The sequence below is a fragment of the Eupeodes corollae genome, chromosome 1, assembly GCF_945859685.1.
Source record: "Eupeodes corollae chromosome 1, idEupCoro1.1, whole genome shotgun sequence".
Classification (NCBI taxonomy): Eukaryota; Metazoa; Arthropoda; class Insecta; order Diptera; family Syrphidae; genus Eupeodes; species Eupeodes corollae.
This window is the reverse complement of record NC_079147.1, coordinates 106,689,837-106,964,813: the sequence shown is the minus strand read 5'-3', so window position 1 is coordinate 106,964,813 and position 274,977 is coordinate 106,689,837. Positions and strand designations below refer to the sequence as shown.

Genomic DNA, 274,977 nt, shown 5'->3' with positions numbered 1-274,977 from the left:
CGCTAACCCAGAATCTTCTCTCACTAACAACACTTCACAACACCGCTATTTCAAGCCCCCCCAACAATAATTATGATGACGATGGACGATGCAGATAACGAGATAGGTATTAGATACTCCTTGAAAAGAATTCTCTTCACAACGGTTTTTTCTTTTAGTTTGGTTTCAATTTCAGCTTTTGCAGTCTTCCGAGAAGGAAATTGACTACGCCTTTTCTCACAATTCACTAACTACGAGTAGAACCAACCAAATTGGCCAACCAAACCAATAATCAAACTTGGATTCACTATATTCGTAGATTCGTACTTCCTAGATGTGTAGTGCAGTATTTTGGATTATTTAATACGGTACTGAGATACTCAAGCTCAATGCGACTTATTGAACCATAGCAATAAGACGATGAAAATGACGATGACGATGGCGATGACGAGGACGACCAATGTTCCAACACGTACGTTCTAGATAAAATCTCATCGAAGACTGACTCTGGCCTGACTGTTGCCTGGTCTTTTGACTTCACCTGCAACAATTCAACAAAACCGATGACGATGATGACGGACTTCTTCTGCACAGCACAGCGAAGGCCAGGCAGGCAGGCAGACATATACCACGGATTATGCTCTGCTGTTCGTTCTGTGGTGTTTCGTGTATGGTACTATGCTGTGCGGTGTGTTGTGCAGTGTGCTATATATGTACATAGGCTGACTGGCTGGGCTGGCTCTGCCACTGATCTCTTCAAGAGAGGCGCAGAAACATTTCTATCCTCCAGATTGTATAGGGGCCATCCGTTCCGTAGCAATAATGCCATCATAGAAGAATAGGCCATGAGAAATGAGAGTTGGAAAAGGCCAATAATATCTTAAAAGGCATTATGGCCACTTGTCTCTTGTGATGCTTGGCCGTGTGACTCTGACTGTGACTATGACTATGGGTTTCGGGGAATTGAACACAACGGCAGCAACAGCAGCAGCGCATTGATGACAAAAAAGTATGCTTTTTATTTACTCCCTCGAATATTCTGGGACGTGTTACAGGCGGGCTGACAAGAAAAAATTCAGTCTGTAAATTAATAAAATGAAAAATGAAATGAGATTATCAAGATTAACAACTTAATAGATAAATATATAGATAGATAGATATATAATTTTATTTTTAAAAGATTTCACAAAAAATGAGTATTGTTGGTTTAAAATTAGTTTTGAAAATAACTTTGAGTTGCCTGTCAGGTTAAAAAGGAAATTTAAAAAAATAAGCTTAGTAAGTAGATTAAGTTACATACATATGTTAAGAAAATTCATTTATAATAAGAATTGACGCTTTTTAAAAGAAATATAAATTTGAGTAGCAGTAGCCATTAAGAATGTTAAGGAGTTGAGAATGAGAAAGCATGCCGCCGCCAAGAAATACTGAGCAGGTTCCGATAAAGTGCATGGTATTTTCCGGTTCATCCATACTACATAATGTACATATTCCATCTGTATCTCCTTACAAGGCTCTTCCATTGATATTACGGTGCCCGCAGCGAGCTTTAAAAATTATGGAAATCATATCACGTAAATTGGAGTCATCAAAGTTGTTCGGTATGCCAGAGTACATCAAGTTGCAATATTCATCGTGAAATTGAGATTGTGTCGCACTAACTGTAAATTCAGTCCAGTGTTTTTCTTCCATTTTCAGTGAGAGAATATTATATAAGCTGGGCCATTCAAGTAGATTCATGTCAAAAGAAAAATCGAACGAACATCGATGGAAAAGACCCAACCATTCCTTAGCCCAGAAGGTTTTCTTGTTTATAATGGCTTTCGATATAATTTTGGGTAATCTATTAATAGGAAAATTTAGATTTCGTCTTATGAAAGAAAAATGTAGCTGGAGGGACATTAAAAAACCCTTCGGTAAACCTGTTTCAATGTGCAGAACATAGTTAGAGAACTGTAGTAAACAGCTTATAGAGCGTATCGAGAAATGAAAGTCCTCTATATTTTGACACAACATTTGTATCTAATTTCTTGAACAGTGGGTATATAATGGATTTTCTGAAAGACGATGGTAGTTTCAAGAATCTCAGTGAATAACTTCCGTATTTCTTCAATAAGAGATGGACAAGCCTTTTTATAAAATTCATACGGTATTCCATCAAAACCAGGAGTTTTCAAATCTTTTGATAAAGATATAGCAGAATATATCTCGTGCAGCTGAATGGGGTAATCTAACTCTGGAACATGTCGCTGATTAAGAGCGTATGAGGTGCTAGCTAAATCATTTCATTGCGAGTGTATGCTTGCAAAATGCATTTAAATTCATTTAATTTTATTGACGTTGTGGTTTTAATCGACTGTCCGCGTATTTGTTTAGCAATCTTTAGAGAATTAACAGATTCAAGACTCCTAGTAAGGCTAACGAAATGAGCTTGTTTTTAGTTTTACATACAATCCCATATTTTTGTTGGCATCATAGTAGTTTCTACGACATGTTTCCAGGTTCAATTTTCTGAAGGATTTAAGGTGTTTAAGAGAATTTTTCTTGGCCATAAAACAAGCTAAATCAAACCAAGGTTTTTGGCTCAAACTTAACATTTTGTTGCATGGGAGCTCCGATTGCTTCATAAATACAGCTTTTGATGCTTTGCATCGTTCATCAATTGAATCTGTTGGTGTTATGTTGGAGGGTACAAGTGACTCGAGTTTATCTATTTAAGCAACACCTCTATAATCATCCATTTTATTCTAGAGATACCTCTTTGGTTGGTATTTTCTGATGCTGTTACTGAAGGTTTAAGGGAACAAATTAATGGCATGCGATCTCAGAAGGTAACACAATTTACACTTAAATCTTTTGCGTACGAAGTGATTGCGTACGAAAGGCAACAGTAGTCAATCACTGAAGAACCTCTACTACTTACAAAAGTATATTCACCATTTTTGTCACTAAAACCTCTGCCCTTAAGAATAAATACAACAATATCATCAAGAGAATCAAAAAATTTGGTACAGTTACTGTCATAGGTAGAATCTTTTGAATATCTTCTTTTTGAACAGAAAACAATAACAAAAGTTTGTAATATGTTTAAAGAATTTGAAAACTACGAAAATCGAAAGAAATAAAAAGTCACCGTTTGGCAAAAAACGAACAAGAAATCGTACAAAAAAGTTCGAAAACGATTGGACTTTTATTACTTACTTAAGGTAGCGTACAGTTCTGTGTTAACTAGGACCTTACCCAACAAAATTCTCCATTTACTGAGCTGTCCTGCGGGCGTCAATTCTAAGCCTTTCTGGGCTGTAGCATTGGTTTCCATACGCTCTACGTGACCCAACTATCTCAGCCGTTGGACTTTTATTCTTCAGGCTAAGTCTACGTCGCTGTACAGCTTGTACAGCTCGTCGTTCTCTTCCACTCATATTTTATATGTGTTCAAAACTGAGCCTAGGTAGATAAAGTTAACTCATTTTTTCCGCCTCTGCCATAATACTCACAAAAGCCCCATTAAAAGCACGCTGAGTTCTTCCCATAATGTCAATGTCATCAGCATATGCTTGTAATTGGAAAAACTTTTAGAACATGTTGACTCTATTCTTGACGTGGGAGTTCTGCGCCATACTTTCAAGTAAGATATCGCATGACAGCCTTTTTTAAAATCGAATAACAGAATTATTGTTTCCAATCTTTAAAAAGTAGCCTCAATTTTCCATGGTAAGCCTACACAAACGAACAAGTTTGGCTTTGAAGTCGATTTAAAAATGATTGATGTCAATTTGCTGTTCTTGGGTTTTTCCAGGATCTGTCGTAATGTAAATATTTTATCGACTGTAGGTTTTCATGGTCTAAGAACATACTGATAAGGACTTATCATCCATAAGTGGTGCAGTTTAGAGGGTCTCCCTTTTTTCGCTATCGGGCAAACAATACAGAGGTTCCATTCATCGGATATTCATTCTTTCGACCATATTTTTCAGATAAGTTGGTGCGTAATCCTAACCAAACTATCTTCAGCTGCTTTAAAGAAATGGGCATTCTAGCTTAGATAATCTATGGCAACCTTCGTCTTTATTGAATAAATCAGCCTGTCCAAATTTAGTAAAATGTTTAGTTTATTGTTTAAATCAAATCATTATGCCATTAGCTTCACTTTTTCTAGCTTTGATGACCAAAATTATACCAAAAAAACGTATATTTAAGCTCAAATTAACACAAACAAAAGTTGCGTATTAAAAAGGTTTTCTCACTCGTTAATTTATGAGTAGAAGTAGGACCAATAAACCAAGTTTTGTATGAACTTAAGTACGCAAAACTTTTATGGGTCGAATTATTTTGTTAATATAGGAAGCGAAAACAAATTTGAATACAAATTTGCAAATTTGACATCTACTGCCACATCTGTTGTTGCAAAAGAAATCAATTTTCAATCATGAGCAAATTGAAGAAGCATGTGTTAAGCAGCCGTTATCCATTATATTGGAGATTCGGGAAATGCAGAAGCCAAAAATGTTTGTGCAAATGAACGTGTCCATTATTATCATAGCATTTCGTCTACGTAAATTTTGCCATAATGTTACAAGTGTAACGGTCCTTGTTCAGACGAGTAGCTCGAAATTAATAAAAACAAAGTTTTATCGTAATAAGAATAAATTGAATATACAATTTTATTTCTGAAAGTAACAGAGTTCATTTAGTTGAATTACAAATTATTTGTCCAAAGAAAACATACCGGAGTTTGCCCTCCTCGACTTGCTCATAAAAGGTTCAGTTTCATAATAAAATTAAGAACAGACGGAGGAAACAGAAAATAAAACTAAAATGACGAAATTTCCAATGTGAAGACTGAAAACTGTGATATCAAAAGTGAGACAGCTATATTGCTGCATTTAGACATGTTTATATTTATGAAGTAAGATCTGTTTATGTTTATCGATGAAGTTAGGATCTGTTTCATTCTGAATTTAAGGGCGTTCTTCTTAATAACAAAAGCTTTAAATTTTTTCTTTGTTTTCGGATTTTGTAACTGTTACTTTTGTTTACGTTTTCCTACCCTTTTTCAAGAATTTCATTTAAATTTTCTTTTGATTGCCAATTACATCCAACTTATTGCAATATTTTTCTTACAGTAGTTTACGAGTACCTTTTAACTATTTTAAGACTATTGAAAAACACCTACCTTATTAATGCCACCCTATTTGTTTTAAAGTAATATTTTGTGGTTATCCGAAAATGTACCCGATTTTCTTACCATTTTTCACCTTTTGTACTATTTTTCGTTTTATATCGCAATGGCTTGCTTCAACACTGTAATGTTAAGAAGTTAAAACATTTTATAGGAAGTAGAAAGGAGTTACCACTGTTTTCCTCTTTTAAGCTTTGAAATTTATTTCTCATAGCAAAGTAACGAAACTTCAATGAAGGTCTTGTAAATTGATGAAACTTCGATTTTTTTTCCTTGAAAAACAAACATTTACATTTTCTTCACCGCTAAGCTAAGACCACATAACAGATCGTTGTAAACATGTTGCCTAAACCATCTGACGTTGGGCGCCATTTCTGCCATGTTTCATTTAAAATTGATTTAAAAAACGTCTTGTCAATCATACTGTACTTTCATGGAGTTACTCAAAGTCCAAGAGCGTAGTACAATGAAAGCGGGTGGTGGTGAATACACAAGTTAAGTATACCGTAGCATAAAGTGTTGCATCGTCAGATATCGAACAAAAGCAGCAGCACCCATGGTACAATATCGTCCTTGTATAGCGGTCGGTCGGGTCGTCGATGTTCGTTGCCAAACCACTTCATCAGTTTCATTGAACAGTAGAATTTGGTTATATTGTTGTTGTTGTTGCTGGCGACTGCGACTCCGAACAAGACTCTGGTTGGTTAGTGGTGGGCATTTCAGGTTTCAGTTCTGTCATTCCAGCTCGTTTAAAGCCTCCCGATTCCCGAACAATGGTTGATATATCATTATGTGATTTATATAGCTGGTACATGAGCATTGACCGAATGGTGCAACATATGTTCGGCACGGATATCTATACGGAGAAAATATATATAAACACTGTTCCACCCGGGAAGTAGAAGTACTTCTTCTTCTTGCAGGCCATTGTGGATTGTGGTACTAGTGGTATGGTAAGGATAGATGGAATAATACCGTTTTACCAATTGAAGTTGCACTTGATGGCGACAAATTGGATTAATAATACCGAATCGAGTATTATGGGCTATGTTGTTCTTGTTCCTGTTCTTGTATAATATGCCCCACAATCCCTTTGAAGAAGAAGAATCACACACCGATTGGTGCCACATGCAAGGATAATTCAAGCTCCTTGTGAGTTCAGCAGCCGATGAGCCGCCTTTATAGGTGTTTATATAAACGGGAACATGTGGTTTAAACGATGTTAAGTACTTTATAGCATTCCTTGAGTTAATTCAAGTAGTGTTGAGCTCTATAAATTGCATGCAAGCACGAGATTGTGGTTTATATCGGAGGTATGTAGTAAAAAGAGAGCGGAAGGTTGTTAAGTAAAGTCTGTTTAAATGAAGACGAAGAGACATTGATAGATATAGAATGATGATTGTACATATATAATAATGAACTCCTTGATATTGGCTTTTGTATAACTTGAAGAACAATTGCTTTAGATGGAGTTGGTATTGTTCCATCGATTATTGTAATTGACAGTAGATTGGCAATAAGGAAAAACATTTCCATAAGAAGTTTTAAAAAAAAGGAACGCCTGAGAGAGGGATTATTTATTGCGTAAGGTACCTGATTTCTATAGTTTAATAGGTTTCTAAATTGTTCAAAAGAGTTTCTTTGATTTGATTACGTAACAACAAAATCTAAGGCACATATACTTAACACACGCACAAGCCGTCGAAACTAGACCAGAGCCTTAATATACATAATATCGTATGGATGGCTAAGGTGGTCGGCTCTATCAGCGTCTTTGTACAGTACGAGAAGGTTATTTTTCCATCTTTATTTTATACACTTCAATCATGTTATAAGCAAGATCAGGAGCCGCCAGCCGCCGGGTTGAAACATGAACAGAATTTTCGACCAAAGGCTTGAGTTGAAATTGTGTTGAGTAGAGATTAGGAAAATCTCTGTACTTGATATAATACATTCCTAAATGAGCCCAAGGGTAAACTTACATATTAGGAATTCAAACAACTGCCAAGTTGAATGGTATCTAGTTATATATGTAGAACCATCAAGCAGGCTCTTCGAAACAGCGAAATAAAAATCTAGTCACCAAAGCACAGGATATTGGACAAGCGTTTAAGCAGCACTTTTAACAGCTGCTGGATGAGCATCTTATTGAGGAACAAAATGGCATTAGACCAATGAATAAAGACATAGTGCTATAAGGTAATGAAGAGGTTAGGAATTCCATCCTTGGATAGCTTACCTGAGGAACTCGACAGAAATGCAATTGATGCTCTGAAAGAGTGCACCAGCTTATCAACCAAGTGCGGGAACAGGAAACTATGCCCGACGACTGGTCGAAATAGCTCAATTTCCCATTTTACAAATAAACCGGTCATATGTCCTGCAAAACAATATCCTATCCAACGCATTATATGAGCCTTTGTGTAACAATATGGTCGGCGTGTGATGTTTGGCCAAATATTTACTTTAGGGCAATTCCCTCTTTTTCTCGACTTCAAAGCCGCATATGATAACATAAGTCATCAAGAGATTCTATTAAGAAGGTCTGAACTTTACTTAATTAAGATGGCGCTACAGTTCTGTGTGAACTAGGGCCCACCCAACAAACTTCTCCCTCTAGCTCGGTCCCTAGCTAGATGTCTCCAGTTTCGTGCTCCAAATTGGATGAGGTCACTTTCGACTTTTGCGCTCCACCTGATCCGCGGTCTTCCTCTACTGCGCTGTCCTGTGGGTGTGGATTCGAAGACTTTCCGGGCCGGAGCATTAATTTCCTGTGCCTATCACCCATCCATCTTAGTCGTTGGACTTGTACCCTTCTGGCTAAGTCTACGTCGCTGTACAGCCCGTAAAGCTAGTCGTTCCATCTTCTCGTCCACTCGCCTTCAATGCATACAGAACCGTATGTCACACGAAGAGCTTTTTTCTCGAAACGACAAAAAGTGCTATCAACCTTTTTTTGTCATAGTCCATGCTTCTGCACCGTATAGCAAGACGGTGAGGATAAGGGTCTTATATAGCGACACTTTGGTCCTTCGAGAACTGACTTTTCCACTTAATTGCTTTCTTAGCCCAAAGAAACAGCGGTTAGTAAGAGTTGTTCTTCGTTTGATCTCAGCGCTGGTGTTGTTTTCTGCGCTTACAGCGGAGCCTAGGTAGACGAAGTTCTTGACTACCTCAAAGTTACGTCTGTCGATGGTGACGTTTTTATCAAGACGTCGGTGTTGTAGGTCCTTTCTTGACTACTTATGTACTTTGTTTTGCTCTCATTAACCGTTAAACCCATTTTTGCCTTAATACTCACAAAAGCCCTATTGACATCACGCCGAGTTCTTCCGATTATGTCAATGACATCAGCATATGTTAGTAGTTGGACAGACTTTTGAAATATAGTGCCTCTAGTGTTGACGTGTGAGCTCTGCACTATTCTTTCAAGCACGATGTTAAAAAAATCGCATGACAGCGCATCACCTTGTCTAAAACCTTTTTTGACATCAAAAGGTTCTGTTAAGTTGTTTTCAACCTTTATGCAAAAAAACAAGGCAACACATCATTCATGGGGGATATTTGTTCATATATGAGGGTAATTTCAAGAGAAGATCAATCGGGAGTTGTACGAACTGTATCAGATGTAGATGTAGCTCAAAGAGCCACAAAATCTCGACTACACTTGCTAGACTACATGGAGTGAATGGACATTGGAAAACCACGAAGCAGCCAATAAAATCTTCAACTCCTAGCTCCCAGGTTCGAGACTGCGTTGGGTCTCGAAGAATGGAGAGAACTTGCAAGGGAACACAAACAACGAAAGAATGCTTTGAAACTCCATGGATTAGAAGCTGGATAATTAATTAACTAACTTCTAACCCGAAGCACGGCAGACATATTAATGCTGCTCTGGCCAGGGCCTTCGCTCTGACAAAAGGGCTGTTTTACAACAGTTGCCTTGACCCCACAGTGAAGATAATTTTCCACATGACCTCATACGGTCGATTATCGTTTATGGTTGTCCTGGTGTAGTTCGACGTTGCCCCTTCCCAGCTGGAGAAGTTTCGAGTGTTCGAACGGCAGTGTTTAAGATGCTGTGCCGGCTTATATCGAACAGCCGAATCTTCTTACGTGCATTATTATTCTAACGATGTCCTATATAACTGCCAACTGGGCTCGAATCAACAGAATTGACAATTTCGTTATAAAACTCGTTCGGCGTCACATTACAAGAGCTATTTCTTCGACCAACAATTTAATTTTCGGGGCGTTCTATCCGAACGACGAGTGTTTTGAAAGTGCACGCCTGGGCGGCTTCATTCACCATTCCTCTGACGTCAGACGACGAACCATGGATAAGCGACTCCTGTACAATCGGAACGCCATGGCACAAGGCGGAGCAGATCTCCTTCGGTTCAGTAGTACTGTGTCTCAACGGGACCGAACTGATAGGGTGAAGCGGGAGAACCAGTTTTGGTTGCTTCAATCGGCACTTGATAGTCGGTAGTCGGGATGCGGTTTTTAGCCTTGACCGGCTTACATACTTGTTTTATAGTTTTAGAGTTTAGTTTTAAGTAGAATAGGCATGGTGCCAACAATAAAAAAAAATATATAAAAAAAAATAAAAAGAAGGCCAACAAAATATGAAACACAAAAAATGTCAAATAGTTAGATTTGCTGCTGTGGTTGTTTTAGTTTTAAGTAGTTTATAGGTAGAATAGGTAGTTTAGGTTAGTTTTAAGTTTTATTACCTTTCGAATCGTTCAATACAAGTTGTATTGGATGGATTCAAGTCTGAAAACCACAAAATAAATGCTGGTGTGCCCCAGGGCTCTGTTCTATCTCCAACACTCTTTCTCATTTTTATTAATGATCTCCTGTCTGCAACATCTAATCCAATACATTGTTTCGCTGACGATAGTACTCTTAGCTTTTCATATTCGTTTTCAGACTCACATGCTTCTTCTTCGGATGTGGAACTGCAACGACAAAATATGATAAGCTCATTAAATTCCGACCTAAACAGCATTGCACAATGGGGAATAAGAAACCGCGTGGAATTTAATGCTTCGAAAACGCAATGCTGTCTTGTATCGTTAAAGCGAAATATACCCCCGCTGCCATTATCCATAAATGGCACTTGCATCGAGGAAACTGAACATCTGGATATTCTTGGTATGTGTATCACCAACCACCTTTTGTGGAACGATCACATACGCGATGTCGCCAAAAATGCCGCAAGATGTTTGGGTTTTCTAAGGCGATGCAAGAAGTTTTTCTCCCCCTCTGATCTGGCTGTTATTTACAAGTCTTATATACGTCCAAAGCTTGAGTATAACTCCCATATCTGGGCTGGTGCTCCTGCAACTTACTTAAGCCTCTTGGATAGTATTGAACGTAGAGCATTTAGATTGATTGGTGATATTACCATCATAACATCATTTACGTCACTTGAACATCGTCGAAATGTTTCTTGTCTCACCCTGTTTTACCGTTATTTTAATGGTTTATGCTCTAGAGAAATAGCCAGCTGCATTCCTCCCCTTAAACAGTTCAACCGTAATACTCGCGCTTCTAGGAATGCTCATCAATATACCCTCGAGCCCATCTTCGGTCGTACTGTCAAGTATAGAGATTCGTTCTTTAGCCGTACTATGCGAATGTGGAATGCCTTACCACACTCTGTCTTTCCCAGCTATTGCAATATTCAGGAATTCAAAACCAATGTACACCGACATCTCCTTTCAACCCCTCTCTCCCTTTCCTAGTGCTCACACTGTGTCTACATAATAAGGGTAATATATCCCCTTGAGTGTGCGCTTATTATAAAAAAAAAAAAAAAAATTTAAGGACCTAATTTTAAGTAGTTTTTGAGTAAAAATAAAAAAGGATATTGATATTAGTTTTTTTTCTTATTTTCTAATGAATAAAAAAGTAAATAAAATTGAATTGAAGTTAAATAGATCTTAGGGCCGCCGAAAGGCATTAGTATAAAGTATTAAAATGTTATAGTTTAACTTAGAGTGTCCATATGGGACCAGTAAGTTAGTTGTAATTATGGTTAATTAGATTAGTTTTATGAATTTTTGTCTAGCTTTAAGATAGGTTTAAGATTAATAAATTAATAAAAATGAATTTAAAAAAAAGTGCTTTGGACTGTTATACCAGAGGTCTTGGGTTTGATCGCTGCCTGTGCCATCTTAAGTTTAGTTCACGGGTGCTGCCTCTTCCGAGGAAGTGACAAATACTCCAAGAGTAATTCTCATGAAAAGTGCTTTCTCAAATTAGCCGTTCGTGATCGGCTTTAAACTGTAGGTCCCCTCCATCCCTGACAACAGTACTGGCACACAGGAATTGTCGAGAGTTGTAAGTCATTAGGCCCTAGTTCTCAACAAAAAATTAATAAAAGTTGGCAAAAATTGATTTTAGACTTAAATATTCTTTCAAAGCCTTGAGATATTATCATCAAACTACTTTTTCCTTCAAAAAAATATTGTTTTCGACGTTCTGAAAAATGTTGAGAAAAATCGAATTGACAGTTTTTTAACAAAAAATTAAAACCTAAATAAAAAATTAATAAAAGTTGGTAAAAATTGTAGTTCGACTCAAATAACTTTTAAAAACTTGAGATGTTGTCATTAAACTACTTTTATTTTTTTTTAAGTATTGTTGTCAACATATGTACATACAATTTTGAAAAAAATCTTATTGACAGTTTTTCAACCTAAAAAAAAAACAATACTAAAACTGGGTAACAATTTACTTTCGACTTAAATTGCTTCTTATAAGAATTAAAAATATTGTCTTCAAACTTTTTTATTTCACAGAAAACATTGTTTTCGATATTCAGTAGTTGTTTTATAAAAATCCAACAGTCCGTTTTTTATAAATCTACAAAAAATAGTACCCACACAAATTTGGTAAAAATTGATGTTCGGTTCTTGATATTTCTCAAATTAATTTCATTCATCTAATTTGTACAAATTTAAGAAATGCTACTAAAGTTGGTAAACATTTGTTTTCGACTAAAAATCTATTAAGCACCAGATTTCGAAACTAAATTATTTTTTATATGAAGAAAACAAACTTTTAAGCAAGACAAATCCACAGACGGGATGAGAAGTTATCAGTGTGGGTCGCATACCAGCCTCTTGGTAAAAGTATCGGATTTAAAGTTATGTTTTTGCGATAGCAAACAGAAAAAAGTTTTCGAAGAATTAAATCTTGCACAATTATGAGTTTCCATTTGTGAAATGCTTTCAAGATCAGAATTTTATGAGCTTCCATTAGAAGTCAACATCGAAAATGTGAAATTAAATATGCCACGTAGAAAAGATTCAAAGCTTGCATATGTGTGATTAACAACTAACAATTATCACACCATGTGTTCTCTATCTCCTAATTTTAGGATACTAACATGAACTAAGTTTTATACTTTCTCCTCTAAAACAAATTTAATTAATTCTTTTTAAATCATGTCAAAAAAAACCTCAGATGAAGGCCTATATTTTCTTATACTGACTCATAAATAAATTCATACTTCTTCCTTTTGTGCAATCTCATTTATAATAAATTCAGAATACAGATGAATCAGAAATAACTTCGAGGCACAAGGTACGTATTTAATTAGTTTAAATCAAATTCCTGTTATGAGAATGGTTTTATAGAGAAAAATGCTAAGACATCATAAATTCCTGAGATCGAGGTACATGCAAGTATCTGCGTGACTTTTTTCTGAGAAAATGCACCCTAAAGTACTTATAGTCTTTTTAGAAGATCCGGCTTTCTATCTTCATTAGGGATAAAATAATTATTCATAAACAGTTACTAGCACAATGTTTTACCTTCATATCTGAATTTAAAGCAATAATTAGATTACCTAAATCCCCTATTTAAAAACACTGCTTTTAAGCCACATATGTGTATCGAAGATAATAAAATAGAACTAAAAACTTTTGTTTAATGATCTTCATACACCTTTTAGTCTTTGTGAAGTTTTTTACCCTTGTTAATAGGCTCTATAGGTTAGGCATTGGTTTTGTGCAAACAGAGATCTCGATTTAATAGATCAAAATCATTTACGAAAATTGTTTTCGAATTATGTACTGTACACAGAATTTCGTTTTTGTTCCTGTCGCTCTGAAAAAGAATCTTGCCTTTGGTATTGAGATGACTCTCGGGTCTTCATTTGTCCCTAACATAAGTTTAGCTTCGATTTAGAGTTAATTTTTGGTGTTAATTCCGAATCGAAATTTGGTTTTAGCTTTATGTGCTCAAACGTAGAACAGTTTTCAATATTATGTTTATATTTCTTTCAATGTATTCTTAAAACATGATGTTATAATCTTAAGACTACGAATTTCTTATAAGATCAAAAATTGCTTTTATCCTGTTTTGCGTTTTTCTTTTAGAAATCGTTTTAACATAAATGATTCAGCTTTCTTTAAGCTTAATGTATGGCAAATGAAGACTTACAACTAATAAAGAACGATGAATTTGAGTAGCCTCAAAAACCCTAATGTAAGATTTTTTTCAAATTATAAAAGGTTGTATCCCAAGAACCTGCGCTTGATCCATAAGAGCAAGAATATGCAACCTTGTCAAAGGCGTCATCTTTTATTTTCTGTTTCACGGTTCAAATAACTTTGGCCGACACCCATGACTGCTGCCTCCATTTTTCAGGAGCCAAAGCCAACTGTATGACCATATCGCGATATCAAAGGAACTTTACTATAACAAAGCAACAAAACAATAACTTTATAGCTCAAATGAGTCTCTCGTTTTTTAAAATAAAATAATCTCAGGCACACAGCCTTATGAAGAGTTTAACAAAATAGAAATAACAAACATAATGGGAGAAGGCAGATGGGACTTCAGAAGAGAAAAAAAGAAAACACACAAATTCAGGGAACAGCGAACACAGAACATATTGTTTTATCTGGTCAAAGTGAGTCACAATGTCATTATTCAAAACAAATAAACCCTGTTTCGCCATAAAGCCTTTTAAAAGTTTGGATGGTTTGCTTTAGATAATTCTATTTTTTTAAAATGATTGATGGCAGCAATAAATTATATCCTTTTACGAGTATTTGAATGGCAAATGTATATTTTTACTTTGGACTTAAACAATTTTATCTAAAAATGGACTTAACAAAAGTAGTAAGGGTAACCAGTTTGAAAGAACCATTTTATAAGATTTTCAACACCAATTTATAATCTAACATAGGACCAAAGAAGTCACAAAAATTTAACTTTTAAAACGTTTTCTTATCGCTGATTGAAATTCAATGCCAAAACAATTGTTGTCCCCAAGATAGAAGTTTTTCGAAGATCATGGATTGAATAGCTCATTTATTGACAATTTATTCAGAATATCAGAATTATGAAGCACTAAAGTAAGATACAATAAAGAACTTGAAGTTAGATTAAGTTTCGAACCTGTGATTGGTGAATTGGCTAGCTGTCAAAAATTGCCTAGTTTAGAAAGTTTTCTGGAAAATAAGTCGAGGAAATCCCATCATATCAAGCCAAGAATAAATGGATAGGTTTACAGGCTGCATTCTTCGAGCGCCAAATTATACCAAGATATAGATACAGGGTCGGGCAAAACGATCACGCATATTATTTTAAAAGGCAATGAAAAATAAATAAACAATTTAACAGACAAATTTTACTGAATTTTTTAAATTAAATACTATTCCATGTTACATTAAAGAAAATAATAACTTAGTTTAAAACATTATATCCGTTAAATATTGTCCTCTATTATTAATACATTTACGAAACCTTTCCCGAAAGTTTTCCATTGCTCGCCGAATCATTTGTGGTGTAATGGCTGCTACTTCCTGAGCCTCCTTAAGTGCTTCCAAAGATGTTGAACGATGAGTGTAGACTTGGGCCTTTAAACGTCCAAAAGAATAAAATCGCAAGGTGATAAATCAGGGGACCTTGGTGGCCAGGTAATGTCTCCTCGTAAAAAAAGAAGATGCCCTGGAAACATATCTCATCAGTATCGGAAATAGTGTTTATTTACAGTACCCGATAAATGGAAATGGGCTTCGTCAGACGAAATTAAAACAGCACCAAGGGGAATGTTTTAAAGAATGCCTTCACAAACAGTTCTGCGAGTTTAAAAATCTCTCTCACCTAATTCTTGTGCGATCATCGTTTTGTAGGGATGCATATGAAGATGTGTGTGCAAAATTATTCGTCTTACACTCCTATCAGACAATCCAAGGGCAGCTGCATGTTTAAGTGCTGAATGCCTCGGAGATTGCTGGATAGACGGACTTACACGTGTCACATTATCCGGTGTTGTTGCGGTTAAATGCCGGCCAGACGATTTTTTCTTTAGCGCAGAACCCGTTGCTCTAAAGTTTAATAACCAAACTTGAATTGTTTTTCTATCCGGAACAGGATCATGCCGTCTAAGTTGAAATTGAAAGCAAAATGCTCGCTGAGTAGTAATCGCAAAACCACCATTGCGCATATATTCCTCAACGATAAATGCGCGATGCTCACCGTGCCACGCCATTATGATTACTAAAAACGGCACGTAGACCTCTATCTATATCCGGAATACCATTTTATCTATAAATAGCTTTAAATATAAACGTCTAAAAATACGGGAGTTTTTTTGCCGGACCCTGTGGTTCATTTTTCAGATATCAATTATTTCAAACTTTACTTTACTAGGTTAGGTAAATCGACTGTCCGTGATGTCCGTGGAACACACTTAAGCCAGTTTAATGGCCTATTGTGATACCACATTTATCTTGAGGCTTTCTTCTAAGCTCAATAAAACCCGTTTGAGTCCCTTACGAACTGTGAAAGACTGAATATGTTAGTATGATTGAGATAGTTTAAGTCGTTATTGAAGAATTCTAGTAGGTAATTCTTGCATTTTTGAGCTAGAGCAAGGCATATCCTCCTCTTCCTCATTTATACAGCTTCTGTAAGTCATTTGACAATACGCAAAGCCGCGTGGCGTGGCGTGCATTCCTATTAGACAGTGCACGGTTATCACACCGATTATCGAGCTTATATGCAATCTGCCTTACAATCTTCTGGAATGTCTCTATGACCCTGCACACAGTGGCGCACCTTGTATGGGGAACCGGAAAAAAAACTCCATGAAAATTTCATAGAAGATTGATTAATGCAAGGAAAATCAACTACAAAAAGTACCGCGCACTCCCACACCCACAAGAAGAGGAAATGGTTTTGACCAAAACATGTTTTTTTAAGATCCAACATTGAAAAAAATATTAAGACTATTTAAATTTATTTTGAAATCATACTTTTTTTTTTGAAAAAGTAACAACCTTCCAGTTGAAATACCAGAAAGAACATGTTTTTTTTATTGAATTGAAATATTGTTTATATATCTTTTATTTAATATTTGAGGCCCTCAAAAGGGCCATTTTTGAAGAAATCTTTCTTAATCAATTTAGAGCTTTTGTAATGACTATTTTGTTTATAATTATAGTTTGTAGCCGCCCTTGAAATGTTCCTGCTATTGTTGGATCAAAAATACCAATAGGAAGTTCACAAGGTTCTATAATTTCCTTTCCGTGTAAAAGAATCTTATGAACACTTGCTGGTACGTAGTACCAAGGATTTAATTTAACAGCGATTCCTTTACATTTACCATAAAACTGGAACATTATTTTTTTGGTTGGGGTAGATAGTGAAAGGATTATCGAAATCTGATTCAGAATTCGAAAAAATATTTAAAAAACGTTGTATCATCAAACACACTCTTTTTATCTTCCAGCGCAACTCATTATTTTTACCTGACTTGTCAGATTCAAATGGCTATAAAATCTGAATACGGACGTCTTCGGGTTTTTTTTGGAAAATATTGCTGAGACCCAAGACGTTTCCAATTTAATTTATTATGTTAAATAAAACCCCGATACTTAGCCTCATCTGAGAGCTTTAGTTAGATTCAATTAGAATTTAGAATTTCCTCAAAAATAAAACTATTTAAGTCGATCAGCTCAAAGTATTAGTTTGTTTCAGTAATTTTGTAAGAGTTTTTTTAGGGTGTTAAGATGTTTTCCTGAAACCGCTATAGTAACGTCATCCAAATGATAAAATGGGGAGGCGCAACAGTCCGTTGTGAACCAGGGCCTAGTGACTTACAACTCTCAACCATTCCTGTGTGCGAGTACTGTTGCCAGGAATGGAAGGGACCTACAATTTTAGGCCGAATCCGAACGGCTAGTTTGAGAAAGCACTTTTTCATGACAAGAGTTTCCTTGAAGGATTTGTCAATTCCCCGCAAGAGGCAGTACCCGCGAAAATTATTTTTTTTTTTAAATTAAGGTGGCACAGGCAGGGATTGAACCCAACCCTTGCATGACAGTCCAACGCACTAACCATCATGCCACGGGTACTACAGTAACGTCATCCGCATAGAAAAAAACTCTGAAACTTTCCGCAGCCAAACCAGTAAGATCTCATTTACCACCAGGTTCCTGTGGGGGGTGATAGAACGCCACCTTGTGGTGTCCCTCTGGTAACGAATCTTCTAATAGAAGAGTTGAATTTAATCACCAAGATAAACCTCTTCGTTAAGAGGTGTTAGTACAGATGTTACTTCCAGCAACACAAGAGAGCCACGCACACTTTTCCTAGCGCATTCGCAAGCTTTCTCGCTAAGTTAAGTGTGCCTAAAATTTGTTAATTTGAACAAAAAACTAAAAAACAGAAAACTACAAAGCTTCACATTTTAAAACTATCGGTTAAAAACTTGTGTCATATTAAAATAAACTGTTTGAAATGTATCTGAAATTGAAGTTCGCTCAATTTAAATTTGTCTAATTTGTCCTGTCAACTTTTAGCGCTGCCTTACGTTTCTTACAATTGGCCAGTTTATATTTTTCCTGAAGTTCTCAGAGTTTCGTATTTTCAGATATTTTTGTTTCTTTTATTCTATATATAATTTAATTTAACAGAATTAGTTTAAAAGATGTTCATGCATGGCTTATAAGCTTCTGCCGAAAATGCAAATAATATGAATTAAATAAATACGTTTAGAGAGTACATTTTATAAATTTCATTAAACAGTTATAATATGAACCTAATACCAATGAAAAGAACAGTCGAAAAACCTTTTAATATATAATATTAATTATATGTACATACAAAATTATTACAATTATAATAAATAATAATTATATAATTATTATAAATAAGAACGAAGGTATATATAAAAAGTTATTTAAAGTGTTTCAATACACAAATAGGGCTTTTAGTTTAGCTATCCACTTTCTCCATTTAAAATTGCAAAAACATCTTTCAGTTGTAAAAAAATATAATCTTCGGATTTCCTGTATGATTGCACAAAACGCTAAGAAATGAGAAATATTTTCAGCCTGATTGCATTAGCAATGAGGTTTTTTAAGTAAATTGGGGCAGGCCAGATTCAATGTAAATAGTGTAGTTTGGTGTATTAGCAGGGAGTCTGAAAATACGTTTGACCACATACAATTGATAGCTGCTTTTGCTACCCTCACTTTGTCTTTAAAATGAGCTCCAAGATTTAGGTTATGTGTTATAGTAAATCCTATTTATTTGTAATCAGTCACTACTTCTATGTTTGAGCCGTCAAGGATTATCGGTTAATATGACATTTGCATATAAAAGCACCTTAATAAGTTAATCTCCAAAAATAACACCACCTGGAATTTGATCTTCAATGTCATTAATGAAGAGGGAAAAAATCAAGGGACTCAAAATGCAACCCTGTGGTACCCCCGTTTCAGATTTAAATTGATTTGACAATCTCATACCAATTTTTACTACTGAACTTGTATTTGATATTAGTTGTTCATATATTCTTATGAACTTTGTAGACATGCCTATACCTGTATAGGAAAAGTAGTAACCTTCTGTTTATAGTGTCAAAGGCGGCTTCGAAATCTACAAAAAATGCATAGAGATTCTTTTTTTTATTTGGAATTATCTCATCTATAAACACCTTGTTTATTAAAAGTAAAATTCGTTCTTGGAACTATGAGGTGGCATTTTTATAAAAATTGGCCGGTATGACATATAAACCCGGAGCCTTATTATCCTTCATTTTTTTCAAAGCCACTATTAGCTCTTGCATTGAAAATCGGGAATCTAACTCATCAATACATGTATGTAAGCGAATGGTAGTGCAAAACTTATGTTCATTTGACCAGGGTCTGCTATGAGAAGTGTTTTGAAGTAAGTAGCTATTGTATCAACATCAATAGCAGAGACCATTGCTTATTATTTCGGCCAGCTAGAATTTTTACATTTGAACAAAATGATCTAGAATAATTACAAAGTATGAGATTCAACGCCCCGTTTTTTAGATATTGTTGTTTTTTGAGGCTACAGAATCTTCTGTACGAATTATTTGCCTGAAGATATAGGGACTTAGAGACCAAATTATTGTTTTTTCTAAAGATTTTAAGAAACGCGAAAGATTTTTTTCTACTTCTCCTACATTCTTCGTCATACCAACAAGATTTATAGATATTTGCTTTATTGTGAGAACTTATGACAGCTGATATTCTGATGGTTTCAAAACTTAAATCCGTTGAGCCATCTACTGTGTTTGAAACCAGACTTGAAGGATTGATTGGGTGTTGAAGAAGATTTCTTCTATCGATATGGGATTTTGAATTGATCCAACGAAGCTTTTTGCATCCGTTTTCAATTTGCTGTCGTAAATCGCATTTAGGGGTCCTAAATTTGCAAGAGGCTCATATAGGAAGATACGACGAATAGGTAGCAGCAATCCAATCGAAATCATTGACAATTTAGAGCCAGCCACCTAGATATAAACAAAATTTCTAACAAAATCTATGAAATGAAGTACAAATTTGATTGCTAGGTGAGAATAAATAATAAATTATGTTTATATTTCATTCTCCTGCTCTGTCAATCCGTGTGATAAAATTCTCAAAAATTTGAATACAATAAACTGGCCAAATGATACACATTTTTTAAATGTCAGATAATTACATACCAATAAGAAGAAAAATAAGTTGCGTGTATAAAGGGTTGCAGGAAAATAAACCATTCTCTCCGTTAGTTTGTATTTAGCTATCTGACACTAATATGTCAACAATTTCTGACAATAAATTGAAAGATATTGGTAAATTAAATGTTTTACCAACCTGCAACTTAATTGTAAGATAACAGGAAGGTAACTGTCAGGTTGAAAGCTGCTTATTCATAAATATGTTTTATGAAAATAAATTTCATTCTCTTATTATTTTGTATTGGTACATTATGTTGTCTTACGAACAATGTGTATAGAGCTATAAGAGACCATACTCATCAGGATGCTGTGATTAACGGTTGAATGGTTATTCCATTTCATATGAATATGGTTATTACCATCTTCGATGATGAGAGAAATTCTTGTAGAGATACATTTTGTTTGTTCCACCAATCAAAGGAAAATCTTCCACAAAGATGAAATGAAGTCTCACCTTAATAAAAAGAAGAAGAAATAGAAAAACTATTTAGCCACCGCATACAAAGTTCTGAAATGACCATCCACAATGCAGGATGGACCATGATGGGTGCGTCAGCTTTGTTATTATTTGTTCAATAGAATCGGACAAGTAAATATGAAGACCGACTCATCAATATCCCTGCTTAGGCGGTATACCTCTATGAGGTTATCATTCTATACTATAGAGGTACAAGTGCCTAGTTGAAAAGTTCTTTTTTGTGCCAGATCATGGGTCTGTCCGTCCACGTCCGTAAAGAGAATCGTTAAAGGAATGTTTGTTTGCGTTTACTTAAGCTATTTCTCATTTCCATTTTTATATTATAGTCCGCTCATGGTCTAGACGAATAAGTTCTTTTATGCCTATTAGGTTATAGTAACTCTTTACCATTTTATATCAATGGGCTTATATTTTGTTATGAATCACAATCCGCATTTACGCACCTGGTTTCAATCAAAGATAATATTGATGTGTTTTACGTTATACATACGTATCTACGAAAAATAGTTCGACTTAATAAAGTGTATTTTATATGGAAAGAAGTCTGGACTTAAGGTGAATTCATGGCAAGATATAGCTTATAGGTATAATTTCTAATAAGAAGTAGCAGGTCGCATTTGTCTCTAATAAATATAGTGTTACCTCTTTCGAGAATATATGATACATGCTCCAACTTCCATTATGGAACAAAAACTGTGAAGCTATAGCTTTTTAAAGAATGAAAACTCCAGTCTTCCGGGTCAAGTTGCCTTTAAAATGATATGGTCTTAAGGTAGGTAATATGCTAGAGAGTATGAACGTATCTATAACTAACTATTTCTGGATAAAGGTAAGGTATACTTCTTTTATCGAGTAAGGTGACAGTGAAAATTCCTTAGAGCTTATGAACGTTTGTCTGTTCATACCTAAAAAACCATCTTAGAAAATAACTCATGATTGCTTTTTTCGTACAGAATAAGAATTTTTTCGCATTTACTAAAATAAAGAATTTCTCAAAGATTCGTGTTTCGTCATCAAATCCTTAAGAATACATTTCAACTGTCATATTTACGTGATTTACCTATAGAAACAATTTTGTATATTCCTGATTGCAAGACTCAAGGTACTTCTAATGTGACGGCACCCTTAAACTATCACACAACTGTCAAACTCAATTTAAAATCAGTGCGGTCACAATGGCTGCGTTTAATCTCAGACAGATAGGGAATCCGGATAACTATTTGTTAGTGTGTTACGTGTAAAATAACAGCTGATCAACAACAGCTGAGATGTCAAAAAAGGAATCCATAGGTATCCAAGAGATCCTAATAATTTGAAATCGTTAATAAGCAATTCATTATAAAGATATAAAGACATTTTATTGGCTTTTCTAGTGTATGGTGCTCCTTGAATATTTTTTATAGAAGCGTTGGATAACCAAAAGGATATATCATGCAACAAAAGTTCTTGAGTTAGTCCCAACATTTAACTAAAACTTTATCTACTGTGAATAAACCAACTCAAAATCTTACCGCAAAGCAACTTCTGCTCATTTGGAAATGAGATCGAAATTTTTCCAAACTTTATCTAGGTATTGTTACTTCTTAATAGTCCTCGTTTCTGTTAGGATAGTTTTATGTTAAACAGAAATCGTTTAAAACCGGAGATTTCGCAAGTAAATTATTGTTCGTATAGAATTCCAATTGAGCTAAGGGGAAATTTAACATAGATTACAGATTAAGGTTATCTCTTATTTATTAAATTGTTACGCTCCTATCAATTCATCGTCGTCCGACGAACCAGTTGAATTATCCATTAAATGTTTTATCTTACAGCAATTTTGACTTCGAAGCTTAATGTTTCTCTGTTTTTTGTGAAGAGCTGAAAGTTGTTTTTATTTTTTGACAGCTATCTCAATACAAGTATCCAACTCGTTCAACAAGGTATCTAAAAATCCACCTTTCCAAGATACCCTACCCAAAACGAGATTGGACTCTTTTTACGCTCATCTTTTTTAGTTTTCATCATTTAATCTCACTTTAAACTCATTTCTTACTTCCCCAATGCTAATGACAGGCGTTTGTAAGGTCTTAAAATATTGTCCAGTATTCTTACCATATAGCCGCCAATGAGCTGAGAATAGGTAAAAATATTGTAATGAATATTTTATTAAGATGTTGCAATTAGGTGCTAAGATATGACGTTTGGAAAATTAGTCTAATTTGGCGGATTTTGTTCCGAGGTATTAGAACTTCATTTTCATATGACAAGCTGATTTATGGTCTGGCTGGCCCGGATGGAATCCCTGCCATTGTTCTTCAACTGTGTCAAAGTCACTGCCTACATGTCTCTTTTTTAGCGGATGGAAAACAGCATTTGCCCAGTCTGTCCCTAAAAATTCGAATCCTCCTCCCCCTCCAAGTTTCGTCCGATAGCACTCATGTTCCAAGGTCATGGAAACGCTGAAGTCAGCTTATAATGATCTCATGGTTTATCTTACCAAACAGTGGAACGAATTTCTACGTTGTTTTGGAAAAAGGAAGATTATTGCACTTGACATTTCAAAAGCATTTGATAGAGTTTGGAACCAAACTCTATTATTTCTTATTGATAAATCTCTTCTTCGTTATTAGAAACTACCTTTGTAACCGTTCAATACAAGTTGTATTGGATAGTTTTAAGACTGAAATTTAAAAAAAAAATGCTGGTGTTCCCCAGCGCTCCAGCTTCTCATCCTGATATTCATTAACTATCTCTTGTTTGCCAATTCTAATCCATTTAACTGTTTCGCTAACCACAGTACTCTCAGTTTTTCATATCCTTGTCCTTCGGAATGATCGCATATTCGACATTGCCAAAAATCCTGCTAGGTGTTTAGGATTTCTCCGACGGGGCAAGAAATTATTCACCTCTTCTGATCTGACCAAAAAAGGGCTTTGAAAATGACAGAACTATAGCGCAAACATTTACATCACTAGAACACCGGTGCATTAATTGATATTTTTACAAACCATGTTCTGTCGAATTAGCCTGTTACAATCCACCTCTTCAACAATACCCGTGTTTTAGTAGGATTTTACACGAATAACAAAAACAATATCCATAGTGTGAACACCACCAATAAAATTTAGAGTAGAATCTTACTATGGATGGGTTTTTGACATTTATACGAGTCTCGGATGGATCTTATGTGATTTCGTTTTCAAATGTTGGTACGATTGATATTGTATTCGTATCCCGATGGCTGTGTTCGTTGAGTTGTTGTGCATTTGGAATTATGTATGTGTTTTCAATTGGGGAAAAAAATCAATCTGTTACTGTTGATATTATTTAGTGTTGTTAATGAAAATGGACTAACTGGGCTTATTTTGCAATAGAAAACAATAAAAAGATAATTAAGCTTTGCTATGTTTCCACCAAAGGTTTATCTTAGTTTGGATTAAATAAATCTTGTTGGGGTTTCCACCGCACAGGAAGATTTAAAAATGATAAAGTATGACAGCACTTTCTAAAATGCAAATGGTGTTTCGATGTTTTCGATTTTTGAAGTAGTAGTGAGATACTTTGATTCATGTTAAACAATTAAGAACTGATTAGTTCAGCACCATATTAGAATACGCTACCTACTCCATGTGCTTTGTTTTTAATTTGATCAAAACAAAACTATATTTTTTGTACACAAACATGCAAATAAACAGATTATAACGCATTATCTGTAAAACCAACTCCTCAACACAGGTTTTTCTTCAGAAATTTTGAATCGACTCCGATCCCCGACTGAAATCGAGTCGAATCCAGCTCATTTCAATTCGGTTCAGGTATATGAAGAATTGAGGCGATCTTCAAGCCCGCTTCTACACCACATGTTAATGTAGTAGTCTAGGAACAAACCCCTTACTTGAAGCAATTGTTAAATTAACTTTTTTTATATAATCTCAATTTCCAAATGTTTTCTTATCATTTCTTCTTGAAAATTGTCCATTTTAATATTTTTAGTCAGTTTTTTTTTGCTGAAGTTAATTTTAACTTTTGATTTTCACAAAATGTTCTTGTATTTGTGAGTTTTTTTTTATTTTTATTCTGATATATATCTGGCTACTGCCGATGGGCTTTCTAGATAATATTCTACTATACTATTTATAATGCCAAAAAAACACGGGTACTGTTTACTGAACTACAAAAATCTTCCTTTAGTGCCACCATACATAACATACCCAGCTTCGCCTTCAAAGCGACCATCAACATAGTTTCGTGACTTAATGCGATTAAAAGAAACGTCTTATGATAGGCAACGATGATAGGTCAAAAAGCAGGCAGCACCTAATGATATCTATTAATCAGAGTTCTAAAAAAAATAGAATTAATATCTACATAATTTAAGTGTTACCGGTGGATCTCCTGAAATGAGCTGTAAATGAGATATTTTACCCCAGGTAAAAAGTAGTTTAAAACACTCTGACTTATAACTACCTGCACACAAAAAATCCGATGCGACGCAAAGGATGGACAAACAAATAAACACACTGACTAAATACTACGAGTATTAGTACAAGATTTTTTTTTGGCTGACAATGACGTTTTTGGAAATATGCTCACATGGCATAAATAAAAAGTTTAACTATTGGAAAACATTTAAATAATTGTTTTGTTTTTTCTGGCAGGTGTGACAATACAATGATTTATGCAAATCTTCTGTACTTAGCTTAATTTCTTATAACTATCATCATTAAGTTAAGTTATTGATGGGATGTCACTACTTACTTACTTAAGGTAGCGCTACAGTTGGCCTGTATATTGGCCTCATCCAATATGCGTTCCCAGCCAGCTAGGTCCCTAGCTAGGTGTCTCCAGTTTCGCACGCCAAGTTGGTTGAGGTCTTTACCCACCTGCGTGTGCCACCTCAGTCGCGGTCTTACTCGGAATTGGATTGTTGATGTCCATTCGCTCTCCATGACTCAGCCATCAAGCCGTTGGACTTTAATTCTGTTAACTAAGTCAGTGTTTTTCTACAGAAAGTACAGTTCGTCGTTATATATTCTCCTTCATTCTCCTGCAGAAGGGACCAAAAATCACCCGAAGAATTTTTCTCTCGAAGCATCCTGAGAAGCTCTCATCTTTCTTGGACTGGGTCCAGGCCTCAGCGCCATAAATGAGAACCGGGACGATGAGTGTCTGATAGATGGTCATTTTAGACGCTTGAGAGAGGACTTTACTACTCAATTGCCCTCTAAGTCAAAAGAAACAGCGATTTGCAAGAGCTATTCTTCGTTTGATTTCAGCGCTGGTGCCATTGTCTGTGTTTATAGCGGCGACTAGGTAGACAAAGTCCTCAACTACCTCAAAGTTATAGCTGTCCATGGTGACGTTTTGTCCAAGAAGTCGTTGTTCAATGTCCTTTTTTGATGACATTTACTTGGTTTTGAATTCATTGAGCACTAAACCCATCTTCTTCGCTTCAAAAACGCTACACTGACATCACGCTTTGATCTTTCAATTATGTCAATATCACATGCGTATCCTTGTTATTGGATGGACCTTTGGAAGATTGTGCCTCTAGTGTTGACGGTTGAGTTTTGCACAATTCTTTCCAGAACGATATTGAAGAAGTCGCATGAGAGTGCATCGCCCTGTCTAAAACCTTTTTTGACATCAAATGCATCGGTGAGATCTTTTCCGACCTTGATAGAGTAGCGTGTATTCTCCATCGTCATTCTGCACAAACGAATAAGTTTGAAAGGGATGCCAAAACTAGGCATTGCTCTGTAGAGCTCTTCCCTATAGAAGCTATCATATGCAGCTTAAAATCGAGTAAGAGATGGTGGATATCGGTTTTTTCCAAGATCTGCCGTAATGTGAATATTTGTTTGATAGTGGACTTTCTTGGTCTTAAGCCACACTGATAGGGACCTATCTTATATGCAATGTTAAGGAGACTCATGAATGTCACCACTAGCAACCCTAACAAGTCCTATGTGAAAATAAACAAAATCACTTCGAAGGTTGTTCCAACAATATGGAACGATTTTAATTGTGAGTCACATTTAACGCACAGTTTTTACTTTCTTAATTTACTTAGATCCTCAGACCTGTTAATGTTAATGTAAATAAACACACTGACTAAATACTACGAGTATTAGTACAAGATTTTTTTTTGGCTGACAATGACGTTTTTGGAAATATGCTCACATGGCATAAATAAAAAGTTTAACTATTGGAAAACATTTAAATAATTGTTTTGTTTTTTCTGGCAGGTGTGACAATACAATGATTTATGCAAATCTTCTGTACTTAGCTTAATTTCTTATAACTATCATCATTAAGTTAAGTTATTGATGGGATGTCACTACTTACTTACTTAAGGTAGCGCTACAGTTGGCCTGTATATTGGCCTCATCCAATATGCGTTCCCAGCCAGCTAGGTCCCTAGCTAGGTGTCTCCAGTTTCGCACGCCAAGTTGGTTGAGGTCTTTACCCACCTGCGTGTGCCACCTCAGTCGCGGTCTTACTCGGAATTGGATTGTTGATGTCCATTCGCTCTCCATGACTCAGCCATCAAGCCGTTGGACTTTAATTCTGTTAACTAAGTCAGTGTTTTTCTACAGAAAGTACAGTTCGTCGTTATATATTCTCCTTCATTCTCCTGCAGAAGGGACCAAAAATCACCCGAAGAATTTTTCTCTCGAAGCATCCTGAGAAGCTCTCATCTTTCTTGGACTGGGTCCAGGCCTCAGCGCCATAAATGAGAACCGGGACGATGAGTGTCTGATAGATGGTCATTTTAGACGCTTGAGAGAGGACTTTACTACTCAATTGCCCTCTAAGTCAAAAGAAACAGCGATTTGCAAGAGCTATTCTTCGTTTGATTTCAGCGCTGGTGCCATTGTCTGTGTTTATAGCGGCGACTAGGTAGACAAAGTCCTCAACTACCTCAAAGTTATAGCTGTCCATGGTGACGTTTTGTCCAAGAAGTCGTTGTTCAATGTCCTTTTTTGATGACATTTACTTGGTTTTGAATTCATTGAGCACTAAACCCATCTTCTTCGCTTCAAAAACGCTACACTGACATCACGCTTTGATCTTTCAATTATGTCAATATCACATGCGTATCCTTGTTATTGGATGGACCTTTGGAAGATTGTGCCTCTAGTGTTGACGGTTGAGTTTTGCACAATTCTTTCCAGAACGATATTGAAGAAGTCGCATGAGAGTGCATCGCCCTGTCTAAAACCTTTTTTGACATCAAATGCATCGGTGAGATCTTTTCCGACCTTGATAGAGTAGCGTGTATTCTCCATCGTCATTCTGCACAAACGAATAAGTTTGAAAGGGATGCCAAAACTAGGCATTGCTCTGTAGAGCTCTTCCCTATAGAAGCTATCATATGCAGCTTAAAATCGAGTAAGAGATGGTGGATATCGGTTTTTTCCAAGATCTGCCGTAATGTGAATATTTGTTTGATAGTGGACTTTCTTGGTCTTAAGCCACACTGATAGGGACCTATCTTATATGCAATGTTAAGGAGACTCATGAATGTCACCACTAGCAACCCTAACAAGTCCTATGTGAAAATAAACAAAATCACTTCGAAGGTTGTTCCAACAATATGGAACGATTTTAATTGTGAGTCACATTTAACGCACAGTTTTTACTTTCTTAATTTACTTAGATCCTCAGACCTGTTAAGTCCGTTGGAAACCCTTTTGAGGGGCATAGGGCCTACGGCTAAGCACCATCCTGTGCAGTTTCCAGAGACGTGCTTCAGCTCCCTCCAGCTCTTGGCTTGAGTTGAATCCACCTCGACTGTCCTGCCCCATATGCTTCTCGGTCGTCCAGTTCTTCCTTGTCATGGGCGAGCGGATTCCACTGCATTGTTTGGCCTGCAATGCAGTCGTTACCTTTTCGAAGCGTATGTCCAATCCATTGCCATTTACACCTTCGTATTATAAAGTCTATGAAGGACCTCATTTGATATAAGATTTGGCCAGAAAATCCTTAGGATGTTACGAAGACATCTATTCACAAAGGTTTGCATATTTCTTGTAATGGCTGAAGTAGCCTTCCAAGTGCTGCACCCATAAGTACTATTCACATGAGCGCAACCAACGAATTGAATTACAAAATGTGAGTTTATATACGTTTGAACACATATTTCCACACAAATTCTTAACAAAACGATAGCAATATAGTTTCTATATGATTTATGATGCATACTTTTACTTTTCAATATCATATATTAATAAATTTAAGAAAACAAGTTTATTAGTCGTGAAAAAAATTGTAGTTGATACGAACCGTCAAACTTTATTTGCGTTCTACATTATCCACACTCCCAACGAATAAACTAATCGCGCGTACTTAACCTAAAAAAATCATTCTTGTTTTTGTTTCTGTGGTGAATGGTGTTTGGCTGTGGCTCCTTATCAAATTTCATTCGCGACGAATTAAAAACTCTCATGTGAAAGAAATATCAAAATCGATGAATATTCGTCCATTCATTGGTCGTGCTCATGTGAATAGTGCTACACAGAAGCACAGATTCGACATATGTGCGAAACAGTCGTAGCTTGTTCCTAAGCTATTAGAATTATTCCTCCAAATTTTCGACAGCGCCAGCGTACCGAAAGCCGCTTTTGCTTTGCCGATGCGACAGATGACGTCTTGTTCGGTTTCGCCCTCGATGGAGACGATACTTCAAAGCTCTCAACTTTTTCCACCGGTTGCGAGAAAATATTTATTTAAGAGGATGGTCGAGTGCCGGAATTGATTTTCAGCCCCAAAACTTCTGCTTCTGTCTCCACACTTGTAGTCATTTGATGGAGATCCATGATCCTATGAAAGAGGAAGCAAACATCGTCTATGTAATCCAAGTGTCCAACGCAGAATCATGCTTGTTCGGATTCGAGTGAGGCCTCAAGGTGTTCTCTAATGCGTTCCAGTATGACTCTTGCTACTATTTTAGCAACGGCAGGTAGAATGCAAATTCCTCTCCAATTTTCGCACTTTGTAAGATCTCCGCCTAACTTGTAAAGCAAGAACTTCAACATGGCAAGAAAGCTGCATTGCTGACCTAAACCAAGTTTTAAGCAATCACCCATGTCCAACTTTATCTGACATTTTACCATTCTTTGTGAATTCTTTGGTCAGAATAATCGACCTTATTCGTTAGCAAGCTAGGTACGATAAGGGATTGTTTTCAGCCAGAAATTGAGTATGTATAGCAAGAAGATATCTGGAAAGACGCTTTCAATTGCAACACCTGCCAACTTTATTATGGCTCTTCTGCTCAGGAAATTTAGTGACCGTGTTATCGCAAGCCGTGATATCAATTAGTTGCCCTTCAAGTAAATTGGCCAATCAAAGAGAGAAATATCACCTTAACCGTAGCAAGCATTTAGCCAATATTTTGTATCCCATATATCTGTCACAGATCTTTCTATCCGTTATGGTTGGCCCACAGACTAGGAAACCTTTTTATCATCTAGAAAACTTAAATTGATTTTAAAATGTTTAATATTGTTTCCCTGCGGTGTCACATCCTGTTTAAGATGATGCGCAATCTGCCGAAACTATACCTTCTCATATTTTGGTTAAGATAACCTATCCAAAAATTGGTATCGGCACCGTGTGTCGGCACAAAACAAAATATTAATTTTAAAATATTCGTGTACATTGTAGAACAAATTTCAAAGTCACGTTTTTTCCTTCACAACATTATTGAGAGCTCTATAAAACCTGGATGCTTAACACCAAGAAGCACACAACAAAAAACAAAAAAAAAAGCAGATAATAATATTAATGGTGTGTTCAATTGATAGTTACCTATATTACCTACTATCGCAGCTCCTATAAACGATGATCCGATGATCGAGTGAAAACCTCACATTTATGGCTTGAAGAAAATAAAGTAAAAATTGATAGACAAATTCTAAGCATATTTGCGCGTGCAGACTTCTTTCTCTTTTGCATATCCCCCGCGTTTTGTTACCGCGCATTAATTCTGAAATATCTAAAATGCTTGTGGCTTTCTCATTATTGGAAACTACATGTCACGTTTCGAAGGTTAAAAGAGATTTTCGTGCAGCACGACGACGACGACGACGCCACGCAACGTTAGTTAGCGTAGAAAAGAAATCTTATGCAAATTTTCCATGAATATCCTACTTTTGAAAAATTTTAAATTTCCCCCTAAAGCAGAGGTTAAGACTTCATAGTGGGGTTTAGTTTATCTGTTTTATTGATTCCTCCTCTGTATAGATATTTCCAAAAAGGCAATAATGATTATTCATTATTTTCACTTCAGTGCTAACCCATAATGGTGGTCCTACTGCTCATACATTAAATTGTTACTTTAGGTCCTAAAGTAATCATACACTGTGACGTATGTGTAATTGAACTCAAAATTTTTCAGGTGTCAATAATGTCAAACTTGGAACCTTACTTGCCTTTCTTTTACCTGCAGAAAGTACCAATAATATTTGTATATACAAAAAATCTAGTACAAAGGTTACTAGTCCATCATAAGTTGTATTTGGTATCCATAAAGAAAAAGTCCTCATTCTTTTTCTAATATTACAAAGAACACCTTTACACAAGACTTTAAATAAAATTGAACTGTAAGTCCGAGAGTGACATACAAATAAATAAAGTTTTATCAATTAAAATAAATTAAAAGCAGTTTTATTTATAATTAATTTAAAAAGGTGATTATAAAAAGTAAACAAAAGTATAATAGAAGTTTGGCTAATACGAAAGTTGAGTGAGTCTAGAATCAGACCAGCCAACTGAAGTATAGATAGGGTGGTTTTTAAGTTAAGACATCTAGTTGTCAAATGATGTATTTCTTATTACTCCAACACCTCCTTCTCTTAAGAGGTATCATAGTCATTCATCCAAAGAAGGTGCATGGACAGTTCGTCCTGATGAAGTTACTGGTCTTGGTTCAGGAGTGTGGGATCTTGAAGGAAAACCCAAAAATTCAGAAGTTTCTGAAGTTGATCGACAGTATCTTCAAAGTCAGCCCTGACATCTGGATCCAAATCCTCATTGACTATTTGTGGAATATCTTGTAAAAAATTAGGTTGTTTATTTACTCCAAACATATCCATTAACTCGAGAAACAGGTTTGTTGAGTTCTTTTCGATGCTTGGAAAATATCGATTTTTGATTTGATTTCTATGAGACCTTATAAGTTTTTTTTATTTCCGTCATTTATAAGGACATTGTAGTTGACGGTTCCTTTACGCTCGATGATGGTTCCTAGCAAACAGTATTCTTTGTTATTGCGATCAATTTTGGCATAGACACTATCACCTGCAGTGAAATGTCCTTGGCACCATGATGTTTATTGTACTGGATATTCTGTTTTTCGTTACGTGTTGTAGGAGGATTTTCTTTTCGCTTAAGTAAATCCAACGAAGTTCTTATTTTACGACTAAGGAATGCTTCTGCTGGCGATTTAAAATTAGTCAAATTCTGATTAGGTGTAGAACGATAAGTCTGTAGGAATGTTTCAAGTTTCTGCTGACTTGTTCCTTCCTGCTTTATTTTTTTTAACGATCGCTTTAGAGTATCCACGAAACGTTCTACCTGGCCGTTCGTTTGTGGATGAGTAGTTCGTAAGTGTTGGATTCCACGTGATTTGATGAAGCTTTGAAATTCAGCACTAATGAATTGAATTCCACTGTTCGAAACTAGTTGTTTACAATCACCATATCGAAAAAATAATTCACTCAATTTAGTTATCATCATGCTAAATGTAATGGTACTGACTTGAAGAACTTCCAACCACTTTGAATACGAATCCACAATGACAAAATAGTATGTTCCGTCATAAGGGCCCGCAATGTCGATGTGAATGCGATCAATTGGAGATGTTGTTTTTGGCCATGATTCGAGAGTTGTTTTTCAGGAGACTGCTGCACTGGCACAGGCATGGCATTGATGCACAAATGATGTAATGTCTTCGTCGATTACTGGCCAATATACATGACATCTTGCAACGGTTTTCATTTTGTCAATACCCGGATGACCTCGATGAAGTTGTCGCAAAATTCTCTTTTGAAAACACGCTGATATGATTATGCAGTCTTTAAACATTATGCATCCATCGACGGCAGCTAATCCTTCTCTCCTGGCATAATATGGTGAAATTTGTGGTGATATAGGGTACTTCCATCTAGACGCCAGGTTCTTGATGACTGCTTGTAGGATTTTACAATTTGATGTTGCTTGTTGTATCATTTTGAAGTTTATTGGAAGCGTGTTGATTGTGTCAAGCAGATTACTTTTAAAATCATATTCAAATATTGTTGAAGCTATGACGTTATCTTCGTCCAAATTTGTTTTGGTGTTGCTTAAACGTGATAATACTTCGACGAATCCAAATTCATTTGTTGAAATATATTTGATATCGAAATCATACATCATAAACGTTAACGCCCACCTCTGTAGCCTGTTGGCGGTGTAAATTGGTATGCCTTTCTTACTACCGAATATTGCTAGTAGAAGCTTATGATCGGTGAGAAGCAGAAACTTAGGTCCAAAAATCATCCTGTGAAATTTCTTAACGGCAAAGATGAGTGCTGCTGCTTCTCTTTCTATTTGACTATAGCTGGCCTCAGCTGAAGTCAAGGGTCTGGCTGCATGTGAGATGAGTTTCTCATCACCATTCGGAAAAATGTGTACGATGCATGACCCCATTCCAAAATTTGATCCATCTTCTACGACTTTTATAGGCTATGCTAGATTATACATAATGAGTGAGCATAAGATCAGAAGCGAGAATGGACTTGAATTTAGAAAACGATTTTTCACACTCCTCAGACAATTTGAATATATTAATATGAATATGAATAATATGAATTTTATAATAACTATATAGAAGTTATAGTCCAAAAGCCGTTCAAGGACTTGGTTTAATTTCAGCATATGGTCATCCAAGTCTTTTCCACTAACCACAATGTCGTCAAGATATGCTGCTACTCCATCTACTTCACGTGAGGATTGCGTCCATCAACTGTTGAAAAGCTCCTGGCGCAGTTTTGACTCCAGACGCAAGCCTTTTGAAAGTGAATAACCCCTTGTGGGTGTTGATGGTGAGTAGCTTTCTGGATTGAGGTGTGGCGGAGATCTGGAGATACGCATCTGACAAGTCGATGTGTGTGTAGAATAGGCTGTTGGCAATTTTCGAAAAAATCTTTTCAGTCAAAGGAAGATGGTACTGATGGGACTCCAGTGATTGATTTATAGACCAGATTAGATGTCTCCGCATAATTAAATGCCTCCAGATGCTCTTTTGACGACCACAATAGGTGCTGCCCAGTCTGAATAATCAACTGGGGATATGACATTACGGTCTTGAAGTCACTAGAGTTCATCTTCAATGGACAGTGTTGAATTTTGTTTTAAATGAAGATCTACTTCTGTTTTTGTTGTCTGAAGGATGAATGATTCGACTGCAAAGTGCACTGATCGGATGGTCCCATAAATTGAAGGTTTCGCAAAGATCAGTACCTAAGATGATTAATGAATTAATATTTGACACGACAAGTTTACATAATTTAGCTTCCCAGTTGAGCTGAATATCGCATACAAATTTAGCTTTTTTTTATAAGCACACACTTAAGGGGATATTACTACCCTTATTATGCAGACAGAGTGTGAGCACTAGGAAAGGGAAAGAGAGGTTGAAAGGAGGTGTCGGTTCACAGTTGTTTTGAATTCTTGAATATCGCAATGGCTGGGAAAGATAGAGTGTGGTAATGAATTCCCCATTCGCGTAGTACGGCTAAAGAACGAATCTCTTAACTTGACGGTATGACCGAAGTTAAGCTCGAGGGTATACTGATGAGCAGTCCTAGAAGCGCGAGTATTACGGTTGAACTGTTAAAGGGGAGAAGCTGGCAGCAGCTCCTGGCTATTTCACGAGAGCATAAACCGTTAAAATAACGGTAAAAGAGGGTGATACAGGAAACTTTACGTCGATGTTCAAGCGACGTAAATGATCCTACGATGGTATTATAAATTTGATATCGTCTAAGAAGGCACTCTTTGCTTGACGTCCTTCAAGTTTTGATCCAGGCTGACCCAACTTTTTCCAGGTGGAAATGTCGACCATGCTGATGTCAGATCCTGTGTCAATTGCAGTTCCATGTTGTTGGTGAGACGAATATTGACTGACACATATTTTCGTCGTTCGGCATGGCTGACGCAATTGACTTTCAAATGGATTTACTTGTTTCTTGGCGTAAACTTTTTACGGTTGTGATGTTGTTTGCTTCCTTCGAATTTTTGACTGCGTGTTTTGGAAAAAAAGTTGCAATATTCTCCCTTATGACCAATTTTTTTTCATTGCTGGCATTTATGTATGTTCTCGGAATGGACAGCCACAAGAAAAATGCATTTTGTCGCAGCTCCTGCTCCAGGATATCTGTGGTTTCTTTAAACTTAATATCACGAGTATTCTTTGGAAGAATATATGATGCGCATTTCTTGTGTGCAATCGGGTTGAGTTTGCGCATCAACAACCGAACTTTCGATGCGTCATCGAGATCTTTTCCATCTAAGCAAAATATATTTTCTTGTCGAGAAAACCACCCTTCGATTGTTATTCCATTTGCAGGATCATAACGAAATGAAAATAAACTGTTTGCTAATGAATCAATACGTTGTTCATGCCTTTATTTGTCTGTTTCTGTTAAGGTTTTGTTTCCTTCTGTTAGTGCTGGAAGGAGTTTTGATTGAAGTTCCAATAGTTCGAGAATCTTCGCATCGTTCGCCATTTTGTGTGTTTTCTTTAAATGCAAACGAGACAAAATGAAAGAATTAGTTTTAAAGCGTGATTTTCTTAAATTCTCGTCGCCAATCGTTATGTCCGTGAGTGACATACAAATAAATAAAGTTTTAAAGCATTTTTTATTAATTAATTCAATTATGAAGTTCAGCTTTCAGTTTAGAATTTAAAAACAACATGTCAAAGAAGCAGGCAGCAAGTAGTATGCACCAACTCATCTGCAAAATGTGGTCGGAAGAAAGCATGCCCGATAAGCGGAATCTCAGCATATTTTGCCCGATACACAAGAAAGGGAACCCTATTAAATGCGCCAACTCCAGAGGTCTCCTAAACATCGCATATAAGATCCTTTCTGCCGTATTATTTGAGCGTCTGTAGCCGTTCGTCAACAATCTGAGAGGCCCTTGTTAGTGTGGCTTCAGACCAGGAAATTTCATTACGGCAGATCTCGGACAAAAATCCATACCCACCATCTCTTTATTTATCGATTTTAAAGCCGCGTATGACAGCATCTATAGGGAAGACCTCAACAGAAAAATGTCAAGTTCTGGCATCCCTGTCAAACTTATTCGTTTGTTCAGAACGACCATGGAGAATGCACGCTGCTCTATTAAGGTCGGAAAAGATCTTACCGATACATATGATGTCAAAAAAGGTTTAAGACAAGGCCATGCACTGTCATCCAATTTCTTCAACGTCCTTCTGGAAACAATTGCGCAAAATTCAACCATAAACACTGGAAGCACGATCTTCCAATTTCTCGGATACGTGATGTCAGTTGAGCATTGGCACGGAAACGGAGAAAGACATTGAACGGCGACGTCTTGGACTGAACTTCACCATGGACAGCTAATACTTTATAGTAGTTAAGCAATTTCTCTACCTTGGCATCTCCATAAATTCAGAATACGGCACAAGCGCTGAAATCAAACGCAGAATAACACTTGTAAATGGTTGCTTCTTTGGACTAAGAAGACAATTGATTAGTAAAGTCCTCTCGCAAACATATAAATCCACCATCTATAAGACACTCATCATCCCTGTTCTCATTTATGGCGCTGAGGCCTGAGCTAAAACCGAGCTGGCTGGAGACGCATGTTGGTTGAGGCCCAGGTCTACCATGGACTGTAGCACCACCTTAAGTATGACATTTTGACATAAATATAGACTTGACTTGAGTCAAGGCAGATTTTTCTTGACTAACTTTCCAGTGAGCCTTCCAATAAAGTTGCCTTAATTTAAAGAACAACATTTTTTGGCATCTTTCCAGTCAGATACTAGAAATTTGAGATTTTCTCTAATGCAAATATTTTAATTTAATCATTAAAATTTGATAATTTGCATAGAAGACTATCAACATCAAACTTTATGACTAACCCATGCATTGGTTGGGCTTTTGACAGGCTTTCTATTGACTTTACGATATCATGTGTCATAAAGCCCGTTCTAAGAATTTGCAAAACGTTATGTAGCTTTAAACCTCGGGCGTTGAGAAGAAAGTTTACTTAAGTTTATTTTTTTAACAGGCAAAATTGCAGTGACAATGAAGTTGACGACTGTCGAAGTGATACAAAATAAATAATCTATCTATTCAAGCGTTGAGCGAGCAAGCAATCTTAAGCAAGCACAAAGCTTGACATAACATTTCAAATTGTCTCATAAGATTCTATTGCTTCTTTTTAAAATGTCAAAGTTGCTATTACCGAACACGTTATTAAGGTTTAACTATTAGACCCTTCTTGCAATGGGTACGTTCAGATAACAAAAGAGACTTCATTTGCAGTCGACTATATTCTTTGAAAGTAAATTTTGACCAATGTAACTAGTTAGTTTTAAAGTGTCATGAATTTCAAATTTAGAACTTGACTTTACAAACCTCTACTTTTAGTTCATAGTAAACAAACTTAGTATTAAAAAAATTATTGTCTACAAAACACTCCACAAAAAAGCTACAAGTCCGTCACGATTGGCATTTTCTATTGTGAAGAAATATTACTTATCCAAATTAACAACGAACCCTTTTACATAAAGCATTAAATAAAGTTGTGCAGAAAATAAATAAATCATTGAGTATGAAGTTCAGCTTTTAGTTAAATGAAAAAACATAATCAACTGTCATTTTGAGATAAGTAGGCTCGACTTGATAGTTTTTTTATGTATTGACTTTTTTAATAACTTTCCAGTCAACTTTCCAATAAAGTTGCCTTGATAGGAAGGCAACCAATCAAACATCTGTCATCTTTTGACATTTATGTGTTGTCCGGCTGCAAGTACAGCAGCGCTTTAACTCCTCCTGTTATATGGCAGCAACAACATCCTTCCACCTATCCCGATTCACCACAACTGACATCAGCTGTGGCCACGATTGAATACCTTGAGACCGAGGTTCCTTCACAACTGATGACCTCCAAGTTGTCTTTGGTCTTCCAACGCGTCTATTACTCTGGGGATTCCATTCGATGGATTATTTTGCTATATTGTCGTCAGGTTTCCTCAGTATATGGCCTATCCAACGCCATTTCCGTTGCATATTGTCTACGTCCAATTTTTCCTGTCCGGTCCTATTCCACAGCTTAAAGTTAGATATTGTTTGCGGCCACTGGATCTTCAGAATAGAGCGCAGACAACGGTTAACGAAAGCTTGCAGTTAGCTCGAGATGTTGGCAGAGCATTTACATGTTTCAGAAGCATATAACAGCACTGATTTGACGTTGGATTTGAAGAGTTTCAACTTGGTGTGTAGCGATATTTTGCTAGAGTTCCACACTTGAGAAAGGATTCCAAATACACTACTGGCTTTGTTTATTCTATTTAAAACTTCCCAGATAAATTAACTGCTCGACCACCTCTATTGTCCCCTGCCTTAGAATAACTTGTGTGCTTTGGCCCGTGGTCATTACTTTGGTCTTATTTGTGTTAATACTTAAGACAGCCACCTCCCCAATCAATTGCAGCGAATGACACATCAGATTTAAGCCTGCCGTGTTCCTTGCCATGAGACACATATCGTCAGCATAATCTATGTGGCTAAGCTTGTCACACAGACCCCATTGGATACCGTGTCTTTCATTTGTACCCACCGTGGCAGTCATCACATGGTCAATCGCCAGCAAAAACATAATTGGTGACAAGACATCTCCTTGTCTCACTCCTTGATGCACATCGAAGAAGTCCGAAAGCTGTCAATGGTACAACACAAAACCCCTTGCCCTGTTGTACGATTCTTTAATAACAGCGACAATTTTCTCAGGGATACCTCGCGCAATAAGCGATCTCCAGATGCATTCACGATTGACCCCATCAAACGCCTTCTCAAAATCTACAAACATTAGGTACAGCGGTGATTGGTCCTCAGATGATTGTTCGAGTATGATTCGCAAGGTGTTGATATGGTCGACGCACGATCGTCCACTGCGAAACCCCGCTTGGTTCCTATTGAGAGTAGACTCGATCCTGCACTTAAACCTCTCGAGAATAATAGTTGCCATTAACTTCGGATAAACGGACAGAACTGTGATACCGCGCCAGTTATTACAGTTTTTAAGGTTACAAAAACTCCATCCTTCCAGTCCCTTGGGTAAGTTTCACTCTCCCAGACAGCCTGCACGAGTTAAATCAAAATTCGGGAAGCTGCCTCAGGGTCTGCTTTTAGGAAGTCTCCGGGAATACCATCAAGTCCAGCTGCTTTGTTTTTCTTTAGAAGATGCATCGCATTACTTATCTCTGCACTTGTTGGGGGACTGGTGACAATACCCCTAGAAGATCTGCGCATGTTGTTCAATCGTGGACTCACTTCTGCATTGTGGTCATCATTTAGCAGTGCACAAAAGTGCTCCTTCCATCTTTGTAGTTGATCTTCTATCGTCACTTAAAGGTTGCCGTTCAAATCTAAAACGGGATGGCTAGTGTTAAGGCCCAACTATAATAGGCATAAGCTAGCATATGCGCGCATAAGTAAACCTGCGAATACAAAGAATCTTAATACGAGTGAACATAATGGAGTCTAGCTCCCTTTCGTTCAATTTTTCTCAGTTTCGTTAACTTAAGCACACTTAAGCAAGAGCGATCCCAGTCGCTCGCCGCATAAGTAAAATCTGACATTTAGATACGTGAACAAAATTGCATTATGGCTATGCAGTAATTTCCCTAACTTAAGTGAATTATCGTTGGGTTTTTGACATAAGCTTATGTTTGCTTATGCCTATTATAGTTGGGCCTTTAGTGTTACTACGCTGTCCAACAATGTCCTTAGTGATTTTATACAACTTCCTTGCGTCCCCTCTTCCTGCAGCATTTAATTTTAAGTGTTCTTCGATATGTAATTTTGCCCCAGTTGTCTTTTGATATCCATGAATCTCTAGCTCTTGTCTGTCTGGGTATACATAGTTTCAGTTTCAGCTTCCATGTAAGCGCTCTTAATTTGGCCCCACAAAGCATCTACCGATTAGCCTGCATTTTGTATGTTCGATGCTTTGTAGCCGAGTGTGGTGACGAAATTACGACGTACATTAGGGTCATTTAGAAGGCTTGTGTTGAATCTTGGTCTCCTTGCTATAGCCTCTGAGCGACGCTGCATCATGTATCAAAATAAAAGTTGAATAGGCGCAACTTTTCCTAGAACATAGCCACCCCTATCTTTTGACATTTAGCAAGTAAAAAGGTTCCTAAACTCCTTTAAACCTTTAAGCTCTTATTTTGGGTTACATAAAAGAAAGAATCTCCATATTCGCTAATTGCTATGCTAATTGTTTGTAAAATACCTTTTCTATCCTTACATCCATTGATTGCTCTTAAAAATACAATTTTTTTGGAAAAATATAACCTTTCACTGTAAATAGCCCAAACTTTTGAAAAACCCACGGATCAAATTACACTCAATATTTTTCAAAAATAACGTCTTTTACTTACCCCATACCTAAACCAATTTACACTGAGCAAATGTGTACAGCGGCCTTATTTGCTCATTTTCGATCCAATTGTTTCTTTCAATCACAACCAACTTCACTAATTTTTCACTTTTGTTTTCATTCTGACATCTTCTTTTATTTCCATCAACACAGAAAAAATATTGCAGAAAATTTAACAATTTGTGAAAACTAAAAGTGAAAATAATCCCACTTAAACCCATGAAATTGTAGTTTATTGCAATTCATTCTTTAAACTATTATGACTACTATGGAGCCACAACAAAATAAAACCTGGGATCTGTCCCTTTATGAATTGCAACGCAAACCCCAAGAAATCATCACAGACAGCACAGAAATCGCAGTGTCTCCGCGGAGTCTTCACTCTGAACTAATGTGTCCCATTTGTTTGGACATGCTCAAGAAAACCATGACCACAAAGGAGTGCTTGCATCGTTTCTGCTCCGATTGCATTATAACAGCTCTGCGTTCGGGCAACAAAGAGTGTCCCACTTGCCGCAAGAAGTTGGTTTCCAAGCGCTCACTGCGTCCAGACCCGAATTTTGATTTGCTCATATCGAAGATCTATCCCAGTCGCGAGGAGTACGAGGCGATTCAGGAGAAGGTCATGGCCAAGTTCAATCAGACACAGTCGCAACAAGCTTTGGTCAATTCGATCAAAGAGGGGATCAAGCTACAGTCGCAGAATAGGCCGACACGCTATCGCAAGGGAGGTGAAAGCGACCGAGACCACAGGGAGCACTCATCGCATCACACTTCGAACAGCAACAGTGGCAATGTTCAGCAGGCAGTGGGCGCTAGTGCGTCATGCAACAATCGCGTCAATGACGAGGCTTCTGAGACCAGGAATGCATCGAATCCACCCTCGGTTCGCAGTACACCCTCGCCTGTTCCGTCGAACAGCAGCAGCAGCAAGCCAAAGCGGGCAATGTCGGTGCCGACGTCTGAGCGCTCCGAGGAGTCGGAGAGCGACAGCCAGATGGACTGCCGAACCGAGGGCGACTCCACTATCGACACCGAAGGCGAGGGATCCTCGGAACTGGGCATAAACGACGAGATCGAATTGGTTTTCAAGCCTCATCCGACTGAGATGGCTGGCGATAATCAGTTGATGAAGGCGCTCAAGGAGAATTGTGTCAGGTACATCAAGACAACAGCTAATGCTACAGGTAAGTGTCCACCATTGTACTGAGAATCTTTTTCTGTTTTCAATGGGATTCTTTCTTGCTTTCCAGTTGACCACTTAAGCAAATATTTGGCTACTCGCATGACGTTGGATCTGGGGGCTGATCTGCCAGAGGCATATCGCATGATAAACTTTTGCATTTACATTGCTCCGCAGCCACAGCAGTTGGTCATCTTGAATGGCAACCAGACATTGCATCAGGTCAACGATAAGTTCTGGAAGGTCAACAAGCCAATGGAGATGTACTACTCGTGGAAGAAATCCTAGGGACCATTGAATCGCTCTCATTAGAAAAAGAGTGCATTTTTGTCGTATTTATCCAACTTATATTATTAAAACGGTAAAAAAGAACAAACAAACAGTAATTAAAATAAAAGTAATAAGTGTTTGATGTCATTTTAATCCAGCTTATAAAATGTAATCTACATTTATTTATGTGTTTTTGGAATGGACACACATCATTATTATAATTATAATAATCTATTAAAAAATACATTTTAGGACGTACATACACGCTTCTGTTTTAATTTATTTAGCTTATCACTATTTACATTACTTACTTGCTTAAGGTGGACCTACAGCCCTGTATGAGCTGGGGTTTCACCTAAATAACTTTTCCATGTTGCGCACTCCAAGTTGGGTGAGGTCATTTTCCTTTTGTGCTGTTTGCGAGGATTCAAAGACTTTCCAAGCCGGACCAGTGGTTTCCATGCGTTCTACATGACACAGCCATCTCATTCGTTGCCCGTACAGATCGTCGTCCATCGTCTCCACACCACTCGCCTTCTATGCATACGGAACCGTAGACCACGTGCATGACTTTTTTTTCAGAACGATCCCCTTTTGTCATAATCCATGCTTCTGCACGGTATAGCAGGACGGGGATGATGCAGGTTTTTTATAACGACACTTTGGCCGCTCGAAAGAGGGCTTTACTACTTAATTGCTTTCTTATCCCAAAGAAACAACGGTTAGCAAGAGCAGTTGATCTCAGAACTGGTGTTGTTTTCTGTATTCACTTTGTAGAAAAAGTTCTTAGTTATCTCAAATGTACTTGATGGCGCGGCGGTGTGTTCTCTGTTTTGCCCTCTCGCTAAAGCTCCATTGACATCACGCTAAGTTCTTCCTATCATGTCAATGACATCAGCATATGCTAATAATTGTCAGACTTTTGAAAGATAGTAGGCTGGTTCAGACGATATAAGGTACTTGAAAGTTAGGCAAGTTTCTAGTATCTGATTGGCCAACTGCCAAAAAATGCCCTTGACTGGAAAGTTAGTTAAGAAAAATGTCCTTAACTATTAAGACAAGTCTACTTTTATCATCATGACAGTTGACTATTTTTTTTTTCATTCAACTGAGAGTGGAACTTTATTACTCTATTATTTATTTATTTTCTGCACAACTTCAATTAATGCTTTCTGTAAAAAGGTTCCTTGTAAATTTGGAAAAGAAAAGTAGCTTACCTGGGGAGTACTTTGTAGACAATCATTTTGTTGGTAATTTTTGTACTATGAACTTAAAGTAAAGGTTTGCGAAGTAAAGTTCTGAATTTGAATTTCATGACAATTGAAAAAGTAACTAATAATGAAGTTGACTGTAAATGAAGTCCCTTGTGTTGCCCGAACCTGCCCAGTGCCTCTAGTGTTGAAGTGGGAGCTCCACAATATTCTTTAGAGGACGATGTTAAGGAAATAGCGTGACAGTGCAACACCTTTTCTAAAGCCTTTTTTGACATATAAAAGTTCTGTTAAGTTGTTCCCAGCGGTGCGAATTTACTATGGTCATCCTGCACTAAAGGACTAGCTTAGAAGAGGTGTCTAAACCAGACATAGTTATGGCCCTATACAGTCCATCCTAGTAGAAGAAAAGATGGTGGTGTCAATTTAATGTTCTTGGGTTTTTAAAGGATCTACCGTAATATGAATATTTGATCTACCGTGGATTTTCCTGGTCTTAAACCACACTGATATGGATTATGGACCTACCAGGTTATTGATGATGGGCTTTAGACGTTCACATATTACGGCAGAGAAGATTTTAAAATCGATGTCAAGGAGACTGATTCCTTATCTCAATATTATTACATTAGGGTCGTTAATTTCAATATACACGCCACAGCAAAGGACAAAGTAACAATTTAAAAAAATCATCGAATTTCGATATGAGGCAGACATTGCAATAGAATGATTGTAAGGTAATATTTGTGGGCGTGGAACTTAATTCTTATTAATTTAATTTTGTTTTCTTTGTTGTTCTTTATCTTTAAAATCCGTGTTAGCTATTTTATTCTTTGATTATGTTTTCTGTATTAGCTGGTGGTTCCGACATATGTACCGAGGACTCAGTGGATCATGGTAGACTTTCGATCGGTGTTGAATATTGGGCCTTAAAAAGGGAAACTGGCTTAAAATGAGAATTCAGTTAGCTGGAAATTGTTGATTTTATATATGGTTTGAAAATAAGGCTCTCATGGTTAAAATCGATAGTATCTGGAAAAACTAATGATTTTCGCAGATTTGTCGATTTTTTTCCATCTTGCGATCAGACTTCTAGGTTGTAAGACCAATGTCATAAATAGGTACATACGAAAGAAAATGGATAAACCGGATTGAAAGAAACGGCTCTTTCTGTCAGGGGAAACCACTTTCCAATTTTCTTAAAAACAAATACATATATATTTTTAAAGTTGACTTGGGGAGATTACGATAACTTAGTCCACAAAGTATAATGACGGATTTGTAGAGAACAGTTAAAAACAAGCATTTTTTACTATGGTAATCTTTCCCCGTTTAGGCGGTAGGGGCAATTTAAAAAATATGTGCATTTAATGAAAAAACAAATAATAAAAAATAACGGAAATACTTACAATTAAGTATTATACCTTTTTTTAAAGCCAACACCTTTGTCTATTAACTTGTTTTTAAATAATGTCAAAACTATGCAAAGTTTTTGAAAAAAAATTGTTTTAAACTGAAAATTTGGTATTCCTACTATTTTTTTTTTGTTGAATTCTTTGCTCTTATTTGTTTTTGATCAAGAACTGAAAACTAGATGATTTTATGTCTACTAGTTCTCGAGAAAATTGAAAATTACTAAAAATCGAATATGGATTAAGATATACCTAGGCTTAATTCATTTTTCTTAAATCCAGCTTATTTAAATGCAAAAGAGACTTTGCATGCACCCACCCCACCTTGAAACAACCCCACCTTGCAGCATGCCCCCCATACACTCTTCAATGTTGCATACGCCAAAACTCGAACCTACCATTATTACCATAAAAAAAAGAGGCTGGGATGCGACCTACACTGATAACTTCCCATCCCGTCTGTCGATTTGTTTTGCTTTAAAGTTTGTCTATATGTACTCGTACCAATTTTTACCAAATTTGCGTACTATTTTTTGTAGATTTTTTTTTAATGAAAAAACGGACTGTTGGATTTTTATATACAAATTACTAAATATCGAAAACAATATTTTCTGTGAAATAAAATAAGTTTGAAGCCAATATTTTCAATTTTTGAAAAGCTATTTAAATTGAAAATACATTTTTACCAAGTATTAGAATTGTTTTTTTTAGAGTTTTATTTTTTGTAAAAAAACTGTCAATTCGATTTTTTTCAAAATTTTATCGAATATTGAAAACAATATTTCTTATAAGATAGAATTAGTTTGAAGAAAATATTTCAAATTTTTGAAAAGATATTTGAGTCAAAAATCAATTTTCACCAACTTTTGTTAAAACTGTCAATTCGATTTTTTTCAAAATTTTATTAAATGTTGACAACAATATTTGTTGAAAGAAAAAAGTTGTTAAAAGCCAATATCTACAATTTTTGGAAAAATATTTGAGCCGAAAATCAATTTTTACCAACTTTTATACATTTTTTTTTATGTTTTTATTTTTTGTAAAAAAAACTGTGGCTTCGATTTTTTTCAAACTCTAACTGAATGTTGACAACAATATTTTTTGAAAGATTAAAGTAAATCAAAGCCAATATCTCAAAGTTTTGAAAAGATATATGAGTCGAAAATCAATTTTTACCAATTTTTATTAATTTTTTTTTCAGGTTTTTATTTTTTATAAAAAAACTGTCAATTAGATTTTTCTTAAAATTTTATCAGATGTCAAAAACATTATTTTTCGTTGCACAAAATTGTTTTAGAGATAAAATCAAGTCTCTAGTGTTTTTGGTTCGTAAGATATTTAGGGTTAACCAAAATTTTCACCTTTTTTTCAAACTGCTATGGTAAAAAAACCACCCACGGAATTTTCTTGAGAGCCCTTTCTCCATCTTTCTGCCTTATTATCTATATAACAAAATTTAATTGAAATCGATATCTCCTCTGGTTCTTGAGCTATGGACGACGAAAATAACGTCGCGAACGTACGGACATACGGACGTACGAACGTACAGACATCTTTCTAAAAATCTTCTATTTCGACTCTAGGGACCTTGAAACGTCGAGAAATGTCAAAATTTTCAATTTGACAATTCGGACCCATTACAATAACTCCCTTTGGGAAGTTAAAAACATATTAATAAACAAATTGTTTTGAAATATTGAAGTTGAAATTTTTTTTAAATTTTTTTTACTTAAATTTTGAGATTAAAATTAAGTAGTTCAAAAACCTACAAATAATTGTAGGACATGATTGTATTTAAAAAAACTAGCCATAAGTTTAAAGAACATGTTACATATTTCTCGGGACATTTATATTTTTGAAATTAGATTTAAAACCTCAGATCTTCTTGTTCAAAAAGAAGATTTCTTTAATTTTTTAAGATCTTAAAAGTTTTCTATTTTATAGAAAATCAATTTTGAAATTAAAAAATAAGGCTGGGATGCGAACAACACTGATTATTTCCCATCCCGTCTGTCGATTTGACTTGCTTAAAAGTTTGTAGGTTTTCGTGTTGGGTTAAAAAAGTTTTCAGTTGAATTATTCTAAAAAATTTGAAAATTACCAACAATATTTTCATATAATGAAATAGTTTAGTTTCAAAATCTAGTTTTGCTAGATATATTTTTAGTCGACGTACAAATCTTTGTCTTTTTGTTATAGTTTTAATCATTGTATTATCTTATGTATCTAAATGATGTTGTTTTAAACAAACCTTTAATTTAATGGCTTTATAGTTTTGAAAAAAAAAAGTTTTAAGTGCTGATTGTGAATCCGAACTTCGACTTTAACTATCTGCTCAAATTTAGAAAAACCCCAGTTTTCAATTTTTTTTAAAAATATTTTTTAATGTATGTAAGATTGTACATACATCATATTTCAAAAAGTTAATAGAATTGTTTAAACGACGGATTCATTACAAAAACAAAAATTACTTAACCCTTTACTCATATATGAGCCAAACCGTATTTTGGTCGATATTTTCCAGTTTTCAACTAATTCTGTTGTTTTGTACGCTCTAAAGTTTATTGATAAACACCATCTGTGAACGAGTTTCGGCAACTCATTTTTCCGTCAAACTCGTCACAAAGGGTGCAGTAGGAGAAATGCGTATTTGAGAAATTCAAAATTGTATAAAAAATATAAAAATAAAATGTAGTGATTGAAAAAAAATGTACCAGTAAAGCAAATAATATAAATTTTATTGACAATGTGAATTTTTTCGATTTTATGAAGTAACAAGTACTTAGAAGTTGAAAAAACGGTTTGGATCAAATATGGCACACCATGCAGAAATATAGGTTCATTTTAACCAACATGCAATAAGAGCACAAAAGTTGAATGTTTTTTTTACTTATGTACATTCATACATATTTACGTGTCCCATAAAAAACAAACTGCTGGCAACACCCCTAATTACTTTTTAATTATTTTATTTTACGACTTCCTGTATGAGTATATTGCCCTAGGTTATGTACAATAAGGGCATTCACATATAAGGAATTGTATTTACAATAGGAATCAAACGATCGTGACAATTTATTTGGAATACGTTGCACATAACGGATTACTATAAAAGTGTATTTTTTTTATTTTTTTTTATAAAATTGCAGTTTTTTAAGTGGAAGTAAGGTAGAGTTTAAAAATGTTCATATTTTGTTTTCGTAGTTATTTATATACGAACATTACAGAATTCAGATATGGACCCACATCGGTTTTACGGAGGTATCCATACTATCCAAAATTTTCCCGACAACAGCAGTGACGAAGATCTATCGGATGATGAGCACGAGGTGAACAAAAATCTTCCGCCTCTATATATTCCAGAGTCTGATGAATCCGATTGGGAATTAGAGGATAATATTCCTCTAACCCAGATAATACCTCCCTCAAGTAGAAGTGCGAGAGGTGAAAAACCCCGATGGCGGGATGGGTTTTTGGAAAAAGGTGATCATGAAACCGCATTCACAGGTGATACGACATTACCTGAGGAAATAAGGAGCTTGGATACGCCAGTACAATTCTACAAGTACTTGTTTACAGCCGAAATGTTCAAATATATAGAGCAAGAAACTATCCGATACTCCTGTGAAAAACGTCCCGAAAAGATTGCCCATATTACAGCAATGGAACTTGAACAGTTTGTTGGAATATGCCTGTACAGTGTACATGTCCATCGTACAATTACCATCAACTAGGTTTTATTGGAATGAAAGCCTAGGTTACCCAAAAGTTAACTCTGTAATGGCATGTAACCGCTTCGGAGAAATAAAAAGATTCATACATTTCAACACCAACTCGACGCAAGTACCCAAAGGACAACCAGGACATGATCCCCTTCACAAAATAAGACCATTCTTGGACCAAACAAGGCAGAGACTTCTTACTTTCCCTAGAGAAGAGTATATGGCAGTAGATGAACAAATCATACAAACCAAAAGCAGATCATCTATGCTGCAATACAACCCAAAAAAACACACAAATGGGGATATACAAATTTCGTTCTTAGTGGTAGCTCTGGATTCAGCTTCGACTTTGAACTTTATACTGGAGCCCAAGGACATGTACAGTTTATAACCGATTTGCCAAAGATTAGTACATCCAGTGACGTTGTTGTTCGACTGGCGAGAACTATTCCCGACGGATTCAACTACAAATTATTCTTTGACAACGGGTACACGTCCTTACCGCTGTTGACTTATCTTGCAAAGAAAGCGATTTTACCGCTAGGAACAATAAAAGCCAATCGGATTCCGGGATATAAAGTTCCTACCGAAAAGGAATTGAAAAAAAAGGAAGAGGTGCAACTGTGGAAAAAATTGGTGACATTTGATAACCTGGATATTTCTGTGGTAACATGGTTTGACAACAGAATTGCGAACCTTGCTTCGACATATGTCGGCAGCAAACCGTCTTCTGAATAATATGTCATGGAGAATAATCTACAATTGAAGAAATTGAAGGGACCTGTTGCCATAATGCCATCGTAGGACGTTCGATTAGATCAATTAGATCACCTTAATGTTTGGACCACAAGACAGCGGTGTAAGGTTCCAGACTGACCTGGAAGATCTTATGTGGAGTGCCGAAAATGCAAAGTAAATCTTTGTTTGAATGAGAAAAGAAACTGTTTCACGATATTCCATACTACATCAATTTTTGAATGAATAGTTGATTTAATTTATTGAAAAATGTTTTGTTTCATTTCTGCTCAATGTGCCATATATGATCCAAACCGGAAATCGGAAAATTCTCCACTTTTTTCTCAAAAACAAATCTAAATTCCTGAAACACGTGTTTTTTTAATTATAATTAACTATCACATACCTACATATATTTTTTTCATGAAGAAAAAAAAAATCATGCAGTAAGGGGTTAATCCGTTTTGCTTCTTCTTGTTGGAAACAGTTTAAGAACATACATATGTATGTGTCAGCGTTTTATTAAGATTAATTATAGACATGTGATATCTTACAACTTATGAAGATTTTTCAAGGGGTTTTATGAAATACACCAATACCTCAATTTGCGTCTTGTGACGTTTCAAAAAAACACGAAGCAAATTCAACCGACGCAAAGTGAATTATGATTTTGTATAGGTTAGGAAGCCCTTTAAAAATTGAAGATTGTTTCCAGAATTACGAAAATACTTCTTTTTAAAAAGAAAATTCAACATTTTAAAAGCGAAAATAATATAAATTTCTATTACATTCCTTAAAACAACAAAACAAAACAATAAATTCAATTAAAACAAAATAAAAAAGTCAATCAATTTATAAAAAAAATAATAATAATCACTGTATTATAATGAGTCCATATTTTCTGTCGTTAATCTGCTTTCTTTATCAAAATACCGGTCCCAATGTTTGCTGAACAGCTTAGAATAGAAAAGGCAATCCCCGAGTGTTGATGGCATGGCGTGTAATTTAAATTGGAAGTCATGGCCATCTTTTAAAAAAATTTGTTTCAATTCAACAAAAAATTTACGACTGCAGCCCAAAACAACGCAACTTCAAAAATCTAACGACGCACAGTAAAAATTAGTACTAATTCAGCATCGACGCAACTTCAAACAACTCAAATCGAGGTATTGGTATTCTATTAATATTTCGACTGAATATTGAAGTAAGGGATTATAGAATTAGAAACCATACAAATTTTATCGAAGAAAAGCCATATCATGAATTTTGATAGCATCAAAAACTTTTTTTATAATTTTTGAAAGAAATATCTCAAAAATCTTATGTGATAGAATAATTTTGTTGTACGATTTGAACGAACGCTTACATTTATGCACTATTCATTGAAAGCCAAAAATTAACGATTCAAATAAATTTAATGGGATATTTCCGAGAATGGGAAGTTGTGAGATTTTATTGATATTAGCCGTAACCACCTTCACTGGATCGGTTTAATTTCACTCTTGAATCTCATGCCTGGAATTTTTAGGCAACCCAAAAAATGTCCAAAATGGTGATAATGATATCTCCTTGGAAATAGTCGGAAGTGAACTTAATTTATATCCCCAGGTCCCCAGGTGCCTTACAATGGTTGTTCTCAAAAATTGTAGCTTAGATTTTTAATTTATCTTCTACCTTTTTTAGATTTTGGTTTTCATGCAAATTAGTATCTTTCAATTTTATTGAAACAATAAGAAAGTTATAATCTAACCCAAATTTGTGTTTGTAGGTAGGGTTTGTTTGATCTTTATTTATCCTTTGTAAAGCCTAGTAGGCAGCTGAAGAGAAACGATTTTTTTCGGCGATCTCAATTGACAATTGACAAGTTCTGACATTCAGATGCTGGTAAACAAAAGTGAAAAAGAATTCTATTTATTAACATTTTGTTGAGCAGTTAGTACATGGTTTTTTCATATCTGCAGTTATATTACTCCAGAGGCTAGCAACGGCTGAATTTTTTTTGTGAAGCCTATGCTCCAATTTCCAAATAGCTTCACTGGCTTCGACCAACGAAGCCGGTCAATTAAATTGACAACGAAAAGAGTGGAGAATTGATTTAGGAATCTAGTACGGCTATCCACTAAAATGACACATTTCGTCGTTCAGCAGCGTACTGAAAAACGAAAAGCACATGTCATTTTTGTATAGGAATTTTCGTTTCGCATCAACAGCGTACTAGGCTTAAAAAAAACTTTTACTTTAAAGCACTCTTGTTTTCAAATTTTAGTCATTGAGACACCTACAAGTTGTGTATTTACAATATTAATAACACTATTTGTAAATATATTCATTTTTCTTTCTACGAGACATGCTAAGCACTACAATCACGACTTGTTCACTGGATTAAATAAAATATTTATCTTTATACCTAATCTTTATAGCACCATACATATGTAACGAAATGCATGACTGGCTCTTAAAAAGGTAAATATGTACCGCATACATGTAGATACTTGATAATAATAACCTTAACAAGTTGATGATTTGTGGGTTACAAAAATATATCCACAAAGATAGTCGAAGAGTAAAAAAAAAAATAGTGACTACCTTTGTACGAGTACTTTACTTATTGATTTTTAGTCAAGTATATTAAGTATTAGCAAATATAAATTTTTTGATCTATTTTTATATAAAAATAGTCTTACATCACTGTTAACAGATTATTGACTTTTAAAGAATTTATTAATAAAATTTTTAAGAAATTAAAAATTGTAATTTTTAATTATTTAAGATTAAAATACATTCCGAAAAGTTTGGTACGAAATTGTTATAAACTTCGATACAAATAAATTTAAATTGCACCTACTTTTCAAATGGGTTTTTATGGTCTGAAATAAAATCCTATTTCAAAATTAATGTCTCACGTCAGGTTTTTGAGATAGTACTTTTTAATATTCGAAAAAACATGTACCTATATATAAGGTTTTTTGAGGTTATCTAAATGTATGAATGAGGTTTTTTTTCAATATAAGTCGTGATGGTTTTCCAAATCTATAATCCTTTTCTTTAATATGCAGTTGAAATACCATTTATGCTAAACGGTTTTCAACCGAAAAATGCAAAACGGTTTGTAAGTAAGTTTTGTTCTTGTAACGAAACTGTTTTCTAAACAATTCTATTGTATCAAGTTATTAAAATACCTTAAAAAAATATAAAAATCAAAATTAAAACGGGTATGTTTACCTATTCAAAACTATCAAAGCCTCAACTTAAAGGTTTTCACAAAATAAATTAATTCGTGTTACATGAATTTAAGCAATATTGTTGTATATTGCAAACAATGCAATTTAAGGGTTAATTTAAATAAATCGAGGCTATGGTGTTCAAAAGTGGTAGTGGCCACTAATAAAGGAAAGGAACTGGTTAAATATTGTGATATGAATTTTACCCTCAATGTGCAGTCAAGCAATGGAAGAGATGTCAAAAATGCACTCTATGGTTTCATATCCAAACTAAACGAAAAATGCAGCCTTTATTGTATCCATCAAACGACTTTATTTATATGTACATTCAACCATATACAGCGTTCTACAGCACAATCTTTGTGAAAGAAATCATTTTAGGATTGATTCTAATCAAAAATTTATATTGGCTATATTTTAAGATAAGAGGAGAGTTTATAAGATTAAACTTCATGCCCAACTAAGACGATCTTCCAATAATTTGAAATAAGTCGGTAAGAGAAGACACTATGCATTTCATCGGAAAGTGCCCAATCCTAAAATCCAGTGATGTTGATGTATTAAGCGATGCAGAGGTAATAGCTTTTCTTAATTGCGATGGCAATGTAACACAGCTGTCATTCTACTTTCAAAAGGCAATGTCGTATAGAATCTAAATCATTAATAAAGCCTTTTAATACTTAAAATAATCTTAATCTAAATGTTATACTGTAACTTTTCACTTTCCATCATAATTAAATTTTGTGCGGAAGTCAAATTTATTGATACACTGTAAATAGACCAATAGGCGGCAACAAATTTTGGGAGTGGAGTGATAACCAAAATATATATACATGTATGTGTAGATATACGCAACAGTATGCCAAATTCAATCTTCTGGCAGGTTTTTTTTTTTCAGCCGGGGCGGGGTAGGGCGTTCGAAAATGTTCATTTTTTGCCAGACGCATTTTAACACTTTTTAAAAGAATTTTGCAAATTAAATCTAAAATAATTTTTTCATTCTAACCAAAACCAAAACAATCATATCATATACAAAAATATCAGACGAATTCCCCTGATTCTAAAAATGTCTGTCCAAGACGCTATTAGTTATTACTAAAAAAACAACATAAACACTTCATGATTACAAAAATTTAAGCACTCGAATTTTATAAGTCATACTTTATTATTTAATCATTCAATAAAATAATGATTACACAAGTCAACCAAAAAAATATTTTTCTTTGAGTCTGTTTTTTAGTGAATATTTTCTGATTGTATAGGTACATAGAAGTGAGCAAAATGAAGTGAAGTGAATTGAGAAACTGTTAACGGCAGTTTGCGCGTGTGCTTTGCAAAGGAATAACGTATTTTATGTGTCGTGAGGCCTAAAATGTCTTCCAAAAAGTGCAATAATCCCGTGGAATCTTTTTGTTATATTTGCGGCGAATTCATTAAAGTGAGAGCCAAAAAAATTTGTTTGTCGTCAAATACGAGACTTTGTGAAGCCTATGAAGCTTGTTCTAATTTACCCATACGAAGTCAAGATAAAGTATTTGCTTATGGGACAGTAGAGCCGATGCACTTCACTACCAGCAGCACTCATGTACACAACGGAGCGAGTTTCAAATAGGACAACATAACGTCACAAATGAACCAATTGTGAAGCCCGATCATATTTTAATGCCTCCATTGCATATTAAATTAGGTCTGATGAAGCAGTTCGTGAAGGCTCTGCGTCAAGACTCTGAGGCCTTTCAATAGATATTTAAAATCATTTTTCCCAAAATTGTCAGAGGATAAATTTAAGCTGGTATTTTCATCGGTCCACAAATAAAGAAAATAATGGCCAGTGAACAATTCCTACAGCTCCTCAGTACCCTTAAAGCAGTGATTCATGGCTTTCTTGACAACAGAAAGGCAGAGAATTAGACGGAGCTTATTACTGATATGCTTCACAACTTCAAAGTTATGGGTTGCAGAATGTCTTTGAAAGCCACATGCTACATGCTCATTTGGATACATTTAAAGACAACTTAGGTGCATATTAAGAAGAGCAAGGGGAACGTTTCCACCGTAATCAAGGATAATAAAATGAAAACATGATGGGTGGCTACATTTGGGGACTCATACGAGAAAGTTCCAAGTTACACAGAAGAAATACCAAACCTGTTCATTTTCAAAGTCTTTTTTGTATTTGTGGGTTTATTTATGCCGTCTTGTATAATTAAAGTTAATAAAAATATGTGAATTCAAAACTATTTTCCTTTTATATATGTATAATTGAAATTAAAAAATAGAGCTTTTTCATAAAAATTAAAATTTCGTACAAAAGTAAAATTTATTAGAAACAAATATTTTTTCTTTAATTAGTTAGGCATAAGTAATGAAAATCAGAGGTACAAAACTCAGACTCAAAATTCGTGTTGACCCGTGTTAATGAGTATTAAACTTTGTAGAGGTTTATTCAAAAAGACTTTAATTTTAATACATTAGTGGTAGCTAATAAATTGTAAGGCATGATTGTTAAGTGTTGTATACACATTGATAGCCCAAATCAATGTGGAAAAATTAGTTAGTTTAGTGAAACTACCTTAAAAAAATGTCATACTATTCTAAGTTTACAAAAAGCTCTTAAATATAAATTTTCCAATGTAAATCTTCCAACTGAAATAGATAGTGTAAGTGGTTAACATAGTATCTAGTTGCTAAAGTCAATTTACTGTTATTGCAAAGCATTTGGTATCTTCAATTGAAACCATCTCCGAATCATGTACGTCTTAAAATTTTCCACTATGACCAGTTGTACAAGCTGAAAGCAAAACATCTTGGACACACATTTTGACATCAGGGCACCATCCCCTTTTGCTTATATATCCATTTAAGTGGTTATCACTTCGACCCCAAAAGCGAAAAATTACCATTTTCGAACGCCAAGCCACGCCCCGGCTGAAAAAAAAACCTCACCCCACTCCCAAAATTTGCTGCCGGCTCTTAGACTAAAACTTTCGAAAGTAAATCTTTTAATCAAACACGATTCTTTTTATTAATTAAATTTTAGAATTTTATTCATTTTCAAATAAAAAAAAAAAACAAATGAAGATCACAATAGAGAATTCAAACATAATTTAATTCAGCAAATATTTCATTGAAACGACGACGATCAAAATAAAGAAAAAAAAATTAAGGTACACGAAACCTTTGTGACAAAGGACAAAGGAACATATTCTATTAAACCCTGAATTTACATACGTAGATTTATTATTAAGCACTTAAAAAAAGGAACGCATTGTGATGTTACAAGTAATAATTTGTGAAAATATATTATTATTTATGAATATAAGCGCAATCTAATAATTTATCGATGTAAAGCAATATTATTACAATTCTATACAGTTTATAAAATAGTTATACTAAAACTATGTTAATTTTTAGTGTTTCAGTTTTAATATTTTCGCCTGCTAACATCGATACTTTTTAGCTTTTTAAGTATGGCTTCTTTGTAGAGGGTATATTCGGGGCTGGCTTCGATTTCGTTGCGACATTCTCCTTGTATACGTCTAATGCACCTTTCGATGTTGGACTTTTCTCCTGTTTGGATATTCGCTAGGAGTTCTTTTTCCATAGAATATGTGAGGCCTAATTCAGCGAGTTCTTCGAGTTCGTCTTCGGTGAGAAGTCGAAAGTCTCTCATATACTCTTCGCTCTTTTCATAAACATCTAGCATTTGTTCGGCTACTGATTTGTCACCTCTTCGATTTAATTCCATGTGTTTTCGCAATAATCTTGAGGCTTGCGGATTGATGAGTGTCTCCTGAGTACTTAGACGATATATCCGCTTGACTTCATCCTCTGTAAGATCTCCACAGCCACAGAAACATTTTAGAAGAGGTTTTGATGAGATCTGAAAGTAAAATACAAATATTTTAATAATTTTATTTTAATAAAAATCATAACAAAATGTTGTGCCAGTTCTAAAGTTAAATACATATTTTGTTTTTGACCTGAAACCAATCCATATTATATTTTATTATCTCATATGTTTGAAAGTTTGCATTTTGCTTTTTGAATATAAAAAGGAGCTTAATAGTATATGTAATAAAATATAAAGTTGACTCTTAGGTACCTACGATTGTTTTTTATTTGAAAATACGCTTGGAAACATTGCGAAATTTTGGTTTAAAACAACACAAAAATAAGCGGCTCTCTAACATGTAGGTAACGCCTTTCGGGACACTTAATAAGAAGTTATTGTTGCTTCTCTAACAAATCAAGATTTAAAACTTGTTAAAAAAGATACCAAATTTTCAGCAGTCAACTAACTCAAGATTCGGTCTATGGGTTTATACATATATTTTTTGAACTATAAATGTCTGTACGAAGATTATTATTCTTGAATAACGTCACGGATTTGCTTAAGAATACGTTTGTTGGCCACGGTTGAAAGAAGTTTTAAGAAGTATTTATGTTGAATTTAATTGTGATAACTCAAGCGGAATTGTATTATTATGGCAACAGTTCTAAAGCCACTTGAAAGGGTTTTTAAATTATTTGATTAAAAGTTGTTTAAGAACCTTAGACGAAATGGGAAGGGGAGCAATACCATATTTTCGTTCAATTTACTTTAAAGTCATCTTTAAGGAACGCCAAAGCCCCTAAAGGTTTTGGTATACAATTATTAATATTTATATCAAATAGGAAGATATTAAAAGATGAAGAAGATATTTTGAATAACATATTAGAATAGCGCATCGGGTACCACAATTCAGTGACAATTTTAAAAGGGTTCGCATTGTGAAGATTCTTATGTCTACTATCTTTAATTTGCTCTCAATAGAATGGTTTTAAATAAGTTTGAGCTCCAGTTGTTGGAGGACATAGCACTCAAAAACATTCAATTGACTTTTTGAAAACAAAGCTTCGTTAATATCACAGTATACGCGTACTTGGGAACTTAAGCCTGCTACGGTCCTGTATGAATTAGGGCCCGAAACATAATTTGTCCATCTAGTTCTGTTAGCGTGGATTTGAAGACTTTCCGGGCCGGAGTATTGGTTTCCATGAGCTCTACGTGACCCATCCATTTCAGTCGCTGATGGACTTTTATTCTTATGGCCAAGTCTTCATGGTATTGCTTAGTGCCATTATTCTTCTCACACCATGGCCTCGGAATGATGTTGCATATCAACTTTTACAACAATACGGTCATTCTACAAACTCCCTTTTTAATTTCATGTGGTTAAAACTTTCCGTGAATAAGCACATTATTCACTATTGTTTTCTTTTTCGGAGCCCAAACCTGGACAGAGTTTCAACTTTTCAGGAATTTGATGCTCTGTTTGACCCCATACAAAGAATTGTCTCCCTGGATCCTCACACTGAAATCGTTATTACGGGCTATTTCAATGTTCACAATTTTTTGTGGCTTCGCCATTCGGGCCAGACAGCGCCCGAAGGAATGTGTGCTGAAATTTTTGCTTAGTTTAACCATCTTACTCAGCTTGTCAATGAGCCTTCTCGTATATCAGACGTTAACGGCCAAGCAGAAAATACACTTGACTTGTTTCTCACTTCTGACCCTGATAAGTACATAATCAGTGTATTGACGGCACATCGGACCACAGTGTCATATCTGCTAGTTCCTGTTGTCAATGACACTCCTTTAGTTAGCTCTATTAATAAAGCCAACTTATTTGCAAGGCATGTTCGCCGAAAATTCCACCTTACCAGATAGTGTCATGACTCCCCCAGTTCTTGAACGGGTAAATGATTCTATAGGACCAATCTTTTATCGTACTCAAACTGTGGCGAGAGTTCTTAAAGATCTTAACATTCATAAATCCGCTGGCCCAGATGGTATCCCCGCTATTATTCTGAATAGGTCTTCTTCCACGCAAGCAAAACCACTGCGTAAGCTTTTTCATCTATCCTATTCTTACGGGCTCGTTCCGAGTAGTTGGAAAACTGCATTTGTTCAGCCAATCCCAAAAAAAGGCGAATCTTCCTCTCCCACAAATTATCGACCGACTAACGTCCCTTCTTTCTTAGGTCATGGAAACGCTAATTAATTATCAGCTTAAGACATATCTTGAGGAACGGAAGCTTCTTAATGACCGGCAATACGGCTTCCGTAGCAATAGGTCCACCTGTGATCTCATGGTTCATCTCACCTAGCAGTGGAACAGATGTTTACATCGTTTGGAAAAAGTAAGATTATTGCACTTGATATCTTGTTCTCTTATCGAAACTGCGTGCTTTCGGTACCGACTAACCTTTTCTTCGTTGGATTAGAAATTTTCTTTCGAACCGTTCAATACAAGTTGTTTTGGGCGGGTTCAAGCCTGAAACTCATAAAATAAACGCTGGTGTGCCCCAGGGTTTCGTTTTGTCTCCTCTTCCTCATTTTTATGAATGATCTCCTGTCTGCTACTTCTAATCCAATACATTGTTTCGCTGACGATAACACTCTTAGCTTTTCATATTCGTTTCCAGAATCACAACCCTCCTCTTCGGATGTGGAACTGCAACGGCAAAATATGATTAGCTCATTAAATTCCGACCTACACAGCATTGTACAATGGGGAATAAAAAATCGTGTAGAATTTAATGCTGCCTTGCATCGTTAAAGCGAAATAAACCTTCTTTGCCACTATCTATGAGTAGCACTTGCATCAACGAAACGGATAATCTTGACATTCTCGGAATGTGCATCAGCAACCAACTTTTATGGAGCGATCACATACGCGATGTTGCCAAAAATGCCGCAAGATGTCTAGGTTTTTTGAGACGGTGCACGAAATTTGTCTCTCCGTCTGATCTGGCTACAATCTACAAACCTATGTACGTCCGAAACTTGAATATAACTCTCATCTCTATAGGCTGGTGCTCCAGTAACTTATTTAAGCCTCTTGGACAGTATTCTAAAAAGAGCTTTTAAAATGATTGTAGACATTAGCATCATCAACTCGTTTACATCACTCGAACATCGACGCAAGGTTTCTTGCCTCACCCTTTTTTACCGTTATTTTAACGGACTATGCTCTAGTGAAATAGCTAGTTGCATTTCTTCTTCTAAACAATTTAACCGTAATACACGCGCTTCTAGGAATGCCCATCAGTTTACCATTGAGCCCAACTTCGGCCAAACTATGAAGTACATAGATTCTTTTTTTTAGCCGCACTACGCGAATGTGGAACGCCTTGCCACGCTCTATATATCCTTGTCATTGCAATGTTCAGAAATTTAAAACCAATGTACACCGACACCTCCTATATCCAACCCTTCCCTCTTTTTTTAATGCTCAGACTGTGCCTTTGCCATATGAAAGGTATAAAAAAACCCTTTTAGAGTTCGCTAATTATAAAAAAAAAAAAATTCTACGTCACTGTACAGCTCGTCGTTATTGTCATATTCCAACCTTTTGCACCGTATAGCAAGAAGAGGATGGATGATGAGGGTCTTATATAGCGATACTTTGGTCGCTCGAGAGAGGACTTTTCTACTTAATTGCTTTCTTAGTTCCAAGAAACAGCAGTTGGCAAGAGTAATTCTTCCTTTGATCTCAGAGCTGGTGCTGCTTACTATGTTCATAGCGAAGCATAGGTAGACAAAGTCCTTAACTACATCAAAGTTACGTTTGTCAATGGTGACGTGTTGACCGAGACGTCTCGTTTGTGCTGTAGGTCTTTTCTTGTACTTTGTTTTGCCCTAAAGGACGAAAATACATGGTAGCGTATCATATTGTCTAAAGCCTTTTTTGACATCAAAAGATTCGGTTAAGTTGCTTCCAACCAAAGCAGGATTCTCCATCCTGGTTAAACTGTCGAATTTAGCAGAACTTCGAAAATGGACATAGACATGGCTCTATACACTTCATCCCTGTAGATGCTGACACATGCGGCCTTAAAATCGATGAAAAAATAGTGAGTATCGATTTGATTTCTTGGGTTTTAACAGGATCTGTCGTTATGTGAAAAGTCACACTGATAAAAACCTATCAGGTTGTTGACGACAGGCTTAAGACGTTCACATAATACGGCAGAGACGATTTTAAAAGCGATGTTATGTTATTATTGTTGCAGTTTATAGGGTCTCCGTTTTTCGGTATCGGGCAAACAATACTGAAGTTCCATTCATATGACATGCCTTCTTCCAACCATAGCTTACAGATACATTTTTGAATTCGAGCCATCTGTTCCAGCGGCTTTATTATACTTCAGCTAAGATATATCAATTTTCACAAATCGGGAAGACGCTTTTGTTATATTTGAATATATTGATGTTATAAAATCTGCAGAAGTGGTCCTTCCATATCCCATGAGGAGCAACAATCTTAAGTTTTACAATTGGCGACATACAGACCATTTCAAATAAATTCATTTTTGTTTTAACACCATATTTTTCGAAAATGAATCACGTTCTTAGGAGATTGTGGTAAAGTTTAGCCTCCTGCAGAATATGATAAACCGTTTTAGACATAACATTGGTGTGCTGAATTACATATTTGTATAAAGTAAATCTATGTCACATATCTAAGCAAACGATACGATTTTTAAGTGTGTATTTTGACAACATGTTAAAAGTTAACAAACAGTTTGATTCAAAATTTATGAACGTTCCTATTTTATAGCCAAACCTGTATGTATGTACATAAATATAAAAATATGGTAGTGTTACATTTTCTTCAAAGTGCTTATCATTTAAGAACGTCAATTTAAAAAAAAAACTTTGATGTAGATACATATTTTCAGTTACACATGAGTGACAAACCGCTTATGATGTAGATTATAAAAATTTAACAAGTTTGAAGTAGAAAAAGAAAACATTAAAAATCTCTTAACCCCAAGATAATTAAAAAGGTTAGCCATTTGTAAAGCAGGAGACCTGAACATTATGATAATGACGATGAAGGCGACAATGATTTATGACTTCTAGGTTTTCGGATTGGGACAAACATAATAATTAAAGGTGTGTTTTGTTTAAATGAAAAAAAAAACTTGTATGTTGACTTTATTCTAACGAAAATTATGTTTTCTGGGAGGTATTTGGAAGAATTTATTATCAAGTCAACTTTGTATACATGTTGAACTTTCTAACGAAAATTAAATTTGTTGTATGATGTTATTGTTGAGCGTTGTATTTTTTCTACCCTCGATCTTTAAAACTGTTGGGCTATAGGAACGGAGATGCTCACGAAAAACTGCATGTCTTTAACTTATGTCACAGAAACGAGATTTTATTTAACTTTTGACACAGTGTTTAGGATAGCAAAATGAAGGCATAATCAAATTTCTCAAAACTTACTATCTCTTATTTTGAGTTGAAACCCATATTTTATTGAACTAACAAAAATAATAAAATAAACAATAATAATTGTACCTATTTAAAGTAGAAAATTACATGTATACTTCTCACGTGAATTGAATTGAATGCATGCCGGCAGAAATTCATTAAAAACATTTCCTAAGCACTGCCATGTACAAAATTTTGAATGCATAAAATATTTTTCAAGTTAAAGACATGAGAATAAAGTTCATATTGTTTTATTTTTAATACACGCATGTACTCAATTCTCGCAACTGCTGATAAGAAAAAATGCATTGATATTCGCGCTAATTCACATCACATCAATCAACTTGAGTTAAACAATGTTATTTACTTTCATTGAGTTATAATAATTCTTTCACATCATTCTTTTATCTTTAAATTTATACACTGATAAGTTTTTTGATTTCACACGTTAGCTTTTATATGTAAAATGTATATATACTCGTAATATATAAAGAGTAATTTACCTACCGGGACAGGACCACATGAACTGGTTTTTGAGATTCAAAGCAATAAGTTAAATTGTCAAGATTTAGGATTGGGATCTACGTTTGTAGTTTTTAACCCTTGAGTAAAATTCCCCCTTCTAACTATGTATTTTTCAACGCACAGGAGGGTATGAGTAACAGGCGGATCAAGTCTAATCGTACATATTTATTTTGGTATACTACATATAAACATAGAAAGTCCGTAGAAATCTAGGGCCTAGTGACTTATAACTCTAAACCATTCCTGTTTGCGAGTTATTCCAGAGATAGAGGGGAGTGAAAAAAAGTTAGGTGAATTCATGATAGTCCTACGCACTAACCATTATGCAAATGGTGTTTTTAAACAGCATAAAAAGCTGTTAAACTTCTACCATAAACCCCTTCCCAAAAATAGTATGTGTTTAAAAATTATCCAATGAATCAAAAGAATCAAGAAATTATTTAAATATAAATAGATGAGTTAATCAATTACAAACGGTTAAAATATTCATTAAGGTATTTTTGCTCTTTATTTCTACTTACTTACTTAAGGTGGCGCTACAGTCCGGGGCGGACCTGGGCCTCAACCAACAAGCGTCTCCAGCCAGCTCGGTCCCTAGCTAGCTGTCTCCAGTTTCGCACGCCAAGTTGGTTGAGGTCCTCTCCCACCTGGGTGCGCCACCTGAGTCGCGGTCTTCCTCTACTGCGCCGTCCCTCGGGATTGGATTCGAAGACCTTCCGGGCTGGAGCGTTGATGTCCATCCGCTCTACCTGACCTAGCCATCTAAGCCGTTGAACTTTGATTCTGCTAACTAGGTCAGTGTCGCTGTACAGCCCGTACAGCTCGTCGTTATATCTTCTCCTCCATTCTCCATCTATGCGTACGGGACCAAAAATCGCCCGAAGAATTTTTCTCTCGAAGCATCCTAAGACGCTCTCATCTTTCTTTGACAGGGTCCAGGCCTCAGCGCCATAAATGAGAACCGGGATGATGAGTGTCTTATAGATGGTGATTTTACATGCTCGAGAGAGGACTTTACTTCTCAATTGCCTTCTAAGTCCAAAGAAGCAGCGATTTGCAAGAGTTATTCTTCGTTTGATTTCAGCGCTGGTGTCGTTGTCTGCATTAATAGCGGTGCCTAGGTAGACAAAGTACTTAACTACCTCAAAGTTATAGCTGTCCATGGTGACGTTTTGTCCAAGACGTCGTCGCGTCGTTCAGTGTCCTTTTTTGATGACAGCATATACTTGGTCTTGCCCTCATTGATCACTAAACCCATCTTCTTCGCTTCCGTCGCAATGCTCAAAAACGCTCCACTGACATCACGCTTTGATCTTCCAATTATGTCAATATCATCTGCGTATCCGAGTAATTGGATGGATCTTTGGAAGATTGTGCCTCTAGTGTTGACGGTTGAGTTTTGCACAATTCTTTCCAGAACGATGTTGAAGAAGTCGCATGACAGTGCATCGCCTTGTCTAAAACCTTTTTTGACATCAAATGCATCGGTAAGATCTTTTCCGACCTTGATAGAGCAGCGTGCATTCTCCATCGTCATTCTGCACAAACGGATAAGTTTGACAGGGATGCCAAAACTAGACATTGCTCGGTAGAGCTCTTCCCTATAGATGCTGTCATACGCGGCTTTAAAATCGATAAAGAGATGGTGGGTATCGATTTGAAGCTCCTGGGTTTTTTCCAAGATCTGCCGTAGTGTGAATATTTGGTCGATAGTGGACTTTCCTGGAATGGCTTCAGACGTTCACATAATACGGCAGAGAGGATCTTGTACGAAATGTTAAGGAGACTGATGCCTTTGTAGTTGGCGCAGTTTAGAGGGTCTCCTTTCTTATGTATCGGGCACACTATGCTGAGATTTTACTCATCGGGCATGCTTTCTTTCGACCATATTTTGCAAATGAGTTGGTGCATGCTCCGTACCAAGTCATCGCCTGCTGCTTTGAATAGTTCGGCAGCGATACCGTCAGCTCCAGCAGCTTTGTTTGACTTAAGTTTAGATATAGCTATCTTCACTTCGTCAGGGTCGGGTGGGCGGAATTGTTGATCTGCGTCGCCGAGGTTGAGTGGTTCTATCTCCCTTACAGCGGAATTCGGTTCGTCATCGCCGTTATATAATTTGGAGAAGTGATCTTTCCATATTCTCAGCATCGACTGTGGTTCTACTATGATGTTCCCTTGATCGTCTTTACAGGCTTCGGTTCGTGGCTGGTACCCTTGGGAGGTTTTTTTTACCTTTTGGTAAAATTTACGAACCTCATTCCTGTTGTGACATCCCTCTATCTCCTCGATCGCGCGCTTCTCATGCTCTCTTTTTTTCCGTCTAAGAAGCTGGTGTTCCTCTCTCCTCTTCTGCTCGTAGAGCTCACGAGCAGCTCTCGTCCTTTTGTGCAGCGCCGTTTTGTATGCCTCTTGTTTCGCTGCGTGAGCTTGCCGGCATTCGTCGTCAAACCAGGGGTTTCGCTGTGGTGGCCGTGTGAAACCTAGCACTTCAGAGGCGGCATCTCTGATGGCTGCAAGGCAATGTTGCCACTGGTTTTCAATGCTTAATGCAGGAAGCATAGGACTCCTTAGGAGGTTATTAGAGACTCGATCGGAAAAGGACATGGCAGTCTCTTGCGATTGTAGCCGTCTAACGTCGAATCTTCTCACAGTACTTCCTTGTTTTGGCTTGGATCGGGATATCCGTAGCCGTACCTTGGCTACAACGAGGTAGTGGTCCGAGTCAATGTTGGCCTCTCGGAATGTTCGGATATCCTGGATACTAGAGAAGTGTCGTGCTTCGATCGCAATGTGGTCAATCTGGTTGACGGTTGATTGATCAGGAGATTTCCATGTCCCCTTGTGGATATTAAGATGCGTGAACTGTGTACTAGCTACCAGAACGTCTCGCCCCGCAGCGAAATCGACCAGCCTGAATCCGTTGTCGGAGGTAGTGTCGTGCAGGCTGTATCTCCCGATTATGCCACCAAAGATGTCTTCTCTTCCTAGCTTGGCATTAAAATCTCCTAAGACAATTTTAATGTCATAGCCAGGGCACTGCTCATATGTCTTGTCCAAGAGCTCGAAGAACATATCTTTGGTGTCTTCATCTTTCTCCTCTGTTGGGGCATGCGCGCATATTAGGCTTATGTTGGCGAATTTAGCCTTGATGCGGATTGTCGTGATGCGCTCGTTCACACTGTTGAAACTCAAGACTTTTTGCCTGAGCCTAGTTCCAACAACAAATCCACACCCAAATAGACGCTGTCTTTGTTCTCGGTAGCAGTCGCCGTAGTAGATATCGCAGTCTTTTAGTTTGCGTTCACCCGGTCCATCACATCGCACTTCTTGGATGGCTGTAATATCTGCCTTGCAGCAGTTTAGGACTTCCGTTAATTGTTCGGCTGCACGTGGTCTGTTAAGGGACCTAACATTCCACGTACATATCCGAAGTTCGTTGTCCTTATTTCGTTTGCGTGGGTTGTGAACAGTGAATCCGTCCGTATCCGAGGCTTGTTGTTGCTTCGAAACTATGATGTTTTTACGTGGCCAGGAAGTCACCCCGACCGCACAACCCCCAACCTGGAGGGACAGATCCTTAGTATAACTCCAAGGAAGGGGAGCCGGATGAACCGCTCCTTATAGGCCTGGGCTCCGAATATGTCGAAGAAGCCCTATAAGGTGTTCACTAAGTAGTTCGACCTTACTGGAGCTGTAGACGCCACCGTTGATTCTATCTCGAGAATTCGTCCGCTGCCGCCTGGATAAGGAGAGGTGCCTTAGTGGAAACACCTCTCCCCCCCCTCTATCGTTTGCTGCCCCCAACAACTTTCCACTGGGGTTGGAACCCAATCTCCAGTTGAGGTACTAGGCACCCGATGTTCACCGCGGGGAGGTGAGAGTAGGAGTTGATAGACAGAGGTGGGTTTTGAGAAAAACCTGTGGACGCTTGTGTCCTCTTGAATGCACATGTCTACCATTTGAACATCTCTTTATTTCAATGATACAAAAAATTGAATGATAGCACTTGAATCTTAAAAGTAAATTGACAACGCATTGGCTGGGAGTGGCCAAAAATTGGCTCGGAGTGGCAAACAATTGATCAAAGTTCAGATATAAATACAGAGCCGGATTTAGGGGAGGCCAACCGGGGCGATTATGATGATTATTGAATTATAATAATCTTAAATAACAGAAATCATTGATCCAATCAGGCAATCAGTGAAATATCATAATCTCAAATGGAAGCACTTCCTCTTGAGGGAGTACCCCAATCGTTTAATGGCTGAGTGGGGTGGTACTTGCTAGCAACCTCGGATTTGTTCTTATATATATATGTATATGTACACAAAATTGCTGTATATGAAGAATCGGCGTTCTTCAATTCTTGGAAAAATTAATTATTATTGATTTATCGGTAATTTGTCCATCGGCTGTTCAATTCTTTGATTTCGTGCAGAATTTGTTCACGTTTTTCAGAGCCTGTACAGAGCGGCATCTAATTCTGTTTGAGAAATTATCGGAGAAGAAAAGCGACCAGTTTTAAGTCTTGAAAAAGCTCAGCGACACTCATTAGGTCAAAAGGTCTAGCCAGCATATCTTAATCCAATAAAGAGCGAGAAGACATCTAGAGGGATGAAGCAACGCACCTTCTATAAAAGATGAGTGGTCTGGAAACCACTTTGTTTACAACATTTTGGAACGATATCGTGAAGCGTTTCAACGCTACAAACAAGATGTTGCTAGACCCGAAAAAGATTCTTGAATCGGCAATGTGTGCATTAGAATAGAATCCTTGAAATCATTCGTGGAATCCAAACGAAATGATTTTGATAAATACGAGGAAGCAGCTAAAAAAAATATCCCATACTTATGAATATGTACAACAACTTACCCGCACCAGAACGAAAAATGTGAGGTTGAATCCGCTCGGGAAAGCACATGACGCAAATCTGTCACCCAAGGAAAAATACAAAGTATCCGCCTTCATCCTAGGGATTGATCAGCTATCCGTTTCTCTTACTGAAAGATTGCATACCATCGCGAAGATGGATGCTGAAAATTTGCACGCTGCAACAGAGGCATTGGTGAAAGTGTATTCGGATGATTTAGACAGATCAAACTATTTTACTACCAAATTTTAGCAAATCAAAATTTCGTATTTACATTCCCAAACCTCGAAATTACATTAAGAATGTATTTGGTTTTGATGGTAACAAATTGCACAGGAGAGCGCTTATTTTCAAAAATGAAAATTATAAAAAATAGGCTTCGAACCACAATAGGACAAAACCGTCTATCGAAGCTTTCTCTCCTGAGCACTGAAAGCGATTTACTCCGAGATCTGGATTTCAACGAAATCATCAACGATTTTTCGGCGAAAAAAGCTCGAAAGGTTCCGTTTGTTAACCCTAAAATTTAATTTTAGATAATTTCCTTTTCCGTTTGTATTTATATGTGTTTGTTCAATACTAAAGGAATCTACTTGGTTTCACAATAAATTATTATTTATTGAAAAACTCGAGTGAAAAAAAACGGGGCGAGGGGGCCTCCGCTTTTTTATTGCCCCAAAGCCTCTGGACCTCTAAATCCGGCCCTGTATAATTAAATCCACTAGTTTAAAGCTTTTTCGTAGGGTGACTTTTACAACTTCTTATATTAGTGAGGTATAATTTATTAATTTTATATGGTTTTAAGTAACTTTAAGTAAAAGGACGCGTGTATCAGAAATTTTCTTTAAATTTATTTAAAATCGCAAAAATATGTAGAAAAATTAATATATCTTTTTATTATAAGATTCATATGGTATGAAATAACAGTTTCATTTATCATTGATAAATAGGCTTTCTCCCTTTCGGCACTCTATAAAAAAAAATTGGTTGGTTGAAGGCATAATGCTTCAGCTAAAGCTCACTTGAAATTAGCTAAAGGAATCCATGGTACAGAGCTATCAAGATTTCGTCTATACAAAGGCCACGCATCATATCGAAAGTAAAGTAAAGTTTCTTGCAACTAATTTGTATCCAAAACGTCTACTTCTCCCATGTGCCGATAGTAAGTCATCATTGCTTTTTATCATTGCAAATTTAAATCTTTTCTTTTTTGTTGTAACGCACTTTAGATAATGGTTTACTTTCGATGCATGTTCAAGCCAAGTTAACAACTCTATTGTTGTTACAGGTTATCAATAAAATATCTATAATGTCAACTGTTGTAAGTTTTTCAACTGTCGGCCGTCCTTTTTATTTTTGTTTATTAACTTTTATGGGGGACCTTGTGTTATTTCCTTCAGCAATGGTTTTTCCTAATCGTAAAACAACGTCACTCGATATGCTGATTAAGGGTAAATTGTTGTCTGATTGCACGGGTCCTTGAGATCCAGTACAAATTAATATCAAAGTCTGCTGAATTCAGAGTTTTTGCTAACCAACACTTTCTTGGTATAGTTTTTTCTCAGAAAGTCTTAGCAGCCTCTCACATAGTTTATTTAGAAATGGTCGAATTTTGTAAGAGATCATATTAGGGTTGACATTTAGGTACTGGCGCCGAGTTCGAGTTGAAATCCAAAAAACGTTTGATTTTTTCAAACTTATTATATGAATTTAGAAATTTACTTTCGGGTGTCCTAAGCTTTCATTCCAATATCATGATGTAGAGGGTAATTGTCTGACAAACGTGAATAAGCAGATACCAACGAACTGTTCAACTTCTCCTGATTTTACAAATCAGTTTTTTCCAGGACGTTTTTCATAGGCCTATATTATTGTTTTCTCTTCTATATCATGTAACAATTCTTTACGGAAGAAGTTCTTGAAAAAATTGTTCTGGCATTTCTAAGCTATTTATTTCTTTATTTACACACATTTCCAGGAAATGCAATCCGTCTTTAAACCCGTCTCGCCATCAAGGTTGTACATTTATGGCATGTCTACTTAATGAAACTGCAAAATTAAAAAGAGCAATACCATCTTCGAATTCCTAATCAGATCCATCTGACTTTGACTTGAGACTACAATATCGTCATCTGGCAAATCTTCGTCACTGCTATAGTTATTGAACCTTTAAACGCTTGTAGGAACATTTCCGTAAATTCGATGTAAAATATTAATTTTGTATAAACAACTTTGCAATGCAACATTTTCGAAAATACATGTTCCCACTTTTGTATTGTTTGCGTAAAACGAGGACAACATTTAAAAAATTTAAAAATATTGCTATTAATATCGGTTGGTGCATAAATGATCCACCATGCAGTAAAGAGTACTAAAATAAATTATTTGAATAATAAGCTAGCTAGCTTAATTTTTTTCGGAGTAAAGTTCTGATAAACAATAATATATTTTGTGTTTTAAGTATTGAAGAAAAACAGTAGTCAAAGTTTGGAATTGTTTAAATCAAAATCACTTTTTCCAAAACAACAGGGCAGAAAAAAACGGAAGTTTATTCATTTATTGCAGGCTCTAGTCAAAATCGGCTTCTTGAAAATACATTTGATTTAAAAAGTGCATTCGTATCGATAACTAAAGTTTACTAAGTGCGAGCTAGTCGTAACAATAATTTAAAAACAAGTGACAACAAAAAAATACGAGTACCTTCTAAAATAACCAGGTCCTATAGTGACTCCCAACTCTCTACCATTCCTGTGTTAAATGTTAGGGATGAAGGGAACCTACAGTTTACATACCGAATCCGAACGGCTAATTTGAGAAAGCACTTTTCATGACAACAATAACTCTTGGAGGATTTGACAATTGCTCGCAGAGGCAGTACCCGTGAAAAAATCTTTAGGTATTAGGTGTTATGGTTCGGTAAACATTCACCTACATTTTTTCTTTGTAAGGGTATGGCGTAAAACTATTTCTCTTAAATTTAAGAGTTCACTAGTGCGCTCTATTTCACTTTCCATAATCTTTGCAGTCGCGTAAACCAAGCATAAATTATAAGATTTACTTTAAAAAAAGAAAAATTAACTGTGCGTGCATTAAGATCTCGAAGACAATTAACCGACTTACCACTATTTCTACCAAAAAGGTATTCAGCCGTAGCGAGACTTTGAGATCTTCTTGACACATATTTTATTTCAATTTAAAATAACCAGACCAATCAATTCCAATAAAAAATTTTGAATAGCAAAAATGCTACCGAACCGACGACACCTGATTACTTTCAAGTTGGAATAACAACTGATGTACGAGTTTGTATATTTATTTATATTTTTATCACATACAAATATTATGTATCATGTATCAATTTAAAAAATTGTATTTTTCTCTTTCTTTGGTCAAATAAAATTCCTACTGATTTCTGGCCATCATCGTTTCTCCCTTTGGTCAATTCTTCTAATGATAGCCTCGTAGACAAGACGCACGTCATGCCTTCATTAACATTATAGATGAAGCCAACAAACCCAAGAAACACATGAGCTTGCGTGTTTGTCATATTGAATGTCTTGAGTCTTTTTATATATCGTTAATAAGTTTGATGAATTCAAATAAGTTTTTGTGAGAAATTCAATAGATAGGTATCTAAGAGTCGGTATATTTGGAAGACATGTCGTTTGAAACCAGAAAATAATGAAAGATGATCGTTTTTTTTTTTTTGTTTGTTTGTTTAACTGGTTTTCATTCAAGCTCTATGATGCGAATCGCGAGTAGGGCTTACAAGCTTATGCTAAGTCCGGAATACAAAACACTATACACAATATGACATTGAGGTAGGGAACTTAAACCTATGATATAAGCCATGCTTCATTTCAATGATAATTGTCATAAGCATAACTTTGAACAGGTTGAATTATCCAAAATTTAAATACATATATATTTTTCAAGAATGTTGACCTATACACTTGATTTGTATACAATATACTTCAATTATCAAGGTTAACAGTATATAACGAATATATAAAATTGTATTTACATATTGCATGAACAAAATAATATTCAGAAGGATGGAACGAAGGAGAACTGATTATATCTTTCTATTTTGTTTTGGTATTTCTTTTTATTTAATTTAAATATTTAATAGGTTGAATAAGAAGCTTATAAATTTCCTTTCTTTTTACTTTTAGAGTCTCACATCACGAGTTTTTCTTCTGTATGATACTTTGATTTGATATTTGTTCCTCTATATCGTCGATCAATAGATATCTTGTGAAATCTTTATGAATAATGGAGTTGTCATTGAAATATGTCAAAACTTGAGATAGAAAGACATAGGTATATATTTTCTTTAGCAGAAAATATATTAGATTAATGCCTAAACCTATATTGCAAAATTTACAGAATTAGGGAATATAACTATCTTGCTTAAGAATAACAATTTTTTAAACAAATGCCGATTTAAGCCTAGTACATACTTGTGAACCATCTCGTGAACCCATACAAATTTCAGTTTTTGGTTCACCCGTGAACTTGCTCGTGAAGCTGAGTGGAGAACAAAGTGGAGAGTTTTCGTTCACGGGCAATTCACGTGCAAAATGTACGGGAACTGTTGGTGAAGCTTTGACATTTGGTTTCCGCATGTTCACAACGTGTACTCACAAGTGTGTACCAGTGAGCAATGTCAAAAGTTCACTTTCTCCACTGGCGAACGTTCACTTCACGAGGAAGTATGTACTAGGCTTTAGAATGGAATTTATTGAAGGAAACGCTTCTAAAAACCTTCATTAAAATAGTTGTAACTAATATGCGGCAAAGAAACTTTAGATAGAACAAAGCTTTACAATATAAACAAGAAATAAATAAGTAAGTAGATACACGAATAACAAAACGGATATCGAAATAAAAAAATAAATAAATAATTTGTATACTACACAAATTAATTAACTAATTATTACAAAATAAATAAGAAAAAAGAGGCTTGCTGCGACCCACACTGATAACTTCCCATTGCGTTTGTCGATTTGTCTTTGTAGGTTTCCGTGTTTCTTAAAAATGATGATATTTATGATATTTGAGTCGAAAGTAAATTCTCTCAAAATTTTACCAAATATTAAAAATAATATTGCTTATAACAAAAAATTAATTTAAAGCCAATATCTTAAACTTTTAGTAATGTTTTCTTAGCTTTTTATGTTTGGGGAAAAAACTGTCAATTCGATTTTTCTTAAAATTTTACCAGATGTTAGAACATTATTCTTGGTTGCACAAACATTTTTTAGAGATAAAATTGTTTTTTCGTTCGTAGATTTTTCGAGGTAAATAATATTTTTTTTCTTCAGTTTTTTTGGTTTATAAAAAAAGCGTTAATTGGAATTTTTTCCAAAAATATATTTGTTTGGCATCACGTTACAAAATATAATATAAAATTTAATTCAAGTCTCTATCGTCATTGTTTCGTGAGATATTTAGGATTAACAACAAATTTCACCTTTTTTAAAACTGCTATTTTTAAAAAACTACCCGCGCAATTATCTTCAGAGCCCTTCTGCATTATTATCTGTATGACAAAATTTATATGAAGTCTATATCTTTTCTGGTTTTTGAGCTATGGACGACGAAAAAAGCGACGACTCTATGAACCTTGAAACGTCGAGAAATGTCAAAATTTTCAATTTGAAAAATCGGTTCCATTACAATAACTTCCTATGGGAAGTTAAAAATTAATGAATTATTTGTATAATAAACAAATTAATTAATAAATAGATACATGCAAATAAATAATAATTTAACAATTATTGGAAATCATCGAAACAGATAGTGAAATACAAAATCTTAGAAACAAACATACAAATAATAAAATCAATACAAACTTTTTAATAAATAAATCAATAAATTAACAAGCAATAAACATCAATAAAGCAAGTACTGAAAAGCATTATAAATGTACCAAATGTTTAAAATCATCAGAACAATTTAATAAATAAACAATTAAGTGAAATATGGATATATTAATGTTTTAAATTTATTGATTAGCCAGGTTTTCTATCAATGCGTTGTCGGAAGAAATGCATGCTTTTCTCTTTAAGCCTTGAAAGTCTTAACGACAGAATCTCAATATTAAAAATTTGGTTGAGTTCTCCTGTTGAAAAATGTTTTGGTAAATTCAACATCATTTTATTTTGAATTACATATTTGTAACCTATGAACGCGACTTATAGCACATCCGCCCTACGCTTAAGAACCGAAAAACAATTTTTTATATCAACAACTTATTTTTCATGCTCAATTTAGATTTGCAGTTGATGGAAAGGTATAAAACTTTTATTGTGATACCAACTTTTTTTTCTATTTCTTGCACATATAAGCCAAAAGTAAGGAAGCGTACCCCAAAATATTTACCACTTTTTAAGTGATAGAGAAAACCTGTATTTTTGTAGTAGCTTTGTTATTTATTAAATGCAGTTTGCAAGTCAATTCCTATGAAGACAACTAAATCTTACGAACAAATTTAGGTTTTATCGAAGGAAATTTGCAATCCACAGTCGGAGAAGGAAGATAGGATAAAGGACAAAACCATGAGGTACACCCGCTCATACACCAAAAGTATTAGAAAACTAATTGTTAACAGCAACTTAAAATTTTCCTTTAGTTAAAAATATTTAAACTATCTTTATGAGATATGTACATTGGGAAATTGAGAGTTACAATCTTATGTAACAATGCATTGTGCCAAAAGGAGTCAAATGTCTTTATAATGTCTAGGAACATCATACCTGTCTAAATATATTTGGTTATTCTATAAACTTGGCGAACTGAATAGTGGAAAACACGAAATCCAAATTGTTTTAGCGGAAGTAAGAAGACTGATCGGCTTGTAATTGCAAAGCATATCTGCAGATTTGTCTGGTTTTAAGAGCGGATTAATTTTAGCTATTTTTCCAAATAACCGGAGAATAATCTTATTTAAAACAGGAACTAAACAAGTCCTTGGTTTATTTTATTCCTGTAATTGGAAGATTCTTAAGATAACAATTCGTAAGCTTGCCAAAGGGGGCTAGTTTTCTGTTTCTCAAAGACAAGACCATAAATTGGAAATTATAAACTTAAACAGATTAAACTTAACTTGCGAAATATAATACGGATCTCTAGTTCTCATCCAACTTCTGCGATCACTCTTACTAAGCTTGATATTTTCGACACTGTTTGTAGGAAGTCACACAGTGATTGTTTTTTGGAAATTATTTCATCAGCGCTTTTGAGGATAGCAGTTGTAAAGTTTGAAACATTCATATCCATCTATTGATCACTAAGCTCATGAACTCAACAAAAAAGTACTCCCCTTTGATTATAACTAACAATTTTTAAGAAACAATTTAATATTGATATACTTATAGTTTTTTCTGAAGTTCTTCAAACAAAAACAAATTTGAACTAAAATTCGACAATATTTCCATTGACAAGAAAAATGATCAATAAGTACCTACAATAGCTTTTTCTTTGACACAATTTACTCTTGTTTTTTAGTTATTTTGCACAGCAATTAGGAATTACATTTGAATTTAAGAAACGTTGCGTAGTTAAATTAAACAAAAATACTGTCTTATATAAACAAATCCAGTGTCCTGATGTTTGTTTTCAGTGCACTCTTAGCCTAGTAAACCGATTATTCTGAAAATTGGAAACTATTTGTAATTTGGTCCAGCTTAAGAGATAGGACGGTTTTTATTTCGATATTTACCTTGCTTTTTCTGTATATTTCTATAGAATCAGAGTTCAAGAAATTGTAATTATTGTAAATTAATAAATTAGTCTTACTTTGACTGCAAATTTTACCATCTAGCTTAATAAAAGTTTCAAAAATTTGTATGTGTTGCTATTTACGTGCTTGCTTTATATTATTCCAAATGCAATGTGTAACATAAAAAAAGCGAAATGAATGATAATTTCCGACGGGTGTATTTGGATCATAAGCATTTGCTCGAAGCATCGAATAGGACTATGCAGGATTTAAACAACAATGATAGACTTTTTGGTAGTACTATTTTACGAGTATTATCTGGTGATGTTCAAATGGTGGACATGTGCATTCAAGAGGACACAAGCGTCCACAGGTTTTTCTCAAAACCCACCACTGTCTATCAACTCCTACTCTCACCTCCCCGCGGTGAACATCGGGTGCCTAGTACCTCAACTGGAGATTGGGTTCCAACCCCAGTGGAAAGTTGTTGGGGGCAGCAAACGAGAGAGGAGGGGAGAGGTGTTTCCACTAAGGCACCTCTCCTTATTCAGGCGGCAGCGGACGAATTCTCGAGATGGAATCAACGGTGGCGTCTACAGTTCCAGTAAGGTTGAGATACTACGGAGCCCAGGCCTGTAAGGAGCGGTTTATCCGGCTTCCCTTCCATGGAGTTATACTAAGGATCTGGCCCTCCAGGTTTGGGGTTGTGCCGTCGGGGTGACTTCCTGGCCACATAAAAAATACCTTAAGTTGCGAAGCACCAACAAGCCTCGGATACGGACGGATTCACTGTTGACAACCCACGCAAACGAAATAAGGACAACGAACTTCGGATCTGTACGTGGAATGTTAGGTCCCTTAACAGACCACGTACAGCCGAACAATTAGCGGAAGCCCTAAACTGCTGCAAGGCAGATATAACAGCCAACCAAGAAGTGCGATGGGATGGACCGGGCAAACGCAAACTAAAAGACGATATATACTACGGCGACTGCTACCGAGAACAAAGACAGCGTCTATTTGGGTGTGGATTTGTTGTTGGAACTAGATTCAGTCAAAAAGTCTTAAGTTTCAACAGTGTGAGCGAGCGCATCACGACAATCCGTATTAAGGCTAAATTCGCCAACATAAGCCTAATATGCGCGCATGCCCCAACAGAGGAGAAAGATGAAGACACCAAAGACATATTCTTCGAGCTCTTGGACAAGACATATGAGCAGTGCTCTGGCTATGACATTAAAATTGTCTTAGGAGATCTTAATGCCAAGCTAGGAAGAGAAGACATCTTTGGTGGCATAATCGGGAGATACAGCCTGCAAGACACCACCTCCGACAACGGATTCAGGCTGGTTCATTTCGCTGCGGGGCGAGACGTTCTGGTAGCTAGTATGCAGTTCACGCATCTTGATATCCACAAGGGAACATGGAAATTTCCTGATCAATCAACCGTCAACCAGATTGACCACATTGCGATCTACGGACGACACTCCTCCAGTATACAGGATATCCGAACATTCCGAGAGGCCAACATTGACTCGGAACACTACCTCGTTGTACCCAAGGTACGGCTACGGATATCCCGATCCAAGCCAAAACAAGGAAGTACTGTGAGAAGATTCGACGCTAGACTGCTACAATCGCAAGAGACTGCCATGTCCTTTTCCGATCTAGTCTCTAAAAACTTCTTAAGGAGTTCTATGCTGCCTGCATTAAGCATTGAAAACCAGTGGCAACATTGCCTTGCAGACATCAGAGATTCCGCTTCTGAAGTGCTAGAGAAAAATTCTTCGGGCGATTTTTGGTCCCGTAGGCATAGATGGAGAATGGAGGAGAAGATATAACGACAAACAGTTCGGGCTGTACAGCGACACTGACCTAGTTAGCAGAATTAAAGTCCAACGGCTTAGATGGCTAGGTCATGAAGAGCGGATGGACATCAACGCTCCAGCCCGGAAGGTCTTCGAATCCAATCCCGAGGGACGGCGCAGTAGATTAAGACCGCGACTCAGGTGGGAGAGGACCTCAACCAACTTGGCATGCGAAACTGGAGACAGCTAGCTAGGGACCGAGCTGGCTGGAGGCGCATGTTGGTTAAAGCCCAAGTCCGCCCCGGACTGTAGCGCCACCCTAAGTAAGTAAGTAGTATTATCTGGTGATTTCCAGAAAAAAATCGACTTGGAGATTCGTTTTATTTAGAAGTGTTCAGACACTCAAACTGACAAAAACAGCACACGAATTTCGTAAGCAGCTGCAAGATATTGGAAACTGTGAAATAAAATTTCATCAAGATAATCAGTAAATAAGATTGCACTAAAATTCTGTACTGTTATTCAAAGTAAAAATTAATTGAACAAAAGCGTCTTCCCAGACATACTTTAAACTTTTTAAAAAATGACTAGTTTAGTAATCGTGCAATTTTGGCATCAACATTAATTGATAAAGGTCTGTTTAACTACCAAATACAAGAATAATTACCAGGGAATTCAATTTCATTAATTGAAGGAGTAAACGAGGCAGTGAACTTCTCAATTGAATTCTTTAAACATTTCAGGAATGCCACCACAATTATTTTTTTATTCAAATTGCATTACTGATTATTCTAATGCGTAGTTCAAACTCTCCTAAACTATGCAACAATACACGTTTTTTGATCAAAAGAAACAACTATTTTTACAGAAAAGTTTAAATTAATTTCCGATGATATCATCAGATTCGTTTAGCCTTTGCGAGGACTATAAATTAATCACCAAACAATGTGTTTTTGCGGCTCAAACTTAGAAAACCTATCTTTCACCCATGGCTAATAAAACGTGGCCTGTTCACGAGTAGGAAGGATATCAAGTTTAATTGTATTAAAAAAGCACCGATTAAACAAAAATATTGTACAGCGATTCATTAAACAGATAAATAGAGTATTTATGAAATAATTGTTAATTTCATTCAGCCACAGCAACGCGTGACCGGGTCTGCTAGTTGATCATATTTTTCTCTTTGTCACCTTTTTATGCCGTACAATTAGAATCTCTCTTTCTTGAAAAACAAAAAGTTAATTTGTAAATAAATAAGTTTAACTTAAATTAAAACAGTTTTTCTTAAAATAAGAAAGACTTGCGAGTTGTTTAAAGAAAATGATCAAAAATTTGTTTGTTTTATTAAATCGAATTGTTAAATTAAATTTCCACCTCAACCAATTATTTCTCTTTCATGACACAATTTTATAAAGGAAATATAATATACAAAAGACCAAGTTTACCTTTTGGGATAAAATTCAGCTGATACTATGTTCATTAAAAAAAAGTTAACACATATACGATAGGCATATTTGTATGCCGTGACGATATAGAACCTAAGTGGTTTTTTAGCCAACAGGTTTAAAGCTTAAATTATAAAAATCATTCGCAAAAAGCTAACAAGCTTATCGTAAGTAAAAAAGAATTAGTCTACTTATCAAATAATGATGAATAGTAATAACTCTACGGTTATTACTTCCAACACCATATTATAAAATTCTAGATTAAAGAACATGCGGAGATTTTTTAAGATACTCATGAGTCATGACCTAAAATGTGATGAATAAATAGGAATACAAACTATTTCATTTTCAAGTTAATAAAATTTATTTCTTTATTTACTTTTCACATTTTTAATTAAAATAAAAAATGCTTTAAATGGTCTTATCAAAGCCCCTTCGGAAATTCGTAATAGGAATAGCAAAAACAAAACAGCCATTCGTGAATTATAGAACTTGAAGACTTGTAGTTATCAACATTTCACAGAATAATAACAACAAATTATTGACATACATCAACATTAAGTCTTTTAATGACAATAAATTGAGGGATCATTATGACTGCTGTCTTTATTACAAGTCTTCTATCTGACCTTTTTGTATAAATGCGTTCCGCTGTTCGTTCATACACGACAGTTGTACTCATTAGTAAAACGCATAGTTTTTTTTAGGTAAATTAATTTTAAAAAATATGAAACGCGAATTTATATGTGCTCAAAGTTTTTTGTATGCCAACTATAATTATAGATTTTGGGCGACTAAGTCATTAATGACAAAGGAAATTAGTGATTGCAGTGTGCAAATCTTAAATACAATTAAAAGAGTTAAAGTGAGGGATCATTTGATGGCTTTTCTTAAATAAATGCCAATACAACTCACAGGAAGACATAATTCGATTGTAAAGCCTCTGAATTGTTATAAGTATGAAGTACAACATGCGAACACACAAACAAATGTCTGATTTCGCTCCGGACATAAAATCAAAAAGAAAGATGGTAAGTAGTTAATTGTAACATTAACCACCTATAATTTTCAAAATTATAATTATTGTTGCCATGGTGAAATTTTTAAGCTGTTGTTGTAATATATCTAAAAGAAGGATCTTACTAGACTTACGAAATAGAATGCACCAATAAGTCAGCGAGACTTAGGAAGATTCTGGCCAAAGAACACATACCAATTTGGACGATCAAAAATCCTAATGGTCAATGGACAGAATCATGTTGGGAAAGTTTAGGACTGATGATGAATACGAATTTTCAGTGGGTTGCAATCATTATAAAAATAATGAATCATTGGATTGTATCCTATTCGAAAAATGTAGTTCCGACCGGTATGATGACGATGTATAGGATAAAATGGGTTATAAGCTCCTTTCTACCATCAAAATCACCAGAACCTAACATCATATTCTTTATGATGCTACAAAATAGCGATGATCTCCACACCTTAACAATCTATTTCACAATAGCCTTATATGGCGATATGCAGTGGCGCAAAGTAGTTGTCAAAGTAGTTTTTAGCCCTAAAGTTGGTAAACCCAGCCACACTAGTGCTTAAGACTACACACAAATTAGTCTCACATAGTTTATCCTTAAAACATTGGAGAGACTATTATATTGCAATGACTGGTTATTTTAGAGTAGATTATAGTAATGTTCGTGGGCTAAGATCGAATTTTCTGTCTGTATACATCCACATCAATTCTAACAGACCAGCTGTTTTGGCATTGAGTGAAACCCAAGTAGGTGAAGATTCCGATCCTGCTGAATTTTTTATTCATGGGTATTGCTTAGTGCCATTGTTCTTCTCACATATATATTAGGAATGATGTTGCATATCAACTTTTACCACAATACGGTCATTGTACCAACTCCCTTTTTAATTTCATGTGGTTAAAACTTTCCGTGAATAAGCACATCATTCACTATTGTTTTCTTTATCGGAGCCCAAACCTGGACAGAGTTTCAACTTCTCAGGAATTTGATGCTCTGTCTGACTCCATACAAAGAATAGTCTCCCTGTATCCTCACACTAAAATCGTTATTACGGGCGATTTCAATGTTCACAATTCTTCGTGGCTTCGCCATTCGGGCCAGACAACGCCCGAAGGAATGTGTGCTGAGATTTTTGCTGAGTTTAACCATCTTACTCAGCTTGTCAATGAGCCTACTCGAATATCAGATGTTAACGGCCGAGCAGAAAATACCCTTGACTTGTTTCTCACTTCTGATCCTGATAAGTACACAATCAGTGTATTGACGCCTCTAGGCACATCGGATCATAGTGTTATATCTGCTAATTTCTCGTGTCAAAAAAATCCAGTTAAAGAAAGAGCTCCAAAGAGAACCGTTTGGCAGTACGAGAAAGCCAACTGGGACGGTCTCAATAATTTTTTCAGGATCTTTAACTGGTCGCTATGCTTCCTCGATAGCGACGTAGACTCCAGTGCAGATATGATTTCTAGTATGATTCATTTGGGAATGGAAACGTTTATCCCGAATAGGGTTAAAAGTATTATCCCCAAGGATAAATCATGGTTCGATTCGAGCTGCAAAGAGGTTATCAAGGAGAAAGAGGTGAGCTTCCGGTGTTTTAAAGCCAACCCAGCTGAGGAAAACCGGAAAAAGTTAAAGCAAGCCAGGAAGGCCTGCAACGCCTATATTCGAAGGACCAAATTTTTACATGACCAAAAATTACGGCGAAAAATACTGCAATGTCCCAAAGGCAGTAAGAATTTTTGGTCATTTGTAAAAAACATGAGGAATTCTTCCTCTTCCTCGGTTCCTACGCTTGCTGTCATTGACACTCCTTTAGTTAGCTCTATTGATAAAGCTAACTTATTTGCAAGGCAGTTCGCCGAAAATTCCACCTTACCAGATAGTGTCATGACTCCTCCAGTTCTTGAACGCGTAAATGATTCTATGGGACCAATCTTTTTTCGTACTCGAACTGTGGCGAGAGTTCTTAAAGATCTCAACATTCATAAATCCGGTGGCCCAGATGGTATCCCCGCTATTATTCTGAAGAGGTGTTCTTCCACGCTAGCAAAACCACTGCGTAAGCTTTTCCATCTATCCTATTCTTCTGGGCTCGTTCCGAGTAGTTGGAAAACTGCATTTGTTCAGCCAATTCAAAAAAAAGGCGAATCTTCTTCTCCCACAAATTACCGACCGATAGCACCCTTCTTTCTAAGGTCATGGAAACGCTGATTAATTATCAGCTTAAGAAATATCTTGAGGAACGGAAGCTTCTTAAAGACCGGCAATACGGCTTTCGTAGCAATAGGTCCACTGGTGATATCATGGTTCATCTCACCGAACAGTGGAACAGATCTTTACATCGTTTTGGAGAAAGTAAGATTATTGCACTTGATATTTCAAAGGCATTTGATAAAGTTTGGCATCTTGCTCTCTTATCGAAAATGCGTGCTTTCGGTATCGACGAATCTCTTCTTCGTTGGATTAGAAATTTTCTTTCGAACCGTTCAATACAAGTTGTTTTGGACGGATTCAAGTCTGAAACTCATAAAATAAACGCTGGTGTGCCCCAGGGGTCCGTTTTGTCTCCGACCCTCTTCCTCATTTTTATAAATGATCTCCTGTCTGCTACTTCTAATCCAATACATTGTTTCGCTGACGATAGCACTCTTAGCTTTTCATATTCGTTTCCAGACTCACAACCCTCCTTTTCGGATGTGGAACTGCAACGGCAAAATTTGATAAGCTCATTAAATTCCGACCTACACAGCATTGTACAATGGGGAATAAAAAATCGTGTGGAATTTAATGCTTCGAAAAACCATCTTTCCAACTATCTATGAGTGGCACTTGCATCAACGAAACAGAAAATCTTGACATCCTCGGAATGTGCATCAGCAACCACCTATTTTGGAGCGATCACATACGCGATGTTGCCAAAAATGCCGCAAGATGTCTAGGTTTTTTGAGACGTTGCAAGAAATTTTGTTCTCCGTCTAATCTGGCTACAATCTACAAAACCTATATACGTCCGAAACTTGAATATAACTCTCATCTCTGGGCTGGTGCTCCAGTAACTTATTTAAGCCTCTCGGACAGTATTCAAAAAAGAGCTTTTAAAATGATTGGTGACATTAACATCATCAACTCGTTTACATCACTCGAACATCGACGCAAGGTTTCTTGCCTCACCCTTTTTTACCGTTATTTTAACGGACTATGCTCTAGTGAAATAGCCAGTTGCATTCCTCCCCTTAAACAATTTAACCGTAATACCCGCGCTTCTAGGAATGCCCATCAGTTTACCCTTGAGCCCAACTTCGGACGTACTATGAAGTACAGAGATTCTTTTTTTAGCCGTACTACGCGAATGTGGAACGCCTTGCCACGCTCTATCTTTCCCTGTCATTGCAATGTTCAGAAATTTAAAACCAATGTACACCGACACCTCCTATTCAACCCTTCCCTCTTTTCCTAATGCTCACACTGTGTCTTTGGCATATTAAAGGTATACAAAACCCTTTAAGTGTTTGCTAATTATTAAAAAAAAAAAAAAAAAAACATTCACATTTGTGACATTGGACATTGAAGGGGCTTTTAACAACGTACAAAACAATGGTGTCAAAAAAGAATACTTTTGCATTATGAATGAATCTTCAGTCAGTAATTTAGGCGACGCTTAAAACGATTTAAACTTCAAAACTCCGAATTACATTATAGCTACTAGTAATATTAGTTTGCATGTATTTTAAAATGGTCATACCCTCATTTATTTCTTTATTTCATTTCACAACATAAACATTTTTTTATTTTATTTTTATTGTTAAACATTAACAAGAATCAAATGTTTGCCCTTTTCAAGAATGGTGATTCAAATTATCCTGATAACTACAGAGATTTCTGTTCTTAGTACTTTACAAAAGATTCTTACTTCAATTCACGAAAGGCTTACCAAGTGCATTGAGAACACTAATCGTCTTGACAAGTTTCAAGCAGGATTTCGGTCGGGATTCCCAACGATGAATCACATTTTTGAACTGAATAGTATTGCAAGAAAATCTATTGAAAAAAAGAACAAAGTATACGCTTGTTTTGTAGACTATAAAGCAGCTTTTGACAAGGTTAACAGACAGGCTCTAATGTATAAGCTTTCATCACTAAGAACGTTTGGGATAGATCAGAGTTTTCATACTGCTTTGAAACGACATCTGGTGTTCCTATTTTATGCCCAATAATGTTTGCTTTGTTTATTGACGATCCAGAAAGAATACTCTGCACTAATATCTAAGTTAATGTTTTGCTTTACTCGGAGGCTTAGTTTTGCTAGCTGACAATCCGTTAATTTTGCAGCTGAAAATCAACAAATTAAAGTCTTTCCTGAAATGTAAATACAAACAAAACTAAATCACAGGCATTTGAAAAAAGAATACTTCCCGAAGAAAATTGGTAGCTCAAAAATATCTGTATTGAGGTAGTGCACGAGTTTGTATATCTCGCATAATTGAAACTTTTCGAAGGACTGTAAACAAAAAAGCACTAAAAGCTAAGATAGCTTTAGGTTTGATGTGGCTAACATTTTTTGGAAATCCTAAAATTGATCTTGTGCCGAAATACCACGTGTTTTAAGCGATTGTCAACACATATTTGTGCTATGGGCCCAGATTTTGGATACTTCCCTCTCGAGAAGTTAGAAGCACTTATTCTAATTACCAAACTCAACACCAAATTATGTTATCTACGTGAAGTTTGAAATATTTGCAATATATACTCAAAACCAAAAGAGTGACGAAAAGAGATGAAAGAAGTCTTCACCAATTGGTTATAGTAAGGCTACTTAAATGTAACGCCTCTCCTCCCCATCTCTCATGATGCTAATATTTTAGTCTGGTTATTTCTCCAAAATAACTTAGAAAGTTATCCTAAAATCCAACAGAAATACCAATAATTGTAAGCTATCAATTTGAAAAATTACTTAGAAAAATGAAAATCCACATTGAAATCTAACTTTAAAAAATCAAGGCGAAGACTCGTTTCGAATAAATAAATACAAAAATAGCAAGATATATAGTGTTTTTATTTCTTTTCTTTACCTGGGCCTCTTGGACAATAAAGTCAAAATAAGTCCTCATTTAAAATTCTCAATAACCAAAATTACTCATCGATACACAAAACAAAAATTAATTCTTTGATTGATGAGTTTATCATTTTTGAATAATTTGTATTTAAATAATATCTATAGAAATTCGCTGTCGCCGTATGTAGATCCTCTAGTCTAGAAATAAGATACGAACTTCAAATAATAATTATTTTAAAACCTGTTCTGATAGCCCTAAGCAAATAGTTTTTCATTTGCGGCGACTTAAGTAACAACAGCCCCAAATAAAATGAACAAAAAAGTCTTTTCGGTTTCTCACAACAAATCATTTGAATTTATCCAATTTATTTCCGTAATTCTCTATGTATACAGGGTGGCTCAAAAGTTTCTCCTTATTTGATTTCTTTTTTTTTCTAAAGAAAAATTTCTACAATTAATGTCAGTGCTTTGTGGAAGACTAAACTAATTGAAATAATCAATGAAAACAATCGCTCGATTATTTTTACCCAAATGGCTTATCAACGTCATTTGTTGTACGAAATCCACCTTAACGGACATTATTGCGGCACTGGAACCACGATTTCGTCAGCAAGGAGTTGTAATTAATTTTCGTCGAGCTGGAAGACCTCGTATTACCCGAGTCAAAACTGTGGATAGTTCAGAAACATCCACACAAAAGTGTTTTGATCAGGCAGTTCATTCCAAAGAGATCTAAGAAAAGACTTGAAGCTTTTTTTATACAATATCCAATTAAAGCAAGCCACGATATCCTCAAGTATTGTTGTTAAATAATTTCCAAAAATTTTAGATTTAATTAGCCTTCACAGCTCCAGCTTTTTTTCTGTGGGGTTATTTGAAGGGTAAATTGTACGTAAATAAAGCCAAAGGAGCTGAACTTAGATGTGGAAAGAGCAAATCTTGGAGAGAATGAAGCTGTTGCTCATTTGAGGGACAATATTTAGCCAACAAAAATCTCCATAAATCATTCTTTATGATTGTAAAATAAATGATTGAAAATTAAATAAATAAGGTGTCGCAATAGTAAGTTGAGAACGAGTACTGTTGAGATAGAAGGGACCTACAGTTTTAACCCGAATCCGAACGATTAATTTGGTAAAGCACTTTTCATAACAAGAATTACTCTTGTAGAACTTGCCAGTTCTTCGCAAGAGGCAGTACCCGTGAAAGAAAACTTTAGATGGCACAGGCAGGGGTTGGAACCCAAGACCTCTGGCATGACAGTCCAACGCACTAACACATTTCAAAATTAAATCTATAAGACTTATCACCCACCCTGTACAAAAACTCATACATCATCATGATTAGTATAAGAAACACGCAAACCGATGTTCTGCTTGGCATAATATTGAAGATAGATAGTGACTCTTTGTCCATGCCGATCAATTTTGAACTTATGTACATCTTTGAGTAGATATTCATATAAAAATATTTAGGGCATGAAACGTTCTAATTCGGGCGAGTAATAGATGTAAACCTAACAAGACGAAGGGAAACATGAAGTTATTGTAAATGAGACCGCTTTGTTGTTTGTTTTGTTTTAATCATTGAACAATCGATTGAATCGAAATTGATTGGTTTCGATTAATTTGAATTTCATTCAAAAAAGATTTATGGAAATTAAAGAAGTAACTCTTCAACTTAATTACTTAAAAGTTCATTATGTTTAATTAAAGCTGACCTGTTAACTTCATTAAGTATAATAAAAGGGTATCTGAAGAAGCCCAAATTTTTTAAATTAACGTTCATATTATAATCATGCTGCTTGAGATCAGAAAAGAAAACAAATTAGGTTGTAAATTGTAATCGTAAACAAATCCATAAGATTCAATTATGTTTATACTTAAATATCTCAACGAATTTTAATTGTTTATCTATCATTTGAAGTACCCAAATGAAATGTTACAACTCAAACAAACAAGGCTCTTGAGTTTACATTTTTATAGATGAGGAAAATCATATTAAACCGTCTGTTTATTTCATTTCTTGAAAAGACTACACACATATATATGTAGATACATATAGACGGAGCAAGAAGAGATCACAAGTGATTTTCAAATGTAAACAAAACTGACCTTTTAATTTATTCCCACGATGGTCAAGACTGTGCGATGAATGACATGTTCAAAACAAAAACATTGCAATTCGTGTTTCTGAGGCAGATCACGTTACATTTTTTTGAATAAAATTAATTAAAATAATTGGACGCGTCATACGGTCTGGTGTAATAAGTTTGTGAAGTGCATTCGTCGATTGGTGTAGGAAGAAAGGTTTTTATAGTCACAATGCCAATAAAATAATGTTAAAATGTTCCATTTAGGTTTTTCATGATTTTCTAAACATTTTCTATACTCTATGTCTTTTTTGTAGATTTTAAAGTTACCTTTGATACTATAAACAGTAAACTATTACTTTTTAAAACTGGTAGTACCCGTGGCATGATGGTTAGTGCATTGGAAGACCGCTGTGGTTCATCCTCTCCCGAAAAAAGGAAAGGACAACTCCAACCCGTCAAATCTTCGGTCGATAAGTCTTCTTCCGAGCATCAGAAAAGTTTTCGAAAAGATCATTAATAGGGCTCTGACTAAGTGGGCTGCGGACAACATGACACAATTCATGCTGCGTCTAGACTTGTTTCTGATATCCAATGGAATAAATCAAAACAACAATACACAGGTGCTGTTCTGGTTGATTTGGAAAAGGCCTTTTATACCGTATGGTTAGAGGGTCTTTACCTAAAACTGAGCAGGCTTGGCATAAGTAAGCCATTGTTGTATATACTGTATGATATGCTTAACGGTAAAAAGTTTGTTGTCAAAAGTGGCAATGTAACTTCTACCACAACATTCTCAATTAAAAATGGTCTTCAACAGGGAGCGGTGAATTCGCCGATTCTCTTCAGCATTTACACCAGCGATCTGATCTTACAAAGGCAATTGCGTACGCCGACGATCTAATTGCGTACAGAACGTCCCGAAAGGTTGAGGTTATTAGAATTCTCTTGCAGCGTGATTTCGACAAGATTCAGCGATATTGCGACGACTGGATACTGAAAATAAATGTCCAGAAGTCGGAGACAATTCTGTTTCGGACTCCGTTGGCTGGGGCCACGAGGGATACGTGCAAGAATTGGCGCAAGATGGTCATCATTAATCTTCACGGGCAGCCATTAGCGAGCAAAAGTGTAGTGAAGTACCTCGGTATCTGGTTAGATCAGTATTTATTTTTCGACAGACATATAAATGCTGTGATGTTCAAATGGTAGACATGTGCATTCAAGAGGACACAAGCGTCCACAGGTTTTTCTTAAAACCAACCTCTGTCTATCAACTCCTACTCTCACCTCCACGTGGTGAACATCGGGTGCCTAGTGCCTCAACTGGAGATTGGGTTCCAACCCCAGTGGAAAGTTGTTGGGGGCAGAAAACGAGAGAGGTGGAGAGAGGTGTTTCCACTAAGGCACCTCTCCTTATCCAGACGGCAGCGGAGGAATTCCCGAGATGGAATCAACGGTGGCGTCTACAGTTCCAGTAAGGTTGAACTACTTAGTGAACACCTTATAGGGCTCCTTCGACTTATTCGAAGCCCAGGCCTGTAAGGAGCGGTTTTATCCGGCTCCCCATCCTTGGAGTTATACTTAGGATCTGGACCTCCAGGTTGGAAGTTGTGCGTCGGGGTGACTTCCTGGCCACGTAAAAGCTTTCATAGTTGCGAAGCACCAACAAACCTCGGATACGGACGGATTTACTGTTGACAACCAACGCAAACGAATAAAGGACAACGAACTTCGGATATGCACGTGGAATGTTAGGTCCCTTAACAGACCACGAGCGGCCGAAGAATTAGCGGAGGCCCTAGAACGATATAAAGCAGATATCACCGCCATCCAGGAAATACGATGGGATGTGCCGTGCAAAAAGAGGATGAAAAACTGCGATATCTACTATGGTGACTGCTACCACGAAAACCAACAGCGCTTATTTGGATGCGGATTCGTCATCGGAGCCAGACTTAGGCAAGAAGTCTTGAGCTATAGGTGCATCAATGAGCGCCTCATGACCATACGCATCAAGGCTAAATTCGGCAACATTAGCCTGATATGGGCGCACGCCCCCACAGAAGAGAAAGACGACAACACCAAAGATATGTTCTTCGAGCTCTTAGACAAAACATATGAGCAGTGCCCTAGCTACGATATTAAAATAGTCCTGGGCGATTTTAATGCCAAGCTGGGAAGGGAAGACATCTTTGGTGGAATAATCGGGAAGAACAGCCTGCACGACAACACTTCCGACAATGGATTCAGGCTCATAGATTTTGCTGCGGGGCGAAACGTCATAGTAGCCAGTACGCGTTTTCCACACCTCAACATCCACAAAGGAACTTGGACTTCTCCAGATCAATCTACCGTCAACCAGATTGACCATATTGCGATCGACGCCAGACACGCTTCCAGGATTTCCAGACCCAAGGCAAGGCAGGGAGGTGCTGGGAGAAGATACAACGTCGAACGGCTACAATCGCCAGAGATCGCCAAATCGTTTTCCGACCGAGTTACAAGTAACCTCTCTCGAAGATCTCTGCTGCCAACACAATGTATCGAAAACCAGTGGCAGCATTGCCGAGATGCAATTAGAGAAGCCGCCTCTGATGTGCTGGGTTTCAAACAGCCACCAACAAGGAACCCTTAGTTTGATGAGGAATGTCGGCAGTCAAATGCAGCCAAACAAGAGGCACGCAAAGCGGCGCTGCATAAAAGGACGAGAGCTGCTCGTGAGCTCTATGAGCAGAAGAGACGAGAGGAACGCCGACTTCTCAGAAGCAAAAAGAGAGGGCATGAGAAGCGTGCGGTCGAAGATGTTGAGAGGTATAAAAGCAGGAATGAGGTTCGAAAGTTTTATGAACAGGTGAAACGAAATTCAAAGGTACATAAACCTAGAACCGAAGGCTGCAAAGACGAAAGTGAAAACATCATAGTGGAACCGCAGTCAATGCTGAGGATATGGAAGGACCACTTCTGCAGACTGTATAACGGCGATGAAGAAAGCCAACAATCCCGTCCTCCCGACTTAGACGAAGTAAAGATTGCCATATCTAAGTTGAAGTCTAATAAAGCCGCTGGAGCAGATGGCTTGAATGCCGAGCTCTTTAAAGCAGCTGGGGATAAGCTGGTTAGGAGCATGCACCAACTTATCTGTAAGATATGGTCGGAAGAAAACATGCCCGATGAATGGAACCTCAGTATTGTTTGCCCGATCCTGAAAAAAGGACACCCTCTAAACTGCACCAACTATAGAGGAATAAGTCTACTTAACATCGCCTATAAAATCTTCTCTGCCGTAATATGGGAACGTCTAAAGCCCATCGTCAACAACCTGATAGGTCCTTATCAGTGTGGTTTTAGACCAGGAAAGTCCACAGTTGATCAAATATTCACATTACGGCAGATCCTGGAAAAAACTCAAGAACACCAAATCGACACCCACCATCTTTTCATCGATTTCAAGGCCGCATATGACAGCATCCACAGGGACGAGCTGTATAGAGCCATGTATAGTTTTGGCATCCCTGCCAAACTCATCCGTTTGTGCAGGATGACCATGAAGAATTCACGCTGCTCCATAAAGGTTGGAAACATCTTAACAGAACCTTTTGATGTCAAAAAAGGCTTTAGACAAGGTGATGCGCTGTCATGCGATTTTTTTAACATCGTGCTTAAAAGAATAGTACAGAGCTCACACGTCAACACTAGAGGCACTATCTTTCAAAAGTCTGTCCAATTACTGGCATATGCCTGATGACATTGACATAATCGGAAGAACTCAGCGTGATGTCAATGGGGCTTTTGTGAGTATTGAGGCAGAGGCGGCAAAAATGGGTTTAACAGTTAATGAGGCAAAACAAAGTTCATGCTGTATGTCGTCTAGAAAGGACATACAACAAAAGCGCTGAGATCAAACGCAGAATACCTCTTGTTAACCGCTGTTTCTTTGGAGTAAGAGAGCAATTGAGTGGTAAAGTCATCTCTCGAGGGACCAAAGTGTTACTATAAGACCCTCATCATCCCCGTCCTGCTATAAGGTGCAGAAGCGTGGACTATGAAAAAAGCGGATGAAAGCACCTAGGGTCGCTTCGAGAGAAAAGTTCTTCGTGTGAAGGGGAGTGGAGGAGAAGATGGAACGACGAGTTGTACGGGCTGTACGACGTTGACTTAGCCAGAAGGGTAAAAGTCCAACGACTAAGATGGCTGGGTCACGTAGAGCGCATGGAAACCAATGCTCCGGTCCGGAAAGTCTTCGAATCCGCACCCGCAGGACAGCGCAGTAGAAGAAGACCGCGGATCAGGTGGCGCGCACAAGTGGATGGTTACCTCACCCAACTTGGAGCGCGAAACTGGAGACATTTAGCTAGACACCAAGCTAGATGGAGAAGTTTGTTGGGTGAGGCCCTAGTTCACACAGGACTGTAGCGCCACCTTAAGTTAGTAAGTAAGCAAGTAAGTAAACTCAAAGAAAAGGAAAACACAATGGTGGACCTCAGAGCTGGACTCGCTCAGAAGAGAATGTAGGAAACTCTATAACCGAGCCAAACTACAAGACTAGCTTCTACAGCGATTTTTACAAGGAATCCCTATTAAGTTATAAGAAGGCACTAAGGAAATGTAAGCGATTTTCCTAGCGGTCCTTATGTGGTACGATAGAAAAAACTTCTAAGGCCTCCAGGCTACGGAAAATTCTTTGAACAAACCCAGCGATGCCAAGCTCTCTGGAACATGTAAATGGCTTCAAGACAATTTCAAGTGAAGAATTGTTAAACTTGCTCCTGGATACTCACTTTGCTGGTACCACTCAAACCGCAACTTGTAATAATTAAATTATTTTAAGTTCCAATGTAACTATTGTATATTTAAAAGAAAACAAGGACCTATTGAACAAACTAAAACTATAAGATGTTTATTTAATGAAATCAAAAGGTCGAATAATAATAATTAATGAAAAATTGAATAATGTCAAAGAAGTAGAGAAGCGAATATAAAACAAATATTTACAAAGTAGAATAATAACAAGTAGCTAGATAGAACAAACACCACAGTCTCCCCCACTTAGTAAAGGATATTTAGGAAAGAACACTCTGTTTGATCTTCAAACTTCTTGTTGAACTGGAGGTTTATGACTGATTAATGCTGAAGAATTAGCAGGAATCTCTTGAGCTGGATTATTTTTGGGGTGAACGGAGATAAACGCAGTGGTTTTGCACAGCGTTGAAGAACACAGCTTCAGAACAACAGCGGGGGATACCATCCGGACCAACGGATTTATGTATGTTGAGATCTTTTAGAACTCTCGCCCCATAGAATCTGTAATGCGCTCAATGAAAGGCTGAGTCATAACACTCCCTGGCAGCGTTGAATTGGCGTCGAACCGCCTTACAAATAGATTTGCTTTCTTTCTTTCTATAAAGAGCTAACAAGAGGAGTGTCATTGACAACGAGCGTAGGAACCGATGAAGAGGAAGAATTCCTCATGTTTTTTACAAATGACCAAAAATTTGTAATGCCTTTGGGACATTGCAGTATTTTTTGCCGTAATTTTTGGTCACGTAAAAATTTGGAGCGTCGAGTATGGCCGTTGCATGCCTTCCTGGCTTACTTAAACTTATTCCGGTTTTCCTCAGTTTCAGGCTTTGAAACAAAGGAAACTTACTCCCCTTATAACCTCTTTACAGCGCGAATGAAACCATGAGTTTTCATGGGCAAGTATTGATGCAAGACTTCTGGCTACGTCTCAACATGTCTACTGTAAAGGTTAATCGGTGGAAACGGCGTTTCTGGCGATACACACATTATCGAATATTCCCTCCTTCATAGAGAGTTTACCATAGTTGTTATAGAAGCAAGCCTAAGTATTCATGTGGTATCACAATGGTACATTAAAAAAACCAAGTTTGTCCTACTTCATCGCGGGCAGCCACTTTAACCTAACCTAACATAATGATTGGTAAAAATATCTTTTAGAATTTTAAAGCAATACAAATTAGTCCATTTGCGAGGCACATAGTTTTTCCAAATCTGGAATTTATTGTCGAAGCTTTTCGTTTAGGTTATTTATAAACGTAGCAAATCACATATTTATAAACGGTGATTTTTTAAGAGCTTGAGAACTTTAAAAAAAAAAACGCATAAAATTTGCAAAATCTCATCGATTCTTTATTTGAAACGTTAGATTGGTCCATAACATTTACTTTTTGAAGATAATTTCATTTTAATGTTGACCGCGGCTGCGTCTTAGGTGGTCCATTCGGAAAGTCCAATTTTGGGTAACTTTTTCGAGCATTTCGGCCGGAATAGCCCGAATTTCTTCGGAAATGTTGTCTTCCAAAGCTGGAATAGTTGCTGGCTTATTTGTGTAGACTTTAGACTTGACGTAGCCCCACAAAAAATAGTCTAAAGGCTTCAAACCGCATGATCTTGGTGGCCTACTTACCGGTCCATTCCTTGAGATGAATTGCTCTCCGAAGTTTTCCCTCAAAATGGCCATAGAATCGCGAGCTGTGTGGCATGTAGCGCCATCTTGTTGAAACCACATGTCAACCAAGTTCAGTTCTTCCATTTTTGGCAACAAAAAGTTTGTTAGCATTGAACGATAGCGATCGCCATTCACCGTAACGTTGCGTCCAACATCATCTTTGAAAAAATACGGTCCAATGATTCCACCAGCGTACCAAACAGTGCATTTTTCGGGATGCATGGGCAGTTCTTGAACGGCTTCTGGTTGCTCTTCACTCCAAATGCGGCAATTTTGCATATTTACGTAGCCATTCAACCAGAAATGAGCCTCATCGCTGAACAAAATTTGTCGATAAAAAAGCGCGAAACACATTTCGAACCGAACACTGATTTTGGTAATAAAATTCAATGATTTGCAAGCGTTGCTCGTTAGTTAGTCTATTCATGATGAAATGTCAAAGCATACTGAGCATCTTTCTCTTTGACACCATGTCTGAAATCCCGCGTGATCTGTCAAATACTAATGCATGAAAATCCTAACCTCAAAAAATCACCCTTTAGAACTTATACCGATCATTAAATCACTTACCCTAAAAGATCAGATGTTTTAATGTCAATTAATCAATCAATAGAACCTACATATTACATCTTTGGTATGCTAAACCAATTCTTTATGAACTAAGTAATTCAAGGATCGACACTCCACATAAAACACTTACCTCATTAATTATATCATTTCAACCTTAATGTCAAGCCAAGTAGCTAGTGTTCGGTTAATGAAATGGTATCTATCGCTGCATTAGTAAATTATTACTCCCTGTTTTCAAATATAACAATAGACAGCTTGTCTAGCTATCACTTGTTTCCCAGCAACCTACTATCAAGCACGATTCCGCAACCAGCAGCTGCCGGCCGCCACCGACGCGTCATACCGTGACCATATTTGTGTACAAAGAGTTCCCTTTTTTGTGTACAAATTATTATTGTCATCACTTGTGACCACGCGTTTGAATAAATTAAGCGGGTCAGTTTTGTTTACAAATTTAAATCAGCTGTTGTTATGATTTTTGTTGATGCTTTGGATATCCAAAAGATTGTAGGTAAACAGTTATGCCGGTTTGTGTACTTTAAGGTTTCCCTAGTTTAATGAATGAATTTTATGAATCACGTTTGTTTGAAGAAGCGAATTTTTGGAGAACGGAGTATGAATGTTTACATTAGTTCAAAAATTGGTGATATTTTTTGTTGATTTCAATAAAGAGCTCTTTTTGGAGATCTCAATATTTAGTACTCTTTTATAATGCACATACAAAATTGGATAGAATCTTGGGTTGTTTCGAGAGAAAAGATATTCGCGTGATCTACGGTCCCATATGCTTGAAGTTGAGTAAAGTAGAAAATGAAATGACGAGCTGTATGGGCTGTACAGCGACGAAGACTTAGTCAGACGGATAAAAGTCCAACGACTAAGATGTCTGGGTCATGTAGAGTGCATGGAAACCAATGATCCGACTCGGAAAGTCTTCGAACCCACGGTCACAGTACAACGCAGTAGAGGTAGACCGCGGATTAAGTGGAAATTGACCTCACCCAACTTGGAGTGCGTAACTGAAGATATCTATTTAGGCACCGATCTAGATAGAGAAGTTTGTTAAGTGAGTCCCTATTTTACACAGGCCACTGATAAATCGGATTAAAGTTCATCAACCAACAAAAATACTGGCAATTTTTAATATTATAGCCACCCATTAAAATCATTTGCTAAGTTAGGGACCTCATCCAACCTGTTTCTAATGACCAATTATCCAATCCTTTTATTGGAGGATTTCTCAAATACGGGAATACAATTTCTGGCAGTAATGTTACTCTCCTGGCGTTAAAGACTAAGATTACCGTAAGGTTTTCTTTTTCATTTAATAATTTTATATCGTATAAGTTTTTGTAACCCTTTAGGGCCTATAACTTTGTCTTTTTGGTGCCAAACTAAACGATGTATCAATATCAATATTCAAAGGTTTATTTATTTTCACAAATATTCAAGATTTATAATAGTTTACCCACAAAGCTAAGTGCTTATCTGTTTATAAACAATAATTATTTAAACAATTGTAGCAGTTCATAGTATGAACAAAATCGGTCCCAGTTTTGAGCCTTGTGGAACGCCATATACGGTAGGTTTTTCTTCACTTAAAGTTGATGTTACCTTAACCTTAATCAGTAAGATAGCTTTTCAGCCAGTCTGATAAACATGCTCTGATACCAATATTGTTCAAGCTTTCAAGAAGTTTTTCAGGGCTTTGATGAAGTCTGTGAACAGGACAAGAACGTGGTGATTACGATTCATGAAGTGTATTGTTAAATTCTCCTAACAGCTATTCCGTACTCTTTCTTTTTTGAAATCCATATTGGTTTGGATGCAAGATTTGATGTTTGTTTACAAATAAATTGAGTCGTTTGACAATTTCTTCCTCCAAGCATTATTCTACGGCTGACATCATAGCGATCGGTCTATAGTTTGCGGTTTTGCTTTTTTTCCACCTTTACAAATATACAACCCTGGATTATTCTATGATTTATTATGGCTTGTACAATTGGTGCAAAAATTTCGGCGTTCATTTGGAGATCAACTGGTCTTATGTTATCTGCCCCAGGTCCTTTTTTGGTGTTAACATTGCTCAGAATTCAAACTCAAATTGTTCTCGAGAATAACTTCTACGACATTTTCTAGCGAGACTTTTAAAAAGTTAAGGCAAGAAACAATTACATATTAATAACTGTTCGGACAGAGGAAACCAAAAAACTCATAGTTTCCGAGAAAAATGTGTTCGTATTTCAAACTTGAGCGAAAGAAACCTATTTCGATGAAGTTGCCTATTTCGAATAGGAAGTTGCAAGCTTTCGAATAGGAAACTCGTACAAATTCAATTTTGTATGCTCCAACAGTAAAAAAACTAAACAAATTAATAACTTTTTAGAAAACTTTTGCCACGACATTCGCAACAGTTTCTTTCTTCTACGCGACCCGTTAACTATTGCACTTTCTGAAGTAGCAACACAAACAACCATTCTTTTTAATGCTGTCATTAATTGTAAAGGGTTATTCATTTTTCGGTTTCAAACGTTCGACATCTGTCAAACTAAGTTGTCCAACCGATTTTTTCAGTTAAAAATCTGACATTTACGAAAATAGATCACTTAACTATCACACAACGCACAAAAATTGTTAAAACCTACTACAAAAACGGTGATTCTGCCACAGCCACATATCGTTAATCATCTGACAAAGCAAGAAATTGCCAAAATTGTGAACAAATTGGAAGAGACTGAATCGGTTACAGATATTGTAAGACCTGTGCATCACCGTTTCGCTCGTACTTCTTTGTCGTTCTCGGGAATTAGGAATGTCTTAGGGCACATTATGGCGTATTTAGCATTTGGATCTACACCTATGTACATCAGCTCACACAACAACGAAAGTCAGCTAACCATTCACAACGTCGTAGAAACATCGAATAAGTGCTTAAACAACAGGTTTATTTGGGGTTCAGAAGAGAGGCTATTTCATCCACAAAAAGTCAGTTTGTTGCGCTCCTTGGTCCGGCGCGGAGGTTTGATTTCACCTTACTTCTTCGAAAAGGAGGATGCAAAGACTGTCACCGTCAATTCGGAGATTTAAAGGCATATGAAAACCGACATTGTTTTGCCTGCTATTGAAGAATATGACTTGGAGAATACATAGTTTCATTAAGACAGTTCCACATGTCACACAACTCGATCGAATAAATCTTTATTGCAAGAGACATTTCCTGGCAGCGTAATTTATCGTGCTACACGAAAGACCGTGTTTATGCAGATAAACCTTTAACTCTTCAGAACGTTAAAACCAACATTCGTCAAGTTATGGCTGTGAGACACCGCATAATATGCATGTTTCAAAAAATCCAATATAATACAAAAGAAATATCATGTGTTTTTTTCACGTTTACTTTTGATACCGCAAAATGGATAACCTTGTATTTTTGTTTCCACTATACATTTTTGTCACACTAGCTGACCAATGAATTCCGTGTCAAATTTAAGAATTTTTATATCATAACAAAATAAAACTAACAAATTTATTAACTTTAACCGTTTATTATAATGTAATAGAAGATCTCTGCAAAAAGCTCAACGCGTTTAGGCTTCCTTTCTTTTTGGCTCCTATGCTTGGAAAGAAGTTCCATGTTAACACGACGCTTTTCTTGAACGATTTCTTTTGCTTCTTCAATTGAATTGGGATGATAGAATCTTTTGGGGTCTGAATCCATTACCGACATTGTGACTCGAATAATAAGATTTACTAATAGCACTGAAAACTAAAAACGAAATAACGAAACCTTTATATGCTTCTCTTTTCTTCAAAACAAATCACGGAAATGTAAAATTAGTAAAATTTACACTTTAGCGACTTAATGTCAATTGTTTTTGTTTTTCAAATCATAAACACATTTGTTCTAATCTATTGACGTTTTTCACAGGTAATCTAGAAGAAGATTGGACTATTTTATCTAATTGATTCGGATGCATTTCATTTCACTCTTTTTTAACCTGTAACCTTTTTTAACCTGTAGGTTTCATCGGTGAGACGAATTGATATAACAAATAACTGCTAAGGTGTCAATATCTATATATATGTATAATAAGAATTTTAAATTTCCAAACAAAATTAAAAAATTGTCTGTACATAAGTACATACATTAGGGTACTTGGTTTTTGCAACTTGACTGTTTTATCTCCCCTATGTCGAAAATTTGTTGGAAAAATCACAAAAATATTATCCTAAAAATATTTGCCCTTAATATTGATTTATATTTTGTACAACCCACAAAAACTTATTTTTCAGAATTTTGGGCTTCATTACGGTTTACCTTTAACTCTTAAGAACGACGCATAATTCTTGTCATGAAAAATCCTTTCTCAAATAAGTCCCTCCATCCCCGACAACTTTACTCGCACACATGAATTGTTAAGAGCTGTAAGTCACTAGGGCTTAGTAGATTGTTGCTTCACCTATTTTATTTTGTAGCTTGTTTTTGGTGGAAATAAAATGCTTATTTAGAGCTTTGAAAGATATAAGTCCACCATGAACAGCACGTCTCCAACGAGTTCTCGCGCTTACGTTCAGGTCGAGTTGGGTTCACATTTCCTATAGATGTAAAAGGGTATTTTTAATTGATTTTATTATTGCAGAACCATCTCGTTATGTTGTTTTCCTTGGTCTACCACCTCGATAAACCGTTTGGAATGAATTTTTGGCCATTTTAAAAAAGTTATAGAAGAACACTGATTAGCTTGCCCGTGATCTAAATAACACCAAATAAATAGATTAATCTGCATCTTTAACATGAGCAATGGATTTTGTAGTTAACGGACTAACTTTTCTCTATTAATAAAAATAAGAAAGATAGAAATAAAAATTTGCTATTGTTTTGACCAGTCCAACTTATGTCATATTTAATAAACCATTATGAAAACTATTTTCTCTTGTGGTCTATTTAGAAGTACATACAAAATGTATTAAATTTTGGAAAAAAATAACAATATTTGTTTAAATTATTAATTTTTGAATGACACAAAGATGGAGGTAGTTTTAGTATGCCAAAAAAGATAACCGCCAAAACAAAGCTGATAAAATATTATAAAACTCATTATTAACTGCGTTCAATATCAAGTTGCATAGGCTATCCTGGGTTTATTTGGTTTTTTGGATACTTTAATACACGAGTTGAATACCTGAACTGAGATAGCTGGCAAAAAATAAAAATAACTTTTAGCTGTTCACAAAAAGCAGACAAACATTTAAACACAATAAGCCAATTATTTTCTTTAATTACTTTGCGCTTTACTCTTTTATTTAACAAAAAAAAAAACGAATATTTTGGTTCCGGATTATTAAGTTTTTCAAAAATAAAGCTACTTCAATTTTTCTTTCGTTTTTCAATTAGCGATTTAAGGTTATAAAAACATTTGTTTTTATTTTTGATGTTAGTAGTGGACAGTTTCAGACTGCACTCGGTTAGTTATGTTAACTTTCCAGTCAACTTTCCAATAAAACTGACTTAACCGGAAATCAAATTTGTCGCCCAATTTCTAAAAACAATGGCTCGAAAAAGAACTATTTGTGGATACCTTTGTATTTCTTTATTGACATCTTACCTGTTTTGGATCAGCTGTTCTTTTACACGCAAAACACTGGGCAGGGTCAAACAATATAAGGAACATCATTTGCAGTCAATTTCATTCTTTGAGCGTGAATTTTGACCGAGACAAATAGTTAGTTTTTTAAGTGTCATGAATATCCAATTCAAAACTTTACTTCACAAACCTCTACTTTAAGTTCATAGTAAAAAAACTACCAAAAACTTTATTGTTTACAAATAAAGTCCAAAGAAACAGCGGTTAGCAAGAGTTATTCTGCGTTTGATCTCAGCGCTCGTGTTGTTTTCTGCATTTACAGCGGAGCCTAGGTAGACGAAGTCCTTGACTACCTTAAAGTTACGTCTGTCGATTGTGACGTTTTGACCAAAACGTCGGTGTTGTATGTCCTTTCTAGACGACAGCATGTACTTTGGTTTGCCCTCATTTACCGTTAAACCCATTTTTGCCGCCTCTTCCTCAATACTCACAAAAGCCCCATTGACATCACACTGAATTCTTCCGATTATGTCAATGTCATCAGCATATGCCAGTAATTGGACAGACTTTTGAAAGATAGTGCCTCTAGTGTTGACGTGTGAGCTCTGCTCTATTCTTTCAAGCACGATGTTAAAAAATCTCATGACAGGGCATTGCCTTGTTGTTTCCAACCTTTGTGGAGCAGCGTGTATTCTCCATGATCATCCTGCACAAACGGACGAGTTTGGCATGGATGCTAAAACTAGACATGGCTCTATACAGCTCGTCCCTGTAGATGCTGTCATATGCGGCCTTGAAATCGATGAAAAGATGGTGGGTGTCGATTTTGTGTTCTTGGGTTTTTTTCCAGGATCTGCCGTAATGTGAATATTTGATCAACTGTGGACTTTCCTGGTCTAAGACCACACTGATAAGGACCTATCAGGTTGTTGACGATGGGTTTTAGACGTTCACATATTACGGCAGAGAAGATTTTATAGGCGATGTTAAGTAGACTGATTCCTCTATAGTTGGTGCAGTTTAGAGGGTCTCCTTTTTTCAGGATCGGCCAAACAATACTGAGGTTCCATTCATCGGGCATGCCCATAACACAATCATGTATAGGAATACCCTTACAGTTGTTCACAACTTATTTGAGTTTTTTTTTTACAAAAAAAACAGGTATATCTTTTAAGGTAAAATATATATGTCCTACTAAATGGAAAACGCAATTTTGATCAAAAAAAATTCCTCACAGCTTATTTAATACAGCTAACTTAGTAGGCATACGTTCTAAATCTTTAAGCAATAGGTTGTTACATATATTTATTTTCTGTTGGTAGGTCAGTTCGAGATCAATTTTTATAATTAATAGTGTAATTTTGTAAGCCAAAATAACAAATCAAGTCTTTGTGTGAAAATGGGTCGTCGCACAACGATTGAATTGAATTGTTAATTCACCACCATAAAAAAGGACAGTCTATTTGGAAAATTGCAAAATGAGTAAGTTTGAGTGCCTCAACAGTGCAGCATATTATAGAGGAGTTTATTCATGAAAACCGTATTAACGACAAGGACAGAAACGCATAGAACAAAATTTTCAAGGCGTCATCTGAAGAAAGATACACTGTTCGAAAAATCAAAAACAATCCAAAGTTATCATCCCCGACTTCTGGGATATTATGATTTTCGCAGAAGAATCTAAATTTAACATTTTTGGGTCCGACGGGATGTCCTACGTCTGGCGAAAGCCAAATACGGAACTCAAAACGAAGAACCTGAAAGCTACTGTGAAGCATGATGGAGGAAGCGTGATGGTATGGGCTTATATGTATGTCTGCAGCAGTGGTTGGAAATTTGGAATTTATTGAAGGGACGATGGACAAAAATCCATATATACCTAAACATATTAAAAAACTATTTGATGCAAAGTGCATAAAATTTTGGTATTGGTCAAAATTTCCGATTTTATCAAGATAATGACCCGAAGCATAAGTCAGGAATAGCCAACTGGGACGGTCTCAATGAATTCTTCAGGAACTTTAACTGGTCACTATGCTTCCTCGATAGTGACGTGGATTCCAGTGCAGAAATGGTAACAAATTTAATTCTTTGTGGAATGAGAAATTTTATCCCGAATAGGGTAAAATTTTTCAAACATAAAGAGAACTCATGGTTTGATTCGAGCTGTAAAGAGGTAATTAGGATCAGAGATGTAAGCTCCCAGATTTTTAAAGCCAACCCCTCTGTGAAAAACCAGAATAAGTTTCAACAAGCTAGAAAGACTTGTAACGGCCACATTCGACGAACCAAATTTGTGCATGACTAGAAATTAAGGCAAAAAATACTGTTCATTTGTAAAAAACGAACGAAACACCACGTCATCCTCGATTCTAACGCTCGTCCACAATGACATTCCCTATGTAATTCGACGCTGCCGGATAGTGTCATGAGTCCTCCTGTTCTTGAGAGCGTAAATGATTCTATGGGACGAATCTTCTTTCGCACTCGTGCAGTCGAAAGAGTACTGAAAAACCTTGACATACACAAATCCGCTGGCCCGGATAGTATTCCCCCTATTGTTCTGAAGAGGTGTTCTTCAACCACTGCGTAAGCTTTTCCATCTGTCCTATTCTACAGGTCTCTTTCCGAGTGGATGGAAAACTGCATTTGTCCAGCCTGTCCCTAAAAAAGGCGAATCTTCCTCTCCCTCGAACTATCGTCCAATTGCACTTACGTCCCTTCTTTCTAAGGTCATGGAAACGCTGATTAATTTTCAGCTTAAGAAATATCTTGAAGAACGGAAGCTTCTTAATGATCGACAGTATGGCTTTCGTAGCAATAGGTCCATTGGTGATCTCATGGTTCATCTCACCGAGCAGTGGAGCAAATCTTTACATCGTTTTGGAGAAAGTAAGATTATTGCACTTAATATTTCAAAAGCATTTAATAGAGTTTGGCACCAAGCTCTCTTATCGAAAATGCGTGCTTTTGGTATCGATGATTATCTTCTTCTTTGGATTAGAAATTACCTTTCTAACCGTTCAATACAAGTTGTATTGGATGGTTTCAAGTCTGAAATTCATAAAATAAATGCTGGTGTACCCCAGGGCTCCGTTTTGTCTCCGACTCTCTTCCTTATATTCATAAACGATCTTTTGTCTGTCACTTCTAGAGATGGCAGAGTAGATTACGTCAGGTAATCTACTCGGTAAACTACGTGTAGTTAATTAGATAAACTACGCGTTTGATTTGTTTCATTAACTACCCTACATTTGTTACGTGTGCTACCTTCACAAAAAACGTTAAATTTCAAAAAGAATTTAAAAAAACGAGTGAATAAGTAACCACTAACAAGTGAAAAACACTGAACTTTACATAAGAACCAAATATCTTGCGTAAATTAACTAAATCCAGTAATTCGAAGTTTTATGAAAGAAAAATGCAAATTTAATAATCGTCTGTTTTATTTTTGTCGTTTATTTTAAGAGTATAGTGTATCCGACGACGAGAGTTAGTTTTTCACACTTACATGATTGAATGGACATTTCAAACTACGTTTTGACATCTACCGCTACGTCTGCTACATTTAACTACGTTAACTACATTTAATTACATTAACTACCTCATTTATGTAGCAGACGTAGCAAATGTAGTAAATCACAAAAAATCGCATTTCTGCCATCTCTGGTCACTTCTAATCCATTAAACTGTTTCGCCGACGAGCCTAACGCTCGCACTGTGTTTAAATATAAATATATAAAGGGTACTAATAACACCTTTAGTGCTTGTGAATATAAAAAAAAGTGCAGATATGGCTCATCTGGAATAGTCCTCACTTTATGACACCCCCGGGCAGTCACCAGATATGAACATGATAGAAAATTTGTGGGCTTTGTTGGACATTAATTTACGAGGACATAACATTTTTGACAAAAGATGATCTGAAAAAGGCAGAAAATTACACAGGAAATAACAAAGATCCTTATTGATTCCATGCCCAAAAAATAACAAGCTCTTGAAAAGGCAAAAGGGTACCACAATAAGTACTGAAATATTTAGGATTCTAAAAACTCGCAAGTTTTTTCTAAAACAAATGATCTTGCATCAAATAAGCTATCGCGTGAAATTGATTGCTTTTTTAGTTGTTACCTCCTTAAATACCAATATTTTTAAATAATCTTTTGTTCTTTGTTGAAGTATATTTCATTTTCTTTGAAATAAAATTGATTTTTTGTAGATAATCCTTCTTGTTTGCAAGCTATGGGAACTTAAATTATAAATCTAGCACTGTATCAAATAAGCTGTGAGCCACTGTATCACATTGGATTCAGTTATAAATTGATGTTATTCTTGAAGGTATGTTCAGTGAGTGTCATTAATATTCGGTTTTTATCATGCAATTTCTTTTTTCATATTTTCCACTTATAAACATTATTATAAATCTTAGTATTTGTTTATTATATTTATGAATGAATATATTCTTTACAATTGATCAAAAATTATCCGCCATTTACCATCCTCCGCTAAGATTATTAGATGTAAACGCATAAAGGCTGAATGTAAACGCTCCATTAATATTCGGTTTTTTCTTCCTCTGCTTGTTTTGACATTTCTTAAGACTAAGGCCGCAAATTCACGGCACAAAATAACTGCGCAAACTGGGGTTTGCGCAGTTTAGTTGTGTTGTGAATAGGGTTGTTTGAGCGGTTTGTGCAGTTAACTGTGTATAAATTAAAACAATTTTGATATTTTTGCTCAAGTCTTAAATTTGTGCAGTTATTTGTGTCGTGAATGTCAAAAACTGTGCAACCGCTCAGTATACAAATTTTATTTACGCCAGTATACGTTGTTTTTTTTATAGTGGTTGATGAACAAAAGTTCTGGAGCGAGTTCCTCGAACTTTATATAGAACATCCGGCTCTATGGAAAATTAAAAGCCCGAAATATAGCAACGGGATAGTGAAAAGTAAAGCCTATAAGCTTTTTTGCACTGGGTTTTGATTTTTTTCTTTATTGCAATAGCAAGCAATATATAAAGGGCTAATTTTGAACTCATGTTCAACGAACGAAAACTTTTTTGAACTGAGAACTGTGCAGTTCACTTGTATCGTGTTTTGCACAAACCGACTTGAGTAAAATTTCAGTTTGCGCAGTTATTTTGTGTCGTGAATTGGCGGCCTAACAGTTTGTTTTTTTTCTAATGTAAAATTAAACCAAACTAGTCAGGTTTTCTGCGTACATTCGTAAAGTAATTAGAAGTCAAACATTATACAATTATTCAATAAATAAAACATGGGTCGTAAAGGACAAAATTCGAGTCTTGAAACAAGAAAACTTGTGATTATTTAACACGAAAAAGGTGAAACTTACAAGAAAATTGCAGAGTTATTAAATATGAAGCCAAACACTGTCGGGGATATAGTCCGGAGATACAAAAATGAAGGAAGAATCGAGCCAAAGAAGCAGTTGGGCCAACCAATAAAACTTACGGCGAAAGAAGAACGGCTTATAGTACGAAGTTTAGTGCCCAAAAATAGTTGAAGATATCAGAAATGAATGCAAAAAGCCAATATCTGCATTAACCATTCGTCGTACCATCAAAGCATATGGCTACAATGGTCGTGTTGCCCGAAAGCAGCCCTTCATTAATATGCGCAACAGGAAAATTCGAGTCAACTTCGCGAAGGAGCATAAAAACAAGGATGCAACATGCAAGTTGGTCGGACGAGGTTATTTTTGCCGACGAGAGTAAGTTTAATCTCTTTGGTTCAGACGGAAGGGTTATGGTTTGGCGGAAACCTAACGAAGAGCTAAAGGGCAAACATTTAAAACCAACTGTCAAACATGGCGGCGGGCACGTCTTGGTTTGGGGTTGCATATCTGCAAAAGGCATGGGGAATCTTGTCTTTATCGACGGCATTTTGAATAAAGAACAATATTTGAGAATTTTGAGAGAAAATTTGAGACAAAGTGCTGAGAGAACGGGTGTTTTGCGCAGTTTCAAGTTTTACCAGGACAACGAACCGAAACATAAGGCTCATGTTGTTAGAGAATGGCTACTCTACAACTGTCTAAAAGTTATCCAAACGCCTGCGCAATCCGCAGACTTAAACCCCATTGAAAATTTGTGGGATGAATTGGATCGAAGAGTTCGTGAAAACCCCGTTACTTCAATAAGTGGACTTAAAATTCGACTCCAAGAAGAATAGAACAAGATAAGTGTTGAATATCTTTCCAAAATTATAAAAAACATGCCTCAATGACTTCAAGGAGTCATATCCAATCAAGGTTATCCGACAAAATATTAAATCATTTCTTAAAAAATGAATTTCTTAACGATGCATTTGTGTTTTTAGAAAAAACCGAATATTAATGAACTATGTTTTTTTTAAGTTTTGTTCCTCTTATATTTTTTTCTTTGTTTAGCTTTTAGTTTGGTACCCAAAAATTATACCATTTAATAAGAAATAATAAATTCTTTTTTCACAAGCAAGAAATAGTTGTATACATATATTTTATTTTTAAACACCAAGTCGAAGTACAAAAAAAAAATTAACAAAAACCGAATATTAATGGCAGTCACTGTAGGTACCTGCTTCAATATTAATTAACGCAACATTATTGAGATTCTTTTTCAAAACTTGATCTTAAGTTCGCTTTTCGTCTAAAAAATAAAGGGCATACTTTTTCTAAAATAAAACATTTTTGTTAAATCTGTTAATCTGAATGATGAATTCAATTTTCATTAAACCGTTCGCTGGATAGATCTATTTTTAAATTACCTACTAGGTACACCTACATACATACATATGTATATCAACCTGCATATAAAAGACAAAAATCTACAAAAAATTCTTCTTATTGATGAATTGATGTCAGATCACTCAAGCACAACCCCATCATCGGAAATATCTTCATTTCAATATAATCATTAAATATTTTTAATATGACGACGATTTGATTTCATAGAATGTCAATCTAACTTTGTTTACAGCAACAACAAGATAAGAATTAAAGTACTTTTTTATTTGTATTTGTATTTATTTTGTTTCAAAATCTTAGCAAACATTTACATAGTGAGCCAAACCTCATTTAAAGTGCATTACTTCTATTTCTATGTTTCCAAAGGAAGCAAAATAATTTAAAAAGAAAAGAAGAAAAATCCCATATAAGAATTTGATAATAAACAAAAACAAAAACAACGCATTTCATCTATTTTTGGACAGAATTTGAACTGCGAACAAACTTTGTATGAAGCATTTGTGTGTTTGCTTCAAGGAGGGTTGAATTATTCACACGTCTTCACGGTATTCTTGAAATTCCCATAAAAACAAGGGAACCAGCTTTGTAGGTATAAACTATACCAGATGTTTTTTTTTGCAATAACTCGTGCACGTCCAATGAAGCATATGGCAGGTGTATAGTAAATTACTTTAAATTTTGTTCTCTCCCCTAAATAAAAGAACACATCATTTTTATTTATAAAGAAACTCATTTCAACCCTTTCGCTTTCCGTTTGAGGAACCTTTAAACATGTTTGTTTCTTGCAGAGCTTTTAAAAAGCTCTCAAAGAAGAAATTAAAACACCTTATCATTTTGGTTTTGATTGAAATTGGTGTAGTTTTGTGTTGATTTTTAAAATAAAATAAATGTTTATTGTTCTGCTACACAGAGATTAATTCACACCCTTGTTTCTATTTTTCGTTATCATCTACATTCTACATCACATTCTGGTGTGAATAATAAATTATTAAGTTTTCGTTGCGATGGGATGGGATTAGATTGGTAAATTAAATTCTCACCTTACAGGATGTTTCCATGGTGAAGATTTTGTTGGTTTCCCTTGTGTCCATCATTAGCGAGGTAGTTTGAAAATTAATATACATATATGTATGTAGCCGGAATAGTTAACTTGTTTTTCTAATTATGAACACTTTAAACAAAATATTGATTTTTATAGGTTAACATTTTTCTTTGGTATTTTTGTTTTTAAAAATTCAAAAGAAAAACATATTTTTTTAAGTTTTACTAAACCTTGAGCGACCGCGACAAAACACAACTCCGCCGAAAAACCGTATTCATCGATTTGTCAAAAATAACTGACGTACGATGGATGACGAAGAAGAGCCGTCGGTCGGAGAAGAGACCACGAAAGAGAATTTCAAAAACAAATTAACAAAAACAGAGACCCTCAAACTGTTTCCTTTTACCAATAAAGGGTGTTTCTGATTTTTATTTTTTGGATTTATTTATTTGAAAAATATGAATGCCCAAATTACGAACTTTTTTACTCAATTTTACAATTGTGACATTGGCTGCGTTCAATCTCGTGTTGATAGGGTATATTGAATAGGTGGATTTTTAGATACCTTTTTGAACGAGTTGGATAGCTGTCAAAAAATAAAAACAACTTTCAGGCTGTTTACAAAAACCAGAGAAACATTTAAGCTTCGAAGTCAAGCTTGTTGTAAGATAAAACATTTAATGGATAATTCAACTGATTCGTTGGACGTTGGACAGGTAAGCACTGTCCACCCGTAATATGACATAACATTGATATTTTGGATGTGAATTTGAATGTTTGTTCTATAACAATAAAATGAACATATAAATACTTTTTTTTGTTTTTCTTATTTTTAATTCTTTATTTGTAATCTTTTTATTATTTTTCGAACTTTTAATTTATATTCGATCTGAGGATATTGAAATTGTCTATAAAAACTTTGTGTCTGCTAGATAGATGTGTCTCTTGTATGAAAGAAAGAGAACAATTGTTTTTCTTGGAGAATTTTAAACTATTCAATTCTCCGAGAACCTGAGACGATGGACGAAATGTTGTATTGTTGTATTTTTATTAACATTATGTTGAAGAACTGTGTAGTACCCGTAGCATGATGGTTAGTGCGTTGGACTGTCAGAACGGCCCGAAAGGTTGAGGTTATTAGAATTCTCTTGCAGCGTAATTTCGACAAGATTCAGCGATATTGCGACGACTGGAAACTGAAAATAAATGTCCAGAAGTCGGAGACAATTTTGTACCGGACTCCGTTGGCTGGGGCCACGAGGGATACGTGCAAGATTTGGCGCAAGATCGTTGATCTTCACGGGCAGCCATTAGCGAGCAAAAGTGTAGTACCTCGGTATCTGGTTAGATCAGTATTTATATTTCGACAGACATATAAATGCTGCTCTGACCAGGGCCAGAGGAGCCTTCGCTCTGACGAAACGGCTGTTTTACAGCAGTCGGCTTGACCCCAGAGTGAAGGTAATTTGCTACATGGCCCTCATACGGCCAATGGTTGTTTATGGATGCCCTGTGTGGTTCAACGTTGCCCCTTCCCAAACGGAGAAGTTTCGGGTGTTCGAGCGGCACTGTTTACGACGCTGTACCGGCTTATATCGAACAGCCGAATCTTCTTATGTGCATTACTATTCCAACGATGTCCTTTACAACGGGGCACGAATCAACAGAATTGACAATTTCGTGATAAAACTCGTTCGAGGTCACATTGCAAGAGCTATGTCTTCGACCAACAATTTAATTTTCGGGGCGTTCTATCCGAACGACGAGTATTTTAAAAGTGCACGCTTGAGCGGGTTCATTCCACCAGAGTCATTTCTCTTTTTAGACAAATGCCTTCTGATACAGGTTAGATTGGCAGTTCCGGTTATCTACCACGTCAGACGAAGAACCGTGGATAGGCGACTCCCGTACAGTCGGGACGTCATGGCACAAGGCGGAGCGGAGCTCCTTCGGTTCAGTAGGGCTGTGTCCGAACGGGACCGAACTGATGAAACGGTGAAGCAGGAGAACTAGTTTTGGTTGCTTTAATCGGCACTTGGTATTGGGTAGTCGGGATGGGGTTTTAAGCCTTGGCCGGCTTACATACTTGTTTTGTAGTTTTAGGGTTAAATTTTAAGTAGAATAGGCATGGTGGCACAAAAAGAAATAGAAAAAACAATAAAAAAAATACAAAAAATACAAAAAATACAAAAAAATAAATTAAAATAAGAAAAGAAAACATGGAATAAAAAAAAACACAACAAAATATGAAAAACAAAAATGTTAGATAGTTAGATTTGCTGCTATGGTTGTTCTAGTTTTAAGTAGTTTATAGGTAGAATAGGTAGTTTAAGTTAGTTTTAAGTTTTATTTAAGGACCTTATTTTAAGTAGTTTGTAAGTAAAAATAAATAAAAAAGGTTATTGATATTAGTTTTTTTTTCAAAATTTTCTAATAAAAACAAAACAAATAAAATTTAAATTGAAGTAAAATAGATCTTAAGGCCGAAAGGCATTAGTAATTAGTGTTATAGTTTAGCTTAGAGTGTCCGTATGGGACCATTAAGTTAGTTGTAAGTTATGGATAATTAGGCTAGTTTTATGAATTTTTGTCTAGCTTTAAGATAGGTTTAAGACTGAATAAATAAAAATGAAGTTGACAAAAAAAAAAAAAAAAAAGTGCGTTGGACTGTCATGCAAGGGGTCTTGGGTTCAATCCCTGCCTGTGCCACCTTAATTAAAAAAATAATTTTCGCAGGTACTGTCTCTTGCGAGGAATTGGCAATTCCTTCAAGAGTAATTCTTGTCATGAAAAAGTGCTTTCTCAAATTAGCCGTTCGGATTCGTCCTAAAATTGTAGGTCCCTTCCATTCCTGACAACAGTACTCGCACACAGGAATGGTTGCGAGTTGTAAATCACTCGGCCCTGGTTCACAACGGACTGTTGCGCCACCCAATTTATTTTTTTTTTATATTGAAGAACTTGAGATTAATTCGGTTAGAAGGTGAAAGTAGGCCAATTGCTTCCCTTCTAAACAGTTAAAGTTTCTAAGATTTGATATAAAGTCGTTAATTTTTCCAAAAAGTGTTCTCATATCTACACCAAAGAGTTCGTTTGATGGTGCAATTAATTTACCCATTACATTGCTGCCATCTTGTGCATTGGGAGAGCTGGGAGTGTCGGGTACATGGGATTTTAAATCTTGGGATTTGAAATTACTGTTGTAAGATATCCCAGGGACAACGTGGGGCCCACTTGAGATAGCATAGGAAAGACTTTTTGCTTGATCTCTTTTAAGGTTGGCTTCAAGTAGGATCTGTTTTCTGCGAGCTTCATAAAGCTTATAGGATTTTCATCCTCTGAAGTTGTTTAAGAAGTACAAGGCACTGACCTGGCTCATGTCTATTAGTAAATTTGACACACTAGTACGAGAAAGCACAGTTCTTGGTCAGGTGGCCAATTGTTGGCGCCCCGGTTGCCCCTTGGTTTCTCCCAGTAAACTCTGGTCGTCATTAATGGTTGTTGGAAGTTGGTTGGCAATATTGCTGTCGTGTCTGGAGCTTTTCACCACGAGTTTAACGTTCAGTGGAGTGAAAGAATTTTCATTTGGCGTAACATCCATTTCTAGGTTAGACCTCGCTGTATGTTTTTTCGGCGGTAATTGTCATCCGGTCATCAGGTTGGAGACTTCAGCGTCGGTTGGATGAATTGATGCTGGAGACGTGTTTGATTCCACGTGGGAGGCGGAGTTTTCAGGCGTTAGAAATGTCTGTGCCATATTTGAGAAGCTGGGATCATCGCTTAGCTGTAAGAGTAGCTGGGCGGCAGTGAATCCTTCAAAGTTTTTTTTATCGTCTTGGCTGGATTTTTTTTTGTTTTCATATCTCCAATTTATTTTTCATGGTGAGATAGATAGATAGATAGTTAGATAGATAGATATTTTATTTTCGTAGATAAATGCTTTTTACAAATTATTGTTTTTGTTTTTACAATACGCAGCTTGCTCAGAGATTTGATATTTAATTTATATCTTACGTTTCATGGTGAGATGAATCACAGTACAGAAGAATGAGTCCGTACTCAGCAAAACACCCAATTACTGGGGACTGCGGCTGCCGGCAACCACTCTGAATGCAGCGCGTGTGAAAAAGTAATCCGAAAAAAGCGGAGGTTAAGTCCAACCATCCGACTTTTGCGATAAAATATCAGCGCTGTCTAGTGAATTAACTTATCAATGATTTTAATATTTATTTAAAATAATAAATTCGGTAACGAAGAATAAAAGTTCTCTTTGTAAGCGCAGTCAATTATTTATTTTGTTAAGCTCCTGTTAAGAAAAAAGAACACAACCTTACTTGTTGAGTGCACAAAGCCGAATCCAAATACAAAAAGCTGAAATCAATTTTCAAGATTCTTGAAATTCAACCATGTGTTGAATCAACTGTTCTGTCAGATACCTACATACCCCAGAACTTTTTGGATACCTTTGGATTCTTTTTTGACATCTAAGCTGTTTTTGAACAGCTGTTACTTTACACGTAAAACACTAACAAAAAGATATCCGGATACCCCATCTGTCTAAGATTGAACGCAGTTATTCTGTATCATAAAGGATTTTCTTTATGTAATTTTAAAAACAAAAGTTTTCGTTTGCACATGTAAAACAAAATACACGACAGCTTATTCTTTGACGTTTCTCTTCTTAAATAGGTAAGTTTCCATTTTGTTTTTTCAAAACAAAATTTTTATTAAATTTAAAAAATAGATAATACGGATTCGGAGTTATAAAATATATAAAAAGTAGTCTGAGAGATATATGTTTGATGGTATGTTTTAATTTCTATTTCAATTTATTTTTTTATAATATTAGACTTCAAAGTTAAGGTTTCGTTTGAAGAAAATAGCCTTCAAATATGTGTTAAAGAAATATACGCATAAGAAAAGGGACGAGAGTCACTTACAATTGCTCCAATTTTGAGGCTTTGCTTTTTGAAGTATTGAGTGTTACAAATGGTCAGTTTTTTTATAATAAGCGCACACTCAAGGGGATATATTACCCTTATTATGTAGACACAGTGTGAGTACTAGGAAAGGGAGAGAGAGGTTGAAAGGAGATGTCGGTGCACATTGATTTTGAATTCCTGAATATTGCAATAGCTGGGAAAGACAGAGTGTGGCAAGGCATTCCACATTCGCATAGTACGGCTAAAGAACGAATCTCTGTACTTGACAGTACGACCGAAGTTGGAAATGATTTTGCTTAGCCTCTTGCATGAAGCACTATTTCAAAAGTATTTGGCAGGTGTTTAACATCGTTGGAAGACCAATGGATCAAATGGTCATGGAAACAAACAAAATAAATCTCTTAATAACAATAATAATAATATGGAATAATAATATTACGTTATTTTTAATTTACTGTAATATTCGGCTTGGTCCGACAGTTAAAACTTATTCACACTTGTAAATAAAATACAAATTTACTTTATTTAAATCGCTCCAAACTTATTTATTCAACACTTTCAAGTATATATTTTCTTAAGCCCATTTTTAACAACAAGTTTTTGATATATGAACGTTTTCGTTTTCTTTGAAAAATTAACACCGTAATTCTTTATCTCTCTCACGATAAAAAGTTATTTTAGTATCTGAGAAAAGCACATTTTTTTCTTTCAATCTTGATGCTAGCAGTTCTGATGCTTGTTTAGACAGACTTAAATCTCTTACAAGATCATTTAACTCCTTTTGGCAAAAACATTTTGACTCATTTGACATACCTTGAAAATCAGCATCAGTATAATTTTGTGATGAGCTTGGTTCTTCAATGTCTTGTTTTAAGGGTTCAGATATATTTTTAAGCACTGAAGAGTGAGGTGAACGCTGCCCTGGACGTTAAACACAACTAGTACTTGGGTACTGCCATTTAGCTAGATTTTAAGTGTTTAAACCGTTTATATTCACGCTACAAAAATAACAGTCCTCGAGATGATTTCGTGGTTCTCGCCAAATAGTCGGTGTTTCAAGCTTGAAGCCACTTTTTTACCACTTTTCTATAAACTTAAATATTCTACATACGACTTACAAACACAATTGGAAGCCAAGCACTTCTCATTTTTAACCAAGAGGATGCCAAAATACTCAAAATAGGTATTTTTAACAAACTCTCATATAACTTTTTTTGTAACACATATTATCCGCATGTGTAACAAAAATGATCTGGGTTATTTAAACAACGTCTATTTGAACTACTCATGACACAAAAACTTGAGATTATAATCTAAACACCTTAAAATACGTCTACTATCGATTAGCCTCGGAAGAAGGCTGGCCCAATGGCAGTGTAGAACGAGAGTGCTTCCTCGTTGTCCATGATTAAGCTGTCATCAAAAGTTTCCATCACACTGAGATACCTTGGCTCTGGATATCGTTGTTCAGTGGTCATGCTTCTCATAAGTTGATTTGGGTAGTCGATGATGCTCCGTACGAGTCTCTTCGCTGACAGGACTAGGTATTTGTCAAGCGGGATTATTTTGGCCTAAGAGTATAGATAATTATTCCTGTAGTGTTTCCGTAGCTGCCGGTCGAAGTACAGACCGGTGCAAATTCTGAGAATTTTGGAAAGGAATAGCTGATGATTGGTCTTAAGAGCTGCTTGCAGATGAAAAATTTCCTGAAAGAAAGAAAAGAAAAAAGGAATTTGTATTAGTAACGGATCTACCTGTAGTAGATGAAATTTATGTATTAGGCCAAGAAAGCATCCGACGGTGACACGATGACTGTTGAGGGAGGAAGTGATGTCGTGTTCGAACTTTATCAGCGGATGCAACGTTGAGTGCTTTTCTCGAATGCCGAACTGTATGTCAGGGATGATGGAGTTTTCACTGCAGAATTTCTTTAGTCTCCGAAGGATCACTTCTTCCAGTAATTTGATTAACCTTCCGAACGCCTATTTATATACGTCATATCGGTTCGAGAAACTACTAGGTTCTTGCAGGCGCTGAATGTACTCGATACTTAACGAAGCGAGTTCTCTTAATCACTAGGTGTTGTCCCTTGTTCTAAATGTTCTACACAAGTATTTACTACTACAAATAAAACGATTGCTACATACTTATTCTACTATAACACGATAGTAGAGTAATAGCTCGATTGAAAAAGTAAATTTGGTTATAGTTTGCTGCAAATTCGATGCTGCCAATGAGTGACTTCTGAACTTGTTGCCAGCGTTAACGATCCTATGGAATGAATCTTCTTTCGCACTCGTACAGTTGCTAGATAACTTAAAGATCTTTACATTTACAAATCCGTTGGACCGGATTGTGTTCCGCTATATTTCTGAAGAGGTGTTCTTCTCCATCTATCCTATTCTACTGGTCTATTTCCAAATAGATGGAAAACAGGATTTGTCTCATATACATAACTATAGTCCAACTGCTATTACGTCTCTTCTTTCCAAGGTCATGGAAATGTTAAACAATTTTCAGCTTAAGAAATATCTTGAAGAACGAGAGTATGGATTTCGTAGCAATAGGTCTGGTGGTGATCTCACTAAACAGTGACACATATCTTTACATCATTCTGGAGAAAGTAATATTATTGCCCTTTATATTGCGAAGGCATTCGATAGAGTTTGGCATCAACTTCGTTTATTAAAATTGCATATATTTGGTATTGATGAATCTCTCCTTCGTTAGGTTAGAAATAACTCTTCTGAACATTCAATTCAAATAGAATTGGATTGGGTCAAATCTCATATCTATAAAATTGAACGCTCGTGTGCCCTAGAGCTCTGTTTTGTCCCCTACACTCATTCTTATTTATATACATGATCTTTTTCCTGAAACTTCTAACCCACAAAATTGTTTCGCTGATAACAGTACCCTCAGCTTTTCTTATACGTTTTAAGATTCTCATCCTTGTTCTTCGGATGTGGACTATCACCGGCAGCGTATGAAAAGCTCATTAAATTCTGATCTTAACAGCATTGTACAATGGGGAATCAAAAACCGTGTAGAATCTAATGCTTTAAGAACTCAATGCATTCTTTTGCTGCAAAAGCGTAACCCTCCCCTAATGTCATTATCTATGTAAAAAAGTTTTTCACCCTTCTGATCTGGCTACAAATTATAAAGCCTATATTCGTTCTAAACTTAAGTACAACTCCCATACTAGGCAGGTGTTCCAATAACTCATTTGATTCTCTTGGACAGAATTCAAAAGGGATCTTTAAAAATGATAGGTGACCGTTGTATAACTGAAAATTTTGTATCTCTTTAGCACCTTCGCAAGCTTTCTTGTCTATCATTATTTTATCACATTTTTCCCAAACAATGCTTTAGTGAAATAGTCAGTTGCATTCCTCTCCTCAAACAATTCAACTGTAATTCCCGAACTTCTAGGATTGCCTATCGGTTTACCCTTCAGCCCAATTTTGAAAGTACTGTAAAGTATAGAAATTCTTTTGTTAGCCGCACTACACAACTTTTTTTTTAATTCGATATCTTGAGAATGTGTCATTTTATTATGATAAATAAAAAGCATCAACCTAAAATATTCTTATCAGTGTAATTTTAGACCACGAAAGTCCATAGTCGATCAAATATGCACATTATGACAGATCCAGGAAAAAATCCAAAAACATCAAATCGACTACCACTTTCTCTTCATCGATTTAAAGGCCGCATCTACAGCGACGAGCTCTATAAAGCCATGTCTAGTGTTTGCATCACTGCAAAACTTCTTCGTACAGGATGACAATGGAGAATTCAATATCTTTCAAAAGTCCTTCCAATTACTCCAAAATGCTGATGACAATACCAACGTCTTGGTCTAAACGTCGTCGTCTTTGTCAGAAGTAACTTCGAAGTAGTTAGGGACTTTGTCTACCTGGGCACTGCTATGATTTCAGAAAATATAAACTGCGCTGAGATCTCAAAAAGAATTAATCTTGCTAACCGTTGTTTCTTAACCCTAGAAAGATAACCATATTTCATAGACCATAAGTGGTCCACATGATTTATACGTCAATTCACCGTAGGTTATCTTTCTAGGGTTAAGAAAGCAATTGAGTAGTAAAGCTATCTCTCTAAAGTGTCAATATGTAATAGAGAAAAGTTCTTCGTATGCATAGTAGTTGAAAGGGAGAAGAAGGAACGACGAGCTGTATAGCGCAGTAATGGTAGACCGCGGACCAGGTGGAGCGCACAAGTAGTAGAAAGTGAACTCACCTAACTTGGAGCGCGAAACTCGAGACATCTAGCTATTCACCGAGCTAGATGGAGAAGTTTGTTGATTGAGGCCCAGGAGCTAGAACTCTAAGTAAGTTATTTTGTCAAACCCTTTAAAAATAGATGTCCCCTACTGCTTATTTGAGAAAGAATTTTCTATACCATGAATTCCTCTTATAGAATTTTTCAATTGTTCGCAAGATGCACAGACAGGGATTGATTTCAAGGCCTCTTGCACGACTGTCAAACACACAAACCACCATGCCATGGGTACTACTACGATCGAATTTAGAAATTATTTATAAATTTTTGCACTAAACTGTTAAAAGGGCAAGAATAGCTGAAGACAAGGAATCGCTTTTAAAGGGGATTTTCTATAGGAATATGAATGAACTAGCAGTTTATATCTACTCGTAGTATATTAATGATTTCAATCTATGAAATATCTGAACATAAATAGTTATTGTTAATTATTTATTATTATTTATTCCATTTTATTCATTTAATTTCTATTTCGATTTACCTAAATATATCTGAATTAAATTGTCTTAGTTTTTTAACAGGAAATTATGAACATTTTAACCAAAAATCGCAGAAAATTTCAAATTAATAGAATAAAATATTTTCACAGTAGTTCTCAAACAGTTTGCAATCAAATATAGCCCATCTACAATCTACTTAATACTTACCATCTGTCACTAGTTGTCATTTCACAGTGTTTGTGTTGCTTGATAATTTCGTGCTACTGCTAAGATTTTGTTTATTTCTAAAAAGAAATATTTTAAAATTTAACCAATTATTAAAAAATACAATTAAAATCATTTAAATATTATGGCTGCAAATAGATCACGTCGTGCTAATGCAGGAAATAAAATATCCAAATTAATTGAAGAAGAGGAAGAAGATGATTTCTACAAAACTTCCTACGGTGGTTTCCAAGAAGAAGCTGACGACAACGAATATGTGTACAAAATTTAAACTATTCTTTATAAATTGTTAATATTTATTTAAAAACAAATATAATTCTATATTTTAATAGACAAAAGGACGAAGAAGAGGATGTTGTTGATTCTGACTTCAGTATTGATGAAAATGACGAACCAGTATCGGATAACGAGGAGGCTCCAGAAAAACGAAAGAAGAAAGGAATCAACACCAAAGCTTATAAGGTTTTGTCACTTAAAATTCTTCAATGACTTATTTTTAACAATATTCAACTCTTAAAGGAACCTCTGCCACCAAAAAAAGACGTCAAATCTTCAGCGCCTAAGAAGAAGCTTACAAAAGTTGTCAAAAAGAAATTGCGTCCGAAATTCACCATTCACGATTCTGGTCGAAAATCTATTCGTGCATCGACTGCCATCAAAACAGAAGCTACCAAAATTCGTCTCAAGGAATTGATTGAAGCTAAGAAGAAGAAAAAGAAGATAATACGCGTTGAAGAGTACATGCCAACTCAGGATGAACTCCTCGAGGAAGCCAAGATTACGGAGCAGGAAAATATAAAATCTCTTGGTAAGTTGCCCATCATTATTCATTATTGGATAAAAATAATTTAAATTTATTTAGAAAAATTCCAAAAAATGGAATTGGAAAAGAAGAAAACTCGGCCGACTAAACGCACCTTCGCTGGTACAATGATCCGTTACCATTCGATGACAATGCCGATTGTAAAAAAATCTTCCCGAAATCTCAATGACTCAGAAAATGATAATAAATGCGAGAGAACTTTCATATCATTCGAAAATGACATCGACGACAAAGTCTTCCAATCGATATTCAAACCGATGCGAATTAAGGACAAAGGAGGATACATTTGCGCTATTACAAAGTTAGTTGCCTTTGTCACTTCGTTGTTAGTCAGCTCTTATTATATTTTACTTTCCTTTATTGTAGATTACCTGCCAGATACTTTGATCCAATTACACAACTACCCTTCTACAGTATTCAGGCTTTCAAAATTCTACGAGAAGCTTACTACTTGCAATTGGAAGAAAGAGGCAATATGGAGCATCCAGATATGGCCAAGTGGGTCGAATGGCGAAAGATGGTGCGTGAAAACCGTCTGAAGGCATCCAACAAAACCAATAACGCGTAAATGTTAAGAAAAACAGAAAGAGAGAGAAGAATTATATCAAAACATTAAAATAAGATAAAACTGAAAATCATTGCTGTGTTTTTGTTATTAGAAAACTGTTTAGGGTATGAGTGGTTGAAAACTTAAACTAACGTAATTTCGTTTGATTGTTTGTTTGACAAGTTGAGCTATGATTACCGGTTAAAATTTTTAAATATATACACTACCGGTCAAAAGTTTGAGACCACCTTTAAAGGGTTGCTTTTTTTGTACCTGGCACTTGGGTTTATGAATGAATATAGGATTTTTTTACCTGCATTGTTAACTAAGACCATTCATAAAAGGTGCAAGTGAAAAAAAAACCCAGATATTAATCCTTTTCTGTAAATTATGAGGAATTTTGTGAAAAAAGGTTAAAAAAAACAGTATTGGGTCTTTGGCATCTACATATTTGGATTACCCATAGTTTTCATTTTTTATGATTTTTTACATTCAATTTGGAATTTTTAACTTCCCATAGGAAGTTATTGTAATGGGTCCGATTTGTCAAATTGAAAATTTTGACATTTCTCGACGTTTCAAGGTCCCTAGAGTAGAAATAGAAGATTCTTAGAAAGATGTCTGTTCGTGCGTGTGTACGTAAGTTTGTACGTCCGTAAGTTCGCGACGTTTTTTTCGTCCTCCATAGCTCAAGAACCAGAAGAGATATTGACTTCAAATAAATTTTGTTATACAGATAATAAGGCAGAAAGATGCAGAAAGTGCACTCAAGAAAATTGCGTGGGTGGTTTTTTTACCATAGCAGTTTGAAAAAAAGGTGAAAATTTTGGTTAACCCTAAATATCTTACGAACCAAAAACGCTAGAGACTTGAATTAAATTTTATATAATATATTGTAGCGTGATTTCAAAGAAATATATTTTTTGAAAAAAATCCATTTAACAGTTTTTTTATAAATCAAAAAAACTGATAAAAAAAATTTGTCACCTCGAAAATTTAACGACTAAAATATGATTTCATCTCCATTGTGCAACAAAAAATAATTTTTTTGACATCTGATAAAATTTTAAGAAAAATCGAATTGACAGTTTTTTTTTATAAAAAATAAAAATCTAAAAAAAATGAATAAAAGTTGGTAAAAATTGATTTTCGACTTAAATATCTTTTTAAAACTTTCAGATATTGGCTTTAATTTACTTTTATCTCTCAAAAAATATTGTTGTCAACATTTAGCAAAATTTTGAAAAAAAAATCGAATTGATTGTTTTTTTTACAAAAAATTGAAAACCAAAAAAAATTAACAAAAGTTGGTAAAAAATGATTTTCGACTCAAATATCTTTTCAAAAATTGTATATAATAACTTCTGACTAATTTTTACTTATAAAAAATATTGTTTTCAACATTAGGACAAATTTTAAGAAAAATCGAATTGACAGTTTTTTATTTTTACAAAAAATAAAAACCTAAAAAAAAGTATTAAAGTTGGTAAAAATGGATTTTCGACTCAAATATCTTTTCAAAAAATTGAAATATTGGCTTCAAACTGATTTTATTTCACAGAAAATATTGTTTTCGATATTCAGTAATTTTTATATAAAAATCCAACAGTCCGTTTTTTCATAAAAAAGTAAATCTACATAAAATAGTACACAAATTTGGTAAAAATTGATACGAGTACATATAAACAAACTTTTAAGCAAGACAAATCGACAGACGGGATGGGAAGTTATCAGTGTGGGTCGCATCCCAGCCTCTTTTTTTATGACTGCGGTAATATTAAAGGGTAAAAAAATGTAAAATTTGAATAACTACATATTCAGGATTTTGTATATAATGCTCGGTATGATCCAATTTAAATTTATTTGAGACTGTGATCTTCTCCAGTAAACAAAGTGCGTGTTATGGGAAAAGTTAAGGAATTAACTATTGAAAGTTGATCTGCGATTATGACCCTTATTGAAGAAGACTATTCGCAAAGAGAAATCGCCACAAAACTGACCATACAGGACCATACAGCGTTACTCTAGTACCGGCGGTTTTAAGGATAAACCGAGGTCAGGACGTCCTAGAGTTACAACGAAAACCGAAGATCTGCATATCATCACCATAAGCAAGCGTTCTAGGAAGAAAACAGCACCAGAAATACGCGCCGAGATCAATGTAATCCGGGAAAAACCATTATCTGTATCAACGGTACAACGAAGGCTAAAGCATGCTGGACTTTTTGGGCGCGTTGCAGTGCGGAAACCACTTCTACGGCCCCAAAAAAAGATCAAACGGTTGGAATGGGCCAAAACCCATAAGGATTGGACAGATGAAGACTTCAACAGAGTCTTATGGAGCGATGAGTCCACGTTTTAGATATTTGGCTCAGATCGCAGAGTGTACGTCAGGCGCAGTGCTGAACAGAAGATGCTACCAAACTGTTTGGTCCCAACTGTAAAGCATGGAGGCGGTTCAGTAATTGTATGGGGATGTTTTTCCTTCGATGGAGTAGGAGATCTAACACGAGTGATCGGAAGAATGGATAAAGAAGTCTATAAAACGATATTGGAAGACCACGTTTTGGTATCTGGACTCCGATTAATCGGTGAAGGTTTTGTATTCCAGAAAGACAATGACCTGAAACACACTTCAAAATTTTGCCGGGGATACCTGAAACAAGAAGAAGATGAGGAAATTCTAAAAGTAATGGTATGGCCACCGCAGTCTCCAGATATAAACCCCATTGAGCTCTTATGGGAAGAGCTTGACAGAAATGTCCGGAATCACCAAATAACATCGGAATCTGCTCTTCGGGAAACTCTACAAAATTGCTGGAATAATATTCCACAAGAAAAAATACAAAACCTTGTAAGAAGATTGCCCAGGGTTGTAAAAAAAATTATTGAATTTAAAGGAGGGTTTTTTGATGAAAACTCAATTTAGAGCTTTTATTGGTTTTTTAAATAAATAATTTATGTTTGATCAAAACTAGTTTATATTTTTCTATCATTTACATATAAACATGCTCTTCACTTTTTTCACGTATTAAATTTTTTCCTAAAACTTCAGTTTAGGGGTTAAAACTCGATATTTCTCAAATTTCAGAGGTCTCAAACTTTTGACCGGTAGTGCAAGTAGAGGGTAAAAACCAGCTTTTATACAGCTGCAAAGTTCAATAAAAGTTAAAGTCTTTGAAACGATATGTGAATCTGAAGGTTTTATCAAAAGCATCTTGTATTTAAGCTCTCATTGGGTTTTTAAAGCACAATAAGATATCAGTTCCATTACCTTACTTCCAAAAGAATCAAGATAAATCAATAAAACTTAATGGTAAGTTAAGAATTCTCTTTAAAAAATCGGTTTTGGTTAGTGCTGGTCGACAGTATTACGTTTTTTGCCAATTTTAAAATGCTAAAGATCTGTCTATGTTAAAACACAACATACCCCTTAATTATAAATTGTATGATGATTTTGCAAAGTTAAAGTCCTTATCTTCTAGATACAGTTTACTTACTTATTTAAGGTGGCGCTACAGTCCTGTGTGAACCACGGCCTCACCCAAAAAACTTCCATCTAGCTCGGTCCAAGTTGGGTACGGGTACTTTCCACTTGTGCGCGCCACCTTATCCGCGGTCTTCCTCTACTGCGCTGTCCTGTGAGTATGGATTCGAAGACTTTCCGGGCCGGACCATTGGTTTCTAGCACTCTACGTGACCCAGCCATCTTAGTCGTTGGACTTTTACCCTTCTGGCTAAGTCTACGTCGCTGTACAGCCCGTATAGCTCGTCGTTCCATCTTCTCATCCACTCCCCTTCGATGCATACTGGACCGTAGATCACACGAAGAACTTTTCATACGAAGCGACCCAAGGTGCTTTCATCCCCTTTTGTCATAGTCCATGCTTCTGCATCTTATAGCAGGACGGGGATGATAAGGGTCTTATACAGCAACACTTTGGTCCCTCGAAAGAGGACTTTACCACTCAATTGCTTTCTTAGTCTAAAGAAACAGCGGTTAGCAAGAGTTATTCTGCGTTTGATCTCAGCGCTGGTGTTGTTTTCTGCGTTTACAGCGGAGCCTAGGTAGACGAAGCCCGTGACTACCTCAAAGTTACGTCTGTCGATGGTGACGTTTTGACCAAGACGTCGGTGTTGTATGTCCTTTCTTGACGACAGCATGTACTTTGTTTTTTTTTTTTTTTATAATAAACACACACTCAAGGGGATATTACTACCCTTATTATGCAGATGCACAGTGTGAGCACTAGGAAGAGGACAGAGGGTTTAAAAGGAGATGTCGGTGCACATTGGTTTTGAATTCCTGAATATTGCCATGACTAGGAAAGACAGAGTGTGGTAAGGCATTCCACATTCGCGTAGTACGGCTAAAGAACGAATCTCTGTATTTAAAAGTACTACCGAAGTTGGGCTCGAGGGTATACTGATGTCCATTGGCATCACGCTGAGTTCTTCCGATTATGTCAATGTCATCAGCATATGCTAGTTATTGGACATACTCTTGAAAGATAGTGCCTCTATTGTTGACGTGTGAGCTCTGCACTATGACAGCGTATCACCTTGTCTAAAACCTTTTTTGACATCGAAAGGTTCTGTTAAGTTGTTTCCAACCTTTATGAAGCAGCGTGGATTCTCCATGGTCATCCTGCACAAACGGACGAGTTTGGAAGGGATGCCAAAACTAGACATGACTCTATACAGCTCGTTCCTGTAGATGCTGTCATATGCGGCCTTGAAATCGATGAAAAGTTGGTGGGTGTCCATTTGGTGTTTCTGGGTTTTTTCCAGGATCTGCCGTAATGTGAATATTTGATCGTGTGTGTAGTACCCGTGGCATGATGGTTAGTGCGTTGGATTGCCATGCAAGGAGTCTTATGTTCAATCCCTGCCTGTGCCACCTTAATTTAAAAAAAATAATTTTCGCGGGTACTGCCTCTTGCGAGAAATTGACAAATCCTTCAAGAGTAATTCTTGTCATGAAAAAGTGCTTTCTCAAACTAGCCGTTCGGATTCGGCCTAAAATTGTTGGCCCCTTCCATTCCTGACAACAGTACTCGCACACAGGAATGGTTGAGGGTTGTAAGTCATTAGGCCCTGGTTCACAACGGACTGTTGCGCCACCCCATTTGATTTGATTTGTGAACTTTCCTGTACGGCAGATAAGATTTTATAGGCGATGTTAAATAGACTGATTCCTCTATAGTTTGTGCAGTTTAAAGGGTCTCCTTTTTCAGGATCGGGCAAACAATACTGAGGTTCCATTCAACGGGCATGCTTTTTTCCGACCATATCTTACAGATAAATTGGTGCATGTTCCTAACCAACTTGTCTCCATCTGCTAGAGCTCGGCATTCAAGCCATCCGCTCCAGTGACTTTATTAGACTTTAACTTAGATATGGCGATCTTTACTTCGTCTAAGTCAGGAGGACGGGAATGTTGGCTTTCGTCGTCTATATTGAATGGATCATCCTGTCTGACAGCGGAATTCAGTTCGTAGTCACCGTTATACAGTCTGCAGAAGTGGTCCCTCTATATCCTCAGCATTGACTGCGGTTCCACTATGATGTTTCCACTTTCGTCTTTTCAGCCTTCAGTTCCAGGTTTATGTACCTGTGAATTTCGTTTTACTTATTCATAAAACTTTCTAACTTCATTCCTGCTTTTAAACCTTTTAACATCTTCGACCACACGCTTCTCATGCCCGCTCTTTTTCCTTCTGAGAAGTCGGTGTTCCTCTCACCTCTTCTGCTCATAGAGCTCATGAGCAGCTCTCGTCCTTTTATGCAGCGCCGCTTTGCGTGCCTGTTGTTTGGCTGCATTCCTCATCAAACCAGGGGTTCCTTGTTGGTGGCTGCTAGAAACCCAGCACGTCAGAGGCGGCTTCTCTGATTGCATCTTGGCTATTTTGCCACTGGTTTTCGATACGTTTTGTTGGCCGCAGAAAACTTCGAGAGAGGTTACTTATAACTCGGTCGGAAAAGGATTTTTCGATCTCTTGCGATTGTAGCAGTTCGACGTTGTACCTTCTCCCAGCACCTCGCTGTTTTGCCTTGGGTCTGGAAACCCAAAGTCCTACCTTGGCTACAACGAGGTAGTGGTCCAAGTCGATGTTAGCTCCTCGGAAAGTTCGAACATATATGATGCTGGAAGCGTGTCTGGCGTCGATCGCAATATTGTCAATCTGGTTTATTGGTAGATTGATCTGGAGAACTCCAAGTTCCTTTGTGGATGTTGAGATGTGGAAAACGCGTACTGGCTACCATGACGTTTCGCCCCGCAGCAAAATCTATAAGCCTGAATCCGTTGTCGGAAGTGCTGTCGCGAATGCTGTTTTCCCGATTATTCCACAAAAGATGTCTTCCCTTCCTAGCTTGGCATTAAAATCGCCCAGGACTATTTTAATATCGTAGCACTGCTCATATGTTTTGTCTAAGAGCTCGAAGAACCATCTTTAGTGTTGTCATCTTTCTCTTTTGTGGGGGCGTGCGCACATATCAGGCTAATGTTGCCGAATTTAGCCTTGATGCGGATGGTCATGAGGCGCTCATTGATGCACCTATAGCTCAAGACTTCTTGCCTAAGTCTGGCTCCAATGACGAAGCCGCATCCAAATAAGCGCTGTTGGTTTTCGTGGTAGTAGTGACCATAATAAGTATCGCAGTTTTTCATTTCCTTTTTTCCCGGCCTATCCCAACCTATTTCCTGGATGGTGGTGATGTCTGCTTTATAGCAGTCTAGAGCCTCCGCTAATTCTTCAGCCGCACGTGGTCTGTTAAGGGACCAAACATTCCATGTGCATATCCGAAGTTCATTGTCCTTAATTCGTTTGCGTAGGTTGTCAACAGTATCCGTCCGTATCCGAGGCTTGTTGGTGCTTCGCAACTATGAAGTTTTTACGTGGCCAGGAAGTCACCTCGACGGCACAACCCCCAACGTGAAGGGCCAGATCCTAAGTATAACCTTAAGGATGGGGAGCCGGATAACACCGCTCCTTATAGGCCTGGGCTCCGAATAAGTCGAAGAAGCCGTTGATTTCATCTCGGGAATTCCTCCGCTGCCGTCTGGATAAGGAGAGGTGCCTTAGTGGAAACACCTCTCCCCCCACCTCTCTCGTTTGCCGTCCCCAACAACTTTCCACTGGGGTTGGAACCCAATCTCCAGTTGAGGTAATAGGCACCCGATTTTCACTACGGTTAGGTGAGAGTAGGAGTTGATAGACAGAGGTGGGTTTTGAGAAAAACCTGTGGACGCTTGTGTCCTCTTGAATGCACATGTCTACTATTTGAACATCAATAGAACAACAATAGACGGCAGCTCTGTCGAACTGTTCAAAACAGCAGGCGATGACTTGGTAGGGAGCATGCACAGTACTATGTGAACGTCTAAAGCCGTTCGTCAACAACTTGATAGGCCCTTGTCAGTGTGGCTTCAGACCAGGAAAGTCCACTATCGACCAAATATTCCCACTACAAAAACCCAGGAGCTTCAAATCGATACCCACCATCTCTTTATCGAATTTAAAGCCGCGTATGGCAGCATCCATAGGGAAGAGCTCTACAGAGCAATGTCTAGTTTTGGCATCCCTGTCAAATTTATCCGTTTGTTTAGAATGAAGATGGAGATGCATTTGATGTCAACAAAAATTTTAGACAAAGCGATGCACTGTCATGCGCCTTCTTCAATGTCGTTCTGAGAAAGAATTGTGCAAAACTCAACCGTCAACACTAGAGGCAAACTTTTCCAAAGGTCTATCCAATTACTCGGATACGCAGATGATATTGACATACTCGTAATTGGAAGTGTTGTCAGTGGAGTGTTTTTGAGCATTGCGACGAAAGCGAAGAAGATGGTTTTAGTGGTCAATGAGGGCAAGACCGAGTATATGCTGTCATCAAAAAAGAGCCTTGAATAACGACGTCTTGGGCAAAACTTCACCATGGACAGCTATAACTTCGAGGTAGTTAAGGACTTCGTCTACCTAGGCACCGCTATACACATAGACAATGACAACAGCGCTGAAATCAAACAAAGAATAACTCTTGCAAATTGCTGGTTCTTTGGACACAGAAGGCAATGGATTAGTAAAGTCCTCTCTTGAGCATCTAAAATCAACATCTATAAGACACTTGTCATCCCGGTTCTCATGTATGGCGCTGAGGCCTGGACCCTGGAAAGAAAGATGAGAGCGTCGTAGGATGCTTCGAGAGAATAATTCTTCGGGTGTTAGATGGAGAATTGAGGAGAAGATATAACGACGAACTGTACGGGCTGTACAGCGACGCTGACCTAGTTAACAGAATTAAAGTCCTACGGCTTAGTGAAGACCTCAACCAACTTGGCGTGCGAAACTGGAGACAGCTAGCTAGGGACCGAGCTGGTTGGAGACTCATGTTGGTTAAGGCCCAGGTCCGCTGTGATTCAAATACGACCTAGATATTTTAAACAGCCCTTTTAATTATAATTTATTATAAAGGTCCTTTCATGTATGTATATAACAAAATTTGATGTTCTAACCTCAAGACTACGAAGTCGTATTAAAACAAAATTTGCTTTCATACTGCTTTGGTATTTATTTTAGGGTTAGGCAGGTGAAATATTAAGATAAGGGATTATAAAGAATATTGAAAAAGGGACACCTTCTAAACTGACGTAATATGTGAAAGCCCATCGTCAACAACCTGATACGGCCTTGTTAGTGTGGCCTTAGACCAGGAAAGTGCACATTCGATCAAATGCGGCATATCCTGGAAAAATATCAAGAACATCAAACTGACACCGTCCATCTCTTCATCGATCAGGGATGAATTGTAAAGAGCCATGTCTAGTTTTGGCATCCTTGCCAAATTCGCCCGTTTGTGCAGGATGACCATGGAGAAAACAACTTAACGGGACCTTTCGATGTCAAAAAAAGGTTTAACAAGGTAATGCACTGTCATGAGATTTCCTTAACATCGTCCTTGTAAGAATAGTGCAGAGCTTCCACGTCAACACCAGAGGCACTATTTTTCCAAAGTCGGCCCAATAACTGGAACTGGACAATGACAAAAATTAGGTACAGTTTCAATTATGTTTACGATCGCCTTATGTCTTGATGTAATATTATTATTCACAAATTAACGCCAAAATATTTTTCCATTGAGTTCATTGTTAACTTCAAAATTAATTAACTTCTCATTGTTTTCCTATTAAACTCAACATTCATATGTACTTTTATTTATCGTATTCTATTTTAACATCAATTAAAAATATTTTTCTATTTTCTGTTTTGTAAACAATTAAATTGTGCAATGTATACATAAAAATAATAACAATTGCACATCGTTTTGACTTTATCAAAGTATAAACCTATATCTAAAAAAAGTATATTTAACAACATCAACAACAATTATTTTATTAATTATTAACTAATTGATCTATGAAAGCTTTTTTTGTTTCCTTTTGTTTTTGGCAACAACATCGAAGACGTTATTTTAATACTCTTTGTTTTTAATTAAGTTATTGATCATTTGTTTTTCCTGTTTTCGTTTTTTTGTTTGTGTGGTTTTATGCAGTCAATCATTTCGAATAATTAGTTTCAGTCATTTTCGAATAAAAATGAATCCTATATAAGCGTATCCTCGTCCTGTGCTTCGAAGAGCATCAAAAGAGAATGTTGCGATGGGGATCGTCCCAGGGTCATGCCACCCAGTGAGCCATCTGGCGAGAGAAGACCAGTTTGTAGGCTGTTGTTGTCTCTGTAGCCGGATGTTGACGATGTCTGGGAAACGGAATCCCAAGAAATTTCACTGAGTGGCTTTGGACGGTCATCCGGTAGTGGTTGTACGGGACCTGGGTGGGGCGTTGTCTCTTGGTGGCCATGTCGAGATCGTTTCAAACGAAAGGTCTTTCGGCTTGAAATTTTGGTCCTTTGCAGGCGAGATTTCTGATGTTCACCAGAACTATCATCGGCGGGACTCTCTGGCGAGAGTGGAGTCGTGGATGTTTCTCCGGAGGAGTGTTTGAATTCCACCGAAGTAACAAATCGCAGTTTTGGCGCCTGCGCCTTAAACGGGGCTTGTTGCAGTGATTGCGAATGGGACAAATGTGCTGCGAGGTTTGGTGGAATGGCAGCAATGGTTGTTGTGCTAGCCGATTGTCCGACAGGAACCTGACCCAGAGTTGGAGCTGAGCCGGCATTCTCTCCACTATGACTTTCGCTAGTAATGTGCTCTCGGTTTGTGCCCGTCGATCCACTTGACAAAGATTCTCTAGGTGGATGAAGTGTCTGTTGCGACAAAGTGTCACTCGGTGTGCCAATAATTCCGGAACCGCTCCTTGAATCGACTGGAACAGCCGAGACATGCGAGTGGCTGGCTTGACCGGTGGCTCCAGTAAAAATAGAAATAAGTGATGGTCTTTGCTGGGATTTGTGTCCATCGGCAGCAGTAGACGAAGCTGCTGTGGCTTCACGTTTGGTGTGTTCAGAGTTAGTTTGTTCTGAAACAGAACCTTGAGAAACAAAATTATTAAAAAGTACTTTTGTGCTTTAAACATTGATTTACCATAACGCTTTTCTTCGAGTTCATCGCGCAAATCGCGTAGCTCACGAGCTAGCTCGAGCAGAAGGGCTCCCTTGGATTTGATACCTCCCTGCGGTGGGGTGCCTCGCAAGCGCTCTCGAATTATGAACTGCATGTGACGTTCATGGTCTCCAATTGGTGGTTGGGCAATCTAAACATAGAATAAAAGAAGAAGTGTTATTAGATCTCAAAACAAGGGAGTCAAATGATAAGGGTTTGGATAGTTTAATTAGTTTCCAAAAAGCTTAAATTCTTGTGTCCTTACTTTGTGCAAAATAAATGGCATAAGAACAATATATAACGGTGTACGGTGTGTAACAACGAATTCCAAAAAGCTCCAAAGATCCGGAGCTGCTTCATTTCGTCTACCCAAGTCTCTCATGACTCTTGCTATTCGCGACCATTCCGTTGACAGACGGTTCTCAAAACAAATACAAACAATCCGCAAAGCCAAGAAAGCTGCTTGATACAATGACCCTGATATCCTGGCTGGTCTTTTGGCGTCTCGACTTCCAGTAAAAGTGAGAGAACCGGCACGCAAGTCGCCACCGGCTCTATTGATTTGTGCCACAGCTTGTCCCGTCCGGCCAGCCGGAGGACTCATGGCATTCAGGACTGCAGTTAATAAGAACGATACATCACTTTGTTTAAGTTCGCCGATATCAGAAACCCCACGACCCGAACAGACTTTCAAGCAAAGTGGCATCAACAAATGCATCAGAAAACCCTCGGCCTTCTCTTGTGTGGCGAATTCAGCACTTCCACCGCAAATCTGGACCAATGAAAAAAAGTCAACTGGACTGACCACCTGTAAGGCAACCAGTCGCACAACAGTGGAACAAAAGAACGCCGGTGGATTCTGAGACATAAGAGCAGCGCCTGCACTCGATACACCATCTGGAGCTGAGCCCGGTTCATTGACTATCAGATTCTGAACCGTACTTATCAAGGTCTTCATGTGTTGCCAATGAAGAACATAGGGATGACGAACAATGGTCTCGTGGACACCCTTAAGGAGGCCAGCTGCTGCCTCCCAGTCTGTATTGCGTCTAATCGAGGGTTTCTTCGAAATTTTGAGGAAAACTTTATCGATGCGACGAAGTATCGTGACCATAGTATTTCGCAAGGCATCATTTGACCATTCAGCTCTGGGTAAGATTGCCTGCATATAACGTTGAAGACCTCGACAGGCCATCGACTCTGGGTCGTAGGGTGATACTTTCAACAAAGAATGAGCAATATCTGCCAAACGTATGTGACATTTAACATCCAGGACTTCAGTTGGTTTTGCATCGTTTGGCAGTTTTTTGGCGAGCTCTTGCAAACGCGTTGAAGCTTTGCTCAAAAAATCCCCAACCACAGAAAGAAGAACATCTCTCGGTCGGCGATATTCCGTTCGAATCATCTCGGAATCCTCGGTGGAGTCAATGAGGTTCTTTGTTCTTGCATCACTCACATACTTCGAATGAGATTCCTCTTCGAATTCCAAACCAGGAGAACACGGTGGTCCTCGGCTGCAATTACGTTGACTCGAGCCCTTGTGCTCGGGACTATTGCGATAGGGTCCGTTGTAACTCTTTGCCAAACCTTCGCAATTATGAACCATGGTACGTATGGCTACAGCTAATTGAAGTATAATATCTCTTTCGGATTTTCCTTGCAATGGAATGTAACTGGGGGATTGTATCTGTTGAAGGTAGCATGGTAGAATTGCCTCCAAGATTATCTACGAATAGTCAGAGCAGAATTTGAGTCTTGTGCTATGTAATTTATAAGTACAATTTTACCAGCATTTGATAACCCCTTGTGCTTTCCGCAGAATATGAGACCACCATCACGCATAGTGTTATACAATCGAGGACAGTCACGTCTCCATCTTCATCATGGTAGCAGAAGTCTATGGCCTTAAGCGGTTTTGGTTCTTTGACTAGTTCAGCTATGTTCAGAGGATCTGGTGATGGATCTTCTAAGCTGAGAAGCAGATTAAACAGACAGCTCGATTGAACCTGAAATTGATAAAAAGTAGATGGCTTGGAAATGTGGATTAGTTACAAATTACAAAGCGTTACCTTGTGGGCTTCGCCATAAGCTCCTTCTTCATCTGTGTCCAAAATAGCAGACACTGATCCGAACATTTGCAATATAAATGGTTTTCGATTCAGCAAATAAAACTGCTTCACAGCATATTCTATCGTGGTAGTTATAAGCTTGTTAGTTTGATGCAATGAATAAACTTGCAACAACGTTGGCATTATCATAAAATAACTGTAAGAAAGTTCAAACTAAATTTTCCAATTCTTTGTGTTTAAGGTTTTCAAATTGTTTACCCATTTGTGGAGAAAATGTTTTTGAAATTGAAAGCAGCGTTGATATAAGTTGCCATAACATATCGCATAATACAAGAGTCTTCCGCATGGAGAATAGCTGCTCCTGATAGAACATTCAAAAACAGCTGAATGTCTGCTGAATAGGCGAAATTTCCTGCCATGGCCTCAAACATTCTAGCTATTAATCGTACCCACATGAATTTATGTAACACATCGAGCCCGAGGAGAGCCTAAAATAATGGAGAATGATTTATTCTTAAACCAATCCTTCTTCACAGCTATTTTAACCTTTCCATATTCTCCGCCCTGATGCAGATCCAAATCAACTTCTAAGGCTTTTCGGGGAAACGATGGAAGTTTCATGAGTTCTTCGTGCAAGAACACAACACGCTGTACGACCATATCGACATTTTTCAAAATAGCCCAAGTCAAATGAACTTTACCAATTTCAACGAACTTCTTACTCAACTCCTGTTTTTGCAAGGCCAGGAAGGAGTCTTCAGGCTTCATTGGGACTAATCGAACTTCTGGATATTGTGATCGTTTGAAGAAATACAAGTCTCGAATGTACCAGTTTGGATTCAGAATTTTACCTGATAATGTATTACAAAAGTTTTAAATTTTAGTTTACTGTAGATGGAGCCGTTCCAAGAACTTACTGCTTTTGTAGTCTACTAAGACGTAGTGGTGATAGCTTTTCTCATCAACTGGATAGAAATCTAGTGCTTCCTTTAAAAGCTGACTAAACAATGTATCTTCTTGAACAGGAAATTGTGAAGGTATATTTCCATCATCTGATAAAGAATCAAAAGTTAAAAGACGGCAGTTTTGACAAAAAATAAAGTATTGGTACCTTCAAATGGACCATGGACAACAATTTTCTTAGCAGCTGGAACATTTGCTGTGAGTAAAATTGAAGCATCGCATTGTTCTTTTCGCAGGATTTGCTTTAAATCCTTAAACATGATACCGTGTACGCTGTGAACGACCATCCAAAGAACGGACAAGGCTGATCCAACCAACTACAAGTAGTACAGAATTTGTGTGTTTAGCATAATGTCTAAAATTTAAAGGAATTCCCAAATGAGTAGATACCTCTTGTTTATGTTCATTGGAAGACCGAACATAAAACATGATGTAGCCTATAATCGAATTGTACAAAGCGAATGCAGCCTGCTGCGGTAACCGTGGCACAAATCGAATCAGGTGTCGAAGAAGCTTGAACATTTGATCTTGACGTTCACGGGTAAGTCTTTCCAACACGTACCTCAAGAATAAAGCCGATTCTTCAACCAAACAAATCCAAATTACTTGATATGCAACTTCATAGACTGAGTTGCCATCAGAGCCAATTGCTGCATCGTCTAGACACGCAACTATTTGCATCACAGATGAACAAAGTACAGATGGGAAGAGCGAATGAGCTGCGTGTAAGTGGGGTGCTATTCTTGCACCTTCAAGTTCTTCTTCACCTTCGGCATGATCTTCTCCTGGAGCATGGTCCAAGCCTGGTTCATGAGAAGCCTGCTGATTGATCGGTATGGTTGTAATTAAGAAGCTATGTCGTTCAGCTCGTTGTTTGTCATGTTGTTGGCGAATAGCATTCCGAATGGCTTCGGTCTGTTGCATTTTTCGGCTTTTTGTTGCAGTTACTAAGGATCGCTGAAAAATAATTTCGCTTAAAAGGAGAAGACAGTGGGAAATTGCAAGTGACGACTTACATGTCTATCCTGATTCAGAGTAACATCCATGTCTTTGGTTTGTTGAGTTGGACTCCATGGTGGATCGACGACAGGAAGACTTTCAATTCCAATTTTGGGTGAGGGCAGTGTAAATTCTATACCACCAGGTGGCACCTTGAAGGTAACATCGTGAGCTCCATCTTCCATGCGAGGCCAAACTTGGAAGCGACACTTCCAAAGAACATGAAATCTTTTTTAAGAAAAAACATAACATATCAACAATCAATGGTCACTAAAAAACTATATTAAATGTAGTTACCTCATAATAGCACCAATCCTTACATCTGGATCTTTATTTTTAAGAGACCTCTGCATAATATCAAAAGCAAAACTCTGAGCCTTGACTGATCCCATTAAAAATAGAGAAGCAGCTACTGCAGCCGTTTCCTTAAAAATAAAAATAATTTCCAAAGTAAAATTAGACTCCACCAATGGAAAGTTATTTTACTTGATTATGTTCGAGAAGAAGTTCCCAGGCAGCTGGAAGTGCTTCAATTACAAGTTCTTCTGTTAAGATAACCGCACCTTTAAGTAAGGTGGACATGGGGAAATGGAATAAACCCCTAATGTGGTTCTTAACAAATTTCAATATTGGTGGTGTTTCTTTTTCTTCTCTTTTTTCCTTTTCTGTATTTAAGGCTTTGGCTAATTTTTCAACCATCTCGATATCAGGGTCATCACTAATTCTATAGAAAACATTAAAACAAAATAATGCCAAAGCCTCAAAGTCAATAACCACGACATTAGTATTTTCGTTACCTATCCTTTTTCGAAATGCTTTCCTTCCTTTTCGAAGGAGAAGTTTGAGTTGAACTCTGTTCTGATACCTTTCGAGTTGACCGTTGCCGGGTGGGTTGTTTAGTTGTGGCATAACCTTCTTGTGTCTGATGCTCATTGTCAAATGTAAATCCAAATTCTTCACCATAAACCTTTCTAACAGCTTTGATCAGCCTGGAAGACGCCCTCATGTGTCTCTTATAACAATATGGATGACAGAATCCTTTGTGGGTGCAATAATAGTTATAACTATTCATCACTTCGATAACGGCCTTCATCCATGGCATATTCTTAGCAGTGTCATCGGCTTCATTTGAATCGGTGGGTGATTCTGGTTGTTGGTCATCACTCAATATTCCTGGAGACTCTTCGCCTCCACTGATAATTCCCGGCTCGGAGGTATCACTTCGGTCCGACAGCGATGATACTTTTCGCCTCGATTGTATAGAATCTATTCTTTTAACTGTGGAATTATAGAGAATTCGATTCAAAGTTATTGTTGTTCTAATGGAACTTACAGTCTGCCTCAAGTTCTTTGCCATCTTTGGTGCCCCGACGAAGTTTAAGTGACCGTCGTTTAAAGGACCCACCAGTTGCAGCTCCAGCGGTTCCGCGTCGCAGTAGAAATGGTCGCACTGCAGCAACAGGTCGACGAAGGGCACCTTTAACCAAAATGTACATAATATGTAATTGATATCAACAGGACGTCAAAAAAAGTAGTTATGTAGAATCTTACCATCTTCACCTTGCATTGTCAAGGTTGTATTGCTGCTGTTCTCTGATTCATTATCTGGCTCATGGAGAACAAATGATATCTTCCTTTCAGTTTGAGCACCTATTTGAAGTTGAAACAAAAAAAGAAATCATTTATATTACTTTCAGCTGATAGAGGCTACTCCATCATTTGCAGCCTACCACCATCGTTACCGGCTATTGATTGAAGGCTTTGAGCTGAAGTCTGAGAATGCCCCATTGAACTAAGAGCCATTGACCATCTACGATTAGCTTCCCTGGAGGTGTATAGAATCTTAGGTCAGTATAAACTTTTTTTTTTAATTTATGACACAAACCTATAAACCTTTTCCCATGGTGCAGGTTTATCCTTATGCAGAAGCTTCGAAGCTTTTGGTAATGTTTGGTAAGTATCTCTTAGAAATGCAGTTATTTCATGTAGGAGCACACAAGCGATCAGTTTTAATGCATGTGGACAGTCGTTTCCATGAGGATTTACACTTGCTGTTTATGAATAAAGAAATTCAATTAAACTCTCTAAAATCTTTTTGAAGAAAATTAACAAACATTCATCTAAGAAGTCTTCTTCTTCATCTTGTTGAAGAAGTTCTCGTTGTTTTTCGGGATCATTTAGGCACGAGTTGGCCGATTCAAAATTCATTCGTTCGGTAAATAAGAGTTCTTCGAGTCTGGCGCCTAGCATTTCAGCCCACTGTAGTTTAGAAAAAAAACGTAAAATTATAAATGTTGAAATCAAATTTAAATAACTAAATATTTAAAATATTTAAAAGTCTATTAATTTATTTGTTAAAACTTCAAACATCCTTAAAACTTATTATATTTATTTATTATTTATTTTTTTCTCGATAATTGTTTACATTTTGTTGGTATAAGAATTGTAAAGCTTGATAAAAATTTTCCAACCTGAGCAACCAATTAAAAGATCCTTCGTATCTTCAAGTGTATGGAAACTCTTGGAGAATTAAAGCCTGTGGATTTCTTGAAAGATTGGGCACACAAACTACATATCGGGCGGAGGTCAGTTCTATGAGGTCTATAATTTAAACAAAGCATTTCAGTTCTTGCTTTAAAGATAAAACTCATTTGATTAAGAGTGAGTTTTTCGTTAAATAGTTTCGAATAAAAAGTGTGTGTTTTAATTCTTTATATATATATGTATAAGCTTAGTTGTAGATGTTTGCGCTCTATTATTGCATACAGGGAATCATCTATTTTAGCTATACAGCTGTACAATAAGTCCTGCCAATTGGTATGGGCTGTATATTGGGGTTGAAGTCTACGCTGTAAAAAAATGCTAGATCATTCCATTCTTTGAAAGGCGATATTTGCGGCGCTGCTGTGTGGTAAAACGGATATAGTTAACATATAGTCAGATAAGTTTTGAACCATAAGTTCTTCCATTTTATTAGTGGTTGTTTTTAATGAGTACCAAAAGCTAACTAAATCTTGCTGATCTATGTTGATTATATTGTGTATAATGAATGATCTCCATTTTTTATTTAATACCTCAAAAGAGGTTTTATTATAAGGAAATGCCTCGATCAATTTTAAAATAGATGATAAGTTCCCCGTTTGAATTTTTGTTGGGTTTAAATATTGAACCAAGTTTAATTTATTGCTCTTTAAACTCCTCTCTCAGTTTCTCATCCAGTCTCCTTATGAAAACATACAAATTCTCTAAATTTTCATGTAGAGTTCATTGTTGTTTTAGCTAGCTGAACCTTGTTGGAAAGATGACTTTTCAGAGATAAATTTGATGATATTTTCATGCCAAGATATTCGTACTCCTTGACGATTTCAATATCTTTACCAACAAATTTCCACTTTTGATTTTGGGAATACCGGCCTTTCGAAATATCATTATTTTGGACTTACTCAAATTCACCGTGAGATTTCATTTTACGCAGTATTCTTCAAGGTCCAAAACCATGCGACTTAGTCCTTGAGTCGTGACCGATAAGAGAGCAATATCATCAGCATACATGAGCACTTTAATTCTCCTTCCAGCCCACAAAGCACATCATTCAGGTCGTCAAGAAATATAATGAACAAAAGAGTAGAACACACTCCTGTTTTACTCCCATGTTTGTTGGAAACCATTCCCAAAGTATCTTTCCATTCCAAACTGCTGATTGTGTATCCGCGTACAAGAGTTTTAGAATATTTAGCATCTTTGTAGACATTCCCATCAATGCCAATTTGTAAAATAGTGACCTTCTATCGATAGAATCAAAAGCTGCTTTAAAATCGACGTAAAAAGCATGTATTTTCTTATGTTGGTCCTGGAACTATTGCGCAATATTCATTAGAGTGAAAATCTTGTCGATTGTTGAATGATTTTCCTAAATCCATCCTGAAAATCACTAAGCAGGTTCTCTTTTTCAGCCCATGTATTTGAACTGATTTACTATTTCTATTGGTTCACGTTCCAAAAACCATTTCTCTTGGGAAGTTGTTCTTCGATGGGTATTTTCAAAAAAACATTATTTTTGACTTTATAATATTGATACTTAAATCCCATAAATCACAAAAATGCTTAAGCTTGTTTATTTGTAACTGCAAAGCTGTGGGATTATCAGCCAATAGTACATATCCGCTTATAGGAGCATTTTTATTAATGTTTCACCAACCCTTATACCACCAGGGAAATCTTTATATACGTCATCAATATATAGTGCAAACAATTTTTGTTGATGTATGTACTTTAATTGTCTCATCTTGTGCAACGGTATGGGATGGGTCCGATCTTTCTAAGGGCTCGAGTACACTCAAACCGATTTATATCGGCCGATATCGGATCGGAAAAGTTCGGACGAGCATATCGGGCGTCCGACTGCATACACTGCTTCCGACCGCGTATGAACCGGTTTTGAGTCTGAATTTGTGAAGCTTGGATGTAAAAATAATAATTTTTTCAATGGAAGATTTCGAAGAAATATGTATATATTTATTTTAAAATTCATACCGTCATTTAATGCGTCAACGTATAAGAACGTGCAAAAAAAAACAACTGGGTGAATACCAACATCTTTTTGAAGATTTGAAATGACAACCCATAACATTTTTCGAGTATTTTAGAATATCTTTTAGTACATTTAAATATATTTTAAACTATAATAATAGAAGTGCAACTGAAGCTTATAATATTCGTGAAGCTTTCAAACAGTTCTTTTGTAATAAAAATAACATTCGCTAAGATGAAAAATTAAATAAAAAAAACTTACTGATGAAACTGGGTTATTTTATTATATTGAACGAAAAATTATTACAAAATGACAATTACTGAAGCTGAGAGTCGAAATCATTGATTCTCTTGGGCACTTTGCTTACCGTCTAGAGCACATTCTTCATCCTCAAAAATTCGGCCGATGACGGATTAGGCGTACGCGAGCCATAACTGGTTTGAAACAACGGCAGGTGTTCCCTAAGGCTGTATTTTAAGTACAATTTTATTTGCTTTATATATTGATGACATTTGTGATATACTACCTGGAGGAATACTTTTTGCTGACATCGAAGTGAAAGTCCTGCTCTATGCTGACGACTTAGTCTTACTCGCTGACAACCCCTTCACCCTCCAGTTGCAAATCAACAAACTGAATGCCTTTTGCGAAAAGTGGGGCTAACTCATCAATATAAGTAAAACAAAAGTTATGATTTTTGAAGCACATCAAAGAAGGAGGCGTCCCGAAGAGAGCTGGTCTCTTAATAATGTAGCCATTGAAGTTGTAAAAGAATTTAAGTACCTAGGAGTTTTAATTACGCATAACCTAAATTTTTCGAAACACGCAGAACAAAAAAGTAGACAACCGTAAACTCATTTGAAAAAATGTAAAGATATTTTTTAAGCGCTTATTCAGATTGCCACACTCAACCCCGAACTACGCCATCTATGTCGAATCTGGTATAACTCCTCTATTCACTCAAAATCTTAAAGCCAACTATGAATATCTTATTAAAGTTATGAAAAGAAATGGAAGAAATCTTTACAAATCTATTTTGATAAGATTATTACAAACCAATGTCTCCCCATTTAAGGATTAGAATGAGATGGCCCTATCACATGGATTTAATCTATCTATAACGGAGTCAAATGTTGATGAATGGCGAGGATTGTTTGCAGAGCTCACGGCTAAAATAGATGAATAAACTTATAGTCAGTACCTAGGCAGAGCGGCTACAACAACATCAAGGAATACATACAGTGATCTCGAGCACCAATTGACATTAGAAACAAACTATTTCAGCAACAAATGTTCGGTCGAAGCTATAAGCCATATATTTAAAGCACGTGTTGAACTCTTTAACTTAAACTCTAGGCCTCATCGAGTTGACCTGATACAAATTTTTAGTTTATGCAATAGAAGAGAAAATGGAGATGTTTACCATTTCACTGTAATGTGCCCAATACTGCAGGAAATCCGGCGTTTATATTTCCAACAAAGTTTTCTTTCTTCAAGTCAGTTGTACGAAATTTTAAACAGAGTTCTAGGATGGAATACCTTATATAATTATTGCAAACATGCCCTAGCTTTTCGAAACTCTTTTCTAACTTAAATTTTGATCGTTTAACCAGCTTTTACAGTTTAAAGGATCATTATTATTTATTTATTTATTTTGGGTTTCAAGTCACTTAAAAATTGATATTTATTTATTTATATGCTTCAAATCATTTCAAAATTACTACATTTTTGTGTTTCAAATCATTTTAAAATTGACATTATTTTAATTGTTATGTTAAAGCTCAACAAATATTGAAATTGTAAACTTTTGAATTTAATCAATATACAAAAGTATTGGATTTAATATTGTACAAACCCAGTTACTTTTCTTTTTATTCTTTATTTATTTGAATTAATTACTAAAATGATAGCCAGGTCCTTATTTTTAAACAAATACTTTTTTGTAAAGCATTTGTTAATAAAATAAATTATAATAATAATAATAATGCAAACTTTATTGGACTTAATCCACAACCTTGTAGAACACCAGTACTTGTATTGAAGAAATTAGACATTCTAATTCTGTTCCATACAGAAGCAGAGGTATCGCTTATAAGAAGCTTATATAAGTTGAGAAATTTTGTTGATATGCCTAGGGTAGACATTTTATAAACTAAAGAACTCCTGTTAACAGGGTCAAAGGCCGTTTTTAAATCGACAAAAAAAACGTAAAGTTTCCTTTGTTCTCCAAAAACATTTCGACTATAGTAGTGAGTGCAAATATATGGTTAAATGTTGATAAGCCCGATCGAAAACCGGCTTAGTAGTTCAACCCATTTGGTCACCCTATGGTATAGAAGATTGGTGAATAATTTCCGAAGGCCACGGTAAAATCGATATGCCTCTGTAGTTGTCTGGGCGCTGGGGATCACCTTTTTTAATTATTGCCCAAATCCGCTCTTAAAAATGATCCACTTATCAGAAATCTTATTCCAACAATATAGGACATTAACAAATGAAATCCACCCAATCTCACTACGCATTTTGATTGACGGGACTCAGATGAAGCTGCGGCAACGATTTATTTACTTTGTATATAAAAAAAAGGCTTGTCCAATGTTATCATCAGGCATTTTTGGTCAAATTCGCAACACAAACTGCTAGCATAGTGCAATGCAGTGTAAAGTGTATTATAGCCGGACCGTGGAGAGTTTATTAACGGAAGAGGAATGATTTTAATTTTTGAACTATACAAGCCTGTTGTTATTGATTGTATGTACCCTTTCCATTCTTGAACATCGTAAATGCCAATAAGCGTTGATGCCAACCAAAGAGTGTCATATTGTTTTGGCTGTAACATTTCTTCGGAACACGCATCCACATTCTCAAAATTTTTTAATCCACCATCTGTTTTCTGAAGTGTTTCCAAAGGAAGTATACTCCAAGTTATCCAGTTGATTTAGCCCAAGGTAGTTTTTTCAGCTTTTGCCATCGTGTGTCGGTTTCTTTTCCTATGGAAGTGGATGCAGCGATACACTTATTACGCCCAAAGAATGTAATTTATTAGTCCATCCATATTATAAGAAATTATATATTTTATTGATTTCCGCACTTTTTATCACATTTTAATGAATCATAAAAATTTAATAAAAATTACAAATAATAACTTTGACAGCAATTGCAACATGACGAGGTGGCCGAGTGGTTAAGGCGTTGGACTGCTAATCCAATGTGCTCTGCACGCGTGGGTTCGAATCCCATCCTCGTCGAATGCTTTTTTATTTTTTTATTATAATATATTGTTGTTGAATAAGAATTTAATTAATTTAAACTTTGAATCGACTTATTAAATATTTAATGAACTCATAAATAGTTTCTGAATATAACCAGTTATGGATTTCAGTAAGGAAACTTTTTGTTTAAATGACAGACATTTTCAATGATAGCTACAGTGCTACATACAAGTTTGCGTACAATGAACAAGGTTAGTGATATATATTTTTTGAAAAATGATTTTTAAAGGATCGGTTTTTATTCAAACAAATATCAAAAAGAACGAAAAAGTTATAAAATTCGTTTGGAAGAGTAATGAATAAATTGCACCTTATTATTTTTGGTATTAATATTTTGTAGGACACCGTTATGTGAGGTGTTTTTAAGGTCATTATCTTGCTGAATTAGTAGAGGTTTGAAATATCCATCATCTCGGCACTTACTTTTGAAATTCTTTTGAATATATCTATGCACATAAAGTGATTCATATTCATAGCTTACCTACTCCCGAAGACGCCATACAACCTCACACCATAAGACTTCCATCAACATGCTTCACAGTCTTTACAGTGCATTTCAGATTAAGGGCATCATTTGGCCTTCTCCACAACTTAAGACGGCCATCGGACAGAAAAATGTTATACTTGGACTCGACCGTAAAAACTAACTCAAGCCAAAATATGAAAGGCTTGATAACGTACAGCTTGGCGAACGTAGGTCACTTCTGCCTGTTTACTTTAGTCACTAATGGCCTTATGTGCGTGTGCACGACTTAAATCCATTTCGAACTATGTTTCTTCGAACCGTTTCTGGGTGCGCTTTAGTGTTATGAATGATGTTTTCTTAGTTCCGAGCTGATCATTCATCCTTTTTAAATCGATTTGATCCATCATAAATCAACTGCTTAATTCTTACTGGGAGCTGCGATATGGTTAACCGGATCTTGCCTTATATTTAATCTGCCCCGAGTTCTTAAAACTATCTATGGTTCTCTGGATCGTTGATCGACTTCTGGAAGTTTGTTTAGAAATTTCACTCTAGGACATTCTTTGTTTCGCGTTAAGATTAATTATCACACGGCTAAATCTTTTTTCGGAATTTGTCTTGTTTTAATTTCAAGAAACTCAAAAAAACAATTCATTTGGTAATTTTTCCCACTCAAACAAGCAACAACATACTGCATTCAAAATGTACCGCTATTTGCACAAGGTGTCAAGAAACATTTTTATTATCTGTACGCTGTGGAACGCTGAATAAATTTTGTTATACACTGAGTTACAAAAAAAAGTGGCACACCTTGAAATTTTTGCAACATTTCGAAGTAATTTAAAGAAATGAACGTTTTTCTGGTAAAGTTTTGTTTCTTAACATAAAAGTTTATTAACATAAATTAAGGAAAATAGGCAAACACTTTATAACTTAACATTTTACATTTTTTTTTAAACTAGTCCGTGTTTTTTCAATAGTGGGCATTGCCTCCACGAACATCTAATAAAGCTTTAATTCGCCTGGACATACCTTGGATAAGGTTTGTTACGATGGTATCGTCCAAATTGTTCCATTCTCCCACTAGGGCAGATCTCAGCCCATTGAGAATTTCTGGAACGGCGGGTTGCCTCCTTATCATTTTTTCCAGTAGATCCCAAACGTGTTCGATGGGATTCTTATCAGGGTTCATCGTAGGCCAAGCCATTACATCGATATCCACGTCTTGTAAGTAGTCGGTAACGCACCAAGCAACGTGTGGTCTAGCATTGTCCTGCATTACCAAGAAATTGTCCCCAATAAAGGGTGCGAATGGAACCACATATTCCTCCAGAACGTTGTTGATGTAGTAACTGGAGTTTACCGATCCTTCCACGATGCACAGCTCGGTTTTCCTTGCATTGGAATTCCCGCCCACACCATGACGGAGCCTCCCCAGAAAAGTTCGAGCTAGGCAACCGTTTCCGAACAGTATCTTTCACCTGATCGTCTCCTGGACTCATCAGTGAAAATAACTCTACCCCAGTCGGCCTCGGTCCAATCTCGGTAAAGTTGAGCAAATTTCATCCGACGTTGCTTGTGCTGTAACGTGAGTCTTGGTACACGAGAAGTTCTTCTTGCCACTTTTCACTAATTTCCCGCTCACCGTTTGAGCATTCACAGCTCTCACCCTAACGGATCGACCGCTATTTGGTAACGATCTCGAAGGCTTTGAAAGACCAAATATCGTTCATCCCTTGCAGATGTTGCTCTGGGCGACCTGAGACTTGCAGGAGTTGGTTTCCCTGTACCTTTGAATATCTCTTCTTTCTGTCATCTTCGGTTTTCCGATGATAACAGCGGCATACCGCGCACTTCGTTCATCATCTACTAAAGCCATCGCCCTGGCGACTTCTTCTACCGTAATTTGCATTTTTTGAGATATAGTTACAAAAATAGGAGCACTTATCGTTTACGAGCTATATGGTTCGTTTTTTCCCTATTATATTGCTGAACGAAAACTTTTGTGTACCTCTGTATAACCAACCTATCAACAAAATTCCAATGATTGGTTTCAATTGAATGATAAAAACCAATGAAGGCAACTTAAATGATAATATTATGCCGATATATGAAAAGAAGTCAGCAATTTATCTACGTTTTTGTAATGAGTTGAAGTTCAACAGATGGAGGCGATCATGATAAGGTAAGATCAAAGGAATTTCCCAAGAAAGGTATTGAAGTGCATAACGAAGAAATCTTCGTTGAATAGAAATTCTTGATATTTATGGAGACCAAGTAGAGGTCGGACGAACTTCATGAAAAGCGACCAAGTCACTTAAGGGTTAGAACATTTCTTGAACTATCTTTTAACAGAACCCAAAACAGTTTTGGCCTTATGAACTATTAATTCATCAATGTGAAGTAGACATTTCAGTTCACAGTCACAAAAGAAGATTCCTTACGTTTTCTATTATATGTTTGGAATGGTTATGAAGATAGTAATGACGCGAAAAGGTTATTGTATAATTATAATTTTTGTTACGTCAGCTTAAGAAATTGACGAGATCTATTTGGAGGAGTGATATGTCTTCATGTGCTGCAATGATTTAAAAAATTTCGTGTAATCAGCGTAAATTAATATTTTACATTGTTAATGTGCCATGCCAATGTCTAATTGTTAGGATAAAGAGGCGAGGGCCTGTTTGACTACCTTGGGGGACACTAGAAATGGCTAGAATCAGATTTGAACGTGCTTAACTTAATTCGGACATAATATTCACGATTTTTAACTGTTCAGTTAAAGAAAGAGCTCCTAAGAGAACCGTTTGGCCACCTGGGACGATTTCAATAATTACTTCAGGATCTTTAACTGACATTGACGGCAGCGCTGATATGACCACAAGTTTAATTCTCCTGAGTATGAGAACTTTTATCCCGAACAGGGTTAAAAGCATCAGACCTAAGCAAAACGTATGGTTTGATACGAGCTGTAAAGAGGTTATTAGGGCCAAAGAAGTAAGTTTCCGTTGCTATAAAGCCAACCGTACTGAGGAAAGCCGGAAAAAGTACAAACCAGGAAGGCCTGCAACGCCCATATTCGATGGACCAAATTTGTACATAACCAAAAATTACAGCAAAGGCACTAAAAATTGTTGGTCATTTGTAAAAAACATGAGGAATTCATCCTCTTCATCGGTTCCTACGCTCAATTGTCAATGACACTCCTTTTGTTAGCTCTTTAGAGAAAGCTTATCTCTTTGCTAGGCAGTGCGCTGCCAATTCTACGCTGCCACTGTGTGTTGTGACTCCGCCTGTACTTGAGCGAGTTAGTGATTCTATTGTTAAAATCTTTTTTCGCACTCGTACTGTAGCGAGAGTCCTACAAGATCTTAACATACATAAATCTGCTGGTTCGGATGGTACCCCGCTATTGTCTGAAGGCTGAAAAAACCACTGCGTAAGCTTTTTCATCTGTCCTACTCCTTAGGTCCCAAAAAAGTCGAATCTTCCTCACCGTCTTATTACCGACCGATTGCACTTACGTCCCTTCTTTCTAATGTCAGGGAAATGCTGATTAATTATCAGCTCAAGAAATATCTCGTAGATCGACAGCTTCTTAATGATCGACAATACGGTTTTCGTAGCAATAGGTCCACTGGTGATCTCATGGTTCATCTAACCGAGCAGTTGAGCAAATCTATACATCGTTTTGAAGAAAGTAAGACTATTGCACTTGATTTTTCAAAACCATTTGCTTTCGGTTTTTACGAATCCCTGCTTCATTGGATGAGCCATTACGTTTTAATCTTTCAATACAAGTTGTATTGGATGGATTCAAGTTTGAAAACCACGAAATAAATGCTGGTGCGCCCTAGAGCTCTGTTCTATCTCCAACCATCTTTCTCGTTTTTATTAATGATCTCCTGTCTGCAACTTCTAATCCAATACATTGTTTCGCTGACGATAGTACTCTTAGCTTTTAATATTCGTTTTCGGGCTCATATCCCTTTTCTTCGGATGTGGAACTGCAACGACAAAATATGATAAGCTCATTAAACTCCGACCTAGCAGCATTGTACAATGGGGAATAAAAAACCGTATGGAATTTAATGCTTCGAAAACCCAATGCTGTCTTGTATCGTTAAAGCTTCCCTTGTCATTGTCCATGGATGGCACTTGCATCAATGAGACTGAACATCTCGTTATTCTCGGTATGTGTGTCTCCAACCACCTCTTGTGGAATAATCACATACGCTATGTCGTCAAAAATGCCGCAAGGTGTTTGGATTTCCTTAGGCAATGCACGAAATGTTTCACACCTTCTGGAATGCTCATTAGTATACCCTAGTCCAACTTCGGCCGTACTGTGAAGTACAGATATTCGTTCTTTAGCCGTACTACGCGAATGTGGAATGCCTTACCACATTCTGTCTTTCCTAGTCATTGCAATATGCATGAATTTAAGACCAATGTGCACCGACATCTCCTTTTACACCCTCACTCCTCTTTCTTAAGCTCACACTGTGCCTCTGCATAATAAGGGTAATATCCCCTTGAGTGTGTGCTCATAATTAAAAAAAAACGAGGAAAGTTTGAACATTATAAGATTATGAAACATTTTGTCAACCGCTTTCCTGAAAACAGTGCGGATCATACCTACTTCATACCCGATTTCTAATGTACTTAGATTGAATAAGACCAGCTCTACAAGGTTTTTAATAAACGAGCTGATGGAGGGATTTGGAATCGTTCAGGTTAGCTCCAGTTTTATGCAAATATTCTTGACAATATTAAACAGTTTTTTTATTATGACACATTTTTTAGTACTAAAGTACCTACATGAAATGGCTTCACTGCCTATGAAAATCTACTACAATTTCACAAAGTTATTTTGGCACCACCAACATTTCGTTTGTCACAGAAAATGACACATTGTTGAGCTAGGGTCGATTGGTGTCAGTGGTAGAGAGCAAACGTCTATCAAGTTTAAGTATTCAAATTTAAAATTGAAAAAAAAAGAAACTGAGAAATAAAGTTAAAGTGAATTCTTTACTGGAAAATCGGTTTAATTTCGAAAAAGGAGAGAACAAGGAAAGTAAAGCAAAACTTAAAAACCGAAAGTCCCTCATGGAGGGTAATGAGAAAAAGAAAGGACCGGCTGTAACCAAGACAAATGGTAAACGGTAAAGTGAATGAAGAGCAAACTTCGTAAAAACAAGCTTACGGAAGTGGTGGCGTCCCTAGCCGCAGAAATTGACTTTTAAAAATAGACGATATCAACAGAAATTTCCCTGCTCTTCTGAGCGGATATAAAACCAATTTATATCAAAATTCGGACTTTTCAACAACACATCAGACAAATAAAAACAAATCGTCCGATGCTGTCTAAATACACCAGACGAACCGAACATATTTTCAAATTAATATGTAACTTTGTTAATATAATTGTTAATTTGGAAAAACTGGGGTTTATGCGAATGGAAAATGGGAAGCATTTGGGGCAAGGATTAACTGATGAGTCCGCTAAGTCTCTTGAGAATATAAGATCCAGTTGTTGTTTTCACTTGGCTAAGACTTAAATCGGTTAAATGATCTACAAAAAGACTTTCTTTTGTCTTGGAGCGGTTTTTTAACATATCTTATTTTACTGGCTATAGAGAGAAAGAATTTGATTGAGGAGTAAAAATTGGAGATTATTTTACCATATTTAAGTTCCTGCGTCATTCTGTGCATTCATTCTCAGTCATAAAGAAGATAAGTTGCTTACTCATAAATAAGTTATTTAAATTATTCACCTGGTGAAACATTTTTCCAGCAGCTCGTTGTAAGATGTGTGTCCTTCGAGTGCCCGTCGTTAGTTGTTGCCTTGCATTGATATTTGCTCCAGAAGCTCTATAGTTTGTCATATTTTGTTTCATCCAACTAGGCCACATACCTTTGTTACACAAGTGTACAAAATGAGCACATTCAATAAGAAAAGCTGCTCTTGCTATCAATGGTGCTTGAGGCTTTAAATTAAAAATAAAGAACTTATCTAACACATTCATATAGAAACTAGTGTTTGTTTTGTATTCTTACCAAATCTAAAACAGCAGCAACTAACTGTGGATCTGGAAAAGATCCTGGAGCACATGTTTCCAACAAAAATGCAAATCTTAGCATTCCCTCTTGAATCGGCTCAGTGGGAATCAATTTTCTTTCTTTCAATACTACAACTTCGGATTCTCGTGGACCTTCGCACAGATCTGAAGAGCTGCGCCTACTCAGGTCTGAAAAAAGTTATACGGTACTAATACAAAAACACAACAAAGGGTATACTAATTATTGACCAACCTGCTGTCTCTTCAGTTCCTCCCATTTTCTTTTTGCCCTTGACAATTCCGAATCTATTCAACCTCCGTTCGACCCTTCTTCGAGCTCTCTGAAGTGATCTGCCTATGCCATCACTCGAACGACCCCGTTGAATTTTAAGAGATGCATGCCGTATGAATGTCCCTGTCATATCGGGGTTTAACGAACCGATTTCCAAATCAATCGAAGCTGGTTCTTTAGGGGTTCCTCGGAACCAACGAACCAAATTACTTAGCCGCCCTAGAGAATTTCTCTCTGAACTCGAGGTCGAATCTGACAGAAGGGCCCTCTCTGAGTGTCTTGGAGTAAGAGTTGGCCGAATTGTCGTTCCTCGCCGACGAATATTACTTAAAGGACTTTGACTAGATTTGTAATGATCATCACATGTTTCGGTTTCCAAAAGGCTCTATATGGATTACAAAAGTTGTCAAAAGTTCTCTTATATCATTTACTCTTACCACGGCACATGCGGAAGAAGTACTGCGTTTCTTTAGAAGAAGTCTCCTTTGACTCCGATTGTCCTCCATTTGAATGCTTACAGCAGGAGGCTGAGCACATTCAGCTTGTGGAATGTGTCTGGAAATATAAACGGTATGTAAATTAATGCCGCATCTAAACAAACAAACTATCAAAGCTGACCTTATAACGCGGGTTGTCTGAAGTAAAGGTCCCTTCTTATTAGGTCTTGGAGTCACAGCCAAAATACCACTCAAAGCCACACGTCTAAACGGTCCACCATGTGCACCCTTGACATAAGTTATCAATTGACGAATATCACAATAGAGAGCTGTATTCTCAGGGGACTTCAGTTCTTTCTGGGCTTCAACGAATCGTGTCACCAATGGCTTGAAGACAGCGGTTATAACTTGGCTCTCAGGTCCACCAGTTAGTCCGCCACTAAAATTGGTCGCATATCCGCCCTGCCCGCCTGATGATGATATACCGCCAAGATCGGTGTTAACATTTTTTAATCCGCTCGATCGTTTATGGTCTATGTAGATTAATATACACATTTGTGGGAGTGAAAAGAAATAGCATGCATGCTGCTACTTGTGAAAGCCTCCTATTTATTTTCTTATTTCTTTTTTTTAAACATATATACACATATTATATACAAATTTATATGATCGATCTATGAGCTGTGATTTATATGAATTTAATGACTTTATATTGAGCACAGCCTACATTAAGCAGATCATGCGTTTCATATTTTTAAGAAAATTTCCAATTACTACTAATTATTTGAAAAAAAAAGGAATTTTTAAAATTTATATTTACAATGGTGCGTCTAAAATATGCGTACATGGATTTATTAATATTTATATTTTATACATTTATAAGCAGACATAAAAAGCTTTTAACTCACTCAACGGGGATAGCAAGGAACTGGGATCAACACAAAATGCCACAAATGCATGGAAGAATTCTACCAACTCATGGATTTGTGTCGTTTTGACCATCGATTGAAGATAGGTTTTGGTGCGTTTTGATGCTTGCCGCATCATCCGGGAGAGGATTTTTTGACATTGACTGCGAAGAAAGTCTGCTGGCGGTCCTCGAATTCCTGTAATAAAAAAAGTTAAAGTTAAAATTATTCAGTCTTCATCGTTATCGAAAAACTTACGAACCCCAAAAAAAACTACTACCAAAAGCCTTTGTTTTGGACATCTCATATTATTGTGGATTAAACGAACGGATTTGGTCATAGGTTTTTTCAGGGTACTTAAGTTTTCGATTCCAATATAATTTGTGATAGAACTGATTATGTCGAAATTTTAGACGTTAAGACAAGTGTAATAGGTAAACTTTCAAGTATTTCTTTTCCCATTTAACAAAGGTTCTCTTTACATAAAACATCAAATAGAATTGTGCAGAAAACAAATTAGTTACAGAGTAATAAAGTTGAGCTTTCAGTTCAATAACAAATTATGATTAGTTGTCATTCTGACATAAGTGGAATTGAGGTATTAGTTAGGCAGATTTGTCTTGACTAACTTTCCAATAAAGTTGCCTTAATCGGAGTGCAATTTTTTGGCAGCTGGCCCATCAGATGCTATAAACTTGCCTTACTCTCAAGTCTTTTTTGTCGCCTGAACCCGCCCTATTTCTGAGGTTTAGAAGCTTCTGATCTGACAGCTGTAATGAAACCTTTAATATGATATTCAGTATCTAATTTTTATCACTTACAACAAATATTAAGTGAATTTATGCACAGGAATGGGATTTGAAATATTTAAATACAAAACGTATTGATCTTTTTTTGGCAATAAAATATCATATCGAAATAAATGAGCTCATTTTGGGGAAAAGAAGAATTCCAAGGAAATGACAACCTACGAGATTTCTCAACTATAAGACAGTATTTATCCTTTGATGACGACAGATGATTTAACCGAATATTCTATAAAGAAAGGAGCAAAGCGTCTTAAAAGACCCTAGACTCAAAAAAGGCCAATACAATCTCAAGGTGGAAAATGAATCGGAAACCTGAAAAAAGGCTGATCTGTTTGGTAAGCATCTCCTGAATTTTGTTTTACCATTCTCAGAAAATATGGCAACAAATCCCTTATAGTTTATTGATAAGAACGAAGAATGTGAAAATAATTTTGTCACACTCAAGGAAGGAAGAAGAAGTAAATATAAGTACATACTTATTACTGCTCAGATTTCAAAGAAAATGCCCTCGATAGCCTTAAAAAAATCTAATTTATAATAAAATCATGTCTTAAATTAAAATATTTAGCATATCATTGGAAAAAAACAAGGTAAGCCACCAATGGAAGTAACATCTTGCTCTTGGACACCAATATCGCCTATACCAATCCTGGCAAAAGTTTTCGAAATACCGCTACTTTAAAGGTTTAGCAAAATAAAGAAGAAAGAAGACTAATTCCGAACCATCAGTTTGGATTCAGAAATAAAGATTAAGCTGTTGAGCGTGTACATCAAATTCCGGATGTACTGGAAACGGCATTTGCAGAAAAACAAGCATGCTTGGCTATATTCTTAAATGTTCTCAAGCCTTTGATAACGTTTGGCATTCGGGCCTTCCCAGGCACTTCTGCGAAGTACTGAAATTGAATACAATTTCAGTTGACCAAACAGAAGTATACCTTACTCCAATACTGCAAAATAACTGATTTGGGATGCAAATCTTAAACAGAAAGATCGCATCAAAAATTGTATAACGTAGTTTGGTGTAATATCAGGACATCTTTTGACGAAAAACCATTATATGTATGTTATGTACTCTTTGTACCCCCATACTTGAGCACAGAAATACATAATTGATCTGGTGACTTAGTCATGGACTTTAAACTTTACTTTGTGGCACTAACTTTCTTTTCAGGGACTTGGACCAGGTTGCGTTGATTGCATTTTTTGATGTTGCGAGCCTCTTTGTCAGATATTCAGACCAAGACATATTGCATGTAATAACGACGCTAAGATATTTTTACTTCTACATCTTTGAAATTCCATTTTGCACTTAATGCTCTTCGGTCTCCATTCCTAGAATAACAATTTCAGATTTCTCAAGATTATTTTAAAGGTTCCCTTTATCGCAATTGCTGCTGAACTTGTTTATTATTGTTTGAAGTAAGGCTGGACTCTCAGCCAAAATTACAATATTATCAGCATACAAAAGAACATTTATACCGATTCCTTCCACATGTATTCCGATGGGGAGTTCAGAATGGAGGTCATTTAAGAAAAAGACAAAAAGCAGAGCGCTCAGAACGCAACCTTGTTTAACGCCTTTGCTCGTTCCAAAGAAATTAGAGGTACTGCTTTCATCCCAGACGGCGGCGGCGGCGGCAGCAGCTGTGTCTTAGTATAATAGTTTGATAATTGTAACCATTTTTGTCGAGATGCCCAATGTAATAAGTTTTTGAATGGGGTCTTATGGGTTAATATTGTCGAACGCAGCTTTTAAGTCTACGAACCAAGCATAAAGTTTCTTTTTCCGGCTAAGTTCCAGCTGAATAAGACATGAAAGATTGAAAATCTGATTAATGGTACTTTATAATCTTTTCGATATGAAGCCTGGAATTTATTGAGTTTATTGTTGTTTTCGATGCATGTATAGTGAGGCGGTTTAGGAGAACTGAGGTGAATAATTTGTAGAGGGTATCTAAAAATACAAGGCCACTATAATTAGAAACAAGACAAGCGTCACCTTTTTTGAACAGTGGAAAGATAATTGATTGTTTAAAGGATGATTGGTATTGATCCTGTTTTTTTTTTTTTTTCGCATACTTATAAAACTCATTTGGGATGCCATCTATACCTGAAATTTATTTGTACTTATGGCTTCCAACTATGGGGATGTACAAAGAATTCCTCGTGAAAGAAGCTTTATCAGGATCAGTCTTGACTCCTTGGCACCAGATAATATTTCCCAAATCATCACTTCAGTCTTTAACAGTGCACATTTGTCTGTGTTCAGTTTAAGGTTAGCATTTCACGTTCTTACAGTGTTAGTCGTGTGTTGTTCCCTAAACGATAACATCATCCAAGTAAACAAGACAATATATCTACGAAGGACTAACTCCATCAAGCGTTTCTGACCTTCGCAAAAATAAAATATCAACTTTTTAAGTTCAGTGTTGACACTAATGTGCTCCTTCCATCGCATCTACGAGGTCATTGATTGGTCACGACATTCAACCCTCGATAGTCAACACAAAAACGTGTTCTTCCTTTTCAACCTGTTGTTGGCCTAGGTTAGATAAATTGAGTATCCATGCCTTGATACTGTTGACTTCCTCAGGATCCTATGTAACACTGAAACTCCGTGTATACAAAGTGTGAACAGGTTTAATTGGAGATATAATCGGCTGGTCCGTTTCATTAGTTCCCCCAGAAAGCATTTCAATTTCATAAAACGTTCGTTCCCAGACGTTCACACGGGAATTTGAAGATACATGCCGGAAATGCCGAAAACAAATTCGGCAACTACAAACTGGTTACAGATTTAACATCTGGATATGCAAGATCAAGAAGCCTTTCAATGTCTGCTTGAAGCTGTTGTAGAGTTTAGAACCTCCTTTGAACTCTGGAATTGATTCTTTCTTTGAAGCCTGTTTCATAAAGATATTACCAAAACGTTTGTCTATAGGCACAACGACAATCATGAAGTTGAAGTCACCGCTCTTATCTGCTTTTATTGTTACAAGAAAAATGACTGCAACCATGACTAGCCTTCGATTCCTTGACTTTCCTATTCCACTTTCTTTGTTGCTGAAAAATATTGATGAGGATGAGGGCAACTGTGCACTTATTCAGAAATTTGCAGAAGCAATGAAACAGGTGTTCAATTGATCATAGTCACCAAATGTATGGATCCAAAATGTCTTATGTATCACCATGTTTATTCCCGCCGTATGAGCCGTAGAAATCACGAGTATGATGGACTGTTACTAACCTCAAAAACAACTTGACAAACGAATTACACAACATAAGAAATGTTGCAACGCAATTCCCTTATTTTTAATAGCCCTTAAGATAATAGGAAGCAGTGGTTAAAATAACACTCGGTATCACACAATAAGCGACTGCAAAATCGTACTAGCTCCAAGGTGTAGACCGTTTACGGAGATTAAGAGAAATCAAACATCTTTAGATGATGGATTATCAAATAGACGAATATAAAAAGCAAAGGTATTTAATCCCCTAAGGTAATAATTATAGATAATTGTGTGATCCATCAGTCTTATGTCCCAAAGACAGTAACGATAAAAGGATCTCTCAAACTAGGCCACAGATTACAGAATCCCATACTTAAGTTGCGGATCAAATTGAAGTGATTTCTTAAAATACATATATTTTTATTTTGGTAGCAATGTCAAAATTGACACTTGATGGAATCATCGGATTCTGTAATTGCTGTGGGAATATTTTTGGCGATAGGACATATTCGATGGTGCATGCGTATTCTAAGTTTAAAGGGAGAGCGAACAACGAGTAAACGAATGGACGAACAAACGTGATTTTACACACTTCAAAAAGTCAGTTTCAAACAAAAACACATTTAAATTATAAGAAATCAATTGACAGTAATGTTAAGATAATAAAATTTGCATTTTGTTCTCTAAAATAAGAAAATTTTGTAAAAAAAATTTGGTAGTAACAAATTGCAGTATTTTTTAGGAGACAAAAGTAGTTTAAAGCCAATATCTCAATTTTTTGAAAAGATATTTGAGTCGAAAATCAATTTTTACCATATTTTTATTTTTTATGAAAAAAACTGTCAAATTGATTTTTCTCAAAATTTGACCAGATATTGAAAACGTTATTTTTCGTTGCACAAAATTTTGTATTCGTAAAATTTTCGTGGTGAAGTTTTTTTTAAAAATCGTTTATTTCGACTTAAGGCACCTTGAAACGTCGAGAAATGTCAAAATTTTGAATTCGACAAATCGGACCCTTACAATAACTTCTTATAGGAAGTTAAAAATTATATCACTCTCGTTTTGTTTTTTGTGTGAAAGGTCATGGCTGAGGAAAATATGGAGACAATATTGACAATCAAAATAAAACTAATGTGTTAGAAAAGTCAAAATATGCGAACATCCACAGTTCGCAGTTCGTAGCTTATGTTCAAGATGCTTCAAAGTGATCCGGAACAGATTATGTAAATGATAAAACCAAACTATTATAAATCATACCATCATTGCATCCATGCGGACATCCAAGATGGAGAAGTGCCCTCTTTATGATTCCCATCGATATTTCATGAGCATGTTCTCCAAGTTTCATAACTCCCAACTCAAGTAACACCTCACAGATATTCAAGCCAGCTTCTAAAACCCGCAGCGAAACAATATTATAGTCCCGTTTGAAAACATTATAGACAGCCAAAAGCACGATTTCGTAGTCAATGCCACCATCACGGGTAATGTAGAATGAAGATCCTGGTGCTTCCGACTCATCGACCCCGGTATAGTCGATATGAGAATCTGTGTGTGATCGCAACATATGGCCTCGGAAGCCCGTAACTCCACTCAAACTTCCACCGTTACTCAATGCATCGAGTTGTGAGTCAATTGAACCCTGTAAAATATTTTGTAAAATTTACATAATATGTAGATTTTCCAAAGCATGAATTTACACAATTTTTACCTGGCGTTTTAAGTAATCTGGAGATGGTGTTGGCGTGTGCTCGGTTACAGTTATTATTGGATTGCGTGCAAAAAATGTCGTCCTCGGTCCTGAGGACTGTGATGGGCGTATCGTTTTTTGGGGTTCCACATACCTGTAATACCTTAAACGTTGTTCACGAATATTGTGTTATTTTTAATGAAATGATTGTGCAGATTATGAAGGGAGGTTTATAAGAAAACAATCCAAAACACGGTGTTTTGATAATTTATTAAAATTTATATACATTTGGATTACAAACAAAGATTTTAAAATACTATCTAGTGTTTTTATTTACAGGTACCCACATAACTTTTATTGCAAAAAAGGACAAAGATGCAGCGGAATTAAATGTATGTATCAAATATTTTGTTTAAAAATGAATAAAGCAACAATTTGCATAATTTATTAAAAAGCTTAAAATTGAAAATAAATTAAAAAAATAATGTACAATCAATTTAGAAAGGAAAACAAACTTACCCGCTATCAAGAAGACAGCTGGTGTTGAATATAGTAGGAATTTGAGAAAATAAACAAAATTGAAGTAGAAAACAAATTTGAAAATAAGGTTGAAAGATGCAAGTGAGAGCTTGAGTTAAATTAAAGTTTTTGAATATTAAAACTCATGTTTTTGGATAATTGTGTCAAAAAATAAAAACGAATAAGTTTCTTTTTAAAATTTAATGAAACAGGAACTATTTATGTACACCGAAGGTTTTTAAATACTTGAAAATATATAAGAACGTTATGTAAATGGAAAAAAATCCTAAAAGGGTCATTAACTACGTTGATACTGGAGTTTTGTTTTTAAATGATGTCGGGTTAGAAACCTTTTTAACCATATTTGAACAATAATCTAAGGGGATTAAATAAAAAAATCTACTTTCAAAATTTAAAACTTCTTCTTTGATGATGTGTTTTTAAAAATTCCAACTTAATAAAACTATTTTTGTTTTTCAAGAAGCCGAGAATGATGATTATTTTATCATAGGTGAAGACTGGAATCGATTTCGCTGCCGTGCGAGACGTTCTGCTAGTACGCTGTTCACACAACTTTATATCCACAAGGGTCTGATCAGTTAACTGTCAACCAGATTGACCACATTGCGATCGACGCACGACACTTCTAAAGGTTGTCCGAACTTTCCAAGCGGCAAACATTGATTCGGACCACTACCTCGTTGTAGCCAAGGTACGGTTACGGATATACCGGTCCAAGCCAAAACAAGGAAGTACTGTACGTTAGACGGCTACAATCGCAATAGACTACCATGTCCTTTTCCGATCGAGTCTCTGATAACCTCTTAAGGAGTCCTATGCTGCCTGCATTAAGCATTGAAAACCAGTAGTAACATTGACTTGCAGCCATCAGAGATGCCGCCTCTGAAGAGCTAGGTTTCATACGGCCACAACAGCGAAATCCCTAGTTGACGACGAATGCCCGCAAGCGTACGCAGCGAAACAACAGTCATACAAATGGCGCTGCTCAATAGGACCAGAGCTACTCGCGGGCTCTTCGAGCAGAAGAGAAGAGAGGAACACCGGCTTCTTAGATGGAAAAAAGAGAGCATGAGAAGCACGCGATCTTGTCACAACAGGAATGAGGTTCGTAAATTATACCAAAAGTTAAAAAAAAACATCCCAAGCAACAAACTAAAGCCTGTAACGACGATCAGGGGAACATTGTAGTAGACCCGCAGTCTATGTTGAGAATATGGAAAAACCACTTCTCCAAATTATATAACGGCGATGACGAACCGAATTCCGCTGTAAGGGAGACAGAACCACTCAACCTCGGCGACGCAGATCAACAATTCCGCCTACCCGACCTTAACGAAGTGAAGATAGCTGTATCTAAACTTAAGTCAAACAAAGCTGCTGGAGCTGAGGGCATCGCTGCCGAACTATTCAAAACAGCAGGCGATGACTTGGTAGGGAGTATGCACCTACTCATCTGCAAAATATATGGTCGGAAGAAAGCATGCCCGAGGCTATGAGTGGAGTCTCAGCATAACGTGTCCGATACATAAGAAAGGAGACCCTCTAAACTGCGCCAACTACAGAGGCATCAGTCTCCTTAACATTGCGTATAAGATCCTCTCTGCCGTATTATGTGAACGTCTGAAGCCATTCGTCAACAACCTGATTGGTCCTTATCAGTGTGGCTTCAGACCAGGAAAGTCCACTATCGACCAAATATTCACACTACGGCAGATCTTGGAAAAAACCCAGGAGCTTCAAATCGATACATACCATCTCTTTATCGATTTTAAAGCCGCGTATGACAGCATCTATAGGGAAGAGCTCTACCGAGCAATGTCTAGTTTTGGCATCCCTGTCAAACTTATCCGTTTGTGCAGAATGACGATGGAGAATGCACGCTGCTCTATCAAGGTCGGAAAAGATCTTACCGATGCATTTGATGTCAAAAAAGGTTTTAGAGAAGGCGATGCACTGTCATGCGACTTCTTCAACATCGTTCTGGAAAGAATTGTGCAAAACTCAACCGTCAACACTAGAGGCACAATCTTCCAAAGATCCATCCAATTAATCCAATTACTCGGATACGCAGATGATATTGACATAATTGGAAGATCAAAGCGTGATGTCATTGGAGCGTTTTTGAGCAATGCGACGGAAGCGAGAAAGATGGGTTTAGTGGTCAATGAGGGCAAGACCAAGTATATGCTGTCATCAAAAAAGGACATTGAACAACGACGTCTTGGACAAAACGTCACCATGGACAGCTATAACTTTGAGGTAGTTGAGACCTTTGTCTACCTAGGCAGCGCTATAAATACAAACAACGACACCAGCGCTGAAATCAAACGAAGAATAACGAGGAATTGTACGGGCTGTAGAGCGACACTGACCTAGTTAACAGAATTAAAGTCCAACGACTTAGATGGCTAGATCATGTAGAGCAAATGGACATCAACTCTCCAGCCCGAAAGGTCTTCGAATCCAATCCCGAGGGACGGCACAGTAAAGGAAGACCGCGACTCAGCTGGCGCACGCAGGTGGTGACGAACTTAACCAATTTGGCGTGCGAAACTGGAGACATATAGCTAGGGACCGAGCTGGCTGGAGACGCAGGTTGGTTGAGGCCCAGGTCCGCCCAAGGCTGTAGCACCATCCACCTTAAGTAAGTAAGTAAGAAAACTGGGATCTGTTTTTGACAGATTTTGAGGTAAAAGAATTTCTGTACTCAGATCACATTCCACTAGTCGTACATTTTTCAACGGACGACGGCAAATGATGAGAGTTCGAACAAGTAATCATTATTCCCAAGACTTTATTGGAAACCTTCAAAAGCGACGACTTATAGGCAGTGACTAGACGTCAATCTTGGAAAATATTGTAAAAGTATTCTATTCTCATCAAAGGAGGCGACAAAAATATAATAAAATAAGGAGATAACGAGCTTTGGTTTAAGAAAGAAAACCAAAACGTTCGGAAAATTCCTTTTTCATGGTTGAGGGACCTTCCGAAGATCTTTTCAATATTAATTTTGAAGTAACTTCATTAAGGCTAACAAAATGTTTGAGGAACTATGTAAATACAAAAATATGAGCAACGTCAAGCCTATAAACTGAAAAGTTGCAAAAATTCAACAGAATGTTGAAAACTTGTTTGGGAATTAAATGAGAAGAGATTTGCTGCTCCCAAAAATCTGGATGCAACGGTGCTACACACTCACTTCAAGGATTTACATTATCCCATTACGTCACCAAACATTTGACATACGGCTCACAACCTGGACAGAAAAAGAGAAGGTTTTGAAGTATCCCATGCTGGGTTAAGAAGTATTTTTCGTCGATTTCAAAGAAGCATTCCGTACAATTAAAGGGAATCACTCAAATTCGGTGAAGTGCTCGAAGAATTTTAAAAGAAACTCCGTCGGAACCCATTGTGTAATGGTGCTGAACTTTCTGACTGATTCGCAACAACAACAAGAGTGAGGCAGGGTGGTATATTGAGCTCATGTTTTCGCTTTTTGTCAATGACCTCATTGATTAACCATTCTCGTGGCGTTGTTTTCGTTTTTTATCAAATCTTTTTTATTTGCGGATGATATAGTTAAGTTTGTTTATTCCCCAGAAACTCTCCAACTCATGATTGACAGATTATACCACTACTGCAGTTTTTGGAAACTTAATTGTTCAATACAATACTCCAAAGTTATGGTTTCTAAAAATGTTGGAGTTAAAAATGCCTCGAATTAAAAATGGACGAATAACAGTTGGACTATTGAGTGTGTCAGTTAATACAAATACCTTGGAGTAATCTTTTCAAGAAATTTTATCATGGACAAACAATTTACAGAAAAACTGGCTTTAATTCCTCGTGGAAAATATGTTTTATAAACGGAAACATTGCAAAAAGTAGCAAATTCAAAGTGTTTAAAGTGGTTGCTGTATGGCTGTCAAGTTTAATGTTGCAAAAAGTATAACAATGTAGACAAACTCTTAACACACTATGTTAAGAAAATATTGGAGGAAGCTTCAAATTCCCATATGGGCAAATATACATCAGGCTTAATCATAATCTAGGAAGATAGAAACTATTTCCGTGATGAGATCAATATAAGCGTAATAACGACAATGGGCAGATTTCATAGCGAACTACTTACCCTAAACTTAATACCACATAGACCAAATTTAATCACAAATTTTGGAATTAAATAAGGCACAAAACCTGTGCAGATGACCCTAAATTAGAGTTAGCGTTCTTTGAATCCACAAGATGCCCATTGCCCATGTCCAGAGTATTGTTAAGAACTAAAAGAGGTTTGCAATCAAAAATTAGTTCCTTTTGTTCAGTAAAAGTTGACATTTCACTTTAGAATATCCTATATCGATAAAAATTGGTCCAGACCCTAAAGATAACGTCGTTATTAACAAGTGACAAAAAAGTCCCTAAATACCTGACATGATCATAAAAAAAAATGACAAGCTGCGATATTTACTATGGTGACTATGCAGCCGGAAAAACCAACAACGCTAATTGGAGCCAAATTTAGACACCATGATTTGAGCTATAGGTTCATAAACGAGCAGGCGCTCGTTGACCATCCGCATCAAAGCTAAATTCGGCAACATTTAGCCTTATATGCGCACATGCCTCCACGGAAGCGAAGGATGACAACACTAAGGATATATTCTTCAAGCTAGGAACGGAAGACATTTTTGGTGGAATAATAGGGAAAAACAGCCTGCGTGACAAAATTTCTTATAACAGATTCAGGCTATAGTCAATTTTACTGGAGCAAAACTTCATGGTAGTCAGTGCGTGTTGAACCTGGAGTTCTTCATATCAATCTACCGTCAACCAGATTGACCATATTACAATCAACGAAAGACCCACTTCCAACATTATGGATATCCAAACTTTCCGAGGAGCTTACATCGAATACTACCTGGTTGTAATCAAGGTAGTACTTCGGATTTCCAGACCCAAGGCAAAACATGTATCGTCAGTGCCAGCAACATTGCCAAGACTCAATCAGAGAAGCCGTGCCGTGAAGGTTTTAAGCAGTACCCAGGAAGAAATCCGTGGTTTGATGAGGAATGTCGACAGGCAAATGCTGGCATACATCAGGCACGCTCACGAGCTCTATGAGCAGAAGAGGAGAGAGGAACACTGACATCTGAGAGAAAAAGGAGAGAATATGAGGTTCAAGAGCAGAAACGAAGTTCGAAATTTGTATGAGCAGGTGAAACGAAAATTCACAAGTACATAAACCTCAAACAGCAGGCTGCAAAGACGAACAGTAGTCAATGCTGAGGACATGGAAGAACCAATTCTGCAGACTATATAACGGCGACGACGAACCGAATTCCGGTTTCAGACAGGATGATCCATTCAACATAGACTACGAAAGAAAACAATCCCGTCTTCCCGACTTAATCGAAGTAAAGATTGCCATATCTTAGCTGAAGTATAACAGGATAAAATTATGGTAAGGAGTATGCACCAACTTATATGGTCGGAAGAAAGCATGCTGGATAAATGGAACCTTAAGCGCCCAATACACTATACAATCTATCGCACTGACTTGAATTGTACCGATATCGGTAGCGATATCGAAATTGAGCACACACACATACGACTAGCTCACGATTTGATCAACTGTCAAAATAGTTCCTCATTTTCATCTTCTATTCTTTGCTTAGAGTTTTATTTTGAGATTATGGCAAAAATTAAATCATGAGTGACTTAAATAGAAGAAACAAAGTTATATTAATATGTGCCAGAGTTATATTAAGCGAGAAACTTGAAAAAAGGAGAAAAAGAAAGTGGGCCAAGGAGTGGCTCCTAGGAAGATCATTACATTCGGACATTTATCTGGTTAACAAACTTAAGTTAACTGAGCCCGAAGATTATAATTCTCTTAATATTTTGTTGCTATAATCTGGAATGGAAACCATTTTCTCCTACTAACTTGCTACCAGTCAAAACAAAAACATCGGTTTCACGGTCGTCACATACGTTACAAACGGTACGATTCTCATCAAAGCAGTCGTATGCAACCTCTCGTTTTCGCTCGATAGCATTCGACCATGCGATTTCAGTACAGCGGATACTTTGTTTTATACACACGATACAATCATCGCATGCAATTCAACTTTTGTACGATAATCGGTACAATAATTGTATCGTGTATTGGGCGCTTTAGGATTGTTTGCCCGATTCTTACAAAAAGGAGACCCTCTAAAGAGGCATTACTCTACTTAACATCGCTTACAAAATCTTCTCGCTCTAATATGTGAACATCTAAACCCCATCGTAAACAATCTGATATGTAAGGTTCTTATCAGTCGGGTTTTAGCCAGAAAGAAGGAGAACTTAATGTTACCATTCAAATAACTTTAGTGTAACTGTATCACATTTTGAAGCTAAATCTAAGGATAAGTTAACTTTTAAGACTTTGCCAAAGTAAAAACATTGCTTCCGATATTGATTAAGTAGCTAAAATGGATGTTGAGAACTTAAATACAAAGTATTACAGTGAAAGGTCTTGCTTGAAGGAAACAGTAATCTACTTTAAAGGAAGTAATGTGATACATTACCAACAAATTTTATAAAAAACCCTTGTTAAGGGATCTACTTCTAGTCTAGTACTTTTCAAAACATTCAGGGTGAACAAAAACCGAATTTACAATTTGGTGATTTTATTATTACTGCAAAAAAAGTGCTAGAAGAGCAAAGAAACTTGAATAAAACTAATATAAGAACTCGATTTGAAAAATAAGAGCAAAATGTAAGAAACAATTGATTTCCTGTAATGCGGTGCTTTTCCAATATGCGTAGTTTTAACGATTAATTAAAAAAAGAAAAGTCTCTTTAGAAAACACTCAACCTTTACTTAAATCTTACCTTAAACTTGGCATGCTTTTGCCTTTAATTAAATTGCTACTTGGCTCACGGCTAATCATTGATGCTGAACGTGATAATTTCTTTTCCCCCGTATCCAAACTTCGATGATAGTCCTAAAAAATGAGACACGAACATAATGAATCGTATTATAAATTTGGAAAATTCTATAAGAACGCAATTTAAAAAACATCAATGTAATCTACAATGTTGAAATTTCGACAAATAACTGGCCAATTGCATATGATTTTTTGAATTTTTGTTTTGTATTGGTGTTTTTCAGAATGTACATAGATTTAAATATATACGAGGTATACGCCAAATACAATAATTCCAAAATCTTACAACATGCTGCAGTGGCCGCTTGCCATTTGTATTAGTTTCAATTCCTACTTTTTCCAAATTCTTTTCTGACTTCGAGAACATTTTCGTTTCAACGAAAGCCCGTAGATCGGCCATTTTGACACGTTTCTTCTTATCACTTCCGCGGCGTTCTATTGTTGAACTCGTATCATCTGGAATTGCATTTTGGTCAGTTGAAATTTACTACCATGTTTTGACAGAATTATTACTCACCAACTTGACCTTGACCTCCTGATTCAGGTATTTCAATATAGTCCTTGGCCAGTGAACTATTGCTCGGACTATCTCGACTGTATTGTCCTGGTCCTTGATAAAGGGATATCTCTATTTGGGGTATTGGTAATGAATTTGAACGTTTTCGAGGCTGATGGGTTGGAATAGCTGCTTCTTCAGCGATTTCTGTAAGTCTGAAAATGTGAGAATTTATTAATAAAACAAAAGGACCCACTTAAAATTTTTGAAAAATAAATACCTGTTGTATAAATATTGTAAACTCCAATAAACCCCTTCTTCTTGCCAATGTGATATGAAAAGACATCTTAGAACTGCTACATCTAGAAACGTTGCAGCTGAAACATCTGCTTTTATTTCTTCAGCAAACTTTTCATCTGATTCAGATTCCTTTTCAGTTGATGTGCTTGCTTTTTGTTCTTTCTGAGAAGCTCCACGTATCAGTTCATGTTGCTCGAAATCAAAACGTGTTGGTTGTTTGTTGTCCTTCGAATGCATTGACTGACGACTACCTCGTCGACTTTGTGATTGTTGAAGAAGACTTGCATCGGCCTTGATTTGGGAAGTTAGTACATATATAACAAAATTTACTTCGTATACCAAAAGCTTACCGTATAAAATGAAGGATCAGTTAAATATGGTCCTGTTGGAAGTCGAAATATTACAACTCTTTCCTCTTCGATGCTGGAAGCTTCTTCTGGTATTGTTTCAGGAAATGCAAAATCTTTTGGAGATGATACCCAGGATCCCTTTTAAATAATAAAAATAGAGCATGAACGGGGACCAAAGAGTTAAGACTGTAGAATACATACATCTTCATCGTGTTTCGAATGATCTGAATAGGATATGCTTTTGGGTGAGTCTGCTTTTGGTGATAGAACTGTTTCTCCAGATGAAGAAGGTTTCCCTGTGATAAGTAAAAAACAATGAGAATTTGAAAACATTATTTTTTAAATAATACAAAGCAATCCAAAAAATTACCGATTAAAGAATTGACAGTCTTGAAGAATAGAATATATAAATTACCACAGAAATTACTTGAATCAACATGGCGTAGAAAATCACTAAGTGAGTGAAACCTTTCAAAATCTAAACTACATTATGTATAGCGAAGTCTTATGTCAGAAGCCAAGTTTTGTGTGTTATTACTAGATTATATGAACAGGTTGCAATATTTTCGGCAGCCCTATATTTGTACAGTATTTACCAACTCCTTAGATCCAATCTTAAAAATGTTGATTAGGCAGTAACCAGTTTAGTTGGACATTGAGAGAGCGACAATTTGGTTTATTTCACACCCGAAATTACCAAAGATCCTGATTTTCTTGAAAAAATCTGAGACGAAAAACTTTTTTAGATAATTCTTTGTTCATTTATGAATTTTTTAGCGGTCATAGAGACACCTTGAGTTTGCTTAACAGGCAAGACCCACTCGATACGGTCTTCAGTTTTTTTGCCTCCACGGTCAAATTTAATGAATGTTTTAAGCAACATAATTTTGTTTTTAATTTCTTTTCTACAAGCTTTGGCATAAGAACTTATAATTTCTCTTTCACTACGTGATGGAGTGCTTTCAAAATGTAATTTATTTATTTTTTAACCCATAATTCTACTGTAATATATTATACAAATAATTTTAGTTCGAAAACAAAATTTTATTGAAAAAAAGTGTGATTTGTCTTTAGAAACCAGAAAATGCAACACCGTCTCTAGACGGTCTTGCCGGTTTACGTGTAAAAAAGTTTCGTTTTTGTTTAGTTTATGTGTTTTTTTTTGTCGTGTATAAAAACGTAGTTGTCAAACCGATATGTGAATATTGTTCAATAAATATGAACCCTAATATGTTAGATGGATCTTCGAACACGTAAATGCCCAAAAATATAATTTTTTTTGGAGGTTATCATATTTTGTCGTTGCAGTTCCACATTCGGAGAAAAGAGATGTGAATCAGAAAATGAATATGAAAAGCTAAGATTACTATCGTCAGCAAAACAATGTATTAGAAGTTGCAGGCAGGAGATCGTTAATAAAAATGAGAATGAGTGTTGGAGATAGAACAGAGCCCTGGGGCACACCAGCATTTATTTTGTTGTTTTCAGACCTGAATCCAATTAATAGAACTTGTATTGAACGATTCAAAAGGTAATTACTAATCCAGTGAAGGAGGGATTCATAAAAACCGAAAGCACGCATTTTCGATAAGAGAGCCTGATGCCAAACCCTATCAAATGCTTTTGAAATATCTAGTGCAATAATCTTACTTTCTCCAAAACTATGTAAAGATTTGTTCCACTGTTCGGTGAGATGAACCATGAGATCACCATTGGACCTATTGCTACGAAAGCCATACTGTCGGTCATTAAGAAGCTTCCGTTCTTCAAGATATTTCTTAAGCTGATAATTAATCAGCGTTTCCATGACCTTGGAAAGAAGGGACGTAAGTGCAATCGGTCGGTAATTAGACGGTGAAAAGGATTCGCCTTGTTTTGGGAATAGGCTGGACAAATGCGGTTTTTCATCCTCTCGGAACGAGACCTGAGGAGTAGGGCAGCTGAAATATCTTACGCAGTGGTTTTTCCAGCGTTGAAGAACACCTCTTCAGAACAATAGCGGGGATACCATCTGGACCAGCAGATTTATGTATGTTAAGATCTTTTAATACTCTCATTACAAGACGAGTGCCAAAAAACATTTGCCCCATACATTCACTAACTCGCTCATGTACAGGCGGAGTCATAACACTCACTGGCAGCGTTGAATTGGCGGCGAAATGCCTAGCAAAGAGATTAGCTTTCTCTAAAGAGCTAACAAATGGAGTAGAAGACGATCAATTGGCTGAGTTTATTGACTAAATTAGAAGTGAAGATGATGAAGATGAAGCAGCCCTAACTACGTTGTCGACAATATTGAGCCGGATCACTCAACAAATAATTCGGACAACGATGAATTGATTCACCTGAGCTTTAGCCAATTGAAAAATCCAGAGGCTTCGTTCACTTTCCGTGAAAAGCAATAACTTAATTTACCATTAAAAAACATAAAAAAATGCTACTTTCACCTTTGCAATTACTTGAAGCCAATGGACCAAGAAGCCTAACACGGGAGGATTCGATGGAATGCTAAGTGCAATAATAACCGACTTAAAATCGCTTTCAAAATTGGCGTGGCTAAACGATCATTTCGACTTCATGTCAATGAAGTTGCATTTTGTGGGAATGCGTTACTACCAATGAGCGTGAAAGACCTTGCCACGCTAATGAAGATATTTTGTTATTTTTCCACTGATCAAATTATTGATCTAATCGGTACGCTTCGACGGAGAACATAAGTTCAGGTTTTAAAACATCTGTCGAAGAAGTAAGAAATTATTTTGCGATATTAATGTATATGTCACTATACCGTTACCCTGTTATTGACATTGGGGACAAATGCCTTCCCAGCTATTCAAAAATGTATGTCTGCAAAACGATTTACAACGATAAAGCGGTGTTTATGTTTTCAAGAAGAAACTCAGTTTAAGAAAAAGTTGAACTTAGCTATGATCCTTTATTTCGTATTCGTGTTTCGGCCAACAAACTCAACGAGCAGTTTGATTCAAATCCAATAACAGCTTGACTTTGTATCTGCGTCAATATATGCCACACAAACCGTATAAGCTGGGAGTTAAAATGTTTGTTCTGTGTGATTCCGACGGATTTGCCTACCGCTTTGAGGTTTATAATGGTGCAGGTGATAATGTCATTTTACCTGGCAATTCGAATCTAGGTGCAGCATCCAATGTAGTTGTTTGATTATCCCAAACAATCTCTCATTTCACCAACCACGCTTCCCCTTTTAGTATATTTACGAGCTCGAGGAATTTTCAGTTTAGGCACAGTTAAAGGTGAGATTCGAAAATAGATTTTTGAGATTATAATTTATTTTATGAATGATTTTTGAAGGAAAGCTAATCGTATACCAACGTGTAATTTGCCGACCGACAATAAAGTAGGTAAAGAAGGTAGAGGATATGCCATTGACTATGTGGCGTCAATCGATGGAGTGGTATATAAATATGGTTTTATGGAAGGATAACAGGTGTGTACATTTGGCATCCACATACGTTGGCACTGAGTCCTTTGAAAGATGCAATCGAGAGGAAAGCAAAGCGAAAGCACCTCGGTATGATAGGAAGCAAACAAAAGTTCATCGAAATCAACTGCTCTGAAATCATTCGTGAATATAATTCACATATGGGTGGAGTTAGTTAACCTCATGGGTGGACTTATTGACATGGCCCCAACGAATGCATACATTTTCATAAGCGTATAAAAGCCGAGAGAGGAATTCAGAAGAACAGCTTCTAAAGCTTCCACTATTTTGGGAAGAAATAGCTGCTGGATTTGTTTTATTCGAGAACAAAAAAACTATTGGGCGATCATCTTCCGCTCAAAGCGTGGAGCGACCGACGTCTGTAGTTCCCGGCTCTTCCAGTTCTTTGAAAAGAATTGTTCATTCAGTTGCTTACGTTCGCTTTCATAGTGACAACCATTTCCAGACTGCAAATGTTCACAATGTAACCTACAGATGTGTTGTACAAAAAAAAAGACGTAAACCGACATGACCGTTTAAGATTCAGACCGTCGTATCTCACTTAGCAAAGCAGTGGATAACGGGCTTGTGGTAGTTTTTAATAAAGTAATGGCTGCTATAAAAATCAAAAATGTTGATGTCGTTATACAGGAAGCTATGCATGGTAGCTTCTTATAACACTAATAAATGTTTGCTTGCTAAAATAAGTTTGATGATGAGATTAAGTGGCACAATCAATATGGCCACTTAAATCTAAATAGTCTTAAAGAAATGTCAGCCAAATAACGCCCAATCAGAACGACGGTGTAACCTGTGCGAAAGGCAAAATATGTGTGAAGCCATTTCAACGTGCAATCTTCAGCCGGTCCCAAAATCTTTTGAAAATTGTGCCAATAAATACAAATTCTAAAGGAGGGTCGCGATATTTCTTTACTTTCATAGACTACATGTCTTCTGCCGTAATATGTGAACGTCTAAAGCCCATCGTCAACAACCTGATAGGTCCTTATCAGTGTGGTTTTAGACCAGGAAAGTCCACAGTTGATCAAATATTCACATTACGGCAGATCCTGGAAAAAACTCAAGAACACCAAATCGACACCCACCATCTTTTCATCGATTTCAAGGCCGCATATGACAGCATCTACAGGGACAAGCTGTAAAGAGCCATGTCTAGTTTTGGCATCCCTGCCAAACTCATCCGTTTGTGCAGGATGACCATGGAGAATTCACGCTGCTCCATAAAGGTTGGAAACAACTTAACAGAACCTTTTGATGTCAAAAAAGGCTTTAGACAAGGTGATGCGCTGTCATGCGATTTTCTTAACATCGTGCTTGAAAGAATAGTGCAGAGCTCACACGTCAACACTAGAGGCACTATCTTTCAAAAGTCTGTCCAATTACTGGCATATGCTGATGACATTGACATAATCGGAAGAACTCAGCGTGATGTCAATGGGGCTTTTGTGAGCATTGAGGCAGAAGCGGCAAAAATGGGTTTAACGGTTAATGAGGGCAAAACAAAGTACATACTGTCGTCTAGAAAGGACATACAACACCGACGTTTTGGTCAAAACGTCACAATCGACAGACGTAACTTTGAGGTAGTCAAGGACTTCGTCTACCTAGGCTCCGCTGTAAACGCAGAAAACAACACCAGCGCTGAGATCAAACGAAGAACAACTCTTACTAACCGCTGTTTCTTTGGGCTAAGAAAGCAATTTTGTGGAAAAGTCAGTTCTTGAAGGACCAAAGTGTAGCTATATAAGACCCTTATCCTCACTGTCTTGCAGAAGCATAGACTATGACAAAAGAGAATGAAAGCACTTTTTGTCGTTTCGAGAGAAAAGCTCTTCGTGTGACATACGGTTCCGTATGCATTGAAGGCGAGTGGACGAGAAGATGGAACGACTAGCTTTACGGGCTGTACAGCGACGTAGACTTAGCCAGAAGGGTACAAGTCCAACGACTACGATGGATGGGTCACGTACAGCACAGGAAATTAATGCTCCGGCCCAGAAAGTCTTCGAATCCACATCCACAGGACAGCGCATTAGAGGAAGACTGCGGATCAGGTGGCGCGCACAAGTGGAAGTTGACCTCACCCAACTTGGAGCGCGAAACTGGAGACATCTAGCTAGGGACCGAGCTAGATGGAGAAGTTTGTTGGGTGAGGCCCTAGTTCACACAGGACTGTAGCGTCACCTTAAGTAAGTAAGTAAGACGACATGTCTCGTCTACAAATCTTTTAAGGCTTTACTAGAAAAGCAAATATTAAGGAAAATCAAAACTGCGAAATGACAATGGTGGGGAGTATGTTTCGAAGGAGTTTGGTGCATTTTTTATGCAGAGGGTATACTGCGCCAGCTGACTGTTCCCTTACAAATCATCAGAACCTCATCAGAACGGCTTAGCTGAACGCGCTAATCTAACTTTGGTCGAGATGGCTAGAAGTATGATTATTCACAGTGGTTTAGATGAAGTTTTTTCGGCGGAGGCTGTAGCAGCTTCAGTATATTCACGCAACAGTTTCGCAACGAAGGCCGTTGTTGATGATAGGAAGTGTCGACTGGTAAAAAGTTAACAGCATCACATCTTAAAGTTATTGGTAGTTTAGCTATAGCAGTCGGCAAAATGCAAGGAGAGAAGTTTCATCCAAAGGGTATTGAAATGATTATGGTCGGTTATATAATCCAGAATCAAAAAGAGTATTCGTAAGCAGCGATGTCGTGATCATAAAAAATTCGTTAATCGGTTTGAAAGATGCAAAATTTGACATAATTAGCTTTAATAGTTTTGGAAAAAAAAAATATGTAATTGGATTGTTTAGGTAAATATGAAGTTCGTTGTGAAAAACGTGGACGTGTGAAGCAAGACGAAACTGCAAGTGAAGATTTGAAGGAGTAGTACAAATTTTCAGAGGCAAACTCAGAATACAGAATCATTGAAACAGAAAGACGTGGCCGACCTCGAAAAGAATATTGTATATTGAATCAATTGGAGTCGGATGATGCTTTTATTCCACAGAGTGTCACATTAGTGATAAAAATGTCAAGCAATGGCAGGCATCGATGCAGAAGGATGGTCGTTAGTTGAGCTACCAACTGGACAGAAAGTCTTTGGCTGTAAATGGGTTTATAACATAAAAAGAATTAAGATCGCAGTGTTTAAAAGTTTAGGTCTCGTTAAGTCGCAAAAGCTTAAAGTCAATAATTCGGTGTTAAATTCACCGAAACCTTTTAACCGTTTGTAAAATACGCAAACACAATTGAAATGCTTATTCAAAGACTGACAGTTTGGTACTGTTTGTATACCATATATTTTATGTAGTATCTATGGCGTGACTGTTCGTAGGACTATCATACCAAAGGTCCTGGGTTCAACCCTGCTCGTGCAATCTAAAGTTTTTTTCACCAAGGGGAAAATGTGCTTTCTCAATTGGATTCGGCTTGAAACTGTTGGTCCCCTCCATACCTGACAACGTTACTATTTTATATGTTTTATCGGCGACCCAAGGTTTAGACAATTTTTTTAAATTCGACACAGACGATTGAAAGTTCCGTGTCATACTCTTTACTCAATTTATCAACTTACGAGCTGTGAAAACATCTGCCGATCCTTTAGGAGATGATGGGCTCAACAAATTCCTTGCTTTGGGTTTAACTGGTGCTAAGAAACAAGGCGCCCCTGGTGCTCGATTATCCCACATTCCTTGCCACAATCGAATACCATTTTCTAATCGAAAATTTTGAAAATCTGATTCTTTTAAATGATGTATAATTGGAGCAAATAGATAGACAAAAAGCTGTAAATATAAATAAAAATATAACATTAGTTATTTTATAAAATTGTAAACTTCAATTTGATTTTTGTATTACTGTTATAGTTGGTACAGAAAACAAATAGTTCTCAGTTTTTGGCATATCCTTCTTTAAAACAGGATCAAGATCTTCTTCTTCATCGGCACACTCTTCAGAAGCATATAAAAATATCCATTGCATTGTGTAGAGTAATTTTGTTTCAACAACTCCAATTGCTTGCATGTCCTTTACTCTGTAATGATTTGAAATTAATAAGAAGTTGAAATGGGATAGTATAAAGGGTGTCCTAAAATGCCCACATGATTTAGATTTTTCACCATTTGTGTAGTAAAATGTTGAAAAAATTTGACAGTTGACAGCTTTAAGATGGTAAGAAGAATAAATTCTCAAAAAGGATAAATTTATGATAATCACATCCGAATTTTCATATTTTTTCAAAAAGAATGCTTTAAATTCGATATTTGAATGGATTCTTTTAGGCTTTGGACACGGACAGATTCAGGCGCCATAAGGGACTTGAAATTAAGGCAAATTTCTAGTTTCTAATTGGCCAGCTGCCGAAAAATTGCCTTCCAATTAAGGCAACTTAATTGGAAAGTTAATTTGCAGTTAGTCAAGAAAAATCTCCCTATCAAGTGAAATCTACTTATGTCAAAATGACAGCTGATCATGTTTCTCAATCAAATGAAAGCTGAACTTTATTACTTGGTGATTTAGTTACTTAATTGCATTTTATGTTTTATGAAAAAGGGTTCCTTGTCAAATTAAAAAGGATTAAGTAAAATTTCTTTAAAATACAAAGTACAAGTGGAGACGGGCTTGTAGCTTGTCTGAAAAGTGTTTGGTAGTTTTTGTACGATGAACTGAAGCTAGAGGTTAGTGAATTGAAGTTCTGAGTTTGAAATGTGTGACACTTGAAATACTAACTAATTGCCTTGGTCAAAATGTTTGTTCAAATGCAGTTGCCTGCAAATGAAGTTCACTCTGTTGTCTGTTGTTGTACCAAATATACCAAACTTATTTTAAGCTGTCAAATTTTCTAATGGCGGAAAATCCAATAGTGCGTTAATTTTGAGACACTCTTTATTTCAATTAGGATATTTAACCTGTTGTGAAGTAAAGCTGCAACACAATGCATTACATGCGGCAGTGCAGCTTGTAGTAGTCTCCATCGAGGAATGGCAGCTAGAGCTTTAGTCAAAGGTGGTGAAAGCCCAAATTGTATATTTTGAACCAAAACTTTTTCGAAAGACTTTGAATAGAGAAATGTAAGTATTTTTATTGTACGTCAATTTTATTTTATTAAAAATAGTAATCTACTTACTTTGCAAGCTTCCTTTTGCTCCTAATGGCAGCAATAAATTTATACTAGTTCAATATTTTTTCTTAATATTTTACAAAAAAAGTATTTTATAAAAATAAAAATTTCTAAGGTTTTGTTAGAATCTCAATTAGTGTTCTTGTGTTTTATTACAATCAATATATTTCATTCCATATACAAAAATATAAAATTAAAAAATCTAGACCAACATTTATTGGCTCCCTGTTTAATATTGCCATTCAAAATGAGAATCTTGAAAAAGATCTTAAACAAGGAGGTAATGAATTTTACTTAAATAATTCTTTAGGCTTTGAGCTGTTAAAGTAGTTTTCAGTTTTAAATTTGAAAGACAAGTTCTTCATTGGTTTTATTAAGCTCAAACATTATTTTTTAATTGAAATACAAAACAAAATCCAAATCAAAACTTAAAATAAAAGTTATAAACATGCTTTTTTAAAAACAACATTTTTTTTAGTTTTTAAAGATAACTTAATTTTCAAACTATTCAAAAATAAAAAGATTATTTCATCAGTATTTAATTTTTGTTTTTGTTTTTCGTTGTTTTGTAAAAACTTACGTGATGGCCGGGTGCATGTTGACAAAACTACATCAATTTCATACGAAAATACAGTTATTTAAAAATAATTTTGTTTTTTTTTTTTGTCAATTTTTTAAAAATTGCGTTGACGAATGCAGTTTTATTTTTATACAGGTGTGTAAGCAAAAGACAAATATATATGCATACAATTAGACACATTTAATAAAAACTATACAAAATAAAATATTCTATAATAATAATAATACACTTTTCTTATACCTTTGTACAAACATATGTATTGTATTTTTTACTTTAAATATTATGTTTTTTAATTTATTTGTTTTGTGTGGTGAATTTGCATCGGTATGAAACATTTATGGGATATTTTTAAGAAAAATTAATTATTTAAAATTTTTGTTGGTTATTAAGGTGGGAGCATTTATAACTAGCGGTCCTTCCCACCTTCGCAGGGCAACAGAAAAAATTGCGGACAAATTTGCCACCGTCGAGAACTATTTGCGGCACTGGCGTTTTTTTTATGATCCTCTAGAGTTTCAAACGCTCTTTGTCAAGCGAGGAACCGGAATTCACTATGGCTACTGGCGTTTCGACCCCAAGGACGAGGAAGACTTGCTTATAGTTCGTAATGGTATGACGTTTCCAAGGGATGCGTCTTCGAACTCGTCGCCATAACTATGTTTGACGCTATCGCTTACTACCTGGAGAAAGATTTTCCCTTAACTCCGTTAAATCACAAGGATTTGGGAGATATGAGAAAGGTGATAAGTTCATTTGTGGACTTTCCTAGCGGCGGCGGGCTAGGAAAATTTGAGCCAAAACATTCCACAATGTGGGAATCGTTGTTCCAGTGAATAAAACCACAACAGTGGGCCAACATCAAGAAGATCCTCAGTGCATTGGACAAACCTGGCGAGTCCTCAAAAAGAAGACGAGATAGTCATGAAGAAATTTCAGCCCATCATAACAGCTTCAGTGATCGCTGAATCTGGAACAAGGAATTGACCTTTTCTGCTACGGCCATAAGGACCTACACAAAATCGTTCAGAATCTTCTCAACCCCGCCCATAAGTTGTTTGGACGGCCACAATATATGGCTAGAAATTACAAAAAAGGAATAGTATCAATAGTAAAAATGAGAAAAGGTGTTGGAGATAGAACAGAACCCTGGGGCGCACTAGTAATAATTTTGTAGTAATTAGACTTGAACCCATCCAATATTACTTCTATTGAACGATTCGAAAGGTTATTACGAAACCAATGAAGGAGGGTTACATGAAAACCAAAACCCCTTATTTTCGATAAGAGACCCTAATGCCAAACCCTTTCAAATGCTTTTAAAATATCAAGTGCAATAATCTTACTTTCAACAAAACGATGTAAAGATTTGCTCAACTGTTTTGTGAAGTATGAGATCAACATTCTCAAGATATGTCTTAAGCTGATAAATAATCAGAATTTCCATGACCCTCCAGAGAAGGACGTTAGTGCTATTGGTCGATAATTTGAAGGAGAAGAAGAATCGCTTTTTTGTTAGCATTATTCGAACAAATGTTATTTTCAAACTACTTGTAAGTAGCCCAGAAGAATAGGACAGTTTAAAAAGCCTTTGCAGTTGTATTGCTAGAGTGAAGATAACCTCTTCAGAAAAATAGCAGGGATACTATCCGGACCAGCGGGCTTATGAGAATGTTGAGATCTCTTAGGACTCGCGCCACAGTTCAAGCACTAAATAAGGCTAGTCCCATAGAATCATTATATCTCATTCAAGAACTGTGGGAGTCTTGACACTAGCAGATAAGTTTGTAATTTCGTCGAATTGCCTTGCGAACAAGTTATCTTTCTCAATAGAGCTAACTAAAGGAGTGTTATTGACAACAAGCGTACGAACTGGCCAACATTGTTCCTGCCTTTGGGATATTGCAGTATTTGACGTAGTTTTTGGTCAGTTATACATTTGATCCGTCGAATATAGATGTTGCAGGCCTTCCTGACTTGCTTTAACTATTTACGATTATCCTTACTTGAGTTGGCCTTAACACAACGGAAACTTCTTCTTTGGTTCCTTACAGCTCGCATCGAACCATGCATTTGATATGTTCGGGATGAAATTTCTCATTCACAGAAGAATCAAACTTGTGATAATATCAGCGCTGGCTTCGACATCACTATCGAGGAAGCATAGTGACGAGTTAAAGATCTTGAAATAGCTATTGAGACTGACAAACGGTGTTCTTAGACCTAGTTTTGACACGAGGAATTCCCATAGGATTAGTGGCTCAAGGTGCAAATATTGAATTTTGTCACTTTATAACAATGTCACCTAGTGGTATAAAAAATATATCGGCTGAAGAATTGGCCAAAAGTTATTATACACATGTTGCATCGAATGCAATGTGTGTTCCTATGCCCATTAATGAATATTGGGTACACGAATGGAATAAATCGAAAAATCCCGATGATAAAAAATATCCACAATATCAAGTTCATAATCGTGGTGTTGCTCGAGCCGACTAAGTTGTGACACAATTTCTAATTAATCAATTTATTGGTAAACCAATTGCTCACTCCAGCTACACACTAAAGGAGGCTACAATTCGTAAGAACAAAGAGCACTTTATACCGTTTAATAATAAAAACAATTGTGTTGAAACCTGTATGAGACGTCCACGTTCGCTGGTCCTAAAATATTTTAAAGATGGTAAAGGTGCACCATCCATAGGTAGAATAGGATTTACTGGCGAAAAGAAATTCTCTTCAATATCGAATGGTTCATTTAATTTCATAAGCGGCACCCCAAACTCTGCAGCACAACCACAATTGCATGTAGGTTTAATTGATACACCCCAATTGAATCCGGGCAATGAACAGGTTACCTACTTGAATTCATCATGCTATTGGAAGGTAGAATGTTCCATAAAAATTGCCTTCAATATTCGGTCGGCATTTTCGCTTAAACAACCAGTCACCTGGCTCAGAGAAGTAGATTTCTATTCTATACATGCATCTAAATATACAGACGGTACATGTCAGATGTGCATAGAGGAAATAGAATAGTAATATTTTACTCATCATCTAGTAATACATTAAGGAATTCAAAATTAAGAACGGATTTTTTGAAATAAACCTGATTTAAAATTCTAATTATAGGAAAACCTTAGACGTAGTTTTGTTATGGTGGCCACGAGACGAAATGCGATGAAAAGTTTGCTATATAGTCTCGTCTCTTTAAAGTCGAACAATTTTAGTCTCGTCTTGGGTGTGGTGTTCCTATTTTGAGTCTGCATTTACTGAAGGGGTTGTGAATACTCTTATAATTATCAAACACAGTACGAGCAATTATTAAAGAATCGTTGCATATTGGTTTTGAATGCATGCACATTGTTAAAAAATTAGGTGGCGCAACAGTCCGTAGTGTACCTGGGCCTAGTGACTTACAACTCTCAACAATTCCTGTGTTCGAGAAATTGCAGGGATGGAGGAGACCTACAGTTTATATGCCGAATACGAACTACTAATTTAACTGCTAAATTGAGAAAGCACTTTTTCATTACAAGAATTAAGGTGGATGTCCATTTGAGAGTAAACGTGCTGCGAGTCGCTCTCAAGCTGCTCTCGAGAGCGATCTCGTGAGTGGACATAATCTAGAGAGTAGCTCGCGGAGAGTTGACTAATTACTCTCGGCATTCGATCTTTTTGAAAGGCACTCGCAAGTGGACAGATGTGCTTACCACTATCAGAGATAAGCTCGCGGAATACCAACACAGTTCGTATTTTGCGAGTAGCTGTCGAGAGTAAACATGGCAAAGCAGTGGAAACTATGTCATTTGTTCATATAAATTTGATTTGAAAATAAAATTTGTTTTTACCTTCAAAAACTTGTCTTTTAAACTGTTGAAAATTTCTGGACAGACGTCTCTCACAGTTCTTCCTATTGTACATACTGGAATCCGAAAAAGGTACTGAAGGCTGCCGTATGAATCACTTACGCAGATCATACAATTAACTTTTAGTTTTTTTCGAAAATGATTTGCGATTCATTAGCTTACCGGATGCTAAAAATCTAACAGGCCCATTTTGCTGTTCATACGGGGGAATTTTACTGGAATTTTCACTAATCATTATTCTGCTATTTATTCAAAGTGAATCTGTGTATGTCGGTAAAGTCGCGTCGGTAATACTGCGCGTAATTCTTTTATTCACGTGAAAGCATTCATTCTATACAATTCAGATCGGCATATAAAATGCAGCGGATTTTTCATTTGATGTTTATCTTTATAAATAAAAGAATATTAACGTTTTTAGGGGAAGGAATACACTTTTTAATATTTCTCTGAAGCTCTCTGTTTGAGGATTCTCTTATTCCTCTGCTTACAATTGGAATAAAAAGTACAATACTGCCCATTTCTAAAAACTACACAAATTATTCTGTTTAGGTGGATTGTTTAAACTTAATTTTTGTACGAATCAAAACAATTTATCCAACATTCCCAAGATTTGTACATGAATAGCTGTTATTTGAATGTCAAATTGGTTTTGGATAAAGTAGTTCACCGCATAGATAGCAGAATGCAAAGGCAGTGTGAAAGGGAATCGAATATACGATCCACGTGAATAGCAGAATAGGGCTGTAAGTGTTACCAGTATACGCTCGCATGGCTTCCCTTAATTGAGTATCTTTTTTTTTTTAAATTATGGGTCCAACGTTTTGTATCAAAAATTCAATTTCACTAACTGTCAAACGGCAAAAATTTCGAAACTGTTGAGGATCTTCAATTTGACCCTACATTTTTTAAAATTCTTTTTCCTTTTTTTAGAACAATGCCGATAATTAAAGGAGCTGCAACCCTTCGCTTGTAAGAAAACATAGCCAACTGATAATATGCTAGCAGAAGAAATCTATCAAGTGGACACGATTATGAGAGTACCCTCAGCAAGAAAACTGTAAGCATTGCAGCAGAAAGCTCCCGATAGCAAAATTTCTAAAATTAGGCTCTCAAATGGACAGTCTGCAAAGATTTGCTCTCGAGAGTTAACTAGCAGAAGTACTCTCAAATGGACACGTACCTTACTCTCGGAGAATTTTCCGATTCCTCGCAAGAGACAGTACCCGTGGCACAGGCAGGGATCGAACCCAAGACCTCTGGCATGACAGTCCAACGCACTAACCATCATTCCACAGGTTGGTACAACACATAGTTATAATAGCAAAATATTGAGCCCTGTAAATATGTAATCTTTATTGAGAACCTTTATCTTAAGCACTAACACCTTTTAAACAGTGTCTAGAAAAGATACCTATAACAGGTCTAATGTAAAATCTATCAAGAGCAATAAAATAATGGCTAAAGGAGAAGGTTTACTTTTCTATGGAACCCGGAACCTGTGTACTCCCTTATGAAAGTGGTATCAAAGGATACAAGAGTTTCAACACGTTTCGTCAGTTTTAAAAAATATTAAAATTTTGCTAAATAAATTAATCAGAAACAAAAACGTTAAACGAGAAAGTTCATAGAACCCAGTTGCATGTTAAGGAAATTCCTTATTCCTTTGGGAGAAGTTACTTAATTGTATATGAAAATAAAAGGCAATAAATATTTCTAAAAACTAAGTGTGGATAGCTCTTGACGCAATTTTAAGTTTAATTTATTTGTATTAGGGCAAATGTAATAGACCAACAAATTCACCACAGTTATCCATAATTATAAGTGAAGTATTATCCTTTGCTTCTCATTTAAAATATTTGCCAAAACATGATCTAGAAAATAGTAAGTATTCGCCATTGGGACAACAGCTAAAATAAAATAAATTTAGACATGTTTTTATATTTCGTAAAATTTTAAGGATTCTTTAATTAGACTTATAAAGTAGGTTCTTGTATACCGATTACTTTCCCATTTCATATTTAAAAAATTTTAGATTAAAAGTGTATAAAAGATGAAGGCAAACCTTTCAAAATCTTCAAAAGCAAAGGAAAATACTTCAACTATGCAAAGGGAATTTGATTATAGGTAAAGAAAAGGATCAAACAAAAATGTGTGTGAACATTTATGTATGTTACATAGAAAACATCCATCGAATTTTATTTCGTTATAAATAAAATTTTTCAGACACAATATCAAAACACTTATGATGACATTTCACGGCTCATTTGGAGCTACGAGTATTTTTTGTCACATCAAAATTTATTTAAGCTTATTTACAGCTTCATTTATTTAGATATTATTTATGTTTTGTTTTGTTAATGATAAGCTTATTTTAATATGTAACCATATTTAGCATAGAGTGATCATTCCACACATCCATTTTTGTCATTTTTGGTAAAATAATAATTTTTAATTAATTTTTAATTTTTGAAAAAGAAACTTACCATACAAGTTGCTTCATGATGTTTTCCAAGTTTTGGTCGAATAAATGGCGCAATTTGTCGCCACAAAAATGTCTGCACCGAAACTGGTAAACCCAAGTCTTGAAGTCCATCGTCTTGTTGGAAGTCATAGAGTTCAGCAAAGTTGGCTGTCACCATTTTGATGTTGTTTTAGTTGCTTTTTTGATTTGAATTTAATTGAATTCATTTACATTTCTCTCCCTGCAAATGAGAGCAATTCAATTAATGATGCGTTAGTTTTTGACAGATTAAATATATTCTGCCAACTTTTAGAATGATGTCTGGTATTTTGGAATAGATTTTTGCATTTTATACCTGGTAGAAGTTTTGTACCTAAGAAACGTTCAATACCTGCGAATAGTTACGTAGATATTTCGCCATTAAAAATTCTTGAAATTAAAAACGAACGTTGGAATTTCCTTATATCAAATAATGAACTACGAAAAAAACGCATAAAAAGGTGCTACATGGGAATCTCCTGATCACTCAACTGTCAACCAGATTGATTACATTGCGATCAACTCACGACTTTGCTCTAGACACAGAATGTCCGAACATTCCGAGGGGTTAGCATTGACTCAAATTACTAATACCTAGTTGTAACCAAGGTACGGCTACGATCCAAGCCAAAACAAGTAAGTACTGTGAGAAGATTCGACGTTAGACTCCTCCAATCGCTATGTCCTTTTCCTATCGAGCCTCTTAAAACCTCTTAAGACGTCCTAGTCATCAAAAACCAGTGGAAGCATTATCTTGCAGCCATAAAGAATGTCACCTCTGAAGCGAGATAGAGGAATATCACAACAGGAATGATGTTCGTAAATTTTACCAAAAGGCAAAAAAACCTCCCAAGGGTATCAGCCACGAACTGAAGCCTGTAAAGACAATCAATGGAACATTGTAGTAGAAACGCAGTATATGAGGAAAATATTGAAAATTATATTACGGCGAAGAAAAAACGAATACCGCTGTGAGGCAAATAAAATCGACGAAGTGAAGATAGCTGAAACGAAACTGATGTCCAACAAAGCTTCTATAGCAGGCGGCATGCATCGCTGCCGAATTATTTAAAGTAATAGGTTATGACTTCGTAGGGATCTTGCACCAACTCATTTGCAAAATATGGTCGGAAGAAAGAATGCCCGATGATTAGAATCTCAGCATTGTCTTTTCAATACACAAAAAAGGAATTGTGTCAACTACAAAGACATCAGTCTCTGAAGCAGTTCGTTAACAATTTGATAGGTCCAAATTAGTGTGACTTCACACAAAGAATGTCCGCCACCGACCAAATATTTTCATGCATTAGTATTTGACAGATCACGCGGCATTTTAGACATGGTGTCAAAGAGAAAGATGCTCAGTATGCTTTGACATTTCATCATGAATAGACTTACTAACGAGCAACGCTTGCAAATCATTGAATTTTATTACCAAAATCAGTGTTCGGTTCGAAATGTGTTTCGCGCTTTACGTCCGATTTATGGTCTACATAATCGACCAAGTGAGCAAACAATTAATGCGATTGTGACCAAGTTTCGCACTCAGTTTACTTTATTGGACATTAAACCAACCACACGAATGCGTACAGTGCGTACAGAAGAGAATATTGCGTCTGTTTCTGAGAGTGTTGCTGAAGACCGTGAAATGTCGATTCGTCGCCGTTCGCAGCAATTGGGTTTGTGTTATTCGACCACATGGAAGATTTTACGCAAAGATCTTGGTGTAAAACCGTATAAAATACAGCTCGTGCAAGAACTGAAGCCGAACGATCTGCCACAACGTCGAATTTTCAGTGAATGGGCCCTAGAAAAGTTGGCAGAAAATCCGCTTTTTTATCGACAAATTTTGTTCAGCGATGAGGCTCATTTCTGGTTGAATGGCTACGTAAATAAGCAAAATTGCCGCATTTGGAGTCAAGAGCAACCAGAAGCCGTTCAAGAACTGCCCATGCATCCCGAAAAATGCACTGTTTGGTGTGGTTTGTACGCTGGTGGAATCATTAGACCGTATTTTTTCAAAGATTCTGTTGGACGCAACGTTACGGTGAATGGCGATCGCTATCGTTCAATGCTAACAAACTTTTTGTTGCCAAAAATGGAAGAACTGAACTTGGTTGACATGTGGTTTCAAAAAGTTGGCGCTACATGCCACACAGCTCGCGATTCTATGGCCATTTTGAGGGAAAACTTCGGAGAACAATTCATCTCAAGGAATGGACCGGTAAGTTGGCCACCAAGATCATGCGATTTGACGCCTTTAGACTATTTTTTGTGGGGCTACGTCAAGTCTTAAGTCTACACAAATAAGCCAGTAACTATTCCAGCTTTGGAAGACAACATTGCCGAAGAAATTCGGGCTATTTCGGCCGAAATGCTCGAAAAAGTTACCCAAAATTGGACTTTCCGAATGGACCACCTAAGACGCAGCCGCGGTCAACATTTAAATGAAATTATCTTCAAAAAGTAAATGTCATGGACCAATCTAACGTTTCAAATAAGGAATCGATGAGATTTTGCAAATTTTATGCGTTTTTTTTTTTTAAAGTTCTCAAGCTCTTAAAAAATCACCGTTTATATCAGTTATAAAGCCGCGTTTGACAGCATCTATAGTTTTTTATCCCTGGCAAACTTATCCGTTTGTGCAAAATGACGTTGGAGAATGCACGCTGCTCTATTAAGGTCAGAAAAGATCTCACCGATGCATTTGATGTCAAAAAAGGTTTTAGACAAGGCGATGCACTGTCATGCGACTTCTTCAATATCGTTCTGGAAAGAATTGTCATCAACACTAGAGGCACAATCTTCCAAAGGTTAATCCAATTACTGGGATACGCAGATGATATTGACATAATTGGAAGATCAAAGCGTGATGTCAGTGGAGCGTTTTTGAGTATTTCGACGGAAACGAAGAAGATGGGTTTAGTGGTCAATGAGGGCAATACGAAGTATATGTTGTTATCAAAAAAGGACATTGAGCAACGACGAAGTCTTGGACAAAACGTTATGGACAGCTATAACTTTATGGTAGTTAAGGACTTTGACTACCTAGGCACCGCTTAAAATTTAGACAACGACACCAGCGCAAAATAAGTCTTACAAATCGCTACTTTTTCGGACTTCGAAGGCAATTGAGTAGTAAAGTCCTCTCTCGAGTATCTAAAAACACCTTATATATGGCGCTGGCCCTGGACCTGGATGAGAGCGTGTTAGGATCTGTTAGAGATATATTCTTCAGGTGATCTTTGGTCCCATCTGCATAGATCAAGAGTGGAGAAGAAGATAAAAGTCTAACGACTTAGATGGCTGGGTCATGTAGAGCAAATGGACATCAACCCTCCAGCCCAAAAGGTCTTCAAAGGCAATCCCAAGGGGCGACGCGGTAGAGAAAGACCGCTACTCAGGTGGCGTACGCAGGTGGGAGAGATAGGGAACGAGGTGGCTGTAGATGTAGACGCATGTTGGTTGAGGCCCAAGTCCGCCCGGAGTGTAGCGCCACCTTACATAATAAAATAATTACTTAGTTTTAAACATTAACATTTCATCTATAAAATGCTTTTAATATAAACGTCTAAAAATACGGGAGGTTTTTTTTCAGGACGTGCAATAGTAACGATATTTCATAGAAGCAAGACATTTGTAAGCAAATATCCTGCGGATTCTCAAAAATATGGGAACAATCAAAAAGATCAAACCACAAAAACAAGAACATCATGAGAAAAGCAGATAATTCTTCGGCTTGCCTCATATTCCAGTCTACCAGCAATAAAATAATTTCAAAAGTTCTGTATTAGCCAGCATACTAACGGCTCGAATAATAATAAAAAAAGTGATAATATAGAAAAGGTTAGATTAAAAAGGCATGTACCCGTGGCCTGATGGTTAGTGCGTTGAACTGTCATTCCAAAGGTCTTGGGTTCGATCCCTGCCTATGCCATCTAAAGTCTTTTCACGTGTACTGCCTCTTCCGAGGAATTGACAACTTCTCCAAAAGTAACTCTTGTCATGAAAAAGCGCTTTCTCAAATTAGCCGTTCGGACTCGGCATATAAACTGACAACATTACTCGCACATAGGAATGATTGAGAGCTGTAAGTCAGTAGGCCCTAGTTCTCAAGGGACTGTTGCGCCACCCAATTTATTAACTTCCCATAGGAAGTTATTGTAATGGGTCCGATTTGTCAAATTAAAAATTTTGACATTTCTCGACGTTTCAAGGTCCCTAGAGTCGAAATAAAAGATTTTTAGAAAGATGTCTGTGCGTGCGTGTGTACGTACGTTCGTACGTCCGTACGTTCGCGACGTTTTTTCGTCGTCCATAGCTCATGAACCAGAAGAGATATCGAAGTCAAATAAATTTTGTTATACAGATAATAAGGCAGAAAGATGCAGAAAGGGCTCTCAAGAAAATTGCGTGGGTGGTTTTTTTACCATAGCAGTTTAAAAAAAAGGTGAAAATTTTGGTTAACCCTAAATATCTTACGAACCAAAAACGCCAGAGACTTAAATTAAATTTTATATAATAAACCGTAACGTGATCTCAAAGAAGTATATTTTTTGAAAAAAATCTATCTAACGGTTTTTTTTCTAAATCAAAAAAACTGAAAAAAAAATGTGTCACCTCCTAAATTTAAAGACTAACATATGATTTCATCTCCAAAACAATTTTGAGCAACGGAGAATAATGTTTTTGAAATCTAATAAAATTTTGAGAAAAATCGAATTGACAGTTTTTTTTTATAAAAAATAAAAATCTAAAAAAAACATTACTCAAAGTTCGTAAAAATTAAATATCGATTCAAATATCTTTTCAAAAACTTGAAATTTAGGCTTCAAGCTTATTTTATCTTATAAGAAATATTGTTTTCAACATTCAGTAAAATTTTGAGGAAAATCGAATTGACAGTTTTTTTTATAAAAAAATAAAAACCTAAAAAAAAAATTAATAAAAGTTGGTAAAAATTGATTTTCGACTCAAATATCTTTTCAAAACTTCGAAATATTGGCTTAAATTTACTTTTATCTTTCAAAAAATATTGTTGTCGACATTCAGTAAAATTTTGAACAAAATCGAATTGACAGTTTTTTTATAAAAAATTAAAAACAAAAGTTGGTAAAAATTGAATATGGATTCAAATATCTTTTCAAAAACTTGAAAGTTAGACTTCAAAATTATTTTATCTTATAATAAATATCGCTTTAAGCATTCTGAAAGATGGTGAGAAAAATCGAATTGACAGTTTTTTTTACAAAAAATAAAAACCTTAAAAAAAATGTATAAAAGCTTGTAAAAATTGATTTTCGACTCAAATATCTTTTCAAAAATTGTAGATATTGGCTTTTAACTACTTTTATCTTTCAAAAAATATTGTTGTTAACATTTAGTAAAATGTTGAAAAAAATCGAATTGATAGTTTTTGTACAAAAAATTAAATACCTACAAAAAAATTAACAAAAGTTGGTAAAAATTGATTTTCGACTCAAATATCTTTTCAAAACTATAAAATATTGGCTTCAAACTAATTTTATCTTATAGAAAATATTGTTTTCAACATTCGATAGAATTTTGAAGAAAATCGAATTGACGGTTTTTTACAAAAAATAAAACTCTTAAAAAAAACAATACTAAATCTTGGTAAAAATTTACTTTCGACTCAAATAGCTTTTCAAAAATTAAAAATATTGGCTTCAAACTTATTTTATTTTACAGAAAGTATTGTTTTCGATATTCAGTTATTTGTATATAAAAATCCAACAGTCCGTTTTTTCATAAAAAATAAAATATATAAAAAATAGTACGCAAATTTGGTAAAATTGATACTAGTACATATAGACAAACTTTTAAGCAAGACAAATGGACAGACGGGATGGGAAGTTATCAGTGTGGGTCGCATCCCATCCTCTTTTTTATTTTTAGATTAAAAAGGCCACTTGCCACTGACAAGTTTAATGGCGCAATGTGTCACGACATGAATCTTAAGTCTTTTTCCTAAGCGTAATGTAACATTACGAAACGTGAAAAACTGAGTATGTTAATATGATTGAGATCGTTTAGGTCGTTATGAAAGAATTCTCCTAGGTAATTCTTGCGTTTTTGAGCTAGACCGGGTAATTCATAGAGGAGGTAAAGGACTGTTGCCGCTTCTGCCTCATTCAAACAGCTTCTGCCAAAGTCATTTGAGAATACGCCTAGCCACATGAAGTGCTTTCAGAGCATTCTGCTTGGAGCAGTGAAAGGAAATGCGCTGCCTTTTAGGCAGCAGGTTAACCTCGTCGGTTCCAATAGTTCCGATTATTTCCATAATTAAACTAAGAATGAGCTTATTTTGGCATGACAACATAGACGTGGATTGGAGTGGGAAACAATAACTTAAAATGGAACAATCGATTTGGAGTTTTTGTCTACAATAATGATGGCCTCTGCCTTTTATTTTCAAACAAGACAATGCATCTATCCAGACTTTCAGTGCTATAAGATTCACCGGACTTAAACATAATTAAAAACGTTTAGTCTTGATTCATGGCTATTTTGTAAGGTTCATGGGAGTGGAAGACAACTTGACAAGTCAAGGACACTTTAATTGAAGCTATTCCTAATGCCTGGGCCCAAAATTAATGTGATTATTATTAAAAAAAAAAACTGTATAATGCTCTCCAAACCATCTATTAGAGGTTATATCCGGGAATGACAGACACATTTATCATTAATGTAAGAAACCGACCGAATTAATAAATGTTGTAGCATTTTCAAAACTTAAATATTTCACAATTTTTTTTTCTGAATGTTTCCAAGTGGCCTTGTCCAAGTGACGCAATTTTTGATACGCTTTTAAAAAAGTTTGTATTTTGATCTTGGAAAGTTCCAACGCTTGTTTCCAATTTACCCTTTAATTTTTTAAATTTGTGATGTGAAAATACGCACCTCTTACCATGTAGTAAAAGATTCCGGATACAACACTTCTAACAGGTATAAAAGCTAAAATCGGGTTTAAAATTTATGGCTTCATTCTAGTGGTTGGCAGTGTGATTTTACAATTTAAATTGCATTTATGATTGACTTAGTACAGTCTTAAGACGAGTACAAATACAGTGGCGACAAAATAAATAGCACAGTAATGTTAAAAATTCTCTCTATGGCTCTAACAGAAAGAGCAGCAGAAAAGAAGGGAGTGCTCAAAATAAAATTCGCAAGAATCGGACGAGAAAAAAAAACCTTGCCATCTCCCGACTGAGCAAATCTGTTCCATTCATGGCTGCTCCAAAAATAAAAAAAAAACTGGGATGCGACCCACACTGATAACTTCCCATCCCGCCTGTGGATTTGTCTTGCTTAAAAGTTTGTCTATATGTACTCGTATCAATTTTTACCAAATTTGAGTACTATTTTTTTTATTTTTTATGAAAAAACGGACTGTTGGATTTTTTAACAATAATTTCTGTGAAATAAAATAAGTTCGAAGCCAATATTTCAATTTTTTGAAAAGATATTTGATTCGAAAGAAAATTTTTACCAACTTTTGTTAAATTTTTTTAGGTTTTTAATTTTTTGTAAAAAAACTGTCAATTCGATTTTTTTCAAAATTGTATGGAATGTTGAACACAATATTGCTTGTTAGATAAAATTAGTTTGAAGCCAATGTTTCAATTTTTTGAAAAGATATTTGAGTCGAAAATCAATTTTTACCAACTTTTGTTAAATTTTTTTAGTTTTTTATTTTTTTGTAAAAAAACTGTCAGTTCTATTTTTTTTCAAACTTTAACTGAATGTTGACAACAAGATTTTTTGAAAGATAAAAGTAAATTTAAGCCCATATCTCAAAGTTTTGAAAATATATTTGAGTCGAAAATCAATTTTTACCAACTTTTATACACTTTTTGTTTTAGGTTTTTATTTTTTGTAAAAAAACTGTCAATTCAATTTTAATAGCCTAAATTTCAAGTTTTTGAAAAGATATTTGAATCGATATTCAATTTTTACGAACTTTTATACATTTTTTTTTAGATTTTTATTTTTTATAAAAAAAACAGTCAATTAGATTTTTCTCATAATTTTATCAGATGTCAAAAACATTATTCTTCGTTGCACAAAATTGTTTTAGAGATGAAATCATATTTCAAACGTAAAATTTTGGAGGTGACAAATTTTTTTTTTTCAGTTTTATTGATTTATAAAAAAAACCGTTATATTTATTTTTTTTCAAAAAATATACCATTTTGGTATCACGTTACAATATATTATATAAAATTTAATTCAAGTCTCTAGCCTTTTTGGTTCGTAAGATATTTAGGGATAACCAAAATTTTCACCTTTTTTTCAAACTGCTATGGTAAAAAAACCACATACGCAATTTTCTTGAGAGCCCTGTTTGCATCTTTCTGCCTTATTATCTGTATAACAAAATTTATTTGAAGTCGATATCTCTTCTGGTTCTTGAGCTATGGAGGACGAAAAAAACGTCGCGAACGTACGGACGTACGGACGTACAAACGTACGTACACACGCACGCACAGACATCTTTCTAAAAATCTTTTATTTCGACTCTAGGGACTTTGAAACGTCGAGAAATGTCAAAATTTTCAATTTGACAAATCGGACCCATTACAATAACTTCCTATGGGAAATTAAAAATGCAACTGAACAATATCTTGGTATTAAAGTGTACAGGTAAAAATCGTTTATGTGAAAAAAAAAGTTTGGACGCGCAATCTCTCTCGTCGACTGCAGTTTGCAAAGGATCATATTTCAAAAGATCTAAATTGGTGAAGAAATATCTTATGAAGCGATAAGTCCAAATTCAATCGCTTCGGATCAGATGGTAAAAAATATGTGCGACGGGAAGGAATGTGACCCTAAATATACCATAAAGAGTGTTAAGCATGGTGGGGGTAGCATTTTTGTGTGGGGATGTTTTACTTGGCATGGTGTGGGGCCACCTCATCGTATATAGGGTATAACGAACCAGATTAAATACAAGGAAATCCTAGAGATACTATGAATGCTACCGTATGCTGAGGAAGAAATGCCTTAAGGAAATACGGCTAAGTCTGTTAAGAAATGGCTATCCACCCAAAAAATCAGCGCTATGGAATGGCCAGCCCAGTCCTCAGATCTCAATCCTATTGAGAACTTATGGAATGACGTGGAAAAAGTGATAAATAGATTTAATATTTCAAATTAGGACCAACTTTGGAAGGAAGCTCAACGAGCTTGGTACTCAGTACCTGTTGAACGATGCCGGAGTCTTGTTTTATCTATGAACAGCCGCCGCCCGGTGCACTGCTGTGAATTAAAAATAAGAGTAACCCAACCAAATACTAGCTATTTTCTTTTTATTGTAAAAATAATAAACAGTTAAAAACGGTTGTTTGAAGTTAATAAACAATTGTTTGAAGTTAAGAAAGTGCGAAAAACTTTCATTGAACAGATCTTAGTGTATATGTGCTATTTATTTTGTCGCCCTAGGAAATGTATTACACTATTTTAACTGTCAGCTGTCAAGTTGTCAATATAAACTGACGCTTGAAAAATCACTCGGTAAATGGATTTCGGTTGATCCCAATTTTATAAGACTATAAGCCCGAAACGATTGAATATTTGGAGGACACAACTCGCCACGTTATTGCCTAAATTCGGCAACAAATGTTGGAAAAAGTCTTCGAAAATTGAACATCCGGATTAGACTACGTTCGAGCTAGTCGTGGTGGCATATGCAAGGAATCACGTTAAAAATGTATTGTCAGAAAGTTATTTTTCAAATAAAGTAAATTGCATGCAATTGCATCAATTTAAGAAAATCATCTTTGTTCTGTTCTATTTAAAAGATCTCTGCCTAAAAAACACCTTTAAAATGTGTCAAATATACCTCTTAAACTACATATGTACAAAATTTGGTATAAGAAGGATGTAAATATCTTACAAAAACAAAATTTACTTCATGGTCATCCGTCGAAAACGCACACACATCATCTCAGAATTGTTTTCAAAGATTCATGGAACTGATAGTTCCGAAAGTTCTGAAAAAAAATAAAAACACATCAATTATGTCAATGTTAGCACAAACAGGTTCAGAAAATGACCTATGTACATCTACATATATATAATTTTGAGCTTTTTAGCCAAAATATATTTATCATTCTTTAATGCCAACAAGATGTGCGAGCAGAGGCCAGAGAAAACGACAGCTAAATTTCAGTATCAAATTTGTTTCCAATGCTTTTCCCAAAAGTCTCCTAATAATATTCATTTCCATTTTAAGAAAAGTTTGGCTTATTGTAAACCTCTCCATTTTAAAAGTAACCTATACAAAATGTACACTATTTATAATGCTTCCATTTACCAATCTTTCAAAACATAATAGGCGTGATTATTTTTTCAAAGCACGTTCTATTGAAAAATATCGAAGTCTAAAGTGACACTTCTAACAAGAGCTCGTAAACATAAGACTCCTTGACATAACAAACCCAACCACCCATCCGGTAGAAAAATAACTCAATTAGAAATAATGACAAGCGTTTAGATTTCACCCTAACGATACGCAAAGGACATGCGATTAATGTTTATGTTGATGTTTATGTCTATGGCCTTGTTTATATTTCATTCTCTTTTTCTTCCTAAGTTTTATCGCGTAGATCGCATGACTCGCAAAACTTAAAACCAAACCATCGCATAAATTTCAACTCTGATGTCAAGGAACTCTCCCCTTCAAAATATTCATTCGTTCAATATTCCAAATGCGGACAATGATGACAACCAACAGGTGGCCCATCCACCTCGATTGCCTATGTCGAACATACAGAGATGCATAATGCATAGGGAAGAATCTGTCAAGTGTGTTTTTCACCAAGTTTCCTTTGTTCCATCTTTCACAACATCCGGAACCGAATTATGTTTTTGGGACAAGTGCATTGTGAGTTTTCACAATTTCTCACGGCTTCTCCCTTCACTTCATCCTAAAATCAATTTCGCTCTACACAAGATTCAATGTCAGCTGTTTTCTGTTATGATGTTGAATTGCGTGCAGGAACGCAGACTCCGGCCATTTTACAAAAATGTATCCCAAAAAGTCCTCCATCTTGGTACAGAAACTCGAGAGGATACCGAATACCGAAAAGAAAACCATCGAGAAACGGCAGCGGCGACGGATGATTACCTCTAGGTACAAGTATACCAGATAACCAGGTTACATAATCGAAATCGTCCATGTTTGATTTCTGGGTTTTTCCTTTTTTCACTTGGCGACTTGGCGAAAAAATAAATTTTCACTTTCATGATTTTTCACAATCAATTGGCACGATTCACTGATAACTATTATCACCCACTCGTCGGTCGTCGTAGTGGGTATCATAAAGAATAACTTTATTTGATGGCAAACACTTTATCACGAAAGGTTTTTTAGCACAAAACCATCGAAAGGGGCACACCCAAGGTAATAAATTTCAACTGAACGACAAGGAAAATGGGAGAAAATGGGATTTCCTTTCAATTCAATTCCAACAAATTGCATTGCAAACAAATAATCTTCTTTATCGCGAGGGATTGCGGTGGAAAATTGAGCAATTAATTTGATTATTTTACCTTTTTTTTCAAATTGATTGGGTTGGGATAAATTTTGGTCTTATTTTTGCAACTTTTGGGAACCGTTTTAAAAGTTAGGTGCAGATGTGGCTGCCCTCGATTAGAGACTGATGAAATAAAATGGCGACTTTTTCGGTTACAGCTCCAAACTTGGTGTAGATAAAAATTATGTGTATTGAAGATTCAGAGCTCAGCTGCCTTTTGTGTTTTGTAATCGAGGACGAGGACGATGAGGACAACGACGACGCCGACGACGACGAGGACGGGTGAATGCGAGGGTGGTTTTTGGAATGTAAACAAACATTATCCTTTGCTCTCTCTGCACTCTCATTTTCGCAAAATAATAACAAAAACAAAAAAGGATATAGGATAACAACAATGGATACAAATGAAGAAGGAAAAAGGATATGAGGATATGGGTCAAGTAAGAAGTTAGGTCGACTCGAGACATGATGTGGGGAATTGTGGAGATTGCGTGTTTGGTAATTGCACAGTGTAAATAACATTTAAGCCGGTCTATATTTTTGTTGTTCAACTTGTTGATTAAATTTTGTATTCATTCATAACTTGGGTGGCGTTAAGTAATGGTTTAGGGGAGGAAAGAAACAACTGTTGTACTTTCATGATATTCATAGTATAATAGTACCGGTGAATAATAATCGGATAAAGGATAAACGATTCTCAAGTGACACGTATACATATGCAGATTATTGATATTGTTATTAGAATAGAAGCACGCCTTTTTGAAATTTAAATATTTCCCTAAGGTATGTACAATTGTACATACGTATTTCTCAGAAAAATATATTGATTGGTGAGGATAAGCAAATATTTAACGAAATTGGCTCTAATGGATTTAATTTCTATTAAATTTTGAACTAATTTTCGCAAGAACTCTCATTTTATAATGTCTTCTATTTCGAAATATAACTATACGTTTGTTGTATATGTAGTAATAGTTTTGTAAATTGCTCAAATTGCCTAATACTGTAGTATTAGGTCCAATTTGTCGAATTGAAATTTTTGACATTTTAAGAGAGATTTTTTTGACAAAGCTTTCTTACATTCCTAAAGTGTTTGAGCATGTTGTTTGTGAAAGTGTAGCATTTTTTAGTAAGAATCTAATTTGCGAACAGCAACATGGTTTTGTGAAAAAAGATCATCCGTTACAAATCTCCTCAAATTCTCAAACATTTGTTCAAACGCTTTAGAACAAGGTTATGAAGTTGACTATGCATACACTGACTTTTATAAAGCTTTTGACCAACTTAGCCACGGAATTATTTTATTTTAACTTAAAGCTTTTGGTTTTCACCATTTTTTTTTAGCTTGGATTAAGTCATACATTGAAAACAGATCCTACGAGGTAAAATTAAGAAATTGTCATTCAGCACATTTCGTTGCTCAATCTGTTGTTAACCAGGGAAGCCATCTTGGCACTTTTCTGTTCATCCTGTCTATTAACGATGTACCGTCATATCTACGCTCAAGTGAAGTTTTCATTTTTGCTGACGACATGAGGATTTTCAAAATAATAAAGTCCACCCATGATCGTATTCGACATTGATAGTTTCACATTTCGGTGTGGGAAAAATAGCCTTTCACTCAACCCTTTAAAATGCCAAACGATAACTTTTACTAAAAACAAATCGGTAGTGTATTTGCTTATTGTATATCACAGCAAAACTGTGTAGCGTCTCCACATTTAAAGATTTAGGTGATCATTACTGTTCCAACTCAGAAGTAACACATCACATTAATTTTATTTTTAATAAAGCAAGTTCTATCAAAGGTGTGTTAATAATGACTGAGGACTTTTTCTTCAACTCATTAATGGTGAAATTGATGCACCTTATTAGTTATTTCCCATCTTATGTACATTTGAATTACCTAGGCGGAACTCATCACTTGGTGTAGCCTCTTAAGATATACCTCTGATCGTAGTTTTTCGTAGTTTGACACTTGCTATAAGCGAGAGTTGTGTACGATTACTTCATGCGAACAGACGTGTGCTCAGTGATCTAAAGTCTTGCATTTGAACTTTGTACCAATTTTGACGGCAAAAGCCGCAAAAAAAATTTTGCAGAACTCGTTTTTATTTATATTACGAAAGTGACTTTTGAACTAAAAAAATAAGTGAAAATTCAGAAAAACAATCCCCAGCATTTATGCTGCGCCCATGAATAGTGATTTGCGTATTGCACTAAATGAAACACGTGAACTAATTGACACTTCAAATGTAGCTCTCTTAAATCAAAGAGCTAATACAAACTCTCTTGACTCACAAGAAGCTGGTAAGCAACTCATTTCTAGTATGAGTTCTATCAAATCAAAGAGAGGTGAAAATGGTTCACCAATAAAAACAAAGAACCGTGAACATCAATCCGAAACCGGAGTGATGTTAGAAAATACTAATAATTTAAATGATGAATCTATGGAGGTTGGCACTGTGGAGCATTATCCTCAATGGTCGACTGTCATAAATAAACTGAAACGCTCTGCCAACAGCTTTCAATCAATCTCTGAAAAAAGAGTAAAAAACTATACCAATAGCAGTGAGTCACCATCTAGCTCTCACTTGCAGCAACCAAACCTGTCGTTATCGAGCAACAGATTTGCTCCTTTGGCTGAATCACCAGAGAATTACATTCCTCCCTCGATTTCTGACAAAAAAACCAGAGATAAAAACACTCAACTCATTTACAATGATACGTCTTCAACTCATCGCGAAGCTGCTCTTCAATCAACCGATCTTGATCATAACTCTTTTATAAAAAATGTAAACTATTCAAATTTCTGTCCGCCTATATTTATTTTTGGCGCCAATTGTGCTCTTCTTACTGATCATATTAAACTTGCTGCAGCCGAATGTAACATTTCTAATTTAATACATAGGTACTTTGTTAATATGGGGTATAGGAAGACAAAGGTTTATGTGAATAATTCAACTGTTCACAAATTAATTATAGATCGATTGCGTGATACAGGTATCGGTGCATTTTCCTTCTCTCCAAAAGATACGAAGAGGGTTTCTATAATGCTCAAGGGTCTTGATGGAGACACTCCCATAGATGAAATTAAAAAATCTTTGAAACAAATTGTTCCAAACATTAAAATTAGTAAAATAACACCATTTGTTACATCACGTTCCAAAGAATTAAATTCAAAATTAAATATGTTTCTCGTGCAGCTTGAAGTTGGGGAATCAATTAAGGATTTAACATATGTGAATTTTTTACTTCGTCAAAGGTTTTTTTTGGGAAAAGAAAATCAATCGTACGGCAGTGATTCGCTGCTTTAGATGTCAGCGGTTTGGACACTCTTGGGAATGTTGTGCTTATTATATGAGATGTTTGGTTTGCGGTGAATCCCACGATTCTGCTGAATGCATTAAAGCATCTAGAGAGCGTAGAGCAAAAAACGAGGAATTACCTTCAGCTAAGTGTGTTAAATGCGGTGAGGTTGGACATGCAGCTAGTTATCAGGGATGCCCTGCATACCTAAAATATAGGCAAATTCAAACAGAGCTATTGTGGATAAGATTCAATTTCTAAATTCACAAACACCAATATTTCTTTCGCCAAAAAGGCAAAAAGCTCTTTGCGAAATACGAATTCTCAGAAGCAAGTACTTAATCACCCCTATTGTGAGTTTCACCCGGAAAATATTTCACCCGAAAAATTATTGTTCCCCCGGAATTTTTAAAGCTATTGTGAGTTCCACCCGAATGAATTTTCACTTCGAATTAGAGGTGACATTTCGAAAAAAAGAAGCGTTCATTGAAAAGGCAAATACAAGCTGAACGAAATATCTGAACAAATCCCAGAAAAAAGTACAATAGGACGGTGTTCTAGTTTTGCAAATAAATTATTATTTTCAACCCCTTTTGGAATGAAAATGACAATTTGTTGAGTTAAAAACTTTATTAAATATTTTTTGTATGTTAGAAGTAATTTTTCAAGAAAAAAAAAACAAACGACGGTATCCATAACCAAAACAAAAAAAACCGGAACAATTAAGAACTACATCACTTCGAACACGGCTAAACAGATTTTTGACAGATGAGTGAAGTGTGAATTAAAATTTTTAAAAAAGTAAACAATATCCGTGCATTCCGTGATTCCGTCTTTAACTCATAAAAATAAATATACTTGAAAATAAGTAAATAAAACGAATAAAAATTGTTTTTTGTGATTCTGCCGTAGCCTTTATTTGCTCTCATCAAAAGGTATGAACTTGAACAGTATGATATTTTATTACACAAATTGTTTAGAATTGTTTTTATATTTTACTTTAGCAACATGTATAGCATAGCCCTGAGGGAAATGATTAATGATGAGGAAGAAAAACAAAAACAAAAATCAATCAGAAGACAACTCAGAGATTCTTCAAACCCTTTGGAGTTGCGTGAGCCATTGTAAGTAATAAGTTTCATGTAAAGAATTTGTGAATATAAATGTAGATTACGAATCAAACTTTTTTTTCAGATTTCATCAACACTATCGATTAAATAAAGAAGCCTTCAAATATTTGTTGGATGTTCTTTCCAGTTCCTTGCCCCCAGTAAAACAAAAATTTGGTGTGCCCCCAATTATAAAACTTGCAGCCACCTTACGTTTCCTTGCGGAGGGCGGGTACCAAAAGGGAGTTGGGAAGGACCATGAAGTTGGGTTGGCACAACCATCTGTAAGCCTTATTATGGCTGAAGTGTTGAACGTGTTGGAGGAGAGGCTTTGTCCAGAATGGATAAAGTGGCCAACACAAAACGAATGTAGAAGAATCAGCCAAGATTTCTTCATGAAATTCAATATGCCAAGCATAATAGGATGTGTAGATGGAACACATGTCAACATTATATCGCCATCACACAACAAACACCTTTTTTATAACAGGAAAGGCAAATTCAGTTTGAATGTTTTACTCGTACGTATAAGATATTCAAAAATATTCATAAACTAATTTTCATTTTTATAGATTTGTGATAATGAGTTGCGAATACGCTACGTTGATGCAACACATGCTGGAGCATGTCACGATTCTTTTGTTTGGAACGTGAGCATGATAAAATCCAAACTGCAGGAAGATTATTTGCGGAATGGTAGCAATGGTTGGTTGTTAGGTATGTATGTAGTTAACATTTAAGATCTTCGCAAAGTTGCAATGCTATAAAACTATCCTTATCAACTTGAAATTTTAATTTTTTGAATATTTTTTTAGGAGATGCCGGATACCCCTTACAGCCTTGGCTACTTACGCCTTATAGAACACCTCAAGTAGGCTCTGTTGAGGCAAAATTTAATGATGTTCATTCAAGATGCAGAAATATAATCGAAAGAACTAATGGCGTCTTAAAAAACAGGTGGAGATGTCTGCTGAGTGCTCGAGAATTGCACTATTCCCCATCGAAAGCAGTGAAAATTATAAATGTATGTGCAGCACTGCACAACATTTGCATTCACTACAAAAGTGACATCGAGCACGAGGACATAACAGAAACCTCCAGTGAAGTGATGGAGAATCAATCAAGTATTCATCCCGATGAAAATTTTCTACCTGCAAGTCAGCGTATTCGAAATGAAATTGCAAATTCCTTATAATTAATTTAAATGAGGAGAAAAAATAATTAAAAAAGATTTAAACGTAAATACTTTTCTTTTTTTTAATACTTAAATGTTTATTAAAATAAAGCTTAAAGGTTTGTTTAAAACAACATACAGTTAAATAATAAAAAAAATAAACAAAAAATAACTTCAATCAAAAAAAAAGAGTTAAAACAAATACATAGGTAATTCATTAAACAAAAAAACACAAACATTTTTTGATTATTTTTTAGGTTGTACTCCTCGTAAAATTTCCATTTCAAGTTCCTTTAGTTGCAACATTTTTTGAGTTTCAACAATTTTATTTTCAAGTTCCTGCTTACGAAATGCTTCAATTACTTCGTGGTGACGTTTTTCTTCCTTTAGTCTCTGTTTGGAGAAATCACAAATACGGTCCAGAGACCGGTAGATTTTTTTAAAACCATTTTGAGTATCAGTATTGTGTTCTTTTAGAACACCAACAACTTCCAAAATATTCGAGCTTATTTCTTTTTGGACTTTGAGCTCTTCATAGATGAGATCATTTGTCGTGAGCCGAGCAGTCTTATAGTTTCTTGGTTGTGTTGGTTTTGATGTTGATGGCTCAAGATTTGTTGATGCATTCCTGACGTCATTGGTTTCGGTTCCGCAAGGAACACCATCATGAATATTATCACAAGTATCATCACCTTCATGTAAATATTCCATTAGATCCTCTAATGAATTTTGATCATCTCCATTCTCTTCGGCTACGTCAGTTTTTCTTTTTTTCTCAGGGGGAGGCAAACCGAAGGGTGAGCCAAAACCTTCCACAGCTTCGTTAACACCTATAAGCTGTAATATAGCTTCTTCCACGTCTGTGTACTTGACTGTTTTATTTGGGCCACCTCCGGTTGCTCTTTGGTTCGCTTTATTTTCCGTCGCCTTTTTCCTTACATATCTTTTCTGGTCATTCCAAACCTTATGAAGCATTTTTTAATAAATTTGGTTCTATAATAATAGAAGAACAGGTTACCTTTTTCCACTCAGTTTTTGACTTTATTGGAGGCCCTGCACTGTTTAGATCATTTGCCGTTGTCGTCCAGAACTCTGAAATTTTATCTTTATTTTCCTTTGAATAGCCTCTGGCGATATCGGGGTGTAATTGCATTTTATTCAAAAGCAACTCGCATTGCCTTCTATTTGTTGTTTTACTCCTTGAAAATAAAAAAGTTGGAGTTATTTTCGATTATTTTGTTGTTATTTATAAAAATTACTTACATTTTTCGCCAAAGTTGTCTTTTTCCGCCGCCAAATTTTGAGTGAAAGAAAGAGTTGTGAAAAACTTGAAGTTCCACCCGAAAAAAAAGTTCACAATAGGGGGAAATTTTTCGAAGTGGAAAATTTTCCGTCCGAAACTCACAATAAGGGAAATGTGAAATGTCATTTATTTCGGACGGAATCCAGAAAAAGTGAAACTCGCAATAGGGGTGAATAATAGGGAGGAAAAAGGTGATCTGAACGAATTTTTGAATGAAGCTAAAAATCTGTTCAACATTTCATTTAAGGATCTTTTGGTCAAAATAAGACAGTTTTGGCCAACATACCAACAATTACAAAGTAAGGAGGAAAAAATGCTTTCTTACCTTAACTTTGTAGCTTCTATTGTAACATAATGATGGAAAATATAAATTTAAAAATAATGTCGATAAATTTGAATTCTATAATTTCAAATGCAAAAAGAGTAGCTCTGTTAGATATCTTAAAAAATAAAAACCGCAAATGTGTTTCTTATCGGAAACTTGTTTATCTTCAAAACACAAACCGTCTTTTGACGGTTTTAATATAATACGAATGATTCAGGTGGAGGAACGGCAATACTTTTAAACAAAAATTACAAGTTCTGCTCAGTTCCTTTCCAAAGTAATAAGTTTTCAATATGTCTGGCATCTATTTCGTCCCAGAATTCTAATGGTTCAATACAACGCTTAATTGTTGGTAGTATATACATATATACCATCAAATGCTGGTAATAGTTTATCCCGCGAACTTGATAGGCTTTATTGTTTAATTGGTAGTTATGATGCAACTTTAATTGGAGGTGACTTTAATGCCTGTCACACCGCCTCGCCTGGGGTGACAGAGTTTGTAATAATAATGGAAATCTGTTCCACAATTGGTTTTATAACGGTCCCTGCTTGAATCTGGATATAATGCCTTCTGATGGTCCAACATATCCAAGAACGTCCTCGTATCTAGACTTTTTCATTAAAACATCAACAATATGCGTTTCTAACAATGTCTTAGGTTCCTCAAGCACCCCAACATGTAAAACTTTTCCAGTTGTTTCAGATCACTACGGAATAGTCATAGAAATAATGCTTAAAAACTTCCTTCCGGTTTTAACACCTCCAAACACCCACAGGAGTTTTAAAAACACAAACTGGGATGCCTTCAGACTAAGTCTCCATTGTAATATATTGTCTTTGAACATACCTGCTGAAAGAAATATATCTAACATCGAAATAGATTCGTATATAAACCAATTAAATATGATCATAACATCAAATAAAATATGATCATAACACTCAGTTGTAGTCTGTCCTCAAGACCAAAAATTTCATTCTATATCCGATAGAACAAAACAACTTATTGATATGCGAAGTGTCTGGCTAAATAACTTAAAAAAATATATAAAATAATCGGCATTTAAACAGAGTAAATCCCGAATATCTTCAACTTCATTCTAAGATTCAGTGCTTAAGTAAAATTATTAGGGATAATGTCAATATTGATGTAAACAATGCATTTCAGTCAAGGATCGAGAAAGTTAAACCTTCTCCTTTCGCCTTTAAAGAAATTGATAAGATAACAGGCCGAAAATATTTTGGTACTGGCATATCAAAGGATATACTTACATACCATGGACAAAATCTGAGTGACATTAGATCCAAATTAGATGCATTTAAAGATTTTTACTCTTCAGTTTTCACTGGCAGCGAACACCTAATGAATCAAAATTTTGAAAATGAAGTTTCTGTTGCAATAAATGAATTCAAAACAGCTCAATTAGGTCGAAATTTAACAAATCTTTCAAACAGAGCAACATGTCCTAATTTTTGTGTATTAACAACACCTGAAAAAGTAAGAGCATTAAGAATAGCTTTGAACAATAAAAAAATCAGCTGGTAATGATCACATATCTAATTTCATTTTAAGAAAATACCCTCTTTCTTTAGATACGGTTTTATCCACAATATTTAATCATTGTATTAACAATGGTTACTTTCCTCGTGCTTGGAAGGAAGCATTAATTGAAAATTTAGAATTAAACAACAACAACTTGTGTGTGCTACCACCAAGTTCATAGGCTGAAGTTATAGCTATTTCACGGGGACGAACATGCCTTTATTTGTCTATCTGCATAAAGCTGAGCACGCCAATAACCTACCTAACTACACAACCAATAGACGATCGCTTTACAATTTAAACATATGTTCTTCCTCTTTCTTATCTTCAGATAATTTATTTTCCATCCTGGTTCTTCCGATATGAAATATAAACAAAGCTATCCAAAAAGAAAAGCTTTGAACAAACTAGTTGAATATGCAAACAATTGTTTTCGTTAAGTATTCTTATAGGTATTTTTCATTTCCGGGATGAGCTGTCCTAGGATGAGCTGTGTCTTGAGATGAATCGTGCGGTTTTGTTGACAAATTCAATGGCATTTATATCTTTGAAGACAAACTTATTAAATAAATAAATTTTAACAGGTATATTTTTAAATCTTATATAGGTACTTTAAACAGACTCTTTGAAAACAGGAGCAAGTACGTGCGACCCAGTCGTGCATTTTATTTGCTATAGCAATTTGTAAAAGAAGCTGCAATGCGATACAGACTAATTACTTTCCATCTAGTTTGTCGATTTGTCTTGCTTAGAATTTTAACAAAATATTTATGTATAACAATAGTATGTGTGAGAAAAATATTTTGAACTAAATTTCCTACTTTGTTCTTCTAAAACTTGATTTGAAAACTATTTCGTATTCATTTTTTTTTGTTGTTGTATTTTTTTTTTTTTTTAAAGTTTTCAGTTAAAATAAAAATTAACTCAAAATTACCATTACCATTATTTTTAAACGATGCTCAAAAACTCATGTTTTTGTTAAGTGTGCGCACCTACTCCCGTACTCTGATTAAAAGCCTGGATCCGCATTTGTATGTCCCTTTGTTCTCTTAATACTTCAGTCGAAAACCATTTCTTATCAGTTTTTTGTAGGTTTTCGTGTTTGAAGTTTTGAAGTTTTCTAAGAACTTAACTTAAAATTACCAACAATATTTTGAGTAAGATGAAATAGTTTGACTACAAAATCTATTTTAGTTAACGAGATCTTTAGTCCAAAACTAATTTTTACCAATTGTAGAACATTTCTCGAACGTTCTTATTTCTTATATAAACAAATACAAATTAGATTTTTCTGAGAAAATTTAACACAAAATTAAATAATTTTGAATTAAATACCTTCATTTATTCACAAAATATCAAGATCAATTTTTAAAAATGTAGCTAAATGACGAAAACAATAATTTCTATCATATATATATGAAATTAGTTTAAAGCAAATATCTTAAATTTTTGAAAAGATATTTGAGTCGAAAATCAATTTTTACCAAATGTTAGTAATGTTTTTTTTTAGAAAAATTTACCAGATTTCAAAAACGTTTTTCTTCGTTGCAAACAATTATTTAAAGATAAAACCATTTTTATACGTTAAATACTCAACATTTTCGAACGTACGGAATTACGAACCTTCTAAAATCCTTGATTAAGATTCTAGGGACCTTGAAACGTCGATACATTTCAAATTTTTTAATTCGAAGTATCGAAGAATCGGAAGTTAATAAAAATTAACATCTTGGGTGGCCAAAAATATCTCATGAACCAATAAAGCTATAGCGATCTGATTAAACCAGAACTTTCGGACCCGCCCTTGTGCGCTATTGAACTCGATCAAAAGGTCGATGAGCTTACAGCAGCCCTCAATAAAGCCATGGAAACTGCCTGCCCGCTCACTACAGTGCGGGGAAAGAAGACACCATATTGGTTGGCTGCTGAACTAGATAGGAAAGGTTGCAGAAGGCTTTTCAATCGAGCAAAAAAGACTAGACCTCCCCAAGATTCGGATTCCTATAAAGAATCCCTCAATCCCTCTAGTATAAACTAGAATTGAGAATAGCCAAAAGATCCTCAAGATCCTTCTGTAACTCCATAGAAGAATCCTCGGAGGCATCAAGAATAAGGAAGATTCTCTCGACAAATCCAACCATGCCTAGTTGTCTTAAAAACTCAGATGGTACATGGACTAACTCTTGCGAAGAAACGCTAAACCTGCTACTAGACACCCACTTAACGGATAGCTCCCAATCCGTTAATACAACAAGCAGTCCTGGGTCGGCTATTAACTTAATTTTTCCTCAAGGTCTGGTTACAAAAGAAAAATTGACAAGGGCTCTGAATAGTTTTAAACCTTATAAATCTCCAGGTCCGGATCAAATGTTACCAGCTGAGCTACAATATACCATTGATATAACTTTGCCCATCATTGAGATGATCTTCAAAAGTTGTATGAATCGACTTTAAACGTTGAATATTCAATCTGTGAGTTGATTAATCTAATGCTAAAAAGCAGGATCATCAACTCTAGTTTGGGAGATTTTTGCACAAAAAGGTCTGTCAGTAGTGGTACTCCGCAAGGTGGTGTTCTGTCCCCTCTCCTGTGGAACATAGTGGCTTAAGAACTACTAATATCCCTTGAGAGCGAAGGCTACAGAGTGGTTGCGTATGCCGATGATGTTGCTATCGCCGTCACAGGGGAACATCCTAATACACTGAGAGACCTCCTCCAAAATGCACTCAATATGCTCCCTAGATGGGCTGATCACTGCGGACTTAGTATTAAACCTCGAAAAACAGTCCTCGTTCTTTTCACACGGAAATGCAAGATCCCAGTAATTGTACCTCCTTCTATAAAAAGTGAACCACTAATTTTTACCAATGAAGCCATATATCTTGGTGTGATATTGGACAAAAACTTAAGTTGGAAATCTAATATTCAGGAAAGAGTTAAAAAAGCTACAGCAGCTCTTTTCCTTTGCCAGACATCCATAGGAAGCAAATTTGGTTTTCAACCTCGCATAACCTTCTGGCTATACACATCGGTCATCCGACCAATACTCATGTACGGGGTTGCAGTATGGTGGACTGCACTGGAGAAAGTCACATACTACGACAAACTCAGCAGAGTCCAACGCATTGCATGTCTCTGCATAAGCGGGGCATTGAGAACCACACCCTCAGCAGCGTTAGACACTCTCCTCCATCTGACAACCCTCAACATCTTCAGTAAACAAGTGGCAGCGACTACAGCGATAAGACTCGACGCTTCATCTAAATGGGCCAACAACAATGTGGGGTACTCCATCATTTTGAACCTCTTTGGTTCTATACCAAAGTACATAGACTACACTATTCCTAAACCCCTATTTGGAAAAAACTTCCAGGTATCCATTCCATCCAGAGATGAATGGGAAGACAACAAACTCCTGGATAACAAAAGTATTCATTTTTATACAGATGGATCCAAGACAAATGAGGGAGTTGGTAGTGGTGTTAACATAGAAAAGCTTAATCTAAGCATCTCATTCCGCCTCCCTAATCATTGTAGAGTATTCCAAGCGGAAATTTTAGCAATCAAAGAGGTTCTCTCCTGGCTAAGAGAAAAGTGATATTAACGTCTGATATCCGCATCTTCTCTGACAGTCAGGCTGCTATTAAATCTCTTGATGGTGTCTCAACCAAATCTCAAACGGCCCTCGATTGTCGATCGTCTCTCATGGAGATGGCGCAGCAATTTAACATTTACCTATGTGAATGTGCCTGGCCACAGAGACATCACGGGAAATTGTAGAGCCGATGAACTCGCTAAAAATGGAACCGTCATGCCTATTTCACCTGAAAGGGTGGAGATAGGTATACCGATAGCTACATTTAAACTTATGCTAAAAGAAACAGCTTTTGAGATAGCAAATTCTTTTTGGCACAATTTACCAAAATGCGCAGCCACAAAACTCATATGGCCTTCACTGGACCTAAAGCGCTCTAAAGACTTGTTATCTCAAAGCAGACTTCATATTAGCTCCCTAATAGGTGTCCTTACGGGACGCTGACTTATAGGCAGACACGGAATACGACTTGGTGTAGCCTCAAATGACTTCTGCAGGAGCTGTATGGACGAAGAAGAAGAGGAAACAATCTCTCACCTTCTCTGCACTTGCCCTGCCCTTTCACTAAGACGCAAACTTCATCTGGGGGACTACTCTTTTGATAATCCCACTGAACTAGCTAAAAAGGATATCAAATATCTTCTTCGCTTTATAAAAAGCTCAAAATGGTTCGACTAGTAAGAAGTAGTTCTCAAGATTCATGTGGTATCACAATGGGCCTTTCTTTTGGCCTAAGTGTGTGGATTCTAATTTGCAGCCACGTTAACCTAACCTAACGCTAGAGATTTTAATTTAATTTGTTGTTTAAATGGTCCTGTTGATGATAAATTTTAGAAAATGCTGTTTGGGATGCTACTTATTTTATATCACAATAAAAATGCATCAGAATAACCCTTTTAGCTTTAACCACCATCTACGTACTTTCTTATCGAAATACTTCGACGTAAAAAATACAAATTCGTTTTTAGTTTGTAAAGTCAGGTCGTTAAGGTTAAAGGCGGCAGAAACTACGCCCAAAAGCAAAACCACAATCTCAAATCAAATAAAACATTCTTCTATTCTAACAAAATATAAGTTTCATGTCACATTTGATGTACTTTCTCGAATACAGATCTTTTTGATTAACATTAGAAATAAAATACAATCAAACTTTTAGCGCTCTTGGCAAATCCACTAAATGCCTAAAGTATTTTTTCAATTCAAATGACACATCAACTTTTTATATTTTTATTTATACATAAATCAACGTATTTAAATTATTTATCCAATGATATTTTTGCAAAAGCAAGTGTACTTATTCATATAAAATTCCGCCTTACAGAGACCGGTATAAAATACTCTAGCGGCTGGCAAGTCGCCATGAACTTCCTAATAAACAAGGTATTTCAAAATTGTTCAATCCTATATTCACACCTAAATCGCAATAGAAATAACCGTGTATACATAAGTCAGTACTTATAAGTATTAGTTTTATTTAATTTTAGAAAATTTCTGATAGTGTTGCATAGAACAATAAAACGTCTTGAAAAACCATTGAAAATTCTGTTTGTGTTTATTTTTTTTCGTAGGTATTTGGAATGGAACTCGTACATTTTTTGGTTCAATCATTTGCAACTTGTTGAGTAGAATCTTATATTCAAACGACCAAAGTCATAATTTTTTGGGAGAAAAATAATTTATTATATTTATTTAAATAAGTTAAGTACTAACTTTACAGATTTCAGGAAATTTTTTGCACCAGTTCTAGTCTGGATTTATTACAAATATTATTTGGTATAAAAGCTGCATCAAGAACTTAATTAGAATTGTTAGTTGTTGTGTTAATGTGTTGTAAAAATTTCAATTTTCATCGAATAGCAACAATTTAAAAGAAATTACAGAAAGCTTTCTCGCATAATTTAACATTTACCAACATTAACCCTAGAAAGATAACCTACGTCGATTGGACGTACAAATCATGTGTATCTCTTATGGCCTATGAAATATGGTTATCTTTCTAGGGTTAAGAAGCAGACAGTTACGAACACACTAATCAAAAAAATCTTAACAATTATACGAGAATTTGAAACAGTTTCGAAAATTGTAACACCGTGGGCATAAATGATGTTCTCAGAGTACCTCAAAACACAGGCGGTAGATTGTTTATGAGTAAAATAATATTAATATAATAATAAAATAGTAGGACCTAAATGACTACCTTGTGAAATTCCAGAGTCAATTTTGAACTGTTTGCTTCGCAACCATTGAAAAGTATAGAGTATGATCTATCCAATAATTAAGATTGACGCTATTTTATCAAGAAATTGCCTAAAACCCCAGCTTATTCAATTTAACAAGTTTGTCAAACGTCTTACTAAAGTCAATACAATTTTTAGCTAGCTCCTCTTTTTAAAACAGTGATACTTTTTAACGATCATAATACGCATATGTTTTCTATTGCACGAACAATATTTTTGGAAGATATCTTAAATTCGAACCTCGTCTTTAAATTTTTCAATCACATCAGGTTTTTAAAGATATGTCCCATTAAAAATGCTAAAAACAATCAAAAATGGGGTTTTAGGCCTAAGTTAAAACTCAAAATGTCATTTAACAATAATATAATGATTTTGAAAAGTACAAATCTCACCCTATTAGATAAATTCTTAAGCATTTTAGTATCTTACTTAGGTTAGGTTAGGTTAGAGTGGCTGTCCAGATATCATGGACACACGTAGACCTCAAGGGTCCATTGTGATACCACTAAAAAAGGTTACTCATGGGAGAGTAATGAATTTAAACAAACCATTTTGTACTTTTAATAAAGTTAGAGAGACGTTTTGTGTCAATATTTGCCAGTTCACTGGTATTATCGAAGAAGGGATTACCGAGAAAGCAATTCCTTCTAATGGAGAGTGCTGGACATGTACATAGAAGGTGTTGGACTGTTTCCTCTTCCTCCTCGTCCATGCAGCTTCTACAGAAGTCATTTATGTAGACCCCTAGCCTCAGAGCATGTCTACCTATGAGGCAGTGTCCCGTTATTACTCCAATTGTAGAGCTTATACTTTGTCTGCTTAGTGATATCAAGCCTTTTGACCGTTTTAAGTCAATGCTTGGCCATATTTGCTTGGTTGCCAGGCAGGTGGTACTTTGTGACCATCTAGTATTTGTTGTTTCTAAAGCATATTGCTTGAGAAGATATTTGCATGTAGCAAGTGGTGTTCCTATGTTATGTTTTTGTCTAACATAAGGCAGAAGTGTTCCGTTTTTGGCAAGCTCATCGGCTTTGCAATTTCCCGGAATGTCTCTGTGGCCCGGCACCCAAATGAGGTGAATGTTAAACTGTTCCGTCATCTCCTTCAGAGATGATTGACAATCGTGGACTGTTCGAGAGTTTGTGGAGACAGACGCGAGAGATTTAAGAGCGGCTTGGCTGTCCGAGAAGATTCGTATATCTTTACAAGATATAACGTTTTCTTTGAGCCAGGATAGTGCTCCTTTAATGGCCATTACTTCTGCCTGGAATACACTACATTGATTGGGAAGTCTATAGGATAGACTGAGATTCAGTTGTTCTGAAAAGATACCACTTCCAACTCCGTGATCGCTCTTTGAACCGTCAGTATAGAAGTGTACCGCATCGTCTTCCAGGGGTCCCTCTTCTTCCCAGGAGGATCTTGAAGGGATGGACACATGGAATCTTTTACCAAATACCATTTTTGGGGTGGTATAGTCTAAGCGATCTGGGATAGATCTGAAATTGTCTAGAATGGTTGTATGTCCAGTATTGTTACTGGTCCATTGAGAGGTGGCTCTAAGCCTCACGCATGAGTTGGCTGCCACCATTTTGGAGAAGATGTCAAAAGGTGTTAGGCAAAGCACTTCCCGTGCTGCGGTTGGTGTTGAGCGAAGTGCTCCTATGATGCACATACCTGCTGACCGCTGGACTTTGATGAGCTTATTTAGATTTACCATCCAATACCATACGACAGCTCCATAAATGAGTATCGGTCTAATTACCGAAGTGTATAGCCAGTGGGTTATTTTTGGGGAGAAGCCACATTTTGATCGTATGGCCTTTTTACAAGTAAAAAGCGCTACAGTAGCCTTTTTGACTCTTTCATCAATATTTGCCTTCCAATTTAGTTTTTTGTCTAAAATGAGGCCCAAATATTTAGCTTGGTCGGAAAAGCTTAATGGTATTCCTTTAATCTTGGGTGGGCTAATCTGAGGAATTTTATATCTTCTCTTATCTTATAAGATCTATGAGTGACTTCTCTAATTTCAGCTTATCCATTGCTGTTGTGATCGCCTGGTAACTGACGTTGTTGAAAGCTCCTTCAATATCTAGGAACGCTACCAGGTTATATTCTTTGTATTCGAGGGAATGTTCAATAGTACGTACCAGTGATTCTACTGATTTTCCCTTAGAGTAAGCATGTTGAGCTGTGGAAATGAGACATGGTTTTAAATTATGTCTGATATAAATTTCAATCAATCTTTCCAAGGTTTTAAGAAGGAAGGATGATAGGCTGATTGGTCGTAGATCTTTAGGGTTAACGTGTGAGGGTTTCCTTGCTTTGGGAATGAAGACTACTTTTGCCATTCTCCAGGCTTTGGGAATATATCTCAACCTTACACAGCTTGTCAGAATGATTTCTAATGGTGGAATAATCATGTCTGAGCATTTTTTTAGTTCGGCCGGAATGATTCCATCTGGTCCTGGAGATTTATATGGATCAAAGCTGTCTATGGCCCATTGCAGTTTTTCCCGCGTTATTAGATCAACTAAATCGCTTGTAGAAGCTTGAGACTCTGATGTTAAGTCGTTGAGTATGTTAGAACTACCTGGAAAGTGGGTGTCTAATAACAGATTAAGAGATTCTTCATCTGTGATAGTCCACGTGCCTGTTTCTGTCTTTAAAGCACTAGGTATTGTTGGACTTTTTGAGAGAATTTTCCTGAGTCTTGAGTATTTTCTATTTTACCACAAAAATTTCTCCAAGAAGACCTCTTACTCTTTCTTAATTCTTTTTTATATTGCTTTAGAGCTTGTTTGTATAAGTCCCAGTCAGAAGGAGATCTAGTGTACTTAGATCTGTTGAAGAGTTTACGACAGCTCTTTCTGAATGGTTCTAATTCTTTATGCCACCAATGAGGTTTCTTTTTACCCTTTAAAATGGTTACAGGGCATGAAGATCTCATTGATTCATTTAAGGCTTCGGTGAGATGATTTACAGAAAGGTCTAGTTCATCTTTACTGGAGGAGATTTTAAGAAGGTTGTGATTAAGCAGTTGTGCTAGTACCTCCCTATAACGCTCCCAGTTGGTATTCCGGTGATTTCGAAATCCCGTAGATGTAATTGCTACATCTTTGAGCTCAAACTGAATGTATTTGTGGTCGGAGAAGGAATTCTCTTTTGAGACATGCCAGTTTGAAATCATATTGTGGATCGAGTCAGAGGTAAATGTAATATCAAGTACCTCTTTCCTATTTTTGGTTACAAATGTGGGTTCATTACCAATATTACTTATGAGTAGGTTAGTGCTTAGTAAATAATCAAATAAGTACTCACCTCTCTCATTTATATCAGAGCTGCCCCATACCGTGTGATGGGCGTTAGCGTCTGAACCAATTAGGAGACCAACTTTTTTCGATTGCGCGTCCGCAATTGCCTTCCTCAAGGTGTTTCCAGGAATTGGGCTGTCGTGGCCAAGGTAGGAGGATATGAGCCAGTAGGTGGCCTTATCTGTTGTTAGGACAGCGGTGGTGGTGTCCTTGTCGCTGTAATTGGGGAGTAAAAATATGTTTAAGTCATTTTTTACTAACATGCATGACCTTGGTTCACCTTTCTCCGATGCATATAATATTTTATAGCCAGGAGTCCTGAGACCTCTGATGATGGAGTTTGAGACCCACGGCTCCTGTATTAAGACGATGTCTTCCTTGTTCATATGCAGTCGGAGTATCACGTTGTTCGTGGCCATGATGGCGTGATGGAGATTAATCTGTACTAATCGCAGCATTGCTACTATTAGTCAGATCAACCTCCACCACTGTTTTGTCGGCGTTTTCCTCGTCTGAGGAGGACCTAAGCAGGTCTTCCTCACTCTTCTGGGTGATGCCTAAGGTGGCGTCTTCAGTCTCCATGTCGGAGTTACTGTCGACTTTAGTTTTAGCCTCCACGTCGGATGGCTTATTTGGGGCAGTGGATGTCGATGGTTCCACTTTTGGTGTTGCATCGACCTCCATTTTCGTTGCCAATGAATCGCTTCCCTCCGCTGAAGAGGCTTCAGTGGGAGGCGTGTTTAGCGTATCTTCATCTTTTTTGTATATACGCATCATGATTTCATCGAAACCATACCTAATCACACCTTTGGTCGCGGCCAGTGGAGCCAGTGATTCCCTATTGATCAGCACGAGAGCCGATCTATAGTGACCCACTGTCTCCTTCTCAACCTTTGGTACTTTCCAGTCGTGAGTAGGCAGGTCCGGATTACTTGTTTTGATCATTTTCATGATCATGTCTGGACAGTTGTGAAGAGCCGGGACCATTATACGTGCTCTTGGCCGGCAAGGAATATTTTCCCTTGCAACAACCTCGAGCTTGGCACCCGGCCAGACTTCTGGCAAGCCATTGACAGCAGCCCTGTATAGATCGAAAGATCTCTGATCACCACAGGCGATGAGTTTGATACGATTTTGGTACCATCCTGCATCGGCTGTGTCTGGGAGAGGCCCCGGATTTTCCTCGATAACAGATACAAATCTGAAACCGAGGTGAGCCTTGACCTCTGCCCAATGATCATGAGAGATGTTACCATCCACATGACTCCTGTCAATGACCGCGGCAATGATCTTACCTTTGAGCGCGTCGCTGAAGGAGAGATCTTTGTTGACGGCTGATGTGCTGTTGGAAAGCACCTTCTGCCTTTTTGGTTCGGGCTTGTCACCCTCGAAAGACCTATCTCGCTTTGACGTTGAGTCGCCGCAGGTCGGTTTAGCTTTTTTGCTAAGAAAGCCACTAGCCCACTCGGGTTCTTACCGCCGCCGGTATGACACCGACTGCGTCTAGAATCCTTTCGGCATTGCGTTGGTCTCGATTGGCCTGTGACTTCTTGGACTTCTTTTTGGCCGGCCCAGAACTATGTCCGTGTGTCACAGATGTGGGTCCACCTCCAGATTTAATCGCTACCGATGCCAATCCGGGTGTGCCCTCACCCTTTGAGTCAATTCCACATGTCGCAGATTTTGTCTCTCCGGATGGGGTGTCCCTTTTTTGCAGGAGCGGGGAAGAGGCGGGGTGTGGAATTTCCGCCATTGGGACTGCCGAGCTTCACAGCTGTTCCACTGACGGGTAATTCCTTCAAGTACATGTTGCGGCTAGCAGAGGGAGAAGGACTCTCGCCACTAGTAGCAACCACAGGGTTGACAACACGTTCACACACCTGATTTGGCTCGACAGCCTTTTCAGGTGATGTGACCGCATTGGCAACCTTGGTGCGATTTTTTTGTTTTATAATAGTTTTGTTTGTTTGTTTATTTTTAAATTTTTTCATTGTATTCCCACGAGTAAAGCGGAAAGACGGTCAGCCGGCAGAGCCGCTTGCCGGGGTAAGGCAGAAGTATGACGGACCTTGCCACAGCATCCGAAAGAGCTCGTTAACGACTGGTTTATCCCCCAGCCTTTCATTCTTCGGCACGGTTTTCGTACTAGTACGCTCACACCACCACTGAAATTAGGAACCTCTAAACTATGATTAAATTGGGTTTCCGAACGTTGCACTATTGAGGAGTTACAACAATTCAGCGATCCAACTCAACCTTAGCTAATCACCATCCTGCCAAAAACGCACAGGATTACTGTGGTGATCATTGCCCGCCTGGCACCCACTTGGAGGGTTTAAATGAGGATTTTGCCGGGCATAGTATCTTACTTAGTTTTTAAAATTCTCATTAGTGTTGGGTCTTTATTTAAATTTATATGAAGTTTCGAGAGAACTTGAATTTGATACTTTCATAGTTTTCGAAAATACGTTTTGGACTGAATTTTTATATTTCAAAAACTTGATACAATAGAATTGTTTAGACAACGGATGAATTACAAGAAAAAACCTTACTTTCAAACCGTTTTGCCATTTTCTGTTGAAAACCATTTTAGCATAAATGGCTTAGCTAGCAACTTTCTAGCTTGGTAAGGGTATTTAATGGAACTTTTACAAATCGGTGGAAACATAAGAAGATATTGAGATATTAAGATGAATAGACGAAAGAACCGATAAATTACTTACGCAGTCTTTCAAAAAAGTAAATGTTATACCATCAAGTCCTGGTATATAAGCATCGTCAAGATTAGATATAATTTTGGCTGCATTTATAACATAAAGTTCATATCAGTTAAGTAAAAAAAAAAGAATTCAATAGTTCAAAGTCTTGATATATTACGTCAGATTTATCACTGGTTGAAGTATTATTAACTGTTTATGGTATCAAAACCAGAAGTATCAAAGTTTTAAAAAGTTGAGTTATAACCCGTTGATAGCGACTTATTTGCTTTGTTGAAAATATGTCTTGAATCACAAAAAAATTTGTAATTATTTTTACTTCAAGACTGCCCTTAACTTGTTTTTTGGATTTTATGGGCTTTTCATTTCACTATCGTACCAATTTTTAACAAAAGATCTCGATTTAACAAATAGAAGGAGAAAACATAATAAAATTAAATTTAAAAACTAAATAAAGAACATTTACATATTTATTCAAACGAGACAAGATAAAAATATGTTTAACAAAATCGGTTTTTTTAAACTAAATTACAAATTACAAATACATTTGCTTACAGTGATTTTTTTAATTCGTTTGCTTTAAAATGTAATAAAAGAAAAACTAACATATTTTTTGAATATTGAATAAATGTTTCGAAACAACTCCGAACATAAAATTACAACAACAACACATCCTGACAAATATGAAATTTTAAAATGCCAGCACTTTCAAATTTGCATAAAAATAGAACACAAAGTATTGCAATCCAATAAGCTGGAAAGAGATAGCGTAAAAATGCAAAGATCTTTATATAAGATATCTACAAAATAAACGATGGTGTGCCTCATGGCTACTTTTTATCTCCGACACTTTTTTAATAAATTATATTTTGTCTTTAACTTCTTATTTGACAAAGGAATCCAAAATTGCCAGTAGGGAAGAGTGGGGCACATTTGAACACGTATTTTAGTTTATTACGGTTTTTTAAAAGTAATTCAATATTTTAAATTGGCAACAATCTATCCTTAAACGTCATTGACATTCCGAATTGGTGCGCACCTAAAGAGAAAAAAATCCACATTAGTCAATGAAGATGATGCTAAAAGTGCCATAATAAATAGCAGTTTTGGATATAACAATGTCGTTAAGAAGGGCTGCTGCTGCCTTCGGAATATTGCCAACTACATTGTATTACCGTATTAAAAAGTTAACAAGTAGTAAGGAGCGACAAAACTTAAAATTTTCAAGCAAATATTCAAAACAGCAAGTTTTTATTAATTGTGAGAAAAGACGCTTGAAAAATATTTGATACGAAGCTCGAAGATTACGGATTGACCAAAATTCAAGCTCCAGTTTTAGCTTTTGAATACACCACATTATTGCAAAAATGTCCCGAAGCATGGAGAGAAAATTAAAGGGCTGGAATTGAATGGATTTATGGCTTAATGAAGCGTCACTCAACGCTTTCAATACGAGAACCAGAGTACAAGTGCCTCATACATAGGGCACTTTTGAACATAAGCATGTATATTGGTTAAAAAATAAAATTTAATAAAAATATGTTCATAAATGAACCAAATATTATTTAAAATCGAAGTTCAATAGCATTGTTCCATGTAAGTAAGCTTTACACATCAATAAATCGAACATGTATGGTTCCAGTAGCTGCGAAAGCAAAAAGTGTTCAAATGTGACCCACTCTCCCCTATATACTATACAAATATTTGTACACGCTTTGGATCGTTATATCAACCGTTTAATCTTATTCAGATTTGTAAACACATTTGAATGCCTTTCTATCTATACGAAGTAAAAAGTTCTAAACTAATGAAATCCTGGTCTTCCCCAACGCCAATTTAAAATTCTGAATCTCCTTTATATCGTAAAAATAATGGCATCTTTTCCACAGGGGAAGCTGCTCCTCATCTTTTTTCGGTTTGAGTACCTTTTAAGTCTCTTTATATATTTATTACTGATACATATTAGCTGTAATAATTTTTAAAATTCAATCGTTTTCTTTTTCGAAATGGTACGGCATTCTGAAATTGTTATTGCTTTGAAATTCAATTGTTATTGCTTTGAAATTCTACTCACAAACGCGAATATGTATGTTGCTTTTCAACACACAAAAGTTTTTACTATGAAATATCAAGTTTGGTTTTTATTTACTTGCAAAATTTGAAGTAAATACTAGAAAGAGAAAATGTTTATGAATACCATTTTAAGTTGATACTGGAAAAAATTATCCAAAGCTAGTTAATAGTATCAACGTTGTTTTTATATAATTAACGGGCACTCAAGGGGTAAATTATACCCTTAACATGTTTAGAAAAATAGGGAAGGAGTTTAAATATCAAAATGATAGAGAAAAACAGAGTCAAGCATTCCACATTCTCGATGTGCGGTTAAAAAAAGAATCGCTATTCTTGGCAGTATATTCGAAATTGAGCTCAAGGTTAAACTGATGTAGGAGAATGGAACTGGCTAATTCAACAGAACACTGCTTATAAAATTATCGTTAAAACAACGAAAGGCGTGAAACATTGGATCGGTGTTCGAGTGACGTAATTGTTTCGGTTATAATTCTATCGCCCATCATTGGATTCTGCTTAAAATACTTAAACTTGTTTTAGGGGTGGGAACCTGTCCAAATATACGAGTTATATTCAAGTTTTAGACGATTTAAGGCTTTGTAAATTACAGCCATATCAGAACCAGAAGAGATGAAAAAATTCTGGCACCGTGGGAGTACTATCAAAATTTACCAGTACAAGCATTTACTATTGTATATTCGTATAGCCAGCCCATTAACCTTATATTTATGTACATATTTGAAAGAAAGGCTAAGTAACAATTTGAGTCATTGGCCTTTTATAAGGACTAAAATAAGTTGGAGGAGCACCAGCCCAGAGATGGGAGTTATACTCAAGCTTTGGACGTACATAAGTCCTGTAGAAAATAGCCGAATCAGAAGGAAAACAAATTTCTTGCATCGCCTAAGTAAACTCAAACTTTCCACAAGGGGCAGTTGGTGACACACATACCGATAATATAGAGATGTTTATAGTCTTATTGATACAGTTGCCGTCCATGGATAATGACAAGGGCGTATAACTCGATTTAACGATACAAGATTGAGCATTGAGTTTTCGAAACTTTAAATTCCACACTGTTTTGTATGGATTTGTATTCTCCATTAAACAATGCTGTTTAATTTTATCATATTTTGTCATTGCATTTCCACATCCGAAAAAGTGGGATGTGATTCTGAAAACAAATATGAAAACCTAATGGCTGAAGCACAAACACGCATCAACTTCGTCTGACATTTCTAAAATGACACAGCAGCTAATATTTTTTCTCAAAAGTTTGTTTTGGGCAGTTTCAGCCATAAGATTAGATTACAATCATCAGCGGGACAATGTATTGGATTTGAAGTTGCAGATACAAATGAGAAAGAATGTTGGAGATAGAACAGAGCACACAGGAATTTATTTTGTGGTTTTTATACTTGAACCCATCCAATCAATGTGTTGAAAGATCAGAAAGGTAATTACTAATCCAATGAAGGGATTCATGAAAACCGAAAGCACCCAATTTTCGATAAGAGAGCCTGATGACGAACCCTATCAAATTCTTTTGAAATATCAAGTGGAATAATTCTATTTTTTCCAAAACGATGCAATGACCAGTGGAGCAGTTCGGTGAGATGAACTATGAGATCGCCAGTAGACATATTGCTGTGAAAGCCATACTGTCGGTCATTAAGGAGTTTTCGATCTTAGAGATATTTCTTGAGCTGATAATTGAGACGTTTATTTTGAAAGTGGCATAAGTCACTTTTTTCAAAAAAATCGATTTAATGGCAACACTAAATACAAATTTAAAGCAGCAGGCGATGACTTGGTACGGAGCATCCACCAACTCATCTGCAAAATATGGTCGGAAGAAAGCATGCCCGATGAGTGGCATCTCAGCATAGTGTGCCCGATTCATAAGAAAGGAGACCCTCGCAACTGCGCCAACTACAGAGGCATCAGTCTCCTTAACATTGCGTATAAGATCCTCTCTGCCGTATTATGTGAACGTCTGAAGCCATTCGTCAACAACCTGATTGGTCCTTATCAGTGTGGCTTCAGACCAGGAAAGTCCACTATCGACCAAATATTCACACTACGGCAGATCTTGGAAAAAACCCAGGAGCTTCAAATCGATACCCACCACCACCATCTCTTTATCGATTTTAAAGCCGCGTATGACAGCATCTATAGGGAAGAGCTCTACCGAGCAATGTCTAGTTTTGGCATCCCTGTCAAACTTATCCGTTCGTGCAGAATGACGATGGAGAATGCACGCTGCTCTATCAAGGTCGGAATTGATCTTACCGATGCATTTGATGTCAAAAGGTTTTAGACAAAGCGATGCACTGTCATGCGACTTCTTCAATATCGTGCTAGAAAGAATTATTCAAAACTCAACCGTCAACACTAGAGGCACAATCTTCCAAAGGTCCATCCAATTACTCGGATACGCAGATGATATTGACATAATGGGAAGATCAAAGCGTGATGTCAGTGAAGCGTTTTTGAGCATTGAGATGGAAGCGAAGAAGATGGGTTTAGTGGTCAATGAGGGCAAGACCAAGTATATGCTGTCATCAAAAAATTACACTGAACGACGACGTCTTGGACAAAACGTCACCATAGACAGCTATAACTTTGAGGTAGTTAAGGGCTTTGTCTACCTATGCACCGCTATTAATGCAGACAACGACACCAGCGCTGAAATCAAACGAAGAATAACTCTTGCAAACCGCTGCTTCTTTGGACTTAGAAGGCAATTGAGAAGTAAAGTCCTCTCTCGAGCATGTAAAATCACCATCTATAAGACACTCATCATCCCGGTTCTCATTTATGGCGCTGAGGCCTGGGCCCTGTCAAAGAAAGATGAGAGCGTCTTAGGATGCTTTGAGAGAAAAATTCTTCGTATGGTTTTTGGTCCCGTACGCATAGATGAAGAATGGAGGAGAAGATATAACGACGAACTGTACGGGCTGTACAGCGGCATTGACCTAGTTAGCAGAATTAAAGTCCAACGGCTTAGATGGCTAGGTCATGTAGAGCGAATGGACATCAACGCTCCAGCCCGGAAGGTCTTCAAATCCAATCCCTAAGGACGGCGCAGTAGAGGAAGACCGCGACTCAGGTGGCGTACCCAGGTGGGAGAGGACCTAAACCAACTTGGCGTGCGAAACTGGAGACAGCTAGCTAGGGACCGAGCTGGCTGGAGACGCTTGTTGGTTGAGGCCCAGGTCCGCCCCGGACTGTAGCGCCACCTTAAGTAAGTAAGTAAGTAAATACAATTGAATGGTATCTTTTCATTTTTAAAAAATTTGCACTCAATAAGTTGAAAACTATTGAGATTTCTTCGAGAGAAGTATTGGTAATTAACGGTATAACAAATGTCTTAAATATCTCGACTTAAAACAAAAGTGACTTATGCCACTTTCAAAATAAACGGCACAATTAATCAGCGTTTCCATGACCTTGGAAAGAAGAGCCGTAAGTTCAATCGGTCGGAAATTAAATGGTGGGGAAGATTCGTCAGGATCCTACATTGGTTTTTGTAGTTTTTGGGGCGCACTTCTTACAACAACGTGTATAGCATTAAAATACGAATTTTGTATTGTTGATCATATGCGTTAGCGCAAAACGATTAGTTTTAAATTCAAAGAATTCCTACGAAAATTCAAAAAAAAAATACTCTCCCAGGGATGCTATGAACTTACGACTCCCTCCCTGTATCCACCATTGGTTAGTATTTTGTTGAAAAGCTTAAACCTTTGTTTACTTTTTGGTTTTTCTCCACCCAGGTCTGCTTCAATTTGATCAAGGATCAAAACCCTGAGCTTCGATTTCTGAACCTATTTGCATAACTATTTTTTAAATGTTTGATTTTATTTTTACTTTTTACCAGGGTTACTGTTCTATTTACACTTTCAGGAAATTGATAATTTTAAGCAAAATCACTCATTTAAACGGGCTTCGCAGAGGAGAAATCCATTATAATTTATATGCAATAGACAATTAAACTAGGGACTTGCTTAGGAAGTGAAAATATTAAAACATATGCATACCACGACTCACCGTATCGTATCAATATTCAAATACAACAAGATACTGATTGTGACAAAAAGATAAAAGACCTTAAATAAATTGCTTACTTGCAGATCTATGCTTACGTATTAAAATTATGTCCCCAGGGATTCTAAAGTGAAACATAAGATGCATATTTAAATAAATATTCTATGTTCATGACTCACATGTATCATTAACTGAAGGATAAGTTTTCTCAGAAATTCGATATACGATTCTATTTTTTTATTTGAATTACCGGAAATGCAATCCAAGGTTTTCAACCAACAACGCTATTCCTACAAAAATAGTTGCCAACACAATTTCGAAATATTTAGATGCCTTTGGTATATCTATGAGACATTAAAACAAATAATGTGCCCTTTTGAAGCAAACACCCTTAAAAACAACTAAAAAACGAAAGTGAAAGTTCCTAAAGAACTTCATCTACTACATTTTTAGAAAAACAACTAATTTAAGCTCATTTAAATTTCTGTATTGGTTTTCTTAAAAATATGTTTAAATTAAAAAAAAATAATACTGTTTCGTCATATTGTAGGAAATTAAATAAAACGAATTAAGGTGGTTTATATTGGGAACTCTCAAAGAACAACACAGCCAGAACGACAACATATAAGAATTAAGGTAGCACAGCAGTTTTAAAATCTCTCCCACTGCTTCAATACCCAAAAGAATTCGTATCTGTGTCATCGAATCTTTAAATAGAATATTTTTTTGTTTTGAAAATGAAGAAAGAAAACTTAAAATTCAAGCATAAAAACATTTCAGTTTTTGAAAATAAGAAATACATATATTTCGGTACAATCTATTGCTAAAACAATAGACGAATCAGCTCTCTCACTCTCCTGAGTAAGTAAAGCTACAGCTGCACACCATTAAGCGTGTACGAGCTATAGCAATTGCCATCAACAGGCGTATAAAGCAGACATTTTTCAGAAAATATATTCTCTCGCCCGAATCTCAAAACACCCCCATATCGGATAGTGTTTTAAAAAAGAAAAAACCTAATCTTTCTGAAGTCTGAAATGTTTTGCAGGTTGTCAAAAATATCAGGGTCGGATGGTTTTCTTATATGCCGTCCTTCATTTTTCTCTATCAGCTCATCTTTTGTCGAATATAAACTAGGAAAATAATACAATGGCCTCTTGACCGAAACCAGCGCAAGTATAACTCACGCACGCTCACAATTATGGCCCATCTAGTGATATCCAACACTATCTAGAAGCTAGAAACTTTCATGTCAATTTTAAAAATAGAACAGATAGGTAAGACTCATAGATATGGCGGGACGGGCTGAAAATTTTCGAGATTGTATATGTGGACCAGTGTCGTACATATACAAAACTAACACATTCTATAAGTAGCAAGTTCTGTCAGTCTACACACTACACATGAGTCCACTCGATTGTGTTCACCTCTGAATTACCTTTCCGTCTCGTAGTAGCCACACACTGTTCAGTCGAGACCGAGCTCATCCGCGAGTTAGTTGATTTTTCTCATTCAAATTCAAAATGGTGAGTGCTTACGGTTAACAGAAAGGCTGCCTCCCGAGGCCTTTACTTTTTTTTGTTTTTTTTTTTTAATAAATCATCAACTTTAATATTAAAGCTGTTTATTGAACAAAATAATTGATTGCTTCCGTATTTTTCTTCTCGTTTTCTGTAGGCCGATGTACCAAAGCGTGAAGTAGAAAGTAAGTAAAAAAAAAGGAGTTTCCTAAAGACGGAATACCAGAATCTTCCAAACACAGCCTTGTGGAATAACATAATTACCATCTTCATAAAAGAACATAAAATTACAAAAGTGAACTGTGCCCTGAAACTATATTTCTGACCCTTTTACAGTGAATCAAAAGTGACATAAGTGACAATAACCGTTAAATATAAAAACCACCATATTGCATAATCATTCAACAACAAAAATAAAACCAAGTGAAAAAATATCTTTGAACACAGCCCCAATTCTATATAGTGCACGACTATTCGACTTAAAAGAAAAAAATACTTTGGTTATTTTTAGACCTAAGTATCGAATGTGTATTTTTATAGGATTTTTATATCTATTCTCATATATTTTATGCGCATTACGCATGCCTTATTTAGGCGAAGTGAATATGAACACACGAGCAAAATCGGAGTCTAGCAATATCGTCGTCGTCGGCGGCAGTGTCCGTATTTAAATAAACGCCTCTAAATAAGGATAGTGAGAACTATATCATGTTACAAAAAGAATTTTATAGATATTTTTATGATTTCGGTTTTAACGTAACCGCATTACGTTCATAGTTTTTGAGGAAGTACAAAATTTTGGAATGTGACTTTGGATCGGTAGAAATATTGCCGAGAATTTTCTAGGCGAACAAAAATTGAGAAAAACTAAATTAGGTTAAGGTTAAGTAATACTAGATCACATTTATAGCTTATTGCTTCCTTGCTGAAGAATGAGGTCATAGTTCAGAGTTACATATACACTTATTTGTAGTTTCTGTTTACAGCTTTGAAGTTATGTTCCTAAATTAAAGTAATTAAGCACATTGATGCGTAACATAATCTTTTCTTAGGACTTTAAAAATAGTTTCTATTCTTGTTGATTTATTTGACTTTGGAATAGATAACACAAACAAATTGCGATCCATACTGGAAGCTAATACGAAGGTCTTTTGATTATTGGTCTTTGCTTTTGAATTTTGATTCAGCAAATCTCAAGTTTTTAATTTATTTTCTGAAATTGAAAGTCTATATTAATTTTTTAAAATTAACTTTTTCCAAAGTAGAAGGTCTTGTAACTGTTATGTGAGTTTTCTTTAAAATGGAAATTAACTAGGAAATGTTGATTAAGTTTTTGACACAACAAAATTTCATTTTTCCATTTTTAACAAATCTAAATGTCAGAATTTTGTCTGTCTAAAGCGGAATGGCTACAGGAAATCAACCTTCAAATGTTATGACCTTGAAATTTCAAAAGCAAAAGATCTTTAAATGTAATAAATTCGGAACTATTTTTGGACTTTTATAACGCACAAATACGGTATGACATCATATTTTCATTTTATTTAAAGTATGTGCTTCTCTTATACCACCTGTTTCAAATTTGTGTGACTAATAAGCACATTTCAGAAATAATTTTGATCGTCTAAGTTTTCAAAAAACGTTCTTCATCAGCCTTGTTATGAGTTTCATCCAAAACATTTTTGGACGGCCGGAATTTCAAAAGCTAGTTTTGTCTTCATTTCAAATGGGAAAAAGGATTTCGAAAAGCTGACAACAAATTCAGCAAACATTTCGGTCTTAAACGATGTTAATTTTGGATGAAGGAAATGATGAGTTTTTCGAAAATCAATCATCTTCTTATGTATAAATATAGTGCCCTGAAATCTTTAAAGTTGAAACATTTATCAGATAAAACGTAAGGGCTGAATGTATTTAGATAGCGATTTATTCAACTTTTCAAATTCTAGATTAATCAGCCAGATGATATTTTTTCTATTTATTTTAAGATAATCTTTACGTCTAATTTTGTTTCCATACGCAAGTGCTAGTTTGATAAACTGTGTTAACCTTAGCCAATAGCTTCCGTTCAAGATTGACGTAATTTCGTTTTGGTCTCAAGTGTTTTGTTGCCAAACTTGTCGACGTATCTTCTGCAGGATTGGACATCGTGCAATGCAATTTGTCACGTTTTCTATATCTGTAGTGTTGCATGGAGAGCAATACGGTTTCAAGACGTTACGATGCGGTACAACATTTTCCTTTTTGTTCGGTAAATCCGTTTTGAAACTATCTTTGTGGTAATTGATTTCGCCAAGATCATACAGAAGTTTTGAATATGTCTCGTCTCTAAAGATTGAGTTTACATAATCATTTCTGAACTTTGAATCCAGCCTTTCAAGTAGGTTATTAAAAAATGGTTTCTATTCTGCCAGGTTTTCCAAAATAAGGTTGAAATAAAGCTCAGACATTTCAGCTAACTTCATTTATTCTTCAAACCACTATCGAGACTGCAATCCTTCTAGCTATTTTTTCAGTGGGGCTAAAGATAAGTTCAACAACATAGTTAAAATTAAATCTTAGAGATGAAAGGTACAATGGTGAAACTCCAGTTTCAATAAGGAGCATGTAGTTTGGAGTTGTATTTGGCAGCCGAGATTGATGTATTATGAAGTACCTGAGGAGTTTTTCTGCAGTTTCACATTGACGCCAGCCTCAAGATTCTGCAGCGTATATCATTATTGCTTTGAAACTTCCGAGGAATACTCGATATTTTAAGCTAAATGACAGATCTGTGTGTTTATAAACATTGTGCCAAACAGTCCCAATCGCATTCTTCGAAGCAGATAGTTTTTTTAAAAGGTGTCTTTCCATATTAAGGTTGCCTGTAATGGTATATTCTTTTATTGTTTTAATGTTGTCATACCTAAAAAACCATTGTCCTTTTCTAAAAACCATTGCTTTTGATTTGTTTAGATTCACCCTAAAGTTCCATTTTTAAACAATGATCTCGTAGCCTATTTATCATGAGCTAAAGCGACTCTGGTGATTCTGAGAGTAGTAATAAGAATCTTAATTACGAGCCAATCTATCACAACGCCACAAGCAGACCTGTCTTTCAGCAGGTCTTCAACGTAGACTAATCATATAGGTTTCATCTATCCCAAACTGCGTAATATCTGAAACACAAACACGCTTCAGCTTCTGCTTCGTCTGCGGTACGATGGGCCTGCTTCGAGGGTGCTTTGAATGACATTTCTAATATGACATTTCTAAAATAACAATTCTGTCTTTATCAGCTGTTATTTCTTCTCAAAAGTTTGTTTTAATTTTCGTGCAGTAAAAAATATGAATTTTCATGCAAGAGACGTTGGTGGGTTTGGAAGCTGAATCTACGGAGTTCTTCAATCTATGAGGAGTTCTTCAAACCCCTTTTTTTGTTCTACAAAAATGAAACGTTTTCAATATTTCAATAACTTACCTTTCAAGTTTTTTTTAAAAAATAAAACGTTTTCAATATTTCAATAACTTACCTTTCAAGTTTTTCTAATTATCTAATGGTTATTCCTCCAAAAGCAAATGCATTTTGTTTGTTGACTTTTGAGCTCCGTTTGGAGTCACATTACGTAACATTGCGTTCTTTTCCTTACGATTGTCAAACGAAACGTGAGGTCGAAGCATCATTGTGATAGCATGCATTGAATTCCTATGGCTGAACTCGTAAACGTCAGGCGAAGCCGAAGCTGAAGGGTGTTCGTGTTTCAGCAATAAAGTGTTCGATTATATTTAAATGTCTTCAATCACTTTTCCAAATTTAAGAGAAATTCCGTCCCGAAAAATGCTTAATGGCTGAATTACAAACACGCTTCAGCTTCGTCTGCATTACGATGGGCCTGCTTCGAGTTTGCTTTAATTGACATTTCAATTATTTCATCCTTCCAAAGAGCAAATGTTTTGTTTGTTGACATTTTTTAACAGCTTTTGAGCTGTCAGAAAAAGCAAATGTTCAGATAATTGAACTAGAGCTTCCATTTGGAGTCACATTACGTTCTTTTCCTTACGATTGTCAAACGAAACGTGAGGTCGAAGCTCCATTGTGATAGGATGCGTTCAATTCCTATGGCTAAACTCGTAATCGTCAGGTGAAGCCGAAGCTGAAGCGTGTTTGTGATTCAACCATAAAGTCTTCGATTATGTTTATACGTCTTCAATCACCTTTCCAAATTTTAGAGACATTCCACCCCGGAAAAGCTTAAAGATGGCCTTACGAGAAAAGGGTACAGTGTTTTCGATTACGTAGATAAGTCTCTGCTATATTGGTCAGACAGAATGTATGGTCTATCATGGAGTAACCCTCTCTGAATCCGATTTGGAATTCGCTAAGAAGAGGGTTAATCTCGATCCATATGGTGAGACGATATCTCAGGATTCCTATGAAAATTTTGAGTGCTGTTTGCGATAGTTTGCTTGATCCTTTCAATTTCCTTTATTTAAATATAGGGTTTATTATATATTTTCTGAAGGGCTCGGGAGCAACACCTGAGCTGAAGATATTATTGTAGGCTAATGTGAGATTTTTTTCACAATGTGGTACACTTGGGTGTATATGCCTTTTTCCTCATTGCGTTAAGCCTTAATTAAACTTTTTAAATTTTGGTATACCTAACAGAGTTTAAGGTCTACCGCCTTTTTTTTAAACAAATAAAACATTTGACCATTTTTAACTGACTTACAACTATTTAACAGGACACAGTTCACTGAAATCCAAAAGGCTGTTAATTAAAATCTAAAACAAATGAAAATAGTCCTAACAAACATTTTTTTACCTTAAAAAAAATTAGATGTCGAATTCGTATTCGAGGTTATGGGCTCACCCAACGAGGGTATTGATGCCTATGATCTTGGTGATGCTCTCCGCTCACTGAATCTTAACCCAACTCTGGCTCTTATTGAGAAAATGGGTGGCACAAAGAAACGTGGCGAGAAGAAACTCACAATCGAAGAATTCCTCCCAATCTACTCTCAAGTCAAGAAAGAGAAAGATCAAGGCTGCTACGAAGATTTCATTGAATGTTTGAAATTGTACGACAAGGAAGAAAACGGCACCATGCTCCTCGCTGAACTTTCACATGCCCTCCTTTCCCTTGGTAATTATACACTTTTTTTTTAATTAAATTATTATAAATTTTAATTTATTAAATATTAATATTATAGGTGAGAACTTGGATGATGAACAAGTTGAAGAACTTTTCGCTGACTGTATGCCCCCAGAGGATGACGATGGCTTCATCAAATATTCCCGTGAGTATATAATTTTATAATATTTATATCTAAATAAAGAAAAATTATATTTTAAATTATTTAAAAAAAATAGTAAAACAAGTTTATTGTTAAATGTATTGATATCCATAATTCACAATGTTGCACTTGTGATGAACACGTTTTTTTAGAATACATTTATTTTTATATTGATATCCTTTATATTAAGCACAAAAAGTCCTTAAAGGCATTTATTATATGTTGATTTCCTTAGAGTAGTGCAATTAGACATTTGTCCAAAAAGTTTGACAATAAGTTGATCATATAGAAAGTTCCAACATTATATAAATTCGCTGTCATATTTATGACATCTGTCAATTGATTTATAAATATTTCAATAATTTTTAACGAAATTTTAACTATTTGGTCATTGAATGGAACTTTTTAACTTTGGTAGCTGATCGATAAAATTTGTCTATAAATGTTATGTAGTCGAACAAATTTGAAAAGTTAGATATACGAGTATATTATTAAATAGATTTATAAAAAAGCCTGATAGGAGCAAAATTTCAAACAACCCATTATTAATAGTTCAACAATTTACAACCCAGCAATTTTCTAACCATTTAGCAATTTACTAAAGGACTCCAAACCTTTCTTTTTGTTTTTCTCATTAGTAAATTGTTAATTGCCTTTTAATAAAAAAAAACAAGCATCCAAACATGTCTAAAAAGTGACAGTTCGTGAAAATAAACAAAATAAACAATGCAAATTAGCTTAAACGGACCTATTAATTGAAATATCCAACTGTTGATTGGACTATTCCATCCACTGCTCGTAATTTTAACTTAAGCTAATTTTTAAGAGACAGAAAGATGTTAAAATCGTTTAAACTTAGGTAAATCATTTTTTAAGCTTAGTAAAGTGCTAAAAATGGCTTTAACTAAATCGTTTAAAATATTTATGACACCTTTTAATTGATTTATGAAAATTTCAATAATTTTTAACGAATTTTAACTATTTGGTCATTGAATGGATCTTCTTACCTTAAGTAGCTGATCGATAAAATTTGTCTATAAATATTATTAGTATTACAACAATTTACAACACAGCAATTTCCTTAACATTTAGCAATTTACTAAGGGTCTCCAAAATTTTAAACCTTTCTTTTCGTTTTGCTCACTAGTAATTGCTAATTGCCTTTAAAAAAAAAAAAACAAGCATCCAAACATGTCTTAAAAGTGACAGTTCGTGAAAATAATCAAAGCAAATACGCTCAAACGGACCTATTAATTGGAATTTCCAACTGTTGACTGGACTATCCATTGCTCTTATAAAAATAATTGCACATATGTCATTTGGATCTAGCAAAATGCTAAAAGTTAAAGTAGAAATTCAGTAATTTTAACTTCAGCAAATTTTGAGACATAGTAACATGTGAAAATCGTTTAAAATTAGGTAAGCTTAGTTAATTGCTAAAAATGGTTTTAACTTTAAATTTGCGCCATAATTTTTAAATAAAATGTTTACTTTGTTAAATTATAGCTTTGAAGCAAACTTATACAATAACTAATTGACAACTACTTGCTCAATAATTGTTATACTTTTAAATAAATTTGGCCAGTTTATATTTCTGAGAGTTCAGAGAAATTTCTTAGACGGATTGACACAACAGCAGAATGAAATATAAACACAATTCACTATTCGTTCTCATATGTCATTCAAATTAGGTTTGCATTTATTTTCAGCTTTCTCGAATTGAGCGATAGAGAAGTCCTTAGAGTTCCAATCATACAAATTCTTGTCTCAGATTTCTGACAGCAACAGTGATAAATTTGTATAAAACTTTGTTTGTTTAAAACTAAGCTTAGAACTATAAACTGGAAAAAAAGAACATTCGACAAATAACGAAAATAGATCATCTTCATGAGTTGTCTCGCTATGACGGCAACATTAAAATATTAAATAAATTGACAATGACAGTTGAATGATTAGGGAAAGGATGCGTTCACCAATTAAATCTTTTCAAATATTATCGTTTTTTTAAATAATTGCTTCAGTTTTACTCTGACATTTTCAAAGCAAACAAATACGAAACGAATGTCAATTAGACAATACAATTATCCTCCAAACCGCTTCTAAGGGAAAAAATTCGTGGGCCCTGAAAAGTTTTATGTACTTTTTAATTTATAAATTTGTTCTCTTGAAAAGTTTATATAAACGCTAAAAAATAATTTATTATTAAGATAGGAATTATTTATTTTATTTAAAAAAATACTTTTTAAAAAATTATAACTAAATAAAATATATTTTTTTGCACTTTTTTATGTTTACCTCACCAAAAACCACTATTTGTTTATGTGTTTATGATCACGAAAAAATAAAAAATCTTGCACCAAACAAATCACCAATATTCCCAACACACCATCAATCAATCCCTTGTTGCAATCAAAATTTGTGCACAATTTAAATAAAAATCACAGAATTTGTCGAGAAATTGATGAGCGAACCAATCGTCTTCGAGTAAACTGTAAGTGTTATAAACAAAAAACAAAATTTTTAATTTAGAAAATGGCTTCCTCTGCAACAAAACAAACTATGTAACTATGCTTTTGCAAAATTTGACACTTAGAAGGATGAAAAAACAAAAATCTTCCTCGAAACGTCATTTTTATGTGTGTGACTAATCTTAAATCCTAAAACACAATCATGGCGACTACAAAATCTGACATATGAGTTGCGAATGGATTCAGAGTGGGGTTTTCACATTTGTAATATAATGGAAATGTCAAAATGGACATTTGACTCACTCCGAATTCGGATTGAGTTAATGATATTTTAAACAAAATAGAAATGTCAAAATTTATATACTTATCGGATTCTGTAACCGCTGTGAATGTTTTCTTTCTCATTTTTGTAAATCGTTCTTTAATATTTCTGTTTTCTTTTACTTATTGATATTGTTCATTTTTTTACCATAAAAATAAAATATACTTTAATAATTTTTTCTTTAATTTTTTTTATTTAGCATTCCTCGCTAAAATGTGCGATAGAACAGATATAACAGAGTAATAATATTTGTCTCAGCGAAAACGAAATTAAAAACACCAATATCAACAACAACAACATCAGCAGATTACAACAATACCACCTTTCTCCAAATATTGATGTTTATCCATCCATTATATTTATTTACTCAATTATTGCTTCTGCTACTTCTACTTCAGCTGTCATCGAGAAGGGAAACAAGAACTCTTTAAAAACATAATATTATTTAAACAAACACAAAAAAAAATTTAATTAAATATAAATTTTATAAAAAACATTTTGTTTTTTGTTGCTACTTCACCAACTACTTAATTTTTACACAACAACAAAAATGTCATTTTCATGTGAAATGAAATGAAATTTATGAAACATCATGCTACATTTTTGTGGAAGATTTTGTGTATAGATTTTTATATATATATAGATGATGCCTTATATAATATATACAATATAAACGTATCTATAACACACAAAGCTTAAAAGTTTCCATAACGGAATTTATGTATAGTTAATTTATAATATTATAGGAAACTTTATGGGATCTTTTATTTTTCATATTTTTTACAAAATGAAAAAATATTGAATTTAAATAATTAAAAAATGTGTTTTTGGTTTGGTTTCTTCTAAATGTTTTTTAGCCATACATTATAGCAAGTATACATTTTTTGTTGTTTTATTTTCTTTCTCACTTCGCACACCAGGTGGGGTAGGCCGTTTTGAATATATAAAAAAAAGAGTACATATACATTTTTTGAATTTTTGAAATAAATTTGTCATCAATTTTGAATTTGGTTTTTATTTTTGATTTTATTCTATTTAGTTAGTTATTTGAAATTCCATCATTCGTAAACAAATAAGTGCGACATAAATAAATAAAATCTATTTGAGAATCATTTTTTAATTATTGTTTGTTTTTGGTTTTGAATTTTTAAGAATCAGCTTGCGTAGGTTTGTTGTTAACTTTTCAAATAATATTTTATTTTAAATTGTAATTTGTATATGTAGGTAAAAGAAATATGTATAAAATTTGATATTTTGTGAATTTATTTTGTTATTATAATGATTTTACTTAATAAAATAAAATGTGCAAAAATATCATCGAAATGCAAAACAAAACAGCGGTAGAAAGTTTGTTTTTATTAATTCGAGCACAAGTTTATTTTAGAAGATATTTCACTTGATTTTATCAGTTGTAGTTATTTAGTGTCTCTTAAGTGTTTAACTTTAAGTAATTTGATGATTTTTGAGCATCGCTTAAAACTGTTCTTAAACGTTTTCTAAAGAAGGCTGACAAAATTTAAATAACTTGTAATGTGTATCTTAACCTTACAGTTACATATTCAAAATGCTGAAGTGACAATTTTAGGTATTAGATTGTTATTTTAGAACACTGTCGTTTTTTTTATAATAAATGGGCACTCAAGGGGTTATTAATACCCTTAGCTTTAGAAAAATAAGGGAGGATTAAAGAGGAGATACCGATGCACATTGGGCTTAAAGTTTTGAATATCAAAATGATAGGGAAAAACAGAGCTGGGCAAAGCATTCCACATTCTCGATGTGCGGTTAAAAAAAGAATCTCAAGGTTAAACTAATGTGCATTCCTAGAAGTAGGAGTATTACGGCTGAATTGTTTAAGCAGGGGAGTGCAAGTGGCTAATTCGACAGAACACTGTTTATAAAAATATCATTAGAACAACGACGGGCATGAAACATTGCGGTGGTGTTCAAGTGACGTAATTGTTTCGGTTATAGTTCTATCGCCATCATTGGCCGTATGAGGGCCATGTAGCAAATTACCTTCACTCTGGGGTCAATCCGCCTGCTAAAAAACAGCCGTTTCGTCAGAGCGAAGGCTCCTCTGGCCCTGGTCAGAGCAGCATTTATATGTCTGTCGAAATATAAATACTGATCTGACCAGATACCGAGGTACTTCACTACACTTTTGCTCGCTAATCGCTGCCCGTGAAGATCCACAATGACCATCTTGCGCCAATTCTTGCACGTATCGCTCGTGGCCCTAGCCAACGGAGTCCGGAACAGAATTGTCTCCGACTTCTGGACATTTATTTTCAGTTTCCAGTCGTCGCAATATCGCTGAATCTTGTCGAAATCACGCTGCAAGAGAATTCTAATAACCTCAACCTTTCGGGCCAATCTGTACGCAATTAAATCGTCGGCGTACGCAATTGCCTTTGTAAGACTACCTATCAGATCGCTGATGTAAATGCTGAAAAGAATCGGCGTATTCACCGCTCCCTGTTGAAGACCACTTTTAATTGAAAATGTTGTGGTAGAAGTTACATTGCCACTTTTGACAACAAACTTTCTACCGTTAAGCCAATCATAAAGTATATACAACAATGGCTTGCTTATGCCAAGCCTGCTCAGTCTTAGGTAAAGACCCTCCAACCATACGGTGTCAAAGGCCTTTTCCAAATCAACCAGAACAGCACCTGTACATTGTTGTTTTGATTTATTCCATTGGATATCAAAAACGAGTTTAAACGCAGCATGAATTGTGTCATGACCCGCCTTGAACTCGAACTGTTTATCCGGAATTATTTTGTTGTCCGCAGCCCACTAAGTCAGAGCCCTATTAATGATCTTTTCGAAAACTTTGCTGATGCTCGGAAAAAGACTTATAGACCAAAGATTTGACGGGTTGGAGTTGTCCTTTCTCTTTTTCGGGAGAGGATGAACCACAGCGGTCTTCCAATGCACTAGATAATATACATTATTCAGTGCATTGTTGAAGAGTGTGGTGTAAATGTCGATTGCCTCCATCGGTAAATGTCTTAGTTGAGTTGAAGCTCAACCTTCGTCACTAACAACGGACAGTCCATCGCACTAACCATCATGCCACGGGTACTAGATAGAACATAACCTAAATATGTTACTTGATCAACACCGAAACATGATTTTTCTTTGTTGATAGTTATTCCTTCTTCATCAAGACGGATTAAAACTTTTTCAAGTGCTGCATCATGTTCATTTCGGTCTTTTCCAAACATTAATATATCGTCCACGTGAGAGATACAATTACTAATTCCATCTAGAACTTAATAGAATTTTGAAACAAAATATTCAGGGCCACAAGAAATACCAAAAGGTAATCTCTTAAAAATAAATCGTCCGAATGAACATATAAAACCAGTGAGGAACAGACTTTCAAAGTTGAGTTTTATTTGATAACATCCTTTATTCGCATCAATTTTTGAAAAAAATTGCATCTTTTATCTGCAGGCTACGAAAGTTTGGCATGAGTTACATGAGTTAAGCTTACTTATGCTTTCAGCCAGAGTTATAGGGTTAAGCTTACTTATGCTTTCAGCAAGAAAGGAAAGAAAATAAAGAGTTAATTTTGTTTGACCTTTTTATTTCACTGCTTTCTTATAACTAACTTAATTTAACAAATATGTACCTACTGTACCAAAGCTTGGCTTGGGTGCTTAACAGTGGATACACAGCTGATAACACCCAAACGTAATCAGCATAGTACTCTCAATAAATCTTCTGTTCTATAGTCTAGCAGGTAAAGTTGTAAATGTGTACATTATGTTATATATAATATAACTCATGCTTGCTTTTAGCACGATCTAGCTTGTCGGTACTTGCTACCGTAGTACTGAACCGTTGCAACTCCATGCCGTAGAGTGTATGAACGTAGAATCATAGGTTCAACAATAAAAAAAAAATCATTGAGCCCGAACTCTTCAATGTGGGAAGCAGGGGTGTGTGATTCCAATACGGGGAGGGTTAAAGTTGTAAATTACCCTTTTTTTTGGAGGTTTCATCCCACCCTATGTGACCTAGGACAGTATACCTTGGCTACTGCCTCCGTATTATGCAGAAGCCCCTAACCGGATAGAGGTTCCAGCTTACCAGATCCTAATCTTCACCATCGTCATCCTTCAGCGTTTCACCCCACCTCTGACTACGGGCTTAGTGCTTCATGCTATTCTAAATTAAAATATAAATCTAATAAAAACAAAAAAAAAACTATTAAACCTAAAAATATTTATAATATTTATTGTTGCCAGTTATAATAAATAACACACACACACACACAGATAAGCTAAGTGATAAATTGTGATGTTAGTTTTAACTTTGTTGTGTTTTTGTTCCATTATTTAAAATTGTTCGTTTATTTATCTTTTTATTTGTGTTATTTATTTATTTATTATATTACATATTTATTTATATTACATCAAAAAAATGCAATAATACAATTGAAGAAGCTGGAAAACAGCCAGGGAAACGTCGGGTAACAGAAGATGAATTAGTTTTTATTAATTGCATCAAGAATATTGATCATTTAAGCCCAATCAAACAAACATTATATATTAAATAACGAACTTATGATCCAACACCCAAATACATAAATAGAAACTGATTTTTATTTTAACAATTTTATTCTTAATAAAACTATAAATGAAAGTAGTTTAAAATTATTATAGAAAAATTAACAGTCTTCATTAAACAAAGGTAATGTACCTAGTTATTAAAAGTATCAAGTTTTTAAAGTATCATTAAATATTATCATCATCACATTGTCTTAAAAACTACAAACATTAAGTTTTGTCATAAAAAAATAAAAATAGTGCAGTCACAGTTTCTTAAAAAATAAAGTTGAGAAATATATATAGGTAATATTTGATTAGAAATTAATCAGAGTCGTTGTTGTCCACCTCCATGGCATCTTGAGGACTAGCACCTTCTTTAAGATTCTCGTAGAATGGGTGATATATTTCAGGAATAACTTTTTCCTGACAAAGATGCATAAGATCCTTATACTTTAATTTTTGTATTCGGATTTGATTGTTTCTTAGCGGCACAAGGTTGTAGGTGTCTAAGTCTTGGAGAGTTCCTCTTTTTTCTCTATTGTGTTGATGACTTTCATTTCGCTATCAAAAGCGTATTTGAAATTTATTAAGTTGGGATTTTCTGGGAATGTTTTAACAATTTTAATTTTGCTTCATTTAACGTTGTTCCTTCTTTATCTTTTTTCCAGTTTTTGGTTGTGTCAATTAGCATTTTTTTCAGGTCAAAAATGTCTTCTGCATACATTTCTTTAACTATATAAGGCTTAGTCTTGCAAGCAGTTCGCGCAACATTATAGCACTGGTCCGGGCAGTAAATTGGAATATTTTTGGTGGCTCTTTCGATCACACTATGCATCGAGTCTCATTCGTTTTGTGTGTGACCAGGCTCTAGGAAACTGTGCCTTATTTCTATCTTGTATTTGGCTGTGCAGGTACAAACAAAATAAGAACCAGTTTTGATTTTGTCCGCTGCAGTTGTCGGAATAAAAACTAAAACTTTTTTCCCTTCAGCAACGTTGGTTTCTATGAAAGAAAGCACACAGCTTCCTATTTCACAAGCCCCTCTCGATGCTATAGTTTCATGCTACATAAAGCAAAAACCTTGACGGGAACCAATGTCATGCACAGTTAGATTATAAGTAGACAGCTTGCACTTGTAATATAACTGTGAGATTTCAGCTTTTGGCCACAGAAGTGCTTTTTGCAGGTCAAAAGCAGCAACGCAGAAATCAGGAAAACTTTCAGATCGGAGTTTGTCTTTGTTTTTCTCCAAAAACACTCTATATAAAGATATAAATCCCCGGTAGACATCTTGGTTTGCCTACAAGCTAAACCGGAAATCAGCCTCATAAACTTTTTCATAGTATGCGTGTAATTTCTCCTCTAATTTATTAAATTTCCCCAAAAACCTCAGTAAGTGTGTCTATGTATGCGTGAAAACACGTCAATTTTTCTCGTTGAATTCGTCCACATTACAAATACAACAATGTAAACAAATGGGTTTTGGAGGGTGATACGTACGAAGGATTTATATCTTTACTAGAGTATTTTTGTTTTTCTCGTTTCTTGCCAGTTCTTTAACTTTAAGATGATTCGTCATAATTTCTTCCATACTTTCTTTCTCTTCGCCATGTGAGTTTTTAAATTTGTTGCACAGATCGCATTGGTCTTTTTTGGGTACACGGAATGATAAATTAAACTCATTTATAAAAATTTGGCGATACATGGATAGGGATGCCTTTTGACGGACGTTTGTTTGCTCTTTGTGCATTTCATGCAGTTTTGTTATATTCAGTCCAGTTGGCAGATACTATCTTTGTGTGTTGGATCTGCAATAATGGCTTTCTACTGTTTGAATTCTATTAATATGTTCACGAACTGAGGCTTTTACGGAACTCGGAAGATAAGATAAGAACGTCAACGTATTTTGAAATATAATCTCTCTGCCGATTTATGTCTCCCATTTTCCAAAATTCATAAAACATCTGTTGTCTACAAGCTTCTTCCATTTTAAGTCGGCATTTCAGCCTGCATTTTTCACTGCAGGGAGGTTTCATTTTTCGTTCGCAAACTATTTCGTTTTTACAATTAACGTATTTTTGCCCACTGTTTCTCAAAGCTTTTCGTTTGTTTCGAGTCCATTGCGGCTATTTGCGAACGCGCTTTCTCGAAATCATAGAATTTGACTCACCTGGAACTATTACGTATTCTACTTCTCTTGAGTTTTGAACTGCGTTTTCCTCATTGGTGGTATGTTAATGGCTTGTGAAGTCTTCTCTGGAAATGCTTACTCAGTTGTTTTCATTGTTTGTTGGATTATTTTCGCTTGCATCATTCATCATTATTATTAGATGAGGAAAAACTGCTATTCGAAGGGCAATAATCAGAACCATCATCTGTTTTAAAAGCGTCGCCCTCGTCAGTATCTACAAAATAAGAATTTTTTTTTAAACTTAAAATAAAATCATCCCATTTCAATTATTGTACCATGTTCATGTTGGTTTCCAGAAATGTGCTCATCTATTGCAGATTCTTCAACTGTAACTTGTTCTAATGGTTCTGAATCCGTCAGTACTTCAAAAGAATCTTTTAATATATTTAAGACAAGTTATAATAAATAGATTAAAATTTGTATTCTATACTTGTAAAAAGTTGTTTTATATTTTTCAAATATTTTGTTCACAAAATACTCGTACGTTATTTTATTTCAAATAATACAAACCTGTATCAGCCCGTCGTTTTAAAACGAGGCTAAGCATCTTTTGACCTCTTGACATGCTGTTGGACATCTTATTAAAATTAACGAACTTAACCTGAACACTTCACGTACTGACACAACTATCCTAAGTCACTACAAATATAATGCAAAAAGGAGCAATACTAAACTATGTCCTTATTGTGGACTTAGGCTATACATTTTTTAAAGCTCAAAAAACCCAAGTCCATAAAGTGGACATAGATTAGTTCTGCACAATAAAAAAAGCTTAGGACATATGCTTATATATCGTACAATTAAAACTGTAAACGAACGACTGCACGAATGAACACGATCATCACACAATCACGCGCAGATCGCAACTTCTCATAAAAAAAACTTAAATTCGAAATTTTGGACTTAGGCTAGTTCTGCATTAAAGCGTCGAAGTGGTCCAACAAAACAAATTATAATATTTTGATAAAAAATATATTTACTGACTTACTTGGATTCGTTGCCGCCAATGTAGTGCACCACCTTGGTTTGGTATCCTTCTACATATTTATTTTTCACTGGAAAATAAACAAATTAAAAAAGAAAACATTTGGATATGTTTTGATGACACTTTCTTTTACTCTTTTCTTAATTTTTTTTTCGATTAATTTTAAATTTTTTTCAGGTAGGTACTGTTATTTTTCTATTTTTGTTCAGATTCCATTTGTTTGGTTATTTATTATTTATATGGCCCACACTATCTTTTTTTTATAAACTCTCTTTTTTTTTATTATAAACATTTTATAAAATACACGTCGGACAAAGCAAGTTACATGGTACAATTAGGAAAAGGGGGGAGGCACACAGAAAATCGAAAGGTAGGGAGGTGAGTATCACAAGGGATAAATTTCACGAGGCTATTTATATTTAAATAGTTTGGTAACTGAAGCCAAAATTTATTTTATTTGCCTATTTTTTTTGTGCTCTAAAAATTTTTCACTAGGGAATACATCGTTTGTTTTTTTTTATTATTTACTATTTTTGGCTTCAACAAGAATAGCGTAATCCTCTTATAATGGAGGGTTTAACCAGAGACAGAACCGCAATGCTTTATATTCGAAGATCAACTGTCCAACTCTTAACTAATTATCGTAACTGCAGGTTCTATCTTTCTCCACTCTCACTCTTGCGGGATAATCGTCCCACCTACGTAGCGTTCAATTACAGTTCGAGGTCGTAGTACATAGATCATGCCATCAAATCTAACAGTTAAACTGAGTTATGTACCTACATACATTTATGTCAGTTAAACGGCGGTTTGGTACAGAGACAAAAAAAAGACATACTTACGATTATGTAATGAGTTTAGGTGTGCAATATTATCATTGCGTTATTTTATATTTGCTATCTTTTATTATAGTCTGGGCTATAAACTTCATTATTTTGTTTTGTGTGTTTTATTCAGATTATTATTATTACTTACTTACTTACTTAAGGTGGCGCTACAGTCCGGGGCGGACCTGGACCTCAACCAACATGTGTCTCCAGCCAGCTCGGTCCCTAGCTAGCTGTCTCCAGTTTCGCACGCCAAGTTGGTTGAGGTCCTCTCCCACCTGTGTGCGCCACCAGAGTCGCGGTCTTCCTCTACTGCGCCGTCCCTCAGGATTGGATTCGAAGACTTTCCGGGCTGGAGCGTTGATGTCCATCCGCTCTACATGACCTAGCCATCTAAGCCGTTGGACTTTAATTCTGCTAACTAGGTCAGTGTCGCTGTACAGCCCGTACAGTTCGTCGTTATATCTTCTCCTCCATTCTCCATCTATGCGTACGGGACCAAAAAATCACCCGAAGAATTTTTCTCTCGAATCATCCTAAGATGCTCTCATCTTTCTTTGACAGGGTCCAGGCCCCATAAATGAGAACCGGGATGATGAGTGTCTTATAGATAGTGATTTTAGATGCTCGAGAGAGAACTTTACTTCTCAATTGCCTTCTAAGTCCAAAGAAGCAGCGGTTTGCAAGAGTTATTCTTCGTTTGATTTCAGCGCTGGTGTCGTTGTCTGCATTAATAGCGGTGCCTAGGTAGACAAAGTCCTTAACTACCTCAAAGTTATAGCTGTCCATGGTGACGTTTTGTCCAAGACGTCATCATTCAGTGTCCTTTTTTGATGACAGCATATACTTGGTTTTGCCCTCATTGACTGCTAAACCCATCTTCTTCGCTTCCGCCGCAATGCTCAAAAACGCTAAACTGACATCACGCTTTGATCTTCCAATTATGTCAATGCCATCTGCGTATCCGAGTAATTGGATGCACCTTTGGAAGATTGTGAATCTAGTGTTGACTGTTGAGTTTTGCACAATTCTTTCCAGAACGATATTAAAGAAGTCACATGACAGTGCATAGCTTTGTCTAAAACCTTTTTTGACATCAAATGCATGGGTAAGATCTTTTCCGACCTTGATAGAGCAGCGTGCATTCTCCATCGTCATTCTGCACAAACGGATGAGTTTGACAGGGATGCCAAAACTAGACATTGCTCGGTAGAGCTCTTCCCTATGGATGCTGTCATATGCGGCTTTAAAATCGATCAAGAGATGGTGGGTATCGATTTGAAGCTCCTGGGTTTTTGCCAAGGTCTGCATTAGTGTGAATATTTGGTCGATAGTGGACTTTTCTGGTCTGAAGCCACACTGATAATTACCAATCAGGTTGTTGACGAATGGCTTCAGACGTTCACATAATACGGCAGAGAGGATCTTATAATCAATGTTAAGGAGACTGATGCCTCTGTAGTTAGCGCAATTTAGAGGGTGTCCTTTCTTATGTATCGGGCACACTATGCTGAGATTCCACTCATCGGGCATGCTTTCTTCCGACCATATTTTGCAGATGAGTTGGTGCAAGTCATCGCCTGCTGCTTTGAATAGTTCGGCAGCGATGCCGTCAGCTCCAGCAGCTTTGTTTGACTTAAGTTTAGATATAGCTATCTTCACTTCGTCAAGGTCGGGTAGGCGGAATTGTTGATCTTCGTCGCCGAGGTTGAGTAGTTCTATCTCCCTTACAGTGGAATTCGGTTCGTCATCGCCGTTTTATAATTTGGAGAAGTGATCTTTCCATATTCTCAGCATCGACTGCGGTTCTAGTACGATGTTTCCCTGATCGTTTTTACAGGCTTCGGTTCGTGGCTGGTACCCTTGGGAGGTTCTTTTACCTTTTGGTTAAATTTACGAACCTCATTCCTGTTGTGACATCCCTCTATCTCCTTGATCGCGCGCTTCTCATGCTCTCTTTTTTTCCTTCTAAGAAGTCGGTGTTCCTCTCTCCTCTTCTGCTCGTAGAGCTCGCAGCCCTAGTCCTTTTGTGCAGCGCCGTTTTGTATGCCTCTTGTTTCTCTTGCCGGCATTCGTCGTCAAACCAGGGGTTTCGCTGTGGTGGCCGTGTGAAGCCTAGCACTTCAGAGGCGGCAACTCTGATGGCTGCAAGGCAATGTTGCCACTGGTTTTCAATGCTTAATGCAGGAAGCATAGGACTCCTTAAGAGGTTATTAGAGACTCGATCGGAAAAGGACATGGCAGTCTCTTGCGATTATAAGCGTCTAACGTCGAATCTTCTCACAGTACTTCCTTGTTTTGGCTTGGATCGGGATATCCGTAGCCGTACCTTGGCTACAACGAGGTAGTGGTCCGAGTCAATGTTGGCCTCTCGGAATGTTCGGATATCCTGGATACTGGAGAAGTGTCGTGCGTCGATAGCAATGTGGTCAATCTGGTTGACGGTGGATTATCAGAAGAAGATCAGAAGATTTCCATGTCCCCTTGTGGATATTAAGATGCGTGAACTGTGCACTAGCTACCAGAACGTCTCGCCCGCAGCGAAATCGACCAGCCTAAATCCGTTCTCGAAAGTAGTGTCGTGCAGGCTGTATCTCCCCATTATGCCACCAAAGATGTCTTCTCTTCCTAGCTTGGCATTAAAATCATCTAAGACAATTTTAATGTCACAGCTAGGGCACTGCTCATATGTCTTGTCCAAGAGCTCGAAGAATATGTCTTTGGTGTCTTCATCTTTCTCCTCTGTTGGGGCATATTAGGCTTATGTTGCGTTTAGCCTTGATGCGGATTGTCGTGATGCGCTCGCTCACACTGTTGAAACTCGAGACTTTTTGCCTGAGTCTAGTTCCAAGAACAAACCCACACCCAAATAGACGCTGTCTCTGTTCTCGGTAGCAGTCGCCGAAGTATATATCGCAGTCTTTTAGTTTGCGTTTGCCCCGTCCATTATATCGCACTTCTTGGATGGCGGTATAATATCTGAATTGCAGCAGTTTTGGGCTTCCGCTAATTGTTCCGCTACACGTGGTCTTTTAAGGGACCTAATATTCCACGTACATATCCGAAGTTCGTTGTTCTTATTTTGTTTTCGTGGGTTGTCAACAATGAATCCGTCCGTATCCGAGGCTTTTTGGTGCTTCGCAACTAAAGGTATTTTTCACGTGGCGAGGAAGTCACCCCGAAGGCACAAGCCTAACCTAGAGGGCCAGATCCTTAACTCCAAGGAAGGGGAGCCGGATAAAACCGCTCCTTATAGGCCTGGGCTCCGAATAAGTCGAAGGAGCCCTATAAGGTGTTCACAAAGTAGTTCAACATTACTGGAACTGTAGACGCCACCGTTGATTCTATCTCGAGAATTCGTCCGCTGCCGTCTGGATAAGGAGAGGTGCCTTAGTGGAAACACCTCTCCCCCTCTCTCGTTTGCTGCCCCCAACAACTTTCCACTGGGGTTGGCACCCTATCTCCAGTTGAGGTACTAGGCACCCGATGTTCACCGCGGGGAGGTGAGAGTAGGAGTTGATAGACAGAGGTGGGTTTTGAGAAAAAACCTGTGGACGCTTGTGTCCTCTTGATGGCACATGTCTACCGTTTGAACATCAGCAGTTGACTTTGAAAGGAGTAAATTACTTCTATAGTAGCAAGAACGACAGCAGTGGCTGCGAGTATTAAATGTAAATGTTACACAATTTTTCCGCATAGCCCTCTTTGCGCTAGTGTTTTATCCGTTAAAATTGAAACCACCTTGAAGTTGGCTGTCAATGGCTGGCAGTGAACAATATACCTCAATGAATTCTAACAACAAATTTGTATCTTTCACGATGCACATTATCCTTCAATCGCAAAAACAAGAATGATGCTTGATCAAGCAATCAATCACGAATACGCACTTTTCAAGCACTTGTCAAACATAGACCCCTGATTGAAGAAAAATCAAAACATTTTGATGTCGAGTCAGCATGCACACGTGTTTCAATACCACAAACACACTCTTAAAAGCTTGATGATATTTTGATGCCTGTATATCCGCTTCTGCTTTTCAGGTATTATTTAAATTTGAATTCCTGAACTCGTTCATTTAAATGTTTTCACCTCTTCATATAACATCCCTGCTTTGAAACGAATCCCAGAAGAAAGAGACAGCTACATGCTTTACGAATTTGTTTTGCATTCCTATCTGTCTACTCTTTTTTCATCTCAACTTGTTTGTTGATAAAGAAAGCAGCTGATTTGCAAATAAAAACTCTAAAATATAAAATACGCCTTTTTCTTTAATAAATTTTCATTTAATTGAACAAAATAATTTCAAAACAAATACTTAAAGACATTCTCTAGCCATGGGTAATCAATTAGTTGGTATAGCACCATCACAAATCTTCCCTGTTGAGCATTACTTCTCAGGAACATTTGGCACCGAGATTGTTTTTGATTCCAAGTAAGTTTTTGTTTATTTTAATAAAAGATCATTAATTTCAATTGAAATGTTTTTAAACAACAGCATGGGCAGTACACGATTCTTCAAAGTAGCAAAAGCTAAATCCGAAGAGGGCCTGATTGTTGTGAAAGTTTTTGTAAAACATGATCTTACTTTGCCTCTGGAAGTGCACAAGGAAACAGTGGAGACCATCAAAAAGACACTCGCCAATTCTGTAAATTGTCTACCATTTCAAAGAGTTGAGGTAAAATTTATTGAGTGTACACTTAAAAGCCCATAATCAAGGTTTTGTTTAACTATCAGATAACCGATAAAGCGGCCTACATCATGAGAGAGTTCGTAAAACACAGTCTATACGATCGAGTCTCCACACGACCATTCCTTACAACTCTTGAAAAGAAATGGATAACTTTCCAGATCTTATGCGCTTTGAATCAATGTCATAAGCAAAAGATTTGCCATGGCGATATTAAGGTAAGGTACCAACTTTTATCTGTGGTTCCATACTTGAAAACTCTTATTTCAGTTAGAAAATATCCTCATCACATCTTGGAACTGGATTCTACTATCAGACTTCGCTTCATTCAAGCCTACTTACCTGCCAGAGGACAATCCCGCGGATTATACATACTTTTTTGACACAAGTCGTCGTCGAACTTGCTACATCGCTCCGGAAAGATTCGTTAAGACGATGACATCCGACGACGCAGAGGGAAATATAGCCCAGTCTATACTGCCCACCAATTCCCTGGTGGCAATAGGATCTCAATATTCAAAAAACACACTACCAGCGATGGATATCTTCTCGGCGGGGTAACTACCATCCAATGTGAATTTCTTAAGCCTTTTAGTATAAACTTTATTTCCATTAATTTAGCTGTGCCCTACTTGAACTGTGGAGTGAAGGAACGGCTCCGTTTGAATTCTCTCAGCTTTTGGCGTACCGTCGAGGAGAGCGCGAGTTAGTTGAGAAGCATTTATCGGGAATCGAGAATGAAAATCTTCGCAATCTGCTCGCATCAATGATCAATTTGAATTCGATTAATCGTCGCAGCGCCGAAGACTATCTCGACCAAGAACGTGGACGTTTGTTTCCCGAATACTTCTATTCCTTCCTGCAGTCGTACTTGCAAATGTTCTCATCCGCTCCCATCATGTCTCCCGATGACAAAATAATGCGTTTGCATTCCGACATAACCCACTGCATCAAAGTCCTAACCAACCGTCCACTGAGCAATGATGATGATGATGACGATACCGAAGCAGACGAGAATCGACCGGCAGATACTGATTCGGAATCAACAAAAAGTCCATCCCAAGAGCAAGATGGACTGATTTTGATCATAACTGTTGTGACATCTTGTATCAGAGGTTTGCAATATTCCAACAGTAAGATCTGTTGTTTGGAAATATTGCAAAAGCTCTCACAATATACAACTTCGGAGACTATTCTTGACAGGATTCTACCTTATATCGTGAGTAGATTCTTTTTGGGGAAGTTTCGTACGGTTAGAATATTTCCTTTTTTTCTTTTCAAGTTACACTTGGCTCAATTCTCATCTGCCAAAGTTCAAGTTCAAGCTGTGGAAACTCTTACCACGTGTCTAGGATTGGTCAAGGAAATACCACGTAACGATGCGAATGTCTTTCCCGAATATATTTTACCGTCAATTGCTAAACTTTCTAGCGAACCTGCAGCGGTTGTTGTGCGTGTGGCCTTTGCAAAGAATATTTGTAAGTCTTTTCTCTCAAAACACTATGGTAGATAGAATTTGAAGATTGTAACTGTTGAATTTTTGTTGTCCAATTTTTTTAGCTAAACTTGCAAAAATTGCGATATATTTTTTGGAGGAAACCCAAAGAAACACACCAAGTGAAATGCCCTTCAGACGTTATCAAGCCGAATTGAATGCATTGCACGAAATTATTCAACAAACGGTCTTAAGTCTGCTTACAGATTCAAAACCAATAGTTAAGCAAACATTAATGGAGTCTGGAATTTGTGATTTGTGCGCGTTCTTTGGCAAAGAGAAAGGTATGTAAACAAATATGAAGCTACTCTTAATCTACAGAAAAGTTAGTAAGTCAAATTAGTCAAGAAATAGAATCCAGTAGCAGAGGGCCAAGGAGACCTAAAACCTTTTTAATATCAATATTGACATAAGTATGTTTATTTTGTTTGAAAAAATCAATCGATCTTAAGACCTTGAGCTTGAAGAGCTGTAAAATCAATACAAATCGAAGCATTAGAAGTACTCCTTTCACAAGACTGACATAAAAGCATTCTTCCATGGCCTCGCCATATACATTAGGAATGATATTGCTTATCAGCTCTTACTACAATATGGTCTTTAAATTCTCCGTGAACAAATCGTTCACTACTGCTTCATTAATTGAAGCCCAAATTTAGACAGAGTATCAACTTCTCGTGAATTTTATGCTTTGTCTGATTCCATCCAAAGTATTGTTTCGCACTGAAATCGTTGTTACGGGCGATTGCAATGTACACAATTCTTCATGGCTTCAACATTCAGGCCAGACAACACCCGATGGAGTGTGTGCAGAAATCTTCGATGAGTTGAACCACCTAACTCAGCTAGTCAACGAGCCCACCCGAATATCGGACGTGGTAGGTCGAGCAGAAAACACTCTTGACTTGTTTCTTACCTCTGACCCTGATAAGTACACTGTGTTCTATCTCCTCTAGGCACATCTGGCCATTGTGTTATATCAACTCCTAAGAGAACCGTTTGGCAATACGAGAAAGACAACTGGGACGGTCTAAATAATTACTTTACTATCTTTAACTGGTCACTATGCTTCCTCGATGGTGACGTTGACGTCAGCGCTGATATGATAACAAGTTTAATTCTCATGGGAATGAGAACTTTTATACCGAACAGGGTTAAAAGTATCAGACCCAAGGAAAACGCATGGTTTGATGCGAGCTGTAAAGAGATTATTAGGGCCAAAGAGGTAAGTTTCCGTTGCTATAAAGCCAAAAGTACTGAGGAAAGCCCGAAAAAGTTGAAACAAGCCAGGAAGGCCTACAACGTCCATATTCGACGGACCAAATTTTTACATGACTTAAAATTACTGCAATGTCCCAAAGGCAATAAGAATTTTTGGTCAATTGTAAAAAACATGAGGAATTCTTCCTCTTCATCGGTTCCTACGCTCGTTGTCAATGACACTAATTTTTTTAGCTCTTTAGAGAAAGGTAATCTCTTTGCTAGGCAGTTCGCCGCAAATTCTACGCAGCCAGTGAGTTTTATGACTCCGCCTGTACTTGAGCGAGTTGGCGATTCTATGGGACTAATCTTTTTTCGCACTCGTACTGTAGCGAGAGTCCTTAGAGATCTAAACACACATAAATCTGCTGGTCCCGATGGTTTCCCCGCTATTGTTCTGAAGAGGTGTTCTTCATCGCTGGCAAAACCACTGCGTTAGCTTTTTCATCTGTCTTACTCCTCAGGTCTGGTTCCGAGAGGATGGAAAACTGCGTTTGTGCAGCCCATTCCCAAAAAAGGTGAATCTCCTCACCGTCTTATTACCGATCGATTGAACTTACGTCCTTTCTTTCCAAGGTCATGGAAACGCTGATTAGATATCAGCTCAAGAAATATCTTGAAGATCGAAAGCTTATTAATGACCGGCAGTACGGCTTTCGAGGTCCACTGGTGACCTCATGGTCCATCTCACCGAACAGTGGAGCAAATCTTAACATCGCTTTGGAGAGAGTAAGATTATTCCACTTGATATTTCAAAAGCATTTGATAGGTTTTGGCATTAGGCTCTCTTATCGAAAAAGTGCGCTTTCGGTTTTCATGAATCCCTCCTTTATTTGATTAGCAATTACCTTTTGAATCGTTCAATACAAGTTGTATTTGATGTCTGAAAACCATAAAATAAATGGTGTGCCCCAGGGCTTTCTTCTATCTCCAACACTCTTTCTCATTTTCACATTGTACAATGGGGAATAAAAAACCGCGTGAAATCTACCGCTTCGAAAACCTAATGCTGTCTTGTATCGTTAAAGAGAGATATACCCCCCTTGCCATTATCCATGGATGGCAACAACACTTTAAGGAAGATATGTTGAGATTTTTGCTGAGTTAAATAACCCGATACACGTTGCAAGCCAATCCACCAGCATTCTAGACGTGTTTCTTACCTCTGATCCTAATAAATATGGGGTCAGTGTTTTATCGTCTTCAGGCACATCAGACAATTGTTTCATATCTTCAAGTTTAACAGTTAAAGAAAAATCTCAAATCAGGATGATCCATTCAATATAGACAATAAAAGCCAACAATCCCTCCTTCCCCACTAAGACGAAGTAAAGATTGCCATATCTAAGTGGAAGTCTAACAAATCTACCGGAGCAGCTGGTCTGGTTAGGACCATGCACCAATTTATCGGTAAGATATGGTCGAAAGAAAGCATACCCGATGAAAAATGGAGGCCCTCTAAACTGCCTACGTAACATCGCTTACAAAATCTTCTCTGCCGTAATATGTGAACTTTTAAAAACCTTCGTCAATAACCTAATGGGTCCTTATTAGTGTGGTTTTAAAGCAGGAAAAGCCACATTCAATCAAATATTGACATTGCGGTAGATCATTGAAAACCCAAGGACATCAAATCGTCACATACCATCTTTTCATCGATTTCAAGGCCGCAAATGACAGCATCTACAGGCACGGAATGCATAGAACCATGTCTTGTTTTGGCAACCCAGCTAAACTCGTGCGTTTGTGCAGGATGACCATGGAGAATTCTAGCTAAAGGTTTGAAAGAACTAAAGCGAACCTTCGATTTCAAAAAAAAGGCTTTAGAAAAGTTGATGCGCTGTCATGCGATTTGTTTAACATCGTCCCTAAAAAAAATAGTTGCCACCACGTTGTCACTAGAGACACTATCTTCCAAAAGTTTGTCCAATTACTACCATATGCTGAACTTAGCCTAATGTCAATGGGGCTTTTATGAGTATTGAGGCAGAGGTGGCAAAATTTGTAAGCTTAATAAGGGTAAGCTATCATTAAAAAAGGACCTACAACATTGACGACTTAGTCAAAACCTCACTTTCGACAGGAGTAAATTTGAGGTAGTACCTATAAATAAATTAATTAGGTGGCGCAAAATTCCTTAGAGAACCAGGGCCTAATGATTAAGAACTCTCAACCGTCCCTGTGTGTGAGTAATTGCAGGGATGGAGGGGACCTACAGTTTTTTGCTGAATTCGAACGGCTAATTTGAGAAAGTACTTTTTCATGACAAGAATTACTCTTGGAGAATTTGTCAATTCCTCGAAAGAGGCAGTACCCGTAAAAAAAAACTTTAGGTTTCACAGGCAGGGATTGAACCCTATCGCATGATAGTCCAACGCACTAACCATCATTCCACGGGTAGCCTAAGTAGTACCTAGGCTCTGCTAAATCCTTCTCTCGAGTGACCAAAGGTTCCCTATATTAGATCGTCATCATTCCCGTCCTGCTTTACGGTGCAGAAAATGGATTATTAAAAAATTGGATGAAAGTACCTTGGGTCGTTTCGAGGGTAAGTTGAGGAGAAAATGGATCGACGAGCTGTATAGCCAGAAGGATGAAAGTAAAACGACTAAGATGGATTTTTCTAAAAAAGGCGGACGCTGCCACTTCTCAAACTATCGTCCAATTGCACTCACGTCCTTTCTTTTCAAGACTGTGGAACAGCTGATTAATTATCAGCTTAAGAAATATCTCGTAGAACGAAAGCTTTTTAATGTTCGGTAGTATGGCTTTCGTAGCAAAAGCTCCACAGGTGATTTGATGGTTTATGTAACCCAACAGCATTACAAATCCTTACATCGTTTGGAGAAAGTAAAATGATTGCTCTTGGTATTTCAAAAGTATTTGATAGAGTTTGGCACCAAGGTCTCTTATCGGAAATGCGTGCTTTTGGTATTGACGAACCTCTGTTCCGTAGATTAGCAATGACCTTTCTAGCATTTGAATATAAGTTGTATTGGATGGTTTCAAATTTGAAATTTTTAAAATAAATGCTGGTGTTCCTCAGGGCTGCACTTTGTCTCCGACTCTTCCTTATACTCATAAACTATCTCTTATCTGCCCTTTCTAATCCATTACACTGTTTTACTAACAGTAGTGCCCTCAGCTGAAAATGAATATATCCGTTTTTAGGTGCTTGCATGTTTGTCCTTCAGATGCGGATTTTAAACGGCAGTGTATGATAAGCTCATTAAATTCCAATTTCCTCATCATTGTTCAATAGGGATTTTTAAAAGTATTAAAATTTGTGCTTCAAAAACTTCAATCAGTCTCCTTTCTTCAAAGTGTAATCGACACCCTATGCCATCCATTCATCCATGAGTGGCACCGATACCGATATTTGTAAAAACCAGTTTGCATTCCCCCTCAAATTAAATAAAACCGGGACTATTTGGTCCTTCCTGAAACGCTAGTGAACTTGATAATAAAGTTAATTACCTAACCTTAGCTATGAATAAATCGTAAGAAATTTCCTGTCCACTCGTACTCATAAGAGAAAAAAGGAAGCCACAATTGTAGGCCTCAGAGCTAGACTTTCCCAAAAGAGAAAGTAGGAATCTCTTTAATTGAGCCAAAGCCACAAGACTAGCATCTCACCGGAACTTACAAAGAATCTTCCTGGCGGTCCTTCTGCGATACGATAGAAGAAACTTCCGAGACCACAAAAAATCTTTCAACTAATTCAGCGATGCCAATCTGTCTTAAAAATGCAGTCACTTTCCTGGTAGCTTTTTAGCCGCAACTTGTTACCATCAAATTCGTTCAAGTTTCAATGTAGCATATCCACAAGGTCTGATCACGAGGGACAAGTTACAATGGGCTCTCAACAGTTTCGAAGTTTCGAACCATTTAAATCTAAGGACCAGATGGCATTATACCAGCCAAATTATAAAAAACCTTAGACATAATTGCACCAATCCTTGAGTCAATTTTTAACAGATTTCTTTATCTGGTAAATATTCCTTCAGCACGAACAGAAGTGAAAGGTATTTTCATACCCAAAGCAGGAAAATGCTTGGAAGTCAACCCTTAAGGTCTACAACCTATAAGTCCATCATCATTGCTTCTTAAGATCTTAGAAAGATTGATAGATATTTATCTAAGGTCAAGTATTGATGCAAGACTTCTATTTATGTCTTAACTGTAAAGGCAAATCGGTTGAAACGGCTTTACTTTATCCCAATTCAAACAAAACGTTCAGATTTCTAGAAAGAAAGGGCATTCCTAGAAGACGAGTCAATCCAGCTTTACACAGATGGATCAGAAATAAATTAAGGGGTTGGTCTGATCGATTTAAATTAAGTTTCTCATTCCGCCTTCCCTATCATTGTAGCATGTTCCAGCCGAAACTTTTTGCTGTAAAAGATGTCTTATCCTGGCTTAAAGAAAACGTGAACATCAGTTTGATACTCACCTTACCTGTTTGCCGGCCCATAGAAACATTCCCGAACATTTTAAGGCAGATGAATTCGCCAGAAATGGTACAGTCAAACCTATTCTACCACCTTTGGATTTGGCCTGCAAACATCAGGTGGAATATGTTTGATCACGAAAAAAATCTGGCCCACTCTAAGTTTAAAGCGCACCACGCGAATAATCGTGTTCTCAAATAGCTTTTAAAGAAGCTGTATGGATGAAGGAGAGCTACTACATGCATTGCCTTAGCTCAAAAACGCAAGTTACCTAGGATAAATTTTCTACAACGATCTAAAAGATCTCAATTATATTAACATATTTCACGTTTCGTAAGGGACTCAAACTTGTTTCATTGAGCTTAGAAGAAAGCTTCAAGATTCATGTGCTATCACAATAGGCCATTAAACTGGCCTAAGTGTGTCCTACTTCATTACGAAAAATCACTTTAACCTTAACTAAGCTATTACCCCCCCCCCCCCCCCCCCCTCAAAGAATTCAGCCGTAATACTCGTACTTCCAGGAACGCTCATCAGTGTACCCTTGAGCTTTATTTCAGAAGTACTATCAAGTATAGAGATTCTTTTTTTAAACCGCACATCGAGAATGTGGAATGCTTTACCGAACGCAGTATCTCCTCTCAAATCATTCCCTATTTTCCTAAAGCTCGCACTGTGTGTGTTTTAACGCAAACATGTTAAGGTATTGATAGACCCTTAAGTTCCTGTAAACTAAAGAATATTTGATTCCAAAAACACTTTCAAGACTTTTGTTCGATTTCATCTTTCCAGCCAACGATGTTGTGCTCTCGCACATCATGACATTCCTCAACGATGAAGATAAAAATCTTAGAGGAGCGTTCTACGATAACATTTCTGGTGTTGCGGGTTATGTTGGATGGCAAGCTTCTGATATTTTAGTTCCACTTCTCCAACAAGTAAGTATCATAAACCAACACAGGTCTTTTTTCAAAACCTCATTTATTTCATTAAAAACAAAAATTCATTTTAAAAAAGGGATTTACTGATCGTGAAGAATTCGTTATTGCCAAAGCCATTCGAGCTGTGACAATTCTCATTGAATTGGGTCACATTCGTAAGCCTGCTGTTACGGAAATAATTGCCGAATCAGCTTGTTATCTCTGCCATCCAAACCTTTGGATACGTCATGAAGTCGCAGGAATGATATCGACAACAGCAAAAATCTTGCACGACATTGATGTGCAATGTAAAATTATGCCAGCCATCGAGAAATTCCTGCGAATGCCTTTGATACAAGTTGAAATGCCTGAGCTACTCTTGGACAGTTTACTTCCACCGGTTCCAAGAATTATCTATGACAGTGTTGTTAAGTAAGTTCTTATTGTTTTCTCAAAGAGTCTTCTTTTTAAATGACTTTACTTTTTGTCTCCCAGATATTCAGATATTCAAAAATTCGTTGCAACTTTAGAAGATCGTAAAGTTGTTCGAGAAAATACCCCTGAGGGTATGCTGCCACAATACGATGAAGTAGGTCCATCTCTTAAGAACGTAAGTGGATAGTCTTGAAGTTGTTATGTGATGTATGATTCTAAAAATACATGACTTTCCAGCTCTTTCGTCGTTTGATCTCAGAAGGACTTAACGAGCAAATCGAAATGCAACTCCTCGAAATGAAAGCCTACATCCTCAAAGTAAAGCATAAGCACTCGGAGCTCAAAGAACAATCTCAAAACGGACGAATTCGTCTAGATCGAGAGGATATACTTTGCCATGATTATCCTCTGATTGATAAATCCTCAAAACTAGATCCCAGAAAGAAAGGTCGTCAAGATGGTGATCTCAATTCGAACTTGGAATGGCAGCATATTTTCAACGATGGACATTCCACTGCAGCATCACCTTCCGGCGATTTGAATGTTTCACCAGTTCAAGCAGGAAGTCCTTCTTCGGTCGGGCAGATTCCCCCGACTGCAGCAGCTTCTCTTGGCGAATATACCATTCCGGAACGAAATCTTTGGACTGGTAAGAAGTTGTGTTATTGTGACAGAATTTTTGTAATGAATTATTTTAGAGCGTCCATCAGAATGCCGATTCGACGTGGATAAGTTGCGAAATAAAATCAAAGGTCGATACAATGCCACACAAAGTTATCATTATGAACGTAGTCATTCCCCCTACCCCTCGGGTTGGCGCATGAATGGAACGATCATAGCCCATTTGTACGAGCACCGTGGTTCGGTAATCAAGATGACCTCGTTGAAGCCCCATGGAGCTATATTTGCCAGTGGGAGTATAGATGGAACCGTTCGGCTGTGGGACTGTAACAAACTCTATGGCCATCATGGCATACATAAATCCCGGCAAGTCCATGTTGCCAACACGCCGATCTACTCGCTTGCCGCCTGCGATGGTGGTCAATCTTTGGCGGTAGGAGGAAAAGATGGAAGCTTATCGATCATGAGAATCGATAGGAATTCATCAAAGATGGCGCTGCAACATGCGATCCACACAGATGAAAAGTAAGTTGATATAAATCGTGTCACAATTATAAGAAGAACTAATAAAATGGTGTTGCCTTTTAGCGAGCACAACGATGGCCCAGTTGTTGATATGCAAACCTACGAACAGTCCTCGCCAAGTGTTATCATCTATGCGACTCTGTATGGAGCGATTGTCGCCTGGGATACTCGCATGCAAAACAGTGCTTGGCGCTTGCAGAACGAGCTGCGTCATGGGGTAATTACAGCAATATGCGCTGATCCCACTGGGTCATGGTTAGCAGCTGGTACTTCTGGAGGTAAACACATTTGCTGGGATCTGAGATTCCAGCTGCCAATTGCAGAAATAAAGCATCCGTCTGACTCTTGGATCAGAAAAGTTGCATGCCATCCAACGGAGCCTTCATGTTTGATATCAGCCACACAGTCGAATAATGAAGTGTCGATTTGGAACATTGAAACTGGTCACCGACAGACGGTCCTTTGGGCAAGTAATGCACCAGTTTTGTCCAATACGAGTTTGGTAAGAAGAATACTTTTTTTTCTAAAAGTTGTCCAAGTTCAGTATTGATTTCTTTGTTTTGTGTGTTCAATTTAGAATGATCCTTCAACGAGTTGTGGGATATTGGCTGGAGTTGTGGACAAGTCACCGTTTGTTTTGACTGGAAGTTCTGATCAAAGAATTCGTTATTGGGATTTGATGTCGCCGAAAAACTCAGCATTAATTGTTCCATCGGCCAAGGATAATTTAGCTGATGTTTCATTTACCTATAGGTAATGTATTTGATTTGGAAACACGCTAACAATATTGCTTATATGTCCATTTTTTGTTTTGTTGATAAAGTTCCCGCCTAACCGATGGTAGTCAAGTTATAGAGGAAAACATTATTTCTTTGGCGACGACTGACTTGGGATCTCTGCGAGCTTCAACTGAAGAAACACCACGATCTGGACCAGAAATGCCTTCGCATAGTCATCATGATGCAATAACAGATTTATTGATGTGCAAAAATGATAAACAACAAATATTCATTGTATCAGCTGCACGAGATGGCGTTATTAAGTTGTGGAAGTAATTGGATTTTAGTTTTTGGAAATGTTTGTTTTGCAATGAGTTTACATTATTTTATGTATCGTATTGCATTAGAATGATAAGAATTTTATTTATGTAATATATCTGTGATTATAAGGAAATTAATTGTTTTTTTTCATCACTTTCGTTTCGAAGCTTTTGATCGGACAAAAGTTACAATTCTTTGCCTTAAATTTTGTGTATTTTAATCCCTATCGCCCCAAAAAAATCTTTTTTTTTCTAGAAGTATTAGAAAAGCTGATTTTAATATTGATATTAACTATGAGAATGTGGGCGGATACCACGCCTTCTTAATGGAAAACAGTGAATTTACGTTACTTTGTTAAATTCAAAGATACATTATTCTGTCAGTTACGGTTTTTGTAATTTTTGAATAGTTCTTTCTTACAAGGAGCACTTTATGGAATAAATCAACTGTCGGCACACAGAAGAAGTGACGACTTTATCATTTCAAAAAGCTAATGAACAGGTTCAGACGACATTCTTACTTACTAAAAGTGGCGCAACAGTCCGGTGCGGACCTGGGCCTCAACCAACATGCGTCTCCAGCCAGCTCGGTCCCTAGCTAGATGTTTCCAGTTTCGCACACCAAGTTGGTTGAGGTCTTTACCCACCTGCTTGTGCCAACTGAGTCGCGGTCTTCCTCTACTGCGCCGTCCCTTGGAATTGGATTCGGAGACCTTCCGGGCTATAGCGTTGATTTCCATTTGTTTTACATGACCTAGCCATCTAAGTGGTTGGACTTAAGTTCTGTTAACTAGGTCAGTGTCGCTGTACAGACTGTACAATTCGTCGTTGTATCTCATCCTTTACTCTTCATCTACAGCAGCTTTGTTTGACTTCAGTTTAGATATAGCTTTCTTCACTTCGTCGTGGTCGGGTATGCGGAATTATTGATCTGCGTTGCCTAGGTTGACTGGTTCTATCTCTCTTACAACGGAATACTGTTCGTCATCGCCGTTATATAAAATAGACTGCGGTTCTACTACGATGTTTTCCCTGATCGTCCTTACAGGCTTCTCCTAAGACAATTTCAATCTCATAACCAGGGCACTACTGAAATGTCTAATCCAAAAGCTCGAAGAATATGTCTTTGGTGTCTTCATCTTTCTCCTCTGTTGAGGCATGCGCGCATATTAGGCTTATGTTGTCGAATTTAGCCTTAATGCTAAACTGTTGAAACTCAAAACTTTTTGCCTGAGTCTAGTTCCAACAACAAATCCGCACCCAAATAGACCATGTCTCTGTTCTCATTGCAGTCTTTTAGTTTGCGTTTGCCCAGTCCATCCCATCGCACTTCTTGTTTGGCGCTTATATCTGTCTTGCAGCAGTTTAGGGCTTCCGCTAATAGTTCAGCTATACGCGGTCTGTTAAGGGACCTAACTTTCCAAGTACAGATCCGAAGATCGCTGTCCTTATTTGCTTGGGTTGTCAACAGTGAATCCGTCCGTATCCGAGGCTTTTTGGTGCTTCGCAACTAAAGGTATTTTTTACGTGGTCAGGAAGTCACCTCAACGGCACAAACCCCCTGGGGGCCTTAGTATAGCTTGGTATATCCGCTTCTTATAGGCCCGGGCCCGAATATGTCGTAGAAGTGCTATAAGCTGTTCCCTTAGTAGTTCAACCTTACTTGAACTGTAGACGCCACCGTTGATTCCACCTCTAGAATTCGTCCGCTGCCGTCTGGATAAGAAGAGGTGCCTTACTGGAAACACCTCTCCCCCCCCCTCTCTCGTTTGCTGCCTCGAACAACTTTCCACTGGTGGAGTTAGAACCCAATCTCCAGTTGAGGCACTAGGCACCCCATGTTCGCCGCGGGGAGGTGAGAGTAGTAGTTGATAGACAGAGGTGGGTTTTGATAAAAAGCCTATTAATACAATTTCCAATGAGCTTATTGCTAGGAAAGCCGTACTGCCATTCATTTAGATGACTTCGTTCCTTAAGATATTTCTTTAAATGATAACTAATCAGCGTTGCCATAAAAGAAGAAACGGTATAGCTAAGAGAAGATTTGCCAAAGAAATGCTATACTGTATTGACTTTGTTGTATAATGAAATTGAAGCAGCAGCTCATTTTCCCTTACATTCGTTTTTCAATCGCATAAACTAGTGGTCAGTAAGGCAAAAGCTATGCAAGCAACAAGTCCATCCCAATGAAATTCCCAAAAAAATAAAGTATGATTTAGGCTTTAGTTGCTTTAATTGCGAAGTAATTTTTTGGCAGCTGGCCAATCAGATACTAGAAACTTGCCTTTCTTTCAAGTGCCTTATGTCGTCTAAACCTGCCCAATATAAAGTATTGAGAAGTCAAAAAATGTGTGTTTCTTTTTTTAGTTCAGATGCATCGGATCACACAGGTTGTTTCTTTTTTCTAATGGCTTTTTTGGTTTCTTAGGAAGTCAGAGCAAAAGGAGAAAAGCTCAGAGCAGATTATATCCAGAGCCATCTGACATAATTATGAATTATGACATTTCAGTAACGAAATTTCTGACATGCTTCCAATCTGATTTGTTTATATAATATAATTTGTTTGATAATAATGTGCTGTGTAACCTCAGGGAGACTGGTGACTGTCTTCGTAACCCGATTCCGATTTTCAATTCAAATACAAATGAGTTTGGCTTGATTGTCATGTTGAAGCGTCTTTGAAGCATAACGAACAAACCCAATGTCACCTTAATGTTGAACGAAAACAAACAGAATTAATTTTGCCTTTTTGGTCGGAACGGGATCAGAGGTTAAATTAAAAAAAATTAAATTAATATTTTTTTCAAAGATGTACATATGTACATAGATTATAAGTGACTTTGGTTTTTTTCTTAAACAGTTCAGAACATCATTGATCAATATATACGCGAAAATCGAATGGTCAGCAAAGGAAGAGAACCCCAAATAAAATATTTTTAAGTAAAGACAGATCCTTCAAATAGCTAAAAAGGTAAACAAATGTTTAAATAAAAAGGCTAGTGCCTGGTGGCACTGTAAGCACAGAGATCACTTTATGGCTTGAGGTTTTAGGCCTTTCCCAGACGTCGGTAACCTTGTTTTTATCGAAGGAAACATGACAATAATATGTAATTTAAATACAAACTAGCCTAAAAGTTAAACATAAGGCATAATTTGTGACTTTACCCAGCTGTGATTTCAAACGCAAATCTGGAATCGTTTAGTCTTGGTTGTTTTGGAACTGTCTTCATATTATGCAACCGCCCGTTCAATCTTCATATTTAAATATTATTGAACATTTGTGCACAAAACTTAAGCGTGAACTACGGAAATATCAAATAAATACCAAAGAAATTTCAGGTTATTAGGGTCAAAGAAGTAAGTTACCTTTGCTATAAAGCCAACCCTACTGAGGAAATCCGGAAAAGTTCAAGCAAGCCAAGAAAACCTACAACGCCTCATATTCAATGGACCATAGATTTATACATAAGGTACGAAAAATTACGGCAAAAAAAGTGTAATGTCCCAAAGAAAGTACAAATTTTTGTTTGTAAAAAAAACTAAGAACTCTTCGTCTTCCTCGGTTCCTATGCCCGTTGTAAATGATAATCCATTTTTTAGCTCTTTAGAGGAAGCTAATCTCCTTGTTTTGCAGCTCGCCTCCATTTCGACGCTGCCAATGAGTGTTATTACTTCGTCTGTACTTATGCGAGCTAGGGACCAATCTTTTGTCTTTAAAGATTCTAACACATATAAATCCGTTGATCCGGATGGTATCCCCGCTATTTTTCTGAGGAGGTGTTCTTCAACGCCGGCAAAACCACTGCGTAAAATTTTTCATCTGTCTTAATGCGAATCTTTCTTATTCTCTAATTACCAACCGATTGCACTTACTTCCCTTTTTTCCAAGGTCATGGACGCGCTGAAAGCTTCTTAATGTCTGACAGTACGGCTTTCGCAGCAATGGGTCCATAGCAAATCATTACATCGTTTTGGAGGAAGTAAGATTATTGCACTTGATATTTCAAAAGCATTTAATAGGGTTTGTCGTCAGGCTCTCTTTTCGAAAATGCGTGCTTTCTGTTTCCATGAGTTCCTCCTTTATTGGATAAATAATTACCTCCAGATCGTTTAATACAAGTAGTATTGAATGGGTTCAAGTCTAAAAATAACAAAATAAATACTGGTGTACCCCAAGGCTCTGTTTTATCTCCAACACTCTTTCTCATTTTTATTAATGATCTCCTATTCTATCAAAATCTCCCTAACTATTAAGTCAAGTCTTCTTCTATCTTTTACTACTTTTTGTACTATGAACTTAAAGAAGAGGTTTGTAAAGTAAAGTTCTGAATTTGAAATTTATGGCACTCGAAAAACTAACTAGTTGCCTTGCTAAAAATTTACGTTCATAGAATAAAGTTGACTATAAGTGAAGTCCCTTATGTTGCCTGAACCTGCCCAATGAGACTGATCATCTCTATTCTTGATATGTGCCAAAAATGCCTTAAGATTATTGGGATTTCTAAGGCGATGCAATGAATTTGTCTTGTCTGTTATCTATTGTGGCTGTTATCAACAAGACTTATTGTACGTCCAAAGTTTAAGTATAACTCCCATCTCTGGGCTGGTGTTCCTGCAACTCACTTAAGCCTTTTGGAGGCTAATCAGCGTAGAGCAATAAAATTGATTGGAAACATTATCATCGTTAGTTCCTTTACGTCGCTTGAACATCGTCGTAAAGTTTTTTCTTTCCCTTTTACACCGTTTATGAGCTAGAAAATTAGCTACATTCCTCCCCTTAAAGAGTTCAATCTTAATACTCGTGCTTCTGAGAATGTTCCTCAGTTTACCCTCGAGCACAACTTCGGCGGTACTTTTAAATACAAAGATTAGTTCTTAAGCCGTACTACACGAATGTGGAATGCCTTACCACACTCGGTCTTTCCCAGTCATTACAAAATTCAAGAATTCACCAGCATCTTCTTTCAAGCACTCTTTCACTTACCTAGCTCGTGCCTCTGCATAATAAGGGTAGTGTGAGTGTGCTCTTATTATAAAAAAGGTCTAAGAAAATGCCCTTTAAGAGAATTGGAATAAATATGTTTAAAAAAAAACGCTTTTAGAGGAGTGGAAAAAACTCCCGTTTGTACAAAGAAGCTGTTAAGATAATTGCCAAAAACCCAAAAATTATTCAACAAATAGTTTTCTTTGATAAGGTAGCTATTTTTCTATAAAATTAACTTTTAAATTTAAGCTTGAGATCCATGGTATTTTTATAGACGTGATAAATATGACAAATTAAACTTTTCCACCAACTTAAAATTATATTGACAGGTTTTCTATAGTTTTTATTTGTTGTTTAATTAAAAAAACATTAGAATTAAAATTACCCCAAAAAGATAATTATTATTAACTTAATCCTCTTCTAACTTTCAACCCATTTAAAAGCATCTGATCAAAAATCCATTGAGGGACTTAGGAAGCTTTGGGTTTGTTGTAGATGAATTAAACTTTGTGTCGATTCCGATCACAACGATCTTTTCCAGCCTATTTGTGTTTGAACATAAGCTTCTTTTTACCCCGGGAAAATAACACATTCTCATTGGAAAATTCAGGTGGACCGATCGCTTTTACGCTTAAACTACTGAACAGATTTAAATGAAATTTGGTAAGGAGATAGTTTGAGACTTATGAAAGGCCACCTGACCTCAGGAAAACAACGCATTCCCACGGGAAAAATAAATTTGGATAAAATTGGTATTACGGAAAAACAACGCATTCCCAACCCTTATGAAATAAGTTGTCAAACATGTGCCGCAAGCCTTCAACGTAAGACTCAAACTGTGGCTCCACGTTCAAGGAGTGCCAGTTCAAAATTGGCCTGGTGTCAAATCCGGAGATGACTTAGGGCGAGTATACACGATTAAAGATTAAAAATGATATAGCAGATATATTACACAGAGTTCAAGAACAAAATCCGACTGATATAATTTACAATGAGGCGTTAACTTTTGTAGAAGATCACGTTATAAATATTACTGGGAAAAATTTGTCTGAATTCGGGATGACCAGACCACAGAACTTCGCTTCAAAAGACGTCTTCGTATAGTGACAGCGCTCACAGACAGTTAAAGTCCATTTCGTATTTTCCTAGCACCTATGAAAGGGTTCTGTTTTGCTAACCGAACAATTTAGACCACAGACAATTTGGGAAGTGAGCAATGATTTAGTGCGAGAATTAAATTATGATGCTGTCGCTCTAGATCATAGAATAACAGTGGATGTTCCACTTTTAAATTCAGAACAAAAAATAGTTTTTGACACAGTTATACACAAAATTTCCAGCGGAGAAGGTGATGCTCCAGGAGGCACAGGCAAAACTTATCTTTTGAATCTAATGTTAGCTAAAATCCGGAAAAACAATGGAGTTGCTTTAGCAGTAGATTCCTTAGGAATACCAGCTACGCTGCTTAGTGGTAGACGGACAACGCACTCGGTTCTGAAACTGCCATTGAACTTAGCTCATGAGGAAACGCCAGTATGTAATATCAGGAAAAGTAATGAGCGTGAGAGAATGTTGCAGCAGTGTAAATTGTTGGTTTGGGATGAATGTACAATGTCTCACAAAAAGCAGTTGCAGCACTAGACAGACTGTAACAGCTCGATTCAATGAGTCTTGAATTCAGTCAAACAGCCTGTAGTACAGACTTATTAAAAAGTTATGTCTTTCCAAACCTGCATATAAATATGGGCAATCGGAAGTGGTTGTGTGAAAGGGCAATTTTGTTCCAACTAATGAGTTTGTTAGCCAGATAAACGAACAAATTATGTCGGACGAGGAGGGAGATATCCTCGAGTACCTCTCAGTAGACAACGTAATGAACCCGGAGCAAGTAACATGATACCCAATAGAGTTTCTTAATTCTTTGGAATTATCAGGGGTGCCTTCTCATAAGTTGAGTCCTGTTATTGAGAAATCTTGACGTACCAAAGTTATGTAATAATCATGACTGGAATAGCAAAAGAAAAAACTGTTTTAATTCCCGCATTCCGATAATTCCAACCGATTTGCCGTTTCAGTTTAAACTGAAAGTTGCAGGTGTTTGGAAAAAAACTGTTTTTCCCATGGACAGTTATATGTAGAGTGCTTACGAGTCTCAAACCCACAAAAAACAAAAAACCTCGTATATAAAAATGTATTGCAGTAACTTATCTTCTTAAAATGTATTAACCTAACCTAACTTATGACAATCACACTTAGTATGGCCTCATCCCATTTCGGCATAATTCAAACATACGTCATACTCCTATCCAAAAATCTATCTATATCTATTGCGGACGAAGTCGCGGGTAAAAGCTAGTTAAAAATAAATATTAAACAAGTTAAATAAATAATCTTATTTATTTTTATTTTTTATTTTGTTTATCATTATGAAACAAGCATGAAAAACCTTATCTTAAAAATGATTAGCAATAAATATACAAATAGGAACCTAAAAAGAAAGGACAAAAGCTAAAAATGTCCATCTCTGCTCCTCATGTGTGCCAGCAACTCATTGAGTGTTTCACCAATTTTACTAAATTGCTCCGTTCGTTCTTTGTACGCTTCCAATTCTTGTTTTTTAATCGCCAACGAATCTAATTGATATTTACGTGAATCTTTTCGGAAATTGTTCAATTCCTTTACGATTTTGTCAAGTTTTGAGAATGTGCTATCAGAAGAATCGAGTTCCGTTGGAGTTGGTTTAACATCAATTTGTACTGGATCGAAATTGTCTTCGCAAAACAAAAAAGATGAACGTTTTTAAGCAAAAATAGAAAAAGGAAAGTGGGTTTCTAACTCACTTGCTGAAGTTATGTCGACTTCAGGCACCGGGCATGCTTCTTCGAAATGAAATGGGTTCTCTTCAAGACCATCGTTATCTTCGTCCTCGTCGTCATCATCATCATCGAATGGTAGCTTTTGATCATTGGCAAAACTAATTTTTAAATCATCTTGCTTACTTCTTCTCGGTGCCGGTGGTTGTGGCTGTTTTGGTGATTTTGATGAGGCTTTGAAAAGTTCTGGAAATGCACTTTTGCTAAGAGACCTTCAATTAAAAAGTTATACCAATTTGAATTGATTTTGGTGGAATTGATTTTCATTACTTTGAGGCAGTGTTTTCGTTGTTCCGTAACATTTCCAAGCGACTACGATAATGTCTAACCAAGTATTTCCACTTATTCTCGACTTGAGACCATGTTAGATGGAAACCTCGTGTTTTTAGTCTGCGAGAAATCTCCTCCCACATTTGCTTTTTCGTGCGGAACTTTGTACCGAGAAGTGGTCGATGCTCTTCGAGTAAGTCGAGGAAGAATCTATTTGATTGAGTGGACCAGATCATTTTGATTTTACCGTTTTCATCATAGGTGATGTCTTCGTCGGATTCTGTTGATACAATTTTCAATTTCAAAACTGTGCTTTTGGACCATTAAGATTTATCAACTTACTGTTGTTTTGTTGTGGAGAATTAGAACTATCATCAATAATCGTTATTTTAGATTTCTTGGGCGAGTGTTGGGCTTCCTCTGAACGTGGCCTTTTTGAAGATGTCGTCGGATTAATGTCTCCAAACAACTTGATTAGTTCTCTAGGTCACACAATTCTCATTACAAATTCAATTTCTTAGTTTTCTTATTTTGTGTGGTTAACTTACGGCTCAACTGCTTGTTTCCTTTCCCTCTTATCAATGTACATCTTTCTGAGACTGTTGAACTTGTGCTCTATTTGCTCGAGGGTGAAGTTGAAGTTCCGATGAGCCATTTTGTTGGTAACAACCTGAAGCATTTCACTCTCACTGGAGAATGCGTGTCTATTGACGTTATGCAACTGAGACATGAATAAATCGAGAGCTTGCTCTGTCCAGACGGCATGAGTACTTCCATCTGTTTCTTCCACATCACCTAGGGATCGAAATTTTAAACTTAAAAGTAGGTACTAGGTTGATAATTGGATGCTAATTCATTTGTTCTTACACTCAATGAGATCCTCGACAAGCATGTCGCCATAATTGTCCATTTCTATGAATTTATTTGTGAATTCTAAAACGAAAATCTAATTTTCGGTTGGAAAAATAAGCAATTTTTTAACGGTTTTTCGTAGAACACCTCTCCACGGAATTCTTGAAGTAGTTCCGATCCGATTCCGGGTAAGATTTTCAGAATTCGTGAAAATAAAAACAAACAAATCTCCTCGGAGCTTCGTTTTTTCGATTGAGTCCGTTTGTTGAGTTCTCTTCAATGTGCCCCAGTGACGAGAAATGCGAACTGTTTTTGGACACAGGCACAAAGTGAAAAGTTCAATGAAAGGTTAGGATCTTCTGGATTTTAAGACTGTGGGTAGATTTTAATTTTATTTGATACTTTAATTTCGTACACAAATTAATATAATAATTTTTGGTAAATAAAATGTGTATTTCTTTTTATAAAACGAGACCGCCATCAATAAAACCATGAAACGTCAGAACAGTTTTGACAGTTCTCGAAATTTTGTAACAACCTGATAGAAGAGGCTTGTTTTTTCATTACTTTACGTTACGTTATGTTAGAGGTGAGTTTTATATTTTGATGTGGTGAAAAGAAATTTTGTATTCAAAACATTGACGGTTGACTTTTGAGAAGAATTTAAAATAAATTAATAAAGTTTTTTGCGGTTTAATTTGTCAGTATTTTTATAAAATATATATAATTGTTGTAATTGTGTAAACAGCACATTTACATAATTAAATTAAAAGTAAAATATATGAAGAAAGTATTGGATTATTGTATAATGGTGGATTTACATCCATCTGCACTTTGAAGTCTGCAGACAAAGAGGAGATAAGATAAAATATGCCGACTTTATTTCTATAATGCAGATTATAGAAAATCGGGTGAAAATTGTAGTGAAGACGAATATGTTCATCTTTTGCACAGCTTCTTTATTTACATCGCAGTGTTGCCACGATATTTAGAGTGTAATAAAAGCATTACATTTCTTCTTTATTTTTAAATTTTGTTTCTATTTTACTTTTTTATTTGTATTTAGATTAAAAAAAAATATTTAATTGTAAGGTGCATGCAATTAATTGCAATATTCTTCTTACATTTCAATTCAAAGTAATTATGGTCGACCATTTTTCTAGTAAAGTAATTTCTTTTGGGTTTTCCGAAAATATTATTTACTTGTAGTTTTTCGTTGGTCTTTTTTAATTCATTTTATTACACTTTCGTTAGGGCTTGCGGCAATACTGTACTGTCAAAAAGTTATAGTATTTTATAGGAAGTAAAAAGAGTTTCCAGTGGTGTATTCTCTCCCACTTTTAGGTTTTGCATATATATCTGCCTCCTTCTAATTTTATGGATTCCGCAGATGCAGATACATGTAAAACGACTTTAACATAACTTAATTGAGTTATGAAAACTTTTTCTTTGTGGTTAAAAAAAAATATATACTTAAGGTGGAGCAAACTCCGTAGAAAAGTAAAACCTAGTGATTTATAAATCTTAACCATTCCAGTGTGCGAGAACTGTTGTCAGGGATGGAGGAGACCTACAGTTTTTAAGCCGAATCCAAACGACTAATTTAAGAAAGCACTTTTCATGGCAAGAATTACTCTTGGAGAATTTGTCAATTCCTCGCAGAGGCAGTATCCGTGAAGAAATCTTTAGATGGGACCGACAAGAATTGAACCCAAGACCCCTAGAATTAAACTCTGCATCAACGCAACGTGTAATTATAATGATGGATATGCCTCACGACATAAGTAACGTTTCTACTCTCTTCAAGTTTCTTCAAAATTTAACTGATTATGATACGTTTAGATCACAACATTTGTAGTAAGTTTTATGAATACACGCGTTCGGATTTGGACGCGCTGACTTTGACAAATCAAAAAACACAATGGACTCTTATGAGGCAATCTGAAATGTAACGTCAAGCTTTCAGATGGTAAATAATGTAATTACTTAATGCGTTGTTCGATTGCTAAAGAATTCATTACCGTAAATATCAAACTTTCAACTAATATTATAACAATTCAAATGACAGATAAGTTTGACAGGTTACAAATGTCAGCGCTATTAAAATTGAAGTAGTGAAATTTTGGATAAGTCGTTTTAAAAAATCTGTGCCAGTCGCTTAAATCTCCAGGACCAGACGGAATCATTCCGGCCGAACTACAAAAATGCTCAGATATGATCATTCCACCATTGGAAATCATTCTGACAAGCTGTATAAGGTTGAGATATATTCCCAAAGCCTGGAGCATGGCAAAAGTAGTCTTCATTCCTAATTAAAACCCTCACACGTTAACCCTAAAGATCTACGACCAATCAGCCTATCATCCTTCCTTCTTAAAACCTTTGAAAGATTGATTGAAATTTACATCAGGCATAACTTAAAACCATGTCTCATTTCCACCGCTCCACATGCTTACTCTAAGGGAAAATCAGTAGAATCAGCACTTCACTCGCTGGTACGTATTATTGAACATTCCCTCGAATACAAAGAATATAACTTAGTAGCGTTCCTAGATTTTGAAGGAGCTTTCAACAACGTCAGTTACCAGGCGATCACAACAGCAATGGATAAGCTGAAATTAGAGAAATCACTCATAGATCTTATAAGTCTCATGCTCAAAAGCAGGACAATAATTTCTAACATGAGAAGTTTTACTACCACCAGATCGGTGAATCGAGGCGCTTCCCAAGGTGGAGTCCTTTCGCCTCTTTTATGGAACATGGTAGTAAACGCCCTATTTACAGCATTGGAAGCAAAGGTGATTGCCTATGCTAATGACGTTGCAATATCCGTATCTGGGAAGCACCCCCAAGTTCTCTCGGACTCCTACAAAATGCCTTAAATAGTCTAACAAAATGGGCTAAGCAATGTGGATTGGAGGTCAATCCACATAAAACAGAATTAATACTCTTTTCGAGAAGATATAAAATTCCTCAGATTAGCCCACCCAAGATTAGAGGAATACCATTAAGCTTTTCCGATCAAGCTAAATATTTGGGCCTCATTTTAGACAAAAAAGTAAATTTTAAGGCAAATATTGATGAAAGAGTCAAAAAGGCTACTGTAGCGCTTTTTACTTGTAAAAAGGCCATACGATCAAAATGGGGCTTCTCCCCAAAATAACCCACTGGCTATACACTTCGGTAATCAGGCCGATACTCATTTATGGAGCCGTCGTATGGAGGACCGCACTGGACAAGATGGTAAATCTAAATAAGCTCATCAAAGTCCAGCGGTCAGCAGGTATGTGCATCACAGGAGCACTTCGCACAACACCAGCCGCAGCACTGGAAGTGCTTTTAAACCTAACACCACTTGACATCTTCTCTAAAAAGGTGGCTGCCAACTCATGTGTAAGGCTTAGAGCCACCTCTCAATGGACCAGTAACAATACTGGACATACAACCATTCTAGACAATTTCAGATCTATCCCAGATCGCTTAGACTATACCACCCCAAAAATGGTATTTGGTAAAAGATTCCATGTGTCCATCCCTTCAAGATCCTCCTGGGAAGAAGAGGGACCCCTGGAAGACGATGCGGTACACTTCTACACTGACAGTTCAAGGACCGATCACGGAGTTGGAAGTGGTATCTTTTCGGAACAACTGAATCTCAGTCTATCCTAAAGACTTCCCAATAAATGTAGTGTATTCCAGGCAGAAGTAATGGCGATTAAAGAAGCACTATCCTGGCTCAAAGAAAACGTTATATCTTGTAAGGATATACGATTCTTCTCAGACAGCCAAGCCGCTCTTAGATCTCTTGCGTCTGTCTCCACAAACTCTCAAACAATCCACGATTGTCGATCATCTCTGAATGAGATGACGGAACAGTTTAACTTTCACCTCATTTGGGTGCCGGGCCACAGAGACATTCTGGGAAATTGCAAAGCCAATGAGCTCGCCAAAAACGGAACACTTCTGCCTAATGTTAGACAAAAACATAACATAGGAACACCACTTGCTACATTCAAATATCTTCTCAAGCAATATGCTCTAGAATCAACAAATGGTAGATGGTCACAGAGTACCACCTGCCTAGCAACCAAACAAATATAGCCAAGTATAGACTTGAAACGGTTAAAAGGCTTGATATCACTGAGCAGACAAAGTATAAGCTCTACAATTGGAGTAATAATAGGACACTGCCTCATAGGAAGACATGCTCTGAGGCTAGGGGTCTACACAAATGACTTCTGTAGAAGCTGCATGGACGAGGAGGAAGAGGAAACAGCCCAACACCTTCTATGTACATTTCCAGCACTCTCCATTAGAGGGAACACCTTTCTCGGCAATCCTTTCTTCGATAATACCAGTGAACTGGTAACGATTGACACAAATCGTCTTTCTCACTTTATTAAAAGTATGAAATGGTTTGTTTAAGTTCATTACTCTCCCTTGAATAACCTCATTAGTGGTATCACAATGGACCCTTGAGGTCTACGTGCTTCAATGACATCTGGACAGCCACTCCAACCTAACCTAACCTAAAGGCGATCTCAAAAAAGAGTGGGGCATCATTAATGACATTTTTTTTCAAGGAATGTTTCTTTTGATTCACTCAATATTATTAACTATATGGACCAAGAAATTCACTCTTCTTTAGATATGTCTAACATAACAATTTTTTCACAAAGGTTGCCCTCGATACGCTTAAGACTGCTGGCTTTACAACCTTAAGCGAAAGTTACTGTTGAAGAAATTGTTATAGTAAAGAAAATAGGTTTCAACACATCTATTTATTTAGGCCTATTGATTCTTATGAGCTATTTAAAATTATTGATTCCCTGGCGTCTACAGATCCAGTAAGGTCGAACTACTTAGTGAACACCTTATAGGGCTTCTTTGACATATTCGGAGCCCAGGCCTATAAGGAGCGGTTTATCCGGCTCCCCTTCCTTGGAGTTATACTAAGGATCTGGCCCTCCAGGTTGGGGGTTGTGCCGTCGGGGTGACTTCCTGGCCACGTAAAAACATCATAGTTTCGAAGCAACAACAAGCCTCGGATACGGACGGATTCACTGTTGACAACCCACGCAAACGAAATAAGGACAACGAACTTCGGATATGTACGTGGAATATTAGGTCCCTTAACAGACCACGTGCAGCCGAACAATTAGCGGAAGCCCTAAACTGCTGCAAGGCAGATATTACAGCCATCCAAGAAGTGCGATAGGATGGACCGGGCAAACGCAAACTAAAAGACTGCGATATCTACTACGGCGACTGCTACCGAGAACAAAGACAGCGGCTAAATTCGCCAACATAAGCCTAATATGCGCGCATGCCCCAACAGAGGAGAAAGATGAAGACACCAAAGACATATTCTTCGAGCTCTTAGACAAGACATATGAGCAGTGCCCTGGCTATGACATTAAAATTGTCTTAGGAGATTTTAATGCCAAGCTAGGAAGAGAAGACATCTTTGGTGGCATAATCGGGAGATACAGCCTGCACGACACCACCTCCGACAACGGATTCAGGCTGGTCGATTTCGCTGCGGGGCGAGACGTTCTGGTAGCTAGTACGCAGTTCACGCATCTCAATATCCACAAGGGGACATGGAAATCTCCTGATCAATCAACCGTCAACCAGATTGACCACATTGCGATCGACGCACGACACTTCTCCAGTATCCAGGATATCCGAACATTCCGAGAGGCCAACATTGACTCGGACCACTACCTCGTTGTAGCCAAGGTACGGCTACGGATATCCCGATCCAAGCCAAAACAAGGAAGTACTGTGAGAAGATTCGACGTTAGACGGCTACAATCGCAAGAGACTGCCATGTCCTTTTCCGATCGAGTCTCTAATAACCTCCTAAGGAGTCCTATGCTTCCTGCATTAAGCATTGAAAACCAGTGGCAACATTGCCTTGCAGCCATCAGAGATGCCGCCTCTGAAGTGCTTGGTTTCACACGGCCACCACAGCGAAACCCCTGGTTTGACGACGAATGCCGGCAAGCTCACGCAGCGAAACAAGAGGCATACAAAACGGCGCTGCACAAAAGGACTAGAGCTGCTCGCGAGCTCTACGAGCAGAAGAGGAGAGAGGAACATCGGCTTCTTAGACTGAAAAAAAGAGAGCATGAGAAGCGCGCGATCGAGGAGATAGAGGGATGTCACAACAGGAATGAGGTTCGTAAATTTTACCAAAAGGTAAAAAAAACCTCCCAAGGGTACCAGCCACGAACCGAAGCCTGTAAAGACGATCAAGGAAACATCGAAGTAGAACCACAGTCGATGCTGAGAATATGGAAAGATCACTTCTAAAAATTATATAACGGCGTTGAAGAACCGAATTCCGCTGTAAGGGAGATAGAACCACTCAACCTCGGCGACGCAGATCAACAATTCCGCCTATCCGACCTTGACGAAGTGAAGATAGCTATATCTAAACTTAAGTCAAAAAAAGCTGCTGGAGCTGACGGTATCACCGCCGAACTATTCAAAGCAGCAGGCGATGACTTGGTAGGGAGCATGCACCAACTCATCTGCAAAATATGGTCGGAAGAAAGCATGCCCGATGAGTGGAATCTCAGGAGAGTGTGCCCGATACATAAGAAAGGAGACCCTCTAAACTGCGCCAACTACAGAGGCATCAGTCTCCTTAACATTGCGTATAAGATCCTCTCTGCCGTGTTATGTGAACGTCTAAAGCCATTCGTCAACAACCTGATTGGTCCTTATCAGTGTGGCTTCAGACCAGGAAAGTCCACTATCGACCAAATATTCACACTACGGCAGATCTTGGAAAAAACCCAGGAGCTTCAAATCGATACCCACCATCTCTTTATCGATTTTAAAGCCGCGTATGACAGCATCTATAGGGAAGAGCTCTACCGAGCAATGTCTAGTTTTGGCATCCCTGTCAAACTTATCCGTTTGTGCAGAATGACGATGGAGAATGCACGCTGCTCTATCAAGGTCGGAAAAGATCTTACCGATGCATTTGATGTCTAAAAAGGTTTTAGACAAGGCGATGCACTGTCATGCGAGTTCTTCAACATCGTTCTGGAAAGAAGTGTGCAAAACTCAACCGTCAACACTAGAGGCACAATCTTCCAAAGATCCATCCAATTACTCGGATACGCAGATGATATTGACATAATTGGAAGATCAAAGCGTGATGTCAGTGGAGCGTTTTAGAGCATTGCGACGGAAGCGAAGAAGATGGGTTTAGTGGTCAATGAGGGCAAGACCAAGTATATGCTGTCATCAAAAAAGGACACTGAACGACGACGTATTGGACAAAACGTCACCATGGACAGCTATAACTTTGAGGTAGTTAAGGACTTTGTCTACCTAGGCACCGCTATTAATGCAGACAACGACACCAGCGCTGAAATCAAACGAAGAATAACTCTTGCAAATCGCTGCTTCTTTGGACTTAGAAGGCAATTTAGAAGTAAAGTCCTCTCTCGAGCATGTAAAATCACCATCTATAAGACACTCACCATACCGGTTCTCATTTATGGCGCTGAGGCCTGGACCCTGTCAAAGAAAGATGAGAGCGTCTTAGGATGCTTCGAGAGAAAAATTCTTCGGGTGATTTTTGGTCCCGTACGCATAGATGGAGAATGGAGGAGAAGATATAACGACGAACTGTACGGGCTGTACAGCGACACTGACCTAGTTAACAGAATTAAAGTCCAACGGCTTAGATGGCTAGGTCATGTAGAGCGGATGGACATCAACGCTCCAGCCCGGAAGGTCTTCGAATTCAATCCCGAGGGACGGCGCAGTAGAGGAAGACCGCGACTCAGGTGGCGCACCCAGGTGGGAGAGGACCTCAACCAACTTGGCGTGCGAAACTGGAGACAGCTAGCTAGGGATCGAGCTGGCTGGAGACGCTTGTTGGTTGAGGCCCAGGTCCGCCCCGGACTGTAGCGCCACCTTAAGTAAGTAAGTAATTCCCTGGATAGCTCAAATTTTGCAAACCAAAACAGTTTTTGAAAAGTATAGCTTTTAATGTCGTTGATGTATTGTCCCATATATTTAATAATTGTGTTTATAGTGGAATTTTTCCAAACAGCTTAAAAATGGCTATGGTTATACCAATTTTTAAGAAAGGTGGTTCTAAAAATCATAATAATTATAGGCCAATATCTCTCCTTCCTGTTTTTTCTAAACTTTTTGAAAAAGTGAGGAAAGTCAGAATTGTATCGTATTTGGATAAAGTTAAATTTTTTAGTAGAAATCAGTTTGGGTTTCGATCGGGCTGATCAACGGAAGACGCACTTCTTCAATTTTGCAGCCAAATCTATACCAGTCTTAACAGTAGAAAATTCACAGCTGCTATTTATATTGATATTACCAAGGCATTTGATACTGTTGGATCCTGATCTGTTACTAATTAAACTTGAAAAACTTGGGTTTAGAGGATTCATTATCAAATGGTTTTGTTCATATCTTAAGGGTAGAAGACAAAGAGTTAAAATTAGAAATTCGTTCAGCAGACCTTTAGATATAGCTATTGGGGTTCCCCAAGGCTCGGTTCTAGGTCCCATTTTATTCTTAATATATATAAATTCTATCTTCTACCTCGACTTGAAGGGTTCTGTAACAGGTTTCGTTGGTGATATTGGTTGTACATATTCGAATAATTCCATTGTAGACTTAATAGCTGATATTAATTACGATTTAGAGGTTCTTAGGCATTGGTTCTGTATGCATAAGTCATAAGTGATAAAACTAAACTAATGTTCTTTAATGAATCCTATTTTTTTCTTTTCTCCCCTAAATTTATATTCCATAGCTCGGATTGTAATAAGGTTGAAGTTAGCAAAAATGTATGCACCCTATCCAACAGTGACCTGAGTTTCAATGTGAGTCTTAAATGCTCTTCTAAATGCGTTCTTCAAGATATCAAACATGTACCTGAGTATAAGTATATGGTAAACCGGTTGACCTATTGCTACGAAAGCCATACTGCCAGTCTTAAAGAATTTTCCGTTCTTCAAGATATTTCTTAAGCTGCAAATTTGTCAGCGTTTCCATGGCTTTGGAAATAAGGGACGTAAATGCTATTGGACGATACCTAAAGAGGGAAGGGGATTCATATATTTTAGGGACTGGCTGAATAAATAAATGCTGTTTTCCATCCGCTCGGAATGAGACCTGTAGAGTAGAAAAGATGCTTTGCCAGTGTTGAAGAAAACCTCTTCAGAACAATAAGAGACATAACCATCGGGGCCTTCGGATTTATGTATGTCAAGGTTCTTCCGTAATCTTGCAACTGTACGAGCGGGAAAGAATATTCGCTTTATAAAATCGTACAGGAAGACTTATAATACTCTCTGATTGCGGCAAATTAACAGCAAATTGTGCTGTAAGCAAAATGGCTTTTTTAATCGAGCTTACATAAAAACCGAGCGTTGAGACGTGTTATGAACGTTATTTACATACAAATTATCAGAAATGTTTTGTATTTTGGGACATTGTAGTATTCTTTAACATAATTTTTCAAGTCATGTTAGAATTGGATTCGTCGAATATGACAGTTTAAAGTCTTCATTAAACTTAAATATCTGATCTTAGAAACCTCTTTCTACCTCGAATCAAACAATGAGCGTTATTTTAATTTGATAGATTTTTACCTATTTGGGATAACATTTCTCATTCCCCAAACAATAAAGTTTGTACTCAAAGCTGCGCTGGAGTCCCATACACTCTCGCAGAGGTATAGTAACCAGTTAAAATTTCTGAAGAAGTCGTTAAGACCGTTCCAATTGGCTTTCTCATATTACGTATTGTACAATGGTCTGATCTGCCTTGAGACAGTGATAGACTGATTGCGTATTTAGTAGGGTCAGAGTTAAAAATAAGTCTAGGGTGTTGTGGATTGACATGCAAAAAATCGACTTAAACTCAGGAAAGACTTCAACATTCCTGTTTTCAGGGGTTGTCCGGCCAGAAAAGCTAAACCAAGTAGATTTGTGTACATTGAAAGCGCCTGCAATGACGATTTCGATGTGAGAATAATGGGCAGTTAGAATAAATGGACACCGTAACAATGACTAATTACTATCAATCAGTATTTTATTAAAACGCAATCATTTTAACGTCTACAATTTGCAAATTCCTCTACGGTCTTACAGACAAAAGAAAATTTACATGAAGACCACTTGCATCGCGGGAAGCTTAAATTTCTTATAAATATAAATAAGAAATCCGGTTTCCAAACCCGCTTATGGTATATTTCAAGTTCAAGCAATGAACTGTTTACTGCTTTATCAGACCTTCGAAGATAATCTAGGTCATGATCCATTCGTCATTCGTTATAAATCCTCTTAATTCAGAGAATCCACTCGTACCTCCGCTTAAGTGAGTGCATTGATCTTTTTATGGTTGTTTTCATTTAACTTTTTTCAACAATTTAATATCTACTTAAGGCCTGTGCCTGTGCACCTAAGTACATAAACGATATGATGACCAAAACTTAAATAAATACTATTTCCATGAAACTAATTTATGTATATGAATTATTTCAGGTCCTAAACCCCAACAAAAGTAAAAGTGGTTATAATTCATGGTAGATATGGTATTTTCTAGATTCTTCTAGAAAAACATGGAAACCGTATTTTATACCAGTTATTATTATTTATTTTTGAAAGAATAATAATAATTATTGTAGACACTGATGACGCAGAGTTAATTGCTTTCAAAGACGGTAAATTTCTGCTTGTACACCAATTCATAAATTTGGCGGGAAAAAATGTTAGCAATTCATCGATTTATCTGGTATCAGGTTTGATAAAGTACGAGCATAGCTTTTGGCCAAAATGTGCAATAGCAGCAGCATCAGCAATTCAGCATACCTATTTTGTGTATTTATTTATAGAAATAAATATATTTAATTGGTTTCGATTTGGTTATTGCTTTTGGTCACGTGTGTTTTGTTGGAGCGGCGCGCGGCGTTCAGCGGGTATAATGATGTCCAATTTATATGGACAGGAAATTTCCGTGGAGCAGATAGATCTACGTATTTAGTTGGGGCTTAGCTATAACAACAATGTGGACAAATTGTTGATCTGTTGAATTCTTGGTTTATTTGATAAATGATCTTACGAAATTGCATAACATTTTTATATTTTCTAAGTAATGTGGTATTATTTTGGTAAAGCTGTCTTAAATAATTAAGTGAGGTTAAGGTTGATGGTCTTAAGATGACAACAAAAATAAACCAATTGCTAATAGGACTAGAACAACTTTTGTAGTTGTTATTAACAAATTAGTGTTAATCAATTTTCTTCTGAAAGAAATGCGTGCATTTCAGAATATTATTCCCCGTATTCTTAAATTACCACGAATATAGTAGCCAAGTGTATTAAGGCTTACTTTTAAAGCTTAGCCTCATTGAAGTTAAAAAATAAATAAATTAGGCTTACAATTCTTAAACAGTTCATATGCCGGATCCAAAGGGCTAAATCGGGAAAGGATTTGTCTATTGCTCGCAAGAGACAGTACCAGTGAGAAACACTTTGGTTAGGTGGCACGGGCAGGGATTAAACACAAGACCTTTTTTTCTCCGAAGTTTATTAAATTCAACTATAAACCGCATGAAATAAAGTTAAATTATTTTGATAAATAAGACCAAGAAAGAGAAAGTAGGTGAAATAGAAATACTTTTAAAAGTCGCAACCCGCAGAGTTGTGGGTTCATGATTGTTTTGGATGGTTTTTGACGTTTCTTTTTCTTGCCTTTCATTGTTTCTTGGTGTTGCTTTTTGTATTGTTTCTAATTTTACCGAGTCAACAAGAATATGCCGCCAGACAATTTCAAGTGAAACAAAGAGCTTATAAGCGAACTTATTTTAAATTCCGAAATGTATCGTATTTTGTATACCCTCCATCCGGACTTCATTAACAGGGTAAAAAAGAGCGATGGATACGATTAAGCTTTGGAAGCTATGGCTTTGTTCGAACTAAATATAAGTTTAGAAATTATTAAAAAAAAATGCTACACACTGCGAGACCAATTTGCTAAAGAGTTTCGCGATATTAAAGTTCAAAAAAAGTGGAGCGGGCATGGATGATTTATACGAGCCAAAGCTTTAGTGTTTTTTGATAACAATTCTTACTGCGGCCTCAAACATTCTGAAAGAGTTAGTAGAAACCTGGACCATCAGCCAGTGACCTGCTCTTCTAGCATTTTGGGAAAGCAAATTAACAGGTCTTACCAAAGTGTGCAAAAATATTCCACACTAACGAACTGTGCGAACAGTTGGTGCACATATTGGCTTAATAGTATCGTCAAAGGCATGAAGACGAGACCCATGCCCAACAATGTGTGTAGGAAAGTCACACCAACTTTAACTTAGTATGGCCGAGGGCCCATCATAAAGTATTAACGATAGAAAAATCACTCTAACAATATTTTAATAACTTTCATTTTAATGTCAGGCTTGGCTACTGACTTATGCCGTGTTAAGGAATATTTTTCTAAGAAAAAGACCTACGTAAAGTAATTTTTGTACGATAGTTTTTCTTTAAGTTTTTATTGAGTTGAAGATTTTTGTTCTGCTGTGGAGAAAAGTTGTTGAGAAAGGACTACGATAGCTGTTGTAGAAGTCGAAAAACAAAATATAGTGTTTTCTTTTTTTTTTCTAAGAATATTTTTTTTTTTTTGGTGTCCTTCATTCGTTTCTAATTCGTCTTTTTGACCTTCGCGTCAAAAGTCTGTTTTCTCGGTACTACGAGAATTTTTGAACCGTTTGATTTTTTGTGTCGAAAAGTTTCTTGGAGTGATTTTTCTTGGTTGTGTTTTACCAATTTTGTTTAATAATTAATAATTTTCGTACTTTATATTTTGTATACCTTTTTATGGAGATTTGACCTTTTGTCAATCTCTATTTTTTTTTGAAGATTCACTGCAAAATTAGAAATTCCACTTCTAATATTGAAGAGGTAAATTAAAGATTTTAAAACTCTGTTGTTAATCATTTGAAAAGGTTTTTATTTTTTTAGAACGAACGAAAACGTCTCCCAAGTTGTTCCAATGAGGAATTTGATGCAGATAAATCAGAGGAGGTATTAAATTTCCTGATAAAAATATTCTACAGAACTGTTGCGCACAGTCTCTGTTACTCCTTTTAGGGAGTTGTTAACTCGTTCTTGGTGTTGTGTTTAATGATAGTCCTTGCAGAAAATTGTATTCGTTTAGATTTTGTAAAACGCTCCAAGCCTTTGTTACGTGTTCAACGTTTGCGACTCTAAAGTTCATTGGTGACTGAAGAATTTTAAATCTGTTAGACAGTATTCTAAAGGTATGTTCAACAACATGCCTGGCCGAACTTTAAAAGTTCTTTTTGTTTTACACTTTAATCTGAACGGATTAGGCTTCACAATATGTTTTGAAGGGGAAAAGCATCATCTCCAACAATCTACCATTCCGATTTTGACTCTGGAGCTAAAAATAATTTTTCGGTTTAAAATAAAGCAGTAATATTTATACATTTTATATAAATATTAATTTTTTTTTTAATTTCAGAAAAAGGCGGATACCTCAGTTATTGAAAAAAGATAACAAATATGACAGGTGTTGCAAACAAAAATAGAAAGAAAAACTCCATACTCCTGGCCAGGTAAACAAGTTGTTTTGAACTATATAACATAAAAAATGAGGCGATAAAGCGCAAAACTTCTCGGGCCATTCAAAACATTCTTCGCGAAGGCGTCGAGTAGGATTTGCAGTTGAGGAAAAGCGAATCGACACACTCAGGATGATTTTCTTTTTCTTCAAGACACACCGCACCAAAATACCTATTCGTCTTCATCTTCAGTTTCATCGTCTTCAAAAGACTATTGGAAAAAGTTCGCATCATAAGTGTTGGAGAAATAAGGCCTGCTTCATCACCATCCGATGTTGCAACAACGTCTTTCACTCCAGACTTATTAGAACAGTCAATGGCGAAGATTTCATTTGATAGTTTTGTACTTTGAAACATAAAATACAAGTAAAATACCTTTAAATACTGTTTTTTTAAGTTCGTCCAAATTGCTTTGCAAACATAAGGAACGGCTTTGCTGAGGAATGGTTGAGAGAGTCTAGTTTGGAAGTTTTAGATTTGGAATGTTTAACCAGTGGATAAAAATCCCAAAGTGACAGCCAACTTTTCTGCTGGTGATATTGGCTGCGTTCAATCTCGAGATGGATACGTGGATTTTTAGATATCTTATTGAAAATTAAAAAAAAAAAACAAGTTAAAGCGGTTCACAAAAAGCCGACAAAAATTTAGAGTTCGAGGTCCAAAATTGTTATAAAACAAAATTTTCAATGGATAATTTTAATTATTCACCGAATTTTCACCAAAAATCATGGAAATTTAAATTTTTTTTCGGATTCCTTCAATTTCAATCATATGTTGAATCAGTTGTTCTGTCAGATACGTAAATACCCCAGAAATGCTTGGATACCTTTGGATTCCTTTTGTTGACATCTCAGCTGTTTTTGATCAGCTGTTTTTTACACGTAAAACAGTAACAAAAAGGTATCCGGATACCCTATCTGTCTGAGATTGAACGCAGCCATTGCGTCACTTAAAATTGTATTTTTTTTCTTAATGTCGTTTTCAATGAACGACAAAAGCAGGTCAAAAGTTTCTTCATTCATCCTTATAAAATCGTTGCTTTATCATTTGATTTTAGTTCTTTAGTCAAGAAAGTGATGGATCCGTAGTCTGATCTATTTTCTCTCCACATTTTTATCCAATTCCTTTTTGTCTTTTGCTTGGAAATTTTTAAAGTATCCGTATCCTTGATGTCAATGATCATTGCTGCAGTATCTAATAAGTAATTTATCACTTAAAATTATATTTTTCTTCTTTTAAGCGTTTCCGTATTGAGTCTTATATTAACAGCAATTTTCTTTAAATATTTTCACACTTTGACTTTGGGGATAAAAAAAAAACAATGAAAGAGAAGTTTCAAAAACACGAAAACAAAAAACATCTGAGTGTAATAATGCGAGATTGACGGGATGATTCTTCAAAAGAAAATTATACGAAACACGCCTTGGCATGGAATATTCGGTGAATTATAGGGAGCCAATTTATCTTTCTATCTTTCTACATTATGAAGATTAAATGTATTATTGGTCTTTAACTTCCCAAAGGAAGTTCAGGTTCAGACGACTTGAAAGTCAGGCAAGTTTCCAATATCTGATTTGCCAGCTTCGAAAAAATTACCTTGCAATTAAGTCAAATTTAATGGAAAGTTGATTGGAAAGTTAGTGAGAAAATCTTCCTAACTATTTAGTCAAGTCTACTTCTATCAAAATGACAGTTGATCACGTTTTTTTCATATCCAACCGAAAGCTGAACTTTATATTAATCTATGATTTATTAATATTCTGCACAACTTCTTTTAGTGCTTTCTGTTAAAGGGTCAATTTGGAAAAGAAATAGCTAGTATTTCTTTACGATACAAAATACAAATTGTGATGGACTTATAGTTTGCCTGAGGAATGTTTTGTAGACAATTATGTTATTGGTAGTTTTTGAACGATCAGCTGAAGGTAGAGGTTGTAGTGAAGTTAAATTTCGAGTTTGAATTTTATGACACTTGAAAAACAAACTAGTTGCCTTGGTCTAAATTTAAGTTTATGTTGTCTGAACCTGTCCATTCTAATCGGTAAGATTTATCGAGTTGAAAAGTTGAGAACTGACATTCGACATTTGTCAAACTAAGTTGTTAAATCAATTTTTTTCAGTGGAAGTTTTAACATTTACGAAAATGGATAGTTTAGCAATTGAACAACGCATACACATTTTTTAAACCTACTACAAAAATTCTGGCTCAGCAACATATTGTCCAAGTACGAAAGCAATTGGCAAAATTGTGAAGAAATTTAAAGAGACTGGATTGTTTACAGATTTTGTAATGAAAATATCGGTGCTGTAAGTGAAAATGTTCAAGTTATGGTTTAGATACCGTCCAATTTGTGTCAAAAAAGTGGTCGAACATTACCTTAAAATAATCTATGCTTGC

At 36.4% G+C, this 274,977-nt stretch overlaps 11 protein-coding genes and 1 non-coding gene across 17 annotated transcripts; 6 read left to right on the top strand and 6 right to left on the bottom strand.

Moving 5' to 3' along the window:
* Positions 1-31,884: 31,884 nt before the first annotated feature.
* Positions 31,885-32,373, bottom strand: LOC129942501 (uncharacterized protein K02A2.6-like). The gene has a single exon (XM_056051479.1). It carries the CDS (start codon positions 32,371-32,373, stop codon positions 31,885-31,887), a length of 489 nt encoding a protein of 162 aa, XP_055907454.1.
* Positions 32,374-32,532: 159 nt separating this feature from the next.
* On the bottom strand, positions 32,533-33,327 carry LOC129942491 (uncharacterized protein K02A2.6-like). Its single transcript, XM_056051467.1, has one exon. The coding sequence runs from the start codon at positions 33,325-33,327 to the stop codon at positions 32,533-32,535; it is 795 nt and encodes a 264-aa protein (XP_055907442.1).
* A 7,120-nt stretch (positions 33,328-40,447) lies between these two features.
* Positions 40,448-42,041, top strand: LOC129938446 (E3 ubiquitin-protein ligase RING1). The gene is made up of 2 exons (XM_056046009.1): positions 40,448-41,513; positions 41,580-42,041. The coding sequence occupies exons 1-2, from the start codon at positions 40,586-40,588 to the stop codon at positions 41,795-41,797; spliced, it is 1,146 nt and encodes a 381-aa protein (XP_055901984.1). The 5' UTR covers positions 40,448-40,585; the 3' UTR covers positions 41,798-42,041.
* A 13,055-nt stretch (positions 42,042-55,096) lies between these two features.
* LOC129941141 (uncharacterized) lies at positions 55,097-106,622 on the bottom strand. 2 transcript variants are annotated; one of them, XM_056049699.1, is made up of 2 exons: positions 106,320-106,622; positions 55,097-55,963 (listed from the first exon to the last, which is right to left on the bottom strand). In XM_056049699.1, the coding sequence occupies exons 1-2, from the start codon at positions 106,401-106,403 to the stop codon at positions 55,505-55,507; spliced, it is 543 nt and encodes a 180-aa protein (XP_055905674.1). In that variant the 5' UTR covers positions 106,404-106,622; the 3' UTR covers positions 55,097-55,504. The 2 variants fall into 2 exon arrangements, with proteins under 2 accessions (XP_055905674.1, XP_055905675.1); XM_056049700.1 differs by lacking the exon at positions 106,320-106,622 and adding an exon at positions 69,868-70,012.
* A 9,639-nt stretch (positions 106,623-116,261) lies between these two features.
* Positions 116,262-117,695, top strand: LOC129939613 (vacuolar protein sorting-associated protein 72 homolog). The gene is made up of 5 exons (XM_056047687.1): positions 116,262-116,492; positions 116,567-116,696; positions 116,754-117,042; positions 117,097-117,358; positions 117,424-117,695. Exons 1-5 carry the CDS (start codon positions 116,359-116,361, stop codon positions 117,623-117,625), a joined length of 1,017 nt encoding a protein of 338 aa, XP_055903662.1. The 5' UTR covers positions 116,262-116,358; the 3' UTR covers positions 117,626-117,695.
* Positions 117,696-126,672: 8,977 nt separating this feature from the next.
* Positions 126,673-178,246, bottom strand: LOC129941048 (protein unc-80 homolog). The gene is made up of 39 exons (XM_056049593.1): positions 178,051-178,246; positions 171,702-171,728; positions 171,128-171,148; positions 170,910-171,055; positions 169,861-170,035; positions 169,577-169,787; positions 162,724-162,818; positions 162,523-162,660; positions 162,153-162,463; positions 161,894-162,087; positions 161,663-161,832; positions 161,321-161,433; positions 153,923-154,064; positions 153,469-153,853; positions 148,167-148,364; positions 147,440-147,728; positions 147,259-147,376; positions 146,783-147,206; positions 146,528-146,718; positions 146,245-146,457; positions 134,313-134,457; positions 134,084-134,249; positions 133,929-134,023; positions 133,750-133,848; positions 133,532-133,675; positions 132,996-133,476; positions 132,685-132,922; positions 132,496-132,623; positions 132,216-132,426; positions 131,590-132,156; positions 131,348-131,516; positions 131,154-131,288; positions 130,783-131,087; positions 130,495-130,724; positions 130,237-130,432; positions 129,955-130,173; positions 128,433-129,893; positions 128,150-128,318; positions 126,673-128,096 (listed from the first exon to the last, which is right to left on the bottom strand). Exons 1-39 carry the CDS (start codon positions 178,204-178,206, stop codon positions 127,210-127,212), a joined length of 9,762 nt encoding a protein of 3,253 aa, XP_055905568.1. The 5' UTR covers positions 178,207-178,246; the 3' UTR covers positions 126,673-127,209.
* Trnas-gcu (transfer RNA serine (anticodon GCU)) lies at positions 139,896-139,977 on the top strand. The gene has a single exon. It is a non-coding gene; the product is annotated as a tRNA-Ser (tRNA).
* A 15,033-nt stretch (positions 178,247-193,279) lies between the features above and the next one.
* On the top strand, positions 193,280-195,286 carry LOC129942802 (putative nuclease HARBI1). 3 transcript variants are annotated; one of them, XM_056051875.1, is made up of 5 exons: positions 193,280-193,869; positions 193,939-194,058; positions 194,129-194,564; positions 194,616-194,760; positions 194,859-195,286. In XM_056051875.1, the coding sequence occupies exons 2-5, from the start codon at positions 193,943-193,945 to the stop codon at positions 195,236-195,238; spliced, it is 1,077 nt and encodes a 358-aa protein (XP_055907850.1). In that variant the 5' UTR covers positions 193,280-193,869; positions 193,939-193,942; the 3' UTR covers positions 195,239-195,286. The 3 variants fall into 3 exon arrangements, with proteins under 3 accessions (XP_055907850.1, XP_055907851.1, XP_055907852.1); XM_056051876.1 differs by having other exon boundaries at positions 193,915-194,058; XM_056051877.1 differs by having other exon boundaries at positions 193,280-194,058.
* Positions 195,287-195,369: 83 nt separating this feature from the next.
* Positions 195,370-196,619, bottom strand: LOC129942803 (uncharacterized). The gene is made up of 3 exons (XM_056051878.1): positions 196,481-196,619; positions 196,236-196,416; positions 195,370-196,180 (listed from the first exon to the last, which is right to left on the bottom strand). Coding segments are annotated over exons 1-3 (900 nt in total). The 5' UTR covers positions 196,483-196,619; the 3' UTR covers positions 195,370-195,463.
* Positions 196,620-217,767: 21,148 nt separating this feature from the next.
* LOC129939313 (myosin light chain alkali) lies at positions 217,768-226,458 on the top strand. 2 transcript variants are annotated; one of them, XM_056047288.1, is made up of 6 exons: positions 217,768-217,901; positions 218,053-218,080; positions 222,716-223,021; positions 223,089-223,175; positions 225,617-225,663; positions 226,162-226,458. In XM_056047288.1, the coding sequence occupies exons 1-5, from the start codon at positions 217,899-217,901 to the stop codon at positions 225,658-225,660; spliced, it is 468 nt and encodes a 155-aa protein (XP_055903263.1). In that variant the 5' UTR covers positions 217,768-217,898; the 3' UTR covers positions 225,661-225,663; positions 226,162-226,458. The 2 variants fall into 2 exon arrangements, with proteins under 2 accessions (XP_055903263.1, XP_055903264.1); XM_056047289.1 differs by lacking the exon at positions 225,617-225,663.
* A 12,270-nt stretch (positions 226,459-238,728) lies between these two features.
* Positions 238,729-250,098, top strand: LOC129939871 (phosphoinositide 3-kinase regulatory subunit 4). Its single transcript, XM_056048050.1, has 15 exons — positions 238,729-238,962; positions 239,026-239,206; positions 239,266-239,436; positions 239,489-239,775; positions 239,840-240,437; positions 240,501-240,696; positions 240,779-240,997; positions 247,217-247,362; positions 247,442-247,776; positions 247,840-247,954; positions 248,017-248,428; positions 248,478-248,925; positions 248,989-249,427; positions 249,503-249,678; positions 249,749-250,098. The coding sequence occupies exons 1-15, from the start codon at positions 238,865-238,867 to the stop codon at positions 249,978-249,980; spliced, it is 4,053 nt and encodes a 1,350-aa protein (XP_055904025.1). The 5' UTR covers positions 238,729-238,864; the 3' UTR covers positions 249,981-250,098.
* Positions 250,099-257,331: 7,233 nt separating this feature from the next.
* Positions 257,332-259,429, bottom strand: LOC129939651 (uncharacterized). 2 transcript variants are annotated; one of them, XM_056047744.1, is made up of 6 exons: positions 258,959-259,429; positions 258,640-258,886; positions 258,434-258,573; positions 258,092-258,371; positions 257,789-258,033; positions 257,332-257,719 (listed from the first exon to the last, which is right to left on the bottom strand). In XM_056047744.1, exons 1-6 carry the CDS (start codon positions 258,999-259,001, stop codon positions 257,457-257,459), a joined length of 1,218 nt encoding a protein of 405 aa, XP_055903719.1. In that variant the 5' UTR covers positions 259,002-259,429; the 3' UTR covers positions 257,332-257,456. The 2 variants fall into 2 exon arrangements, with proteins under 2 accessions (XP_055903719.1, XP_055903720.1); XM_056047745.1 differs by having other exon boundaries at positions 257,789-258,024.
* Between the last annotated feature and the right edge of the window lie 15,548 nt (positions 259,430-274,977).

What these genes read in the sequence shown, in the direction of transcription:
- LOC129942802 (XM_056051875.1), top strand. Translation starts at nt 193,943, where the DNA reads ATGTATAGCATAGCCCTGAGGGAAATGATTAATGATGAGGAAGAAAAA. An exon ending in TCAGTTTGAATGTTTTACTC is followed by an intron (nt 194,565 to 194,615) that starts GTACGTATAAGA and finishes TCATTTTTATAG; the next exon opens with ATTTGTGATAATGAGTTGCG. An exon ending in TAGCAATGGTTGGTTGTTAG is followed by an intron (nt 194,761 to 194,858) that starts GTATGTATGTAG and finishes ATATTTTTTTAG; the next exon opens with GAGATGCCGGATACCCCTTA.
- LOC129942803 (XM_056051878.1), bottom strand. An exon ending in CAAAAACTGAGTGGAAAAAG is followed by an intron (nt 196,181 to 196,235) that starts GTAACCTGTTCT and finishes ATGCTTCATAAG; the next exon opens with GTTTGGAATGACCAGAAAAG.
- LOC129938446 (XM_056046009.1), top strand. Translation starts at nt 40,586, where the DNA reads ATGACTACTATGGAGCCACAACAAAATAAAACCTGGGATCTGTCCCTT. An exon ending in GACAACAGCTAATGCTACAG is followed by an intron (nt 41,514 to 41,579) that starts GTAAGTGTCCAC and finishes CTTGCTTTCCAG; the next exon opens with TTGACCACTTAAGCAAATAT.
- LOC129942491 (XM_056051467.1), bottom strand. Translation starts at nt 33,327, where the DNA reads ATGGGGTCATGCATCGTACACATTTTTCCGAATGGTGATGAGAAACTC.
- LOC129942501 (XM_056051479.1), bottom strand. Translation starts at nt 32,373, where the DNA reads ATGATAACTAAATTGAGTGAATTATTTTTTCGATATGGTGATTGTAAA.
- LOC129939651 (XM_056047744.1), bottom strand. Translation starts at nt 259,001, where the DNA reads ATGGACAATTATGGCGACATGCTTGTCGAGGATCTCATTGAGT. An exon ending in TGTCGAGGATCTCATTGAGT is followed by an intron (nt 258,887 to 258,958) that starts GTAAGAACAAAT and finishes TTCGATCCCTAG; the next exon opens with GTGATGTGGAAGAAACAGAT. An exon ending in AGTCGACATAACTTCAGCAA is followed by an intron (nt 257,720 to 257,788) that starts GTGAGTTAGAAA and finishes TGTTTTGCGAAG; the next exon opens with ACAATTTCGATCCAGTACAA.
- LOC129939313 (XM_056047289.1), top strand. An exon ending in ACCAAAGCGTGAAGTAGAAA is followed by an intron (nt 218,081 to 222,715) that starts GTAAGTAAAAAA and finishes AAAAAAAATTAG; the next exon opens with ATGTCGAATTCGTATTCGAG. An exon ending in TGGCTTCATCAAATATTCCC is followed by an intron (nt 223,176 to 226,161) that starts GTGAGTATATAA and finishes TTTTTTATTTAG; the next exon opens with CATTCCTCGCTAAAATGTGC.
- LOC129939871 (XM_056048050.1), top strand. Translation starts at nt 238,865, where the DNA reads ATGGGTAATCAATTAGTTGGTATAGCACCATCACAAATCTTCCCTGTT. An exon ending in TACCATTTCAAAGAGTTGAG is followed by an intron (nt 239,207 to 239,265) that starts GTAAAATTTATT and finishes TTTAACTATCAG; the next exon opens with ATAACCGATAAAGCGGCCTA. An exon ending in TTTGCCATGGCGATATTAAG is followed by an intron (nt 239,437 to 239,488) that starts GTAAGGTACCAA and finishes CTCTTATTTCAG; the next exon opens with TTAGAAAATATCCTCATCAC.
- LOC129941141 (XM_056049699.1), bottom strand. Translation starts at nt 106,403, where the DNA reads ATGTATATTAATTTTCAAACTACCTCGCTAATGATGGACACAAGGGAA. An exon ending in CCATGGAAACATCCTGTAAG is followed by an intron (nt 55,964 to 106,319) that starts GTGAGAATTTAA and finishes TTTTACTTTCAG; the next exon opens with ATCTCATCAAAACCTCTTCT.
- LOC129939613 (XM_056047687.1), top strand. Translation starts at nt 116,359, where the DNA reads ATGGCTGCAAATAGATCACGTCGTGCTAATGCAGGAAATAAAATATCC. An exon ending in GCTGACGACAACGAATATGT is followed by an intron (nt 116,493 to 116,566) that starts GTACAAAATTTA and finishes ATATTTTAATAG; the next exon opens with ACAAAAGGACGAAGAAGAGG. An exon ending in TCAACACCAAAGCTTATAAG is followed by an intron (nt 116,697 to 116,753) that starts GTTTTGTCACTT and finishes CAACTCTTAAAG; the next exon opens with GAACCTCTGCCACCAAAAAA.
- LOC129941048 (XM_056049593.1), bottom strand. Translation starts at nt 178,206, where the DNA reads ATGGTGACAGCCAACTTTGCTGAACTCTATGACTTCCAACAAGACGAT. An exon ending in CTTAGTAGACTACAAAAGCA is followed by an intron (nt 131,088 to 131,153) that starts GTAAGTTCTTGG and finishes ATACATTATCAG; the next exon opens with GTAAAATTCTGAATCCAAAC. An exon ending in TGCCATTTATTTTGCACAAA is followed by an intron (nt 128,319 to 128,432) that starts GTAAGGACACAA and finishes TTCTATGTTTAG; the next exon opens with ATTGCCCAACCACCAATTGG.